The sequence below is a fragment of the Girardinichthys multiradiatus genome, chromosome 5 (assembly GCF_021462225.1).
Source record: "Girardinichthys multiradiatus isolate DD_20200921_A chromosome 5, DD_fGirMul_XY1, whole genome shotgun sequence".
NCBI lineage: Eukaryota > Metazoa > Chordata > Actinopteri > Cyprinodontiformes > Goodeidae > Girardinichthys > Girardinichthys multiradiatus.
The window spans coordinates 7,227,324-7,478,519 of NC_061798.1; the positions used below are offsets into that span (position 1 = coordinate 7,227,324).

Below are 251,196 nucleotides of genomic sequence, written 5' to 3' on the forward strand. Positions count from 1 at the left end.
TTCTTTGCAGAGAAACCTCAGGACACATGACAGTTTTATTAATCTGTTTATTTTCCAAATATTATTTCAGGGGGATATTTGTTGTTAGACTACAGAGAATAGTTGGGTTTAAGTAATGTAGGTTAATCCTTCAGAAAGAAAGATTTTTCACATTTCAGTTCATTTGTGTTTTAATAACTTTTATGATTGTTTTATTCACTTTGAGGTTTGGGTTGTTGGTTGGAAAAACAAGCGAAGGTGTCACTTTAAAGCATGTACCTGTTTTGGGACTTTTAACTATTTTCAGAATATTTTCAAATCAGACAGCCAGTAAGAAAATAATGAGCAAGCTGATTCCTGATAAAATGAAAAAAAAACTGATTTCTATACAAGATAAAAATGAAATTACGTTATTAAAATCCCGTTATTATACAACTGAAAAACTGTGTAACTGTATATAAAAGTAAACTTTCTGATCAACCTGATTTTATGAGTCTTGATTCTGGTGCTATTATCTGCCAGCTGTGAATCAGTCTGGAATAAAGGTTCAGACTGCCATAATAAGCCACAACAATCAAAAGAAATCATCCAGTTTAAACGTAAGGAAATTAACTTAGTTGTTAAGCTAACATTAACATAGGTAGCTATATTAGCTTCAACTCAGTCTTTATGTTGAAAGAAAGTTCAGTGTTTTGCCTCTCTCTGTATACTTTTTAGCCCACCTTTTACATATTTAAATTAATTTCTGTTTGTAAATTGTGCCAGCAAATGAAATGAAGAACATACAGGGGTTGGACAATGAAACTGAAACACCTGGTTTTAGACCACAATAATTTATTAGTATGGTGTAGGGCCTCCTTTTGCAGCCAATACAGCGTCAATTCGTCTTGGGAATGACATATACAAGTCCTGCACAGTGGTCAGAGGGATTTTAAGCCATTCTTCTTGCAGGATAGTGGCCAGGTCACTATGTGATACTGGTGGAGGAAAACGTTTCCTGACTCGCTCCTCCAAAACACCCCAAAGTGGCTCAATAATATTTAGATCTCGTGACTGTGCAGGCCATGGGAGATGTTCAACTTCACTTTCATGTTCATCAAACCAATCTTTCACCAGTCTTGCTGTGTATATTGGTGCATTGTCATCCTGATACACGGCACCGCCTTCAGGATACAATGTTTGAACCATTGGATGCACATGGTCCTCAAGAATGGTTCGGTAGTCCTTGGCAGTGACGCGCCCATCTAGCACAAGTATTGGGCCAAGGGAATGCCATGATATGGCAGCCCAAACCATCACTGATCTACCCCCATGCTTCACTCTGGGCATGCAACAGTCTGGGTGGTACGCTTCTTTGGGGCTTCTCCACACCGTAACTCTCCCGGATGTGGGGAAAACAGTAAAGGTGGACTCATCAGAGAACAATACATGTTTCACATTGTCCACAGCCCAAGATTTGTGCTCCTTGCACCATTGAAACCGACGTTTGGCATTGGCATGAGTGACCAAAGGTTTGGCTATAGCAGCCCGGCCGTGTATATTGACCCTGTAGAGCTCCTGATGGACAGTTCTGGTGGAAACGGGAGAGTTGAGGTGCACATTTAATTCTGCCGTGATTTGGGCAGCCGTGGTTTTATGTTTTTTGGATACAATCCGGGTTAGCACCCGAACATCCCTTTCAGACAGCTTCCTCTTGCGTCCACAGTTAATCCTGTTGGATGTGGTTCGTCCTTCTTGGTGGTATGCTGACATTACCCTGGATACCGTGGCTCTTGATACATCACAAAGACTTGCTGTCTTGGTCACAGATGCGCCAGCAAGACGTGCACCAACAATTTGTCCTCTTTTGAACTCTGGTATGTCACCCATAATGTTGTGTGCATTTCAATATTTTGAGCAAAACTGTACTCTTACCCTGCTAATTGAACCTTCACACTCTGCTCTTACTGGTGCAATGTGCAATCAATGAAGACTGGCTACCAGGCTGGTCCAATTTAGCCATGAAACCTCCCACACTAAAATAACAGGTGTTTCATTTTCATTGTCCAACCCCTGCATATTCTCTATTTGGTGCTCAGTAACATCTCTGTATTTCTATAGACCACTTTCACAACAGACTTAAGAAGGTATGATAGCATCTTTATGCGACCTAAGACGTTTATTTTATGCATTGTGCGGACACTGATACCACAGAATACCTCATGTACAGGACATCCATTTGTGAATTATGAATGGCCATTTGTGATGCAAAATAGGCTATATATTTTACTGTATGTGGTTAGTGTATAAAGATCCTGTATTCTGAATGTACAGCATGCCATTTAAACACATGCTTACTATATGTTTAATGTCACAGTGCATAAAGATTTCAGACTAAGCCAAGGAGTGGAGGAAGAGGCAGATTCCTAACTGCTGAGCACACTGTGGTGAATTTAGTACAGGCCAATAATAACATTGAACTCACAGAAATCAGGCAGCATATCATGGAAATTCTGAATTAGTTTGCCAACTATTAGTGTCCTGAAAGGTACCAAATGTACCTAAAACAACTGTACTTTTTATGTTTTGATAAAAACACAGAGCAAGTAAAGTAAGGATAGAGTATGTTCAGGTAGGTTCAGTGTCATGATGCCTATATCTGATGCTTGGTTAACAGTACGTCAAAGAAAGCTCATCACTGCACTGTAATCAGTGAGTTTCTATCCAGCATGTCTAGATTTATTCTAGAGGTTGAAGGCCTGGAATCTGTGGATAAGCCAGGCCATATCAGAAGACGGTGTGGGTGGATGTAGACCTTGTGTTGCCTCATACAGTGCAGAGCTCCTTATAGCATTTCTTGATGAGCTAGCTCCGGTCTGAAGAGCTGTTCAGGTTACCTACTGTATATTGTTGTTAGAGACAATGTCAGGTTTCACCATAAACAGTTAATGCAACAGAGTTTCAGGCCCATCCCCTGTTCGCCAGCTTGTAGTTGCCCACACACTATTCATGTCTCAACCCAATTAATGAATATTTTCATTTGTTAAAAGAGAAGTTCAAAGCTTGGGACAGTATTGTAACCTAACCCTGTTTTAAACATCTCCACAAATTTCTCCCCAACCAGTCTGCTGTGTTCCTCGGTCTTCATGATGCTGCTGTTCTCTAATTTTCTCTAACAAACCTCTGAGGCCTTCACAAAGGTATTGAGACTGAGATTACTTTGTACACAGTGGACTCTATTTAATAATTATGTGGCCTCTGAAGACAATCAATTGGACTAGGTTTTATCAGAGTAAAGCAGGTTAAAATCCACACCCAACTTATTAGATTTTACTAGTAAAAAAGGAAGGATTAAAAATCACGTATCATTTTTTTTCCAGATAATAATTAAGTGTAACTTGGGGTTTTCTGTCACATAAAATCCCAATAAAATACATTTAACCTTTGAGTTGTAACATGATACAATACTTTTGCGCTGCACATATTAACAATCAAACCTAAAGTTGACTTTAAAAGACAGAGACACCCAAGTTTAACAAGCAAAGTTTATTGATGAACATGGTTCATTTTATTCACCACATGTGTGAAGGTACAGGTCTGTGCAAACATGCTCAAACACTACAAAGCCAATGCAGTTGCTTCCACTGACAGCGCAGAATACATTAACATAAACAACATTCAAATACATTGAACCCCTCTAAGAGATATATTTAGAAAAATATAAAGTCCTGCATTTTTAACTGATGAAACAGAACATTGCACAACAGAAGCACAGTTCTACACATGCTGTGATGTCTCTGGATAGCTGAATAAAAAATGCATTGTGAAAGGAATTTATGAGCAAATGAAAAGCATTTTCAACTCAAAAGGTCTTACTGCATGTGTGTGAGTTGACTCGGAGGTACTTTGGCAGAGTTGGCTTGACTGATTTCTCCCCAATGGCTGACCTCAGAGGAAAGCTGACAGTGGACGTGAACCTTTTTATAGGTCACTACATATTTGCTGCTTCTGGAGTTATTAAGCTGGAGCAGGTATAGTTGATTCTGAGCTTTATTTAATTGCAGTGTGTTTTTTTACTCAGCTGCCTGACTCATCGCTGGTCGCCTTCAGCTTATAAGTCCCAAATTAAGTAGACTAATATCTTGTTTGATGTGAGGATTCAGTTAACATCTACTAGCAAAGCTTGTGGTTCTGATTACTGTTCCAATCTTATCTCCTCAATGGTTGGCAAATTATGTTTCTTACACCGGTCCGCAGCACAAAAGATATCCATATTTAGCAGTTACGAATGTGGGATGTGTCTTTTAGACTTTTGTTTGTAATTAGAAATGCTCAAAATGACCAAAATTCTGTTTTTTTGTTTTTTTTTTTGTTTGTTTTTTGCAAAAACGAGGTAAATCGGGTTGTGACGAAGTGCAGAATTCAGATATAGAGGGAGTACCTTTGAGTTTGAACACTGCTCTGTCCTGCTGCTGTCAGTGTGTTCTTCCAATGTAGAGAGCAGGTGATTTTAATGCAGTTGTAAATATAGTTATCAAAAGCCAAGCACTTGGAGAAACGGAAGTCAGCTGGATAGATTAAATTTAAAAAAAAGTATGTGTCATTAACGAGGCGAAATCATTATACTTGGGGCCTAGAATGGTAGCGATGTATTCACAGTATGAGTTGGCTCTGTGTAATAATTACAAAGAATCAAAGCCTCGCATCCCTAGCGCACACAAAGATTTTCCCCTGTAGTTGAACTGTAGATTTTACTTTTGTGGGACATTTGGTTATGCCCAGCAAGTTGTAAAACTAAATGTCATTGTCTTTCTATCAGGATTGGAATTAAAATAGAGCCTTTACCAATAATAACCAACAACCAGGGTTACCCATGGTTGCCAGGGAGATCACTACGAAATTGTCAAAGTTAAATATACATGATATTTGAGTATATTAAGTACATGGATATGAAATTCTTTGCATTAACGCAAAGACCAGGAAGAGCTGCAGGTATTTAGATTTTCATTGCAGGTTAGTTAAATAGATGGGATTAGAAATGAGTATATCAGAGGGACAACTCAGGTTTAGCAGTCTGGACACAAAGTTAGTAAGGATGAGAGTGTTTGCACATGTGGGGAGTTGGAGCAACAAATATGTTAGACAAAGGACAAATATGCAGCTTTTAGAGGAAAACCACATGGATGTAGTAAGGAGTAAAACAACAATTATTCCAATATGGTTAAATTCCTTTTCGGTATATAGTTCCACAATTTATTGGAATTATTGAAAACATTAATATCTGATTGAATGTGTTTGGTGGTTGCTCTGACATGTTTGATTATGTCAAATTTAAAACAATACCTGTTTTTTGTTGATGTTGGCCACAACAATGATCTTACCTCAATACCATAATTTGTGCTGCAGACCAGTATAGTTCCACATTTTATAGTGAATAGTATCTGTGTTTTTTTGGGGGGAGATACCGCTCTTCTCAGAAGTCATAAACTGGAGAAACAATATGTTGTCTGCTTTATTTCAGATTTAATATTTCTCTATGCACAAGCTATGCTGATATAAATGGGTATTTAGAACTATTAATGTTTCACCAGTTGGTCGTAAAGAATGTGTTCTCAGACTGGGAAAAGTCATTTCCATTTCCCATTTTCAAGTCATTTTAACACATGTGACTAGATTTAAAAAAAAGACACAAACTATTTAGGCCATCCACTCTGTTGTTTCATGGGGTTTTAACTTCATTACCTTTACTGCTGTAGTGAAGCAACTGTTGATGTTATTAGTTCCAATTATGCTCTTTTCCTAGGCAATTTAAATGTTGCACTCTGCAGTGAAATTGCTATTTGAATTTGATTTCTTCTATAATGTTAAGAAGCATTCAAACCATGATGTGTGTAAAGAAGAAGGCAGAGGATTGAAGTGGAGGGATGAAAATAAGCAGGGTTCCTACACTGTCTTTTCCAGGTCTGGAAAAATAGTATTTTAAAACATAATTTTTTGATCCATTGTTTACATGTTGCATCTACCACCAATATCCATAAATGCATCCACCAATTGATCCATCAGTACTCACTTCCAATTTTCATCTATTCATCTATTTATTTGTTATTTGCCCATCTATCCATTTATTTGACCATATATTCACTCAAGTCTTTATTATTACAGTCATTAGAATATTTTGGAAATCCAACTAGAATTAAACTGTATTGAAATCATTTTCATCTTAATAAACACATTTTCAACAAATTCCATTTTTGTGAATAGCTGACATTGGTTTAAAACCATCTGTCCAGTCATAATTGTTTTTACCCTTGGCCATACAGTCGCTGCAGAGACAATAGGAAGTTACAAGAGATAAATGACCCAACGAGGAAGAGAGGAGACTCATTAGTGTCTTATTAATGCCAGATGCTGATGCTGACAGGAGTCAGATGGGAGATGTGGGACGTCACCAGAGCAGATGCAAACGGGAGATTGGATCAAATGTCCATCCTAAATAGATTTGCTTGCTTTGTTTGGGAATTGAGTTGGGCATGATTCACAGATGGTTACTGATACAGAGCAGGTTGAAGGTAACGAAGGTAAAGCAAGTTAGAAGGGACAGCTTGCGTATTTTCATGTATTTGGATATCACTTTATGAGAAAAACAGGCCAGAAATCTGAAGTTACAGATTGGTAGTGGGCCTGTTTTACATTGACCTCTTAAATGGACTTCTAAGGCCTTGTAATGCAAACTTTAAAGCCACATTTGCTATTCAGGTGATAAACTATCTGACTGTAATATAAATATTAACACTTAGGAAAGCCTATAGAGTGTAGGTTTGTGTTACGTTATGTGTGTGACTGCTAATTCTTCGTATCGCTGAAGGTCTCTCTCACTTTCACAATCTTGGCAGCAGTTTTGTGAAAGGACAAGTGAGACAAAAAAAAGCATTGTTTCTGTTAAAAACACTCAACACAGCAAAGCACAGCCTTCTTCAACACAACAGTACGTCTGCATGTCAGTGAGCTGTAAACAAAGCCAGGAGAGTTTCCACATGTGCCCGCTGTACACAAAGAACACTCCGGTAAAGTTAAACAAGCCATTTAATAGAGAAATAGAAAGCGGTGATCGTCCCCTTAACATTAGGAAAGACTGCAGTTGGAGACAATTAACAGTCAGCAAGTCCATGGTCCCGAAGCTGGGGCTTCAACCACTAACAGCCCACTCTTATAGCTTAAATGCCTAAACATTTCTTCAGTGTTTTAGTGTCATAAGATTTATTTACATGTGTCGCTTCAAAGATGCTTCTCTTGGATTTTTCCAGAAATAAGCCTAGCAGTTAGCAACATTCCGAAACATTTCAATATAGAAACATCTATTTATATTCTAGTAAACTTAGTTCTGTACAACAGTAGCTTAGCAACTATAGCCATGTGCCATTTAAATGATAGTCTGGACTTTTTTAGGTGATTTGTTATTATTAGTGCTAGTTACTGTAGTAGACCGATGTCTTCTCGCTGTACGTTTGTAGAAAAGTGAGAAATCCTAAGAGTGGTGTGGGGGCTAGTCACATAGACCCCTTGTTTTAGCCAATTTTTAGGAATTTCTAAAGCCTTTGTCATTGCTCAAACTAATTTGGTATTTTGGAAAACTGAGATGTTCTACTCTGCATTTCTTCATGACAAAAATCTTTACTCAAGCTTGTTCAAAGCCAAATAAAGTTTAGGAAAAAAAATAACATTAGTGTTCACTTGCATTTGGCCAATCTGACTTTCTGTGCTAGAAACCACAATATTGAAGCCGTTTTTTTACTGGTTATTCTGACTTTGTCCTGACTTTGTTTCATACAATTCTTAAACGTAAGCTGAATAAGTGAATGACTGAAAGAAAAGAGTAAAGAGTGCATTACAGAGTTTTAGATTGGAAACCCACAGGCCATGTAGGAAAAAAATACCTGTTTAAAAAAAGATATGGTGTACCTGGGACCTCAATTGCTGTGGGATACAGCACCATAGCAGATATTTAATATCTACACCTTCACAAGAGACTGTTAAGTTTGTCACTGTTTTCTCAGCCTTTGTGACACGAAGTTGGTTAGTCAAAGCAGTCGGTTGCATCAGTTCACATAATCAGCTCCAACTCGTCAGTCCGCTCCAAGCCTGCAAAAAATGAATTATCTTTTGGATTTTTGCACAAGCTGTCAATTGTACAACACCATTAAAGAGGGTTCCAGATGTTTTTTAATATCCTGGATGATTGGGTCACACCTCATCAGGCAGGTTGAGAACACGAACGTTGCTCAGCTAAGCAAATAGTGACAAATTTAACGATAGCTCTCTGTGAAAGTGTAGACATTTATTTTTCCACTAATATAGCATTGTATGTCACAGATAAAAATATTTTCAACTTGAGTTGTTTTCTAGTGTACGGAGCCCGCAAGGGGACATGGGGGAATTATTTTTTTTTGGGTCCCCAAGCAATATTTTTGCTTTCGCTCGCAAAACTTTTGCGTTCCCACGCAATACTTTTGCGTTCACTCGCAATACTTTTTGCGTTCTCACGCAATAGTCTTTGTGTTATCTCGCAATACTTTGTGGGAAACCCATTTTTGAGATTTATTGTGTTATTTTGAAATCGGCCTTAAATAAAAGGATCTTCAATCAGACTTAAAGACAGTTATTATCCACAAGCTGTCAAACAAACTACTGAACTCAGGACAATAATACTGCACGAAACCACATCTGTGACACTTTATTTGCTTATTACTGCTGCATGATGTGTACTATTTTTGCACGCCACTTTTGTTTTTATAGTGATTTGAACGGTTCTTCTTATCCTAAGCATTTAATCGTATTGTTCACTGCGTGTTAACCTGCATATGACAAATATTCCGTATCAATGCCATATCAGTGCTGTTTGTTTTGTGAGCAGTTTGTGAAATGTGCTGCTGTTCCAAAATGCACAGCTTTCTCAAGGTGATTAACAACTTTTGTGACCGAACGCAAAAGTATTGCGAGTGAAGGCAAAAGTATCGCATAGGGACGCAAAAGAAAAAAAATTCCCCCATATCCCCTCGCAGGCTCCGTACTAGTGCTAACATGGCTTAAAATGAGGTCTATCTGACTGGCTGTTAGTCTTCCAATCCACTTTTTTTTAAGATCTCTTTACTATTCCACAAACTCACTTTGATATGTCATCTTTCTTCTAGTAAGGGAACCATTATTGATACAAATTTCCTAGAGCCTATCATTAAAAATCTAATCCATCTCCTTAAACATTACATTGATTCTGTAAATGTCTTCATTCACATGAAAATGCACTAAATAGCCTAAACGTTAAAGTCATTATGCTAGGCCATGATGTGGCGCTGTAACGGTATCGTTACATTACACCTGAGGCAGATGCACTTGGAGTTGAGAAACACTGTAGGTCTAAAGTTTATGCATGAAACAGGTGTGGCATTTTTTTTTTTTTTCACCCCGTAACCCATTTCTATAAACTATTGTCTCGGGCCCTCAGTTTTGCAAACCTGAAATGATAAAAAGCACATTTGCTCAACATTGTTTCAACTTAGTACATTGTAAATCAAGGTTTGGTTTTTATACTTCTGAAAGTATTTCATGCTTTTTAAAATCAGGAAAAAATGAAATATATCTGTAAAGTAACTCTTAGGGTTCCTGCACACACTAATTGCATGTACAGGAACCCTCTCTTTACAGCTGCTACATGCATCACATCATTGGATCCCAAAGTGGGGGTCGCAAGACAAGCAGTGAGGAGACTCCAGATGATTTTCAGAATCACCATGATATGACCCCTGAGGGGTATGGAGGGCCAAAGGGGACAAAATTACATAAATATATAATGAAATAAATGTGAATGTCCCATTAAATAAATAAGGGTACAATGAAATAAATAAATGTACCATTTATTTATTGAATACATTATTGAATAATTAAATATATTATTAAAATTCTGAAATGCACAGTTAAGTAATGTTCAGTTAAAACATTAAACACACTTTTAAATGATGACATTAAAATAATTAAATGTCATTGAAAAAATAAATTCATTCAAAAATACATTTAATTATTTCACTCTGTATACAGGGAAATAATTAAATGTATTTTTAGGGGGTCACCAGTCCCTGTCACTGTTATTTTGGGGGTGGCAGGTTGAAATGTTCAGGAACCCCTCTATTACATCATAAATTAGAAAACAGGGTAAATTCAGAGGAAGGATTCCAGCATCATACAGGAGTGCAATAGTTGCGTAGACTAGTGTACAAAATGTGTGGGTTTACTTTGTGTGGATTGATAGAATACTTATCAAATCTATCCAACCCATCCAACATATCTACCTCTTCCATTGCTACCAAGAATAAATAACAAGACATCAAGTGTTGTTGAAGGTTACAAGTCACCAAAAAAGAGGATTGAATTAAAGGACTGTTCATCTTTTATGTTTTTAGAGTTGACTATAACATATAAAATTGATATTTTACAATGCCAAAATATCATCATGTCCGTTTACCTTTTAATTTTAACTTCCTTTGAGACGATAAGTCTGCCTAAAATGAAAGATCTTCCTTTGCTCACATGCTCACATTCTTAAGTTATGTGTCTGTTTTCATGTTTAACTACATTTGTTCTTAGCTAAAGCTTTACAGACCTTGAGATACAGCTAAGATTGACCACCACAGAAATAAATGAAATCGGAAAGCTTTCACAGTTGCTTGCCTAAACACGTGGCAGTTCTTTAATAAGAAAGCACTCATGCGACACACGGAGTGAGGATTCATATGATTCTGAAGCAACGGGAATTACCTGTAGAAGAACTGGATGGTAAGTACTAAAAACAACAGCCTTTTCACTAAAACGCATGTACCAAAACACCACTTACATAAGCTAAGAAAAGTAAGGTGATGTCTAGTTACATCGCTAGGTGTCCAACTGACCTCTGCAGCATAGCAACAAAAGCTCAGCACCAAAATGCAACCAAAGTGTGGAAGAATGTTGAACGGATTACTGCGTTAATCTGATCCATGTCTGTGAAATTAAACTCCCAATCTTTCACAAATGTAACTATTTTTTTCTTCAACAAAATTTATACCATCTTCTTTCCTGATTTTTCACACTGCCGAGCTGGAGACCTGGAGCCAACCAACTTCAGTGTAGGCCCCCGTCACATGCCAGTACAGTGCCCCCATCAGTTTGGTCCACACCAGCTGCACCTCAGCTGTGAAAAAATCCGGGAAGTCTTCAGACAGGACCTCCAGGATCACTCCACTCAGGATCTGGGTGGTACAGAATGTAAAATATATTACATTTGGATAGAAAAAAATAGCTTACATTTATACAGTGGTTACAGAAAAAATCAGAATATAGAATGTTGCCATTCTGCACAGCTAGGAGCTGGTGCCCATCTCCAGTGGTCTACGGGCGAGAGGCGGAGTACACCCTGGACAGGTCATCAGTCCATTGCAGGGCGGCACAGAGACAAACCGGACAAACAGTAATACACAAACCCATTCATTCCTAAGGGCATTTTAGAGAGACCAATTAACCTAACAGTCATGTTTTTAGACTGTGGGAGGAAGCCGTAGTACCCAGAAAGAACCCATGCATCCACGGGGTGAACATGCAAATTCCACGCAGAAAGACCCCAGGCCAGGATTTGAAGCCCCATGCCATGATCCTAATCAATTATCAAGAAAAGAAGAGAACAATTATATATCCTTTAATAAAGCCTCACATATCTGATTTGCAGTGTGTTTGATTGTATCCACATTTAGACTGTAGACCAACCTTGGCTCATCACAATAACTGAATGGACTCAAATGGTAATTCTGAAGGAGTGATTCTTGTATGCAGCTTGGTGGATAATAACAGCTGTTAATGAAGAGTTTTGACCATTGTTATATTTCTGATCACTATTTCTAAATCTCTGCAGTCATACTAATGCCTGGGGAGGGTTTCCTAACCTTTGTACAACACAAACAAGCCTTGATGAGCTTCAGTGAGTTATGTGCCCTCTCAGATTTCGGTTACAGAATTTCTACAATTATTTATTTACAAATGGATCAATACAACCTTCAACAAAAATAAATGCTCTAAAAATATGCTCTAATCGCAGCTGCATTCATAATTTATCTACAGTATCATGACCTGAAGGTTTATTTCTTCAGTCAGGTGGAGAGGGAAGTATATTGGGTTTCATTTTGAAAGTGATAAAAACCATCTTATATAAATGAAATATTAGGTCTGACATGTTTTAATCTAATCCTTTTTATTTATAAGGAGCATGCTGAAAGTGTGAGGATTTTAAAGTTCAGGTTTTTTGTAGAGTAACTCTTTATATCTTCATAATCAGCATTTCATTCCTAAAAAAAGGATAATTTTAAAGCTCTTTTGTACTTTTCTCCACAATTGTCAGTGTCTAGCAGGTATACAGTATATTACTGTAATGTCAGGCCCACACATTTTCTCATAATTGTCCAATCTTTGTTCAGCTGGAGGCTGTTACATGGCTGCATAACACCATGGCCTGTGAGAAAAACTCTTTAAAGAACATTTCGTTTTGGAACAAACGTCTGAGAACCGTCTTTATGCCTCGTACCGCTGACCTTCTGGATCATTTACTGCACTGCAGTAATTTACAAGTATAGCACAGAGGACAAAAAGAGCTTGAATTAGGTCCTTTTTTTCTTTTTTTTACCTCTAAAAACATAAAGGAAAATGTGGCACTTTATCTTCATATTCTACACTAGTTAAACTAGTGGCATATTAAAATTAAATTCAATAAATTAAAATTTATCATTTAAAATTGAATGAAGGAAACTTGTAAAACTAAAATATTTGACCATCAATTTGTAAAACAAAATGCTTTCTTTTTTCCATTTCTACCTTAAAGTATATGGGTTCCACTTTGTGTTTGATGGCATGGGCCTTTCCCACCAGAGCCAGCACTGAAGAGACCTTCTCTGGGTCATTGAGGTTCTCCACCACAGTATTGATGGCGTTCATCACCCTGCAAGCATGCTGCCTCAGTTGACTGCTTTGCTCCATCTCCTCAGGATCCTCCATATCTTGGAACTGGCTGAAATACTGCTTTGCAGATGGGAAGTTGACAAAAAACCTGAAGGGAAAAATGATATTTCATGACAGATAAGAAAAATGCTATAATAAATAGATTTTTGACTTAAATATTAAGGCATTGTGGACTCAGCAAACTTCTTTATTCAAAATGTGAAAGTTTTAGCTTTGCAGAAACACTTTGTATAACCCTTGAGGCAGCATCTATTTACAAGCCAGGACCCATGTAGAACAGGTAGAGAACCATGTGCAGGTTATGTTAGGGCAGGGGTTCCCAAGTCTAGTCCTTGAGAGCTACCATCCTGCAACTTTTAAGTACATCCCTTCTCCAACACACCTGAATCAAATGAAAGGCCTCTGCAGAGCTTAATGACTGAAATGCTTATGAGAAAATGGCATGCATCCAAAAGCTACAGAATAGTAGCTCTTGAGGACTGGACATGGGACATCAGTCCAGATGTAGGGCATCAGGGGAAGAAATGTTCTCTGAAGCATAAAGAGGTGGTTGAAAGTTGTGAAAGATCTTATAGGTTTTTACCAGCTTACACTGCTAAAGAAAAGCTCTGCTAAAAAAAGCTTTCCCGCAGCACGATGATGCCAGACCCATGTTACAACATGGGTGTGTTCTGCTTGTAAGTTCTGCTTGTAAAGAAAAGCTTTAAATGTTAAAGACATCTTGCTTTACCTCAGGGTTAATTTAATAGGGAGGGTTAGGTTCTGATCTTTTCCTTTCTTCAGTCACATCTAGTTAGTAGTTTGTGCCCTACAACCAGGCTGGCATATCCAGTCACCTCAGCTTTGAAGTGTATTTACTACTACTTTACAAACCATCCCACATCAATTTGTTATTTTTTAAAAGACAAACACAGTTATCACACAGAATAAAAGTCCCCTAATTCTTATAAATACAGGTCCTTCTCAAAATATTAGCATATTGTGATAAGGTTCATTATTTTCCATAATGCCATGATGAAAATTTAACATTCATATATTTTAGATTCATTGCACACTAACTGAAATATTTCAGGTCTTTTATTGTCTTAATACGGATGATTTTGGCATACAGCTCATGAAAACCCAAAATTCCTATCTCACAAAATTAGCATATTTCATCCAACCAAAAAAAGAAAAGTGTTTTTAATACAAAAAACGTCAACCTTCAAATAATCATGTACAGTTATGCACTCAATACTTGGTCGGGAATCCTTTGGCAGAAATGACTGCTTCAATGCGGCGTGGCATGGAGGCAATCAGCCTGTGGCACTGCTGAGGTCTTATGGAGGCCCAGGATGCTTCGATAGCGGCCTTTAGCTCATCCAGAGTGTTGGGTCTTGAGTCTCTCAACGTTCTCTTCACAATATCCCACAGATTCTCTATGGGGTTCAGGTCAGGAGAGTTGGCAGGCCAATTGAGCACAGTGATACCATGGTCAGTAAACCATTTACCAGTGGTTTTGGCACTGTGAGCAGGTGCCAGGTCATGCTGAAAAATGAAATCTTCATCTCCATAAAACTTTCCAGCAGATGGAAGCATGATGTGCTCCAAAATCTCCTGATAGCTAGCTGCATTGACCCTGCCCTTGATAAAACACAGTGGACCAACACCAGCAGCTGACACGGCACCCCAGACCATCACTGACTGTGGGTACTTGACACTGGACTTCTGGCATTTTGGCATTTCCTTCTCCCCAGTCTTCCTCCAGACTCTGGCACCTTGATTTCCGAATGACATGCAGAATTTGCTTTCATCCGAAAAAAGTACTTTGGACCACTGAGCAACAGTCCAGTGCTGCTTCTCTGTAGCCCAGGTCAGGCGCTTCTGCCGCTGTTTCTGGTTCAAAAGTGGCTTGACCTGGGGAATGCGGCACCTGTAGCCCATTTCCTGCACACGCCTGTGCACGGTAGCTCTGGATGTTTCTACTCCAGACTCAGTCCACTGCTTCTGCAGGTCCCCCAAGGTCTGGAATCGGCCCTTCTCCACAATCTTCCTCAGGGTCCGGCCACCTCTTCTCGTTGTGCAGCGTTTTCTGCCACACTTTTTCCTTCCCACAGACTTCCCACTGAGGTGCCTTGATACAGCACTCTGGGAACAGCCTATTCGTTCAGAAATTTCTTTCTGTGTCTTACCCTCTTGCTTGAGGGAGTCAATAGTGGCCTTCTGAACAGCAGTCAGGTCGGCAGTCTTACCCATGATTGGGGTTTTGAGTGATGAACCAGGCTGGGAGTTTTAAAGGCCTCAGGAATCTTTTGCAGGTGTTTAGAGTTAACTCGTTGATTCAGATGATTAGGTTCATAGCTCATTTAGAGACCCTTTTAATGATATGCTAATTTTGTGACATAGGAATTTTGGGTTTTCATGAGCTGTATGCCAAAATCATCCGTATTAAGACAATAAAAGACCTGAAATATTTCAGTTAGTGTGCAATGAATCTAAAATATATGAATGTTAAATTTTCATCATGACATTATGGAAAATAATGAACTTTATCACAATATGCTAATATTTTGAGAAGGACCTGTACTTTAAATCAGATTTAATCAGTTCTAAATAAAAAAGCAGATAATAATGCAATGCATTATTATCTACTAAGTTTATGCAGCAATAATATTTGGGATGTAAGTTAGTTTTAACAAACAAAAACAGTCCATGAGAATACTAAATGCTGACAGCAGGATGTGCTGCACATGATAAATATAAACATTTTTAGCAAAGCCAAAGTGTAATTTTCCCCCATGTTTTTAAAATCCTAATCTTGAAAGATAACACAAATGTTTGAATTATAAATTAAAAGAACAACACATAAAGAAACTGATTGAATGAAAAAATTGCAGGAAATGGAAACCTTTCATTATAATTAAATGCTACACAGCCTACAGAAGATAGTTCCGAAGCGTTTAACTGCTCTTTGCGCTATAAATCAAAATCAACGTTTCCTTCCTCTTATCTTAGAGTGCAGTTCAGTAACTTACATGAGTTTTTTTTTCTCTGTGAGTGAGTGGGTAATTTGGCTCTGCCCCATTGGTTCAGCAGGAAGTTCCCAGCAGAGACATTTAAAGTACAGAAGCGCTGATGAGACGCCGTAGTTAAGATTGATAAGATGCTCACAGTGTAATTGGATGCAGGTGTGCAGAAAGTGGCGTCTAATTTTCGTGGAGTTCCAGTGTAAGTGTGTGCAAGTGCACCAAACAGGATGGCACCTATCCAAGATATATTAGGCAGAATAATAAGACATGGAAGATGCTTGAATTTTCATCGTTGCTCAAATATGAAGGGATAACTTTGGGAAAAAATCCGTTAAAAAATAAGAATTGTGGCTAGTTATTTGTTCCTGATTGTTGTGTCAGGACTTCAATAATTAACATTGTTGGATGGAATAGATAAAAAGTTAATAATTTCTATGAATATTTCAGTTGCAGGGTCATTATATAATTGCTAATAATCAAAATCTCTTATCTGGAAAAAGGCAGAGAAGAACTTTCCACTGATCCCTGACTCATCTTTATTAAAAAAACTATAATACCCTGACACCCATGATAAAGATGAGTAAAAAAACCTTCAAATACATTCATCTTTTGAAGCAGTGGCATAATCAGATCAGGGTTTTTGTGGTCCAACCTTTAATTTCTGCTCATTTATTTAAGAGAGTAAAATAGAAATTTTCTTTCTGAACATCATAACCATAAATGTGTGGAGCTTGGTCAATGCATCCCAGCACTTTAACTGGAATTTTGGTCCAGTGAGATAAGGCTGTGTTCAAATTGCAGGTCTTAGTTCCTGTTTACATGACAACAATTAAATATAGATTTTTTTCTTCTGTTTCATTTACACATCTACACAACAATGTTTTAATTACAATCTCTGTTCACACGGCAACAGTAGAGACGTGAAGATGGTGTAACTCCCCCACCACGCCTCTAGTAGGCGTTATGTTCTTACAAACTCAATAACATGCACAAACACCTTCTGAGTAAAAAATGGGGGAGAAAATGAGCACTTAGTTGGAGAGCCATTGTTATATTCAAAAGAGTAGAGCCCGAGTAACTTCTCTGCAATCCGCCATTGTTATTGTTGATATCTTTGTTATACTGAGACCGGGACATTTTTAAACTATTACACACTTGAACCCACTTTCAAATTGTGCCACTTTCAGAGAAAATGTGCACCGTTGTCGTGTAAACAAACAGTGGAACTAAACTTTCCATTTAAACCAGAAAACATTGTCGTGTTAACAGGATCTTAATGTTCCAATTTGTTTTTTTGCTGAGATCCAATTTTTGTTCATGGTTGTTGACATTATAGCTTAAATTTGACCAGCATCTAACTCCAGTGGGAACAGACTATGGCCCTAAAATGATTCATATACGCAGAGGAAGACATGAGGTGTCAAGTCTAAAATTTCAAAGCAACAGAATTAGGAATGGCTCCATCAACAGTGTCTGCCATTCCTGTTTGTCCATTGGAATGCATTTTATCTTGCTGTTTCCTGTGACCTGTTGCACATGTGTAAAAGTTGGATGAAATGTGCTATGATTACGATGAGGTTGCTTAAAAAAACATCAGATATGCATCTGATTTAGGCCTACATATGAATGTTTTCTGTGTCTGATTTGAAAACAAGGGGTTGGGGTTTTTCAGACCAAAGGTAAATCAGATAAGGTTAACATATCCCCGGGCGCCGCACAACGGCAGCCCACTGCTCCCTATAAGGGATGGGTTAAATGCAGAGGGTCTAATTTCCCCTCGGGGATCAATAAAGTATCAATTATTATTATTATTATTATTATATGGGCAGATCTGGGCCATGTTTACCTGCAGTGTGAACATAGCCTAAGACTGGCTCTTGTATAAAACAAGGGATAAATATGTGGAAAAGCCCCTCATATGCACTGTTAAGAATCAAAGAATATCTGTGATGCTATGGGCCTGCTTTGCTTCCAAAGAACCTAGAAACCTCATTAGTAATCAATATAATGAGCTCTCTGAATAACCAGGAGCTGTTCAAGAATGATGTGGTGATGTCTGCCAGAATACTAAAAAGAGGTAATCACTGGGTCTATCAGCAGGATAAAAATACAAAACAAATGACCAAATCAATACAGAAATGATTCATCAGAGACCAAGTCAACCTTCCTCCATGGCTGGTCCAGTCCCTAGATATGAATCCTATAGAAAGCTGTGGTGTGAGCTGAAGAGAACAAAGGACCAGGAACTCAATCTAGAGAGATTTTGAAGCAGAAAAGTTGTCTGTATGCTTCAACTAGGAAGAGGTGACATGAGTGTTGATAAAATTGAGGATAAAAAAATATTAAAAACGCATCATAGATCTTTTGCCTGAAAGTCTCACAACAACGCACAAGTACAGTCACATTTTCTAACAACTTTTATTGACTATCATGGAACCCACAGAATAAAAAATAGCTTGAACAATAAAAGTAACAGTCACAATCATACTATCTGCTTTAAAGTTGTGCAAACATGATCAGAGTTCATTGTTATTATCACAGGATTCTTCTCATAACATACCTTTTCATATCAACAGCAACTGATTTGATAATCCTTCTAGCTCCAACTGTCACAATCTGCCTGTCTTTGGGGTTTTGAGTTTAAGTTCTGTTAACTTTCTCTGCACTGCCATGTTCTCACTTGCTGTGTTTCAGTTCATTCTGAATTATTAGATTTCACTTTTATGTTTAGATTTCATCCTGGGATTCCTGAGTTAGATGTTTTATTTGGTATTTCCTTGTAGATCTGTATCTTTCTAATAATGTTCTTTAGTTGATTCCATTGTTTACTTATTTCTGTCCTCTTAGATCAGGGGTGCTCATTATGTCGATCGCGATCGAGGCAGTACTGGTCGATCGCATCGTGACGTTAAAAAAAATATTTGTCAGCCTATCAAACATCCCGTCACTTGATTGACATACAGGGCAACCATTCAAATGACAACTGAATTTTGACCTGATGCAACATTTAGCCTCAAAGCTGCCGCGCCATGATTTGGAAAATTCCCAGAACCTGGCGTCAGAGCTGGAGACGCAAGGGAAGGCCCGTGAGCAGCTTGACAGGGCACACTACTTGAAGTAGATTAACAATTGTCTGTCAGAGTTTGACAAATGCTTTCAAGACTTTTCTTTGCTCGAGCCAGTCGCTACATTCATGTGCTATCCTTTTCAGGATAATGCTGAGGTTGATTCACTCACATCAAACATTGCAGTTTCACTTGAACTCTTCTGGAGTGGAAGATGAGATTTTGACTCTAGAAACTGACATTGAGCTGAAGTCAAGAGCTCATGGACAGTTCTGGAACTTTCTCACAGAGGAAAAGTACCCCAACATGAGGAAATGTGCTACCTCCTTGACTGCATTATTTGGCTCCATTTATTTATGTGAGTCAGCCTTTTCCTACATGAAGATCATTAAGTCCAAATGCCGTTCCACCATGACTGATGAACAGTTGGAAATGTGCTTGAGGCTGGCTGTCAGCAGCTACGGTCCGGACTATGCATCCCTGGCTGATTCAATTCAGTGCAAGTCATAAAAGTAAACTCAGGTAATTACAAAACATTTTAATAATTATTTATTATGTTTGTTGTGCAATATTGGCTTATTCAGTAATGCAAGGTACATCAACATACATTGTACATACAAAGAATCCTTAATAAATTTGAAAATAGTTATATGTTTTGGATTTTTGTAGTGGGTAGGTTGATCATTTTGACTTGGTTGTTTTATAAGTAGCTCACATGCTGAAAAAGTGTGAGCACCCCTGTCTTAGATGTTTTGTAATTCCCCTAAATTCCTCGCTCATTAGAGTTAATTTACCACCCTCCTTCAGTTGCCTGTGTTCCCTCTTCCACCAGCCGCACCCGATTATATCCTTGATTAGCTTCCTCAGTTCATTGGTCCATTCTGCACTTCCCTCAGTACTTATACTCTCTGGTTTTCATTGTTTACCGCTGGTTCCTCCTTTTAACTACCCTGTTTGCTGCCTGCTCTATGCCCGTTGTCTCCATGATCCTGTCCTCATTCAGGTTGTGGGGGATTTTAACATTCATGTTGAAAGTGATAGCCTAAATATAGCGTTTAATGCTATCTTGGACTCAATTGGCTTTGCACAAAACATTAACAAACCTACCCACCTTTGTCTTCATTCTCTGGACCTTGTGCTGACACATGGCATAGAGTGTAAAGACATAACAATATTTTCTCATAACCCTGTCCTGTCTCACCATTTTTTAATAACTTTTGAGTTTAATTTAACCGAGTACTCCACACCTGAAAGAAAATGTCATTATAGTAGATCATTATCAGGCAATACTGTAATAACCTTTAAAGAATCTGTTCCACTTTTAATTTCTTCATTATCACAGAAAAACACAGTGGAGGGCAATAATTTTGTTTCTTCCCCTTCACAAATTGATTCTCTTGTTCATAGTGTTACTTCATCATTGCGTGATGCATTAGACAATGCAGCCCCCTTGAAATAGAAGGTAATCATTCATAGGAGGCAGGCTCCTTGGTTTAATTCAGAGCTGCATACTTTAAAGCACAATGTTAGAAAATTGGAGAGAAAATGGCGCTATACACACCTAGAGGATTCCTACTTAATCTGGAAAAATAGCCTACTGTTGTATAAAAAGACACTAGAACAGCTTATTTCTCATCATTAATAGACGAGAACAAGAATAATCCTCGGTTTCTCTTTAGTACAGTTGTTAAACTTACACAGAGTCATAGCTCTGTTGAGCCATCCATTCCCTTAGCTCTTAGCAGCCATGACTTTATGGGATTCTTCTTAAATAAAATTGATTCTATTAAAAAGAAAATCTTTGACCTACTCCCGAAGATGATTACTTCATCTTCAGCAAGTGAGACAACATTGGAAATAACTGCAGAACCTGATTTGTGTTTGGACTGTTTTGATCCTGTGAAGCTTCCTGAGTTATCAGAAATATTAGCTTCATCTAAACTTTCAACTTGTATGTTAGACCCAATTCCAACCAAATTATTTAAGGAAGCGTTGCCTCTGATTACCAGCCCCCTTTTAGATATGATTAATCTATCTTTAGTAAATGGATATGTACCACAGGCTTTTAAGTTAGCTGTAATTAAACCTTTACTTAAGAAACCTTCGCTTGATCGAGATGACTTGAAAAATTACAGACTTATATCTAATCTTCCATTCTTATCTAAAATTCTTGAGAAAATAGTTGCTAATCAAATGTATGAGCATTTACACAGCAATGACCTGTTTGAAGAGTTTCAGTCAGGTTTCAGAGCTCATCATAGCACTGAAACAGCTCTGCTGAAAGTCACTAATGATATTCTTATGGCCTCAGATAATGGACTTGTGTCTGTTCTGGTTCTGTTAGATCTCAGTGTTGCATTTGATACAGTTGATCACAATATTCTCTTAAAAAGGCTGGAATATGCTGTAGGGATCAGGGGAACAGCGCTAGGCTAGTTTAAATCTTATCTGTCTGACAGATTCCAGTTTGTTCATGTAAATGATAAATCATCTTTAAACTCCAGGGTTAATTGTGGAGTACCACAGGGTTCAGTACTTGGGCCAATTCTCTTTACTATATATATGCTTCCAATAGGTCAAATCAGGCAGCATGAGATAAATTTTCACTGTTATGCTGATGATACTCAGCTTTACTTATCCATAAATCCTGATGAGCCCAACCAGTTAGATAGACTACAAGCATGTCTTGAAGACATAAAAACTTGGATGACTTTAAATTTCTGCTTCTAAATTCAGACAAGACAGAAGTTGTTGTCTTTGGACCAGAGTCTTTAAAAAAGAAACTGCTTAGTCAATCATTTAACCTGGATGGCATTAAATTTACCTCCGGTAATAAAGTAAAAAACCTTGGTGTTATTTTTGACCAGGACATGTCATTTAATCCCATATTAAACAGGTTTCTAGGATTTCCTTCTTTCACCTCTGGAACATTGCCAAAATTAGAAATATCCTGTCCAGGAGGGACGCTGAAGAACTAGTCCACGCATTTGTTACTTCAAGACTGGACTATTGTAATTCTTTACTATCAGGATGTCCACAAAATGCAGTTAAAAGCCTTCAGCTGATTCAAAATGCTGCAGCAAGAGTTCTGATGAAAATTTAAAAAGAAAGATCATATTTCTCCTATTTTAACTTCCCTCCATTTGCTCCCTGTTAAATCCAGAATAGAATTTAAAATTATCCTCCTCACATATAAAGCCCTTAATAATCTAGCTTCATCGTACATCAGAGATCTGATTTGTCCATATGTTGCTAACAGAGCACTTTGTTCTCAGACTGCAGATTTACTGGTGGTTCCTAGAGTCTCTAGAAGTAGAATGGGAGGCAGATCCTTTAGTTATCAGGCTCCTCTCCTGTGGAACAAGCTCCCAGTTTTAGTCCGTGAGGCAGACACCCTGTCTACTTTTAAGGCTAGGCTTAAAACTTTCCTTTTTGATAAAGCTTATACAGGTCCTTCTCAAAATATTAGCATATTGTGATAAAGTTCATTATTTTCCATAATGTCATGATGAAAATTTAACATTCATATATTTTAGATTCATTGCACACTAACTGAAATATTTCAGGTCTTGTATTGTCTTAATACGGATGATTTTGGCATACAGCTCATGAAAACCCAAAATTCCTATCTCACAAAATTAGCATATCATTAAAAGGGTCTCTAAATGAGCTATGAACCTAATCATCTGAATCAACGAGTTAACTCTAAACACCTGCAAAAGATTCCTGAGGCCTTTAAAACTCCCAGCCTGGTTCATCACTCAAAACCCCAATCATGGGTAAGACTGCCGACCTGACTGCTGTCCAGAAGGCCACTATTGACACCCTCAAGCAAGAGGGTAAGACACAGAAAGAAATTTCTGAACGAATAGACTGTTCCCAGAGTGCTGTATCAAGGCACCTCAGTGGGAAGTCTGTGGGAAGGAAAAAGTGTGGCAGAAAACGCTGCACAACGAGAAGAGGTGACCGGACCCTGAGGAAGATTGTGGAGAAGGGCCAATTCCAGACCTTGGGGGACCTGCGGAAGCAGTGGACTGAGTCTGGAGTAGAAACATCCAGAGCCACCGTGCACAGGCATGTGCAGGAAATGGGCTACAGGTGCCGCATTCCCCAGACCTGGGCTACAGAGAAGCAGCACTGGACTGTTGCTCAGTGGTCCAAAGTACTTTTTTCGGATGAAAGCAAATTCTGCATGTCATTCGGAAATCAAGGTGCCAGAGTCTGGAGGAAGACTGGGGAGAAGGAAATGGCAAAATGCCAGAAGTCCAGTGTCAAGTACCCACAGTCAGTGATGGTCTGGGGTGCCGTGTCAGCTGCTGGTGTTGGTCCACTGTGTTTTATCAAGGGCAGGGTCAATGCAGCTAGCTATCAGGAGATTTTGGAGCACTTCATGCTTCCATCTGCTGAAAAGCTTTATGGAGATGAAGATTTCATTTTTCAGCACGACCTGGCACCTGCTCACAGTGCCAAAACCACTGGTAAATGGTTTACTGACCATGGTATCACTGTGCTCAATTGGCCTGCCAACTCTCCTGACCTGAACCCCATAGAGAATCTGTGGGATATTGTGAAGAGAACGTTGAGAGACTCAAGACCCAACACTCTGGATGAGCTAAAGGCTGCTATCGAAGCATCCTGGGCCTCCATAAGACCTCAGCAGTGCCACAGGCTGATTGCCTCCATGCCACGCCGCATTGAAGCAGTCATTTCTGCAAAAGGATTCCCGACCAAGTATTGAGTGCATAACTGTACATGATTATTTGAAGGTTGACGTTTTTTGTATTAAAAACACTTTTCTTTTATTGGTCGGATGAAATATGCTAATTTTGTGAGATAGGAATTTTGGGTTTTCATGAGCTGTATGCCAAAATCATCCGTATTAAGACAATAAAAGACCTGAAATATTTCAGTTAGTGTGCAATGAATCTAAAATATATGAATGTTAAATTTTCATCATGACATTATGGAAAATAATGAACTTTATCACAATATGCTAATATTTTGAGAAGGACCTGTAGTTATAGTGGCTTGGGTTATCCTGAGGTATCTCTTTAATTATGCTTCTATTGGCTTAGACTGCTGGAGGACATAATAACCACTTTCACTCTCTTCGCTGCATTCTCAAACAACTTGCATTATTTGCTGTTGTTTCAGCTTTTAACTTTATGTTCTCTCTTTTCTCTTCCTAGAAGCTACACCAGGCCTGACTCTGTGTCTACCTTTCTGAAGGGGGACATCGTCCAAGCTTCTGCTGGCAACAACTTAATGCTCACCCTCTACCGATGATCCACTTGGCCCTGTCTTTCAGTGTTTAACCCTTTCTCTCTCCTAAACATAGCTACTGACTGAGCTTTTGCTGTGACTAATTATATGTGCTCTCTTTCAGACTCTAACCTTGAAAACTGGCTCAGAGTTTATCTGTTCCTTCTTTCTAGATGAAACGGCTAAAGGAGCTACATCCATTAAGATTTACTTTTCCTTCCCATAGAAAGTACTCCTGGATCAGTTCTTCTGTATTCTTTTTGTGTCTCTGCTCTGTTCTCTCAAACCCCCAGTCAGTCGTGGCAGATGGCCGCTCACACTGAGCCTGGTTCTGCTAGAGGTTTCTTCCTGTTAAAAGGGAGTTTTTCCTCTCCGCTGTCGCCACATGCATGCTCAGTATGAGGGATTGCTGCAAAGTCAATGCCAGTGACTGTCCACTGTTTCTACATGCTCATCGGGGAGAAGGGAATGCTGCAAGTCACTGACTGGATGCAATCTGCTGGGTTTCCTTAGACAGAAAAACTTTTTATCCAATTTGAATAAATAACTGAATTTGACTGCACTATTCAATGGTTAGGATTAACTGGAATGTATGTACCTGACTTTGTGAAGTGCCTTGAGACGACGTGTTGTGAATTGGCACTATATCAATGAACTGAATTGAAATGAATTGAAATTTGTTAATGATACAACAGAAGTGGGACTCATTCATGGAACATTGGATGAACCATTGTACAGAGAAAAAGTCAAACAGAGATTGGCCTGGTGTAGAGGAAACAAACTGATGCTCCTACTAGCATCTGTAAATTTAAAAATAAAAAGGTACCTCAATAAATTCAGTTAACAAAGAAGATTGGTGAAAATCAATCACAGTGGCACTTTAATTTGTTCTCGCAATAATTGAGAATGGACAGAGAATAGAGTCAAACCAGGGTCTTAGTTTGCCTGCTCTGCTCTAGACAGGGAGTTACTAACCTTTTATAGCTCTTTAACTGCTGAAAATGTAATTCACAACACACAGGAGACAACGAGATAAAACAGTCCTTGAGCATCAGATATCTAAAGAGGGTCAGCATGATGTGAAGTCCTTGAGAAAAGAAGAGGTATCTTCTCCTGGGTAAACAAAACCTCCATATCAGAGGAAGGCCCTGCATTCCAGGGGTCTCCAAGTGTGGCATGCTGCCCTGGCAAGAGTGATACTAAACAGGATGGTCACTGTCACATCCTAATAACATTCTACAGAGGTGTGGTGGAAAGTATGTTGATATACTGCATTTCAGTGTACAGTCTTATGCATGAACACGTTGTTAATAACAATTTAAACTAAAAACTCATCTCAAATCCCGTCTGCACTGATGGGATGGTAATAAGAGGGTCACAAATGAAAACAGTTACAAGTTACTAGTCTAATTGGTCTGTTTTTCAGTCAAAATCTCACACATTTTGTTTTTTGATAGCAAAAGCATAAAAAATGTAAATGAGAGATGCCGTGTTGGGAATTGTATCATAATAAAATATAGTTTATGTGAGCAAAGACATAAGGAGAAAACAAAGCACATTTAATGACATAATCAGTATACTAACTGGTGGACTACATGAGCAACATATCTACTTTTAAACATTATATAAGAAAAACTTTATAAATGAACACGAACTAGTGTCTGTTCATGTATTTGTTGAACTCTGAAATTGAATTAATTGTATTTAACCTTTGTGAACTTAATTTAGTTCTTAAGGTTAAGGTTAAATTAGCACATTACTGATTCTGGCACGTCTGCTCTACCCTGTCTCCCTGGCTGCAATCAGCAGATGAGATGCACCTGGTGGCTGCTGCAGTGCAGTGCAATCTGTGGAATGCCAAGCACCTGTGTTTTCCTGATATATACTGACTCTGACAAGCAGACGGTGCCAGATTTTTGAAAGCCATCGTGTGAGTAGATATCCAGCGTTCCTTCATATCTGATCGTTGTTTCTTGACCTTGCCTTGTTTTTTGGATTTATGCCTCTCCCTGCTCTCTGTCGGACTATTTGGATTTTGGTTTTCGACCCTGTTTCTTGCATCTGGTCTATGCCTCTGCCTGCTCCTTGCCTGACGTCTCTTGTTCCGATCGTTAAACCAGCCTTGCCCTTGGATTATTCAACCTGAAGTCACCTCTTACCTGCGCTGTGGAGATCACTGCCTGCCACCCACCGAGGTTTCCCCTCTGGGTTTCAAGTTCTTCTCAAGACAAAAGCAGGTTAGTGACTTTTTCTGATCCCTGCAATATCTGGAGAAACTACAAGTCACTAATCCCTCTTTCTGCCCCAGTGATTCCCGGAAGTTGTGTGGAGTTTTACCTGAGTGACGTTTTCCTGTGGCTGAATAAACCTTTTAAACTTTCAGTACTGTGTCTGGCTGAATCTTGGGTCCGCCTGTTTCTGATTCGTAATACCAACAGATTGCCATGCAGTTTTCAATCGAATTGTTCAAATGTCTCAAGCTATTGACAAAATACCTCAAACATAAAATCTTAACGGTAAAATAAATAAATAGATAAAAAGCTGAACAGCTTTTAACATTATGGATTTGTTTTTCTGGCAGTTTTTACATTTTCTTTCCAGACAACACTTAAAAAAGTTTAATGTGTGGTGCATGCTCAGGGAACTGTTAAGACTAGATATTATTCTTTGTAATCTGCTGTGTGTGTGATGGTAGACAGACTTATAATAACAGGTTAACTTCTGGGAAATTATATAGCTGGGAGTTCAGCTTATCAGAACATATACCTTTATTGTACATGATAGTTCTGCTTTCAAATTCTGTAAAAACTGTCTTGTATATTTTGCACCCTGCATACTACTAAGTTGCAACAAATATAATTTACACTTTGAGATTATTATAGAGCACACCTTTCACTAAATTTATTAAGTACACTTATTTAGTTGCTTGTTAATGGCAATCACCACATCTACTTGCTGATGTTCAAACATCAGTACGTAGAACAAAGGGGGTAAGTGAGCAGTTGTTGGTGGCAAATGGGTAAATCTGAAATATTTATTCAAAACCATCTTACAGGTTTACAGAGAATGGTCCAATGAAAGAGAAACTGTCCTGTGAGTGATTTTGATGATGATAAGAATGGGCAGATGGTAAAAATGATGAGCAACCCAAATATCCACTAAATGCAGGCTTAATGCCAACTCTGAATCCACAATGTATCAACGTTTCTTCTGATAGCTACTTCCAGCAATGCACCATAACGCAAAGCTCAATCTCAATCCAGTTTCGTGAACTTGACTTCACAATAGGTGCTCTATAGTCCAATGGCCTCAACAGACACCAGATCTGCAGAGAACAATAGATTTGCATCATGCAGGTGGAGCCAAGCAATCCCACTTCCAGATGTAGCCTTTAGGGAATATTACTAGCTGTGTATGAGTTCTAGTTGGCTGTTATAAAATACTTTATATCCACATTTATTGTCCCTTGGTGGGGACTTTCAGGTATATCAGCAGCAACACAAAAGGCAAATAGGAGCATACAGATTCCCACAAAGGTAAAAAACATAAAAACAGGAAATACAAATAGATATTGTCCAACATTGATATTATTCTGCCTCCCACCACCTGCACTGGGTCCAGGGGACATCCTAGGACACAGCTGGCCTCTAACTGTTTCCTCTCAGCTGTAGATAAGCTGCTGCTCCAACATACTACACCACAGAAGATGGCTGATGCCTCCACAGAGTCATGAAAGGTCTTCAGAAACACCCCCTGCACTCTAAAAGATCTTAGTCTCCTTAGCAGGAGCAAGGCTCTGACCCTTCCTATAAAGAGCATTGATGTGACTCCAGTCCAGTTTATTGTTCAGGTGAACATCCAAATAAGAGTCCAGTTTCTCAATGTTAGTTCCCTGGATGTTCGCTGGTGTTGGTGTGGTGGGTCTGCACTTGCAGAAATCCAACACCAGCTCCGTGGTTTTCCCCACATTGATCAGGAAGGGGTTTCGCTGACACCAATCCACAAGGTATTGTGTCCACAAAGTTTTGTATCTCTACTCTTTGGTTGTTCTCACCTGTGATGGTGATGAGGCTGAATATGGCAGAGTCATCAGAGAATTTTGGTGGATGGAAGCCTGGGGAGTTGATGGAGAAGTCTACAGTGTAGGTGCCAGCAAAGTTCCCTGTGGGGCTTCAGTACTGCAGACCAGACTGTCAGAGACACAGCCTCGTGTTCCCACAAACTGTCGGTGGCCAGTGAGGATATAAATAAGGTTTAAATGGTCATGTTTGTTTAGACTTAAAAGATTCAATTTGATCTGGACTTTTAAAATGCTTGCTAGAAATGTCCCCGCATACACAGCAGCTCAGTAAGCAGGATGAGGTAATGCCAGCTTGTGGAAATTTCCACAAGCTGTTTTGTAACACTCAGTGGAAAGCCAAGCTAATAAAGTACCTCAGAATTACACTACAAAGTCAATACAAAGTCAAGTGGTTATTCCACAGCCTCAGCTCAAGAATCTATAGCCAAACTTACTATACAGGTGGATTCTACTCTCACCCAGTTTAAATCTTGTCAGAAATCCAGAAAGGCAGAACTGGTAGCACAGTTATTTTCCTGTTGAAGCCTGACCCATCCCTTGATCAGGCTTAGAAAAGCTCGGCTTGCCCGTAGTGCTTTTAACTTTGCTCTCTCAGCTGTCACATCACAAGCCCACTCTATTCCTCTTTTAAGGAAATAAATTCAAATGTGGAGTACTTCTTGTCATGCTTAGGCAAACGTAAACATTAACTCAAGCACTTAGAAAAGAGGCGCTTCTCTGAAGTTTACAATGAATAAAGTCGTGTTTTTCTATGTCTCACTGCTTGTGATAGAAATGTTTAATCTCATGAGGCCAGGAAATGGTTTAGAGTACATTAATGAAAAAAGCACAGATTGTAATAGTATTGAGCAGAGAAAGCGTCAGTGTTAGGAGACGGTGTGATATCTGAACATTAAAGTGGTTCACCAGAAGTAAACGAAGTAAAAATACTGCTGCTGCTCCTGGAATTGGACTGGAATTTATCAGAATAAAATAAACTGGTTCAAAATTAAAGTCTTGTTTCAAAGTTTCACATCAAAGTGGGCAAATACCTTTAAAGTATTCATATCAAAGCCACAAAAGCATTTGCTTTGTCTTGTTGTGTATTTTGCAAGAATGTAAGTTTTAAATAAATTATTGTGAGTTGTGTTGAGCCATTGACAGATCAGCAAGTAATTAATAATTGTTAGGTGGAAGAAAAATTATACTGTAATTAATACTATGTAGAACCACATTTGCTACAACTGCAGCTGCAAGACATTTGGGGTATGTCTACCAGCTTGCTGAGACAGACATTTTGTCCATTGCTTAGGCTCAGTCAGATTGGATGTAGAGCATCTGTTTTCAAGTCCTGCCAGGTATTTTCAATTGGATTTAGTTTTGGACTTGGAACGCAGCATTGTTACACATGCTTTGATCTAAATCATCCATTGTAACTCTGGCTTTATGTTTAGAATTTTTGTCCTGCTAGAAGGTGAATTACCAGCCTAGACTCAGGACTTTTGTAGCTTACGACAGATTTCCCTTCAGGACTTTCCTGTATTTAGCTTCATCCATCTTCCGATTAACTCCAGCCAGGTTCCCTGTCCATGTTGAAAAATGCATGCCCATAACATGATGCTGCCACTCCCATATTTCATAGTGGGGATAGTGTGTTTTGTTTGATGTACCCTGTTTTCAACACATGTAATGTTTTGCATGTAGACCAACAGGATTAATTTAGGTGTTTCATTTACTGTTACTAAAATCTTCTGTTAGGCCTAAATCTACATTGTACCTGTGCACAGCTCTGCATATTTTTTTTTGTAAGACTCTCCAATGAAGAGTCTCCTTTAGCTTCCTGGAACCTGCGAACCCAAAGAAGGCACTAACCTTTCTTCTGGATCACCTGCCTGGAAGACTCCTGCGTGTCCACCCTCCAACTTCTCATACACCACCTGGAAGGAAACCCAAAGGAACATTTACCACCTCACGACAACCTCACCTGTCAAACTCAGTCTCCATGGCATTACTCCCCTTTCCCTGGAAACTCCACTTCTTCCTAACAGTAAGACTTAAAGACTTGTCCTGAAACATTTCTAATCACACACTACCTTACCTTTTTCCTCAGTGCACCAGCCGAAAGAATCCAGATTCCCTGACGACCCCATTGCATTTCCTGTTTGTCAATAAACTAGTTCAACTTGAACTCTGCCTCCGCAATTGTTGTTCGCACTGGAATCACCTTGTTTGCTATTATGACAGAACAATCTGACCAATCAGACTCTGTGACACAATTACGGATGGCCCTCACTCAACAGGGCATTTTGCTCAGGCAGCATGATCATCTCCTCCAGTCACTCATGAACAACAAACTACCACAGTAAAAATCTTGGCCAAGATCTCCTGTCAGCTGCACTCTCTCAGTTCCATATTACCTCCTACATTAAGCAATCCATCTGTTGTTCCTCTTACCAGTTTCGTTCCTGCAGCAGCAGCTCCAACCAGCTCCACCTACTCCAGAATCTTTTTCAGGGGAATTGGAAAAATGCTTAGGTTTGCTTCTGCAATGTGCTCTTGATTTTCAACAACACCTACTACCAGAAAACAACTCCAAGATTTTCTCGGTTTGCAAACCTCTACCACAGGTTCAAACGAGACTTCAGCATTACTGCCTCACCTCTGACAACACTCACTTCCACCAAGAGGACCTATTCCTGGGCTGTAGAAGCCAAGAAGGCCTTCCATACATAAAAAGAAGAAGTTCTCCTCTGCTTCCATATTGCTTCGCCTGGATCCCAAAGTTCAGTTCATCATGGAAGTAGACTCGTCAGACACAGGGGTCGAAGTCGTCCACTGATGTTAAGCTCCACCCTTGTGCATTTTTTTCGAAACGTTTTCTTCTTCAGAGAAAAAGTACCACATTGGAGATCAAGAGCTCCTTGACATAAAACTGGCTCCGGAAGAATGGGGTTACTGGCTGGAGGGCACGACCATACCCATCATCATCTGGACCGATCATAAAAACCTCTTCTACTTCCAGTCATCTGAACGCCTTAATTCCCGACAATCCTGTTGGTCATTGTTTTTCTCACGTTTTAACTTTTCCATCACTTATTGCCCAGGTTCCAAAAATACCAAGCCAGATGCTCTCTCCCATCATTTCTCCCCAAAAGAACGAGAAACCATCATCCCTCAGTCCTGCATCACTGGGGCCCTCATAGGGGACTTGGAGAACCGCATTCGCCAAGCCCAGCAACAGGAACCAGATCCAGGAGTAGGGCCTCCAGAACGTATCTTTGTTCCATCCACCATCAGAGCACATATAATCAATTGGGCTCACTTATTCAAGTTCTCAGGTTACCCCGGTTCCAATCACACCATTGCCTTCATCTGCCATTATTTCTGATGCCCAACTCTAAATAAGGATTTGGTAGAGTACTTGGCAGCCTGCTCCACATGTGCTCATAACAAAAACTCCCATAAACCTCCTGCCTGTCTGTTACAGCCTCTTTCCATCCCCAGGCAACCTTGGTTTCACATCGCTCTAGACTTTGCTACAGGTTTGCCACTATTCAACAATAAAAAAGTCATACTCTTCATCATTGACCGTTTCTCCAAAGCCTGCCATTTAATAGCCCCCCTCAACTCTCATCTGCTGCCATTCCCGCCAAACTGCTCATTAACCATATTTTCAGGATCCATGGACTCCCTAGTGAGATCGTGTCTGATCGAGGACCCCAGTTCATTACTCAAGTCTGGAAGGATTTGTGCTCAGCATCAGTGCACAGGCCAAACACCTTTCTAGTTTTCACCCACAAACTAACAGTCAGTGTGAACGATTAAACCAGGGAATGGAAAACACACTCAGATGTCTCGCCAATAATCCCTCTTCCTGGAATCACCTCATTTGGGCTGAGTATGCTCATAAATCTCATGTCTTCGCAGCATCTGGTCTGTCTCCATTTCAATCCTCCTTAGGTTATCAACCATCACTGTTACCCTTATCTGTCCCAGAGATCGTCCTGCCTTCCATTCGTAACCATATACTCTGTTGTCATCGAATCTGGAATGAAACCAGAACAGCCCTCCAACATTTATCCAACCAAAATAAGCATTACGCTGACAAGAGGAGAATCCCGTCTCCCATTTACTCGCCTGGACAGGAGGTTTGGTTTTCTTCTATGAACTTTCCTCTGAAGGCTTACTATAGAAAACTGGCACTCAGATTCCCTGGCCCATTCAAAGTCAAACCCATCATCAGTCCTACCTCTGTCTGTCTCAAGCTCCCTTCTCACCTCCGTGTTCACCCCAGCATTCACGTTTCTCAAATCAAGCCAGTCCAGACCAGCTCTGTGCCCTTCAACCCTCATGGACTCCTGTCAAAGAGGTTGTGGGATAAAGTTCCTTGTTGACTGGGACGGGTATGGTCCAGAAGATCCCTCATCTCTGAGTCTGAAGCTTCCATCCCATCTACCTCCAGGAGGTTTCCGTGAAGGGGGGGATGATGTCATGCCTCAGAGCTAAGTGCAGAATTGTGCTGTGTGTGTGTGTGTGTGTGTGTGTGGCTTCTCTCTTATCTCCTCTTGCTGGGTGCGAGAGGCAGGTGCAGCCACACAGCTGAAGAACATCATGGTTTATCAAGAGGAACTTCCTAAGCAGCAGGAACCCTGAAGGAGGCATCAGATTGTTGACTCACCTGAATGGTAATCAAACCAGGAGACTAAGCTCTATCTCCCGTTCTCTGTGAACTTCTTTCTTACTCACATTTGCTGTCCTCTCTGTAGAGTGGAAAGGGACTCCAAAGACCCAGTCCTGGTTTCTCTCCGTCCATGTTCCGAGCCCGACTTTGCATTTGGCTGAAGGCACTTTACTGTGCTTCCCCAATCGAGAGTCTCCTTCTGCTTCCTGGAACCTACGAACCCAATGAAGGCACTAACCTTTCCCTCTGGATCACCTACCTAGAAGACTCCTGCCTGTCCAACCTCACTGCCCCGACCAGCAGAACCCGGATTCCCTGACGATGCCTTTGCATTTTACTGTTTATCAGTAAACCAGTTTAACTTGAACTCTGCCTCCACAATTGTTACTTGCAATATAGTAACCTGATTTGCCATTATGACACTCTGCAGTTTGAGGAATGCATTAAAAATAAAAAAACATGAAACTAACCCTTCTGTCTGGAACCTAGTCAATGTCAAAATATAGAAAATTTACTGTCCTGTTTACACAAGATTAACATCTAAAAGTTGATAAAGTATTTATGCAACTTATCAACAACAATAATACCACAACCACTGGAAGGACTTACACAGTTTTTCTCCATCATGAATCCTGCAAACAAAGGATTTTAATGACTCTTTCTCAGACTCCAACAGCACATCAGCCTTTTGGTGTTTAGGTACAACGGCATGCTTATCTCTGAACTCAACCCTTGGACAGTTTCTTGCTTAACATAAGCAAAGTAGCACCTGTTAATTTCATTTGGACCATTTAGTCTAGTGCTATTTGTTCTCCTTTGAGAACAGTTCTTTATGTTTGTCTTTATGTTGTCAACATGTTCAAGTTGTTTCATCTGTGCTGATACAGAATCTAGCTGCTCATCTTTTAACAGGAACAGAAATAAACCTGATCATGTCGCTCCATTTTTTTGGCCTCACTCAAATAATTTCTTGTCTGACAGATTTAGCTTTTTGAGATATTATTATTGGTTTTTAAAGTTCTAAATGGTCTTCATACTTCATCTAATTACTGAGGTCAAAGCACCAAATGCTTTTAGATGTTCCGAGGCCCAAACTAAAAAGAAGGGTTGATTATGCCTTTGTGGTTGCCGCTCCCACTTCATGTAATAATTTATTCATCTACGTAAAAACAGTTTAAAGATTTGAAATTCTCAAAGCGCTATTAAAGGAAAACCTGTTGTCAGCTTGGGTAGAGCGTTTTATATTTTTGTTTATGCGTGTGTATAATCATGTTTTATGGCATGATTTTACTACTTAACCGCTTGCCATTATGAATTTTAATGTAGCAGTTGTTTTTTACAGTTTTGAAACATTTTATTGCTATGCCCCTGGTTTTGTTGAGTCATTGCTGTGTAGCTACAGGTAGTGTTTTGTACAGATGTAGTCTTGCATTTGTATTATTCATAGAAATGATAAGATGAAGCAGGAAAACAGGTCTTGACTGATTTCTCTCTACAATTCTCATAAGCACTTTTTAGACAGAAGTTGTTTTATATAATAGAAAATGAAAGAAAATCTTAGACGTACAAATACATTTTCTACTAAAGTTGGGAAAACAGATGGAACCGATCTGATTCATTATCAGTATCAGACCTGATGCCTATGTAATACAAAAAAATGGGTCTCTAATCTTATAGGGGGAGCTAAAGCATCAGGGCATCATCTCATCAATATTTAAAAATGTAAAAACTTGATGCCATCAACACTTAAAAAACAGGAATATATATATATATATATATATATATATTTATATATATAGCGTGTTTTGTGATTACAACTGTGTCCAACTTGTAGTATGAGGTGCCAAGATCAGAAATAAAAGCATTGTTCAAACCATGAGATCTTATAATAAGGAATAAAAATAAGACTGAATGTGTCATTTTCGATATAGCACTGACCCACATACAGAGAACACTCAGAGGAAACAAGCTGAAAGTGTAACAGTGTTTATTTACAGTACATGAACACAGGGACATGAATGGGTAAATTCGCCAACTGAAAGAGAGGGGAAGAGAACTGGTGAAACAGGGAACGGTGTTAACGAAACAATACTTGTAAACAAGAAAGTGTCTTACTAAGTAAATGCCGTCAGGTCGCCAGGGGTAGAGGGAGTCAAAACTAGGTTATCCAGATGCTTCAGTACGAGCTGGGGAGTGAATACTGCTGAGTTCATGAGAGAGTTGAATGTTCAGGTACTTGTGTTGGAGGGTGGACAGGGTACGTCTCTGCCTTGGTTCAGGAGTCGGGAATTTCCAGGAAGCTGCCAACTTAATCCAAAACACGAAATCCAGAACGTAATCCACAAAACGTAGGTAAACTTGAGCGTCCAGGAAATCACTGGAGCCAAAGACGAAGCTCAACAAAGATAAACAAGGTTCAGGTTTCAGCCTGCAAAAAATCAAACACAATATCAGCAAAGATTCATGGAAGGAAGCATAGCTTGGGTAGTGGCTAGGTTTGTTACCACTGAAGGCAAACACTCTGGCATTGAAGTGCTGGCAGCCTCCTGCTTCAATACTCCTCAAGGCAATCAGCAGATCAGTCGCACCTGTCACCCCGTGCACCTGAGAAACTCTGGAACCATCTGAAAGCTAAAAACAAAGTGAACACAAACACACACACAAAAACCCAGAACCCTGACAGAATGATGAGCCAGAAATAAAACAACACATTATGAAACTAAATAATGTTATAATGGGATCTTTGTGTTTTTATTAGTAATACTTTTGCTTATTACAGCTCAGCAGATACAAATTATGAACTGTCATTCAAAAATACTTTTGTATCCACCCGTCACTCCATCCATCTGTTGTCTTTACCCACTCATCCTTGCAGGATAGCAGGGGTGCCTGGTCCCTGATCTCTAGTGGTCATTGAGCAAGAAGTGGGGTACACACTGGACAGGTCACCAGTCCATCACAGGGCAACACAGAGACACACATGGCGAACGACCATGCACACACACACACAGCAGGTAATTTCTCTGTAGAGGTGTTGTGTTGGAAGCAAATTTTCTATTTTAGGAAGGGTTAATCTTGTATTGAGTTGTTCATACAAAGAGTCATCACGCTACAAATTGTCATCTAAACCTATGTGTCCTGGTCAAATCTGAGTTTTACTGCTTGTGACTCCAGGATGGACTATTTACTGCTTTAGAAAACTAATTGTCTTTACCTGGGCTTCAGGTGTGAAAGAAACAACCAATCAGGAAACTCCTTACTTCCCATCACTGATGTTACCAAGCAAACAAAGTTCCACCTATACAATACAATAACAATCATATTTGCATGTGAAGTTGATTATGTATATATGCTTGGTGTATTTCTCAACACCAAACAGGTAGATTACTTGTGAGTGATTTGTTTCTTTGTTTTTACTAGAAAGACATTGAATGTATAAGGAAGAAACCCCTTTAATGTCCTTTCTAAATCTTCACTGTGTTGAGTCCTGGCACACCACAGCGTTGCCTATTTGCCCTCCATACAGATTTTATCACGACCAGAGACAGAGAACCCAAATTCAGCCAAACACAAAGTGATAAGTAAAAAGGTTTATTCAGTAACTCAGGATCAGAAAGCAGGAGAACAGCAGTCAGCTTCCAGGAACCACTGAGGACAGAGAGACTAGTTAGTGGCTGAATAAAACTCAGGATTTGCAAACAGTTAGATAAAGCCACTAACCTTCTCAGTCTGGGAATGAGGCACAGAATCCAGAGGAGGAAGTGATCCAGACAGTTAATGAGGAATCGTCCAAAAGACTGAAGTCGGATTGCCGACTGATCCAAATCCTCCGGGGAATCAGCTAAAACTGTGACAGGAACACAGAGAGCTGTGATTGTCCTCTTGACAATAATTCCAGGTGGACTTGAGAGCCAGGCGGGTTCAGGCTGAATAAACCAGTGGCATGGTTTATTCAGAAATCCAATCCGTCAGACAAGGAGCAGGCAGGCAGGCAAAATCCGCGAGACAAGGCAAGGTCAGAGAACAAGATCAGTCAGGAAGGAACGCTGGATAACTACTCACAAATGTTTTTGAAAATCTGGCACCGTCTGCCTGTCAGAGGGCTGTATATAAACTGCAGCTCCACAGGTGTGTGCTGCTGCGCAATCACCGTCATGCCAGACAGGTGAAGCAGATGAGTTGACTGCATGAGTGAGAGCAGAGCAGGCAGACGGGCCAGAATCATAACAGTACCCCCTCCTCAAGGTCCGGCTCCGGACGGACACTGAGGCTGATCAGGATGGAGGCGGTGGAAATCCCGGATGAGGGTTTTGTCCACGATGAATCGTGCAGGAATCCAGGACCTCTCCTCAGGACCATAGCCCTCCCAGTCCACCAGGTAATGTATGCCACGTCCCTGTCATCTAGACCTGATGATGCGGCGGACAGCGTAGACTGGGCCATCAGCAAGAAGCCGGGCGGGTGGAGGGGGCCCGGAGGTGGGCTTGAGACGGGACACCACACAGGGCTTGATCAGGGACATGTGGAAGGTAGGGTGAACTTTCATGGCACGAGGCAGACTTAAACGAACAGCCACAGGATTGATGATCTTGGATATGGGAAAGGGTCCCACAAAACGAGGTGCCAGCTTACGGGAGTCAACCAAGAGCGGGAGGTCCTTGGTGGACAGCCAAACCTTCTGTTCCACCTGGTAGCTTGGAGCAGGGACTCTCCGACGATTTGCTGTGTGTGCCTGCACCTCCGACATCCTGATCATGGACCTTCTTGCCTTTCTCCAGATGCGCTGACATCTTAGGGCCGCTGCCTGAGCAGAAGGAACCTCAGCTTCTTTCTCCTGGACTGTGAACAAGGGTGGCTGAAAACCAAACAACTTGGAGAGGGGATAACCCCATGGCACTGGCCGGGAGGGTGTTGGCAGCATATTCAACCAAGGGTACATTTTGAGACCATTTTGATGCATCCGACTCACACAGTGCGCGCAGTTTGGTCTCCACCTCCTGGTTGACCCTCTCAGTCGGTCCATCTGACTGTGGGTGAAATCCTGAGGACAAACTAACTGTAATCCCCAGCAAAGACCAAAACTCTTTCCAGAGACATGACACGAACTGGGGCCCTCTGTCCGAGACAATGTCTGTGGGCATGCTGTGAAGGCGAAAAACCTCACCTGCCAGAATGTCCATTTCCTTGGCTGAAGGCAACTTCTTGAGAGGGACAAGGTGAACAATCTTAGAAAACCTGTCGATGACAGTTAGCAGAACTGTGAAGCCATTAGAAACTGGCAAACCCGTCACGAAGTCCATGGCTATGTGTGACCAAGGACGAGGAGGAACAGGTAGTGGATGTAAGAGTCCAGCAGGAGGACGACGAGAAGACTTGGCTTGGGAACATTGAGTACAGGCCGTGACGCAATCTGTAACATCTTTGACAAGAGATGGCCACCAAAACTGAGTGCGGACCATCTGCAACGTCCTGCTGATACCAGGATGACAGAACAGACTTGAGTTATGGCACGAATTAAGTACCTTGGGTACAAGGCACTCCGGGACAAAACACCGGTCAGGTGGGCATGAAGTTGGGCATCTCTAACTTCTCCTTCCAATTCCAACATGGTGACAGAGAGTCTCACTGATTCTGGGAGAATAAACTCATTCTCCCCAGAGGCCTGTGACTCGGAGGGTTCCTGTATTCTGGACAGGGCATCCGGTTTGCCATTTTTAACTCCAGGTCTGAAAAACAGAGAAATTGAATTTTCCAAAAAATAAAGCCCACCTTGCCTGCCTGGCATTAAGGCACTTCGCAGATCTGAGGTACTCCAGGTTCTTATGATCTGTCCAAACAAGAAATGGTTCCTTAGCCCCCTCTAGCCAATGCCTCCTCTCCTCGAGAGCCAACTTGACTGCCAACAGTTCTCTGTCCCAAGCAGAGTGCAATTATGATGTGGGGTACCAAGTCATAGAAAAGAAGGCACATGGGTAAATACAATCATCAGAACCTCTTTGGCTTAGGACTGCTCCAACCCCAGTGTTTGAGGCATCAACCTCCACTATGAACTATTTATCAGAGTTAGGGGACCGTAGAACAGGAGCAGATGTAAATAAACCTTTGAGCTTAACAAAGGCTCTTTAGGCCATCTCGTTCCATGCAAACTTGGTCTTAGATGAAGTGAGAGCATTGAGAGGGGCTGCTACAAGGCTATAATTTCTGATGAAACGTCTGTAAAAATTAGCAAACCCCAGAAACCTTTGAAGTTGTTTGCGATCGGTAGGAGAAGGCCATTCCAAGACCGCTTTGACTTGGAGGGATCCACAATGACTTTGTCTGGAGAAATGATAAATCCTAGGAATTAAGTGGTGGTGGTGTGAAACTCACTTTTCAGCTTTGACAAACAGATGATTTTGAAGAAGACGGAGGAGAACGGCCCGAACATGACTTCTGTGAGTTTCCAGATCCTGGGAATAATTCAGAATGTCGTCAAGGTAAACAAAAACAAATTGCCCAACAATGTCCCTCAGGATATCATTCACCAATGCCTGAAAAACTGCAGGAACATTGGTTAAACCAAAAGGCATTACACAGTACTCAGTGACCATTGGGAGTGTTAAATGCCATCTTCCATTTGTCCCCCTCCTTGATGCGGACAAGGTGGTACGCGTTTCTTAAGTCTAGCGTGGAGAAAAACTTGGCGCCTTGAATCTGGTCAAAAGCAGTGTTCATGAGTGGTAGAGGGTATCGATTCTTGATGGTGATGTCATTTAGTCCCCTGTAGTTGATGCATGGTCTCAAGGAACCATCCTTGTTCCCCACAAAGAAGAAGCCTGCCCCTGCTGGAGAAGAAGAGGGTCTGATTATACCAACCTTTACTGATTCATTGACGTATTTCCTCATGGCTTGGTTCTCTGGTCCAGACAATGAATACAATCGACCCCTAGGGGGAGATGTGCCAGGTAGGAGCTCAATGGCACAGTCATAGGGTCTGTGAGGTGGAAGTGCCGTGGCTCTGGACTTGTTGAAAACCTTCTTAAAAGCATGATATTCGGGAGGCACCTTAGACAAATCGGGGTATGTCTCCTTAATGTAATTTTCCAGAATATTATCTGCGGTGGCAGAAGACAAACACGTGCCTGAGCAGGACTTAGCCCAGCCCAAAATCTCTTTGCTTGCCAGTCAATGTGGGAGTTGTGCTTTTGTAACCAGGAGGCCCCTAAAACAATGGGTAGTTTAGGCGAGTTGATGATCCTGAAAGTCACTTCATCCAAATGGTTGCCCCCCAGAGTGAGTTTGATTACCTCTGTTTTGTAGTGTGAACTGTTGATACTATGACCATCCAAAGCCAGGACATTATGGGTGTCAGCCGTGGGAAGGAGCTTGATGTCATGGTCCCTGACAAACGACTCATCCATAAATTCTGTTTTCGCCCCCAAGTCAATGAACACTGACACCTGATGAGAAGTAGAAGACACTTGAATGGTTGCAGAAAATGAGCATGAGGAGACAGATAGTTGGCTATGGCTCAGTAGAGTTCTCCTCACCTCTACTTAGCCTCGGCTTTTAACAGACACCTGAAGGCAACATGACCCTGTCCACCACAATAAAAACACAAGTTATTCTTCCTACGTCGATCGTGCTCCTCCACAGAAATCTTTGAACGACCCAACTGCATGAGCTCATGGTCATAACGGTGATCAGAAGGGGGTGGAAGACCCTTGGGTTCAAGGTGGGGAACAGGACTGTGAGCTGAAGAGGATTTAACCTCCTTATGACGCCTCTCCCTCCTCTTTCTGTGAGCCGTGAATCAATGCGGGTTGCCAGGTCCTCAAGTTGGTGAAGGGAAGCAGGGTAGTCCCGGGTAGCCAGTTCATCCTTGATGTTCTCATTAAGACCTTGCATGAAAGCATCCATTTGAGCATGTTCATTCCAAAAACTGTCAGCTGCCAACAAATGAAAGTCAATGATATATGTTGTGACACTTCTCTCTCCCTGTTTTATGGAGAGTAAACCTTTGGCAGCTTCACGACTGGGAAGAACAGGGTCAAAAACCCTGATAAGCTCCTTGGAGAATGCAGCATAAGAAGCACACATGAACCATTCTGCCACTCAGCATTGCTTAGCCTTTCCAGAGAGCAGGGAAATGACAAATGCCACCTTAGAGCACTCAGAAGGGAACGAAGAAGGCTGAAGCGCAAAATGAATCTCACATTGAGTAAGAAAAGCACGGCACTGGTCAGGATCTCCCTTAAACAGTTCAGGAGGCATGAGTCTAGGCTCTCTTACCACAGCAGAAAGATCAGGAACTCTGGGGAAAACTGGCTGTGAGGGCGCTGGCGTGTAGGCAGGAGTCATGGAGCACAACATAGAAATTATTTCCCTCATGCCGGAATCTAGACGGGCAATAGAGTGATCAACATTAGCGCACCACTGCTGTGCTGGCAATGGGTCCATCTTTTGGCCAGATTTTACTATCAAGACCAGAGACAGAGAACCCAAATTCAGCCAAACACAAAGTGATAAGTAAAAAGGTTTATTCAATAACTCAGGATCAGAAAGCAGGAGAACAGCAGTCTGCTTCCAGGAACCACTGAGAACAGAGAGACTAGTTAGCGGCTGAATAAAACTCAGGATTTGCAAGGAGTTAGATAAAGCCGCTATACTTCACAGTCTGGGGATGAGGCACAGAATCCAGAGGAGGAAGTGATCCAGACAGTTAATGAGGAATCGTTCAACAGACTGAAGTCGGATTGCCGACTGATCCAAATCCTCCGGGGAATCAGCTGAAACTGTGACAGGAACACAGAGAGCTGTGATTGTCCTCTTGACAATAATTCCAGGTGGACTTGAGAGCCAGGCGGGCTCAGGCTGAATAAACCAGTGGCTAGACTGAGGCGTAAATCCAGGGATAGAAACAGAGTCGAATTTCAGGGCCAGAGGTGTCAGACAAGGGGCAGGCAGAGGCAGAAAACCAGAGGCAGAAAACAGAGTCGAAATCCAGAAATCCAATCCGTCAGACAAGGAGCAGGCAGGTAGGCAAAATCCGTGAGGCAAGGCAATGTCAGAGAACAAGATCAGTCAGGAAGGAACGCTGGATAACTATTCAAATGTTTTTGAAAATCTGGCACCGTCTGCCTGTCAGAGGGCTGTATATAAACTGCAGCTCCACAAGTGTGTGGCATGACGGTGATTGCGCAGCAGCGCAGCAACAGACAGGTGAAAGCAGATGAGTTGATTGCAGGAGTGAGAGCAGAGCAGGCAGACAGGCCAGAATCATAACAGATTTTTTCTGTAGATTTTTTCCTTATGCCTCTATGTTTTAGAATATTAAACAACTTTTATTATTAGACAAAGATAACCTTTGTAAATAAAAAAAAAACAATTTCAAATGATTATTTGATTTTTTAAGGGACAAAACCTATCCAAACCAACCTGACCCAATGTGAAAAGGTAATTGCCCTTTAAACCTAAGTGGTCATTCCACCTCGAGGAAAAAGCTGGCATCAAGGGTTTGCGTTACCTGGCAATAAATATCTTAGATTGTAGTGGATGAAGGAATTTTTGTTTGCAGAATTCATTGCAGTTTTGAAAAGCTGTTTATCCCTTAATAAATAAAATCATTTGAAAACTGCATTTTGTGATTCCTCAAGTTATCCTTATCTGAAATAAAATTTCTTTGATGAAAAAAAATTGATTTCTTTCTATTTACTGTGATGAGAATCTGTACAACCTTTACTTTTTAGTTGTTATATTTCTGTGGTAAGTCTAAAATTTAAAATTCATATATATATATATATATATATATATATATATATACATAAATTACAAAAAATTGTGTTTTATATAAATATAATAATAATATATCATTTGTATATAAAATACAAAAAAATGTTGTGTTGGAACAGCACAACATTAACATTACTCCCATTCGTGTCAGTTTATTATGAAGCCATAGTCAATACCCAGCAGTTCCAAAGTTGTTGGAGTTTAATTGGAGATATTTCAATCGATCCAACCTTATTATTTAATCCTTTTTCATACAGTCAGGTGTAACACAAAAGTCTTTATCGAGGTTAAAAGGAAGGATTAAAAGTGCGGGAAATTCAATTAACTGTAGAAGATGAGGAACGGTGGAAACCTAATCATATTGATTAGCAAGGAAACACTGGAGATCTAGGTATATCTTATAAGGACAAAAAAAAGTAAAAACAATAACGTTTAAACCGTTTATATTAAAAATCAAAACACAAATAGCAGGATTTTTAGAGCTGTCTAAAATGGACAGCTAACCGATGCAGAGACTTTAAAACTGGTGTTATGTCCTTGTCTGAGTCTTGTAAAGATCTGGCAGCTGAGTTCTGATGTTGCTGTAATGTCTATGAATATTTGAAAGACAAGAGGAAAATAGTCTGGAAAATAGAAACAGAAGGAGAATGTTAATGTTAATGGTGTCCATATATTTGCATGATTAAATATATTATGCAACTAATTAATTTGCCCTAATTGAGTTTTCCAATGCAACCTATCTGCCAGTCTTTTAGCTCATTATGTGCACTGTTTCTTTTTAAAAAGCATTATTATTGCAGCATGTAACCACTTTCAGGTCCTGAATTGGGTAAGGTGCTTGGCTGATCTGATAGAATTAATTTAGTAATAATGGTGCCAAAGCAAAGTTTTAATGAACAATGATCTCACTTTTTCTTTAAAGCATAAAAACCTGGGAAAAAAAGAAAAAAATACATTGAATGAAATTACAGAAGAGCCAACGGATAAAGAGTCATGAAAGAAGGCGCTACGGTGCCAATGCCTGCTGTCATACACAGATAAGAGCGCAAGACACAAACACCAATGTACACACACACAGACACACACACAGGCACACAAAAGATGCTCTTTGCCCCTTCTATTCATTCACTCAGGGATTCTCATCAACTCAAACCGAAAATCAGTTTGGCTCAATGCCATCAGTTTCCTTGGTGACGACTCGCTGTCCATTTTAACTGGTCCTTTGGGCCTTGATTATTGTGACACTACAATAGTTTAGCAGAGGACATTCAAACTGTTCAAATTTGTACTTTCTATATAAAAAGCCAACAGGAAACACACACTATAAAACTAAAGAGACAGACAGGACCGATAAAAATTAACAATTAAAAGACAAATAAGCAATGTGTATTCTGAGCATGAATTTTAGTCAAGAAAAATGTTAAATCCACTGTGCTGGTAACAGTGGGTGCACAATTTGGGTGTGTGTGTGTGTGTGTGTGTGTGTGTGTGTGTGTGTGTGTGTTCCTGTCTTGGCATCACCCAACATCTTGTCTAAGCTGTGTTTCTGTATAGTATTCATATATTCATGAAGCCTGTGGGTGTGACCTATTGCTTAGAATCTACCTTTTCCTTGGATAACCAGAAAAAGCTTTCATCAATACATCCTTGTCATCTCTATTTTCATATTAAGATCATTTTAAAAATCTCAATTATCTCTATATCCTGTTTAATGTTTTGAAGTTGAGAGCCTTTATTATGTTTTTAGTTTTTGGTCTTGTCTCAAACCAGGCTTTCATCACACATTACAACAGCTGTTTACTGTCAGAGTCTGAGTCTGTGTGTGTTGGTGTATGTGCTGGTGTGTGTGTGTGTGTGTTTTTGGTGTACTTGTCTGCATAACCATTTAGTGTTTCACAGTTGGTGCTGGACTTCTCAGGTGTGCTGGATGACAGGTGTTTTCTATCTGCTGATTGCATGGAGGAGTACTTAAGCAGGAGGCTGCCAGCATTTCAACGCCAGAGTGTTTGCCTTAGTGGTAACAAGCTCAGCCTCTACTGAGTTTTCCGGCTTCGTTCATGTGCTTCTAGTAACTTTGTATTTTGCTCCTTCGCAGGTTTTTACCTTGCTGAGTTCCGACTTCATTCCAGAGTTTCTCTGAGCATCTGGATAATCAACTACTGAGTTTCGGATCTACCTTCTTGTGGATTTCTCTGTACCTTTTGGACACGGACCATGCTGGCGACTTCCCGTTTCCTTCAACTCCAGGACCAAGGCATAAGCGTACCCTATTCCATCCTCCATCACAAGTATCGGCACCTGAGCTCCATTTGGTTGGCACCAAGACCACAACTAAAAGACAACTGAACAATCTCTCTTCACAAGTTAAGACTCTGGATCTCTCTACCCTGGCGGTTCAAGCTACAGCAATTTAGTAAGCCATTTCTCAGATCTAAGTAATCGGTTGCTTCATATTATTCGTTTATTCACCAGTCCATTCTTCTTCCTTCCCGTACAGTTGGTGTTTCCAGTCCTCGTCCCTGATTACTTTGCTGACAATAAAATCCGTAAAACTTTTACTTCTGAGTGTTCTCTGTATGTGGGTCCAACCTGTACTGAAAATAACATTTACATTGTATCATTGTCAAGTATTCATTCCTCGTTGGTTCATTTTTCACCAAATGTTTGTATTTTATTTTGAAATATGGTGGTAAGGTTTCATAGCACTTCATTCAATAGTTTAAAGTGCAATCTGGTTCTGTTATGGGGGTAATTATTTCTTTGCATTAAACATCATGTGCAGCAGACCTTGCAGCTTGAAGGTATGACACTGTTGTCTACATATGTTTAACAAATCAACCAGATTTGCAAAAATTCCAAGAGGGTTGTGCCATTGCTCTATGGTGCATAGTGGTGGAATGATTGAAATTCATTTGATTTTGCTGCCTAGGCATGCCCGAAGCAGACCAATGGCTCTGTGGTTCGGTCAGGCGTGGCATTGTGCAGGCAGACTGCAGAATTAATTTGATTCTGTGGGGTACTTTGTTATCCCTAGATAAACTATTTTTATTGTAGTGTTCAACTGGTTTATACAGATTCTCTCAAGAAGAAACTAAACAACCCATGGGAGAAAAAACCTTGAAGACTTTTGGAGGAATGTAGACAGTAGGGGCAGGAGTAGGGGTGGGGGTCTATGTTGCATGTTTAGTTTTAGCAAATATTACCTTTGCCATTTTTTACTGTACTTCTTAAATAATTACAAACATGTAATTAACCATTATGATCCATTACTTTGTATTTCCTATGGTGTAAGTGTGACACAGAGGCCCATTTGTCTAAACCACTGTTTAAAATGGTAAAGACAAAGGAACATGCCGCTCAAGTAAGGCAGATGTTAGGTGACGGTAATAATTTAGAAAAGAATACAAGAAAATTGTTACCTGGCTAAACTTGGCCATATCAACAGTTACAGCAATGATCAGTGAGGAAGATGGTGAAAGATGTCAGTCAGTCATTTTCTACAGCTTCTTCACTGGGAAGCTGGTGCCTATATCCAGCAGTCTATGGGCAGGAGGCAGGGTACACCCTGGACAGGTTGCCAGTCCATCGCAGGGCAACAAACAACCATGCACACACTCATTCACACACCAATTTAGAGAAACCAATTAACTCTTTGGACTGTGGGAGGAAGCCAGAGTACCCAGAGAGAACCCACCGATGCACAGTGTTATGATTTGGGGTTGTTTGGTTTCTGCTTTTTTCTTATATTTCTCACAGTTTTGAATCATGCTTCTGTTTATTTTCCTGGTTTATGCTTTAGTTTCATGTTTTTCTAGTTTCTGTTTGTTTGTATTCAAGAGTCTGTTTTTGCTCCAGCCACGTTTTTTTCTGTCTGTCAATTATCTTTATTCGGTTCACCTGCCCCAAGCTAATCTGTCTCCTTTCTCCACCTGGTTCACACTCTATATATACACACCTGTTCAGTTATTCATCTTGAAAATATTTTCAGATCATGTCACTTGTGTCCTGTTGTTTATGCTAAGCCTGTCTTGCCAGCCTGCCCATGTCTGTTTTTGCCTGCCCGTTTATTGTTTTGGTTCCTGCCTCTTCTTTTGAATGAGTTTTTTGTTTATTAAATAATTTCTTCACTTACCGTCATGCTGCCTGCTCGTCTGCATTCTGGGGTCCTCCATTGCTCAAGTCCTAACAAAGAGAGAACATGCAAACTCTATGCAGAAAGACCCCCAGCCAAGAGTCGAACCCAGGACCTTCTTGCTGCAAAGTAACAGTGCTACCAACTGCACCACCGTGCAGCCCGGTGAATTATGTAGAAAGACTAACATAAAAACCTCTTCTTTCTTAGAAATTCATAAAAGAGTTACATATTTAACTCAAAAGTCTCCATAACAACTAATTAAGTATGAGAGATCCTACAAGTTCAGGGTGATCCATGTACCTTTCAGTTATTCGTCACAGTACTTATTTTGGAAATATCTACCTTACATTTAAGTGATATAATAGTCTTGATCTAATTTTATTTGGCAATTCTGGATATAAAGAACTTTGACCCTCTACAAATGTCTATTGTTCCTGAGTTTGAACTAAAAGTTAAAGGACTCATTTTATCAAAATGATGTACAGTCTACTTAAGTACACAGAAGGACTTTTGACAAAAACACATTCATAGCAGTGATCAGATCATTGTATTCTCCTTTTTTTGCAAGAGCAATTTTCTCTGGCTGAATGGAGCATAATGAAGCCCTGCTCCTACCCAACAGAAGAAGGCTACAGCATTTTTCTCATACTTACAGAAAATACAAATTCAACTATTTTGGAAAGATTTTGCCTCATGAAAAACACAAACCGTTAATGTGTGGAAACAGTTCCATCCATCAATGTTATTATGTAAAGCTGCTTTTAGAAGTAAACTTTACAAGCTATTTTGAATAAATGCAAATTGATAATTTTCCAATCATTGTCCTCCAACATCAGATGGTGAGAACAACAGGTCCAGTAGTGAAACCCAGACATTCCTCTCTATAGCTCATTTTGGAAGACCTCAAGGTTTTAAGAGCCCGGAAGGGAAATGCGGTCCCTCCCGCAGGTTTAGGGCTCTGCCTCGGCATCTTCTCCTAGTGGGGTGTGTCACCAAAAAACTCCAAAGAGATGCACCTGACAAGCCATCCTGATCAGATGCCCAAACCACCTCAACTTATTATTCAATGCAGAGGAGCAGCAGCTCTACTCTCAGCCCCTACCAGAGGACTGAACTCCACCCATACAGAGGATTCTAATTTGAGCTGCTTTAATCCAGGATCTTGTTCTTCCGCTCAGGTTGTTTATCAGGTATCAGTAGATCTGACAGTATGACATCAGTATGTGAGTTTTTGGACAGATACTTAATAGCAACTTTTTTTAAACCCAAACATTTAAAAACTCATAAAACTCATTAAAACTGATTAAAAAAATACCATTTGAAATTTTCTTTAAAATCAGTCAGTCAGTCATTTTCTACCGCTTATTCCATAGAGGGTTGCAGGGAAGCTGGTGCCTATCTCCAGCAGTCTATGGGCAAGAGGCGGGGTACACCCTGGACAGGTCGCCAATCCATTGCAGGGCAACACACATACAACCATTGCACACACTCATTCATACACCTAAGGGCAATTTAGAGTGACCAATTAACCTAACTGGCATGTCTTTGGACAGTGGGAGGAAGCCGGAGTACCCGGTGAGAACCCACGCATGCACAGGGAGAACATGCAAACTCCATGCAGAAAGACCCCTGGATGGGAATTGAACCCAGGACCTTCTTGCTGCAAGGCAACAGTGCTACCAACTGCGCCACTTTTCTTTAAAATGTAATAAGAAATGTATTTCTGCTGAGTAATAAATTACGACACCCCCACATTTATTCCCACTTAAAATGGTTAAAATCACACACATGTGTACCACATCAGGTGCACAATATTAGAACAACATTACCAAGCACAATGTAGGAGGTTTGACCTGTTTAAACATCAGACATTTAGCTTGATGTGCTTCAGACTGCTGAGAGTGAACACCATGGTGAGATCCAAAGAGCTGCTTGAGGCTTTCAGAAAGAAGATTGTAGCAGCTTATGAGTTTGGTAAAGGGATTCAAACAGGTATCAAAAGAATTTGGAATCATTTCAAGCAACTTCACCCAGAGAGTAGATCGCAAGAACAGGGGAAGTGTTTGGCATAAACCAAACACAGCATCCCAGAAAAGAAAACCCATAGCAACTGTATATCATGGAAGTGGGGATGTCATGGTATGGGGATGTTTTGTCTCAACAAGACCTGGCCAGTTCCCCATTACATAATCCTACATGAACTCTAGTACCAGAGGGTGTTTAAGAAAAATATGAGATGTTACATTAGATGTTAGGGGGTAGGGTGCCTTAACTTTTTCTGTAGTCACAAAAACATTTTTGTTAATGTTTTTTTAATTTATTGAGTTAAACAAGACTAAGCTCTGGTGTTTAATTTCAATTGAATCACTTTCTTTTACAGAGATAAATATAGAACTATATTATAGGCTTCAATATGTGGATATTTCTTAATAAAGATGTGAATATTTAATGGGTGTCCACATTACAAACTTTTTGGGGCTATTTTTAATCGTGGAATTTGAAAACGTGCAGATTCTTTATGTGACTCTGTTCTTCATTTTAATTATAAAGACTTCATAATGTCTGATGCACAAGAAAAATGCTGTTAAAATCTGAACGGGATTTAAGATTACTGTATCCTCTGCGCTCCTATTCCCATTAAGGCTCATCTGCAACTTATACTTCCAAGTTCGAACAGCACAAAGCCTGAAGTAGTTGGATAGTCAAAAGGACTGTTTAAAACTAAAGTTATTACTCTATTTGTAAAGTGTTGTTCACACATCTTTTCATCTTTATTTTTTTTAAAACAAATGTTGGTTTTACTTACAAAGACACAGTCACTCACCGGATGAGCACAGACACTCCCACATCTTCACAGTTCTTGTAGACATGGCCCCACGTGTCCTGGATGATCTCCCTTTCTGAATCAGACAGGGGCTCTGTGCGCTCCGGACGATCCTCGCAGTCTCCCCTGTGCCCCCCCAGCAGTTGTGGAGGTGGCGGAGGCAGTGGGGGAGAATCCCTCCGAGACATCCTCCTGCGGCGCAGAAGCCCGGAGTCTCCAAGCAGCGCCCGGGGGAGGTAGGGAGCCAGGGAGGGGGGGAGGGAGATGGAGAGCTGAGACCCCACGGCGGGAGCTGGGAGGAGAGTTGGGGTGAGAAGAAGGAGCAAAAGAGATGAAGAGAAGGAGGAGGAGGAAATGGAGAAGCAAGGAGCCAGAGAGAGCTCACAGACAAGGAGAGGAAGGAGAAAAAGAGGCTCCTGATCTTCCAGCTGCCACCCAAGCAGCTCTGACTCCCAACTCTCCCACACTGGTCGTCTCTCCAACTAACTTAATTCTTCCACTTATCTCAGAAGCCCTCTTCTCTCTTTCCTGTCTCCCTGCGTCCCTCAGTGAGGGAGCTGCTTGTCAGTGGTGCTGATGTTGCTCTCCCGTCACTTATCCTCTGCCTATGATCCCCCGCTCCTGCTGAAGGAGGCTGTGGTGTGTTTGTTGGAAGGACCTGATGGAATGAGAACAGGGTTGGGAAGAAAACAGAGAGAGACAGAGGGGTGGGGAAAACTGGCGATGAAAAAAAGGAGAGGGAGACAGCATCCCTGGGTTGCCAGGGTCCCTGGCAACACTCTGCTCCCCCAGTGCACACATTCATGGAACATGACCACATATTGACATATCCAGCCACTGCGGATTCAGGTGTTTATATGGGTCTATCTGTTACAAAGACATGAAAACTAATGTTTTGAGAGCATTCTTGTTAGAATGTGCATATTAGCTTTAATACAGATGTCTCCAGCATAGTTTCTATTTTTGTATCGACTCATTGTAAAACTCTGAGAATTTATGTTTTTTTTTTTTTTTTTTGTCATGTTACAACTTCAAAATTCATCATCATCATTTTTATTGAACTTTTAGGTGATGCATTTTAGTCCATTATTGTGCAGTAAAATTGAATGGATACATGGTTTTCAATTGTTTTTTGAAAAAACTAAATTTGAAAAGTGTGGCATATATTTGCATTTAGCATCCATGACTTATTACTTTATAGAACCACCTTTCAACACAATTACAGCTCCTACCTTATGGGTATGTCTCTACCAGTTTTGCACATCAAGAGACTGAATTGTTTGCCCTTTCGTCTTTGCACAACAGCTCATGCTCAGTCTGATTTGAAAACTTTTACAAGTTGTATGAACATTGCTTGATTTAAAATTAAACTGTCCCCTTAAATGACAGCCACCTTCCTTCCAGTGAATCTTTTTTTAATATTACCATATAGTAATTAGTTTTTTGCTTTGAAGAGTATTAGTGCTGTTTGTAGATCTAAACCAGTAGTGTCCAAACCTTTGGCCAAAATTGTCAAGTTTAAAGTTGATCATTTTTTTCTTTTCAATTAAAAGATGAAGAATTATTTTCTTTTCAGCAATAAGTTAAAATGCAATATTTTTGTCAGGTTTAAACCACCTAACAATACTATAACAACACAAAAAGAAGAAAGTGACAAAGTATTAGTTATTTTACTTGCACGAGGAGAACGGTCAGAGATGTGTTCAGTTACAAGTCTCCCAACCGCTCTGAAACCCATCCAACCGCTTCCTCTTTTTATTGTCTTTTGGGGGTCCCTAGTTTACAAAAACATTAATCTCTAAAGGATGGGAAAACAACAGCTGCATCGTAAACTAGTCATAAACAGCTTTATCCATTAACAACACATTTCCACAGTCCTCTTTCAGCTTCCAGGGTCAGTTGTGCCTTTTGTTCAGTGTAATCAGCCTCTCTTTATGACCTCCTCAACTGGACTGCTTCCTTCTGTGCTAGCTCAGCTCCATTTATGATCTTTGCCTGCAGACAACTCATCACATTCTTTACTCACACACATCTTGAATGATTATAAGATTAAATGGTTAAAATAAAGAATAGGAAGAAGATAAGACAAACTTTATTCAATTATTCCAACAATTTTATTAAAACAAAGTAGAAAAGAACAAACTATTATAGGTCCGAAAAATGTGTCGTAATAAAAGAAAGACAAGCTCCTAACTTTTTGGATTGAATGTTTTCTAATTTGTTGGTCAAGAAAATGTTTTTATTCTATTCCTAGGAGTCATAATATTATGAGAAAAAGGTAATGACAGCTCCTCTTCCACAAAAAGAGCAATTTCTTCCAAGTCAGTGTGGTTCTTCCTTCGAAACAGACAGTCATATGCACAATTGTTTCAAAGTCCTGATACTGGTAATAATTTGATGCTGATGTGCTAATAGACTAAGAATATCCTTATGGGTAAAACCGATACCAATGTATATCTTCGCAAGATGCTCAGCATTCCTCATTTTGATGCATGGAAAACTGCACTTATTTTTGTAATTTTTCTCGTAATATTACCACTTTACTCTCGTAATATTACCACTTTACTCTCGTAATATTACCACTTTACTCTCGTAATATTACCACTTTACTCTTGTAATATTACCACTTTTTTCTTGTAATATTACCACTTTACTCTCGTAATATTACCACTTTACTCTCGTAATATTACCACTTTACTCTCGTAATATTACCACTTTATTCTCGTTATATTACCACTTTACTCTCGTAATATTACCACTTTACTCTCCTAATATTACCACTTTACTCTCGTAATATTACCACTTTATTCTCGTTATATTACCACTTTACTCTCGTAATATTACCACTTTACTCTCCTAATATTACCTCTTTACTCTCATAATATTACCACTTTATTCTCGTAATATTACCACATTACTCTTGTAATATTACCACTTTTTTCTTGTAATATTACCACTTTACTCTCGTAATATTACCACTTTACTCCCCTAATATTACCACTTTACTCTCGTAATATTACCACTTTATTCTCGTTATATTACCACTTTACTCTCGTAATATTACCACTTTACTCTCCTAATATTACCACTTTACTCTCGTAATATTACCACTTTATTCTCGTTATATTACCACTTTACTCTCGTAATATTACCACTTTACTCTCCTAATATTACCACTTTACTCTTGTAATATTACCACTTTTTTCTTGTAATATTACCACTTTACTCTCGTAATATTACCACTTTACTCTCGTAATATTACCACTTTACTCTCCTAATATTACCACTTTACTCTCGTAATATTACCACTTTATTCTCGTTATATTACCACTTTACTCTCGTAATATTACCACTTTACTCTCCTAATATTACCACTTTACTCTCGTAATATTACCACTTTACTCTCGTAATATTACCACTTTACTCTCCTAATATTACCACTTTACTCTCGTAATATTACCACTTTACTCTCCTAATATTACCACTTTACTCTCGTAATATTACCACTTTATTCTCGTTATATTACCACTTTACTCTCGTAATATTACCACTTTACTCTCCTAATATTACCACTTTACTCTTGTAATATTACCACTTTATTCTCGAAATATTACCACTTTACTCTCATAATATTACCACTTTACTCTCGTAATATTACCACTTTATTCTCGAAATATTACCACTTTACTCTCATAATATTACCACTTTACTCTCCTAATATTACCTCTTTACTCTCATAATATTACCACTTTATTCTCGTAATATTACCACTTTACTCTCGTAATATTACCACTTTATTCTCGTTATATTACCACTTTACTCTCGTAATATTACCACTTTACTCTCCTAATATTACCACTTTACTCTCGTAATATTACCACTTTACTCTCGTAATATTACCACTTTACTCTCCTAATATTACCACTTTACTCTCGTAATATTACCACTTTACTCTCCTAATATTACCACTTTACTCTCGTAATATTACCACTTTATTCTCGTTATATTACCACTTTACTCTCGTAATATTACCACTTTACTCTCCTAATATTACCACTTTACTCTTGTAATATTACCACTTTATTCTCGAAATATTACCACTTTACTCTCATAATATTACCACTTTACTCTCGTAATATTACCACTTTATTCTCGAAATATTACCACTTTACTCTCATAATATTACCACTTTACTCTCCTAATATTACCTCTTTACTCTCATAATATTACCACTTTATTCTCGTAATATTACCACTTTACTCTCGTAATATTACCACTTCACTCTCCTAATATTACCACTTTACTCTCGTAATATTACCACTTTATTCTCGAAATATTACCACTTTACTCTCATAATATTACCACTTTACTCTCCTAATATTACCTCTTTACTCTCATAATATTACCACTTTATTCTCGTAATATTACCACTTTACTCTCGTAATATTACCACTTCACTCTCCTAATATTACCACTTTACTCTCGTAATATTACCACTTTATTCTCGAAATATTACCACTTTACTCTCATAATATTACCACTTTTTTCTTGTAATATTACCACTTTACTCTTGTAATATTACCACTTTATTCTTGTAAATTTCCAAAACCAAGCCTGACCCTAATACTTCACTGTAAACAGCCCTGGTAGGTTTAAATTTGGTATCTAACATCAAATCACAACAAAATGCCTATTTTGCAGAGCACTTGGACTACAAAGCATTTAAAATCTGGAATAAACAGCCAGAAAACCGTAAAAGCGCCGAAACCCTAAGTTGCTTTAAATCAAGATTAAAAACTTATTTGTTTAGAGTGGCCTTTGACTATGTCATGGAGTGACATTTTGGACTTTGTGGATTCTTGTGATAGTTTATTTTGTAATTTAGATTCTCCTTATGGCTCTTTGTTTATTTCTTAGGTTGTTGTTTCTATGTTCTCCTCTAGTTTCTTTCTTTACTTTAGTTCATAGTTATTCCAGTTCTTTATTTCCTCCTCTGATTTATTCTCTTGCTTAGATTGTGTTTTCTGTTGTTTGTTTAGTCCTTTCACCCATCCTCAGCCTTTGTATTTGTTTCACCTGTTCCTTGTCACACCTGTTCCCTGTTTCTTTGATTACCTGCCTTCTGTTCCCTTCTATGTGCTCTGTGTATATTAGTTGTTCTGTGTGCTTAGTTCCTCGCTGGTCCCTTCTGTTACTACCCCGTTCCCTACCACGTCTATGCTTTGTTCATGCTTCGCTTGGATTTTATGCTACGTTTTGCCATTAGTACCTGCAGAGTTTTGTAAGTTTTGTATTTTGGACTCTGATTCCTATCTGCAGTGTTTTTGTTACGTTTTTGCCTTTGAGGAATAAACTACGATGCGGCTACCGAGCTCTTGTCTGCACTTTGGTCCGACCCGAGATCCTCTCCCGACAGACTGTGCCATCTAGGAATAATTATTTGCGTTTTCAGTCCAATTTCCCTTTCATTTTCTTGTCCATCATTCTATTCTCTTTATTTTATTTTACTTTTTTAAATTACCTGTTGTTTGATTTTATCATTTGATTTTTTTTTCTGTGTCTGTATCTGTGTTTATTTGCTTTGTGATTGTGTTGTAATTGTATGTACAGCGCTTTGAGTGTGTTGTTGCTGAAAAGCGTTATATAAATAAACTTACCTGACCTTACCTTACCTTAAAGAATTTAAAAAACAGTCAGATATTTCTGCAACTAGAAACACAAGACCACAGGAAACTGGATGTGTCGACACCAGTATCCAGATTTTGGGTTAACGATGTGTCTATATATTCCAGTCCATTAGTTACCAATAAAGTGCTGATGATGTAATTTGTCCACTGTTCTTTCAAAGGGAAATAAATTCAATTCAGTTTCAAAGTTTATTTATATAGCGCCAATTCACAACACATGTCGTCTCAACCCACTTTACAAAGACAATTCAGTCTAATCATCTAACTATCAAACAGTGCAGTCAGATTCAGTTTATTATTCAGACTGGATAAAATGTTTTTCTATCTAAGGAAACCAAGCAGATTGCATCACGTCAGTGACTTGCAGCCTTCACTCCTCCTGGATGAGCATGTAAGCACATTGGACAGTCACTGGTGTTAACTTTGCAGCAATCCCTCATACTGAGCATGCATGTTGCGACAGTGGAAAAGAAAGGAGCACTGATCTAGGAGTATTTTCTATGTGAAAGAAAAGTTAAACGTTAAATGCAGTGGTAGCTCCTTTAGTGATTTCCTCTAGGAGAGAAACACATCTAGGCAGACACGCACTGTAATAATTTTCAAGTCCAGAAGATGAAAGAGAGCACATACAGTTAGTCACAGTAGAAGCTAGGAGAGACAGGGTTAAACACTAAAAGACAGGACCAAGTGTATCATCTGTAGAAGGTGAGCATTAAGTTGTAGGCAGCAGCAGCTCAGCCGATGCCCCCTCCATTTAGGTGTAACAGCTAAACACAGAGCCAGGCCAGATGTAGCTTCTAGGAAGAGAAAAACAGAGAGAACATACAGATAAAAGCTGAAATAACAGCAAATAAAAATTAAACTGATTACTCAACAGAAATACGCTACATTCTTTATGCCTTAGGAGTTGAAACTTGGATCTTAGAATCCTGTTCCCAGTCATAATTAGCCAATTTCTGTGCCCAGTAACTGGGCTCACTCTTATTAACAATACAAACCACTAACAATTTACATATTTCACTTCAGTTTATGAATTTGAACGCAGTAGAGAAATATTTGATTACAGAGGTCACACAGTACAGTGTGTGTATCTAATTTAATTGAATGCAAATTCAAACTAATTGCAATTAAACAACAGTTATACAGGGTTGGACAATGAAATTGAAACACCTGGTTTTAGACCACAATAATTTATTAGTATGGTGTAGGGCCTCCTTTTGCGGCCAATACAGCATCAATTCGTCTTGGGAATGACATATACAAGTCCTGCACAGTGGTCAGAGGGATTTTAAGCCATTCTTCTTGCAGGATAGTGGCCAGGTCACTACGTGATACTGGTGGAGGAAAACGTTTCCTGACTCGCTCCTCCAAAACACCCCAAAGTGGCTCAATAATATTTAGATCTGGTGACTGTGCAGGCCATGGGAGATGTTCAACTTCACTTTCATGTTCATCAAACCAATCTTTCACCAGTCTTGCTGTGTGTATTGGTGCATTGTCATCCTGATACACGGCACCGCCTTCAGGATACAATGTTTGAACCATTGGATGCACATGGTCCTCAAGAATGGTTCAGTAGTCCTTGGCAGTGATGCACCCATCTAGCACAAGTATTGGGCCAAGGGATTGCCATGATATGGCAGCCCAAACCATCACTGATCCACCCCCATGCTTCACTCTGGGCATGCAACAGTCTGGGTGGTACGCTTCTTTGGGGCTTCTCCACACCGTAACTCTCCCGTATGTGGAGAAAACAGTAAAGGTGGACTCATCAGAGAACAATACATGTTTCACATTGTCCACAGCCCAAGATTTGTGCTCCTTGCACCATTGAAACCGACGTTTGGCATTGGCATGAGTGACCAAAGGTTTGGCTATAGCAGCCTGCCTTGTATATTGACCCTGTAGAGCTCCTGACAGACAGTTCTGGTGGAAACAGGAGAGTTGAGGTGCACATTTAATTCTGCCATGATTTGGGCAGCCGTAGTTTTATGTTTTTTGGATCCAATCCGGGTTAGCACCCGAAAATCCCTTTCAGACAGCTTCCTCTTGCGTCCACAGTTAATCCTGTTGGATGTGGTTCGTCCTTCTTGGTGGTATGCTGACATTACCCTGGATACCGTGGCTCTTGATACATCACAAAGACTTGCTGTCTTGGTCACAGATGTGCCAGCAAGACGTGCACCAACAATTTGTCCTCTTTTGAACTCTGGTATGTCACCCATAATGTTGTGTGCATTTCAATATTTTGAGCAAAACTGTGCTCTTACCCTGCTAATTGAACCTTCACACTCTGCTCTTACTATTATACTAATAATAATTGGCTTTTGCTGGTAATCCTTCTGAGAAATCTGAAAATCTATGAAAAGTAATGAAATCACACATTTAGGTAAAGTAAGATAGGAGGAAACAAAATCATATTTCAAAGTCTATTCTTAGCAGAATAGAGTCTGAAATAGTACAAAAAACCTCAGCAGGGGTAAACAACACACACATAAGTAAAGATTTAGTAAGGGTACGGTGGAATTTTGAGGGTGCGAATATATATAAGTCTGAGTGTGTTTTCAAGAATTAGACTGTCAACACTGATAGAAGCGCCATTGTCCTTGAGAAGAGAGGTGGAAGTTTTATCAGTCGGCCTAATAGTCCTATCAGCACACAGCTGGTAGGGGAGTGCTGGGGAAGAGCGTCGTGTTTATATAACATCCAGGAGATATTTTGTCGATAGCCAGTTAGCAGAAGTTGCCAAGGCCACATTGGGGTGCCGGATTTAGAAAAACAATAAATGTTGTGCTTCAGGCAGTTGTGAATTTCCAACCACCTTAAGAGTTTTACTGGTATTTCTCAATTGCGAATCCAAATAGCCAAATTTCTGGTATTTTCCGCAGATCTCGAGCGTACAACTTCTCCAAGATTATATCCTTTAACCTCTGAGTCTAACCGCTGCCAGGCTGCGATTCTGTTCAAGAATCGTGTCCATCTTGCGATTCTGCTCTCTAAACATTTCAGTCTGAGTGTTGATCGCTCTACAGACTCCATCCAACATCACAGGCAGCTTTCGGATGCTTTGAACAGCCGCCCACATTTTGCGAATCACTCAATAAGCCAGGTAACTGCCAACTCCAAAAAGCAGAAATCCTGTTATCAAAAGTCCAAATATGTACACATCTTCTACGTCCTCGACCGACATTGTAGTCAGGCACACAATCTTCCATTGCTGCCAAGAATCCATTGTGTATCCAGAGAAGAACGTCCCATCTGGACAAGAGGGTCTCCTTTACCCTGTCTTCCCGTTGAAAAGAAAAAAAATTTATAAATTGAGAGACCAGCTGACCAAATCCATAATTTACAAATTTGGAGGATATGCAAAGCGAGGCTCTGAGAAAAATACAGACAAAAACCAGAAGCAGGGATCAGCAGGGAGGGAGCAGGGAGGGAGGGAGAGAAACGCGTGTGTCTTCCACCGAGAGCAAGAGAGGTGTAGATTATAGAGGTGGCATACTAGTACCACACTAACATTCACTGAATTCCCAAAGAAGACCCATTCTTTCATTAATGTTTGTAGCAGTCTGAATGCATAGGTGCTGGACATTCCACATGTAGCCACTGAAGTGGTTGGAAAAGTTGGATTCATTTATTTAAAGGGTTGACCCAATACGTTTGACATCATGGTGATTCTGACTTTACATGTCAGAAATCCAAATTCAGAGAGCATATCCGTTTGTTTTAGTTGGAAATTCCAAAATCCGACCACAAATGCAAAGTAAAACTTGATTTTTCATAGCGGACTAATAACCTCCTAGAGTTTTATTAACATTTTCTATTTGAGGTAGTGGATAAAGGAGCAAAATAAACTAATAAATACATTTAGGGTGGGACAGTTCTGTAAAAGTGGATTCTTTCAAAGGTCCTGTCTGAGTTAACCTGAACAAAGACATTGAAATGTAGGCTTGGTTCGTCTCTTTAATTAATCCCAACCACCTTTAAACCACTTTCAGATTTTGTTAAACATGCTTTCACTTTTCAACCATAATTTGATGTTGTTTAGACAGAAAGCGATGTTATCTTTTCTCTGTCTTCTCTACAAACATTTGCTCAGGAGGAACATGCCTTAAAACTGGAGATTTGTCTGTACATATAGGGTGGGTGTGTGGCTAGAAAAATAAACTAACCAGAGGACACTGGAAAATCCTACCCTGGCCAGTTCCTAGAAACTTCTGTGGAAAACAACTAGATTAACATAGATCTGCACAGGAAAAACAAGCTGTGTAAATGTTTGCACCTAGAAGCAGCTCTGTTACACAATAAACACCATGACATTTTATACCTTTGTTACAAAGTTAAAGCTGTTTTACCTTTAGGGTTTTGTTGTCTGAAAGTTCTTTGAATCCATAGATGTGACAACCAAACATACTCTAATTGTGTGGTACAAACTAAACATATTTACATTGGATTATGAACAAGTATCGCTTGTAAAAGAGGGTCTTCAAACCTGGATAATGCTCATTTTTCACAGTCTCTCCTACAATCATCTCCGGTGGCAATGCCTGTATAATAGCAGCTGGTTGATTCTTCCTGTTCTGAAAATTTTATACTGCCACTGATCCAGTTTAGCTCTCAAATGGCCACCTTACATCTCCTCTTTGGTGCTCTGAGAATCCAGCAAAGTTGTGAGCTGTTCCACAGACTGATTTGAGGCATTAGATGCTTTGAACCAGAACTGATCCAAAAACGTTTGCCTTACAGACTGTACATCTGATGAAAGAATGGTAGCCAAATATGATTTTTTTTCAAATTGTCATGTTCTGTGTTTTATGGTTTCTGTTATAGAATGTGTTAGATTCCACACAGACACAAATGAAGTTCTTAATAGAAAAATAAAATCTCTGACCCCCTTCTTGGCCTTTTATGCAGTTTTATTTTCCTGTGATGTATTCTTCTGTGCTTCCCATTATGCTCCCTGTTCTTCACCCTCACATGAGATAAATGAATAGAATTACTATACTGACATCTCTTAAACAAGATGAATTAATTAATGACTGTAAAGAACCAAAAGCCTTACTTTAAATTGATTACTTGTACTTACAAAGGAATGCAACAGCATATTCAAAGATCATTATCATATTTCAAAACAATAATAATGATAAATATAAGTAGCAGTAGTATTTCACAGAATACTTAGAAACATAAAACAGGATTGATGAAACATAATAGTGCTGTTACTAATGGTACCCATGGATTTTAATTTGTGACTCAAATTCTTGAACATACTGCAAGCCAACAGGTAATGTGGGAAAACAGTATTTTTGCAAAAATTATATTGTTTATATTTATTTAGATTTTATGTCTTAGCATACAAGAGAGACAACACAGAAAACAAGAACCACCCCTGGATCACAACAACTAATGATTTACATTATCCACCATCCGACATTTTCCACATAAATGTAACTTGTCTGGGTTGAGCATAGCTCAGTTGTGGAGCAGATGCACCATGCATAGATGTTATAATCTTCAATGCAGCTGTCCCAGGTTAGATTCCCGACTATGGCCATCTGCTGCATGTTATCAACCTCTCTCTCTGCCCTTCCTTCTGTCAAGCTACCAATGAATAAAGGCCACAAATACCAAAAACTCTTAAAAAAGAAACATAATTTGCCATTGCATGAAAACTGCAAAAATTGTTTTTTTAATTGTCAAAAACTATATATTTTAACTGCAAAAGAGCAACCAATAAATATAGATGTTGCAAGAAAAGCTGACAGAACCCACAGAGGTCAAACATTTTTGTGTAAATACTATCTGGCACTGGAGTTGACATTACACACTGAGCCCTCTGTAAGTATGCCTGAAAAATCCAAATAAAAAGGGTAAAAAGATGGAGGAATTTGATAAATTGCTGTCTTGACAAATGTACAAGTGGGGAGTGGAGGATGCTGTTGCTGACAGGTCTATTATGCCACAAAAGCAAATGGAGAAGCCAACAATTGAGAGAGGGAGCTGTCACAGCAGTTTGCAAAATGGCATATTTCTACACAACACCAAAGGGTGTCACTCTGTCACTCCTCAAGACAACATGAAACAAGTAAGTCCCACTTCTTCCTTCTGTCACTAGTAATACTAGCCTTATACATGTACAGTCGTGACAAGATTTTGAAATGTATATCTACAACTGTTGTGTTTTATGACAGCTAAATCTGCAGGACAGTTCCTGACTGTTTAGATTGAAAAGAAGCAGGCAAAGAAAATGACAGAATGACACTACGGCCACTCTGACAGACTCTCAGGCACACCAAGAACAGCCATCATAGATATTAGGGATGTCATGGTACATGTATTTGGACTGAAAATATCTGGTATGGTTCAGTACACGTGTACCAAATAGATACATGAACACATGCAAAATGTTTAAGTGCTGAACAAAGTGCGCAATGAAAAACACAGTTGCACAAAAATAACAATGGAGAGTACTCCCAGCTATCACTAAACTCTATTTGGGAACATTAAGGTGGGCCGAAGCAAAACCTCATGTCAGCATACCCATTGCAATAAGGTATGATGCTTGCTCTACTCTGAACTCAATTACTCACCTGAAACATCAAGCTGAATGTAAACATCACTGGTACTGGAGAAAAGTCAGCTAATGTCCAAATGGCTACCTGTTGCAGCCAGTCAACCCAAACTCCATGCATCATATGAGATGCAAGTTGATGAGGGGGAAAACTGTGCATGCTGCATTCAGGTACAGCTGGGACAGGAAGACTAAATATTAAAACAACTCCTAAGTGGTTTAAACATTTTTTATTTTCAAATATGGTCACAGTCTTATTTAATAATTTCTAAACATTAACACTGACCATTTTCCAGCATTTATATTGTTGTATTATCTATCTATTGACTATGCCTGCTTACACACCTGTTCACAAAAAAATCTAAACAACTCTCAAGTCAGTTCTATACTTTTAACTTGTTTTAACTTTTAGAACATAATAAAATAAAATTAATTTTAGAAATTGAAAAACAATAGCTTCATTTTCTGCTGACCGAAGTGAAAAAAGGAATAACAATTTTTTAAATTATTTTTCTTGATTGAAGTGTATTAAAAATGTACTCAGCTGTGATGTTTGTGTACCTTTACATCCCCAAATGGATTCAGTGGCTTGTAAAAGTATTCATACCCCTTGAACTTTTCCACATATTGTCACATTACAACCACAAACATAAATATATTTTATAAAATTTAATGTGAAAGACCAACACAAAGTGGTATTCAATTGTTAAGTGGAAAATTATACATAATTTCTTTTTTTTTTTTTTCAAATAAGAAACAACATTGTGCAAAAGTATTTCGTCACCCTGATTCAATACCTTGTAGAGCCACCTTTCACTGCCATTACAGCTGCAAGTCTTTTAGGGTATGTCTCTACCAGCTTTGCACATCCAGTGACTGAAATTTTTGCCCATTCTTCTTTGCAAAACAGCTCAAGCTCAGTCAGATTAAATGGAGAGCGTTGGTGAACAACAGTTTTCAGATCTTGCCACAGATTCTCGATTGGGTTTAGGTCTGGACTTTGACTGGGCCATTCTAACACATGAATATGTTTTATTTGAACCATTCCATTGCAGCCCTGGCTTTATGTTTAGGGTCGTTGTTCTGCTGGAAGGTGAACCTCTGCCCCAGTCCTAAGTCTTTTGCAGACTCCAACAGATTTTCTTCCAAGACTGCCCTGTATTTGGCTCCATCCATCTTCTTATCAACTCTGACCACCTTCCCTGTGCCTGCTGAAGTAAAGGAACCCAGACCACCATATTTGACAGTGGGGATGGTGTGTTCAGAGTGATGTGAAGTGTTAGTTCTCTGCCAGACATAGTGTTAGACATTTTGCCTGACATTTTGGCCATAAAGTTCAACTTTGGTCTCGTCTGACCAAAGCACCTTCTTCCACATGTTTGCTGTGTCCCCAGCATGGCTTCTGCCAAACTGCAAACGGGACTTCTTTTGGTTTTCTTTTAACAATGGCTTTCTTCTTGCCACTCGTCCATTAAGACCACATTTGTGCAGTGCACAACTAATAGTTGTCCTGCAGACAGATTCCCCCACCTGAGCTGTGGATCTCTGCAGCTCCTCCAGAGTCACCATGGTCCTCTTGGCTGCATCTCTGATCAGTGCTCTCCTTGTTCGGCTTGTAAGTTTAGGTGGACAACCTTGTCTTGGTAGGTTTATAGTTGTGCCATATTCTTTCCATTTCTGGATGATGGATTGAACAGAGCTCCATGAGATGTTCAAACCTTGGGAAACGTTTTTATAGCCTAAGCCTGTTTTACACTTCTCCACAACTTTCTTCCTGACCTGTTTGATGTTCCTTGGACTTCATGATGCTGCTTGCTCCCCAATTTTCTCTTAACCAACCTCTGAGGCTGTCACAGAGCAGCTGTATTTGTACTGAGATGAGATTACACACAGTTGGACTCTATTTAGTCATTAGCAATCATCAGGCAACTTCTGAAGCCAATTGGTTGCATTCAGAGTAAAGGGGGCTGAATACTTTTGCACACCGCTCTTTTCAGTTTTTTATTTGCAAAACATTTTATTATGTATAATTTTTGTTCCACTTTACAATTGTTTACCACTTTGTGTTGGTCTTTCACATAAAATTCCAATAAACTATATTTATGTTTGTTGTTGTCATGTGACAATATGAGGAAAGGTTCAAGGGGTATAAATACTTTTACAATCCACTGTACATAGCAATCAACATACAAATGGGAATCAACTGTATTTATCCTCAGCGGATCACTGGCAGCTGTCAATTGGGCCAAGCGCAAAACTGAAGGAGCTGCAGAAATGTATAGTAGTGCTGGTTCTGTTCACCATATGGCAACAATCTCCTGTATTCTTGCTGTGTTTGGATTAATGAATATGGTTGAAGGCAGAAACCCAAGAAAGAAATTCAGCTCTGGCTAAAATGTAAACGTTGTCAGGAAAAGTGTTCAAATATAATGAGACCTGCATATCACCAATATAACCCACAGTGAAATATGGTGATGGTAGCATCATCTGGGATTGCTTTTCTTTAGATGGAACAGGGGTGTTTGTCACTATGGATAGAATTATAATCAGTTCCAATCACCAATCAGGTTAGACACAAAACCTTCTGGTGAATATGAAGGAGGATTTCATTTTTCAGCATGGCAGGGGGTCCAAGCATACATCCAAATCAACAACAGAATGACATCACTAGAAGACAATGACAGTTTTGCAGTTTTGGATTAGCCAACCTAGAGTCCAGAACTATTACTAACAGATTATTTGTGGGGTCACATAAGAAGGCTGTGGACAAGTACAAACAATATCAAACCTCATGTAAACTGTTAAACAGGAACATTTGATCAGCTGATTGGGTAAGTTTACAGTAAAGACCAGAACATATAACATACTTTCAATCACCATGACAACTGCTCAGAGAATATTTTAAGGAAGAGTCTCTTGCTCCATCTTGTGTCTATCTATAGGTAGCGCCACTCAAAGAGATGTGCATCAAGGCTTTATAGTTTCAAGTTTGAGCCAGGTATAAATAATCACAATCTTAAATCAGTGGGTGCCAAACAATAACACCTCTTGGAGCTATTTGTTGAGGTTTTTTTTTCATAAATAAATGGTACAGAATAAGATTACTGCAAACCTCACTGTATTTTATTAGGATTCTATGGGTAGAAGACAGAGCAGATCATTATTGAGAACTGAAAGCCACTGAGAGCAAAATACAAGCAAGGAATTTGAGTTAGCACCTAAGTGGGGCTGCACGGTGGTGCAGCTGGTCGCATTGTTAACTTGCAGCATGAAGGTCCTGGGTTCAACTCCTGGTTAAGTGTCTTTCTGCATGGAGTTTGCATGTTCATGCATGGGTTCTAACCAGGTTCTCTGGCTTCCTCCCACAGTCCAAAAACATGACTGTTTGGTAAATTAGTCTCTCTAAATTGCCCTTAGGTGTGTATGGTTGTTTGTCCTGTATGTAAAGAAGATCCACTTGTGTTTAATTTAATCTTAGTATAAATCCAGCTGTTTTGGCCTCTGAAGGCCTCGGAGGTGTGTCAATGAAGAAAAAGCATTGTAAAGACCAAGGAACACAGCAGACAGGTCAGGTCTGAGGTCTGAGATTTTCAATAACAAATTTATGACTTCATAAATAGAAGTAAAGAAAATCTTTTTTATTTTGTCTGTCATGTTTTTTTCTTTGCTTTCATTTTAATATTGTGATAAGATGGGCTGCATATATTTATCATCCTACAATTTAAAAAAAGTTTGGGCACACCAATTCCTTAAACTCAGCTAAATACAGCTAGAGTTTTCAAAGAAGCTCTCATTTTTGTTGCTGGGAATAGACTAAAAACATTTTCTAGACCAATATTTTGGAAAATATTTGATGCAATAAATTAGGAACCTGTACATATTTCTTATTTTAAGACAATAGTCTTTTTTGAACCTATATATTTTTTTTTCCTGCTTTGTGTCATTAAAACATTGCATAATTTAGTGCTGAACAGATAAAAAGAAACTGATTGGCAAAAAAAAAAATATAGCCCATGAGTGCCAAACGTTTGGACACCTCTAGAGTATGGCATAACTGCAAACCTACCTAAATGCAAGAAACCCACTAATAAGCAGCCCAAGGCAGCTTCAGAGGAGCTGCAGAGATCCACAGCTAAGAAAGTAGACTCTGTTGACTGGACATTCAGCATTGGCAGAATAAAGGTTTTCCTGTCAAAACAGGACACAGAAAAACTAACGTAGGCATTTATTTTGAAACATATTTATTATGTTTCAAAATAAATATTTCTGTTTTTAATAACATTTAACCAAAAACAAATGGCATGTTGAAAAACATTCAATGTATCACCTTACTCAATAATCAGTGGAAAATGACTCAGTTGCCTTATAGCAGTCAGATCCTTCTTATAGTTACTGATCAGCTTTTTGCATGTCTTCAGCTGTGTTTTTAACCATTCATCTTTTCTGAAGACCTGTATGGCTTTACGCTTGGAAGGGTTCCTTACTATCACCCTCATCTTAACAGCCCTTCTCAGATTCTGTTTCCGATCCAAGTCAGGACTCTGGGTGGGCCACTCCAAAATGTTATTATAAGATCCAGTCATAAGAAATTTCCCTCCATTCATTGTCTATACCCGCTTTTTCTTTGTAGGGGCATAGATGGACTGGCGCACTCTCCAATGGTCATTGAGTGGGGGCAGGGGTACACCCTGGACATGTTGCCAGTCCACTAGGGCAACAGAAAGACACACAGGACATGCAACCATGCACACACACACTGATACCTCAGGGCAATTTAGAGTAACTAGTTAACACAGTCATGTTTCTGAATCGTAGGATGAAGCCAGAGTACCAAAAGAACATATTTTCATGAAGAGAACATGCAAACTCCATTCAAAAATACCCTGGGCTGGGATTAGAAGCCAGGACCTTCTTGCTGCAGTGCATCAATGCTATAGAATAAACCATTTGCTTGGCTATGCCTACGCATATGAATCATGTTTTGTGTTGTAGCTCCTGCCTTAGTGTGGATTTATTCTACCTCGATTGTATAACCCCATGAAGGCTGGTCACCTTTCTGATGCATGGCACTCTCTGAGAAGTTAATGCATTGAATCAAGTACTGATTACAAGACGGCCCTGTTTCAAGATCACATAGTTGTTAAAAGGCATTAAAACCAACTCAATTAAACCGACTATAAGTCATATTATAAGTAGACACTGCCTTTTTCAATTTTCATAATTAATCTAAAGTTGGAACATTCAAATCGTTTGTTGCATTTATGCCATTTCACCCTCTGTAAAATGATGGTAGATCGTTTAACATGAACCTTAAAGTCTTTGTGCTCTCTAGTTTCTTAAACAGCATGATGAAAGATTAAAAATTCTGAGATTACAAGGAGTCCATTGATCCCAGGGCATGATCAATCACTAGGAAAGGGTTTAAATATAGATCATACTGATCAAGTTATTCTAAGTAATTAATCTATGTTGTCAAAGTAAAGCATTTTTATGGTGATTATAGTGATGGCTTATAATGCGTGACTGGATGAGAATTCCCTCTCCCTTTCTTTATTTTCCTGGGTTTTTTTTTTTTTTGTGGCCTTAACTTCATCTAGTCAAGAGTGAACTTTATTATGACAATAATTAATTACAAATGTAAAAAAAAGAAAGAAAAAAAAAGAACCCTTTTCATTCCAGGCCTTTTGATGGCGCATCCGTGTCAAGGCACCTCAGTGACACACAAAAGAAACAAACTAAACTAAACTGTATATATCCACGATGTCCAGTAAACTTTCCACTGGCACTGTAGATTGATGGATGACCTTTTTTCACATAGATTTTATGTTGGGCTTATAACTCACTTTCAGGTTCGTTTGAAATTCTTTGGACTTCTTCATCATTGACAACCCGGAGATTTTAGGGCTATGAATAAAGCTCTGCATTTAGTCCACAAGTTGAGCAGTAGTAATGGTATCTTTATGCAACAGTGGGCCATGTTTGAAGAAAACAACACCAAGAAGAATATGAAGTAAAGGGTTTGGCTTTAATTGCTCACTTTAAGTACACATTCCCCGACAGTTTGCTCTGTCAAACTTTTACAACATAATTCCACCATTTGTTGTGGACCAATCCAGACAAAGCATCAGACTTTGACTGCCAATAAGGATATAGACTGGTCTTATGGGCGTTTCTTTGTAAAAAAAAAAAAATGCAGTGCGGCGGTGCGGCGCATCCTCCCGGGCCGGGTAGAGTTCGGTTGAGAAGTTGCTGGATGGTGGGGGAGTACCACTGATGAGAGAGCGGCCAAAAGAAGGGAACGTTTTAGTACGCGCCGAAGGAGTATAACATTTATTGACTGGAAAGTGGCCAGAAACACCAGAGTAGAGTCCATTCATCTTCTGTGTGTGGTAAGTTGAGGAAAGAAGCCCGGGCCAGGCGTTGTTTTTTCTGGGATGTAGCGGCTAGCAACAGCCTCCGTTAACGTTAGCTAGCGGATTATTGTGCCATTACTTTTTAATGATGGAGAACCTTTAGCTTTGCTGATGTTAGCTGGGAACGCAAAGCCGCCAGGGTGTTTCTGACTATTTGCCCGGGTTTAAAAATAATTATTTGTGTTTAAAGAAGAAGTTTATTTTTAAGAGCGCGACGTGGTCATTGTCCTGCCTTTATCCTGAGCCAGACGTCTGAGCCACCCACACCCATGATGGGATTTGCCAGAGGAGGCTGAGCAATCTATCCTACAACCATTTTCTTTCAATGCATTCTTCTTTATAGTCCTTCTTGGTCATATGCTGAATTAAAGCGAGCCCTCCACCCGCAGGATCTCACAGTTGCATTTAACGGGTAATTAACTGAGTTCTCGCAGGCGTCTTTTGGAGCGGCTGAGGTCTGAAGCAGAGCCAACTTTGAGCTAACGTTAGCGAGCTAAATTAGCCGCTGCAGCTGTTTGGCCTGTCCAGAGGGCAGATCAGGCCTGGGAGGGATGTTTGCATACCAAGCAACTCTAGCCGCTTCTAGATGATTTACTGTTGAAACGTTTTGGAGGCTTTTTGGTGCACAATTAACTGTGTATCGTGACCTTGAGCTAGAAACATATGGGATGAAATTGACTGAGGGGATTCTGTTAGACAATAATAAAAAACCAAACTGATCTAACATCCTGTGACCTGACCTGTATTAATATCTAACCACTACCTCATTTAAACGTGGGATCAGACTGCAGGTTGAAATGTCTCAATGCATTCTGTCATAGATGAGAATGATCTGATGATGATCTGTAGAAGTATAGTGCTGCAGTCAGTGCTGTATCTGTATCCTCTGTGGATTTATGTAGAAAACATATGTAAGTAGCCAGCTATTGTTTTATTCAATTATAGGCATTAATGACCAATGTGTCTTTTATTGATGCACCAATCAGGGTTTATTGTGGTCATTTACTGATTACAAATTTTATAAAGCTTTAGCCTATGATTTCTGATTTCTCTTTATGAACTATAACAAAAAAAAAATGTCATAGTCTTTGGACAAAATGAAAATAAAACTGCCTCAGCATAAAACATGTATAGTACAAAAAAAAAAACAGCTCAATGACACAGAGCTGTCTTTCTCCGCATCACAAAATATATACAAATACAGTCAAATCCTCCAGGTTGAAGTTCTCTTCCCAATTTTTAAGTATTTCTATAAAATCCATTGATGAACTGGCATATTTCCACCATCATAAATATGGAACCTGCAAAAACCCAAAACTGTGAGGAAGTGGATAGATAACAAACGGATGGAGAGAAGGATGATAGAAACATGTTTGTATGACTGGATGGATGATAGATGAATGTCTAACAGACAGATGGATGAATAAATTCCATATGTAAGCAGACCTCAAATGTAATGAAATTCCCGATATTCCCAGACTACAAAGGAATCCTGTTTTCGTTTGTGAGAAGCCAATCATCTGCTGTCAAATACCTTTTAAACTGCCTTTTGGCACATTTTATCTAAATCAAAGTTCCGTCCTTCTAACTATGAATATTGAAGAATTTTTGTTTTGCTCTCGCTGCAGGTGCCTCAGATTTCTGTACTTCTGGTTTTCCAGCAGCAATGTCACAGAAGAGTGGGCAGGATGACCCGGAGCGGTACCTCTTCGTGGACCGTGCTGTTGTGTACAACCCAGCAGCTCAGGCAGACTGGACTGCCAAGAGGCTGGTATGGATCCCATCAGAGCGTCACGGCTTTGAGGCAGCGAGCGTCCGCGAGGAGCGTGGGGATGAGGCGGTGGTGGAGCTCGCAGAAAACGGAAAGAAGGCTGTGGTCAACAAGGATGACATCCAGAAAATGAATCCACCCAAATTTACCAAGGTGGAAGATATGGCAGAACTCACATGTTTGAATGAGGCCTCAGTGCTTCACAATCTCAAAGACCGATACTACTCAGGGCTCATCTATGTAAGTATATGGAGTCCAAAACAAATTAAGAACTAATGAATATATTAGTGGGAAGTTTCATGCAATCAGTGTAAGCTGCAATGCCACACTTGGATAATAATTTCCGAATTTCCTTCTGAGCTGGTATTGCTTCCAGCTATTACTACAGAAGAAAGGACATATAACTAAAAAATGGATGGATTGTTATTTTAAAGGTCCATCTAACGCGCAGTCAGCTTCCTGATAGGGATGCTTCCTGGATGCCTCTCTTTAAAAGTCTACAAAGAATGCTCTGGTAGACAGAGACAGCAACAAAAGGAGCTGATGAAAGTTTATGGGTGATCAGGACATGTTAGCTTCCACATTGTACCACACGTGCCTCTGCTCTTATTTGCTGCTCCAAACCTAAATTGCAGTTGCAAGTAGTTTGAACAGTGAGCAGAGAGACTTGCTTAGTAGAGACTAGGACGTGTGCTGTAATTTTGTGATTATTGGAGGTGCACTGCTGCATCTTGAAGGATTTTTCCCTGTCTTCTGTAGCTTGTTCAGGTTGTTTCTTTCACCTGATTTTATAGGTGTTTGTTTAAGGATTACTGACCTTTTGAAGTGATTTATAGTAAAATATTACCTCTTCAAGATTTCTGTGGAATGGTTTTGGGGTCAAGGGTTTGTCGGAGAAAAAAACAAGTAATTTGACAGACAGTTTGAGTCAAGGCTGAATGAACATCCTCCATCAGTGGAATGTGGACATTAAAAATGTGATGTGGTGTTTACGGGAACTAAACTAGTAAAATATCTGTCTGTTTTTTTCTTTTACTGCTGCGTTGTGATGGAGACAGTGACTGATGTGCTGTATTCTGTAAAAACTGGGAACTTGGAGTTTTTCGATATTCGGGTGAAGCAAACGTTTGCATTTTCTAGTCTGGTAAGATTTGTTAAAAAGCCAGATGACACGTTATGCATACCATCTTTTTTTCTACTTTTATCACAAGAGTTAAAAGGATTAGATTTTTGTTAATCATTTCTAGGATGACATGATCTCGCGAAAGTATGCAATTGTGATGTACTGGTGAAACTTTCCATTAATATATTGATTATGATTAATCCATGTTTTTCTGACACTTTGTCCCCACCACTCTCTGAGAACTAAAGTATCTCGGCCAGCAAAAGTATACATCAGGTGTATTCATTAAGGGTAGTTAGTGTCCGTCCAGCTGCCCAAATACATTATTAATATACCAAGCATATAGGCATGACACTTGGTATCCTACCAAACACTGCTTTCAAGGATTGCTTTGCATGTGTGATATTGTACACTCGGATGTTGCTATGACGATTTGTATTATTACATGTGATTTACTTTGTTTATGAAACCACAAGTTATCTCATGGCACTTTGCAAACAGTTCCAATTTATATACAGAGATCTATAGTCAGATCAGTCAAATCACAGAGACAGATTAAAGTCATTTGCAGACATTCCAGTTCAGCTCTACTTGAAAAACACAGAAGTTCCGTTTATTATGCAAACCGGTGAAAAGTTTTTCATCCTGAAGAAATCCAGTTTATTGCATTGAGTCACTGACTTTACAGTGGTCCCTCCTCCTGAACGAACATGCAGCGACAGAGGACAGTTGTTGCTTAACAAGCTCTGTTCATTCTGGTCCTTTTCTGCATGAACATCTAACGATAACTGCTAAGCATTTGATATGAAACTATGAATTTGAGAAGGATGTCGTCCCACATAATCTGCTGTTTTCCCCTGTGATTATGACCCACTAAATGCATTCCTGGAAGAGCCTGGACAGCTTGTGTGTCATTTTCAGGTTGTACAGTACTTGTTAAAAGACCTTATGTTTGAAAGAGATTATTCTTTTAAGTGTTTTAGTTGCAACCTAAAGGCACTTCTGGGATGATATTTTAAAGCCTAACGAAAAGAAAATGCAGCAGATTAAATTAAAACTGTTGGTTCTGTGAAACAAGGTGCCTAAAAATCTACCTGTCAGTCTTTTATAAGTAACTGTAAAACATTTTGTTTTCTGTAAAGTTCACTTCTTATAGTTCTTTGTTGGTGAGACAAAAAAAACTTTGTGTCTGTTTTTTAAAATCTTAATGCTTCACATATGAACTTGAACGCTGCCATCTCACAGATCTGTTTTTTTTTTTTATCAACAACAACTGACATAATTTCAACTTGGAATTTCTTCAAAGAAGCTGTTGTGTCCTAGTTAAAGCAGAGGGGGACAATTAATTTTCCCAAAGGGGAATATTAGGAACTGAGACTGTTGTGAAGGGTCCTATAGACTGCTGCTGAATTTCAATTTCAATAAGCTCAAAGTTAAATTTCCATTAGTTGCCATTGGTAGATGTTTCAACTGTGCACTAAAGATGTGTAAATCATGATTATAAAACTTATCGTATTTTCCGCACTATAAGGCGCACTTAAAAACCATTAATTTTCTCAAAAAATGAGAGTGCGCCTTGTAATCCGGAGCGCCTTATATATGGATCAGTTGGTTAATTGGTTGATCCATACTGGTTGTACACGGCGCTCTGTCAAAATGTTTCAGTACGACTGGTAAACTACAAAGCCGCACCGCTTGCAGCATTACGGCTACCGTAGTCAGGGGCGTCGCCGAAGTAATAGCGGTAAACACCTGTACTGTGCTTACTCCTAGTCCAACACCACTTGTGTGTGTATAACGACCCCAAAATTGCACCTTTCAAGAGACACGCTTACGATGCTGAGTTCAAACTCAAGGCTGTCAGCTACGCAGTCGAACATGGGAATAGAGCAGCAGCGAGAGAATTCAACAGTTAACGCTACTATATTGTGAATGTACTAACGTTTGATTTAGTGCATCAGACTGTTTCTTTTACGTGTTTACTGAATCAGGGAAAAGTTCCCTTTCACGTTTTAACTAACGTTTGATTTCAACTTCAACTTCATAGACTCCAATGCATTCCTAACATGTGGTTGGCTCTATTCAATAGAATTCTATGTAGAGGAGACCTTACCATGAGAGTGAATGGAGTTATCAGAACACTGGTTTGTAGTGTATTAATAAAGTTTGACTGACTGACTTATCTGATTGTTTTGTTGACATTCTCTTTAGCACAGCTCCATCTAGTGGATGCATAACGCAACCCCAGTCAAACGTTTGACTGCAGTAGCTTCTATTCTATGCGCCTTATAATCCGGTGCGCCCTATATATGAAAAAAGTTCTAAAATAGGCCATTCATTGAAGGTGCGCCTTATAGTGCGGAAAATACGGTAATTAAATTAAATTAAAACAGTTAAATTAATTGTTACACAGCATCAACATGTTTGAACGTAGCTTATTTACATGCTCATCATAATTTTGATTTGCTTATAAATATGTTTACTCGCCATGCTGTTTGTTGTCATTTCATAGTAATTCATTTCATATTAATATTAAAATTAAGCATTTTTCTGAGATCTCCTTGTATAATGAGGTATAGTTTGGTAAAATGGACTGAACAGAGGAGCAGAACCTGAGGAGAGCTGTGTTGAAAGGTAGATTTGGTTCTGGGGTCACGGTGAGAACAAACAGGCATTCCCAGCAGATCCATGCGTTGTTCCCTCTGCTTTCAGCACCAGCCTGGAATGTGAGCAGCTCTAGTACCTGCTGGTACCTGCTGAGTTCAGAAGCTAAAGAGGAGATAGCAGAACACCAGAGAGCTTAACCACATATGGGGAATGTTGGAGATGACCATTTAGGCCTAGGCTGCTGACATCATGTACAATACAGCAAATACTGATTCAGCTCATTTACACCTTCCTCCTGTGTATATAGTGCTTAGATTATTGTACTGTTGTCTAGAGTTTGTATTTTTATATTTTCGAGTTTTTCCAATTTTGTCCAAATTTATTTGTTAAAAGCATATCTGTAAACATTCCTCCATCTTCTCTGCTCAAGACACTCTTAAGCTCACTATAAGTCCTCCTCACTACTCCTAACATCTCCTCAAGTTAGGGGCTCTCTTAAGAAATCCAATGCTACGTGAATAACTTTTATCTTACCAAGGGAAAATTCTAAGAAAAATTGTAGAAATTGAGAAATTCTCTGATTATTCTTAGTGACGTCACTACTACTTAGGATTCTCTGTGAATACGGGCCCTAAACCAGTCACACTTTGAATTACAACTTCTTTTTTTTTTGTATACAGACATATACAAATAGGCGTCTGCTGATACAAAGTCCAACTCCAAGTAACTGTACATTTCATCAGTAGTCAAAAGCAGACTTAATAAACAGAACCAACATACATTTTTATGCAGAATGAACACCAGTGCATCTGATTAGACACATGAGCCAGCTCAGGGTTTGTAAAATATACAAGTCTGGTCTAGAAGGTCATCTTTGTCCACACTTGCAGCTACAGATGTCTTGCTTCTCTTGATGATGTTAGCCGGTGGTAGGGTTTGCAGGAGTAACATGTTTCAGTGAGCACTACTCTATTGGAGATCATCTGATTTTTTGATGTCATGTGTCCTTGCAGTGTCAGTCAATTGTGTGCAGACAAAATGTACAGGAAAGTTATTTCAATACATATAAACTGTTTGGGCATTGTCTTGCTCCAAACGTAACACTTTGCGTCACATGTCATGACTTTTGTTTTGTGTGACCTCTTCACCGTAGCTGTTCCTGTGTGGGAGATATGAGCCCTGCCTGATGATCACATCACACAGACAGGGAACTGCAGTGGCTGAAAACAGACACCTTTTCCTGACTTTTCTTGTGCTCCTTGTTTGTGAACATCTTTAACTCTTTTCCACAGTTCACCAAGAGGAAAATCTATATTCCCTAAATTAACACATTTCACAATATTCCACATTTAATACTGGATTCCATTTGATTTATTTTGTGATTTTGTCGACATTTTCTGCACTGCAAAAAACATGGGCTAAAGATTTCTGTAATTGATGATTACATCCATGTTACCCAGAGTAACACAAAATAAAATAAGTAAAGGATCTAAGATTATAATATGACTAGGTGCAGTGAGAACATTGTGAGTGTGTGGTCAAACTTCAGTTTAAACAAAGCCTGGTCAGGAAGATGTTTGTTTTCAGAGTACAATTGTAAAATGCAATAAGAACCGACCTCAGCCACATGTTTTAGCGCAGGGAGGTCACATGGTAACTGAACCGCCATAACAGAGCTCTTTGTGCTCACTGATAAGCAACATCTGTCTGCTCAAGTAACTGAATTTTGTAAAAAAAGAAAAAGGCAAGTTGATTTCTTTCAGTTTTAAGTGTTTTTTATTGTAGTGTATCGTCACAAACAGGCCTTTCTTCTGATAGAAGGCATTTCTTGCTACAAATTTCTATTGATTTCATTTTAGAGGCATACAGACGTGTAGAAACACAGAGTAATGCTGCTTTTGGTTGATAATAATGTCTCACCCACTGATTTTAAAAAAAGGAATCCATTACAGTCATACTGTCTCTTTGAGTTGTTACAAAATGCTGGTTGTTAGATACTTCATCCAAAATTTGCACTGGCCCTTGAGGACCCCAATTGTAAATGATTATTTTTCCTACAAAAGAAGATTTTTTATTTTTTTTTATTTTACAAAAGATGTTATTTTTTGAATAAAATAAATTTTTAAAAGTTTTACACTATAAAGTCTTAATCATATGAATCGCCTTTATTGATGCCACTGAATTGCTGCAGACCTAGTGCATATCCTTGAAAACCGGGTTGTTTTTAAAGAATCGGGTCGGTGGGCTGGAGGGTGGCGTGGAGGGGTGGGGAGGTTGTGTCCTCTTTTTGGCTGTGGTCACCGGCATTTGAATCAGCTGAGCGGTGGAGCTAAGCCAGTTGGTGTTTCTCCCTGGGCTGTCATTGCAGTGAAGGTGATGTGGTGTGGTTGCAGGGCGATGGTGGGTGTCATCTAGGTGTGGAGTTGGGGTTCCATTGAGAATATGGTGCTCAGTGGCGTCTGCTCTGTTGTGCTTGTGGGCAAAGGCTAGGGTGGTGGTGCGCGGTGGCCTGTCGCGGCACCCTGTGTGTTGGAGGCCAGGATGCGGCAGGGGTGCTTGGAGCGGAACCATGTGTGGAGACGGCGCTGTGTGAATGTGTCTTCATCGGCTTTTGGGGAGTGGAGCTCATCTGTGGGGGTGTGCCCCTGTGGGGAGGGGATTCATTGTGTTTGGGTTCAGGGGCATGTGTTCGATATCTGTGTTCTGGTTGGGAGTGGCCCCGTGAGGAAATTCATGTTGGGGTTCATGGGGGTTGAGATTGGAATTTCTTGTGGGTTTGGGACTGTTTCGTTCTGGGACGTCTCTGGTTAGCGAGCTCGTTTGGACCAGGTAGATCCCTCTTTCGTCCGTGGGGCCCCCTGTCCGAATGGGGGCTGGGGTCGGAGCGGAGGGTCGGGGTCTTGGCCGTGTTCTTTCAGGTTCAGGCAGTGCCAGTACTACTCTGGGCTGGTGCTGGTGTGCCTGTCTCCACCCCGGAAGGAAGGGGACCACCTCCTGGGTCCGAGGGTCTGGTTGCCCCTGTGGGGGATCGGTACCTGGACCTGGGAGTATAGAGTATGTATGGGGAGTGTGAGTGAGTGTGCAATGTGCACTCATTGTTGTGTGTCTTTACATTGGCTGGTGTCTCTGCCCGCTGGTGTATTGGTGGTTATCGGTGTCCAGGACTGGGTGCTTTGATGTGTGCCGGTTCACTCTAGGCACTTGCCCCGTGTCCCACTCCGTGTAAAAAAAAAAAAAAAACTTTTAAATTACACATTTGACCAATGAAATTCATGATGCTGCTGTTTATTTTTTTTTTTATTCAAACATTGACAGATAGTTCATCCCAACCACAGTTTCCACTGCACAACTTTAATATGCTGCTTCAACATAGGCTGACATGGGTAATAAAGCTGCTATAATGTTTTAAAAACGTGTAGCCTAAAGCAGGTGTAGTTTGATCAATTGTTTCTAGAGATGTATCTGACTCATTACATTCAGCTAAAGTCTTCAATAAACTTAAACTTTAAATGCTTTCTTCCAAACCTAAGCTAAACTAAACACCCTGATTTCTTTCAAGCCATATGTTTGTTGGGTTCTGACATTGTCACCCATTTCCTGGATGCCACGTTCCACAGTTCTGGCTGATGCAGGTAAATCTTGTATCCTTGTTTTAATTGTAGTTTTGTTTGGGAGCCCATCAAGTACAATCTCGGAGCTACAGAAAAACGCCTCCTTAATAAATTCTAAACAGCTTTCCATATTTATCAAACAGTGTGCAAAACAATAGCTTGCTTCAGTTCCATGATGTTTAGCAGCAGTAGAAACATTGAGTACTTGGTTGCATCTCAGATCTTGAGACGGCACGTGTAATTAGATCAATCTTCTCTGCCTCATCCTTGAAAAATATTTTAATGTTTATCTCAAAATGCCGTTTAACATTGGACGTCGAGGCAAAGCACATACAACACGATCTTTCTGCTGAACTAAACCACGGTCTTCCGTCCGCATTGTCACGAAAGACCGGGTATTATTTGTTTGCTCGCTTCGATGCCATATTTTACAAAACTGACGGCCCTTCTCAGCAGTAGGCAAAGTAACTCAAAATGGCTAGCGATTTCTAGCCAATCACAAGTCGAACCTGGTAGGTGCAGTGTTGGATAAGATACCGTCATGATGTTGCAGAGCACCTGATGTGTCAGTGCTAGCTAATTTGGAAGCCCTATATATGTATTTTATGAATAATGCACTGCGTGCCATCAGTTAACCCCTCACATCTGTGGTGCCAGTGCCCAGGGTTGACAACCTGGGGGAGTATTTCGGTAACAGGTATTGGGTGTTGACTTTCATCAGGGACTCTGATACCATTCAGTTTAAATACATTGATCTGGACCCTGATCCAATCCCATGTATTAGTTTGACAGTCCTGGATGAAACATTCAGTAAAACTATTTCAGACAACTTTTATTACCGTCTTCAAAGATATTCTCACAGTTGTTTTAGCACATACCTTTATGTTCCAGAGCAGGTCCTTCTGCCTCCTACTTTTTATTCCTCTGAAAGCAAAATGCTCTCATAATGATGTGACAGGATAATTATGAGCAAAATATGGTTATTGGAGTGTACATGTGCAGAGATAATGGTAATGTCAAAGTAACCCCCTTGACATTCATACCTGCACTTAAGGGACACAACACTCATTGGAGTCATGTACTACTGCTTCTGAGAAAATTACAGCTTAACAGCAGGTATGGCACACAGAGTAATTGTGGAGGAAGTGCAGTATTTCAGTGCAAACTTAACTACCTAGTTTTAGCGTATGAGCTTGACTTGCAACATTCCTAATAATTTTACATTCTTATGGTTTATTCAGTCAGGTTGTAGAAACCTGTTTGCAGACTATCTCCTGCTGGTTTTTCTGCTGTACAATATGCTGCACCTGAAGTTCCCAACAGGTAACCTACAGCTGATGCCAGAAGGCAGTTACTTCACGTTATTACAGTTAAAGGGGGTTGGTCATGGCTGTCTGTAGTGTTTCACATACTGCTTATACATTTCATTCTGCTTGTAGTATTTAGAAATAAATACTGCAGTGATGTTCTACTGAGCTCATATTCACCTAAATTAAAGACCTATGATGGACAAGATCATTTTTTTTCATTATGTTCCCCCTGATAGTGATACCCTTACTGTGGCTGAATACACTATACCTGAGGAGAAACATCACAGTAAATCTCTTATTGGCGCTGGTTTGGTTTGCAGATTTATTTATTTTTTTTTCTTGAGGATCACAGTAATCCATTCCAGTGGATTATTAGATGTGTGTGTGTGTTTGTATGTTATTGTGTTTCATTTTTCCTTTCTGTGCCCTTGCAGAACCGAACCTAATTATAAAAAAATGAATGCAATAAGATGGCAACATGCAAAGATTTTATAGAACTGAAAACTGAACAATGTAGTTGCGACGTAACTCAGTTTTACAACCAAAAATATTTTTGTTTTTCAGCTTTTCTTTGGTTTTTGTTGTTTGTCTTATAAAATCCAGTAAGCTGTTCTCTCTGTGATGTTAACAGTTATGACTGTAGTAGTTACACATTGGGAACCTGTATTCACTCAACAATAAATCGTTTTAGCCAAGTGGTTTTTAAGCCTTTTAACAGAAATCTAAACTGAAGACTATGTATTCTCTTTACTAAAAGTAAAATACAGGATTGTCTTTGTTTACATATCAGTAGGTGCTGCAAAGCCTGCTAAGCTGTAGCTCCTAATCTTTACCTGCCGTGTTTACCATTCTCTAAAGACTAATGTGCTGCACAGCAACAACAGTGGAAGTCATTGTGTTTTTTTAAATAACACTATAACACTAGGTCTGCTTGGTTTTAGAACAAAAATCATAATCATTATTATTATTATTATGTTTAATATTTTAAATCAGAATTGTCTTACATAATTACTAACTGTGTTTAGAAACAAACAGCACAGGAGTATATTTGGAAAGCAGATTTGAGCCCAAATCATTTCAATATGAATAATCTTTGTTGATAACTGTCTTTTGGGATTATTTGGAATCAGAATTGAAATGCACATTTGAATAGTTGCACAGCTAGGTTTAATTTCATCTCTAGCAATTTGTCCTTTAGTCTTCCACATGTTTTCTAGTTCTTAAATCTCTATATTAAAATTCCTACTCATTGTTATTTCTTTGGATTTACAGTGGGAATGTCCAATTTTTGGTCCCAGACATCAATCCTAATCTTTTAAAACGAGACATTTCTATAAATTTGTGGTCCATTTCTTGATCTCTGATTTTTATGAGGAAAATCTGATACAGATTATGGGTGATTCAGATTTGTCTTTAACAGATATAATTCCCAGCGTAAAAAAAAAAAACTGCGTTCAGAAATAAAAATGACATTCCAACAAGACTAAGGAATAGGCTCAGGTCTTTACCCTTCCATTTTCGAAACCCTTGATAGTAAGTCTCCCTGGTGTCTGTCAGTGTTGGTCAAATGACCAAAACGATAAAAGTACAAAATGACAAATGAGTGAATTTAGAAGCAGTATTAAACAATAAAAAATCTTTTAAGCAGCTTCTTAACTGCTTCCTCTGACTTTCATCTGAATTTGTAAACACTTCACTAAAAATAACTAGCTGGGTCTTCTTCCCTCGCTGACAACTTCTACACTGAAGAATATTGTGGTTAGTGCAACCTTATGCTGAAAATGGCTTGATACGGATCTAGATTAGCAGAGCTCCAACATGTTCTTAACTTAAATTCCCCACAAATAGTTTTTGTTTGGTTGTTTTTTTCCTCCCTAGACTAACTCAGAAAAGCATCCATTGGTCTCAGCTGTTGGATTTGTTTGAATTATAGTTAACTCCTTTTACAAAAACCTTTAGGCTGCAAAAAAAGGTTTGTAATTTTAATCAAGTTCTGTTGAGCACCTTTTAAGATTTAGGGCTAAAATATTTATACAGTCATTTTAAGTATGTGTGGGTATAAATATGTTGTCACATAAGTCAGATGATATTTTCCTTTTTAAGGTCATTTAAAGCCCTGCTGGTCCTGTTACATTAGAATAAAATGCACTGAATCATCTCAATCAAAGAATCCGTTTGAAACATTGCATGTTTCCCAGGCCCCTTTTCTAAGCACGACTTCACAGGTTTTTAATCAGACTTTTCTAGAGAAATATGAAGCTGTGCTAAAAATATGAGCTGCTGATATTGTTAACTCAACTGGTAGAAGATAGATGTCTTCTGCAAATACTTCAAGCTACAACCAGGAAGAGTATTGTGTGGCCGCTGACTGGTGTCTAGTTTTTCCTGGTGTAGACAACCAGCCCCCCTTACCTCGAGGACCCAGCTAATCCTTCAAAATACCCCCTGGGGTCGAAAGTTAAGGACTGCCAGCTGAGTCATCGCCCCCCTTCTCCTGTGGTTCACGCTGGTTCAGTATTCCAGATCTATCTGCGTGGCGTTGCGCCCACTACGAGGAGGTCTGGGGAGGGGTTATTATGGGTGGAAGTAACTGCAGTAGGAAGGTCAGTACGTGTAACGAAGCAGAGGGTTGAAGTTTACTTGGCAGATACTGTGGGAGGTTTTAGGATAACAAATCTGTCCGACCAGACAGCTGTACAGTCTGAGCATCTGTGCCCATGGGGGAGGGGGGGTCGATGGCCATCTGGGAACATTACCCCGTACTTTATAATTGAGCTTTAGCAGAACAAGGACATTGTTATTTATACAGTTTTATTTCCATTAATGTTATTATTTCCATTAAATTTTTTAAAGCTTGACATGACTCAAAAACCGCTTTCGATTTTAGCTTTTGTAGTTAATGTTGCATCAGTATTTTTAATTCATTACTCAGTAATATTTAGGGTATATTCAGTGTGAGGTGTTAACCTTAGGCCAGGTGACAGCTGAAACTTGTAAAATCTTTTTCAGTTTTCCTGGGTCATGCTTCATTTGAGTCAAAATATGTCTAAGTGGGTTTGTAGGCCCCAGGGCCTCTCAAGCTGTCTGACTACCACACACAAGATTAGTCAGGGAATATGTATTTTGTAGCCAAGCCAAGCCAAGCCTGCAAATCAGAATTGTATAAAATGAGTAAATGATCCTGAGGAAAAAGTCTGAAGGGCAGACAGAGAAGCTGTACATTAGAACATCTTTTATTTGGAATTGTTGAGTTTTAAATCAATAGGCCAGAGAGAGCTGACAAAGAAGATGTGTTACATTTTTTATCCATCAAAAGTTAATCTGTGGCAGTGTGGGTTGTCCTATGAACCCCATGAGCTGTCTCCAATTAATATTTAAACAACAGCAGCAGTCTCAGGGATTAACCCCATCCTGTCCTGTTGGTTGCTTGTCTGCTTTACACAGCTGAAGGACACATATGTATACACGCTCTGTATTAAAATCACAATCCCCTGCATCCTGTTTCCACCGTCAAAGGTAAAACTAGTTTTAGTTTAATACAGTAAAACAGGTGGAGTTCAAATTAAATTGCTGAATCCATACAAATACCAGAGAGTTTCGCAATTAAGTTTTTTTTTCCAAGTCCCAAGTCTTTAACGGACAAATTCTAGTCAAGTTCCAAGTCTTTTAGGGTTGATCCCAAGTCAAATATCAAGTCATTAAGGGGCAAGTCTAAGGCCCTGTTTATATTACGTTTTAGTTGTGTTTCTACTGTACATTTACACAACAGTGGTGCAACATTCTCTATGAAAATGGCACAATTTGAAAACAGGTTCCAGAGTGTAATGGTTTGGAAACGTCTCGGTCTCCCTTGTCGTGTAGACGGGGAAAAATGTAATATTTCTTTTGAAGAAGCCCTGGCTCATGTGCTAAATGAATAAAATCAGTGGAAATTAATGTGCACAACGTAACGACTGAGAACCAGTTTAACACCCACATAAGAAGAAGGTATCAACAATGGCAGTGGCGGGTTGCAGAGTACTGACTACTACTGCTGGCTCTTTGAAACTGACTGTTCTCCAATAAAATGCTCAGTTTCTATCCCGTTTTTTAAGCAGGAAGTGTTTGCGCATGTTGTTGAGTTTCAAAGAACATACCGCCTACTAGCGGCATGGCTGGGGAATTACACCATCTCTACATCTCTACTGTTGCCATGTGAACAGAGATTGTAATTAAAACGCTGTCATGTAGACTTGTTAACAGAAAATAAAAACCCAGTTTTAAATAAATCGTTGTCATGTCAACAGGGCCTAAGTTAAGTCTTTGTCTTTTGTCCTGATGCCTTCCGAAGTCAATGCTTGGATTTGGGAGCAACATTTAATCCAACTTAACCGTGCTCCAGTTCCAAGTTGGAAAACCAGTGAAAAACCAGTGTGATTTGCTCGATACTTGTAGTGACCCGTCTTACTGCCACTTATAGCAATGCAAGCTTATAACAACATGCAGTAAAGCATAAAATGATTTAAACTTCTGGTAGTAAAGTAATCTTTTCATTTTTACAACATGGTTCTTCTGACTGGAAGACATTTTTTAGTAAAATGTAACAAATAGTCTTTTGAATAATTTCAATGTTAATTTCTTTTCACATTGTTTTATTATTTTTGGGAGATACCAGCCTCAATTCCTATGAAAAACAAACTTTTTGGTTGAGTGAAAGTCATTTTTCACTTAATCTGGCAAGGATGTTATCATTTTTGGTCTTCTCTGGCATTTTGGCCTTCAACAATGTAGCAACAAGTTTGTGAAAGATAGTTGTATAGTACTGTGGGTGTGAAAGATTTTATCAGATAATACTCATTAGAAGTGCAATAAAGCGTTTTTCTTCAATTGGGTTTTATACAAGGCGTCCATGCTGGATTATGAAGTCAGGGTTGGTGGGAAACCTTTGATTTTCCCACTCTGAGTTATTACTTCTTGGGACCTTTCAATTATTTTTCTCAACAGGGAACTTGATACTTTAAAATAATGAATAAAAATAAAACATATAATTAAAGAAGAGTTCTGTTAATGTGGTGATACTTGGAGAACTTATGTATGTACTAATGTACTAATGTGTTGCTTGTTATACAACATCTGAGAAGTAGATTAAAAAGAATTCTAAATATCAGTCTGTGTCTAAGATACAGAGCCTATGTAAACAACAGATTGCTCCCAAAAGTCACAGAACTTATATGGCAATTATTTAACAGAACAGACCAGTTCCACACAGCTGCAGATTGCTGCAGGATGGTGATGCATTTGTGGCTTCTAGGTGAAGGTCCCCATTGTTCTTATGAGGTATGAATGCGCTTGTAGAACTGTATAAAGTCAAGAGATAACTTATCTTTTCTATGTTCTCACACCTTTATCTTACTTAAATGTGTTTGTATAGATGAAAGATTTATTAATGTACCGCCTCTTATGGGATTTTTGTGAAAGGTGTGATTTTTTTTTTTTTTAACACAATGCTAAATCGTACCTCTAACTACAGATACAGTTTGTGTGGTTTTGGAACATAGGGACATGGGAGTGAATCCATCCAGAAAATAAACTCAAAATGTAGCATTTGAGACAGTTTGGAAGAAACACAAATACATATCATGCTATTAGAAGGGTGAAATTAACTTGAATAAGTGTCAGATGGATGGTAAATAGAGCTACTTTTGAAATGACAAGCATACATCTGAATTTAGATGTTATTATCTATACAAAACGTTAAATCTGTAATTGTCCAGTATATTCCACAATCCCTAGTGTTTCCTTCATAGGAACACTATGGCCATACCAAAAATGATCTTGGGGTTCCTTCATGCTTAGTCGCTGTCTGGTTGCTCTTTAATGTAAGCAGTTCACATGAATATTGAAAAAATAAGAAACGTTAACTGTAACGTTAAACCTACTCTGTGATCAATGACCAGTCTATCTTCTTTTCTTTTTCTCTAGACATACTCTGGCCTCTTCTGTGTGGTCATTAATCCCTACAAAAACCTGCCCATCTACTCGGAGAACATCATAGAGATGTATCGTGGGAAAAAAAGGCACGAAATGCCCCCTCACATATATGCCATCTCAGAGTCTGCATACAGATGCATGCTGCAAGGTAAGTCTGAGTTTACCTGTCTCAGTCCTCCAGCATTACAAGTGATACCATTTTAAAGCACATTAAATGTTAGCGTTTTCAAATGTTTTGTTCCTATAAATAGTTTTTCTTAGGTTACATTACACAACCATATTTTCAGTGCAAATTTGGGCTTATGTGGATTATCATGATTTTTTTGTTAAAAATGTAAAAACCATCCAATATCGTCATTCTATTTTAAATGCCATGGTGCTGTTTGATTGATATATAGTTAGTAATGTAAGGAATGTACAGATCTGGAGCCCCAGATATGGAGAGCTTACGATTTTACTGTATCCCTGACATCAAGATCTACAAATATTACAAAGAGTTGTAGCTAAATGGTTTGTAATAATTTTTAAGCATTCTTTGGACCTGAAATATGTTGTCAAAATTATGAAGTCTTCATTTTAATTGTCAGTTGAAGAAAGTCTAAAGTGAGGGCAATACAGGCTGAAGGATGTTTTCTAAGATCTTCGGCTGGCAGCTGGCACGGTTCCAGGCTCTATAAGCAGCGACCCACTAGGATCAGACCAGCAGGAACAGAGAGGGTGACCCCATTGTGCTTGACAACAGATCCTTTGTATGATTGTGAGGGCTGACCAGTGGGGGTGGAGACAAACTGGACCATCCTGTCAGTCCTTTAAGGCTTTGCTTTCTTCATGTTGGTGTGCAGAAAAAGATTTTGCAAGACTCACTTTTGTAGTTTGATTGCATGTTTGGCAGCTGTAGATAGCTGAGAATATTTATCTATGACTTGCAACACCAATCAGAGATTTGTGGCTTATTTTAGATCTCTGGTTTTTGTAAAACGTAATTTTCTTCTCTTTTAAGAAATATAATTAACAACATTGAGAATTCTTTTTTTCACACCTTCGTGCTGCGTGTAACCACATACATTATTTAGGAGCAGAGGTGACGTCACACTGTGTGTAAAAGAGTAATTGCTGGAACACATTACTATTTTAAAACTATTTTAAACTGGCTTTTGCATCTTTCATTAGCAGTTAGCAGGATTGGCGCAGTTAGCATTATTAAATGTAAACAGCAGTGTGTGTGTGTTTTGTAGAGAATGTAGACCGGTACCTTTATGTGTCCAAGAGCCAACCATCTTTTCCAAATCCTCCTTCACCACTTCGGCCAAATATTGTCACGGCGGGTTTAAATTTGTCCTGTGGCAAAACGGCTTCTTCTTGTTCCTGAAAAAAAGTTGATCACAAACTGATCACAAAACTGCAAAAATTAGAAATTGTGAAGTAGTGAAAAAATGAGCGTACCTGAAAGTTATCCTCGATGTACAGCCGACATTCCTCACTTTCCTTTTAAATGGATCTTACCTTCTCTCTCCTCTGACTTCATTTTTCAAATTCTCACTGATACTGCAAGTAGCTGAATTAATAACATCCACACTGAAGAATGTTGACCCATACCTGTTTGCACTTAGATATGGGTCGTTCAAATTTTGAATCTTGAGCTTCTGAAAATTGTCTCATTCTGGTCACCAGCTAGTTTCTGTGTATTTTTCTACATATGGCACATCCAGTTGGTTTTGTTTAGGAGGGTCCTCTGTAATCTACAAAATAAGTTTATTTGTTCTTGACACTTACTATTTCTGTTGGTTATTTCTGTACATTGAGCACAGTCTTCTAGCTGCATTAAGTGAACGTCTCTGAGCACACAGGCTTGACCTGTCATTTTTAATGATTCTTTATCCTCTTTCTGGTTGTGGCAGAATTACCAGATGTGGTTTAAAAGGAGGTTTTTAGGTTGGAGATTAATGGAGGCCAGCTGCTTTCAGATGTGACCCTGAGCATTTCAGCAGCCTGGCTAATAAAAGAGAATATCCAACTACAGGGGTTGGACAATGAAACTGAGACACCTGGTTTTAGGCCACAATAATTTATTAGTATGGTGTAGGGCCTCCTTTTGCGGCCAATACAGCGTCAATTCGTCTTGGGAATGACATATACAAGTCCTGCACAGTGGTCAGAGGGATTTTAAGCCATTCTTCTTGCAGGATAGTGGCCAGGTCACTACGTGATACTGGTGGAGGAAAACGTTTCCTGACTCGTTCCTCCAAAACACCCCAAAGTGGCTCAATAATATTTAGATCTGGTGACTGTGCAGGCCATGGGAGATGTTCAACTTCACTTTCATGTTCATCAAACCAATCTTTCACCAGTCTTGCTGTGTGTATTGGTGCATTGTCATCCTGATACACGGCACCGCCTTCAGGATACAATGTTTGAACCATTGGATGCACATGGTCCTCAAGAATGGTTCAGTAGTCCTTGGCAGTGAAGCGCCCATCTAGCACAAGTATTGGGCCAAGGGAATGCCATGATATGGCAGCCCAAACCATCACTGATCCACCCCCATGCTTCACTCTGGGCAACAGTCTGGGTGGTACGCTTCTTTGGGGCTTCTCCACACCGTAACTCTCCCGGATGTGGGGAAAACAGTAAAGGTGGACTCATCAGAGAACAATACATGTTTCACATTGTCCACAGCCCAAGATTTGCGCTCCTTGCACCATTGAAACCGACGTTTGGCATTGGCATGAGTGACCAAAGGTTTGGCTATAGCAGCCCGGCCGTGTATATTGACCCTGTGGAGCTCCCGACGGACAGTTCTGGTGGAAACAGGAGAGTTGAGGTGCACATTTAATTCTGCGGTGATTTGGGCATCTGTGGTTTTATGTTTTTTGGATACAATCCGGGTTAGCACCCGAACATCCCTTTCAGACAGCTTCCTCTTGCGTCCACAGTTAATCCTGTTGGATGTGTTTCGTCGTTCTTGGTGGTATGCTGACATTACCCTGGATACCGTGGCTCTTGATACATCACAAAGACTTGCTGTCTTGGTCACAGATGCGCCAGCAAGACGTGCACCAACAATTTGTCCTCTTGAACTCTGGTATGTCACCCATAATGTTGTGTGCATTTCAATATTTTGAGCAAAACTGTGCTCTTACCCTGCTAATTGAACCTTCACACTCTGCTCTTACTGGTGCAATGTGTAATCAATGAAGACTGGCTACCAGACTGGTCCAATTTAACCTCCCACACTAAAATGACAGGTGTTTCAGTTTCATTGTCCAACCCCTGTATTTAGATAAGCTTTGGGACATTTTTTACCTTTTCTCCATATTTGCAATTCAATTCAATTCAGTTTTATTTATATAGCGCCAATTCACAACACATGTCGTCTCAAGGCACTTCACAAAAGTCAGGTACATACATTCCAATTAATCCTAACCATTGAACAGTGCAGTCAGATTCAGATATTTATTCAAATTGGATAAAAAGTTTTTCTGTCTAAGGAAGCCCAACAGATTGCATCCAGTCAGTGACTTGAAGCATTCCTTCCTCCTGGATCAGCATGTAGCAACACTGGACAGTCACTGGCGTTGACTTTGCAGCAATCCCTCATACTGAGCATGCATGTAGCAACAACGGAGAGGAAAAACTGCCTTTTAACAGGAAGAAACCTCCAGAAGAACCTGGTTCAGTGTGAGCGGCCATCTGCCACGACCGACTGGGGGTTTGAGAGAACAGAGGAGATAAACAAAGAGAACACAGAAGCACTGATCCAGGAGTCCTTTCTATGGGAAGGAAAAGTAAATGTTAATGGATGTAGCTCCTTTAGTCGTTCCGTCTAGGAAGAAAGAACAGATAAACTCTGAGCCAGTTTTCAAGGTTAGAGTCTGAAAGAGAGCACATAGAGTTAGTTACAGTAGAAGCTCAGTCAATTGCTATATCAAGGAGAGAGAAAGGGTTAAACACTAAAAGACAGGGCCATGTGGATCATCGGTAGGCGGTGAGCATTAAGTTGTTGCCAGCAGAAGCTCGGACAATTCCCCTCTCCAGAAAGGAGTCACAGGTAGACACAGAGCCAGGCCAGGTGTAGCTTCTAGGAAGAGAAAAGAGAGAACAAGGTTAAAAGCTGAAATAACAGCAAATAATGCAAAATTGGAGAGTAGTGTGAGAATGTAGCGAAGAGGGTGAAAGTGGCCAATTAAGTCATTGGCATATTTTCTTAGGTTTCTGGCTTCCTGTAAAGAGTTGGAGATAACAGTGGAACTCCTAAGAGGAGATTGATGGGGGTTTTTTCACCTCAGTATTGGCCTAATGCTGTAAACTAGACTTTATGGAAACTCTTAAGGCTGCACGACATTAGAAAATCTTGGGATGGTGATAATAATGGTAAATATTGCGAAGACGATATCAGATGCGATATATGTCAATTTTCTTCTTTCCTCTCTTTGTCATTTGTGCTTTAGCCCTCCGTGACCTTTGCACTTTTGGGCGATTTCATTTGTGTCCGGTGTGAGACTCTGTCCAACTGGCTAAATATTACATTAGCATTTAGTAAAATGCAAGTCCATAACACGTGGAATACATTAGCCAGCAATTATTGCACTCCAAACAGTCCTTTATGATATGAATACTACACACACGGTTATTGAGATGCTAATATATTCATAATATATTTTGCAGCCCTGGAAACTATGCAATAAAACTATTACGTTTTTTTCTGGTACAATACCATAGTCTTTCTGTTACCACAGCATAAACTATGCGATCAACTTATTTCACGTTCTTCCATAACTCTGAATAATTACCATCAGTTCATGTGAAAACTGTCCAGACAGTTTGTTGCTGAAATTTTAGATCTCGCTGTGGGACTAAAGCAGATTGCCAAAATCAGAGTAACAGAAAGGTGACTAAACATTGCAGGGATCCGATAGTCCCTTCAGCATTACAGATAAGCCTTTCACTGCCCAGATAGAAAGTTAAATAAGGTGTTATCTAACAAACATGGAGCATGCAAGAAGAGCTCTAGAACTCACAAGACAGCTGTTATTGATTAAAGATCCTGATACACTACATAAGTTATTTTTCCCACAAATAAATTACACAGTGTGTTTCATACGTTTCTCAGTTTTCCCAGCACTCCTACATAATCTGTGAATATACAGCCTCAGTAAGGTTTAAATTGTTCAGGTTACAGCCTCACCAAACACGTGGCAATAATAAAATCTGTAGAGTTTATGGCCTTTCAAAACACAGCTTAATAAAGTTCTCCTTCAAGCTTAAATCGCTTACATGAAAAGTTAAGCACACAGTGAGTAGCTGCTGGTGTCCTGAAGAAGTGATACAAAACATTTAAGGCTCTAGTTTACTGCAACACATTCTTGTCACTATTATTTTTCTCATGTTTTCTAGCAGAACTGTAAATCTTTCCACCTGCTAAAGAGTCGATTCGAAATAGTACATGTAGTGCACATATATGGAATGTGGGTTTTTATAGTTTTCCTCAGAAAATCAGTCAGGCAATGTTTTAATTTTACTCTGAGGATAATCTAGGCTATCTTTCTCAAACATACTTTAATTGAAAGCCTAACTCTCAAAGCTACATTGTATTTTTTCTATTAAAAAAATAAAAAAATGTCATCATAGCATTTATCTTTTCGGCCCTTAAATAAATGTTTTAATATATCAATATACATCAATATAAGATGATCCACAGATATCTGTAGTTTAATGGAAAGTCCAATATATTTAGCCAATGGTAAATTCCTCGTACAGTAATCATGGGGTACAGAGAGGCAGTGAACATGTATTGGTTTGTTCCTCTAAAAATGAACTAGTCCTTCTGGCACCTTATCATAAGTATACCCGCTCTGAGGAGTTAAACTAATGAGCAGTCACAACCCCATTTCTGGCTCACACAATGCCCTTTAAGGCCAAAAAGGACACTCCACAGCCGAAATTCCTTAAGATCAGCAATACTTCATGTAGCTGTGCTGTGTTTTTCATAGTTTAGTTGCCTTATATTAGTAGGAAAGTAAAATATTTGTGGTTGTCTGTACATGGCAACGCCATGATGATTGGAGATTATTACTCAAAGATGTGAAGTGGCCTTGGAAACTATCGTTGTATTATGGAAATACCTCTTATTCAAGTGTATGGAAGTAATTAGTGCCATGAACTTTATGTAGATTGTGATATAAAAAAATAGTGTTGACTGACAAGTTTGTGTTTCTCACTCAGGTTCATCCCTTGGGTCACGGTATTTAGTTAATATTGAGATAGGACAGGTATTAGTATTTCTGACATACAGAAGCCTCCTTAATGATGTAGGGCTGCAGCTAATGATTATTTTACTAATCAAGTATTCTTTAGATTATTCTGACTATTAATCGAGTAATCAGATAAAAAACTAGCACTCTGCCATTTTTTAACTTAAATACTTAAGCTTATTTTATGAGTAATAGAAATACAAAAAAAAAAGAAAATGCAAGTCAACAAAATCAACATTGTATTGCCTAAAATGCAATAAAACAGCATATCTTTAGTGTGAAGTTGATGTGATTTGTAACAAAGGATGCATCTGCAGCTAAAAACAATGTGTTCCAGCATCAACATGTCAACAGCTCAGCCCATTCTGGTTTGCCTAACATCAACACAGTGCTAGCTGCGTCTGTACTGAAAATGGTCACAAACAAACAAAATGCAAGTGTCACCTGCATATTGCATTCTGGATTTTTAAAGAGATTTTTTTCTAGAAAGCATAATGTTATCCAGATTAGAATAGGATTCTTGTAGCGTATTTACGTGTTAAGTTACACTCTATTTGGTTTTTGTGCAAAAACCAAGAAGAAATCAAAAATAGGTTCCTAACATGACATTGTTTTCACAGAGTTTCAACCAATGAAGCCAAGACTGTGTATGAGGAGATCTGGATAGAGCATATTTACAGACAAAGGAGGTTTTTCATCTTAAATCTAAAAGTATACATTTCTTTTACATTTTTGGCTTAATGACTGCACTGAGTGGGTTGTTCTTTCTATATCCTCCAGTACAGTTATCAGATTACTAAATTTGTAGACAAGCAATCAGTTCATATTTTGCATGTCAGTTTTAAATCTTTGTGGAACTACTGTGAAACTGTGCTATTTTTACTAAAACCTATCATCAAGAATATGTTGTCCAGGCCCAAGCATGCTGCACACAAACTGTGAAATGTTGTGCATACCACCCTGTACAGCATGGAGTTAGGGAGGTAGAATATTTGAGATGTTAAATGTAAACTCTACAAAAATTTTAAAATGTAGACCGGAGCACTTTTCCACTGCCATTGGAGATCTGTAAGAGTTTTTCAGATTTTATTTTGTCACCATTTTTTATGATTTATATCAGTGGTTGAATATCATTGTTTTCTGTTTTACTTACCTAATATTTTGAGACCTTTGGATTAAAATATCTTGTCTTTTTCTTTTTGCGATCAGTTTTCTGCCTTTCAGTATATCTATATTAGATCATTCTGGATTTTTCAGCCCTCTGCTTTAACTTTAGATAATATTAGAAATCCTCCCTGCCTTCCCACACCATAGTCATGTGGAGCTGGCAACAGCAGTAACAATCATGAGAAACCCACAAAACGGCTCATGACTGCTGATTAATGTCACAGAAATACCAGAGTCTGCTATGGTAGTTCTCATCTGCACAGACCATGAGTCTTTCAGCAGTCAGCCTTGTGTACTCCTAAGATGTGAGTGGAAATAAAGCGCCTGGATCATATCTTTCCAGACTGTCTGCTACCAGTCTGATAAAGAAGAGAGCAGCTTTCTAAGAGTGGGAGGTCTAACGCTTGCATCAAATTTAAACAGGGAGGTCATTGTAGGAGGAGACTTAATGCAAGACTTTAGGTTAAATGAATCTAAACGTGTGCTAAGACTGCCCACATATTGTATATTGTTGAAGCTCACATAACCAAGCTTCAAAAATGATATTATGCTGCAGTATTTTCTTTATAGTGACATTCAGGTCCTGATCTGTATTAAACAGTTACTGGCTACCTCAGCTTGAAGCCAAATTTGGGATGAAGAGCTTTGTGTATATATATCTTAACGAAAAATAAATAAATGAGGTTTACGTACACTCATCATGGGTGTCATGAGGATCTCAATAGTGCTCCAAAAAAATCACTATTTCATTTTATTTTTTGATTTTAATCAGGGAATAACTTTGACTTGACATAAGCAGCGCTGTTCACAGTAATATTGCCTAAAGGTATTGCATTTTGTGGAGTCACCTCTGTCATAGTTTAACTGGAAGCCTCTGGTTTTAAGCAGGAAGCTTGTGTGATTCCTAATGAGTCATCCAGCTGTGTCCTCTGTCCTATAACTGTCCATCAGTTTGCCCAAAGGAACACAGTCAGCACTTTTAAGGAAATCTGCTCTGGCAGAACAGCACAGCCTTGAACATGACAAAAACACTAACATATTTACAGCACAGGTTTTTTTAAACTTTTTAGCTCATCTTCCTCAAGGCCAAAATGACCTGTGAGCAGTTCAATTAATGTTTTTTGTTTCTTTCTTGAGTTGAATTTATTATAGAACTATTCATGCCCCTTGAACTTTGTAACATTTTATCATGTTACAACCACAAATGTAATCGTATTGTATTGTGTTTTTCATGTTGTAGTTTATTTAGTTTATTTATTCATTCATTTATTTATTTATATAGTGCCAATTCACAACACAAGGCACTTTATACAAAATAAATAAATAAATTCAGTCGAATCATACAGATTCCAAGTCAATTACATGCATTCTAATTGATCCTAGTTATCAAACAATGCAGTCAAATTCAGTTTATTATTCAGATTGGTTAAACGTTTTTCTATCTAGGGAAACCCAGCAGAGTCAGTGACTTGTAGCTGTCACTCTTCCTGGATGAGCATGTAGAGACAGTGGACATTCACTTGCATTGACTTTGCAGCAATCCCTCATACTGGGCATGCATGTAGCGACAGTGGAGAGGAAAAACTCCCTTTTAACAGGAAGAAACCTCCAGCAGAACCAGGCTCAGTGTGAGCGGCCATCTGCCATGACCGACTGGGGATTTGAGAGAACAGAGCAGAGACACACAAAGAATACAGAAGCACTGATCCAGGAGTACTTTCTATAGGAAAGAAAAGCGAAACATAATGGTTGTAGCTCCTTTGGTGGCTTCATCTAGGAGAGAAAGATAACTAAGCAGATGAACTCTGAGCCGGGTTTTAAGTCTAGAGTATGAAAGAGAGCACATAGAGTTAGTCACAGTAGAAGCTCAGCCAGTAGCTATGTCTAGGAGAGACGGGGTTAAACACTGAAAGACAGGGCCAAGTGTATCATCTGTAGAAGGAGAACATTAGGCCGCTGGCAGCAGCAGTAGTGAATGGTTGTGAAGTGGGATTTAGGTCAGGGCTTTTAGTGGGCCATTCTAAGACATCAATATGCTTCAATCTAAACTGCTTTATTGTCGCTCTGGCTGTATGTGTAGGGTTGCCGTCCAGCTGATCTTACCTAGTTCCAAGTCCTTTGCAGCATCTAACAGCTTTTCTACCAGAATTGCTCCGTAATAAGCTTCATCTATCTTTTCATCAACTGTGACAAGTTTCCCTGGCCTTGGTAAAGAAAAGCATCCCCACAGCATGATGCTGCCACTACCATATTTCTCTGTGGAAACGGTGTGTTCAAGGTGCAGTGTTAAATTTCTGTCAAACATGGCATTTTGCATGTAGGCTAAAAAGTTCAGATTTGGTCTCATCTGACCATAGCACTTTCTTCTAGGGGTGCATTGATTGTAGTTTTCTGGCTGATCAGCGATTACCGATCTTTAAAAAGCCTGAGCTGCCTGTCTCCACCCCAGAAGGAAGGGAAACACCTCCTGGGTCAGGGGGCTGGTTTCCCCTCTGGGGTATTGGTAACTGGACCTGGGAGTACAGAGTATGCATGGGGAGTGTGAGTGAGGGTACGACGTTCATTGTTGTGTGTCTTTACACTGGGTGGGTGGGTGTGAGTGTTTTTATGTGTACGCATGAGGGTGGGAATGTGTGACTGACTGTGTGCAACTGTTTTTGTGTCAGGTTGGGTATTGGGCTGCTCCCTCTCCTGAATCAGTTTAGGCCCCCCCAATAAATGTGGGGCCTATTTCCTCCCCGCAACACTCCCTGCCGGTGGTTGGTGTCTCTGCCTGCTGGTGTATTGCTGGTTCTCGGTCTCTGGGGCTGGGTGCTTTGGTGTGTGCCGGCTCACTCCCGGTGTCTGCTTGCCGGGGCCTGGACCCCCTGGGCTCTGTCGGGCCTCTGCTTGGGGAGTGATGTCCGGTGTAGACGGCTGCTGGCGGGGCCTGTGGGCTCGTCGCTGCAGCTCCCTGGGCCTTCTGCGCAGTGGCTGCTGGCTGGTTCCCCAGGGGCTCTCCTCTGCTCTTTTCTGGGGGGGTTGCGGTAGTCCCGGCAGTGGACCTCCCGGGGTTCCTGTGCTCTGGTGGGCCTTTAGAGGTCTGTGACTCGGATCTCCTCCATGTCTTTCTCGGGTCCAGGGGGGCAGGTCTGTGGCTCCTCACACTCGCTATTGCATAATTTTATGGAGAAACCTTGCATACACAAGCATTCCCACACTCAGGCCCACAGGTGTTTATATTCAGGTCTTAACAGATACACAGATGTTCTACATTGAGTCGCAGTTACCATCAAATACATCTTGCACTCACTAAGACCGTGCTCTTTTTGATAACAATGCTGTTGTTATATATGTTTCTGCAGGTGTAGAAGCAGTCTTCTAGTATCTTGTATTCTCTTCATCCTTCTTCCACTCCTCTATTCTTCTCTCCCTTTTTCCTTTTTGTCAGATCTCTATTTCTTGCTTCCTTTTTTTCCTTTTCATTTCCGTCTCCATGTCCATTGCAATTGAAATGATCCTGAAGCAATTTGTTATAAAGTTTTTTTATATATGTCAAGTTAGCATTATAGCGTTGACTGCAATGCTCCACTTGTGAAAAGGAAATCTCTTAGGCTTCTTGGCACTCAGAGAACAATTCTGAGCTACTCTGCCTGACAGGACAGGTAAAAATAAAAACAAAAGCCTGACCTGCAGATTCTGATTTTAGCCAATGTAGATTTATTTTAATAACTGATGCTGTCAAGTGTTATAAGGTCACAATAAACGTTTAAAGTGTATTATTTTTTTCAAAAACATTGAACAATACCTGTGAAACAATGAATACAATCTACCCATGAATACAATCTGAGCGGGAATGCCATGGAAATGACATGAATAGTACTTGTACAGACGAGAAATGGGATGTGTTGGTGTGTAGTGGGGCTGAATGCAAACCTGTGCTGTCATCCATCTTCACTAATGGTTAGGAAAGAAGAAATTAATTGTGCTTTCAGATCTACGCACAAAGACACAATTCAAATCTCTCCTCCTGCCTGTTGTTTTACCATGGAGGCTGTTGTATTTTTAAATGTTGTTGGTTTTTGTTTTATTAATAATGCTGTCTCTTCGGATCAGGAGAGAGTTGGAGAACAGATCTTTAATTCAAGGCTTACTTGGATAAAATACCTCAGATTTAGTTTATTTTACCAATAATTTATACATTGATTATACAGATATCATGTAAAATGGAGTCGTTAAACATGTTTTCTGTTAGTCTTTTCACTTTTTCACTTTTCACCTTTTTTGTTACACACAGATCGAGAGGACCAGTCCATTCTTTGCACGTGAGTAAACAGTCAATATAACTTTCTTATTATTTTTAGCCAATAAATGCATGTTATATTTACCTCTATAATTCATTTAAGGCTATTATTTAAGTCCCCAGGGTTTATTTATTAAATTTCTGTGATCATGACAACCTTTCTCTGACATTGAGTTGATTTTATTTTAGTTTCAGATTGTAAACCCTGTGAAATTATCCCATGTTTATGGCTAGAACACCTGATTTTAATCCCGTTCACAGCTGCCTCCCCTTGTCCCTCGCCTCATTAGTGACTGAACACAGAACACTGCTTCAGTAAAATCCCTTTAAACTTCGTGGAGTTTGTAGTGACTTTATACAAGTCATAAAGTGCAGTCGCTGTGGCTGAATCATTGGTTAAATGTTTGTTGCTGGAAACATAGCTTTTAATTTCATGATGGGAGCTTCTCTCTCCCACTCTCAGTAGCTGAGGGAGGCCTCAGCTAATACTGCCGCCACTAAGCGTCAATATCCCTTTTTTGGACACCGCAGTGGAAGCACTCACAAAAACACCCAGGGAAAATTAAAGTTCTTGGAAAAAAAACTCAAAGTTGAAATGCGCCTTTTAACTAACCTATGTAAAAGTACAAAATGCTATAAAACTGACAGTTATTACCTTGGGCTATGTTGTTCTCACTAGCTTATGTCATTTATTTTAGTCCATCTCTGATGCTTGCACACATGAATTTCACCCTTAAGTCTTTTGATTATCATCTAAAGTCCTACAATAAATTCTAGACTTGTAGAGGATGTGTAAACAAACCTTTCTATGATCAGTTCTATCATGAAATTTAAAATCCTAAAATTAAACCTGAACAGGATTTTTCTTCAAGAGTTGCAGTTTCTTTGAAGCACAGATTCTGATTTGTGGACCAATCCAGGTTTGACCAATTTCAGATTTTGAACCAGCGGACATGTCTGCATTCAACTTGGAGGCAGACAATAAAGGCAATCGCAACTTTCCTGTAGTGAACAGCAGTTCAGTGAAAAACAGTTCCATTATATTTCATGCAAAAGGTTTTGTGGTTGACATCGTTCATTATCTTAAATAATTGTTGTAGCTCTAAAGCTTTTATCTACAGTTTTATAGAATCATCTGAACTTCACATTTCTTCATAGATCCTAGGGACTAATTTCTATTTTTATTCAATTATAGAGCTTTGCCAACACACATTACTGAGTATAAGACATTATTGTGTACATCATGCACAGAGTTAAATTTAAAACTAAAATTACAGAGATTAAGACTTCTCCTCTGACATTTTCAAACTATTGTAAAATACCAACTATGCGCCTCACAAACCCAGAGCAGTTCAGTACTATTTATTCGTGAAGGATACACAAAGTGCTTTAAAAGTTTAACAGTCTGCAGTCAGAATGCTAGGAGTTGATGATCACCCTATGATTACACTGTCTTCACACTGGCTGACGAGACTTGAACCTCTCACACTCCCATTTTGACCACCTTACTCTTGCCAAGTGAAAGCAAAACAATATCTACCACATAGTTGGCGTATGCAAATGTGCACTGTCTGTAAATCCTCGGATATGCTCCAAGTTTAAGCTGTTGTCCCAAAGATTTTGGATTTGAAGACCTTGGGAAAATTTTGTAGCCCTTTTCCTAAGAGAGTGCAACTCTGTGGCAAAGCAGTAAGAAGCATGCCAGAAACCACAGCTGCAAACCTGGAGAATGGAGAAAATATATTGCAGTTAAAGACTGATGAGAGCTGAGATCACTCCCCTGCTTTTGTTGTTAGAGCAAAGTAATTAACCATGAAGTCAGAGCTATGCACCTGAAAATGTTCAAAAACCTGCAATGATTTACTGATCTGGTGTGTTATTATCATCTAGTGGCCACATCTGTTGATGTTAGGAGTTCAGCGTTCTGGAGATGCCTGTTTTTCTATCAGTTGTTTTCCTGTGCCTTGCAGAGGCGAGTCAGGAGCTGGTAAGACGGAAAACACAAAAAAGGTCATCCAGTACCTCGCACATGTTGCTTCCTCCCACAAAGGAAGAAGAGACCACAACATTCCTGTGAGTAATCCAACAAAGCTTCTAAATATTCACTTTGAGCTTTACAATAACCAATTTATTGAGTGAGACTGCAGAAAAATGAGATGTTATTGTCACTTTGTCAGTATTATAACATAAGAACACATTAGACTGCTTTTGTTTGCTGGATATTTTGCTTCATTTAACAGTTTATATATATATTTTATTTTGCAACAAACAGCCAGAATCTCCCAAACCAGTGAAACTACAGGCAAGTTTCAATTTCTTTCTCGCAAACCCTGTTCATTTGCATGCTGCCCTCACATTGTCCTTTTATATAAAACAAACTGCTCTCCTCTAACTTGGACTCAATAAATATCTCTTTGCATTTTGATTGTGTAGCAAATTGAGTCTGATTATATTTTGCAGACGATTTTAAATGCTTGGAGTAAAAATGTAAACGTTTATTAGAATCTGTTCTGTCTGTTTTTATCAGGCCCAAAATGCAGTTGTAAGTAAATGTTAAAAGTGGCATGATCCTTCGCATTGTTGCTGTTGTATTTGGTTCACCTGTGCTGTACTAATGTTTGCCTGCCATTTTTGTTCTGTGTACCAAAATGAGGTCCATGCCATAATTTGGTTTGCCAGCTACATGTAAAGCCTCAGTTGTCATCTTGTGCTTTGAGGTTACAGCCACAGTTAAAGCTGCATGTCTGTTTGTTTTTAACTGTTAAAGACATTGAACTAGTTTAAAGCACGATCTAATAAACTACCTAGTTTAACATTAGTTGCCACATATGGTGGTACCCCTGGTAAAGGAGTAAAAAGCTTGAAGTATCTTTTATTGCAAGAGCATAATCTCACACTGAAAAACTAATTGAGTACATTTGGAAATAGGTTGATTTTGTGTCTGGTGAGGCATTTCTGTGTTGTTTTGGCCACATGTTTTTGGATCTTTATCTCAGTGAAAGACCCACTGACAACCCCTTTTTAGAGTCCACCTGATATTTATTAACAATGTCCTGGTATTTCTAAGAGTTTGCAATGGTATGTGCTATGAAATGGTTCCCAGGGGTTTGGAAAAGAAACTGGCCCACAGCATGACATGGCCTCCACCTTACTGAACTATGGGTAACATAGCCATCCTTTGTTTCATGCCAAACTCACCTGGAATGTCTTCTGCAACAAAAAAAAGAAATTCAATTTTAGTCCCATGTGACCCAAGCACACAGGTCCAGTAAAAAATCCCAGTCCTAGGACAGAAAAGAGCTGTTTTTCTGGCATGCCTCTGTAGATTTTACCTAATAATAGTTATGGAAACTTGGTGACCCCAAGTTGCCATTTAGTGCTGCAGTTCCCCAGCAGGGATCAGTGGAGGTTTTCCTGCGGTTACCATCCTGCTCACTGTGCATGCTGGTAAGATGAGTTTGGGTCCTCGTCCAGCCCAGTCCCTAGTGGCTGAAAGAAGTTAACCTTGTGTCATGTCATTTGCTTTTTATACCATGGGGTTTTAAAGATGTCGTGGATTACTAATTGAAAACCTTGAAACCCTTATCAACCTATAAAGTAAAAATTAAAAAATGTTTGCATATATTTAAAGGGGTCCAACTATTGGTGTTATTGTTAAAAACATTTTTGTTTACTTACTGAATCAATGTACTCAACAAAAGTTTGGATTTACATTGTGAGATTAAGCTTCTGTAATAAATCATCAAATTCCTTGATGGTTTTTACACATTTTTCCAGGGCCATTCAGCTGTAGTAGTTCTCTTTTAATAATAAGCATCTCAGCAGATATTGAACTATAGTAAATGTGAGACCATGTACTGGTTTCTAAGCCAGTACATGGTACCAGCTTCTAACCCATAGACCAGACAGCCTGTGGGTGTCCAGAATCAGAAACACACACTGCTTAGGTCTTCTAACTAAACCTGCTGCTAATTCCATTCCTAGACGGCTGTAGGTTGCACATAGACGTTAATCTGTCGTTTCAGAAATGTGCTGCTCTAACTACAGACTTACTTGTAACATCAACATAAATACATTTTACTATTTTTATATTCATTTGTTTTAACAATTGAATCTTCTCATACCCTGCAGAGTGGACCCCTGTTTTATGTGAGTAAAGTTCAGTTTCTCAGCTCTCACTCTGCTGCTGTTTGCTTGATACAATAACTCTTTATGAACTGCTAGAAATGTCCTGGCCTTTAGGACTGGACGCTTTCCATTCACACTGCCTTCATCCACCTGTTGTGTTCAGAGTGAAATTCTGCATTGCATGTGTTGTTTAAATCATAGGAGTAACTCTTTCAGTTATTTCACAATGCTAACACAGGATCCATTTGAAACAGTTCCGAGTTTACAATCTGCATGTTTTTGGATTACTGAGGAAAGCAGGGAAGTACCTGCACAGACTCAAACCAGCAACTTTCTTGCTGTGAAGAAACAGCACTAAGAGCTACACCAGGGCAATGCAACAACTAGGCTTTGGCTGTTTTATCAGATTACAAAATAAATGGGCATGTTAAATGTTGTAATTATTAGCAGCCTGGTTAATCTTCTATTTAGGGCAGGCTCAAATCCAGCTTACACTCAAATCATAAACAATATTGGGTTTACAAGAAGAAGATAAGATTTTGAGCAATATTTTGGGGAAAATAATTTTTTACAAATAATGTTAAGGTTTTACTTTACTCTGTAATCAGGATAGAATAATTCAGCCAAGGACAGATTTTTTGTTTTGTTTTGACAAATAGAGAAAAGGTTTCATAAATCTCAAATCATTTTTTAAAGAATCTCTGTTCAGTGTAAAATGATCTAGTTCATGTTTAGTCGGTGTAAGTATTCTAGAAGTTGAACGTTAAAAATCGCCCTTTAGCTTTGTGGTGAAGTACGTTCCTATTTTAGCCTCTAAGTGGCTCACGGTTACCCAGTCTTCATATTCTCACATTTTCACGCTATTATTGCTTATTTTTTTATACCATATAGAACTGAAAAATGATGGAGGCTTTTGAAACTGTGTTGTTGTCCAGCACAACCAGATGTTTTTATTAGTTAACTTTGTCAAAACAGCAGGGGAACCTGGGAACTACTTGCTTTCTTCCTTCAAAATAAGAGTCTCAAACATACCTGCATGGTGTTAAGCTTACAGCAATATCCGTCATATCCATGTCCAATTATAATATAAACTTCTCCTTCGCCTCATCAGATGAATTCACATGACAGTAGCTAGCTAGCTTTTTGCAGAGACTTAACATGATTTTGTTACACTGCTGCCTTTAAATTAACCTTTAAACCAAAAAACATGAAAGAAAACATTTATTTTTTTAGGTAGAATACTTGTAAACATGTAAACTTGTAGCATACATTGATGTTAAGAGGTTCACTGGTTCTCACATCAGGCCATTTTAATCACTCAACTGGGTAGCCCAAGCAGAACCTCTTTGGACCTTTCCTCTGCCTAAGAATCTGCCCTAAATGAGTTTTCCATATGGCCAAGTTCCTGTCCAGTGTTCTTATTTTCCTTGCTTATGAAAAACCAAAAAACTTGGAATATTTGTCGAGCCTGCGACCTCTGAAGCAGATGTTGAGCAGTGCAAATGCAAACACAACTGGGCTCTTCCTCAGAAGATTTACTGAGACAGTTGTGACTGATCCTCTTTGAGTCTCCTAAATCTGTCCCTAAGTCCTTCTGTGCAGCTTGCCAAACAGCCTGCTTTTTAAAAAGAAATCCACTTGCAGCAGTTCAGGGAGAAAAGTACATAAATTAAAAGAAATGACAAAGTGCCTTTTTTGGAGTGAAAAAAGATTGGACGTTTTTATTGAGTTCGATTCTGTCATATTGGTTTTTTACTATTCTATGCAATTTTACAGTGCAGTGAAATTTAGCCTAACCCATGATGCAGCCTGTGGAAGCCCACTAGTGTTTTAAATGTGCTCTTTGTTTGGTCCAAGCAAATAAATAGAGGTTACCAGGGTAGGTTTTTAACCATGTGGCTGTTTCTGGAAAAACAAAGTCCTCTGGTTTGAATTATCTGTCCCCTGTGGGCTGTACAGCTGCTCCAATGGAGTGCTGTTACATTCCAGCTGCTCAAAATTTCACCCAAAAAAGCCCATCACATTCACTGGCCAAATATAGCATTAAATATCTCACCTCCCAAGTGAGATGCTGATTCCTCAGTTCTCCTTTCATGGAAAATGGCTTACTCAACTCTTCAGTGCGTGGAGTTATTTCGGTCGGAACGGGAGAATGCTTCTTTTGCCACAAGAAGAGCAATTATCGTGCCCATGAAACTGTTTTTCTCTCGGCCATGCTGGATTCTCAGGCCATGATGAAGTCCACTGTGAGGTTTATATTAAAACGTAGAGGGAAACACCTGTCAAAACATCAGCTTAAATCTGCTTTTCTAAAGTTGGCAACTTCAATACAAAAACTGAACTGTGCTGTCGTCTGTTTAATGTGGACTTAATGTGCTTCTATCACAGCAGAAGGACTTTATATTTAAAGATTTCGGTCTTTGACCACTAAACATTGTGTAGCAATTTCCTCAAACCCATAAGAAAAGCAATTAAAAACGTTTATTGAATTTTAAATAAATATTTTTGCTTTTTTTGACTAAAAATCATGGCAACAAACAGAGATGTTGTACATTTTGTCCCAAGTCTAGAGTGTGTTGGGCTTAGGTATAGATATATTTTTGATTCATTAGTCTTTAAGGAATTTGCATGCTTGTATTTTTTCCAGTTTTTCTCTACAACAGATCCTGTTTTATGTATTCTGGGATGTTTTTTAAGGAACAAAGCACATATATTTCTCAGATGAGTTTGCTGACATCAAGACTTTTCTGTAGTTTCTCTTAGAGCTCCCCAGAACATCGATACACAAATAATTTAAGGTGTTTTATAAAGTGCTGTTTTTTTTTTTTTTTTTCCTGAAAAACGAGAATTTTGAGATGAACCTCTGAAAGATGACGTGAAACGCAGAGGTCAGCAGTCTTTACAAACCAAAACGTTCGTCTTCATTCTTGCTAAATAACATTTTTCCAAAACTGTATAACCTCCAGTGTCCAAAGGAGTTTTTAAAATATTTTTTGGAAAATTAAGAAAAAAGTATCCTGTATACTTTTAGTGTCATTCGGTTTTGGTAATTCTATGCAGATATAGAATAAGCACAAATAGAGCACCTGTTAAACTAGCCTTTCCTGTAGCATTTATTTTAAAAGGCTTTGCTTATTTTTGTGTCATTATTGGTGAAAGTCATTGAAAGCGACCAGAGTTTGGCTAAAGGGCCACATGTAGCTTTGGAGCCTCTGGCCTAGACAGATCTGTAAAAAGTTAAAACCAGTATAAATTCATCCTATAGCAGCAAAGAGATGCTGCTTTAGGAAGAAACTTGTGCCATCAGAAACTGAATTTTATGGTTTGAAACTGAATTCATTTGCTTTCAAAATGTATTTTGTTGTATTTGACTACTTTCACTTCCAGGTCTGAAATTCAATTTTATTCCAAAATTCAGTTTTTTGTGTCACACATCCGGGTCCTTCAGAATAGCCACAGATTAATCAAACACAGATTTATCGATTTACGTTTCACATCAGGTTAAACTTCCTTTACGGCATGTTGAGCTGGAGCAGCAGCATTCATGAGTTTAGCGGATGTCCATCACCAAGTCAAATCAGCATCTATAAGAAGTCATGTAAACAAATGATGGTCAGACAGCAACACTTATGCTACCTGTAGCTATTAGCTAAACATGCCAGATTATCATAGTGCCGCTGGTGTTATGTCGGTCTGCGTTTCTCTTGCCCTTACCTCAGCGTAACTTCTGTTGCCTAGCAACCGTGTTAGCGTGAAGCGCAGAGCTGTGAAGCCAAACAAATGGAACCTGAAGGTTAATAACGCTGTCTCTACTGTAAATGACTACACGGTTTTTATTTACCTTTTACAGGCCTCAAAAGAGATTTGTGTTTTTAGCCATGCTAATACCCTGTATTTTGCAGGAAAAAGCACAGATGACACGTTAGATGCGGTCTGTCGGCAGGCAAGTTCTGCTCTGATTTATTACCAGAAAAATCACAAAAATAAACAATACACATTAATCTTACTTCAGTTTCACAATACTTAATACTTCTGAACCAAAATTCCAAGTTACTTCTTGGTTCATTCTTGAAATTCATTCATTCATTCTTCATTCAGAAGATGGTTCCATTTAGAGTTTACTTTCGTTTAAGTTTCGAGCGTTTCCTTCACTCTAATAACGTACAATTTAAGAATACGAAATATAAATGCATCACATTCAGTTCTATGATTTACCTGCTCCTCTAAACCAATTACTAAACAACTCTTAACCATATCAACTGTCGGCAGGCAGGCTCTGCTCTGAGCTCCCAGCAACTACAACTGCTGAGAGCAACTCCCTCTGCTGGCGAACTATGGGGCAGCGGACGAACACATCGGCGCATTCGTGCAATTAAGCGATATCTTTATAAACTGATCAGATATTTTAGGTTTACACAACTACATTCTCGTCTAAAAACATTTTTAAAGTCCAGTTGTTTCACAGAATGCCCAATATAATTTTATTCACATCTTTTCTCTCTCCTCCGGCCTTTGCTACTTCCGTTTGAACAATATACTTCGACCCGCAATGAATCATGGGATAGGGTGGGACACGGAGGATACACAGGACCCATCCTTCAAATCTGGGGAAAAGAAGGACACATTTGTTGGAACCTTGGAGATTGGACAGCATTCATCCAGGACGTTATTGGCCTACAAATGCTTCCTTCAAAGAAATGCAGGCCTTAATCTGGACCTACAGGTCCTTCTCAAAATATTAGCATATTGTGATAAAGTTCATTATTTTCCATAATGTCATGATGAAAATTTAACATTCATATATTTTAGATTCATTGCACACTAACTGAAATATTTCAGGTCTTTTATTGTCTTAATACGGATGATTTTGGCATACAGCTCATGAAAACCCAAAATTCCTATCTCACAAATTTAGCATATCATTAAAAGGGTCTCTAAACGAGCTATGAACCTAATCATCTGAATCAACGAGTTAACTCTAAACACCTGCAAAAGATTCCTGAGGCCTTTAAAACTCCCAGCCTGGTTCATCACTCAAAATCCCAATCATGGGTAAGACTGCCGACCTGACTGCTGTCCAGAAGGCCACTATTGACACCCTCAAGCAAGAGGGTAAGACACAGAAAGAAATTTCTGAATGAATAGGCTGTTCCCAGAGTGCTGTATCAAGGCACCTCAATGGGAAGTCTGTGGGAAGGAAAAAGTGTGGCAGAAAACGCTGCACAACGAGAAGAGGTGACCGGACCCTGAGGAAGATTGTGGAGAAGGGCCGATTCCAGACCTTGGGGGACCTGCGGAAGTAGTGGACTGAGTCTGGAGTAGAAACATCCAGAGCCACCGTGCACAGGCGAGTGCAGGAAATGGGCTACAGGTGCCGCATTCCCCAGGTCAAGCCACTTTTGAACCAGAAACAGCGGCAGAAGCGCCTGACCTGGGCTACAGAGAAGCAGCACTGGACTGTTGCTCAGTGGTCCAAAGTACTTTTTTCGGATGAAAGCAAATTCTGCATGTCATTCGGAAATCAAGGTGCCAGAGTCTGGAGGAAGACTGGGGAGAAGGAAATGCCAAAATGCCAGAAGTCCAGTGTCAAGTACCCACAGTCAGTGATGGTCTGGGGTGCCGTGTCAGCTGCTGGTGTTGGTCCACTGTGTTTTATCAAGGGCAGGGTCAATGCAGCTAGCTATCAGGAGATTTTGGAGCACTTCATGCTTCCATCTACTGAAAAGCTTTATGGAGATGAAGATTTCATTTTTCAGCACGACCTGGCACCTGCTCACAGTGCCAAAACCACTGGTAAATGGTTTACTGACCATGGTATCACTGTGCTCAATTGGCCTGCCAACTCTCCTGACCTGAACCCCATAGAGAATCTGTGGGATATTGTGAAGAGAACGTTGAGAGACTCAAGACCCAACACTCTGGATGAGCTAAAGGCCGCTATCGAAGCATCCTGGGCCTCCATAAGACCTCAGCAGTGCCACAGGCTGATTGCCTCCATGCCACGCCGCATTGAAGCAGTCATTTCTGCAAAAGGATTCCCGACCAAGTATTGAGTGCATAACTGTACATGATTATTTGAAGGTTGACGTTTTTTGTATTAAAAACACTTTTCTTTTATTGGTCGGATGAAATATGCTAATTTTGTGAGACAGGAATTTTGGGTTTTCATGAGCTGTATGCCAAAATCATCCGTATTAAGACAATAAAAGACCTGAAATATTTCAGTTAGTGTGCAATGAATCTAAAATATATGAATGTTAAATTTTCATCATTACATTATGGAAAATAATGAACTTTATCACAATATGCTAATATTTTGAGAAGGACCTGTAGCAATAGTAAATGACATCCGTGAATCATTAAATCTGTGTTTGATTAATCTGTGGCTTCAAGAACCCGGATGTGTGACAAAAAATGAATTTTGGAACTGAAATTGAATTTCAGACCTGAAAGTGAAAGTAATCAAACTGAATTTTCAATACAAAGCAAAGCAATTTTCAAAGCAAACAAGTTCAGTTTTAAACCATTATATTCAGTTTAGTGAAATTAATTTTCAAACCAATGCATTTAATTTCAAATGACACAAATACAGATTCAGTCTAAGCGATTCAAATTCAGTTTCTGATGGCTCAAGTTTCTTCCTATAGGCTGCAAGTAAAGCTAGTACAAGTTACTGTTTGGTTGTGATTCCAGCTGTAGTTTAATTCATATTTCCTCGTTTGTTTTACTATGTTGGAAAGTTTTGTTGTTTTTGAATGTTGTTTTAGGAAATATACTTGTTTTTAAAAAAAAAACTTTATTTGCTCAGAATCTGTCTGGCACCTTTTTTAGGAGTATTTTTGTCATTGTCTGTAAGAGCTCAGGCCAGAACTGATGCTTAAAGGCTTATAGACATATTTATTTGTTCTCTGTTGGTTTTTAGTAAAAGTGTTTTTCTCCAGCAGTTTAATTGTGATGCTCACTTTCTCATCTTCTTTCAGGCTTTGTTCACTTCACCTACATTACAATAGCTTCTGTAAAATCTACTCCTTGGACCTCATTACTGTTGTCTCTGCATGTTTGTTTTTCACTTGTCTGTGCAGCTTAGTTTTTCATCTTTCTCTGTTGACCTCACACAGCCCTTGATGATGGTGTATTGCTTGTGTGTGTTTTGTGTGTCTGTCAGGGTGAACTGGAACGCCAGCTTCTTCAGGCCAACCCCATCCTCGAGTCCTTTGGAAATGCGAAGACTGTGAAAAACGACAACTCGTCACGTTTTGTGAGTTGAGCCAAGCAGAAACCATTATGTCTAATATAATAGTCCGAAGATCTACTGGTGCATTAGTGAAAGACTCGACTGTCGGGTTTTATATTTATGCAGACAGAGGTTCCTGCATGTCAGTAAGGAAGCCTGCTGGTTTTTGACAGAGTCAAGTAGTGAAGTAAAGTAATAGTAGTGCACTTACAGAAAGAACATGTTAAGCAACCAGACAGAGGGGCGAGAATGAAAGGAAAGTGCTATTGTTGCAAGGTTATTGCATAAATGATCAAATAGGATCAAATGATGGCCTTAGCACCACACTGACAGTCCTTTGCAAAAGGAAGGTGGCATCACCTCAGCTGCAGACACCGCAGTCTGCATCTGATGTTGAGTAGAATCATACAGCCAACAGCTGCTAGTCCACCCACAGCAGGTATAACTGACCCTCCGAGGTAGTTTTTCAAATCACCAGCAGAGGAGACTTGAAATTGTACCCTATAGCTTTCTATCATGATGCAGCAGTAACAGCTGTGTGTCCCTTAACATTAGAGGATTGAACCTTTTTACATTGCGTATGTGGTAAAACAGAACCTCTTGTATCAATCAATCAATCAAATCTTATAGCACTTTACAACAGTCACTACTGAGCCAAAGTGCTTCCCATTAGTGCAAGAATTGAAAAAAAAACTATAAACTATATAGAATAGAGACAAATAGAAACAATTTGTCAGCATTAATAAAAACATTTTACAAAACAGAAGTGTCACAGTGCTTCTATGTGCTTAAAGCAGCTCTAAACAAATACGTTTTTGCTTAGCTTCAAACAAAGATGAATCATTGATAGCCCACAATTCAAAAGGTGATGAATTTCACAGCTTTGGACCAGCTACAGCAAATGAAGGGTAACCACACTGCTCGAACTTTGACCTGGGGACTTCCAGAAGATGTTGGTCAGCAGACCAAAGAACTGTTCTCTAGAGTGTGTTCTTGTAAAAAAGTCACATAGAAAAGAAGGTATGGCGTCACATTCCTGCCAAAAATCAGAGGAACGTATTAAGCAATCACAACAGCGCATCTGTTAACCTGACTTTTGGCAGGCATGTGACCCCATAAGAAGGTCCAATGCCATTAACAACTTTAAAAACAAACATTAACAGCTTAAAATCAACTCTAAAATGTACTGGAAGCTGGTGGAGCGAGTAAAGCACAGGAGTGATGTGACTGGCTCTCCTAGTGTTGGTGAACAGGCCAGCAGCAGTGTTCTGAACCAATTGGAGCCCATTGAGGGACCCCTGGGTTATGCCACCATAAAGTGCATTGCAATAGTCAATATGGGAGCTCATTAAAGGTCCTTTTGAACCTCTTGTATCATGTTTATTCCTGAACTATGGCTGCTGAGTCCAACACCACTCCAAGCACAGCCAAAGGATACGGCAGGATAGGACCTGGCTGATGGGTCTTCTGTGTCTGGTGACCTTCCTTCAGTGTTTTGACTGACTGTTGGATGCTCTGGGAACTGCCAAATAACACTGTCGATCCACCTCTAATCCCACCATGTACCAGTTCGCTTTCAATCAGAACCAGTTTTTTATGTTCTCACTAGAAATGTGAACAAATGCAAAAATATTCATTTGTTATTTTCCTGGAAAGGATGTTCTTTTAGGCTACTGATGAGCTTTATCAGTAGTTATGTTTATGACTCTTGCTTTCTACATCAGACCCAGAATGTGATGATGTGTCCACCACACAGGAGACATTTTAATGGTTTCGTTTTCTCAGTGACTGATGGATCTTTTTGTGTTTTAACATAAAACTTGTGTTAATCCCTGCAGGGGAAATTCATTCGGATCAACTTTGATGTTGCTGGGTACATCGTTGGAGCCAACATTGAAACCTGTATCCTGTGACAATAACTGTTTATCTAACAATTTTTTGTTGGACTTTATCTGTTTATGTCTTTATAAACTTCAGCTCTAACCTAATATTAATCAGTCACAGAATCTTTAGCTTTCAGTTGTTTCAAATTAGTATTTCCTGGCAGGATACAGCTCAAGGTACACTAAGGCATTAAAAAGATTTGCTTTTCCTGACTGTTTTGCGTCAGACTTGCTGGAGAAATCCAGGGCTATCCGTCAAGCCAAAGATGAGCGCACCTTCCACATTTTTTATCAGCTGCTGGCAGGAGCTGGCGAGCACCTCAGATGTAAGTAAGACGAACGATTAATACATTCAGATACTTCTTTCTCTTATAACTCAAATTCCTTAGTTTTTGGGATCTCTGGTCTTTAACAGAATTTGTGAAAACTGCCGATTAAATCCCAGAATGCACGGAGGCTGTTACATCACCCATCATTATCTTTTTGATATCAGCAGTCTTTTATAGAACAAACATATATTGTGAATTCTGGGTAGTAGATTCATAAAAGAAAATTCAGCTAATTGTTATGATTATATGCAGTTTTGACAGGTTTTTTTCTGGACTTGAATGAAGTAGAAGAAAATGCTTAGACAGGGAAGTCGGTGCGTACATACAGTTCAGATGGTGGTTATTTAAAGAGAAATATTCTAAATCCAAAACCCCTTATTTTCGCTACAAACAAATATGTAACATAGTAGATGGCTAACTTTAGTTCAAAATTTAAAATAGGAAACAAAGAAAGAACCCATAATATTGATACACAAAATAGCTAAAATAATTTAGCCGAAAAAGAAAACTGAAAATATTGTGGCTTAGAATATAGTTATATATGTATATGTTGCGGGGCTGCACGGTGGCGCAGTTGGTAGCACTGTTGCCTTGCAGCAAGAAGGTCCTGGGTTCTATTCCCGGCCGGGGATCTTTCTGCATGGAGTTTGCATGTTCTCCCCGTGCATGCGTGGGTTCTCACCGGGTACTCCGGCTTCCTCCCACAGTCCAAAGACATGCCAGTTAGGTTAATTGGTCACTCTAAATTCCCCTTAGGTGTGTGAATGAGTGTGTGTATGGTTGTTTGCGTGTTGCCCTGCGATGGACTGGCGACCTGTCCAGGGTGTACCCCGCCTCTCGCCCATAGACTGCTGGAGATAGGCACCAGCTCCCCCGCGACCCACTATGGAATAAGCGGTAGAAAATGACTGACTGACTGTTTATGTTGCTGTACAAATACATTTAGATACACTGTATCTAACTGCATACATTTCTTTACACAAATCTACATCGGCATATATGGCAACCATTCATCCACCATATACATCCTTGCTCCCCCATACACTGTTAATAATTAACATATCATATAAGTTTAGTTGGTTTTCCTTGTCTCAAAGGAGGATAACAGGAGAATTTGTAGCCTTCCTAGTTTAATTCTTTCCTTTTTGGTCAGGGTTTTGTTTGGTGTGCTTCGCTTTCTCCTAATATTTTCTCCCAAATATCTGATGCCATACTCATTTCTAAACATGGATAATCAACAGGATTACAAGCCTATTTAATAAACATCTTTACATTTGTACTCAGATGGTGAAAATGAAAGAGTCTGGATGGGGATTAGGTTTGGGTTTGAACATTTTCTTCCATCTTTCTGCCCACAGCTGATCTGCTTTTGGAAGGGTTTAACAACTACAGATTCCTGTCGAATGGGAACATCCCAATTCCAGGCCAACAGGACAAAGACAACTTCCATGAAACCATGGAAGCCATGCATATCATGAGCTTCGCACATGAAGAGATTCTAGGTAATGCATTTCTCAAGGAGTTTACTCTGACCTTTCTTTGTTTTTTGTGTCGTGCTTCCTGTTCAAGGTTAAAAGTAAATAACAAAACAGCAGGAGCTATAATATAGAGATTTTATAGACTGGTTTGCCATGGTCTCTGCATGCAAAGATGAACAGACATCAATAAGAAAGAAAGGAAGGAATTAACACTGGAGAGTTTTTATAGAACTTGACATTTCCCGTTAGATTAAAAGGTAAATACCTCTCATTGCATGTTGGAGAGCAGGATACATCCTTATGGCTTTGAAGGCTTGAAATGTGGAGCAAAAGTGATCGACACTTCTGCTGTTTTGTCTGAATTCTGATATTTGCAGCTATGTTGAGGGTGGTGTCTTCGGTGCTGCAGTTTGGTAACATCATCTTCAAGAAGGAGAGGAACACTGACCAAGCCTCCATGCCTGATAATACTGGTAGGTCCTCTAGAAACCTCTTCTGCTTTGTAGCCCTTTAGTTAGGGGCAGACACCCCTCTCATTCTTTAGTTCAGCTCAGTTCACTTTATTTTTATAGCGCCAGTTTACAACAAATATCATCTTGAGTCACTTCAGAAGAGAAACAGGTCCACTGAATATCCAGTTCTGTAGAATCCAGTTCATTCCAATCCAAAATTACATACAGACCAAATCAGTACTGATCTTAATACAATAACAGTGTTCTCACCAGCACATTTCAGCGTACCGGGCTGCTACGCTGCAGAAGAAACCATCATCTGCAGCTCTTTTACTCCTTGGAAAACCAACCACCACTCCTTCACTGTTTTCCATCTTTAAACTGTCAGGGTTCCTAAATAGCTGGAAATGTCTGAAAAATTAGTTTTTTCCCAAACCTAATGAATGCCAAAAAAGAAGATAAAAAATATTTGCTTTTCTAGATTTGATTCCATATCACATAGTCTAAAATCTAGTTTTACTAGTTCCATATTTAAAGCCCGACTATTGTAGAAATATCTGCCATTGATTTATAGTGAACTTTGTATATATAGAGATTTATTCAATTGTCTCAAGAAAGACTGGCATGAAAAAATGTTTAGGTTTAAGATGTTGCTGATCATTTTTATTTGACCATGAGTTCTGCATATATGTAGAATATCAGCTAATATTTCTTTATTTTCCTGTAAAATGTTTCTGTTCTGTCTTTGCCAAACATAGACGTGAGCTAGTTTTTGTACCTCAGCCTTGTGATCCTTTTTTATTATTTAGTTTAAAACTGCTTTATTTAGTGTTTGCGCTTCTTCTCTGTTTGTTTCCCAGCTGCTCAGAAGCTGTGTCATCTGCTGGGTATGAATGTCATGGAGTTTACCAGAGCCATCCTGACGCCTAGAATCAAAGTGGGAAGAGACTATGTCCAGAAAGCCCAGACAAAGGAGCAGGTTACCAACTTTCTGTCTTGCACTTAGACTGAATTTATTCTGTCTTCCTGCGTCGTCATGCTCTTCTGTTTTATTGCCTCCCTTCAGGCTGACTTTGCTGTGGAGGCCCTGGCTAAGGCAACATATGAACGTCTGTTCCGCTGGTTGGTTCATCGTATTAATAAAGCTCTGGACAGAACCAAACGGCAGGGGGCTTCCTTCATTGGTATTTTGGACATAGCTGGTTTTGAAATTTTCCAGGTTTGAATTTAATTATTTAAAAGTGTTTGTCAAGTTTTCTGAACAATGTCTTGCTGAATTTTGAGGGACTTACTTGCCCGTATAACGTTTTTGTGTTTTATTTGTTTAGTTGACGGTCCTTCTGTTGCTTGTATTTGTCTATCCTCCTGCAGTTGAACTCCTTCGAGCAGCTCTGCATCAACTACACCAATGAGAAGCTGCAGCAGCTCTTCAACCATACCATGTTCATCCTGGAGCAGGAGGAGTACCAGAGGGAAGGCATCGAGTGGAGCTTCATTGATTTCGGCTTGGACCTGCAGCCCTGCATTGACCTCATCGAGAGGCCGGTTAGTGAGAAAAAACGATGTAAAAAAAGACAGTGCCTTGTAAAAGTATTCATACTCAATCTTTAGTGTATTATTGTCTAAAAGTCAAAAGAAATATGGTTCCAGATTTATTTTAAATGTGGAAATGATACATTTTATTATTTCTCCAGGCGAACCCTCCAGGAGTACTGGCTCTGCTGGACGAGGAGTGCTGGTTCCCGAAGGCCACAGACAAGACCTTTGTAGACAAACTCATCCAGGAGCAGGGAACTCACACCAAGTTTCAGAGACCCCGTCAGCTCAAAGATAAGGCTGACTTCTGCATCATCCACTATGCTGGCAAGGTATGCCTTTTTGCCGTTTGTTTGTTCTAATCGCTACACTTATCAGACAAATGTTTTTATGTTAAAAAACGACTTTGTTAGAAATGAAGCTATTATTAGGGTCTAGTTTAGCTAGAGTTTGGGTGTTTGGTAGAGCGACGCGTGTACTTCGCATTGTATTTTGTGTTAGACCAGCTGCCAAATCTTTATCTACAGACACATCTTCCTAAATATGTCTTCCATAATGTTGAATAACTGCTCTGAAAAAATGATGCAGCCTGTGTTCTTGTTGGATTTCAGAGAAATACTGTGGCCTGTTTGGTGAGCTGTGTTTTGCCATAAAACACTGAATTGGTCCTGCAGACAGGACCCGCTGAGGTCCACATCTGTTCCTGCTGGTGTGTCTGTGGGATTTACAACAGCATGGTTCAGAAGAAAGCCAAATGTTGTGAAAATGTTATCAGGGAAGCTTTGCCAAAAAATGGCCTCAGAGTGCAGCAAAGTTACATTTCTACTAATGTTAGACTTCAGATATATTAGAAGCAGTGATATATTCTAAGTAACATTTTACTGAGAATATAGCAAGGGTGCTGGTCAGTTAGCCACTATCGTTATTTGGTACTTTTGCGGTTTTGGCCGTTTCAAACCTGGCTGTGTCTGATACAGAAGCCTGTTTCAGAACGTTTTGAGGAAACCCCACCCCCCTCTTAAGGAAATCTTTTACCTGAGAAAGAAATTTTCATTAAACCATTATTAGCCTTGAATAATTTGGTTACGTGACTCCAATAAGTATTACCTACCTGCAGAGATGGCTCAGAGTTTCATATGGGTCATTATCTCTCATACTTTATAAAAGTTGACCGGCCCAAATGGGGATCCGAACCAGATCCAACTTCAATAAGATGAATAGCTACCAGATGGGGCTACAGATTAGCGAAGGGGTGAACTGACTCAGAGCCATGTTGGAGGACAACTGGATGCACACAATTTGTGCATCAGGGAGCACTTACAACTAATACACAAACTGTGACCAGGTGATTTTTGGAAAAATACCTGCTTTATGCTTCATCTGTTGTCTGCCAGGTTTCTAGCAGCTCTTTGGGAATCAGGTTTTTGATTTTCATTTTTTATCCCCCTCTGTGGTTTAAGGGAGATGTTTCTTCACTGGTTCTTAGTGTGTTAGGCCCGTTGAAGAGATGACTCGGCATCCCATAGTAAAGAACTCGTGCTGGGATTGTTACTTTCAGGAAATAGTTTTATTCTGTGAGTGATCGGCACAGACGTCACTGCTGTAAATTCATGTTCAATGTGATTGGCTTTTGTTTGAAAGGACCGGGGGATTTGGTTCTGGGAGGTGTTGACTAGATGAAGGTAATAGTTTTCTTCAGTAGGTAAAGGTTCTTGGAGCTGCAAATACGTGTAGCCAATAGCTTATAATTTTAGACTTTTTGTTTCCAAACTGGATGATTTTTGGCTTTGTGTGGTCTTACATGAAGATAAAGAAGGTACCTAAAGCAAAGTTACCCACAATGAGCTCTTTGAAACCGTTTTATAGTATCCTTACTTAACTCTATGTACTGTATATCACAAATAATTGTATTATAACTTTATTTAGTTGTGTTTTACTCAATTAAAACCTGTTTATTGTTTAGGTTGACTACAAGGCAGACGAGTGGCTAATGAAGAACATGGACCCCTTAAATGACAACGTGGCTACTCTTCTTCATCAGTCAACAGACAAATTTGTGGCTGAACTGTGGAAAGATGGTAATTACCTTCTTATATGTCCTGCAGTATTTAATTCTAAATTCAGTTAGAAAGAATCCATTTTAACACCATGCCCTGTTGGATTCATGTGTATGTAGCTTGGCTTACTTACAGAATTGTGAAAAAGTCTTTGTCCCCTTTTGCTTATTTGTCTCATTTAGATGTTTGAGATTTTCAAACATTTTTATTATCGACACAAGTAACCTGAGTAAATAAAAAAAATGATTTCAAATGATTTCATTTAATTAGGACCTATCCAAACCAAAATGGCCCTATGGGAACAAGCACCATCTTGGCAGCTTAACTTCCATCAAGGGTTTGTGATAAATGGTAATAGTCTTTTTCATCAGAGGAGGAATTTTGGTCCACTGTTCTTTGCGGAGTTGTCTTAAATCAGCCACACTCAAGGGTTCAGGTTATACACATAGCATGTCTAGACTTTGACTAGGCCACTCCAGAACTGTTATTTTAGTCTTTTTTTGAGCCAGTCTGAGTTGGACTTGCTGGTTTCCTTTAGACCTTTGTCCTTCTTGATAACCCAAGTGTGCTTGAGCTTAAGGCCTTTTTCTTATTATTGAGACATGAACACTGATGTGTTACCTGAGGCGAGGGAGGTCTGCAATGCTTTAGATGTTCTGGGAGTAATGTTTGGTGGAACGGCCACTTGTGAGAAAGTTCTCCACTGTTACCTGTTTTCTCCCTGTGTGGATAAAGGCTCTCACTTTGGTTTGCAGTCCTCTCTTAGCACCATCGGCTTTGTCACCATTTCTAGACTGACAGATGTCAAAAACGTTGTTTCTCATCTGAATGTGTTTCGATTGGGGCATGATGTATCAGTGAGTGAGTACATTTTATTTATCTCAGACCTTTCACAAATAAAACTCACAAAGACGGAACCCGAGCCCCATGCAGACGTTAGATGGATGTAAGCTCTGCTGTTTGTTCAGGTTTAAAGTCTGGCTGCAGACATCTGGACAAGTTGTAAGCGATCAGGGGAGTTTTTGTTGATTCATTGGGAAAGTGCATATCAGGGGTCTACAAAAGGGGAAATAAAAGCATGAATAACAATCTCATTCCTGTTTTTACAGTAACTTTATTAGGAACTTGATTGGAATTTTTATCAAATGATTTAAAACAGCCTTGGCCAAGTTATTTTGAGTGACCTTCAAGAGACTTTGATTGGTCAAGAACAACACCTAAATCCCTTAAGGTTGGCTTGATGGCCAGGTTTGAATGTCCTTCAGGCAACAGATTGTTCTCCGGTTTGTTGATCAGAACGTCTGTCTCCTCAGAGCTCAGTTAGAGGGAGTTATTTTTGAACCAGGTTGGCGTTTCTTTTAGGCACTGAAGTAAATGAGACAGTTTGAAGGTCTCAGAGTTTTAGAGCTGAAAATCATCTGCATAAAGGTCATAGGAGATATTCTGAAATGTATTAATGATCCCTGCTATGTTGCTTTAATGAGATGTTTTAGCCTAAGTTATCATTTTACGTTTCATGCTACAGATCAGCTTGGTGGGTAATCATTGTTAATTCCTATTTTAACAATGTAAATAATTGTTTTTTTTTCCATACTGGGGTCGAGCTGGTTGTTTTTACACTAATTAGTTTTTTTTGTAAATGTTTAAAAACTGTTTCTTGTATTTACTTGTGTTATCTTTGTCTGATAATAAAAATGTCTTTGATCTGAAACATTTTAGGACAAAACAGAAGAAATCTGTAGGAGGGAGATGCTTTTTCACAGAACTGTGGCTTCTAGACACATTGTTGTCTTTAACGTCTACTAAAAGCTTCTGTTGACACACGTGAAAACTACCTCACACTCAATGTGCCCTCCTCCTCTTCTTCTCTGTGTTGTAGAGATTCAGACCATTCAAAGGGCCTCATTCTATGACAATGTCACATGTCTGGATGAGCCGGAAGGTGAATGACTGAGTTGCACCATAGCAGAACTGGGCCAAAATATGAATTGAATGGAGCATGCTGGTGTATTTTTGCCCAGATCTGCGTGTAGCTGCTGCCGTGTATCATATCGTATCTGAAGTGGCTGCCGTTTGCTTCCAGGCTGCATGGCTCATTTGACCTAGCCAAAAGCAGCAGTGCCTAGTTGGGAAATAAGTCTGAACTAGAATGGTGTGCTTCCCTTAGTTGAATTAGAGTGTTTCTGTGGTCTTAAGTCAAAGTAGTCCCAGTGTATTCCTAATCTTATTGAGTCAGACCGTTCAGTAATAAATGAAGAATATGTAATAACATGAGCTCTCGTCACAGTAGGATCACAGCTGTAAACAATCAAAACCAGATGCTGTTCATGGTTTTTCACTTTGGCTCTGAGTTCATTATTAAAGGCCCAGACAGCAGGTCATGGATCATATTTGCCCAGGTGGAGAACTTCCAGCTGTCTGAGACGTTTAACCTGAAGTTACCTGCCACGGGATTAAGATGTGGCATAATTTATATTCAGCTAGGTGAAAGATCCATTGGGTCACTTTGTTTACCTTTTCTGACATATATTCAGGAGGAATGTTCCCAGTTTAAATGTGTTTGTCTGACTTATTTAGATGTTTGATAGGTTTAATTATTTTCATGTTACATGAGCACAGAAGGATCCCCCTGAAGAAAAGCATTCTTCTTTGAATTAGAAATCCAAAAAAAAGTCAGCCACGGTCAAAATATGGATCCACCAAGGGGTTCTTAGAGATGATTGGGCTCATGAAGGACCTGTACCAGGATTTTACCCAACAAAAACATCCTTCTTGTGTGTGCTCTTCATGACCTCCATAGATTATTTATCTTTATAATTGTTTTACAAGTCGGATAGTTTAAACATAAATGCTTCGCTTCGATCCAGTTTGAAAGTGTCTCTTTAGTCTGATACGACTAGACAATTATTCATTTTCTTTAGACAATGACTTAAAAAAATTATTGCTTTTTGAACACTTATACATTTTACAACCACAAACTTCATAGTATTTTCCTGGAATTTTATGAAGTGGGAATATATATTTCTCAGATTTTCTACAAATAAAATTCTGAAAAGTGTGGCATGCTTATTGTTGAACCAACTTTCACAGCGGTTATGGCTGTAAGTGTTTTGGGGTATAATTTCTACTGGGTTTGACATGTAAAGATGCAAAAAACTGCAAAAATTTCAAATGAGCTCAAGCTGATATTGTTTTTTAAATAATGAATTTAGTTAATTTCAGTGATTCTCAGTAGGATTTAGTTGGAGACTTTGACTGGGCCATTATAACATGAATATACTTTGATCTTGGGCACATCTTTTAGATTTTCATTTGTTGTTGATTTTGCATTTTATTTTTCTTCCACTTCATAATTATTCCCTATTTTGTGTTGGTCTGCTCCACACTCTGATAATAGACTTTAAAGTTTGTGGTTACAATGTGACAAAAAGTGAAAAAGTTCAAGCTACTGTTATTAGTTTTGTGAAGCACCAAAATTTCTTGTCCTGCATTTGAAAAATCTGTTAACAACAGTGAACAGTCATCATTAATAATGCTCAATTTCAAACTTTAACAATATGAAACATTTCCTGAAAAGATGGTGAGACAGCCATGGAAATGTTGAGGACCATCGTTGTTAGTGGGAATGTACTGCCATCTAAGCGCTTCTCTCCATGCATCAGAATCCCGAGGACTCCCATTAGATACGGCAAACGCTTCACCTTCATCTGCAGAAGCTCTAGTTCTAGTCCTAGACTGCTGCGCCCGGTCATTTAGCTACCTCATGTCACAGTGGTGCTGCCACTGTTCCCACAATAAACCTCTGTTACAGGTTGGGAGCTGTTGTCCCAACAGGCTGTCCCTCTCTGTGTCTCCCACCAGTGGACCGAATCGTGGGCCTGGACCAGGTGGCAGGGATGAACGAAACAGCATTTGGTGCCACCTACAAAACCAAAAAGGGCATGTTTCGTACAGTGGGGCAGCTCTACAAAGAGTCACTCACCAAACTCATGGCCACACTGAGGAACACCAACCCAAACTTTGTTCGCTGCATCATCCCCAACCATGAGAAAAGAGTAAATCCACACTTTTACTTGGACAAATATGAACTTGTTACATAGTTACATTTTTCAGTACAGTTGTTTTTTGTTTTTTTGGTCTCTGATGCTAAATATGTTTGGTTCAACAGGCCGGTAAATTGGAACCTCACCTGGTCCTGGATCAGCTGAGGTGTAATGGAGTCTTGGAGGGAATTCGTATCTGCAGACAGGGCTTCCCCAACCGCATTGTCTTCCAGGAGTTCAGACAGAGGTGAAGAACTCTGAAGTTTTTAAACTCTTTTGTTTTCTACATAAAAGATTTTATTCGCGTCAAGTATTTCTTTGCTTTGCAGATATGAAATTCTTACGCCCAACGCTATCCCAAAGGGCTTTATGGATGGGAAACAAGCCTGTGAGAGAATGGTAATGCCATCTTTCTTCTCTGTTTTGTAGTTTTCTTCCAAAAGTGGTTGCTCTCAACAATTTATTTTCGTAGATTAAAGCCCTAGAGCTGGACCCCAACCTGTTCCGTATTGGTCAGAGTAAGATCTTCTTCAGAACTGGTGTTCTGGCTCATCTGGAAGAGGAGAGAGACCTGAAAATCACTGACATCATCATCTATTTCCAGTCTGTGTGCCGTGGATACTTGGCTCGCAAGTAAGGCTTGGATCTCTGGATTTGCTTTAAGACCTGGACTTATTTCATTATCAGGAAATCATTTTTGAGGTTTTTCCTGCACACATCACACAGTCTTTGTATTTAGTTTTTTATGATATTCAGAACTCTGCCTGTAGATACCCTAGATATAAGCCAATGTAAAATCTTAGCTACACAAACCTTCTGCTGTTTGGGGGTTTGTTTCTGACTTAAACAATTCAGTTTATTTGACATATTTCATACTTAAATTGAGCAGAAAGACACACAACTCAAAAGTAATTTTATTTTGAGTTCTTGTCATGCAATCAATAAAATAATATTAATAGGGGTGGTTAGGGGGGTGTGTGACTGAAGCACAGAATCAATGTCAGTGATGCGGTGTCAACAGGGTAACATAGAATATCAGTGAATATTGGCCATAACAACATTATTATCTAATTCAAACCAATTCAGTTTCATTTATATAGTGTCAATTCACAACATATATCATCTCAAGGCACTTTACAAAGTCAATTCAATCGAATCATACAGATTTCAAGTTGGGTTCATACATTTCAATTAATCTTAACTATCAAACAGTGCAGTCAGATTCAGTTTATTATTCATGTTGGTTTAAAAGGAACCCCAGCAGATTGTTGGATTATTACCGGATATTGATATTGTCTCACATTTTCATATCGTTGCATCCATATTTCCTATAAATTATTTAGGTATCTTGGTAGGAACAAGACTGCTGATCTTAATGCTTTCAGCTGTTGATGCAGATTTCTGGCTAAGGGCTCACATTATAAGCAATCAAAATATTTAGTCTTGCCTTCCTGTCATGCAAGGTCATTAATGTTTACAATAGACGCAGAGGTGATGTCACACTGTGTGCGTGCTAGAGAGAAGTTGCTAAAAACAAAAATGAATTCAGTTGGTTTATAAGATGACTTTAGCATTTTATATTGAAGCAGTAATACAGCTGATGTTATAGAATGTAGACTCTTGTTACTGCCAACATTCAAATCCAACATGTACCGTAACAGGGACTTAATGTTCACAAGCATAAAGCAGAGTAACTTTGCTGTAACGTGTCCAGCCTTCCTGTTATCTGCTGAAGTCTAGCTCTCTAGTTTAGCACATTAATTTAGCTTCTTACACGTTATGTCCTTCTTCTGACTTTATCTTTAAACACTCTCTTACTCAGAGGTGAGTAGTAACTACTTACATTTACTTGGACATGATGAAGAACATCAGACACAGACCCACACCTACAGTTTAGGTTAAAGTGAGACTTCTTGTTTATTCGCGTGCTTCATTGTTCTAATGGTTGTTCTGCCTACTGAGTCATTTGGAGATCAAGGGTAGATACTGTGACTTGGACTACTATTAGCACTGTTCTAACATTTACAGAGCCTTGCTAAAGTACTCGACCCCCTTGAACATTTCAACCTCTTGCCACATTTCAAGTTTCAAACATAAAGATATAAAATTCTAATTTTTTTGTGAAGAATCAACAAGTGGGACACAATCGTGAAGTGGAATGAAATTTATCGGATGTGTCAAACCTTTTTAAAAACTGTAAAGTGGGGCGTGCGATATTATTTGGCCCCCTTGCGTTAATACTTTGTAGCGCCACCCTTTGCTGCAATTACAGCTGCAAGTCGCTTGGGGTATGTCTCTATCAGTTTTGCACATCTGCCACCACCATGTTTGACAGTGGGGATGGTGTGTTCAGGGTGATGAGCTGTGTTGCTTTTACGCCAAACATATCGTTTTGCATTGTGGCCAAAGAGTTGGATTTTGGTTTCATCTGACCAGAGCACCTTCTTCCACATGTTTGGTGTGTCTCCCAGGTGGCTTGTGGTAAACTTTAAACGAGACTTTTTATGGATATCTTTGAGAAAGATTTGGATTTTAAGTTTCTGCCCGGTAACCAGCCAATTTGTTGGTGCATCTCTTAGAAAACCTTAACCTTTGCATTGTGATTTTTGTTTTTAGAGCCTTTGCTAAGAAGCAACAGCAGCTGAGTGCTCTGAAGGTCCTCCAGAGGAACTGTGCTGCTTATCTCAAGCTGCGACACTGGCAATGGTGGAGGCTCTTCACCAAGGTGAGACCCCAAACAATGTTAGAAACCTCCTAGAGTTAAACTGATTGGCTGAGTTTGGTTTTGGTTCTGTTGTAGGTGAAGCCACTGCTTCAGGTCACCAGACAGGAGGAGGAGCTACAAGCCAAAGACGAGGAGCTGGTAAAGGTGAAGGAGAGACAGCTCAAGGTGGAAAACGAGCTAGTGGAGATGGAAAGGAAACACCAGCAGGTAAGAATGTCCGCTTAGTGAGCGTAATTATTCACACTTGAAATGAAGCTCATTCAAAACAGCAGAGAACATTTAGTTGTATTTGAATTAAAAAAACGTAACAATCTTGAAGCTAAGAAAAGATCATGCGTTTCCCAAACTGTCTCCATTTAGCTCCTTGAGGAGAAGAATATTCTAGCGGAGCAACTCCATGCAGAGACAGAACTGTTTGCCGAGGCAGAAGAGATGAGAGTTCGTCTCCTCTCTCGGAAGCAAGAACTTGAAGAAATCCTGCATGACCTGGAGTCCAGAGTGGAGGAAGAGGAAGAGAGGAACCAGAGCCTGCAGAATGAGAAGAAGAAAATGCAGTCTCACATCCAGGTTTGTGCCGTCTCTTCATATTTTCTAATATACACAAACTGCTCTATCACTTTTTTAATAAGAGTTTTTGTTTTGCCCTTCACAGGACCTAGAGGAGCAGCTGGATGAGGAAGAAGCTGCGAGACAGAAGCTGCAGCTGGATAAAGTGACAGCTGAGGCAAAGATCAAGAAGATGGAGGAGGACATTCTGCTGCTGGAAGACCAAAATTCTAAGTTTCTTAAGGTGAGGAGGAGGCCCCTCACATATAAAACAGGAAATTCAACACATTGTGTTGAATTATATGTGATGACACAATGTAGTGAACATTTCTTCATGCATAAGTGTAATAAGAAATGACAGCGTCCACAATGATGGACCAGGATGTTAAAAATAATGTTAAAAATGTGCAGGAAGACCTGTCAGTTAGTTACTATGTTCCAGATTGTCTTTGATTTTTCAAGGTTTTGCAGAAGACCTTCAAACAACACATTTATTAATTTGGTCTATTCATAACAGGAGAAAAAGCTGGTGGAGGACAGGATTGCTGAGATGACCTCTCAGCTAGCAGAGGAAGAGGAGAAGGCAAAGAATCTTGGCAAAGCCAAGAACAAGCAGGAGATGATGATGGTTGATCTTGAGGGTAAGTGTCCAACATCTGTTAGTAAGAGGCCAATAAATCCTGTTTTTCAGTGAACCAGATGTGTCTATCTATATCTGTCTACGTGTATATATTTTGTGTTTGTATATATTTTTAATACAGGGCTTATTGAAAAGTGTGTTTAATAACTGCTTAAAGACATATTCTAATTGACTGAATATGACTTTAAATACTCTCTTAACATTGGTGATGTTTGCATTTTAGTTCAATTGAATCCTATGAATATGACTGTCCTCAGAGCGCTTGAAGAAAGAGGAGAAAACACGACAGGAGCTGGAAAAGGCCAAACGCAAACTGGATGCTGAGACCACTGACCTGCAGGACCAGATTGCAGAGCTTCAGGCACAGATTGAGGAGCTGAAGACGCAGCTGACTAAAAAGGAAGAGGAACTGCAAGCTCTGCTGGCCAGGTCAGTCAATGAAAACAAAAATCTAAAATTACAAATAAGTGCCACAGCTGGAATGGCTGTTCTAGTTCTCCTGGAACATTTTCATGGTAGTGAGAAGCGATGATAACAACAGTATTTCTGTTGATGATGGAGGCTCTCTTTGATAATGTTGTACAAGCAGGACTTGTAGACCTCAAGATTCATGAGTCACATTCAAGTATTGACATATTTCTGTTTTATTTAATTCATCCATGCTGTGAGCCAATTGGATCAGATTTAAGGAGCAATGCCCCCCCTGTCAAGTTATGTATGAGACCACCCCTGTATTTCCTGTCCTGACCAGAACATGGCAGTTCAGTACATGCCACAAAAAATGTTTCAGCCGTCGGACATCCAGCCGCAGGGAGGAGACAGCGCTGGAAAACCTGCATCCTCAGCAGCCCCTGAGGAGTTACATCAGACTTGTCAGGCGCATGCAGGCTCTTAACTAGACATCAGAAACCGAGTGATGTGCCGGCAAAATTCTGTTTGGAAAGAAACGGTGTTCATTTTCAAGACCCAGCTATTTTGTTCTGCGTAGGCACCAGCTCACCCATTGTAAGAGTGATACTGAAACCCAAGCCACGCAGTCTGTGTGTCAGAGCAAGTGTCTGTTCCTCCACTTGCTCCCTGCTGGATGCAGACACCAGGTTCATCAGCACTCTGAGGCCTACAAGATCCAGGGCTGCCTTGATGAACTTCTTGAAGACCCTTGGAGCCAATGAAAGCCCACTTGTTGGCTAAGATCCAGTATGCGAACCTGTGAAACTTTCTGTTTGCTGGATCAATGCTTATTTTAAAAAAAACAGCATCCTCCAAATTTACTGACATGAGCCAGTCGCCTCTTTCAATAGATCTGAACAGAACATTGTGGGTCAACACTCTGACTCAGTATTATCAGAGGTGGGGGTTGAGGAAACTGAAGTCCAGAATGGGACGTAGTGACCCTTTCTTCTTTGGAATGAGGATATAGGGAATAAAACTCAGTTCTCATTTCCTCCTCCGGTACAACTCTGATGGCCCCACACTTTAAGAGTGAAGAAATGCAGCTCTGTGAAGCCTCTGCTGCATCTCCCGTGTGAAATTACCACACTATTCCACTGAAGCTCGAGGGTTTCGCTGAAAACAGGAATTATTTCCTGAGGGCTTAGGGCAGGGGTCTCCGTGAGTGCTGCCTGCTGAGCTTCAGCCTGCCGCCACAGCTCCTATCTAGACTGCCTATTTTTTCCTTATGGAGGGCGGGAGGCTCGGTGTGGCGGGGCTGAGGGGGTGGCAAACAACTTTTTGCCTCTCTTTTTTGAAGCCTTTGGGTCTTGTTGGTGCTAAGACTGTGCTTCCAACAACTAACATTGTGCCCTCTGAAGCTTGTGCTTCGTCCCCTTGCTGCCATAGCTGGAAACCCCTGGTGAGCTCAGGGTGGTTGGTGAGCTTGCTGCATGGCTGTGACAGCCTCTCCAAATAAACCCCTTAGCGCTTGTTGGGTCGAACATATCTGTGATGACTGTTTGACCTGGTCTGGCATGCCGGAAAGGTTTACCCTCAGTTAAACCCATGACACGGCCACAGCCCTGGACTACGCCTCTGAGGAGGTGGAGGATGAAGTCAGCAACAACACACATCTCCTCCCAATAACAGACTGTACTATTGGAGAACAGCAAAAACAGAAGAAAGCACCGTATAGTGATATCCTCATACTGTAATGTAGTTAAACAACCATCTTCTCTGCGTACAGGCAGAGGAAACAACTGCAAGTTGTTTGAATTCAACAGCTCATCAGATTTCCAAAAGATCTCATGAAGATATTTTTCCACCCCACTGGTTATTGAAGAAGACGACTGAGGCACACTGAGCTGCTTTTTCCAGCCTGCGCTAACAAAATGTACTCCCCTCTGACCTTGCATCGCTGTGAGTCTAAAGTCGTGTTGCACAGCATTAGTCTCAGTGTTGCTCATTTGTACATAAAGAGTACACCCTCACACAATCTATCTTCAGAGCAATCCTACATGCTGTATCCGTGGCAACAGTACTCCTGAGATACAACAGAGTTTTTACCGGAAATAGACGTTTAAACAACAAAACACACAGTTAACTCTCTCTCTGAATTACTACACCATAATTTCCTCCAATCAGACTGGCTGAGAGCTTTTACATCTGATTACAGCAAACAAATGTTAATTGATGCTCATATTTTAGTTTTTTTCCTCCAAGAAGGAATTAAGAGCTGACCAACTAATTCACATGAACTTGTAGCTACAGTGGTGGTCTGCAGATATACTTCGTTTGTTGGCCCTCTCGTTTCCATCCCAATTTTCCCCACTGTAGGAAAAAAAATCACATTTGCTGTGATTTCATTTTAGCCTTAGACTTAAAACTGACCAATGACCCAGACACAAGGTTTCACAGTAACCATCTGCCTGTCAGATTTTACACACAGCAACTCTCAGGTTAGTTCCTGCCGCACACAATTATGTCTTCATTGAACCTGATGTGCTTCATCGTAAACTCGGACTGTCTTTTGTTTAGTGGCTTTTATCAAATCAGCAGCGTTCATGTGATCAAATAACTAAATCATTTTTGACATTCGATGTTTACACCAGGGGATATTTATAAGTGAGGAATCTCACAGCAGTGCTGCAGCCAGTGGGAGGTTTTGTTATCCACACATCCAGCTGCAGATAGATCCACGGTTTCATTACTGTCTGTTTCCTTCCAGAAAGACCGCCATGAACAGTTTACTACACTGCCATCATTTGGCAACTTAAGGACAAAAAGAAAAAAGTGACATCATTGCATATTCATTTGTCTGCAGTGCCTCGGAGAACTATTCACCCTCTTTGAACTTTTTCCCATTTGATAACCACAAACTTTAGTAAAGACAGACCAACACAAAATAATGTCTAATTGTGAAGTGGAAGGAAAACATTACAGTTGGGTCCAAAATTATTCATACTCCTGACAGATTTAGGTTTACAGTAACCTGAACCGAATAATTTTACCAACATGCTTCTTTTGACTGGAAGTGTTTAACATTTTAGAGCTAGAGGTTCGTGGCTGATTTTCAGTTTCTTGTTTTTGTTGAGCGGCTGAGACCTACTGAAGTCCATTTAATCCGATTCAGTTTTCTATCTGTCAACTTTAATTAACAATGTTTAAAATGTTTCTTTCCAGCCATCCTGCCTTGAGAGTCAAAGTGTTTAGATCAAAATCAGAGGCAACATAAACCCCTGTGGCTGAGGAGGAGTCTCAGTAAAACCGTTTTGAAGTGAAGACAAAATGATTTGGAATTAAAATTGTGCTTAACGTCTTATATTAGCGATTAGCTCAATTAGCATTGTTAAATTACTAACATACCTCAGTTTGACTTGGGATTGTTGACTCTTACCTTAAATATTATGATTTCCAAATAGTTTCCAACAATTTAAAACCCAAAACGTTCCATTACAGACAGGTTGAAAGCTCAAAGGGATAATATTCTTTCCATAATGCAACAAGTATTGAATTTGAATCAGATTTTAGCCTTCCGGTTATTTGCCGAAATCAGATTCAGGTATATTTACCCCAGGTACAACTTATTGTCTTGTGACAGATGGCTTCTTTTCATTTTGAGTTTTATTCCTCCAGTAACAACTTTTAAACTGAGGAGAGTTAATAGAGGGACCTGGTAGCTTAAGAACGCTGTATTCACTGCTTGGAAAAAGGTCGGATCACCAGTCAGAGACAGTCGAAAACGATTCTGGTCCCCAGCCAGTTTCTCTCTACATCTGTTATATTTTTAATAGGATGAAGATATAACAGTAAAATTATACATAGTGTGTTCATGTGCTTCTATAACCAGGAGTGATGAGGAAACGGCACAGAAGAACAACGCCTTGAAGCAGGTGCGTGAGCTGCAGGCACAGCTGGCTGAGCTCCAGGAGGATCTGGAATCAGAGAGAATCTGTCGAAGCAAAGCTGAAAAACTAAAGAGGGATCTGAGTGAGGAGCTGGAAGCTCTGAAGACAGAGCTGGAGGACACTCTGGACACCACTGCTGCCCAGCAGGAACTCAGGTGCATGACTTAGGTCACTTTCACAGCAGCATTACAGAGGAATGCTGTTGATAGCTCATGCACCAAATGAAGCTAACATTAATTCCCATGTTCTTCAACTGAAGGTCCTTACCTCAGTATCCTTGTGTAGAATTGCATTGAATTCACTGACACATCTTTTGAAGATGTCCTTCGTAATTCTATCCCCTGTACCTGATATCCAGGTCAAAGCGAGAGCAGGAGGTGGCAGAGCTGAAGAAAGCCATTGAAGAAGAGTCCAAGAACCATGAGGCTCAGATCCAGGACATGAGACAGAGGCAGGCCCAAGTGCTGGAGGAGCTGTCTGATCAGCTGGAACAGGCCAAGAGGGTGAGTTTGTTGTACCAGGTGGCGATTGGGGAGGGGGGGCTTGTGTTTTTGCTCACATGGAAGAGATGTGTCTAAAAGGTTTTATTTGTGCAGTTCAAGGCCAACCTGGAGAAGAACAAGCAGTGTTTGGAGAGCGACAATAAGGAGCTGGCCTGCGAAGTGAAAAACCTGCAACAGACCAAGACAGAGTCAGAATACAAGAGAAAGAAAGTAGAGGCCCAGCTGCAGGAGTTTATGGCTAGAGCCACTGAGATGGAGAGGGCCAAAGGAGAGCTGACCGAGCGCTCCCTCAGACTGCAGGTAGAAATGGCTCCGCTGTTAGAAGACCGCTGCAGGGTTGTATCTGAAGGCTCCAATTACCATGCTTACACCCAGCTTTCATCACATCTGCTTGTCTGATAGACGGAGCTGGACAACGTTTCTGCCTTACTGGAGGAGGCTGAGAAAAAAGGCGTCAAACTGGTGAAAGAAGTGGACAATCTAAACAGCAAACTGCAGGACTCTGAGGTTTGATGAGAATGGACACACTTTCATCATCAGATGATTTGAAATGAGATCTTTTTCCATATAACTCACAGGTTCAAGTATATTTTACAGTTTAAGCATAAAGAGACCACTCAGTGATTTACTAATGTATTCACACCCTTTGAACTTTTAAAACTTTTTCCCAACATCTGAGCAGTCTGCTGTGTTCCTTGGCCTTCACTAACATTCTCCAGCATATCTCTGAGGCCTTCACTGAACAGCTGGATTTATGCAGAGATTAAATTACCCCCAAGTGGACTCTATTTACAAATTAGGGGATTTCTGAAGGCCATTTGTTGCATGAGATTTTATTTACGGATACAGAGTAAAGAGGGACAAATACACAGCATTCACATGTGTAAAATCACTCCTACATCAGAAAGTCATATATCTCATGTTAAACAGGCAAGTGAATGAACTGAACGGGCCCAAACAGTACATATCTCCTAATATAGTATTAGGCATAGCTTAACAGACACATTTCTCCCGTCTTTTGTGTTCTCTGAACCCTTTTTTCTGATGCTGTTCCTGTGGGTAGGAGTTGCTCCAGGAGGAGACTCGCCAGAAACTCAATCTGAGCGGCCAAATCCGCCAACTGGAAGCGGAAAAGAGCAACCTGCTGGAGCAGCAGGAGGAGGATGAGGAAGCACGCCATGGTCTGGAGAAACAGCTGCAGATGGTGCAGGCTCAGGTACAAAAACCAAGGAAAAAAAGAAACCACAGGTGGACCTTTCAGGTGCCTCAGTGCCAAAATCAAAGGCCAGACTGAAGCTGCCATTTGTAAACATCTGTTGTTGATGTGAGACACCGTGAACCCAGAGAAGGATGTGCAACAATTCAAACACTGATTATAGAGAAAATGAGCGTCAGAGGTGTAGATTTGGATGAATGTCGGCAATCATCAGTGCGACAGCACTCAAATCAGAGAGCTGTAAACAACAAGGCAGCAACGGCAACACTGTCACTCCAACTGTAAAACAATAATTAGTCCAAACATTTGTTTTTATTCCTTCTAGGTCTATAGAAGATAAATGACCAAACCAGAAGAGATGGGAAGATCACTGAATCCCATGTGGTGCCTGTCTACTAGCTATTGAATTTTTTCTTGATTTCTACACGCGTACACCCATCCTCAGTATCCATAACCATACATTTAGAATTCAACCAACCAGCATAAACACCACATATGCTTTTAGGGAGTTGATTTAGGAAGAGCTTTTACATTTCTCTCAGCAGTTAAATGCCAGTAAACATTTGCTTGTTTTAAGCATATGTGTCATTTTAACCTTCACTGTTAGAGAATAAAACATTGGTTTTAGATTCTGGGTACAAATGTCTCGATCAGGATTTTCTGTTCCCAAAACCTATCAAATTCATCTAAGGATAGACATCTGCTGATACTGCGTTAAAAATCCATGGCGTTTATACTACCGGTCAAGAGTTTGGCTTTCTCACTTAATGGGTCTCGTTATTTTCATGACTATTTAAATTGTAGATTCTCACCAAAGGCAACAAAACTGAATGAACACACATGGAAGTGTGAAATAATTCTAAACATTTCTGTATTTTAGATTCTTCCAAATAGTCACCCTTTGCTCTGATTACTGCTTTGTTCTCTTGGTGTTCTCTCCATGAGCTTCATGAGGTGGGTTTTCCAAAGAGTCTTGAAAGAACTTCCCAGAGGTTCATTGAGAGACGGGCAAAGGTTAATATTTCAGTCATCACAGCAAAGGGAGGCTACTTAAAGGAATCTAAAATATAAAACACGTTTAAAGTTCTTTTTCAAGTTTTTGTTGGCTACATAATTCCATATGTTTTCATTCACAGCTTTGATGCCTTCAGTGACAATCAGCGTACATAAACTGTAAATAGTCATAAACAATAAAAAAAAAAACCATTAAACGAGAAAGGGGTTCTAAAACTTTTGACTGGTAGTGTATTTGCTTGAAACATTTGCACATGCAGCAAAATAACCCACTTCATTTCATCAGTATTGCATGGTCTATATTAGTTTGGTGATTGTGTCCCATTGAACTCAGCCATCCATTTTTTTCTCAGCAGCTGATATTTTGTCCCAACAGGAGATTCTGCAGGTCAGCCTCAATATGCTGCTGTAAAGTGGAGCTAACTCTGTTATGAAGATTAAAATAATGTCTGACCAGGCATCGCACTAAACATGCTGAGCTCTGTAACAACTCGTAGAGCAGCAGTCTTCAATAAACCCCTAATCTTCTGATGTTTTTACAAAAGATGAAGGAAAAGTTCTTCTCTTGCTTCTTTGAAGGTCATAACATTTATTGACCAGTGTTTCAGCTGCTCTCTACCTAGCGTTTCCCGACACCTTGAGCTGTCTGAGCAAAGCACAAACGGCAGGTCACGGGACACAGAAAGGAAGCAACCTCTCTTTCACATTTGAGCTTCATTGTAGAGCGTGGAAAAAAACTTAGGCTGGTATGGAAAACTCTTTTGATCAACAAAATAAATGGCTAAACCCACAATGAAGTTTTGACAGTCGTGCAAATAAAATGGGAAGAATGGTGTTTTTTATTACTATGTAAATTTTAGCCTCCGGCAGCGACAGACACTGAGACGGCACACCCATCAGGAGCTCAGTTTTTGTCAGTGATTTTGATACTGATTATTTAAATAAGGCTAAGCATGCTTGGCATCGGATCAGGAAATCCTTAGTTATATAGTCTCTAAGTATTCATTCATGTAAAATGTTCTTCCTGCAGCTGTTTGAGACCAAGAAAAAGCTGGAAGAGGATGTGGGAGTTATTGAGGGTCTGGAGGAGGTGAAAAGGAAACTCCAGAAGGACATGGAGCTCACCAACCAGCGTTTGGAGGAGAAAACCATGGCCTTGGACAAGATGGAGAAGACCAAGAACAGACTACAGCAAGAGCTCGATGACCAGATGGTGGATCTGGACCACCAGAGGCAGATTGTCTCTAACCTGGAAAAAAAGCAAAAAAAGTTTGACCAGGTACAGCTGAAGAGGAGATCTGAAGTGAAGAGCTAAGGTTGTATGTTTGTCACTCAGTTAAAGGTTTTTATTGTAATGTCTGTATTAGATGCTGGCTGAGGAGAAGACCATCTCAGCTCGTTATGCTGAGGAGCGTGACCGAGCCGAGGCGGAGGCTCGAGAGAAGGAGACCAAGGCTCTGTCTTTGACCAAAGCTCTGGAGGAGGCCTTGGAGGCCAAAGAGGAGCTGGAGAGGTTCAACAAGCAGCTCCGTGCTGAAATGGAAGATCTGATGAGCTCCAAGGATGATGTGGGGAAGAATGTGAGCAACTTTTACCTGGTTACATCTGAGCAGGCAGATCTTTCTGTTAGACTTCTTCAGACCTTTATTGATTTTTTTTGGATTTTTTTTATCAAAACTACTTGATACATTTGCATTTACTAATTAAGAAAAAGCTAAATGTGATTTTATTGTGTGTAAAAGTAAAATAAAAACATTTAATTAGGCATACAGCACACATGCTGATTATTCCATTACTGCACACAGGTCCATGAACTGGAGAAGTCCAAGCGTACCCTGGAGCAACAAGTGGCGGAGATGAGAACGCAGCTGGAGGAGCTGGAGGATGAGCTGCAGGCCACAGAAGATGCTAAACTGCGTCTGGAAGTCAACACGCAGGCCATGAAGGCTCAGTTTGATCGAGACCTGCAGGCAAAGGATGAACAGGGAGAGGAGATGAAGAGAGCGCTGGTGAAACAGGTTGAAATCCCAATTGATATTGTTAGAGCTGAAATGTTCAGCTTACATTGTTTTAAAATGATCAGAATACCAGTATTTAATTTTAGAGGCAATTTGTGTGTTTTTCTCCCCCAGGTCCGTGAGATGGAGGCTGAACTGGAGGATGAGAGAAAGCAGAGATCTCTGGCTGTTGCGGCCAAGAAGAAGCTGGAGGTGGACCTGAATGAACTCGAGGGTCAGATTGAAGCAGCCAACAAGGGCAGGGATGAAGCCATTAAACAGCTCAAAAAGCTCCAGGTACACAAATCACAGCAGCACACTGTACGTTACAACCTCATTGTATTTCATTTTGACTCTATCTGATCTACCAACACTAAGTAGTGGATAATGGTGAAGTGGAAGAAATAGCATAAGTGATTTTCATCATTTTTTATAAATTCAAATATTCAGTTCCCCTGAGTCAGTATTTCTTAGAACCACATGTAGCTGTCGTCACACTTTCCTTGTTCTCTCGATTTCTGTGAACAGCCTGATTGATGCCATCATGTTGAGATGCAGTGACGTCTATTTCCCAATCAGGCTGTGGCAAAGCAACCCAAGAGGGGAAAGAGGGTTGGGCAAAACATAATTCATTATTTATAATGTTTATTTTTGATTGCTGAAAAGAGCATAGTAGGTTGTCTGCGGGAATGATCAGATTGTTCATGGTCAAGGTATTTTAGTTTTATTCATTGTATTTGTTTGTACATTTTTAACATGTCTGTCGTCTGCCAGCCACAGGGGGGTGCTGCAGCACTCTCCACACCTCTCCGACCTATGGCCTTGGGCATGCCTCTTACCAGCTTTGTACATGTAGGAACTGGAGTTTTTGCCTTTTCTCCTTTTTAAAATATGTTAGGCTTAAATTGGACGGATTAACTTATGTGAACATCAGTTTTAAGTCTTGCCACTGATTCTTACCTGGTTTTAGCAGTGGACTTTGTGTAATTCAACACAAGAATATGCTTTGATCTAAAGTGATTTATTAAATCTTTAGGGCCCTTGGCCTCCTGGAAGGTGACCCTCCTCTCCGGTCCAACTTCCCATCAACTCAGACCAGCTTCCATATTCCTGCTGAAGAAAAGCATCCCAGAGCATGATGCTGCCACCCCTTTGTTTCACACTGGCAATGTTGTGTTTTGCTGGTGATTTGCACTGTTTAAAGCATGGCCTACGGTTAATGTTACTTCAAACTTCTCCACAACTTTCTCCATTTTATTCACTAATGTTCTTCAACAAGCCAGAGACTTAGTTGGACACAGGTGGACTCTATTAAGCGACTTCTTGAGGCAGTCGACCCCACTGGGTATCAGAGTAAAGAGAATGAAAGCCACGCTACATTTCCTTCCTCTTCACAATTAGGCACTACCTTGTGTTGGTGTATCACCTGTAAGAATTATGATTATTCTTAGACAAAGAAGTGAGTTTCCACCATGAGATTTTAACAGTCCAACTTTAAAATGCACTCTTAGGTGTTCAAACAAAACAGTGAGACACACACACTTGAAAGCGCGGCGGCTTTCAGAGTCCCACAGCAATCAAAGTTTCAATAAAACATGCACATACGACTTAGAACATGTTTGACTATAAGTGGCGATTCTAAATCACCCTAAAATCCTACTCTATCCTGCCCAAGCTATTTCTAATAGAAATAAAACAAAACGGGTTACTTATTATCGTCTTCTTTAGAAAAGGGAGGGAGAAGGAGGGAGCAGTTACGCGTCTGTAACTAACTCAAATACGTCCGGTTTTGCTCCTTTGGCAAAAGTGGAAAAATATGATGGTCCGTCAGTAGTCGACTGGAACAAAAACAAGGAGGAAGATTTTGTCTCCTTGAAACCTCCGTGGGTTCTGGTCACGTGTTAAATCCACGTCTTCGATCGGTAAAGTAAAAACTTACAGGCCTTCCTATTCTTGTAAGCCCAATTCGTTGAGTTTCTGGCCAGTGGGGAGAATTGATGAAAACCCACGTGTGAGTTTCTTCTCCAGGATGATGTGCTTCAGTTGCGTGGCTAACCGGTCCCGGTTTCCAGCGTGAAAAGCAAAGATGAGAGAGACTTCATATTATTATATAGTCCACTGTGACGTCAGAGCTGCGACGCCCCCCTTCCTATCAGCTGCAATGCCTGCTGGGTGTTGTAGCAGCAGACTATCCTGGAGTACATAATGGCAGCTAACACTGGAAGGCATAGTAGCCCACAAATGGTCCAACATTCAGCAAACGAATGGTCCAACACACGTAAAATCTCAATACACTACAGCAGAGTTTGAAGGGGTATGATTACTGATCACTGTGTGTAAATAAAGTTCTCAGTGAAGTAATAAAGGCTTAAGTGAACTCCTGGTCATGCAGGCTCAGATGAAAGACTATCAGAGAGAGCTGGAGGAGGCAAGAGCTGCTAGAGATGAGATCTTCACTCAGTCAAAGGAGAACGAGAAGAAATTTAAGAACTTAGAAGCTGAAATCTTACAGCTTCATGAGGTATGAGACGTGTTTCTGTTTTATAAGTTCCCTGGTGTTTATCGAGACATGGAGACTGACTGCCACTGTGTGTATGCGTAGGACTATGCTGCATCAGAGAGAGCCCGGCGACATGCTGAACAAGAGCGGGACGAGCTTGCTGATGAGATCTCCAACAGTGCTGCTGGAAAGTCAGTATTTCTACCTGACGTCTTCCCCAGGAGATCAGATTCTATTCATTTTTTCAACGCTCAGCCACAAAAAACAGAAAACAAAACAGTTAAACAAAAACTACAGAAACAATAGGGGGATATTATCAGATCTGCTGGCACAATCAGGTAAAAGATGTTTGTGTGTGTCAGGTCATCACTGCTGGAGGAGAAGAGGCGGCTCGAGGCCCGTATTGCTCAGCTGGAGGAGGAGCTGGAGGAGGAGCAAGGCAACATGGAGCTCCTCAACGACCGCTTCAGAAAGAGCAGCACACAGGTAAACAATCACATTCACAACCAGAAAAGAGTTTAAGCTGCGAAGGCTGATTTGGTAAATATGACAAAACATGAAGCAATAGAACACAAAGCACTGCTGTGAAATACTTTGGAAAAGTGAAACATCTCCTTTACTTCCTTCTTTCTGTTCCTGCTCTCCCTCAGGTGGACAGCCTGAATGCTGAGCTGGCTGCAGAACGCAGCACTGCACAGAAGAGTGAGAACGCTCGGCAGCAGATGGAGCGACAAAACAAGGTCCAGCTTCAATGAGTCTGTGCTTAAATTCATTCAGACATGGGAAAAAATACAAATACACCCATTTAAATTCTGAACTTATGTATCGGGACATAATAAAGAGATCATTGTGTTTTTACCAAAACCTAAAATTAGTTAAACATAATCTTAACACATGACACTTTAGACTGCGTCGATGTTGACTGAATGAAACATGGAGCAAAATGCAGAAAATCATGTAGCCAACTTTGTCCCCCTTCCTGCTACCTATGATACTGAGGCAGTAAGATGCAGCCAAGTGCTACTAAGCAGATGTATTCAAACCTTTCTATGTTTAACTGCTGACTGGGTGCGTCAGTCAATCGTGACCTAATGATGCTAATAATAGGATCATCCTAACAGCAACTCATACACCTTATACGTTTAAATATGAAGAAGCCATTTTGTTTGGACAACAGAGGAAATATTCTCAAAAAACAGTTGCTGTTCATTCAAGCACCTCGGATTGTCATGTCTCTGGTTAGACTGGGAACCTACACAACCGTACTGAACACGTATAACTTATAGGTAACGGTAGCTAAGAGAGAGCTTCTTCTCTTTTAAAAGCATTTATCAGCATCTGAATAAATTATGATTTCAGAAATAATTTCCAGCGAAATTAAGCTGGTGATTTTCTCATACTGTACTTCAGTGTGAATCAACATATCAGCACAAATACCAAATATTAGCTGTCAAGAACGGTGATGGAGAGTTGATGATTTGAGGTTGTCTTGCATCCAGAGGACTTGGATATCTTGCAGCCTGTAATTCAGCAATGAACTCTTTCCTGCTCCAAAATATTCTAGATCAGAATGGTTCAATGTGGCTCCATCAACACGACAGTGATCCCAAGCACACCAACAAAGATACAATAGATTTACAGCGGTCCAGTCAAAGTCTGCAGCCAGGAAGTAGGTTAAGTAGACGAACAGTTATTCACAAACCTCATCGAACTAATACAATGTTGTAAATAAATGGCCTGAACTTGTACAGCGCTTTATCAAGTCCCCAGAGACCCCAAAGCGCTTCACACTACATTCAGTCATCCACCCATTCACACACTGACAGTGGTGAGCTACACTGTAACCATGGCTGCCCTGGGGCAGACTGACCGAAGTGAGGCTGCCATACAATCGTCACCACCGAGTCCTCTGACCACCATCAGCAGGCAAGGAGGTTGAAGTGTCTTGCCTAAGGTCACAATGACTGAGACAGACAGAGCGGGGGTTCAAACCAGCAACCCACCAATTACAGGACCACAGGGTGGCAACGGAATAAAACTGGGCGGAATTCTTAATGGTTTTTGTCCATCACATTGATTATTGTCATGTTGTTCATCTAAAGTTCTATGGATTTTTGTAGAACCATGAAGAGCCCAATGAATATATATTTCAGGTCTTTTATTGTCTTAATACGGATGATTTTGGCATACAGCTCATGAAAACCCAAAATTCCTATCTCACAAAATTAGCATATCATTAAAAGGGTCTCTAAACGAGCTATGAACCTAATCATCTGAATCAACGAGTTAACTCTAAACACCTGCAAAAGATTCCTGAGGCCTTTAAAACTCCCAGCCTGGTTCATCACTCAAAACCCCAATCATGGGTAAGACTGCCGACCTGACTGCTGTCCAGAAGGCCACTATTGACACCCTCAAGCAAGAGGGTAAGACACAGAAAGACATTTCTGAACGAATAGGCTGTTCCCAGAGTGCTGTATCAAGGCACCTCAGTGGGAAGTCTGTGGGAAGGAAAAGGTGTGGCAGAAAACGCTGCACAACGAGAAGAGGTGACCGGACCCTGAGGAAGATTGTGGAGAAGGGCCGATTCCAGACCTTGGGGGACCTGCGGAAGCAGTGGACTGAGTCTGGAGTAGAAACATCCAGAGCCACCGTGCACAGGCGTGTGCAGGAAATGGGCTACAGGTGCCGCATTCCCCAGACCTGGGCTACAGAGAAGCAGCACTGGACTGTTGCTCAGTGGTCCAAAGTACTTTTTTCAGATGAAAGCAAATTCTGCATGTCATTCAGAAATCAAGGTGCCAGAGTCTGGAGGAAGACTGGGGAGAAGGAAATGCCAGAAGTCCAGTGTCAAGTACCCACAGTCAGTGATGGTCTGGGGTGCCGTGTCAGCTGCTGGCGTTGGTCCACTGTGTTTTATCAAGGGCAGGGTCAATGCAGCTAGCTATCAGGAGATTTTGGAGCACTTCATGCTTCCATCTGCTGAAAAGCTTTATGGAGATGAAGATTTCATTTTTCAGCACGACCTGGCACCTGCTCACAGTGCCAAAACCACTGGTAAATGGTTTACTGACCATGGTATCACTGTGCTCAATTGGCCTGCCAACTCTCCTGACCTGAACCCCATAGAGAATCTGTGGGATATTGTGAAGAGAACGTTGAGAGACTCAAGACCCAACACTCTGGATGAGCTAAAGGCTGCTATCGAAGCATCCTGGGCCTCCATAAGACCTCAGCAGTGCCACAGGCTGATTGCCTCCATGCCACGCCGCATTGAAGCAGTCATTTCTGCAAAAGGATTCCCGACCAAGTATTGAGTGCATAACTGTACATGATTATTTGAAGGTTGACGTTTTTTGTATTAAAAACACTTTTCTTTTATTGGTTGGATGAAATATGCTAATTTTGTGAGATAGGAATTTTGGGTTTTCATGAGCTGTATGCCAAAATCATCCATATTAAGACAATAAAAGACCTGAAATATTTCAGTTAGTGTGCAATGAATCTAAAATATATGAATGTTAAATTTTCATTATGACATTATGGAAAATAATGAACTTTATCACAATATGCTAATATTTGGAGAAGGACCTGTATTAATTTATCTTATTAAAGATCAATGAAAAACAATTTTAGTTTAGGTCACACGAGCCAATCAACAGCTGCCGATGATGTGACGTCAGGACTGGAAGCAGAATATTCCTTGAGAAAAACGAATTTAAAATCATCCTGTTTTTAATAATTACCGGAAAAATATTAAATAAATGGAACAGATATCCATTCTAAAAGCAATATTCTATTATATGTGTTCACTATTTTAAACTCTGTCGTGGTGAGTTCAGGTGACAACTATACCATTTCTGAGATCACTGGGCTGCATACGTCTCCCCCTCCTCAGCAGAGCTTCCCTGTTACTGTGGGCTCTAGCTACGGTGCTGCGGGGCATCAGATTTCCATCAGAATTTGTAGAAGATTCTTGTTTATTTAAACAACATGCCTGAATGATTTATTTTAATCGCTGGGATGCTGCACTGTGTGATATTTGCTATTAATACCTGCCTTATATGGAAAACCTGTGAAAAATGATTAATATGTCATTAATTTATATCGAGTGAAAAATAAATCTCCTATACACAATTCTCAGATTTAAAACGGACAATCAGATTAAAAAAAAAACAGTTTGTACGTAAATCATATTTATGTGCAGACAGTCCTACTGTTTGGAAGGGCTTAGGCTCCTCACTGAGCGCATACACATCATACCTTCTTGTTTTTAATCATTTTTCTTCACCTGCAGTGGAAAAATGTTTTATATAATCCTTCTGTTATTAAATTACATTATCTGTTAAATGCAGGAGCTTAAAACTAAGCTGGCAGAGCTAGAAGGAGCTGTAAAGTCAAAGTTTAAGGCATCCATCACTGCACTGGAGGCCAAGATACTTCAGCTGGAGGAGCAGCTGGAGCAGGAAGCCAAGTAAGACTACAGCTTCTGTCTTTGCACAAAGAGGATATAGATTTTAGCCAGAATGTTATTTGTCTCACTGTTGCCTGTGATAAACATTCAGGGAGAGAGCTACAGCCAACAAAATCGTCAGACGTACTGAGAAGAAGCTGAAGGAAGTGATGATGCAAGTGGAGGATGAGCGTCGTCATGCCGACCAGTTCAAAGAACAGGTAGACATAAAAGAAATGAAGCAAAGTCAGTTGAAATTCTCACGCGCTCTATAACCTAACTACCTCGTCTTGTCTCCTTGCATGTCCATTGCCCTTACAGATGGAGAAGGCCAACTCACGTATGAAGCAACTAAAGCGTCAGCTGGAGGAAGCAGAAGAGGAGGCAACAAGAGCCAACGCCTCTCGCAGGAAGCTGCAGAGGGAGCTGGACGACGCCACAGAGGCCAGCGAGGGTCTCACCAGAGAGGTCAACTCCTTAAAGAACCGTCTCAGGTATGACAAAGATAGTGAAAACCTTTGTTACAGATGTCCCTACATCTGTTCTTTCTACTCTAAGATTTGGGATTAGCTCAAAAATTTTAAAAAGGGAAGCGATCCATTTTAAATCATCGTGCTGAACTAGGAGTCCAAGCCAGCTGCGGTAAGGGAACTCCGCTGAAGAGCAGCACCCAGCAGAGCATGGGACCCTGCTCCAATTCTTAGACGTCTGAGACAGCAGCCTAAACCAAAAAACTACAGAGTTCATTTGGAACTTAATACATGCGCCTCTAATCGAATAGAAAATTCCCAACCACTCACCAGTAGGTGGTGCTGTGGCTAAATTTAACATATGATGACTTATAATTTAGAATATACTAGAATCCATCAGACAAGAGAGGCCATAAGCATTTCTGCAAAGTCTCAGCCTAGAGTTTAAGGATGAATGATCTAGTGATCGTAAAATCTTATGTAGAGGTGAGGATAGATAGAATAAAGTAAACCGCCTTTAAACATTTTTGCGACAAGTTAAAAGTTTGCATTTTAACAGCTGTTTAAGTCAAATTCATTTCCCAAACCAGGAACTATGATCGTATTGCCTGGTTCGCATGACAGAATTTTTATGCCAATGTTTGCCCCGATCTTTCCCTTCCGACATGCCCAGATTATCGTGATGGCTCTTAAAATAATCTTATGAGATAATCCTGCTGTGTGTGGTGTGTTAAGAGTGATCTAGTCTGCTTGGAAGGACGTCAGGACCGCTCCGACCTTAAATCGGGGATATTCAACATGTTGAATTGTCTTGACCTGATATCCTACCGTCTAGGGGGTTCCCCAAGGACAAAACGAGCACGCAACCTGTTGAATGAGATTTGCAGCCAATCAGAAAGTGAGGTGACGGAAACACGGAAGGGAATTACTCTAAACTCAATTTTGACTTTAGGGTGTGACTCCACACACTGTAGAACCAAACCTGTTATACCTATGATTTTTTTTTATCGTCATGTGCGGGATCTCTCAGGTTTTGAAAATCAGCTGACAATTTGAAGATCCTCCTGTGTGAACCAGGCATCAGGTAGTTGACACGATTTGGCAAGCATTCAGCACCAGGCGTCGCTACATTGTGGAGTTTATTTTCCAAAAAAGGAATAGATCAGCTTAAACCTTACATACATTCAGAGCAATGCCGTAAATCACCATCTTTAATTTGGGGGTTTGTTTTTAGGAAGGTTATGGGCAGAGATTGACTGGTAAGGAGGGCCTGGACCCCTTTCATCACTACTTGCAGTTGTAGTTTTTTTTCTTTATTTTAACATAAAGACTGAATGTGTGGAGAAATTGATTTGAAGTAATGGGTTTATTTGTTCTGAGCAGGCGTGGCGGCCCAGTCAGCAGCTTCTCCTCCAACCGTTCAGGCCGCCGCAATCTCAACCTGGACGGTGCCTCCGGAGACATGTCTGATGACGACGCCGACAGCCGGACCAACGACTTCAACGACACGCAGACCTCCAACGCCGAGTGAAAAACACACTTTTTATTCGGCTCCTCCTCAGTACTCTCCTTCCTGCACCTAATTCTCCTCTCGAAGATCCTCACTGTTCCCATCTCCTGATTCAGTTTTTAAACCGTTGACTGGCCACTGAAGCGGTTCTGGTGCATCTTTTTATCTGCTAGCGCTGCAGGGAAAATCCGTTGTCCTTTTTGGAAAAATACTCTGATCACAGGAGCAAACAGACAATTCTGCCTTACTTTGTTCTCCACTGGTTTGGGTCAGTCTATCAGCCACACTTAAACCTGCCCCTCATTACCTCCCATCAGGCCTGAAATGATCTGCTTAGCTTAATGACAACATACATGTAAAGGTACAAAGTGCTTTTTTTTTTTTTTTTTACAAATTCAGCTGAGAGTGTTCACATCAAGTGTGGAAAACCAGGACTATATGGAATCGATTTTCATTTCTGGTACCGGACACACCCCCTCCCCCCAGTGTTCAGTGCTACACGAGTCCTCTCTGAGGACGCTGCTTGGTGTCTGACCCACTCACCGCACCACACTGCAGAAACGTCTCGGGACAGGCAATAGAAAAACATAGAATTTGAACTGACACGTATATTACTGTGAAAAATAAGAAGGTATTTTATTTACCTGTTGCTTCATCTCAACATTATAGAAGGAATGTGTGGCTTGGTTTTAAAGCTTATAACCTCTGTGGATTGTCCACCACCAGGAATGCCGGCCTCAAGCTGGAAAAAGATGCTGGAAAAATGCACAGAACTGCACAGAACATGTGAAACCCAAAGCAAGCAGAAAGAAATGCTTAACAGGAAAGCACTGCAGTGCCACTAAATGGGTGATTTGAGCACATTTTCTGATTATTCAGATGAAAACTGGTGGTGACGAGTGATCTTCACTATTGTTTCAGTGTTTGTGCTTAGCTTCACTTTGTTTTATCATAACATTCAAGATGGTCTTTGGAACCCCAACTGGGGCTTTCAGCACCATTTTACTGCTGTTCTACAGGATGTCAGATAAATCATTGCATACTCAGCTTCCAGCTAGATTATTCTATTATTACATACAAAACCTGTGATTATTTTATTTTCAATTACAAAGTTTTTAAAAAATTGCTTTTTATTTCTTTTTTTGCTGTCTTGATCTGGACCTGTGGACACATCCAAATGTTACAGATCTACCAGAAAACCCACTCAATGTGGCATTGTTTCATAAATTCTACTACATACAAATAATAAAACCCAACTTCTAAACAAGTATTGTAAACATGTTGTAATACCTGAAATGCTGGAAAAGCAATGGAAATTCTGGAAGGTGTAAAACTTTCAAAATGAAAAGGTTTTGGAACCATGAGCTTCATTTTTATTTTAAGAACCCAGATAAAGAATATCTTCACCACGTGGTATGGTTGTCCTAAAGAAAATTAAGAATGTGTCGCCAGTAGGTGGCGCTGTAGAGGCCAAATAAATTGAGACTAACTAATCTCTGCTGTCTGCTAATGTAGGAACCAGATTTTACCAAAAAGTTGGTATGATGGCTCAAACATAAGACAAACTAAAGAATGAAAAACAGATATTTTTTCCTTCTCCAGCTTGTTTCTGGAGTCTGATTTAAGAGATGCCCTGAGAACAGCAGTAAGCCGTGAATGTCATTCTGGCTCGTTCAAACATCGACTTATGTAAATTTCTAGCTCTGTGACTCGAATGTACTTTGTGCCATTATTTTGTGAGATAAATCCCGACTCTTCAGACCTCCCACAGACCTTATCGAGCACTTAGTAGTTGTAGGCGTAGAGTTGTTAGTTCTCAATCCTCAAACAGACCTTTGTTTTAACTCAGCTTTAAATACAGCAGCCGCCTCCACAGCTGAACCACTCCGGTGTAAAAAACAAAAAAAATGACTACCTGCTGGGATCCTCACAGCCACCCCTCAGCTCTGCTGTGACTCGGTTTCCTCTGGATGTAGTCAGCAGCAGCAGCAGAGACTTGGGCTCCTTCTCCTCTAATTGAACCATTAACCATATGTTTCTTTAAACGTGCCTTAGACACTAAACAAGAACATAAACAGGCTGCGAGTTCTTTCAAGATAAAAGGAATAAAGCATTGAGAAAATGTTTAACACACACAATTCTTTTGGATTTTTGCCGTGCTTTGCATCATATCACAGTGTACCGTTGTTCATTACAACCTAGCTAAAGGGTTGGGTCGTTATCAGTATTAACTAACATGAGAATTGCAGCAGCATTCGACCAAACTCTCCTTGTTCTCAGACGTGTTCCCCTGTCAACCCTCAGATGAAGGTTTTATTACTTCACTTCTTCTGAGAATTAGGGCGCTGCACAGGATTTCATTGGGTTGGAAGCTTTAACATCCACCTGTAGATGACTTCTTATTTCTCTTTCCATTATTATTCAGCTTATTCAACTTCAAATCCTCTCATGTTTCTTCCTGTATATCTAGATGGTAATTTTTGCCCCCTTTCTGTTTTGTTTTGTAAAAGGAAAATAAAGCATATTCATTTTAACTGTGACGCCGTTCTGTTTTTCTCCTACTAGCAAAGTTGGAACTTTTCATTCCTAGATGGGAAGGGCCTGATAAATACCTATTTAATTCCAAGCTTGGCTTTTATGGTTTTTTTTTTTTCTTCAAATGTCATTAAATGGGTTTGTTTTTTTATCTACAGAAAATAAAATGTGATTGTGCTGAAAATCGAGGAAAAGTCAAAAGATTTATGAAAAAGTCAAAACACAAAACAAGCTTAAAGTGCCTTCTCATAAGTGCCTGAGACATGCTTTTCCCACAAATGCAGAAATTGAAAGAAAACATTTTAATATGGAAATAATTGGGCCGTATTGACATATCAGGATTAAAGACATGATAAAAGACAATTGTGACACAAAATAAGCATATTTTGTTAAATTTTTGTTAGTCCAAAGTTGCCTGTATATGACATCAAAGGGGAAGTCATTGTGTGATCATCAATGATAAACGGTTCGGGTAGAAACCAAGTTGCGTTAAAAACAGCGTTAATGTGGTGAAGCGGTGCATTGCTGGTAGTGGCAGCAATACTACAACAGCAGCCGTTAGTCTGCACTATTTTCCTGAAGTGAAGAGGATCAGAGCTGGAAAACTGAGGAGGGACAGATGGGCTGGTCCTACCAAGCACAACCAGTTGTGATCGGAGAACTTCTCAGCAAACTGGTTCTAACAAGAAATTCAATTCAAAAATACTTTATTAATCCCAAAGGGAAATTTAATGTTGTAGCTCATATTCAGGTTTCCTCAAAGAGCCGTTGTAGATGCTGATGGCTGTGGGCAGGAAGGATCTCCTGTAGCGCTCCGTCTTACAGCAGAACTGAAGAAGCCTCTGACTGAAGACACTCTGTTGTTGTAGGACAGTCTCATGAAGAGGATGCTCAGGGTTCTCCATAATGTTCTTCATTTTATGAAGAATCTGTCTTTCCACAATGATCTCCAGAGGTTCCAGAGGAGTCCCCAGAACAGAACCAGCCTTCTTTATCAGCTTGTTGAGCTTTTTTAAGTCCCTGGTTCTGATGCTGCTTCCCCAGCAGATGATGACAGAAGAGATCACACTCTCCACAACAGACTTATAGAAGATATGCAGCATCTTGCTGCAAACACTGAAGGACCTAAGCTTCCTCAAGAACTACAGTCTGCTCTGTCCCTTCTTGTAGACAGCTTCACAGTTGCATCTCCACTCTAGTCTGTTGTCCAGGTGAACACTGAGGTATTTATACTCCTCCACCACCTCCACTTCTTCTCCCATGATAGAAATAGTTTTTGACTTATTCCTGTTTCTCTTAAAATCTACAATCATCTCCTTTGTTTTAGTCACGTTTAAGATGAGATGATTGTTTCCACACCATGCCACAAAGCGGTCCACCACCTTCCTGTACTCAGCTTCTTGTCCATCTCTGATCCACCCCACGACTGCAGAATCATCCGAGTATTTCTGCAGATGACAGGAGTCTGTCTTGTACTGGAAGTCTGAAAAATGAAATCTTCATCTCCATAAAGCTTTTCAGTAGATGGAAGCATGAAGTGCTCCAAAATCTCCTGATAGCTAGCTGCATTGACCCTGCCCTTGATAAAACACAGTGGACCAACACCAGCAGCTGACACGGCACCCCAGACCATCACTGACTGTGGGTACTTGACACTGGACTTCTGGCATTTTGGCATTTCCTTCTCCCCAGTCTTCCTCCAGACTCTGGCACCTTGATTTCTGAATGACATGCAGAATTTTACTTACATCCGAAAAAAGTACTTTGGACCACTGAGCAACAGTCCAGTGCTGCTTCTCTGTAGCCCAGGTCAGGCGCTTCTGCCGCTGTTTCTGGTTCAAAAGTGGCTTGACCTGGGGAATGCGGCACCTGTAGCCCATTTCCTGCACACGCCTGTGCACGGTGGCTCTGGATGTTTCTACTCCAGACTCAGTCCACTGCTTCCGCAGGTCCCCCAAGGTCTGGAATCGGCCCTTCTCCACAATCTTCCTCAGGGTCCGGTCACCTCTTCTCGTTGTGCAGCGTTTTCTGCCACACCTTTTCCTTCCCACAGACTTCCCACTGAGGTGCCTTGATACAGCACTCTGGGAACAGCCTATTCGTTCAGAAATTTCTTTCTGTGTCTTACCCTCTTGCTTGAGGGTATCAATAGTGGCCTTCTGGACAGCAGTCAGGTCGGCAGTCTTACCCATGATTGGGGTTTTGAGTGATGAACCAGGCTGGGAGTTTTAAAGGCCTCAGGAATCTTTTGCAGGTGTTTAGAGTTAACTCGTTGATTCAGATGATTAGGTTCATAGCTCGTTTAGAGACCCTTTTAATGATATGCTAATTTTGTGAGATAGGAATTTTGGGTTTTCATGAGCTGTATGCCAAAATCATCCGTATTAAGACAATAAAAGACCTGAAATATTTCAGTTAGTGTGCAATGAATCTAAAATATATGAATGTTAAATTTTCATCATTACATTATGGAAAATAATGAACTTAATCAAAATATGCTAATATTTGGAGAAGGACCTGTAAATTTTGGAATGGATGCATCCCTCCAGCTATGAGTCCAAACGTACCTGTTGGTCTTCAAAGTGTCTCAGAGGGAAACCGTTGAAGATTCCTGAAGTCTCATTTCAATGGAACATTCAGACAGAAGGATCCTTGTGTTTGTGTAACATTCCTATCAGGCGGTGTACAGGTTTGCCTTTATAGCTTTGTTTTACTTCTTAAAAAGAAAATCAGAAATCTGTTCCGGCAGATTAGAAAAATAGCAGATCAGATGTCGACTACAGCATCCTGAGGCTGTGACGTGCTGGAGCTAAATGCCTAGAATGCCAAGGTGGTAAATTATTGATAGAGTAATTTCTTGACCCCAATTTCTGCTCATGTTATAAATCTAAAGTCTTTTCAAAAAACTCACCATGTGAGTGTAATTAGCTTGTATTAATGCGCAGTAGATCACCTTCCATTCAGCTTCAGGGTTACTATGTTCAGTTTCTCAGTTCAATGACAACCTGATGAGCTTGGATTCATCTTCTAACCAGGATAAACACCATAATCAAGCTCTGGAGTTCTATCTGAAGTACAGACTGTTGGTTTGAAGACAGCTGAAGTTTTCAACGAGAGTCACACCTTTTTAATGAAAACCATCTGTTTTAATTTCATCATAGACACAGAAAAAGAAGCTAAAAAAGACCAAACGGAGTAACCAGATAACCACAAAAATGTCATTCTTTTCCTCCCACCCCTCCAGAGAAAGCACAATTTAGAAGAATGTCACCCACTGTTCCGGTCACATGACTTCACAATGACATCCCAAAGGACCATGCCGACACTCATGGGTTAACATGTTGGTGGAAATGTCAGAACAGTCGCAGAAATACACTCAGACCAGCAGCACCCCATCACAAGGAGCTACAACAGAACAATCTTTGGTGTCTTTCTTGGTGCAGCTGGTCAGAGAGACACACACACACACACACACACACACACACAATGGCCAGGGCAGGAAAAAGTGAGTGACAGAATCAGAAAGAACAATATTTTGTAAACTGAGGTATTCAGCTAAGGGAAGATTTTGCTACCAGTGTTCAGAGAAAGCAAAGTGAAGTTCAGTCTTGTGAGAGAGTGTGAGATGGACCTGTTGTTGAGTCTCTGATGGCTACCAACCATTCATGGTTTAGCTTTCAGGGTTACGGATGTATTTTTTTCTGGCTGCTTAAGATGTGTAAAAATAAATTCCTCTAATTGCAATAGAGTAAACACACTAAATATGTATGGAAAATCCAACCTAACATGAGTTTTCAGAGGTAAACAAATCACATCCAAGAAAATAACACTTTAACAAGGTGGCAGAATTAATGGTACCCAAACAATAAACGTTACTGTAACTGTTTGCTCATTATTTATTCATGAAATTGTTCAGTTTCCAGGAACGTCTTAATAGTGATCTATGAATCTGTCTCCCTGGAGTATAAATATGATGCAACACAGAGGCCTGTTTCTTTTAAGCAATGGTCACAAGGCCACAGTGACCATGATGGTAGAGGAGATAAAACATGTTCAAAGATCGAGAACTGCAGCAAGGAGTGTCCAGGTTAACCACAAGATGCCATCTACATGCCAGGCTGCTTGAGAGTGAAAGGACTTTCTGTCCTACAAATAAAATACATGGCATTTCAGATGAGACCAAGATTGAGCTGTTCAGCATCTGTTAAGTATGATGGAGGACCTGTGATGCTGTGGGTCAGAAAACCTCCATGGTCATCTCACTACCCAGATCCAGATCCTACAGAAACCTGTAGGGGGAGCTGAAGAGAAGAGGGCATCAAAGAGGGCCCAGGCCTCTGGAAGATCTAGACATTGTGCAAAATGGAGTGGTCAAAGATTTCTCTTTATGATCCAACCATGTGAAATGTTACGTGCTGACATGTTGGCTACAACGTAGTTTAGTAAATTAAGTATTAACTCCAGGGATTCTATTTTCACTCTGCTGAATAAATGTACTTAAATAAAATGTTGGATTTTTATAAAATGTTGAATGTGAGATTATACTTTTGAAATAAATAGTAAAATAATTGGCTTAAGTGAACCCAGTCCCAGCCAATCAGTGGCTTTGTAGAACATCTTTACCAGGGGTGCCGATAAGTAAGGATCCACTGTGTCATTAGCTCCACGCTTGTTTCAGCGCCAGTAAATAATAATAAATCAGCTTAGCTTGTGGCAAGATGGTTTTTAGCAGCTCTTTGATAACCAGCAGAGTGCAGCACCATTACAACCTGCTAAATCAAACAGATCCGTGTTAATGTAGGGTTTGGTATAAAGGCCATTGGCACTTTGATGAGGAGTGCAGGTCAGATCAGCCTTAAATCCAGTCACTGATGGTGTTTCCATCAGAATGAACCACATGTGAGCACCGATCCAGCCTGTTTCATGAAGAACAACTCACTGGAACGATTTTCACCTGAGCTGCTAAACTTAGTTTAAGTTTTTCTCCAGGTACGAAGCGATCAAACGTTCTGTGCTCCCTTACAGATGTTTCCAATTTTTGCCACATTTAAATGTTTCAGATCAGAGAAACGTCAATACCAGACAAAGTTAACCTGTGTAAATACATAATCCAGATCTCAAATTATGACTTTATTTATTAAATGAAATAGCTAGCCAAGCAACCTGGGAATATATAATTGCAGCCCTTATCGAATCATGAATTGACTGATCAATGACAATTTTTCCCAGTTTCATTAGCCTCACCCAGGTCTGATTAGGTCTGATTACTGCCAGACCTCTGCGTCTGACATTTGGCCAAAGACATCTTGATAATCCCAAAGACTTCTGGGAAAAGATTTTGTGGACTGACGAGACTACAGTAGGACTTTCTACTGAAGTCTGTGTCCTGTTGCACTGCTTAAAAACTAACAGCATTAAAAAAAATCTGTTTAACTGTTTAATTAACAGTCAAACATGTTGGTCGTAGTTTGCTTCATGACCACGACAGCTTGTTTCTATTTGATTGCACGTAAAGTGGAACATCTGATCATAACTTCAGGGCTGTATTGGGGTTATACGGTAGTGCCATCTTCTATAAGCAGTCCACTTCTCCAAAAGATGTGCAAAGAACAGTTCACAATAATGTAAAAGACTCATTAGCAGTTACTACTAGTGCTTGATGGCAGGCGATGTCACATAGGGCCAGGTTTGGTTTGGATAGCTCTTTCCCCTAATAAGTGACACCACCGGATGAAAACTCCATTTTGGATTTACTTTGGTATCTTGTTTGACATTACAATGAGTTTGATGATCTGAAACAACAGCCATTTGCAGAAATACACACTCCCAATCAGAAACAACCAATCAGAGCCAGGAGGAATATCTTAGCAGTGTCAATCACACTAATGTACCTGTTGCTTACTCCCGTCCCCCCGCACAGCGTGTACTGGCGCTCAAGCTCAAGCTCGCCGGTGTGCTACAGCTGTGCCAACGACACGAGGACCAAGTTTATAGTCAATGTAAAGCATATTGTTGAAGTTTCGTCCCTACCAGTGAATATGCCACAGCTTTTTGTCCGCCATCAGCGGTGGCGCTGTTTACTAGCCTGCACGTTCACGGCAGGGTGGCGGAGGAGCTGTGGAGGGAGACAGAGAGCAAGGGGGAGGGACCTGTAAGGTGTGCTTGTTCGAATTTTTAGGCTGAGTCCATGGTTTTCTCAGAACTCCCTACTGCAGCTTTAACTGTGAAAAGAACAAGAAATCTGTAAAGGCTTGCTAATGACTTAAATGAACTGGTTTCATGTGACTAATAAATAGACACACTGACAGTGAGCCTAAGCACTGTTCCACAATACTGAGAAGTTACTTATATAAACTTCACTTTGATTTCCATCTGAACACAATAGGAAAAAAAAAAAAATCAACAAGAATAAACATTCCCACCTCCATAGATGCACCACCAGGTCAAGAGGTTGAAAGCCACGCGACAACTTGCACTTTGCATTGAGCTTTTTCAGTCCTGCATAGATCTTTTTCATACTTATTTGATACAAACTAAGGCGTTTTGTTATATTAAGTTGGTTTGAGTAAGTAAGCAGTGAAACATTACAAAGAAAATATTCAAGTAGGCTACAATCCTGTCACTTCTTCCTCACTCACAGGCAAAAAGTGTCCTCTGCCCAGAAGAGGATCACTAAACTTTTTCAATTCAAGTCTCTTTTTTTGTTTGTTTAAATATCCAGAAAAACGTCCAGTGTGATTAAACAGCACCAAAAACACGCTGAGCAGGAGACAGTTGTCCAACTTAGCTTGCTCGTTATTGTGAAAGGGGAACAAGTCCTTAGAGAATAATCTGGAAAGAAATGAACAGTATAATATGCTCTTGTATGTACAAACACACATTTAAGTCAACCTTAGCACTCACACTCATGGTGTTGTCCCTGTGTAAATTTAAAAATAATTTATCAGTATTAATTTAAGCTACTACTTAACAGTCAGCAGTGGGAGCAGAGGTGACCAACAATAAATGTCCACGGACACGACGATTCCCACGATTGAGACAAAAAGACAGAAAACTAAACTTGTGTGATCATATTCTGTTTTTCCTTTTTTTTTTTCCTCTCGTTTTATGTACTGCAATGAAAAGCATCCTGTTATACCACAGAATCTTAAACACAAATTATATAATGGAGCGTACCACCGTACCACCACCTCGCTCACACTCATTCCACAGTGATCAAGGTCAGTCGTATGTAAACATGTTGACGAAAAGAAAAACTAAGCCGAACAAAAGGAAGCGCTCTTCATATTCACTCGGTCTTGTTCTCGTACCCCGTTCGTTATACAAAACATGATTCAGTCAAGTCATCGCCACCTGCAGGGAGGAGAAACCCGAGCTTCTTTAGGTCCGTTTCCAAAGAGACACCGGAGCGCCGCCCCCCCAAGTCGTCACGGCAGTCAATCAGAGTGGAGGATTCCTATTGGTGAACGGGTCCAGGAGGGTATGATGTCTCCCATCATCTCCTGTGCTCTTATTGGTCAGTGGCTTTTTCTCTTCATGTCTCCACCCTGGCTTTGGTTCGCATCTGAGAGAAATGGACAGACGACCCAAACATGTCCTCAGCATTAACATTAAAGAAGCAAGACGTTTTTGAGAATGTCTGCATGCAACTAAAAACGACACAGTAGTCATTACCCCTTGAACTCATCGACACGTTTTATGTGATAGACCAACACAAAGTAGAGCATAAAGGTGAAGAGGGAGGAAAATGATTGCTGGTTTTCAACATTTATTTACAACTAATCATCTGAGCAGTTCTCACCTTCTTTGAGTCCACCTTTAACTTTAGTTGCAGCTGCAAGACTTTTGGGGTATTTTTCTACCAGTTTTGTGCATGTAGAGCCTAAATGTTTTTGCCTTTTTTCTTTATTAATCAATTATCTCAAACTAAGAGTGGATGGAGAGTGCCCGTGAACTTTAATTTGCACATTCTTAACTGCACTTAGGTCTGTACTTTGACTGGGCCATTCTAACACATGGCATGCTTTGATCTGAACCGTTCCTTTGTATCTGTATGTTTAGAGGTCGCCCTCCTGCTGGAAGGTCAACCTTGGCCCTTGTCGCATGGCTTCCAAGGTGTCTAATAGGTTTTCTTCCAGGACTGTCCTGTAGCTTCATCTATCGTTCCATTAACTCTGAGCAGCTCACCTGTGGCATGATACTGCCACTACCATATTTCACCATTGGATAGTGTGTTTAGGGTGATGTGCAGTGTTAGTTTTCCACCACACATACGTAGAAAGAAAAAGGTAAATTTTGGTCTGATTAGACCACAGCTCGGTCTTCCACCTTTGCTGTGTCCCCTGCATGGCTTTTGGCAAACTGCAAACTTTTTGTAGCTTTATTTCAACACTTCTCTATTAAGGACAGATTTTCAGAGTGCACGACTAACAGTTGCCCCATTAACACATTCTCCTAGGTGAGCTGTGGATCTCTGCAGCTCTTTGTGTTCATTTATCACATAAAATCCCACTTAAAAATCCACTGAAATTTGCTGTTGCAAAATGACATGATGTGGAACTGTTCAAGCAGTATAAGTACTTCTACATACTGAGAAACGAAAACAACAGCAGGTTGACTCGACACTGACAGATGGGAACCAAAGGCAGCAGGACAAAAAGGAGGCATGCAGATTACCTGAAAAAGCAAGCTGCAAGTGAGGAGGTAGGGCAGCTTGCGACCCTGACTGGAGGCTCTTATACAGATCTGAGGAGGGAAGGGTGGACAAATAAGAGGAAAGACTGCAACAAAAAGCACAATGTGTGAAAGATGAAAACACATTAAACCCGAGAAGAGCAACAACATAAAGCAGGGGCTCAGAGCCAGATGGCATTTAGGGGAATAATCTCAAAGGGTTGACAGGTACACAGGATGGAGGCTACAAAGGAGAGAAATGTACCTCGCAGCACATACAGTGGAAGCACTTTTACAGAAAATAAACCAATACATCATATAGAGACTGAGCAATGTCAGGTTATTATAAAAATGATCACATTTAGTCCCAATTTTCAGCTAATTCTAGGTAATCTGTCATCATTAAAGCATTCCTGCTTGTTTACAGGTTATCTTCAAGGAAAAAGCCTCACAGTGGACAAAACAATACCAGCTGAAAGAAAATGCTTCAATGCTATACTTTTATACAAGAGTGAATCTGAAAATAAAAGCCGAAGCTGTTTGTTGTCAACAAGGGTTCTGATCTTAAACCCGTCCTCTGAACAAAACACGTCTTTGTTTATCCACCTACTCGGCTGCAGCAGAATCCATTAGGAGACAGCCGTGTCTGCAGACGTCAACATCTAGGCTGCTTGTCAACTGTAATTAGTCCCAATTATACGCATTCTTTAAATTAGGGTCAGCAACATACACTCACCGGCCACTTTATTAGGCACACCTGTCCAACTGCTAGTAACGCAAATTTCTAATCAGCCAATCACATGTCAGCAACTCAATGCATTTAAGCATGTAGACGTGGTCAAGATGATCTGCTGCAGTTCAAACCGAGCATCAGAATGGAGAAGAAAGGTGATTGAAGTGACTTTGAACGCAGCATGGTTGTTGGTGCCAGACGGGCTGGTCTGAGTATTTCAGAAACTGCTGATCTACTGGGATTTTCAAGCACTACCATCTCTAGGGTTTACAGAGAATGGTCCGAAAAAGAGAAAATATCCAGTGAGCGGCAGTTCTGTGGCACAAATGCCTCGTTGATGCCAAAGGTCAGACGAGAATGGGCAGACTGGTTCGAGTTGATAGAAAGGCAACAGTAACTCAAATAACCACTTGTTACAACCAAGGCATGCAGAAGAGAATCTCCAGCCCGTGGGTCTAGCACCTGTTGTGACCACCTCCCTGCGACACACCACTAACCCCATAGGGACGCCCTTGGACAAATAAGTCCCGTCTCGCCATGGAGCTAGGGCACGAAGGCATGTCCACGTCACCGTGAGCCTGCGACGCCTGTGCAGCCTGGCGTCCATGCGAAAGCTGTTGAGCCACCTCTGCAAAGGACGCAGAAGGAGCAAACCCAAGGGCACAACACGAGGGACTGAAGTCTGTTTGCCTAGCAGCTGCAGGAAGGTGATGTAGGGAAGCCGCCTGCTCAGCCTGAAACGACTGACCAACTGGAGTATGTCGGCCACCCGGAGAACAGATGGACGAGCCCTCATAGTAGTCGAGTCCAAAAGCATCCCGAGAAAAGTGGTCGTCTGTGACGGAACCAGGCAACTCTTTGCCAAGTTGACTTTGAGGCCCAACTGCGACACAAGAGCAAGAAGGCGGCACGTATCTTGAGAGGCACCTGCCAGAGAGGGGCCGCAAAGAAGCCAGTCGTCCAGGTATGGAAGAACCCTGACTCTGGAGACCTGCAGAGGAGAGAGGGTCGCTTTTACGCACCGAGTAAACACCCTTGGGGAAAGGGAGAGGCCGATAGGGAGCACCCGAATTGCCAATGGCGACCCCGATAAGCAAACCTGAGAAAACGGCAATGTTCTGCCGTAATAGGCACATGAAAGTAGGCGTCCGTCAGATCTATTGACGTAAACCACTCTCCCTTCGCAACTGCCTGAAGAAATTCCGACATCGTAAGCATGTGGAAGGGAAGCACCCTCAAGAACTGATTGAGTCCCCTCAGATCTAAAAAGGGGTGAAAACCGTCTGTTTTCTTTGGCACGACAAAGTAAATCGGACAGTAGCCCCTGGGTTGCCGCAGAAGGTCTGCAGCCTTGATTGCACCCTTGGCCAGGAGGGCGACCAGGATCCCGGGTCTGTCTAACTGGGTGGCGGACTGGCTGACTAAAGTCCCTACTGGGACTCTGCTGCACCTCTCGGGGATAGAAACCCCCAGATCTATCACCGTGCCAAGGTGACAGCCGAGCACTGGGGCTAAGAGAAGGACGGCTCGAGCACTGAGGAGGAGGGGGCATACTCCTGCGGAGACCAGAAAGCTGCTATCTAGTCTGAGGCGCCTGAACAGTTTGCTTCAGCCCCTCCACAGCTTCTGATGCGAACAACTCTGACGGCACGACTGGGATACCCCTGAGGGTCTGACGGCATGTTTCGATCAGAGGAGACTGCGCCAGCCAGACTTGTCGACAAGCTTGGACAAGAAAAGACATGACACCGACGAGCTCTCTGGTCATCAGTGCAAAGGCCTGAAATGCTGCGTCGCTAAACCCAACTGCCGCAGTTGCACCACCAGCGTCCTGAAGGGATGCAGAGAGGGCAAACATGAGATGTGCCATGGAATTGCCAAGGCGGCCAGCATGCGCTCCTGCATTGTATGCTTTACACAGGAGGTCATCCGTAACCCGACATTGAGTACGTGGGCATTGGACAGGGCTTCATCTGGTGACACGATCAGCGAAGCAACAGCGGGTTCAACAACTGGCATACGGTCCGGGCCTGCCTAGACTGACTCGTGCATGGCAGCCAACACTTGGCCGTCTGTGGAGAGACGTGACAATGCCCTTGGGTCCCGCCAACAGGGGTGCAACTCCCTCAGGTACTCCTCTGACAGAGGAACAGAAAAGGGAGTAGGAGCCCGCCCGTGCCTGAAAAAAGCACTCCCGAAGGCAGACTCCTCTCCTAGCGGGAGTTCCAGCTGCAGCTGCCTCAAGGTCATACACATAACCTCTTGCATAAAGCCGTCACTGGGCTCACCAACTGCACTTTGCGAAGAAAATGAGCCAGTCTCAGGGGCTTGGGAGGACTGCGACTCCTCCTCACCTCTAAATTTAGTGGCCGACGCGGCCAGAGACAAAACATTATCCTCCACAGACAAATCAGGCATGGGTGGGGAAGAGAGTCCAGCGGTTGGACGTGAGGCATCGGAATGACGCGTTTGCAACAAAGACTTCATCTCTGCTAACTCCGTCGGCAACTGCTCAACCCTTGTGGCTAGGCCCTGGTAAGACTTGGCCCGCTTCCTCCTAGAGGAGGAACACCTGAGGGGGGCCACCTGCCCAGAGGGCAGGAGGTCAGCATCATCCTGAGGGCACAACTGGGCCAACCAAGCCACCCTCAACGCATGGGGCATGAAACTACAGTTCATGCAGGGGTTCTCAGACAGCGCCTCCACCAGGTGATCACACCCAAGGCAGGTAGGACACAGATCATGGCCATCGTCTGCCTGAAGCGCAGCCCCACAATCCATGCAGCAGTGGGAGCCATCCATGTCCAAGATTGAAAATAAGGCTCAATCCAAATCAGATGGGAAAACAAATAAGATAAAATCAGGATAGGGGGCGCTAGCAGGCAAACGAAAAGAGGCCAAGCACAACTACGAAAAGCCGACATCGCACTGTCGATTACACTGGGAGAGGGGGCGAACACCGCTGCCGTCACCAGGTATAAAAAACAAAACTAAAAACAGCCCTCCCCCTTCAGCCAAACAGGTCAATATGGACCAAACTCTCTGAGGAATGTTTCCAGTACCTTGTTGAATCTATGCCACAAAGGATTAAGGCAGTTCTGAAGCCAAAAGGTGGTCCAACCCGGTACTAGAAAGGTGTACCTAATAAAGTGGCCGGTGAGTTTATAAAAAAGCGTTCATTTAAAAGTAGAATGTACATATTTAGTTTAACAGGCACATTATCATGTGTATAATTGTTGCTGCTTGTTATAAAACGAACCTTTTGACTAGTTTTTGATGGAGTTTTTTTCTGACACAAACTCTCTCTTTAGACAATATAAGAAGCAAATCCTAAAAGAAGGTACAAAACAAACAATAATAAGGGATACAGTGTTAAACCCCATCCTGGCAGGGCGGACCTGAGACAATAGCTAAACAGAATACAGTGGTTTCTGCATCATAATGTGCTTCTGCATTCTGGATCATTTTAATTTGGTCTCGAGCAAAACGGCTTCAGATTTTATAGCAACACAACAGCAGATGTCATACAGTGGCTTGCAAAAATATTCACACAACTTAAAACTTTAGCAGATTTTGGAACATTGCAGCCAAAAACTTTCATGTATTTTATTGGGTTTTAATATTGGCTTATAAAATAGAAGGAAACCTGATCTGTGAACAATAACTGTCAGGATTTGCCACAAGTTCTGATTTGAATTTAGGTTTGTACTTTGACTGGGCCATTCTAAAACATGATCTGAACCCTTCCATTGTAGTTCTGGATGTTTGTTTAGGGTGGTTGTAATACTGGGAGCTGAAGCTCCACCCCCAGTCTTTTACAGGGCTGCTCTGCCATCTTCCCAGTCATGCTGAAGATGAGCCCACCTACAGCCTGATGCTGCGACCACCATGTTCCACCATGGAGGAAGCATGTTCAGGTTATTAGTTTTCTGCCACTCAAAGCATTTCAGATGAAAGTAAAAAAGTTAGATTTTGGTCCTATCACACCAGAGCATATTCTATCACATGTCTGTTTGTTTCCTATGTGGCTTGTGGAAAACTGCAGATGACTTTATTTCCAAAAGGACCTTTCTCTGTGCTGATTTTCCCTAGAAGCCAGACTTGTGGAGTGCGTGACCAGTCAACAGATTCTCCCACAAGAGAATCCTCCAGAACAACCATGGGCCTCTCTGATCAATGCTGTCCTTTCCTAGCCTGCTAAGGTGGATTATGCCTCGACATGTTTTCATACATGAAGTTCTCCTTTCATTTTTAGAAGATGAACACCGTAGTGCTCCGTAAACAATTATAATTTTTTTTTTAAATCAAATACTCGATATCCTTCCACTCTGCAATCATAAACGACTTTGCATTGGTCTACCATATAAAATCCCAGTAAAACACAGTGATAAAGTGTTCACGGGGCATGAATACTTTTAAAAAGTAAACAAGTTTTTTTTTCTTTGCCCTGTCAAAAGCTATCATCCTTTAGAGTATTTATAGTAATAAATTACTTTTCATTGAACTTTATTTAGCTGAGCATTCACTCACCCATTAGGTCGCTCTGTGCTTGTGTATATCCTGAGTTGGAGCTGGCGGTTGAGCCCATGCTAGCAGCCCCTGCAGCTCCAGGAGCGCTGAAACTGAGTAACGGGGGAAACTGAAAGGGTAGTGAGACGGGCACCAGACCTCCTAACATCCCAAAGCCCAGAGGAAGAGCGGAGTGGTTGCTCAGGAGAGGAGATCCTGCAGCTGATACCTGACAGGTACAGAAAAAAAGAAAAGTTTTTAACTTTAGTTAAAAAAAAAAATGTATTTCTCTTTTTTTTTTGTTCGTTTAATCTTTTCATTGGGATAAAAACTTACCTGCGAGAGGTGCGACGTTGTAGCAGATGTAGCTAGAGTACCTGAAGGTACCCATCCATTTCCTGCCTTAGAGCCCTGGATGGCCCCGCCCACTACCTTCTGCCGCTGATTGGCTGAGACTGAAGCTGTAGAAGAGGGGGGAGTTTTTTCTGGTGCAACTCCCCCCTTATTGTTAGAGTTGCTGCTGCTCGGTGTGGGCTGAGGTTTCTGAACACTTGCAAAGCTGCAGCTGCCCTGCGTTGGCTTCACTTGCCCGCTCCCCGATACACTAAAGGGGGTTCGAAAGGTTTTGGGGGTTTTGGAAGAGTACTGGTGTTGCTGCTGTTGGCTGGAGATCATCTGATGGGAGAGCTGGCGCGACGGTGAGGATGAGGGGGATGGGGAGGAAGACGGGGGCGGGGTTGGTGCAGGGGGCCGAGGGGTGAGTTTAATGATGGGGGATGAGTTGCTACTGTGGGAGGACTTGGTAAGGGTGGCCTGCATTGGGGTAATGAAGTTAGCTTGGTGGTGATGATGTGTTTGGGATTTATTTTGAGATGGGTGTGGTGTGTGGGAGGTAGGGGACGGTGAGGAGGTTGCTGGGGAGGGAGGGCAGAAGGACTGCAGGCCACAGTGGGAGGTCGAGTTGGAGCGGGACTGTGATAAAGGGGAAGAGGAAGGTGGGATGGGACTGTTCAGGGCACTGCCATTGCTGCTAACGCCACTGGATTTAACACTGCTCTTAGATACACCTTGAGTGGCTCCCATCGTTCCCAGTATCCCCGCTGGGCAGGTAAAACCTTTCTGATGGGGGGGCAGCAGGGGGGAAGCAGTGGGCGGAGGCCGCAGCTTCGGAGGTGAGGGGGAGGGACGTGGATGCATCTTAGCCACTACAGAAGTTGGCCTGTGACAGGGGGTTGCCATGGTAACATGTCTCTGAGTCTGGATTTGGCCCACAGTACCAGAGCCTTTAATGTGCCCATAGTGACCATCTGGAGTCCTGGAGGTTAACGACAGGCCGGAGGTGTGCAAGCGAGCCATGGAGGAGACAACAGGAGAAGAAGAGGAGGAGGTAGAGGAAGGTGTTGCTGGAATTGGTCCTGATAAGTTCCCAGCAGAGACAGCAGCAGGAGGAGCAGGTTCCACCTTAGACAGGGAATGTTGTTTCAATGTGGATATAACCGAGGTCGACAACTGAGAGGCAGCGGGGTAGTGGGGGGCAACGGGTGGAGGAGAGGAGGTGGGTATTTGAAGAGGTGGAGGTGACATGGGGCTGTCTGCAGGGCCCAGGCCCTTAGAGGCATTGCTGAGGAGGGCCAGAGCATGGGAGATGGAGTCCAGAGAGGGAGCGGTCAAATCCTCATCCAGTGAATCCGACAGACAGATAGGCTCCGGGGGTGAGGACAGGGGGGGAGGAGGCTGGCGGCTGGAGGTCATGGCAGGTGTGGAGGTCATGGTGAGAGGCGGTTTGTTGATCCACAAACCCTCCTAAAGAACACAAGACACCCCAATCAGTAACCTGAAGCATCCACTGAGGGAAGCACCGATTTTAACAGTTTCTTTAGTAAATAGGGACAGTTCAGGATTTTTGAGAAGCGGTGAACAACAGTTTAAATCTTAGCTGCAGCACATAACTCTATTGGTGTCTTTATTTAGCCTAAATCCAAATAAGTTGGTTCTGGTGGTTGAAGATGAACTTTCACTGTCCTAACACAGTTTTAATCTTAAGCAAAAGCTATTTTATGAACCTTGAACTGTATCATGTTTGCATTGGGCAGTTATTTACAGAAAAAAACTGTTTATTTACACATACTGTACACAAATTGTGTTTGAATAAACCACTAACACATTTTTCAGTTTGTCATGTTAACATGGAAGAAGTCTGCTTGTATCTCGACCCTCTCAGACTAGCCATAAGCTTTAGCCTGCAGGAGCGTCTAATCTGGATTGATTGTCACATTGAAAACACGAGGATCGCCATCTTCTGCAGGAACAATATTTACTGCTTACACTTTAACACAAACTCACTCCAAAAATCCTGAATTACCCCGTTATTGTTTGTCTTCAGTCTAAACAAAGTCCGTTTTAAAATCCCCAATTCTATCAACATGGTATAGTAAGACTATGAGGGGTTAAGTCATAGCAATACCTTCCAAAACCAGATAACAACAGCATCCCACTGACTTGCTTGAGGCGTTTCGTATTCACTGCAGTTCCTATTTTAAACAATGGATGTCTCTGCAGATCAAATCTGCCTGTATTCTGGTAGCAGAGGCAGTGCATTCCTTATTGGTAACAATAAATACAAAGTTTGACCTTACAAGTGTTACTTTTAGGTCTTTTTAGAATAAATATTCCCTCTGTGTCTATATTCAAATAAGCATATGCTTCACATGCTCTAAAAGCCAAACTATCTTTCAGACTCTAACCCACTGCTGTTCTTGCTTGGCGAGCAGCATTTCCACCTGCGTGCAGCATGTTACAAAAACAGGGAATTGCACTAATGGCCGAAACAACACAACACGCCCCTGCACACGGTGCTCGTGTGTGGACTTTGGTGGAGAGGAGGGGATCCGTGAGGCCGGTATAAACCAAGTGTTACACTTCCCTTCAGCTTTGTAATTTACACAAAAATCTTTTTATTCTCAGAATTAGCAGCTTTAACCAAAGAGTCAATAAGGTCCCCAGCTTCAAGAATTTCTTAGGAACACTTTTGATATGAAATAAAGAACAGTCATCACTCACCTTGGCTTTGGCCTTAGGTCCAGACACCACCCTCCTCCTGACTCTAAACAGGAAAGTAACAGAACGAAACATGTAAGAAGCCCTCCCTTTGAGTCTGAGGTTAGGGGGATACGGTGAATACTTACAGGTTTCCAGTGAGGTGACCATGAACAGCAAGACTTTCTTTGAATAAAATTCTAAAAAACAGAGATAAGAAAGAAAAAAAAGCATTGAAGAAAAAAAGAATTCACCAGAGTAAATAACTTCAGTCACGTTGCAACTAATACTTGATGCAATGTTAAAAAACATATGGGGACAATATTTGAAGAGGGATTTTAAATTATGTCAGACTGAATAGGAAAGAAATGCTGGATACATCTGATATCTGGTAATCTTATCCGTTTCTCCCCACCATTTACAATTCATTGATGTGAGTTGTACTGAAGCACATCTACATTTGCATCAAATTTAGAAAACTAATGTTTCTTTCTACAACAAATCTCTGAACTGTCTGCTGAGTGGTGTTGGCACCGATGGTTGCCTTTTCATGTGTTATCTTAGCATACTGTTGAAACGGACCTTAATATGCCTTCCAATCTGCACTGATGCTATTCATAAAGGTTCACTGTGCTTTGGGTCGGTAGAAAACAGCAAAGCAACTATAGGGATTAAACTCCTTCCCCTAGTGGATTCTATGGACTGACAGCCAATGACAAAGTTAATATGGAGTGCAGATTAAACATATCGTCTCATCAGCAATTATGAAACATTACATTTTACAACTAAAGTGGAAAAATACTAACTGTTTTTCAAATAGTGTTTATGCTATATGTCACTGTTACTGCTAATAAAATAACTTCAGTGCTAGAACAACCTGGAAGGTCCCAAACTAAATGCAATAAATGTGAGTGCAAGAAAGGCAAGGTACAAACATAAAAGTTGTTTAGTAAGAACTGCTGCTTCACTTTTTGCTTTTAAGGCTGATTCTTTTTTTTAAGTCTCCCTAATAGATATTTTCCATCTGATCCCAATATCTAATCAGAGTCCCAAACGAGTCATTTTAAATGACTGGTACTGGAGTCCATGACTTGCCTCAAGACATGATATGTCTTATTTATTTCCTGTCAGTGAATTTTATATCCCATATTCTCTCTCTATTTCATATGTGATCAGATGGCCAGCTCAGTGTCACGCAGCCACGCTCTTGTTTCTGGTCCTAAGTCGAAGAGGCCAGCTTTTAAAGGGTGGGCTGTACAGGGGGCAGCCGGTGATTATGTGCTTGGTGGTCTGTTCAGGTTCGTCACACCTGAACAGAGTCTTTATATTGATACTGAAAATGAAAAGAAAACTGACTTGGTTGCTGCAGCTACCTCTTTGTCAAGCTGTGTGAGGAAAAGCAGCACAGAGAGCAGCTAAAATGCTGTTCATTAAACATTATGATGGTGACAGCAAAGTCCTAAGTTTATTAAGCAGAACAACAACTTTTTTCATATTTATAACCCTTATATAAAAAGTGGAGCAGCATTGAAATTTGTTACATGTAAAATTATCTACGAGGTATATCAACCAACAGAGGAACCATGCTAAGCTAGCCTAGCACTTCCTAACCTAGTTAACCTGTGTTTGAGCAACATATTAAGGCTGAGCAGCTAAAAGACTGGTAGAGAAAGAGATCTGTCAAAGAAGTAAATCATTGGAGTGTCAAGTGAAAGAAAAAAAATAAAACACACACTACTAATGTAGCTCATATAACACCCATTGAAATGCAATGTGTTATTTTACTGCAGTGTGTTTAAAGATACGGTGATGATTTCGTATTAGTCGGGGCAGCTGGGTAAGGCTAATGTCTGGGATTTATTGATTCGGATTAATATCAGACATAAAAGATTATCTCTAATTTCTCTCTCTGTCACTATTAGTGAGTGCAGATTGAGCTAAAATAGATTAAACTATGCCAAACTAAATTCACCAGAGTTGGATTTGTGTGTGAATCATTAGAATATTTACTAGGTTAAGGGATTTGCAGTTATAGGCACAACACAACATTCATAGAAACCAACACAGACTAACAGACCTGGTCTGCATCCAGCCTTTGGGCCATAGTGGTTTGACTTCGTTCTCCAAGAAGGCCTTGAGGTAGTCTTCCACAGAAAGAGTGCACTGGTTCTCCATCTCATAGCAGCTCAGCTTCACACGGACCAGGTTACACAGCAATGTCCTGCACAAACATAAGGTTCTGATTGAGATCAAGATTCAACGTTTTAGTTCTGTTTGGCTTAGAACGCAGGTAAAGAGAACATAATGACAAAGGGCACAAATTTATTGTCTCTTTTGAAACTAACTTCTTCTCTTAGACGTGCCTCATTCAAACATTTACGATTTATATTTACTTTAAATTCTTTAAAACAAGCTCAGTTTAAGAGTCTATTGGCTAAACTTAAACATTTAAAAATAGATAAACAGTGATCGGTGTTTATCCTCAGACGTTTAACTGAGAAATTAAAAACATTCCAAGGACAGGTTCATCATTTCTGTCTGTTTCACCATAGCAGATCAGAACAACATTCACTATATGCAATCTGGATGGGACTAGACTGAATAGGAAAGAAATGCTAGATAACAAAATGGTAAACAAATAAAGAATAAACATAAATGTCAATCAGCAAGCAGCATCCAGACAGCAACTGGAAGACAGAGTCTAATCATTACCTGAGCTTGTCATCCCAGATAAACTTCTTCCGTGGTCCCATCACTCTTTTCCCAGGTTTCTCATCATCCTCCTCTTCTGAGCCGTTCTTATCCCCCTCTTCTGACTGCTGCCTGTAAAACAGACAGGACTCATTCTTAGCAAGTTGGTCTCAAAAAGGGTTCATGATGGAGACACGGGGTTCAGTTTCATTCTGATCGGTTTGAATGCTAATAGAAACTGTGCTACCCTGAACCTTCAGCCCTCGAATCTCCTAACCTGAACCAGCGCCAAGTTCTAGTCCCTGAGGAACACCCTGTCTATTTTTAAGACTATAGACTGTTTTTTATGTCTCCATAGAAGTTTCACCTGGGCAGGTGCTTCTCTCTTTAGCTGTCACCTACCAGGAGGTGGCCATCAGCTGAGCTATTATTGCCAATAACTTCATGTTCTCTACTCTCTATAGAGGGAACTATTTGCCTGGACTTTCTGTGTTTAACCCTCTCTTTCATGGTTAAAGCCACTGTAGGAGCTACTGCTGTCACTAACGCTGTTTTTCATCCCATAGATTTTCCTACTGGCTCAGACCTTAAATGCTTAGCCGTGTTTCCCTCCTAGATGAAGCCACTAATGCTTCTTCTCTATTCACGGTTCCAGCGTCGCTCCGCTCAACTTGGCACACAGTCCCAGGTTCTGCTGGAGGTTCCTTTCCACTGTCACCATATGCATGTTCAGTATGAGGGACTATTCAAAAGCTTACCCAGAAAACACTTTAACATTTGGCATTATAAACTGAATTTGACAGCATTACATTGCAACTAGAATCTAATTTGAATGTATGCAAATGAAATTGAATGTCCTAACATGATTGATTTGCTTCTACAAATCTGCTTGTCTTGTTTATTGTCTTGAGATGAAATCTGTTGTGAATTGAAGGTATGTAAATAAAAGACTATTATTATAGTTTAAACTTTGAGAAAATGTGAACTATCACCAGATATTAATAAATCAAACCGCCTGGGTTCACACACAGAGCAGCAGGTGCCTCATTTCTTTCACACTTAAAATCTGTTAAGAGTGGCTGGTATTTTTTTATTTCTTCATAAACTCTGCTAAACAAACGATAAAAGATTAAAGCTGATAAACAATGAGCCGCAGTGGAGTTTAAACTAAGATTAACAACACATGATACTAAGAATTTAACAAATTAGAAATGTTTAGCATCTCCACAAAGCTCAAACCCCAAACATTTGAGTTCAAATTAAACTCTACCTTCCTACATCATCCTTTTTCTGTGGTAAACTTCTAAGGCAATAGGTTTCTATCCTGGTAGATGCAGCAGAAGTAGAGCGGTATAAAGAACTACCCCAGAAAATCTCCCTGGTTCCTGAGAGATTCCTTTAGTGACAACACACCAATGATGGGACTCATGAAATCAGGATCGCTTATCAGTTGAAATCAGAGATTTACTCACTTTGCCACCTTGGCCATGCAATCCATGTTATATCTTGCGATCTGTTCAGGCATCACGCTACAAACAGCCAACTTCAGCTTCAACAGAGGCGCCCGAAGCCGGTCGTCCTGGTATACAGCGCGTGAGAGGCAGAGAAAACGGACAGCAAAAGAAGACAAAGGAGATGGAGGAGAAGGTAAAAGGAGATAAGTAAAGAAAAAAAAAAAAGGGGGGGGGGGGGGGCGATAAAGGACGAGTTTTTGCATATTTATTGCGAACACTCTTAATGATGCTTGAGGAAAGCCATTAGAGAGCCTTCAGTGGCAGTTCTTGCTGCACTTGTCTGTCCACATTGATCCTTACAAACAAACAACTTGGTGGGGAGAAGGAAGCTGCACAAAACAGCAAGAAGTTGAGAATTAGCAGACACTGAAATACAACTGCAAATATAAGTAAGGGATTCCCAAATCTGTTCCTAAAGTCCACACGTAGCAAACTTTTTGTGGATTAAAAATTAAGATTTTGAGATAGAATAGAGCCATAAATTCAAATAATACAACATGTTTAATTATGTTCAGCCTTTTCCTATTTACATCTACTTCAGGTTTATAATCTAAACTTTTTCTTAAAGCCTAACCCCCATCTATCCTTGTCATCTACTAACTTAATTCTAGGGAAGCTTGAACCATCTGCATTAACATCGGTACCAGCTTGTCAGTAAATATGTAAAATAAAGGTATCAATCCAATAAGCAAAACTGGTTGATAATAACCGATATTTATTTCCATCTTGTTGCCGTTTGTGTATGTTTCAGGAGGGGAGGGGGTTGGCCATGGTATCCGTTTGGTCATGTGACAGTGACAGGCATGCAGAGCAGGATTGTGGGTGTTTAACTGAAGCCGAGAAGCAATGTCAGTGGTGTGGTTGTTTTTCCACAGAGCTGAAAGGGTAAGGAAATATTTATAATAATGGTAAATATCCGTCACCGGCCATAACAGCAGTACTGATATCTGTTCAAATTATCATATTGATGTATATCTGCTTAATTGTGTGCAAGGTCTTCTACAACATTTACAGGGTGACGAGCGGGATTGACCCTTGACAGCACACAGGTAGGGTAGCAACGATAGCTAAAATGACTCAAATGATTTAATTTTTTTAAATCCTCGATTCTTCTTTTATTTCATATCATTTCATACTGTTCCACCAACTAATTATGCTCCCCTCGCATCCCCATGTTTCATATGAAACGGTTCTAGCTTTTATGGGCATTACTGCAATGGAATCGTGGAAAGTGCTACTCAGTGATCACAGCAACGTCCCAATAACAACTGAACCTCATCTCATGCTACACTATGCAGGTGCTCTGTCTGCATTGTTAAAGATTTACATATCTTGATATGACTGAATGTTTGGAGCAGCTCCAAGAATTCAGTGTGTAACAAAATACTTTCTGATTAATTTAGTTAATACTTATTTGACCGCTTGGAGGCACTGGTATACCCCTTTTACATCATTAAAATATAACTTAGTTTCACATGTTCATTTGACATCACACAAGGTGATCTGCCAAGAGGCATATTTTACAACTGCAGTGGATGTGCCTCAGCAGACTTCCTCAGCTCTTTGTAGAGATATTTATGCAAAAAGTTCAAATGCAGTCCATGCTTTAAGAAAGACCAACACTGTTGTTTCCCATCCACAGCATGTTATTTTGCTCATCAGATTCTGCTGATCAACATATTTCTCAAATCAGGCAGACACTGGAAGATGTCATGACAACATTCTGTAACCATCATTGTACTGCAATCCCATATTAGCCCTTACAGTTCATAGTGTTTACAGGTTTACTACTTCCTCCTGATGCGAGTCAGGGGTGGCGTTTTAATGGTGGGCAACTTTCAGTTGATCGTGAGGCCATCAAACATGTAGATCACCAGGTAAAACACAAAACTACCACCCTGAGATCAACAAGTATGGAAAAAATAAAACGGCAATGTATCAATACAGACTTCGTAGACCTGAGGGGAGTTGATTTTATAAAGGCCCTCGTTTCTTTACATTTGGACATTTTCAAATATGCCAACAAGCATAGAAAGATAATAAACAATACGAGAAATACATTGATTCTGAATTGGGATGTGCCAATATGGAAATTTGGGCCATAATAACCAACATCTGAATCGGCCGATGTTAGATAATGCCAATATATCGAACAACCTTCTGAACTTTCAGCTCCTCTGGTCAAAGACATTTAGAGCAAATATGAAAAAACACTACTTCTTAAGTAGCGGCACCTCCACTGTTAACTCTACATATTGTTTTTGTGTGGAAATGACTGAGATGATTTCTTAAAGAGTCAGCTAAAAACCTTTCAGCTGTTTTTAATAATAATTTAGACTTTGTTGATCTCACAATGGAGAAATTGTCCTCTGAATTTAACTCATCCCCTAGGGAGCAGTGGGCTGCCATTGGGGAGCATTCAGGGGCTAAGGGTCTTGCTCAGGGACCCAGATTGGCAGGCTGTGGGATTCAAACCAGCGTGCTTGTGGCCTCTCTAGGACGCAAATGCCCTGCTCTCTAACCACTAGGCCACCACTCTGTAAGATACTTTATGTCTGTTTCTTTTAATGCTAATTCTCTTATTGTATTTAATAATAGGTGGTATAACTGCAAAGCACTTTGTAATTTTCATTCTGTTACATTTAGATGCACTAGTATCCAAATGAAATGTATCAAGTTCACATGTAGGTAGTTGCAGATATTTCTCACTCCAGTTTGTAGACACCACAATGCAGCCACAAAGGTTGCAGTGTGAACAGCTGATTTCTAATCACATTCTGGATCAGTACATGCCCGGGGATTTTCTACAGCCTCCTCCGATCTGCCATTTCCTCACCTGGATGTTGAGACTGAGCTTCTTCAGACGCTTGAGGAGGGCTTCTTTGTTGCATGGCACAAATGTTTCCATGTGCGAATAGATGTCTGAGCGCACCTCAGGAGGCTGCTCCTGGACCTGCAGCTCAATACTGACAGAAAGTCAAGCTGGTTAGAAAAAGACAACAAAAAAAACGAGAAGCAGCATCGAACAGTGAGATGGAAGAGTGAAGAGGTGGATGAGGGCAGAACAGATGGAGGTGGAAGAGGAGGGAACGCAGGATGAATGGAAAGCAGTAATGTGTCATTACCACAGACAATAGGAGAACGAGAGAAAGCAAAACACTTCAAGACAGCAGGAGAGGTGACTGGGGAAATCTGCTGAAAATGACTGAGAGAGAGTGATAAAAGGAGAGAGAGCTGCAATTGGACTTGGCGGTGATTTAAAAGCTGTCCTACTCACTCCAGGAGAATGTTATTCATGTCCAGGGTGAAAAACTTCTTTCTGCCCTCCTGATCAAACTGTCGTGAGGCCTGCGGTAGAAACGCCTGAGTCAGCAAACAGCACTGATGTTTAAACTTCAAGCACAGAAACAGATCTGGAAACATGCTGAAGCATGTTTCCAGATCTGTTTTCTGTGACCAATTTTAAATAATGAACCTTAAACCCTAAAACCATAAAAACAAGTTTTTACTTTTCAACCAATCACAAACCATATGTTCTGAGAGCTCTTTGTTTTAGAGCTCACTTCAAGGAGGCTTCACGCAAGTTGGCAGAACTCTGACAGTAGTTTAATAAAAAAAATACAAAAGCAGAAATAATGGGTAAAAAACATCACTGATGTGGAATATCAGGAATCATCGGGCTCAATTTGTATATAGATATACTGTATATGGCTGGGGAAAAAAAACTATATTGCTCAAGGTCAATTCTCATCAGCATAGAAAAACAATGAGAGTTACTCATCTTTATGATAAATACATTTCAAGATTAAACATAAATCGCATCTACAAATAAAATAGTGCTCAGTATTTTCTCCCATACAGTATGAAAAGAATTTCATTCTTTCTCTGTACTCCTCTCACTATTTCCTTTATCAACTCTGTCCCTTTTGTGAATCTTTTACCTAGATGTAAAAAAATATCTGCGGCTCTGAGATGTAAGAACTATGAGGGCATAACTCCTCCATGAGGCAGGAAGAGTCCTTGCTTGGTTACATAAAACCCAAAAAGGCTTCAGCTTTAAGCCCTATTTTTCCATATACTTCACTATTCCAAAGGGAATAATCGCTAAACAGTAACAATAAACATCCCGAGCCTCTCTGTGAGCTGAGTGGTATTTCTGTTTAACTTCAGAGAAGAGGCTTCACGGGTAATTGCAGCCACCCACTAAAAAAACCACAGCTGACTCACCGCCCGCAGGTCCTCGATGCGTTTAATTAGAGGAGCCGGCAGTCCGTCAGGTAGTGGCGGTGGCGAAAACAGTCCACTGGAAGACCCCAGGCTTCGCCCTTGGCCACTTCCTCCCACTGCTTTTTGGGAGGGAACACCAATACCCAGAATGCCATTCTCTCTGGCCGTTACCATTGCATGCTGCTGGTTGGTGTCCAACAGGTTAAAGTCTAGATCTCCCAGGAGATCCTGCAGCTCCTTCTCGTTGGTGGAGCCCAGCAGTGACATAACAGCAGGGTCCGAAGTGAGGTCTGTGAGTGAGAGATCACCGGCAGATGTACCGCCCTGAAGCTGGGTGGAATTAGAGGCTAAGGGAAGGTGTGTAGAGTTTCCGGGTTGGGGTTTGCTGGCAGTACCAGCTGCCAAACGGAGGTGATCCAGGTTGGGATTTCTTTTCGTAATCTCTTCTTTTTCCCGGGTGAAACGGCGGAGCATGGCTGCAAGGTACAACGAGTCCTTCATCAGTTTCTTTCTCTTCTTCTTCTCTGGCCGGTGGAGGTTGAGAGCTGTCACACTGTTAAAATGAAAATAATTTAAAAGTTGTTTTAGCACAACAATAAATAAGATAATAATGAGAAGAGATGTTATATTTTATTGAACTGGAGCCTAGAGGAAGCATATAAATGGAGAACACAAGAGGCCCAACAATAGAATCTTGGGGAGCTCCACAGCAGAGGCCTGATGGAGAAACCGATTCATGAAGGGTAATGAAGAAAAAAAAAAAAAATCATAGAAAGGGAAGATCAAAACCCTTCCAGCACAGTACCTCTGAGCCCACAGAACTCCAAACTAAACAAAACCAGACATTAGAAAACTGTGGTTAACTTTATCAAAAGCAGCTGGTGTCTAAATTCAACATAAAGCTTTACATAATGAAGAGTGGTTCAGTGTTCACTGGAGTACAGGTCATTGCGTTTGAATGTTGTTCTCCTCAAGAAGAAAATTGTGCTTTCAAGAAAGTAGCGCTGAAAAGTGTAATCACACAATTTTGCCATTAGCAGCTTTCAATTTGTTTCCCCCTACCAGATTCATTAGTTTTGAATTTAACCGCATTAATAAAACGATATATGTTGAATTTTTTAGAATTATAGTGATGGTTGTTGATGGTTTTACCAGATACTTTAAATCTGTTACTTTTAATATGCTTTTTAGAAAGTAGGTCTTAAACACACCTGTCAAAATGTAACCGTTTAATGATGTAAAAGACGTTTTACATCATTAAACGGGTATCTTACATCTTCTTGACTTCATATATGGCATCACTTCCACAGGGGTCCCACCAGGAATTTTTATGTGCGTGGCAGAGGGGTGGGGGGCGACGATTTTCTTCTGCAGGCCCGTCATGATATGATGCCGTTTATGCCCACCCTTCAAGGCTGACATGATTTTAGAAAGCTTTACTGTTAGCGGTCACACAGGATAATAGGGTGAAAGGAAGCGGGAACAGACTCAGTGCATGCGCTGTAGCCGACATAAAAACCACATGGAGGGAGCCCAGAGGTCAGTCAAAGGGCCGATACGCTCGTAGTGGCCAGAGAACCCTACGCTGGCGAGAACCCTGCTTCTAGTGTCTGAAACCAGAAATGAAGGTAAATTGTGCTACAAGTATTTTCCTGATATCTGCATCATTTAAGAAGCTGTGGTTTGCAGAGGTTACAAAATCATTCCAGTGCATCACACCATGGCACAATGAAGCCAGTCACCAATCCCTGGTGGAAATATGGGACAACAGGGTTATTAAAAACTGGACATTTCCAGAACTGATAAGACTGAAACTGCTCACAGAGGTGGTTAAGAGGACACAAGCAACACTGAAGGAGCTATAGAAATATCCAAGACGATTTTGCTTGTGTTCTAGATGTGACAACAACCTCCTGTTTTCCCCATATGCCTGGACTAAGGAGTAGGGAGTAAAGAGTAAAACTTATTATGGGTGATGCAGCAAGACAGAATGCTTCAGTTCTTTAAAAGTAAACATCCAGACCTCGCTAAAATCTTGTGGGAGAATATGTTATAACCTAATAAGACCAAACTTGAACTTTTGGGCCAAGTTAGAAAAGGCACGTTGGACATCTCCATAAGAACACCATGAGCAAAGTGAAAGATGGTCATGGTAGCATCACATTTTGTCAGCTGGAACTGAGGTTTTCGTCTCAATGAAATTAAGAGCAGTTACAAAAACTAGTCAGTTTGGACCCAGAGACTTTAGGGTGTCTCCCAGAAAGCTGAAGATGGAGCAGACACTGTAAGTCCAAACCTGCACGAAAATTAACAAGAAGTGATTTCATGAGAGGAATAATGACGTTTTGGAAAGGCAAAGACAGAATCTAAAACGGCATCTGACAAAATCTTAGGAGGTCTGAAGAAGGCTTAGGACAACTGATGTCCTCGCAATCTGATAGATTTTGAGAACATTTACAAGGCAAATAACATTTGGGCCAATATTGTCAAGTTGAAATGTGGGATGCTGATTGCCAAAATTGAATCAAAAGGTGCTTTACCAAAGTTTCGGGTTTAGGGTGTGCCCACTTGTGCAATCAGGTTAATGCACCTTACTTGTTTCCATCTAACAGATTTATTTGGTTTTCAGTTGAATTCAACAGGATTAATGGCACAATATATGTTGAATCTTTTTTTAACTATGATGATGGTTGTTGATGGTTTCTTTTATTTTACATCACTAAAAGTCAATGCATACCCTTTAGAGAGCCACTGTAACAATGTATGTGGCCATCAAGATTGTTAGTTTTTATTCTAAGCTGAAGGTGTACTGTGTTAATAACACTATAAATGAAAAATAATGTGATCCTCACCACGTCCTAAAATAAAGCAATAAACTTAAAGATGAACAACAACACGTGACACATTTGCTGTGGGATTACCATTTAACATATCTAATGAGGAGCAGAAAACTAAGATCAAATTAGTGTTTCTGTTCATAAACGGATGCTGCCAGTTGATGCTAATTTGATGAACTGAATCTGAGCACCTCTAAAGAAGCTGGGGTTTTCACAGTTTGCTGGACTTAAGTCAGAGTTGCCAAAATGACAGGGTGGAAAGATATCAGCAATAATGTTAGAGAAGCATTTTTCCTTGCCCATCCTAAGAACATCCTGATGGCCTATCATTCTGCTGTCAGAAAGATTATTCACAGATTGAAGACACTTAAGTAGACAATATTCACATGGAAGGCCATCCCTGCAATTATGAGGTCAGAATGCAAGACTAGCTTAGTGAACCAGCAAAGCCTTAGAGCTCCATTCTCCACAGTCCTGAGAAAACATGTTAAAGGTAAAAGCACAATAACTGAATGAAGACAGAAGACACCTGGAACGATATTCTTTGGACAGCTGAGAAAGTATGGAGGTCAGGGCATTCTGCAAGTTAAGTGAAAACCAGCCAAAGAATATCAACACAAATAACGTCTAAATAACTTAAATAACAATATGGACTTATTCTCCATCTAATCAACCATGACACCTTTCAGTCATTGAATCAATCATGAGTTCTTCTATATAACAATGTTTTCTCAAGTCATAGTTGGGCTGCAAATATCAGGAAAATATGGAATGTATGAAAATATGGAGAAATGACTATACTGATTACAATTAACCTACAATTTCATGACTGTTTATCTTTGCATTTACACAACGGCCACTCTTCATTTTCATGAAACTTTTGTATCCCCTGGCTGATTATATGGGTGCTTCCACCGTTGAGTTTATAAAACAGCGCCATACAGGTAAATGACATCTACAGACGCGGAGCAGTAACCCCTCCCACTGCAACAGTGTTTACGGAGGTCTTCCATAGACAGCTTAGAGATGGAGAGATGCTCCTGTTGCGAAAAGAAAAGCCTCGATTTTCAGTCAGGACACTATAACTGATCATTCAGACATGGGAGCTTCACTTTAAAACGCCAATAAAGTCAATACAAACTCCATGGAAAGGTTGAACTGTAACACTTGACTTTCATGTTCCATCGCTTCTGATGCAAAAGAAGAGCACAGAGAGTTGCAGGCGGGATCAAAACCTGCTGTTCAAGCAACAAACCTGAGACCATTTTGCTGAATTATCAGCACTGCAAAGTCAGGGCAGGTTTAGAACAGATCCTAATAAATAAAGCCTGAGAGACTTGTCCCAAAGGAACATAAAACACACACACACACTTGGTGTTTTCTATCCTTATGGGGACTTTGCATTGACTTTCATTCTTTTTTCATACAGTTATATGGCCGAACCCCAACCCTTACCCTAAACCTAACCATTACTAGGCCATACCTAACCTAAACCTAAATGACAACTTAGTCCTAAACTTAACCCCTAACCCAACAACAGCATTGTCCCCATGGGGACCAGTGGGTCCTCACAATGTATTATATTTTCAGAAAATGGGCCTTATCATTTAACCAAAACACACACAGCAATAGTGCCTCTTCTCTTACAAATCTGTTAGGGATCAACAGGTCTCGGGATTTGTTTTCGTTTTTTCACTTATACCTCAAAGCATTAAACAGTTTAATCCTTTTCACCCCAGACAGCTGTAACCTTTTACAGTGTAAGTTACCATAAAGCTTAATATAGTATCAGATTAAAATAGTCTAATGTTTAAAACATTTAATGCATGGCTCCCGAGAACTGCACTGGGCCCTAGAAAAGATTCCTTTGATGGAAACGCGCTTAATCCCTCCACCATTCTTCATGACCTTCATCATCTCAGCCACTAAAAATATATGTCAAGTGTGAAAATTAAAGGCGGTAAGAGTCCACCCAACTCACTAAATGTATGTTGAGCATGAATGCATGGCACTTGAAATATAATATCCTACCAAACACTGTGTCCAATCAGGCCTTGCAATATATTGTGCAGCTCTACTGTCTAGTCTGAAAGGTTTGACCCAAACAGAAACAGAACCCCTTTGAAAACAGGCAAATAAAGCAAAAGGATGTGTTTTCAGGGTTCTGTTAACATACAGACTACAAGCGGAATGCAGTGGGAACCTAAGAGCTGTAAACAAATGTCTACAAATCGCAATGGCATAAAGCAATACAGAGATGTTGGGCTACATCAGATCTGGTCATACAGATGCTGCTAAAGGAAGTTCTGGGAGCCATTCAAACCAGGTGTGTATTTTGTGGTCGGATTTATCAGATTCATGTCCAACCGAGGAACAGTTGGGTTCATTAATTTGAGCTGAGGTGTTCATTTTCATATATGAAAGGCAGAAAGCTGGCAAACCTGTTTCTAATCCTGCTTTTTCAACTTAGTCTACTGCTGAAAACACCCATAAATGAACAACACTAAACCTATTTCAATCCTTAAGCAAGCCTGAAATCTGGGTGGCCCTTGTGACAACAGAGGTACTGCAAGTCTTCCTTGTGAAATTTGAACAAATACAGCAGCTGACCTTAGACGTCCTAATAAGAAATGATTGTTCATACCAAGACATCAACACATGCTGACGAAGGCAACTCAGAAGCCCGGAGAAGGTGAGGAGCTACTAGGAATGAGGGGGGATTACCGGGCAGCTTGCTTTCAAAGATCAGTCTCTCCGACAGGCACATATATAATATCATCTGTTTCATAATGGCACAATCACAATGGCTGCTGCTATTTTTAGAAGATGTTTTCAGAGTGTTGGCATCTCAGAGCGTTCAGCATATTTGAGCGTGGATAAAAGAGCATTTTCTTGGAGGTGGCTGGCTTGTCACAGCAGCTTAAAGCGAGCCTCAGTCAGCATCCTTGCTTCAGCACAGATTTATGAGAGGCTCCGTGCAGAGGCAGAGGACCGAGTCAGAAAGAGTGCTGGGTTATTAGAACCAGCCAGAGGAATTGTGCATTTCAGCAGTGGTCCACATGACATCCAGTGCTTATGAAAAGATCAGTCTGGAGAAATTGTCGTCATTACTGTACAGTATAACTGTCTAACTGTGACATACTCTTAATAAAACCTTGGTTTTCTTGTAATTAACTTTATTTCAACAAGGTGTATAACAACTAGAAACAGGTTTTAGCTAAAGTACATGTGGTTCATATTCACTAGGCATGGGCTTCATATTCCTGCTGTTAAAATTATCTACAGAATTTCCCTGTGATCGTTTGAAGCATGAAAAAGCAGCATTATGACTCTGCTACCTATTGCTGAGCACAGCCAGCTGGCTGGAAGAAAGCTTCTACACTTTACCTCCTTTACAAGAAAGAAAAATACTGATTGGAAATTTAACCAGTGTGGAAAAAAAATCATATTTATAGTGAAGGAACTAAAGGAGCTCCAAGTATGAGCTGGAGATGGCACGGGGATGGATGCCACACCTTCCCGGCTATCTGGGAAAACAGGTCCCGTCTCACTAGAAGCTGCCACGGCTCCCCCGTCCAAATGGTGGAAGAGCAATGGAAACCAGACTTTCATGGGCCACTCCAGCGCCAACCCTCTGGGGACCCTCTAAGTCGACGTGTTCACCCAGTAAAGAGTGGGCTAGATCAGTGGGAATGTTGGAAAGGCATGCAGCAGCTCGCCCAGACAGCCGTTGGCTGAAGGTATCCGCCCCTAGTGAGGAACCAGGCTCTGCCAGGAAAAACCACAATGGGTAACGCGTTGTGCTCCGTGAGGCAAAGAGGGGGGAGTCTTTGGTGGGAAAAGCAATCCGCCACAGAGTTCCTCCTGCCTGGTAGGTGCATTGCCCTCAAGAAGGTGAGCCAGGGGTGCGCCCAAGTCCACAGCCTCTGGGGCCTCCCTCAGGGACTGCAGTGACGATCCCACCCTGACGGTTGACAGCCTTAACCCTTTCGGGGCACGGTAACCAGTTTGTGGTCCTGCCCTTCGGCCTGCCCCTGGCTCCTCGTGCAATTACGAGGTTTATGAAGACGGGCTTAACCCCTATGTGCCTAACCCGCACAGAGGGGTTAAGGCACAGAGGAGACCGGTACTTCCTGTGTCGCGGATGGATGGGAATCTATCAAGGAGAACCACTCTCCTGGACGGATAGCCTGAAGAACGTCAAGGTTGTGCAGCATACCAAAAGGCACCATCAGAAACCAATACAGACCCCAGAGGTCCAGCACCGGCCTAAGGTAATTGTTGTTCTTTGGTACGAGTAAATACTTTGAGTAAAACCCGTCCGTCTGCAAATGTGGAGGCACAACGACTATGGTCCTTTTGTCCAGAAGCGGCTGAATTTCCTGCCACAAGACCTGAGCCTGTGCAGGAGCTGTGACCGAGGTCACCTGGGTAGGGGGTCCCATGCCCTCGCTGCGACCACCCTAAAACTCAGAGGCCCGACTGAACTGCCGCTGGCATTTTAGAGCCCGCTCAGCCTCGGGCCATCTCAGCTGGCCCGGCACTACCACCAGACTTCGGAGGGTCTGCCTGCAGTCGTCCAATACCGGAGCCTGTGCCAGCCAGACCTGATATCGTCCACCAAGGCTGCCAACTGACAACCCAGTTCCCATAACATCAGTCCAAAACCTTGCAAAGCCGCATCATTGGTGTTACCAAACACTCCCCCGGCCATCTCTGGCAGCAGTATCTGAGACTGGGCCAGCAGAAGCATGAAGAGGGAATTGCCGATACGAGCCGCAATGTCATAGGCTTGGCACAGAAAGCTGTCAGTCACCCGGCACTTGGACAGCGGACTATCTCCTTTAAAGCCTCATCTGGAGAGAGAACCATCGAGGCGATGCAGTGATCCACAGGGGGCATGCAGTCCAGCCCATGGAACCTCGAATTGCATATGGAGGCCTGGGTTCTCGCATCCCTGCCATGGTGAAAGAATGCCCTTTGATCCGTTTGATTCCAGCTGCCTTCATCGGAACAATGCCAGAACATCTCAGACTGACTACACATGTGCACACAGCTGGTTGAATTGGAGGGAGTGACATCTCATATTAGTTTCTACTTTAGACCAATTTGATTTGGCCTGTATCTCAATTCTTTTTCATTCATCAGTCTTGCAGATACATTAACCAACCAAATCTCAAGAAGAACATGTCAAAAAGAAAAACTTGCACCGTTGTTTATAAGCATTGCTGGTAAAGTGTGAACTTGGTCCCTCAGATTGTCTTTGGTGGTCATGTGTGAATGATGCATTAGACAGCCACAACTCTTACCCCTGTTTAGTTACTCTGTTCTTCTTCAAGTTCTTCTCTTCCAGACAATTGACTTCATTCTTCTTCCTCTTATTAATCGCCTGCTCCTTATCATTGTTCAACTTCTGGAACAAAAACAAATACATGATCAGTTTATGTATGGTGAATACAAAAAAGTCTGCAGTAAAGTCTCTACCATCCTTCTTTTCTTTGACCTGACAGAGATGGAAGAGACTTATATGCTGAATATTGCTGAGGTGGTGAAAACAACAGATGAGAAAGTGTTCACCACAATACTGAACAAAAACTTCCTAATATTTTCCAGAACTGCTTTTACCAGGTTGAAATTATTTCAATTTAAGTGTACAAAAGAACACAACACATGACCCCACAGGGTCATTATTTATTAAACAGATATGAAACCGTGTGAGAAAAAACTAAGTACACCCTTGCTGCCTTGGTGAGATTTAAGATCAGCAGCCAGGCGTTGTTGGTAAAAGCTCTAGATGACCTGATTATCTGCAGGTTTGAGAACTTCAATAAAGAAGGAGTTTGGGCAGTTTGCTGCTCTGGAACATGCATGTGTTAAAAAAATGCCAAGGAGGAAATATATCAGCAATGTCATTAAAGAAACTACTACTACTGCCTATCAGTTCGAAAAAGGCTAAACAACCTCCAAACTATTTGAATTCTATCATTATTTAATCAAAGCATCTAATTAAGCAACTAATTAAAAGGGACAATGAAATATTTAAATATTGCTGTAATTAGTTGTGATTCACTGTTGTTTTTTAATTCAAGTTATCTTTAATTTTTTTATATTTTTTGGCAAGCCTAGAGAAAATAATATATTAAGATATCAGCATATTACTGTGTATTGTATTTGTATTTGCATCTTGAACCTTCAAAACATTTAACACAACCCAAGAGCACCATCTGACACCCAACAGGCCTTGGCTAGGATGCTGGATGTTAAAGTTTAGGACAGGACAAGTAGAACAAGTTTGAAAGCACATGGCCTGTTTGGACAGTTTACCAGGAGAAAACCTCCTCTCTTTAAAAGGAATATGGTAACGTGACTTAGGTTTGCACACAGGACTTCTGGAACAATGTCCTTTGATAAGCTGAGACGAAAAGCAGAGATGTTGGACTACTAAATGGAGCACCACACTGGACAACAACCAAAAACGGCATATTACCTCAAACACCTTACACCTATTATCAAGCATGGGGGTGGAGGAGTGATGATTTGGCCTCAATTGGGAGTTTTCACTGACGTCACTGAAGTCGCAGCCTCACTTCCAGTCTGCCATATTGGGTGTCTCCGTATTGCTTCACAACATTGCATACTTCTTCAACCATGAATAAGCATCTAGTCGTTACAGCTTCCTGATAAGGCCATGTACCTCAAGAAAATTGCGGTGATCAACAAGGTGGATCCATATGTTGGTTTGTTTAGCGCACTGGCCGCACATAAACTTTTTTATGCAACTATTTTTTCATAGCCACAACATAGGCAAAAATCCAGTAAGTAAGTTCAATATTGCCTTTTATAGTTATATTTACATAAGAGTTTTGCTTCACTGTTAATGCTAAAATGACGAAAACAGACTGCAGCTGCCACCCAAGATGGCTATCGCAAAGTGTGGTAATGTGAGTGCAGTGTCATGTGAAAACCCCGTTAGCAAGCAGAGGAACTGGCTGCCTAGCATTCATTAGGTCAACTATGAATTCCTCTACATACAAAACGGCTTCCAGTCAGATGTGAGGCCATCTGTGCAACAACTAAAACAGGGTTGTCAACAATACAATGATCCAAACACAGCAGCTAATCCACAACGGACTGACTTAAAAAAAAAGTTAAGGTGTGGCAATGTTTGGATCAACATTCAGACCTCAACTTGAACGTAAAGTTCTGTTAGGACCTTAGGACAGGTTTGCAGCAAATAAAAGGCTGCAACTCCTGAAGACTGTACTATAATTCCTGCACAACAATTTGAGAGAATAAAAATTACTACTTCAACATAATGCTGTTAATGATGGTTATACAAGCTACTGAAACCTAAAGTCTACTTAGCTTGTCCATGCCCAGCTTTTCCCTTTTGGCCTCACATTGGGTGGATTTTGTTGTAGGTTTTTGTACTGTTAAATGTACTGCATATAAATTTAGAACTCTTGTATAAAGACTTGGATGATTATATTACCTTCTGCTTATCTGAGATCGGGTCACGGGGGCAACAGCTCATTTTGGGGGATCCCGAGGCGTTCTCAGACCCGCCAGAATAAATAGTCTCTCCCACGAGTTCTGGGTCTTCCTCCTGGTGGGACGTGCCCAGAGAACCTCCAAAAGGAGGCGGGTATACGAATCAGATGCCTGAACCACCTCAGCTGACTCCTGCAGATGCTGCAGAGAAGCAGTGGCTCTACTTTGAGCTCCACCTGGATGACAGAGCTCCTCACCCTACCCCAAAGCTGCTCATATACGGAGGCTCATTTCGCCTGTTTGTATCCAGGATCTGGTTCTTCTAGTCATGATCCATATCTCATGAACAGAGATGAGGGTCAGAACATAGACAAACTGGTAAATTGAGAGCTTTGCTTATTGACTCAGCTCCTTTTTCACCACAACAGACTGGAGCGGTGCCAGTATTACTGCAGACGAAGCCCCAACCCGTTTGCCCATCGCCCGCTCCATCCTATCATCACTAGTGAACAAGATACCAAAATACTTAAACTCCTCTGCTTGACGCATAGACTGCCCCCCAGCCCCCTCTGAGTTGGGGGTCAGTCTTTTTAATCACTTTTTTCTGCTCAATAACCATGGCCTCCGACTAGTGCATGCTGGAGGCCATGGCCTAAATAAGCACACAGAACCACATCATCTGCAAAAAGCAAGTGGCCCAAACCCCTCATCTCCATATCGGGGGGACACGGTGGTGGTCCATAAAACACATGTAGACTGGAGAATCATAGTCCCATAACCCTCTCAGCAATTCAGTGAGGGTAAAGATCTGGTCCACTGTTGCACAGCCAAAACAGAAGCAACATTGCTCCTCCTGGATCCAAGGTTCGACTATCAGTTTGAGCTTCCTCTCCAACACCACAGAGTGAGCTTTCCCAGGGAGGCTCAGAAGTGGTATCCCTAGATAACTGAAAACCATTCTCTGGACCCCTTCCTTAAACAATTGGGACCATCACCCCAGTCTGCCGTTCCAACTATGTTGTCTCGGTCCTCCATTCGACACTGAGTGTGAACCATGCAAACCCCACAATGTCCAGAGCCATCAGCATCTAAAACTGAATATGATGCATACCTGGCGCCTTGCAGTGGGGAAGCTTTTTAACTACCAGTGCGACCTCTGACACAGTGGTGGAATTGCATTGTAGGTTAAACCCCACAATTAAAATAGGACTTTAAAATGTATTTTCCTTTTACTGTGATTTAATTTTCTTTTCACGTGTATATCACATAAACAAAGAGGATTTTTAAACCATTGTTTTGAATTCTTTATGTACAGTAAAGCATGTATTTTAGTTGTCTCACCTTGTCCTCCTCTCCCTCCGAGTCGGAGGCCACTCTGAACTGCAACGTGCCTGTGTTGATGTAAAATCCCCCAAGCTTTGTGGTCAGAGATGCAGGCACCAGCTCATCATACTGGGAAAAATAACAATGGAAGACAGTTTGTGGTGTAAAGTTCACAGGACTATAGAAAACAATAACCTCACTTACACAACGAGAACAGGAATGCTGTTCACAGATTCAAAAACATCTGAATAACTGATCATGTGTTTTGTTAACATTTCACAAAAGCACCATCTGCTCCTCTACTGGTCAGCAAAAATGAATGGCTTATGGAGCACAAGAGTAAATATCTGACATGGATTAGAACTTCCACATGCTACAGGTATTAAGATCTGCGTATCAAAAGGAAGAAAATAAGAGCCAAACAGTGTCAGGAAAAAAACAACAACACTGATACTCCTGTGAAAATCCATGTAGCATATAGATCTACGTGAGTCATGAGGACTGTTTTTAACTTCGGTCTCAGGTTGGTTGTAAAAGGGACATCAGTCTATCTTTAGAAGTGCCAGTGAATGCAATGTTGTTAAACATCAGGGCAGCAGATACATATTTAGTAAGAAACAGGAGGATGTAGAACTCAACACAGGAACACAAGAAAGCAGCAGAATATCAAAAATACAAGAAAATGGCTAAGGCAGCCATGTTTTTACAGAGTTAAATATATAAATAAATACCCTAGACATTTTAGAAAAATAAGCTGGTCCAAGATTGTATGGGACCCTAGACCAGATTTGATTTCAGCGCCTTTCCATACTTCTGTTCTGTGATCTACATGCGTTCTTTTCACTTCTCAGCAGAAAGGTGCAATCACAGAATGGAGGGTTAAAATTGAACCACTAATATTATGCCTATCTTTTTAAATTGGGACCTCATCACAACGCCTGACCACTATGAATTCTGAGGGCTAATACAGGATTGCTGAATGAGTGTGACATATTGATATGACTGCAACATGGGTCTGTGCGTGCAAAACAGCAGACATTGGATGATCCTCCAGTGTCCGTCCAGTCAGAGATGGGTTTGATCAGCAGAATGTGAGGCAGAAAAACAGTGGGTGCATTTGGGCAGCCTGCCTAGCCCATGAGAATCAAGAAACCCAGCTCAGCCAGTTGTAAGGGAAACTCCATAAGCATATTGCTCAGATAAATGTTGCAAGTTGTAGGCCATGCCTCTTTTGTTCCGCAATAATCCCTGCATGCAAACACTGAAAGCTCAAATGGTTAATCATTTTATCTGATCAAATGGTGTGATGTGAAAGGATAAAGATATCTGTAATGGAAGGTTTGTGGTTGCTTGTCTATTGTTGAAGTATGACACGAAAATGCGTTTAGGACCTTCCGAAGGCATTCCACACCATAGCTTAACTAATATAAAATAAACTTGTCATAAAATGTAAGGATACTGTGTTTGATGTTCTTATTTTTAGTAATATTTATTCTTGGAAATACATCTTTTACTGTTGAAAAGCCTGTTGATTTCCCTTCAAAAAGGTGCCACATTTGTAGAGAAAATGCTTCTGTAGGTTGAACAGCAGAGTTAAGTTTGTGGGTTTGGTTGCATTCAATTTGCCAAAATCTATCTGCAAAAGCAAAACAGTTTAGTCTGCTATTGACTCTTTTTGTTTTGTAATGTATTAAATTGCATGACTGAAGTTAAATGAAACGAGACATATTAACATTTTATAAATTTAACAAACAGGGGTCTCAGTAGTGCGGGAGAAAACCACAACAAGTCTGGGAACTCGTCCTCATGCTGTTACCCGACTTGGGCACACACTGCTGAGAGATGCTATCCTGTTCTTCAAGCAACATTTGTTGTAGGTTAGCCAAGGTGGTTGGGTTGGTCACTCTGGTATGAAATGCCTGCTGATCCCACGTGTCACTTGGGTTGAGGTCAGGACTGCAGGCAGGCCACTCCCAATCTCTGGAGGGAGTGTCTGAAAAACCCTGCTCTGTGGGGGAGTGCATTGACCTCTCCGATGGTGGCTTGGTCCTTAGGAGTGGAGCTATGGGATTGCAACTGATTGCAGAATATCATCTTGACATCTCCTTTGAGATTGCCTCAAGGCACAAACAACATACTAGACGGTGCTGCTCAACCAACGAATGCATTTTCCTTACAAATGTGGCACCAAGTAAAAACGGGTGTTTTTTAATGATCTAAATTGTATTGCCAACAAGCATTGTTCCTTGCTGTTTCTCATACAGTTATATACCATCCATGTTGAATTACTGCACATCATAAAGCAATATGGACATAGTTTACAGCCATACCTGTGTTGGTTAAATCTCATAACTTGATACCACTTGGTAAACATGTTATTTATTTCTGCTGCTTCTAAAGAATGCTTTCTGTGGCTTCTAGATCTTATATATTAATACTGGCTAAAGAGTGGATGAGCGTTTTCAAACTGAATACTGCTTTTCCATAAATTATGATGTGTGCCTCATGCATTCACAAATCTGACTTGATAATTAGAGTGCTCTTGGGTGGCCCCCATTGCTGTGTGGACCCTATGCAGCTGTTTAATTTGCTAATGCCTTGGATTATGAAGTTGAGGGTACTTACAGCTTCAGAGTTGTCTATAAATGGGTCCGTCTCATCATAACCAAACCCAATATCAATCAGATCCTGCATCCGGTCCTTTCTCTTTTTCATACCAGTGTTACCCTAGAAATGTAATATAAAAAAGAAAAATTAATCAGACGGTGTGCCGCTTTGTATTTAAAATTATTTCCTTCCATTTTTGTGAAAATGTGGGATTTATTAAATATTAAATAAAAAAGCTTCAGTAAACACAAACACTTGTGTATCGCAGCTATCTGACCTTTAGTTTTCTTTTGTTTAAACCTCTTTCTGTTTTAGTTTCCCACATGGTATAAATACAGTAAAACTGTGGTATTTGTATTTAAGGTTATTACACCAATAGTGTCTAGCTGTAGGCTTTATATGATTGATGGAAAAGCAGTTTTCTGTCATGTAAATAGAAATCCTACCTAAAGGGTGTAGCCCAAGTTGCAATTGTATAAAAAAAGAAAATACTAGCAGTAATAAAGCATTAAGCATAAACTATTCAACAATTAGCCAACTGATGTTATTGCTTTCCATGTGAGTATCTGTTGCTTAGCAACAGCTAAGCGCTAAAAGACTGGGAATGTTTTTTAAAAGGTTAGACATTTAAAACATATCTAACTTTTGAAAACACAAACAGGTTCACTTATTCTGGTTAAAAACACACTGTTTCTATCTCTATCTTTGTGTTTTAGGAGTCAAACCCCAAAAACATAATAACTGAGAAAGTAGTTTTAAATCAAACAGAAAATAAAGGAATTTCAAGGTTGTCCCCATTTATACACCAAGTATATGTCCCACAGTATTACAGGAGTAACCAACTGTAAAAAAGTACAAACATATAGTTTGTTGATGAATTTTACAAGCTGATTATGGTGGCAGTTCTTAGTTTTCATGCATGTAATGATTAAGAAAAAAAAAATTGAAGTATTTGACCTGCCAGTCACCGATCAGAGCCAAGCTACAAATAAAAAATGATTCTGGTCTCTGGTGGATTAGTTGGTGCATCTTGTAATAATAATAAATAATCATAATAACTCACATATTTATTTTCAAACTTTTTTGCCAGGGCTTCAACCTCAAACCGCTCACGCTCCTCATCATTGAAAGGATTGATGGAGGAAGTCAAACTTGGAAGATTGCTTTTCCTCTGGAATAAAGGTTGAAAATTGATGAATCAGAAATACGATAAAAAAAAGGTGAAAGAAATGAAAGATAAGAAACAACAATACCTAAAATAATTGAACTGCAGTTAAAAAATGCAAAAGAGTCCACAAAAAGTATACATAAGCAGTTTGTATTTTGATGAGGAAACACTAAATTGAGAGTTGCAGCGTGTTTTTTTTTTTTTAACTCTCATATAAAAGAAATGTATTATCTAGATTGCATGCAGTTAACCCGTGCGCCACTTCCCAGTATCTCCATCAACAATCCTCCCCCCATCTCTCTCTCATCGCTGCCAGAGGGCCAAACTGCATGTGGCATTTCCAAAGTGCCATAATGGCTGAGTGACTGGGCTGTTGCTGGGCAAGTCTGAGTGAAAAGGACACAGGTAGCTACATGTGTAAAGAGTATGCGGAGGTACCGCGGTAATAAACACTGTGATATGCAGAGCGCTACTAAAGTTAAAAAGCTGCACAGAATGAACAGCTGCTGCCTTTGTGTTGAGCTGCTCTAATGGTCACTTTCAGCCTCGCTATTCCACGGAAGGCACGTCCCCCATTTAACTTACTATGACACGTCCATATAAACACTTCCAAGAGGTGTAAAATAACTCCAGCGGTAGTTTCCCACGGTCCGCCCAGAGTGAAAGCAGAGGAACCTACCTGGATGTTCTGAATGAGTTCGCCATAATTAAACTCGGCGGAGGTGCGCTCGTCAGGCTCGGACAGGGACAGGTTCAGCCGCACGGTCGCCCTCTTCTCGGCAGCAGATTTGTCCCTGTCGCCGGTTTTGCCGAGACGACCGTTACTGGCGCTGCCTCCTGCCCCGCTGCCTGCTTCGGCTTCTCCGGCTCTGTCGAAGTTGAAATCGGCCTCCTCCTCAAGCCGGCGTTTCCTAGACTCCGCGGCTGTACCAGCTGCGAAGGCCGACAGGGTGACAAACTGCACTTTTCTCGGTTCGGCCATTTGGATGAGCTGCCTGCCTGCCAGTCTGCCTGCCTGAACCTCGCTCCGGACAGACAGCGACACCGAGAAGAGCTACTTCGCGAAACTACTCCAAATTGGTGGATTGAAGAAGGTTCCGCGGAGCTCCGACGGCTGCTCGGGGCCTAGACGGATGTTAGAGCCTCCTCCGCAGCATACGGATTGAACTCCAGGGGATGCGACGGTCGAGGGAAAGTTGTTTTTCAGCAGCTACTCTCATCCTCGGTTTGCTATGGTGCTGAGACATTCACAGGAGCCATCTTGGGTTTCGGGAGTAAATAAAATATCAGTTGAGCGGGGTCACTGCGCATGCGCGTACACACAAAACGGAACCATGTGCCACAGGGGAGTGCATCACGTCCAATCAGCGCTCAGCGGATCGTAAACCCGCCCCCGTCACAACAGGCTATAATAACAACACTGAGCACTAATCTGACCTTTATTAAGTGTCTGCAGGAAGGACAGGCTGTGGGATATACATGCCTGGTTAATGCCTCGACAACTGCCTTCATTTGATGCTTTTTATTTAATCTTATTAGACTGGTGTATTTCTGCATAACCTTCACCTCAATTTCTAAAGAAAAGAACTAGTAACGCAAGCGTATTTACAGTAACCTGCTGATAAGCGCCCCTAGTGATGCAATAATTTTTTATTTTTGAAATAAATGTGTTCTTTTGAGATAGAAACCAAGTCAAGATAAACCTGTTGCAAAATCCTATACTAATAGTTTGTTCTTACTTTTTAGTTTGATGACCAGTTAATTGACCTTTATACGGCGACAAGTCCTCTCAGGCTCAGTTTGCTATTCAAATTTTTCTTTTTCATTTATTTTTTGCATTTATCTGCAGACACATCAGAAAACACCCAGTTGTGTGATCACCGTTTATAACTAATGAGTCACATTTCTTAGGTCTAATATTTCATTTAATATGGAACTAAACGTACAATAAAGCTGAATGCAGCGTTCAGCAATGCTGCAGATGATGTTTCAGGTGAGCCATCAAACTCAGAAGTTGGTGTGCCTTAAAAAACATGTAACAGTCAATCTGGTTATGCCAGAAATGCAGCGTTTGCACAAGGATTTCACTAACTTGCCTTGACCCTAAAGGTATCTGTTGTTTTATTTTTTTTCATTACTGACTGAGGCTTTAAAGTTTCTCTAAACTCTTTCAAATGTTAAACACAGATTATGTTGGAGTCATCTTACTCCTTTTAATTCCACACGCTGTGAAGATTTTACATATTTACCACTAAACTTCATAAACAGTCGTGTGAAAAAAATCAGGACATCATATAAAGTTTTCAGTTCTTTATTAAGAACTGTTCATATATACATCTCTCTCTACATATATATCTTGATTCTATGGAAAAGCAACTGATTTAATTGCATTTAAGCAAAAAAAAAAAAAACAACCTTCTTTTACTCATTAAACAAGAAATATCAACAAAAATGTGTATTCTAGCTAAGGAAAAAGTTTGGACACCCTATCCCCTACCAGCTAGTATTAGCCCTTTTGCCTGAAGAACCTACAGCGAGCAACCTTCCAGTCTCCAACATCAGCATGAGGAAGGCTTACCTCACTTATTAGTTTCACCTGTGAGACATTTAACAGTTCTCTTACATGTTTTCTTGAAATCAAATTTGAGCAGAAACATCTATTTATGCAAATTATGACAGACAAGAAAAATACACAAAATAATAGTCTTATTTTATTACAAATGATATTACACTGACAGAAAAAAACAATTAAAATATCCATGTGTTTAATACAAATAACTACATTGTGGCAGATAACCATTTTTTTCTTTTCTTGATCTAGATCCACTCATGTGACACACTTAGCCTTCCTTCTGTGTCATGAAAGGAGGACTCTGTTGTCTTTGGCCCACTTTCTCAGGATCCGAATAATGTATTCAACCTGAGGGTTTCCTGAATTTCGCAGGAGGGCCAAAACCTCTTTGAGCGTCTCCCTTGAGAACAAACAGGATATGTAAGGAAACAAGATTAAATCAAAAATGCATCATTTGTCATGTTTATTTTAGATGACATCACACCCACTCCAGCGAGAGAATGGAAGATGATAAAACCATGTTCTAAATCACTGCACAGAAGGAAGAGAAAAACATACTTGGGCTCCTTGTTTGCCAGTATGAGCTGAAAGATGCCGACGCATGCCCCTCTTTTGCCCTCCCAGTAATTGGAGCCTGGGTCCAGCTTTTCCAGGGTATCAAATGCTTTGGCAGCATAGTAGAACTGGCCCATCTGGAACAACACATGGTCACCATGAACTGGGAAACAAATTATTTGTTTCGAAGCACTAAAATTCACAGCAGAATGCAAAATGCCATCTATCATCTATCAGCTCTTCCTAATTAGCTTAAAGTGATAAATACTTTCTTGTAATCTTTTGAAGTAAACATAATACTTTTCCAGGGTTAGTGGAAATATTAAAGTTTTTTTTATCCCTTCGGTTTTAAATTCAGTACCATTGTATTTTTTTTAGATACAGTGCTATGAACAAGTCCCTCACCGATTTCTTCCATTTGGGCTCCTAATGTTTCTGATCATGAAACAAATTGTAATTTCAAAAAAGATAATCTGAGTAAATACAACATTTTTAATGATGATTTTATTTATTAAGTGAAAAACAACAAAAAAAAACACCTGGCACCAAGTGAAAATATCATTGTCGTCGTCTTCCGCTTATCCGGGATCGGGTCGGGGGGGGGCCGCAGACTCAGTAGAGACGCCCAGACGTCCCTCTCCCCAGACACCTCCTCCAGCTCCTCCGGGTGGAGCCCAAGGCGTTCCCAGGCCAGCTGAGAGACATAGTCCCTCCAGCGTGTCCTGGGCCGTCCCCTGGGCCTCCTCCCGGTGGGACGTGCCTGGAACACCTCCCGAGGAAGGCGTCCAGGAGGCATCCGGTATAGAAGCCCGAGCCACCTCAACTGGTTCCTCTCGATGTGGAGGAGCAGCGGCTCTACTCCGAGCCCCTCCCGGATGGCCGAGCTCCTCATCCTATCTCTAAGGGAGTGCCAGGCCACCCTACGGAGGAAGCTCATTTCAGCCGCTTGTATCCGTGATCTCGTTCTTTCGGTCATGACCCAAAGTTCATGGCCATAGGTGAGGGTAGGAACGTAGACCGACCGGTAAATTGAGAGCTTTGCTTTTCGGCTCAGCTCTCTCTTCACCACAATGGACCGGCACAGTGCCCCCATTACTGCGGCAGCCGCACCGATCCGTTTGTCGATCTCCCGCTCCATTCTTCCCTCACTTGTGAACAAGACCCCGAGATACTTAAACTCCTCCACTTGAGGCAGGAACTCCCCTCCAACCTGAAGAGGACAAGCCACCCTTTTCCGGTCGAGAATCATGGCCTCGGACTTGGAGGAGCTGATCTTCATCCCAGCTGCTTCACACTCAGCTGCGAACCGCCACAGTGCACGCTGTAGGTCTTGGCTAGAGGGGGCCAGCAGGACCACGTCATCTGCAAAAAGAAGAGACGAAATCCACTGGTCCCCAAACCAGACCCCCTCCGGCCCTTGGCTGCGTCTAGAAATCCTGTCCATAAAAGTTATGAACAGGACCGGTGACAAAGGGCAGCCCTGCTGGAGTCCAACATGCACTGGGAACAGGTCCGACTTAGTGCCGGCAATGCGAACCAAACTCCTGCTCCGCTTGTACAGGGACCGGATGGCCCCTAATAAAGGGCCCCCGATTCCATACTCCTGGAGCACCCCCCACAGGGCATCACGAGGGACACAGTCGAATGCTTTCTCCAGGTCCACAAAACACATGTGGACCGGTTGGGCAAGCTCCCATGAACCCTTGAGCCCCCTGTAGAGGGTATAGAGCTGGTCCAGTGTTCCACGGCCGGGACGAAAACCACACTGTTCCTCCTGAAGCCGAGGTTCGACTATCGGTCGGACTCTCCTCTCCAATACCCTGGCGTAGGCCTTACCAGGGAGGCTGAGGAGTGTGATCCCCCTGTAGTTGGAACACACCCTCCGGTTACCCTTCTTATAAAGGGGGACCACCACCCCAGTCTGCCAGTCCACAGGCACTGTCCCCGACCGCCATGCAATGTTGAAGAGACGTGTCAACCATGACAGCCCAACAACATCCAGAGACTTGAGGTACTCAGGGCGGATCTCATCAACACCTGGCACCAAGTGAAAATATCCCTGTTGTTAAATCATGAATTAACTGGGATAAGCATTTTTTTTTAAAATCTAAGTTTCTTTTCACTGCTTACACCCAGACCTGATTACAGCCAGACATGTGGAATAAGGAATTTATTTAAACACATTGGAACCTGTCTGACAACATGAAGTAGGCAAAATGATCTCAAAACAATAACACATTAGGGCCCCAATCTGAAGAATTTCAAGCACAAATGAGAATCAAAGTCTCTGACATCTATTGGTCTAGAAAGTTTTACAAAGATATTGCCAAAGTTTCCAGTGAACCACGGCGACAAACATTATCCACAAATGGAGAAAACATGAAACAGTGGTGAACTTCCTAAGAGTGGCTGGCGTACAACAATTACTCAAAGAGCTCAATGATGACTCATCCAGAAAGTCACACAAGAAGCCAGAACAACATTTAAAACACTGCCAGCCTTAGAGGCCTCATGTAAAATCAAAGTTCACGATTCAGTGAACAGTAAGAAAAAGACTGGGCAAAAACACCCTACATGGGAAAGTTCCACGGAAAAAAAACACTTCTGACCAAGAAATACAAACAGGTTTAAAAACGAGATTTGGCAACAAAAAAAACAAAATCACAATAATTCACAAGACGTTTGGGAAAATATTCTGTGGTCTGGTAAGACATAAGTGGAAGGTTTGTGTCCTGTTACATCTGGTGTAAAACTAACACTATTTCACAAACATCTTACTAAAAGTGAAACATGGTGGCGGTAACGTGATGGTCTGGGGTGGCTTTAAAGATTCAGGACCTGGACAGCTCGCCATAAGTAATGGAACCACAAATTTTGCTCTGTACTTAAACATCCTGAAGGAGAATGTCCACTGATCAGTTCAGGACCTTAACTCCCGCACTGCACACCAAGACCAGCTCTAAATGACTAAAATGACACAAGGTTTTGGAGTGGCCTAGTTAAAGTCTGGACTTAAATCTGATTGCTGTGGCAGGACCTTAAACAGGCTGTTTATGCTCCAAACCCTCCAATTTGTCTGAATTAAAACAATTCAATCAAGAAGAGTGGGCCAAAACTCCTCCAGAGTAATGTTAAAGACTCATTGTCAGTTATTGCAAATGTTTGATGGCAGTTGTTGCTGCTAGGGGTGGAGCAATTACTTTTTTACACAGTGGCAAGGATAATTTAAATAGTTTTTTCCCTTAATAATTAAAATTTGTAGGTAAAAACAGCATTTTGTAATCCCTCAGTTTATCTTTGATTAAAATTTGTAACATTTATGTGACAAAAAAAACAAAACACAAAAACCTGAAAGGGGTCAAATACTTTTTCACAACACTGTTTACATTGGCCAAGAACATAATGCTGACATTTTTATTTGTTGCCATCCATATTAAGTCAGTTTTCAGGAAAATGATGATCCGTTTCTACAATGCAGAAAGCTTTATGTCATGTCATCAGGATAGCAAGATCTTCCCAGTGACATGGTCAGCAAACAGTGTGGATTTTGATCTAATTGGAGTTTTACGGTGGGGAAAAATGATGCGTGAGAAAGCTCCAGTGTGTAGAGCTGATCTGTCAACTATTTTATGAGAATGTCAGAGTCTGATTCATGTCAACAATACCAAAGAGCTCAAGTGATTGTAAAATTCAGTGGAGAGCAATAAAGTAATCATTGTGATTTTGTTTATTAATCAAAACATTAAATAAGTTCATATTTGTCACTGTATTTGACCTGGAAAAAAAATGTGCATCATTAAATGCAACAATACCCTTTTACATTTTGAGGTTTTATTACAAAGCCAAAGCCAATTTTATTTTTTATAACAAAGTAAAACAACTGACTGGACATCTCTGCACAATAGTGCTGTCATAGATGAAAGAAAAGGACAGAAAATGAGCCAAAGTCCACATAAAAACTACTGATCAAAAGCTGTAAAAAGATTACAAACAAGCCTGGGACTCTGGAAGCAAACTGGAGAAGTTAGGGCTGGTGTAGGAAAACTGAAATGAAAATTAGCCCACAGAGAACGGAAAGATGAATGCTTTCATGAATATGAGGGTGTTTTTTACCATGCAACAAGAGCTAAAACACTGGTGAATCACTAACCCTCAGAGGAGTTTACTTTCAGGTAAACAGTGCTTTGATGACATTTCTTGGCACTTCCTGTTTCCAGTTTTAGAAGTTTAATCACATTGGTCTGAATATTGTTTTTACATCAGACTGTTCCAAAACAATTGTAGCATGAGAGGGGCCTTGGAACTTTAACCTCTTACCTCCAAAGAATCTCAGCAATATTGCAATGGCAAAGGACTGCCTGGATGTAATATCTGCTTTCAAATAAAACATCTGTCTAGTTGGACTGATTTTCACTGTTTCATGCCATCACCTGAAGTGTATCTTAGTGACCAAGATGCTAAGGCTCAGTTAAAGTTGTGGCAGACCTTAAAGCCAAGAGAATTGCAAAAGTCAGTCATTTTCTACACCTCTTCTTCCATAGTGGGTTGCAGGGGAGCTGGTGCCTATCTCCGGCAGTCTATGGGTGAGAGGCAGGGCACACCCTGGACAGGTCGCCAGTCCATCGCAGGGCAACACAGGGACATACAGGACAAACAACCACGCACACACTCATTTACACCTAAGGCCAATTTAGAGTAACCAATTAACCTAACAGGCATGTCTTTGGACTGTGGGAGAAACCCGGAGTACCCAGTGAGAACCCAGGCATGCACAGGGAGAACATGCAAACTCCATGCAGAAAACCCCCCGGCTGGGAGTCAAACCTAGGACCTTCTTGCTGCAAGGCAACAGTGCTACCAACTGCGCCACCGTGCGAGAATTGCAAAAGTATCTCTAATAAAGTTCTCATCAAGTACAAAAGGCAGTAAAAAAAAAGGCAGAAGACAGAGAAGGAAGTTACCTTGTAGCAGTCATTGGCGATCAGCTGCAGCAGACTGAAGGAATCTGAGGAGGTGCCCATTTTCAGATAAAGCTCCCAGGCAAGCTGGCCCTTCTGGTTCATTATGTCTGACAGAAATAAGATCAGTGAGTTGAACAATCTGTTGCTTACAGGCAGCCCTTATAAAGATTCAAATTTGGGAAATATTGGAGGCCACAGGCAGCTTTTACTGCTGTAAATCAGGCCAAGAGAGGAAGAAAAATGCTTCATTGAAGACATCCATTCCTGCTGCTGAATGTAACATCAACAGAGTGAAAGACAAGCTTAAATTTGATGCAGGCCTAAGGCTAGAAATCTGGCAGCGATGTTAGATTCAGATCCAAGCCACAGTGAACAAGCATAAAGGAGCTCTCAGTTGTGATTCCTTGTTCAGTTAAGGTATCGAATTCACGTCTCACATGCAAGGGATCATTTGAAGCTCAGAATGGCCCAAACCGTTTGACTCTTGACTCATAAAAGGGAGTTTGAAAAGAAAAGGTAAGAATTGCAAAAAATCTTATTGCAAAGATAGGGGTGCTGCACAAAAATGTTACCATGTGCAAACATCTGACAGACAACTAAATAAGGATTGATTCGTCTTTCTGAAAAAATGTTAAATATTGATTTGGTATCAGTTTGTTGACAGTCTAACTTTCATGTTGGATCAATAAAATGGTTTTACATTCTCGTTCAACCGTCACATTGAGCTGTTGATCAAAACCAAAGTTGCATATGTAAAATGTCAAATTAAATCACAGCTTTTGAACGGTGTGATGTATGACCAGCTACTGACATACAGTATTTACTGAACATGTTTTGCTCCAAACTACTTCTGGTCAGTGGTAGTTGAACAGTTAAAACCCCCACTGTGTATATTTATTAGCACAGTTGTGCTGATTCTGATAGCAAAGGATATAATGTTTGTAAAAAAAAAAAGATGCAGCTCAAGCAAATCTAAAGTGACTTAATATATTAGAGGTTTTTAGTAAAGAAAACGAGTTAACGTTATTTCCTGATCTTCAGCCACTATTCAACCTTTATTTTATTCATATCCCTTACACTTTTTCCCCCCATTTCTCATACCCACAAACTTCAGTGATGTGATAGATGAACACAAAGTAGTACATAAGTGTGAAGTGGAAGGAAAAGGATACAAGGTTTTCAGAATGGTTTGCATTCAGCCTCTGTGAGTCAAATCTTTCTAGAATCACATTTGCTTGATATTTGCATATCTAGAGACTTACATTCTCTCCAAAATAGCTCAAGCTCAGTCAGATTGGATGGACAGTTTCTGAAAACATCAGAGAACATCCATTTGCAAGTCTTTCCACAGATTCTCAAATGGATTTCGGCCTGGATTTTGACTTGACCATTTGGGCACATTTATATGCTTTCATCTAAACCATCCCATTGTAGCCCTAGCTGAAGAAGGGCATCCCTACAGCATGATGCTACCACTATCGTGTTTCACCAGGGAGACAATGTGTTCAGGGATCTGTGCAGTGTTAGTTTTCTGCCACACAGAGTTTTGCTTGTAAGCACAAATATTTATTTTTTGCCAAAGATTTGTGACGTGCATGACTAAAAGTTGTCCTGTCGACATATTGTTCCATTTGAACTTGGAACCTCTTTGGCTCCTCCAAAGTTACCATAGGCCTCTTGGCAGGTTTTATGATTAATGCTCTCCTTGCTCAGCCTGTCAGTTTAGGTGGACAGCCATGTGTTTGTAGGTTTGCAGTTGTGCCATAATGATGTCCACAGCTGTCTCCATGACCTGTCTGCTTTTTTGTCTTTGTGATGCTGTTTATTATCTAATGTTCTCTAACAAACCTCTGAGGCCTTCACAGAACAACAGACTTTCTACTGAGATCAACTTAGACACATGTTGAATAGGTGACTTCTGCAGGCAGCTGGTAGCACTGGAATTTATTTATGGGTATCTGAGAAAATGGGCCTCGTTGTAAAATGCAGAAAACTTCTCTTCTTTCCACCTTACAATTTGCTCAACTTTCTGTTGGTGTATCCCATAAAAGCCCAATAAAATAAAATGAAGTTTATTGTTTGCTGTAACATGAAAAAGTTCAGGGAGTATACTTTTGCAACACTGTGTATTTGTCTGATTAAGTGCACCATCATCAATGTTACTTGTATACGTACAGCACCGAGCCAGCCAGCTGAGGTAAACATAGTCATTCTTGATCTTTACATTCTGAATGAGCAGAAAAACCTGAAAGAGGAACAACAAATAAGAACATAAAGTGCAGCAACATCAAAAAACATCAGCAAAAGGTTAAAGTACCTCCTCAGCTTCTTTGTAGTTTCCCAGCACCGCTTTAGCCTGAGCGTAGTTGAAGTTGAATGTATCATCATTATAGAAGTAACCCTGAAAAAAGAAAAGCTTATACAACTGTCTAAACATGCAGGACTTAAGGTCGTACAAAAATGGTGAAAAAAGGTAAAAGAACCAAAACAGGTCTATTTGCAGCACCACTTTTTGTCCAAGGAGATACTTCTAACCCGAGGTTTCTTTTGCCAGCTCACCGCTGGAGTACAACAGCAACACAGATACTCTACTAACCTTGACAGAATTGAGATATATGAGAACATCCTCAAATTGTCTGAGGAGAAAGAAGCAGGAGGCCATGCACTGTCTGCCAGGGATGGTATCTGCAAAGGAGGGGGTGAAAAAAATCAGCTTGCACATTCCGTCTTTCAAAGATAACACTGGAGACAATTTCATCTGGCTTACCGCACTCGCTGGCTGAGCCGCCGACCAACTGAAAAAACTGCTGGGCAATTTTTAGGTGATCCCTCTACAAGATGCAAGTGTAGGAACTCAGAGTTGTTTCACACGCAAAGCAGTCACATGTACTGGCGTAGAAATGATCAGAAATACTCACTGATCCAATTTCTTGTCCGAGAGCTGCGTTTACCACTCCCTTCAAAATATACTCCTGTAACAAGATGCAATAATCAGCGGGAATTATGAGATCGGTCCTTTGAAAGAGGCATCGAAGCTCGAAGGGAGTAAAACAAAAAAAGAAAAATAATAACTTTGGGCTTTTTTACTGGTGGAAAAATCACTGGCGTTTTATTAACAAGAACACATGCACATGTTTTAACCTTGCTGTTGATTTTCCTTTAACCCCCAAATGGTCTAAGTTACACACACAGGCTCAAATATATACATACACCCCTCTAATGTTTCCATAAATGTCTCTCAGTCAGTTGTAGAGAACCCGTGTACGTTTTGAAGCAATCAACATGGTCCTGGTATGTTTCTTCTGCATATTCGTCCACTCTTCGTGACAGAATTAAGAGTTTATTTAAACTGATTTGGTTCCTGGCAGGGAAGCATTGTCCACAAGCTTTCAATAAGGTAGAGGTTGGGGCTTTTGAAAGGAGCTTATTGTTAGCTTGCTTTATACTTTCCTAAACCAGTTTCTGATGTGTGTTTTGGATCACCTTCTGGTTTGAACACCCATCTGACCCAAACTGCCCTCTCAGACAAAAGGAAACTGCATTCTAGAAAGAGGCTTTCTGGGTCAGATGAGACAAAGGTTGAGCTATGTGACCACAATGACAGAACACATGCTTGGAAGAGTCAAACAAAACCAAATAATACCATACCAACTGTGAAGCATGGCAGTGGAAGTATCATGGTGAGGGACTGTTTTGTTGCTAGTGCTACTGGTGGGTTGCACAAGGAGTAGAAAAACGAACAAAACCAAATGGTGGAAACTTGGAAACAATCATCCTGTTCCAAATCAAAAACATCTATTAACACAGGAAATGGATAAAGGAGGATAACCTTGAGCTTCTCAAACAGCCCCAGTCTGAACCGCAATGAAAATTTGTGGACTGTACATAAAATACCTGTTTATCATTTCTGTTCAGAAGATCAAATGTTCAAATGTCCATCCAGAATGATGCTGGAAGCATGTAGTTCAGATGCAACTCACTAAAGATCATGTAGCCAAATGTTAAACAAGGTTTAGAGCTATGTGCCTGTATGTATAGTTTTGACCCTGTGGGCATTAGAAAAGTGCCACAATAACTTCAAACCTTCTGTTTCTGAAAACAAAAATCATTGCAGCTGCATGTTGCACTACCAGAGGATCCTGAAGAAAGAATGGTTCAGGTAAATTAGTAAAAGCACAAAGCCCAACATCTGACTGTCACTCAGATACATTCAGATCTAATTAGGATGACAGGTAACAGGAAGGACATTATTTCAGAAACTCCTGAGGATGATTTATTAATCATTGTGTTTATATGATATGTTTTTTCAATTAAGAGAGGAGCAAACAATTTGAAAGGAACAGTGCCATCATTCCTGAGACTTAACCCATTAAAACAGATAGTCACCTGAGGTGTGATGGGAACCAGATCTTGGATGAGGTTGTACGCTTCCTGGACATCATCTATAAATACAAAACGGAAAATGTCAGTGCCCATTGGTGGCGCTGTGACATTACCACGGAAACACAATAAAACAGTGGACAAAAACACCAGGTATGCTTAGACAACTCATGTGAGGTAAAAACAGCAACATGGAGGCAACGTGGTGCATGCGGGCTGGAGCTACGATGCCATCGTTTCAGAAAAAATGCGTTTTGCATGTTCCCACGGAAACGGCTTTTTCAAATGTTTTCATGGTTTCAAAGATTAGCGTTTTTGGTCTACCAAAATGCCGGTTCTGTGTGGACGCAACGCCTAAACAACAAAATACCTTTGTGGATAAAGCTGAGCTCTTCTCCCTTCAGACATGGCCTATAAATTTCAGTATTTTCAGTATTAGAACACATCAACAAAAGCTGGTGTTTTGATGCCATTTTTATTTAATTCAATTCTGTTAGAGGTTTGCGAAAACTGCTTTAATATGGGGGTTGCCTTGTAAATTTATTTTTGTTGGATTCAAAACAACTACTTTTAAAGAACCTGCGGCACATTTTTATTCTCTTCTATGTGTTACATACATTTGCTTAGAAAAACAAATCCTAATCAGTCAAATTCAGAATTGGTGGGATGGATCTGAAAGAAAACTGGAACTTGATATCAGTCAGTAACAGCTTGATCGTTGCATTTCTACTGCAGACAGCTGCTTTATTTCACACATAGCCACATTCCTGGTAAAAACGGCTGTAAAGCCAGATGCCAGCACATTTTTGACATGTTATCCCCTAAACTGTCTGTTTCACACTTGTTCTTTGACCAGTTATATCATATTTTTATTCTGCAGCCATATTTTAACATACCCAAGTAATTGATTTTAAATGGCCTCTGCACCCTCATATCCACTATTCTCCATCTTTTTGAAGATGGCAATAAAGAGTGTGCACACCTTGTCTCAGATAGTAGATCACCAGGTTGAGTCTAGCCTCGGGAATCACATCGATCAAAGGAGGCAGCACCTGCAGCGCACCCTCCCCACCACGGAACACCACCTGCAGCACACAGGGACTCAGCGAGCGCTCTATGCATCCGCACAGTCCTCCACGCACACAGCTGGAGATAATGGGAAGCTTACCAGGTTGTGTCGGATAAGCTCCTTAGCAAACTCAAAGGAGCAGGAGGAGATGTCGATTAGGTTCTTCAGCTCAGCCTAAGAGACAAAAAAAGTAACACAAAATAAAACAGAAGATATAAACGGCTTCAAAGGAATTGCTACGGATTTATCTGTGATTTGTTCTCTTGCATTCAATAATCATTGAATGCAAAATATAGATAAAGCATTGATAAGATTTGTGCCTAAATGCTATAAGGTTAAGAAAAGGCAGTTAATAAACTTAAAAGAACACGTGTGCAAATTTGTGTTTGGTTGATTGTTTTCTTTGTGGCTCCAAATCTTCTGCCATAAATCCCATTTAGTTGGAACGCCTGTTTATTTTCCTTTAAATGAGGCCACTTTTGTAAGTAAAATGCATCAGCAGCACAGTTGAGTAAGTGGGTCGCGCCCATGAAAAACTTGACAAATGCTCTCTGTCAATGCTAAACAACTCTTGATGGAGGCAGTGTCAGGGTGTGGGCTGAAATCTCCCTCAGTGGAAAAACAAGGCTGGTCTTCACTGATAGCAATCTCAATGCAGAGATACTGAAATGACATCCTGCCATCCCACAGCAGTGAATGACCAAGATGGTGATCAGCATTTTTGTATGAACATTTCTTACCTCTTATAGCAAACTAAAGTTGCACCTCAAAGCTTCTTCAACAGATAATAGATAAAAGATCCCAAAAACGTCCAATTTGTACCTCAGCTGCCTTGCCATTGTAAAGCCTGAAGTGGTTGCAGGCTTTGAGGTTGAGAGCTATAGTTGAATCCGGGATGTTCTGCAGGTACACGGCCAGCACTTCCTGAGACACATCATAGTAGTCCAGCTTGTAGTAACACAGCGCCACGTACACTTTCAGAGCCAGGTAATCTCTGTAATCACAACATGCAATGAAGGGAGAGTAAAAAAAAAAGTGTTTAGGGACAAACTAAGATAAAATGTTGATTAAACGTTAGATAATGACGGATCACTGAAGTCAGTCAGTCAGTCATTTTCTACCGCTTATTCCATAGTGGGTCACGGGGGAGCTGGTGCCTATCTCCAGCAGTCTATGGGCGAGAGGCAGGGTACACCCTGGACAGGTCGCCAGTCCATCGCAGGGCAACACACAAACAACCATCCACACACTCATTCATACACCTAAGGGCAATTTAGAGTGACCAATTAACCTAACAGGCATGTCTTTGGACTGTGGGAGGAAGCCGGAGTACCCGGTGAGAACCCACGCATGCACGGGGAGAACATGCAAACTCCATGCAGAAAGACCCTTGGCCAGGAATCGAAACCAGGACCTTCTTGCTGCAAGGCAACAGTGCTACCAACTGTGCCACCGTGCTGCCCGGATCACTGAAGTTTAGAAGGAATTATAACACGGTCCAGGAATAAGTCTTAGATGTTTAGGGTATTTATTTATTTATTAATAGCAAAAAGAGAAAATAAAAAAAGTCCTTTCATAATCCTGCATTCATTGTGCGAGAGGCTGGGTACATCCTGGACAGGTCTCCAGTCCATCGCAGGGCAACACAGAGACATACAGCCCCATGAAGACCGAAAAACACCCCGACCAGATCAGGGAGAACATTGCAGGGATTTTAAAGCAGGGTTTAAAACTGGGTTAGATATGGGCCCTGTTTAATTCATAATTTCAGAATGTAACGAGTAAAATACAAATGCAAACCAAGCAAGACATGGCTTAAACGAACCTAAACTGACCTAACCATCACAGGCTGGGCATAAGAGTGTTATTCCAAGAAGCACCCAAGAGCCCCATGGCAACTCTGGGGGAACTGCAGAGATTTACAGCTCAGGTGGGGGAATTTGCTGACTGGATTAGTTGTGCACTCCACAAATTACTGAAGAATGGCAGGAAGAAAGCCAGTATTGAAATAAAGCTATAAGAAGTAGACATTTAAGACATTTAATCCATCAACAAATATTTAACTAAACAGTGTCAATGTCTTTTTGTCTTTCCAGATACTTGAAAAAACGAAAGGTCATTATTTTCATCCCAACAAATACAACTGTTGTTATGGCAATAAAATAAGTTAGTCTGATCACAATGAAAATATAATCAGCATTACAATATATACTGTAAAAGAGGGCATGAATGCATAGTAATTACATAATTAGGATTTCTTGCAGTATTGATACTGTGTACAATGAACTTTGATGATGATAAATGTATAATATATTATGCAGTCACAATATTAGTGATAATTTTTCAGACTTTTGCAAGTGAAAAGTGCTTCACAATTTTTCACTACTCTGTTTGTCTGGTACATAAAATCCCAACAAAGCCGACTGAAGAGTAGCTTTGCAAGACACTGCGTACACAGATCCCTGACAGGGCAGATAAGGTGTATACCTGTGGAAGCCTCTTCAACAACTCACATGTATTACTGTTTTGTTCCATAATATGTGAAGTACATGAAGTCTAACAGCCATGGTGGTTTTGGAACACAGCAGGACTGTGAAGCTAATTTCAGAGTGACAGGACAGAAAACGTACAGACCTGTTCTGGAGCAGAAGGCGTTTATAGATGTCTATAGCCTCCTGGTAGTGTGAGCGCATGTAGTGGATGGAGGCCAGGCTCAGCTGGTCCTCTGTCACATCCTCCAGGTTCTGGTGGAATCCCATCAGTCTCTTTTCATCATTAAACTGAGACACAGTGTTACAGAAATAGATCTTAAGATAAAATATTAAACCAGGATTACAAATACCGTGGAGAAGCTCAGAACTATATTAATCATACTGCTAAGAAGATTGTATTATAAAGCCAAACATGAACAAGTAAGGAAAACACAGTGTGGTTTAATATTGGTGTTATAACTGTCAAACCTTGTGTGCCAGGTGAAACAGCAGTCGGTTTTGGAGCGGGGACATCGGCGCTACAGAGAACGAGAGGGGACATTTCTAGTGATACGGCGGTGTTCATGTGAGTAAAGGCAGGACTCATCACGCAGCATCACTCCCTTGTTTCCAGCAGTCACATTAGTGACCGAGAAGCATTTTTAAACTGATCTTATAGTTAAAACATCACTGGTAGGTGTTTTATCGGTTGGTTATTTAAATTCAACAACTTAACAGAATTATCATAACTAGACATCTTAAACAGTAAATGGTGCAGAACAGGATCACAGATATAGACTAAAATTACTCAGACTTATTATTTTAGATTAACTAGTACAAATGAAAGGAACACTTTGCTGACATCTAGTGATCAAACTGGAGATAGCAACTATCTTACAGTGAGCTTAAAACATTCTGTTCCTTATAACGTAGGAAAACTGTTAGTGAAGCTGAGCAATCAGGTGGTAACTGAAACATGTTTTATAAAAAAATAAATGCATTTTTGTCATTTGCCTTTGATGCCTTGTGTTTACTGAAATAAAAAGATTCCAAAGCATTTCTGTGAAGTACATATCGAGCTAAATCGTAATGGTACAATCAAATATCATTAAACTGAATGTGGGTCGGTGTTAATATTTTGCATAGTGACACAGCTTTGCGGAAGCCAATACCTTTTGATGCAGCCTCCTCAGCTTCTTTATAAAGCCCCAGAAAAAACAGGGCACAGGCCAGATAGACCCACACCTCTGCAGGACAATCCGGCCTCATGGTCAGAGATTTATACTCCTGTCAGAACATGGTACACATTTAACACAAATGTGGTCCAAAACCAGAAAAGCAGTGAGTCAATTGATTTTAAGAACTTAAAAGTAAATATCTTCTAGCCTTGTTTTCATCCTGTATACCCAGGTAAAAAGAAGTCATTTAGATTGTGCCTCTTAGCCAGGGTAAAAGGGAATTACCTCCATGGCTCTCTTGTAATCACCAAGGTGAAATGCACAGTAGCAAATCCACAGGTCTGCACTCTCCTCTTTCTCTCCAATACTTCTCTGAAACTAGAGATGACACCACACATCAACAGCTGCAGCAGCCTTTCAGACATAAAGGATATTCCATCTCTAAAAAAAGCAAAAACAAGAAATCAAACAACACAATCAGCAAGAAATACAAATAACATCCAGTACTTTGTATAGCCATGTTTTGAGGGGACACTTTTACCAGCTTTGCACATCAAGACAGACTTTTTTACCCATTCTTCTTTGCGAAATAGCTCAGGCTCAGTCAGTCTGGACGGATCACACCTGTAAACAGCGATTTTTAAGTCTTCCCACTGATTCTTAAAATGATTTAGCTCTGGGCTTTGACTGAGCCATTCTAACACATGAGTATGCCTTGGTGTAAATCATTCCATTGTAGCTCTCTGTCTCTATATTGAGGGTCTTTGTTTTGCAGGAAAGTGAACCTACCCCAGTCTACCCCAGTCTAGAGCCTCCAACAAGTTTTCTTCCACGATTGTCCTGTATTCAGCGACATCCGTCTTCTCATCAACTCTGACCGACTTCCTCGCCCCCATCCTCACAGCATGATGCTGCCACTACCATGTTTTATCGTGGGGATGATGTGCTCAGAGTGATGTGCAATGCTAGTCCTCTACTATGCATAGCATTTTACCTGTAGTCCAAAAAGTTCAGTTTCGGTCTACAAACAGGATTTCAACGGCTTACTTCTTGCTTTTTTTTTCCATACAGGTCAGATATGTGGAGTGCAAAAACTAATAGTTGTCCTGTCCACAGATTCTCCCACCAGAGCTGTGGATCTGTGTAGCTCCTCCAGCGTTACTATGGGCCTGTGTTAATATCATGTTAAGAATAACTATAACCTTCATGTTAAACGTGTAAACTCAATCATTAAACTGCCTGTTAGTTTATTGAGGTTATGACTGTGAGATGTAGTACCTCCAGCAATGTTAAGGCTCCGAGGTAGTCTCTCTGCTGAAGGTACTCCTCCAAACTGGGAACCTTGGTTTTGTTTTTCTTCTTTTTCTCACTGATGCTCCCCGGCGTCTCTGCTCCCACAGCAGGCTTCACGCGTGAGAGGATCTGACAAAATACATAATAATGAGAGTAAATAGTTTTCCTCATATTACTACATAACTTCCGGCGGACTGATGGAGATGCAACAATGCCAAAACAATATTCATTTCATGCGAAACATGGCCTCACCATTTCGAGGGGTATATCTTGAAGAGCTAAGTGTTGGCTAGAACTTGTTTATCACTAAGGTAACAAAAAACACACCTCTTCAACTACGAGTCACTTAAATATTTCGCTGTAATCCTAAACAAATTATAGTTTATGAAATACAATCAAATAAATCTTCCGAAAATCTTCAAAAAGCCTACAATAACTGAAAAAATCGCCATCATCTATGCAAACCCTTGCAACAGATTTGCTAAAGCGTCTATTAGTAATGTTAGCTCGCTAAGAGCTAAGCTTCAAGCCGAAGAGTTTGTACTTCCCTTGGCAGCTTTTCAAGTTAAAGGTCCAGCCAAGCGAGTTTGACGTTTAATAACACTTTGCAGCCTCACTGCTCCACTGTGTGAGGTATTCTTATTTAGCCAAATGTTAAAATTTCCAGCGCAGGCTGAAAAACAGCTCAGCTATCAAAACCGCAGTGCTGCACAGCTTTTAGGAGAAATATATTTTGTAGGCTAGAAGAATGTGGCTAGTCTCTGTCATGCTGAGTTTGACTTTTCAGTGTTTCAGTTTTTGTTACTTAGCAACCACGTGTATCAGGCTCTTACCAGTGTTGACTAGGCTTATATAAAACATAACATAGCTTACGTCTTACGGACGACAGTTAAATATTTCCAATCGGAAGGAACGTGGAGCAATAGAAACACAGCAACGTCTCTGTGTCTGGTGTTTAACTTTATATATGATGTGTGTCAGGGACACAGGCGGTGCCCCAGTGGCCTAATGGATAAGGCACTGGCCTCCTAAGCCAGGGATTGTGGGTTCGAGTCCCATCTGGGGTGAACGAGATTTTGCGATATTTGTAGATGTTTTTTTTAGTTAAGAAAGTTATGTTCTACTCTCTAGTATGAAAAATCTTAAATGCATCTAAACGTTTAGCTGTAACATATTTATATCCATCATCATTCTAAAATTGCGCCACTCAAGGTGGAAGCAGGTTGGAGTAGCTCTGTTACTTTTGATTCTGATTTATTCTTTTTTGGGAACTATTCCTCTTGTGGTGGATACAGTTGATTTTTTTTTTTTTGGACGACTGTCCACTCCGGTGTCGGATGCTGTGCAGCTTGGTAGATTTTTCTTAATACTTTCTCTTTTTGGACATTTGTTATGATGCATTGCCATGGTAACGGGGTTGTTTCTTACAACCAGGAGCAGCTGATTAATATCTCAAAAGCTCAAATAATACTTCAACTACAACCCCAAATCCCTGATGAGTTGAAAAGGAGACGCCGTGGATGCAGAGCAAGAGCTAAGAGAAGAGAGAGAAGGAGGAAGTTCAAACCATCTCTTCCGTCGATTATGATGGGCAATGTGAGATCATTGGGAAACAAGTTGGATGAACTCCAAGCCCAACAAAGGACTCTTGCAGTATTATGTGTTTTACTGAGACATGGCTGCAGGATCATATCCCAGACTCCAGCGTCTCTCTGCCGGGCTTTTTAACCATACGAGCAGACAGAGATTTAAAGAGGAGCGGCAAATGTAAAGGAGGTGGACTGACAGTACTTGTGAACAACAGATGGTGTAATCCAGGACATGTAACTGTGAAGTGTCGTCTCTGCAGTCCAGATATTGAACTCTTGGCAGTAAGTTTTTGTCCATATTATTTACCCAGAGAGTTCACCAGTGTTATTTTGGCAACAGTTTACGTTCCACCTTCCGCTGTTGCCGACACTGCATCTGATGCCATCAGCTCAGTTGTTGCTAAGCTACAGACACAATCCTCAATGCTTTTGTGGCAATTTCTGGTGATTTTAACCATGCTTCACTCTCTGCTACACTTCCAACGTTTCAACAGTTTGTCAGCTGCTCCACCAGAGAAAACAAAACATTGGATTTGTTTTATGCAAATGTCAAGGACTCATACATTTCTACAGCAAGACCTCCTCTAGGCAAATCAGATCACAATCTTGTTTTTATCTGCTCGAAATATAAGCCCCTTGTTCAGAGGCAACCTGTAATAAAGAGGACTGAGAAAATGGTCACAGGAAGCTGAAGAAGCTCTGCAAGGTTGCTTTGAGGCTACAGACTGGGACGCACTGTGCCAGCCACATGGAGAGGACATCAATGCCATGACTGAGTGTGTAACCGACTATATAAACTTCTATGTGGATAACATCATCCCCACCAGAACTGTGAGATGCTTCCCCAATAACAAACCTTGGATCACCAGTGACCTGAAGGACCTGTTTACAAGAAAAAAAAGAGCCTTCAGAGAGGCCTTCAGAGAGGGAGACAGAGAAGCAACTTAAAGTCAAGATAAGAGACAGCAAGGAGGTGTACAAGAAGAAGCTGGAGAGCAAGCTCCTGCAAAACAATATCAGTAATGTGTGGACAGGAATGAAGAAGATCACAGGTTTCAAGCAGAAGGATGATCAGACCGATGGATGTCTGGACAGAGCCAATGAACTGAACACATTCTTCAATAGGTTCAGTTCAGAAACAAGCTTCGCATCCTCCTCTCCTGCTCACAGCCAAACAGACATCCCACCCTCCTTTAACCCACAGGACCCACAGCTGTCCAGTAACACCTCAAATTTTTTATCTTCCACCTCAGCCCTAGACCCTTCTGCTTCTACATGTTTGCCTTCAACCATATCAGAAGATGCTGATGCTTCCTTTGCTTCCCCCTTTCACCTGTGTGCCTCAAGAAGTCAAGTGAAGATGCAACTGGAGAGACTGAATCGGAATAAGGTTGCAGGTCCAGATCATGTCAGCCCTAGAGTCCTGAAGGGCTGTGCAGAGCTCCGCGAGATTCTGAAGCACCTCTTCAACCTTAGCCTGGCCCAGAAGAAGGTTCCGGTGTTGTGGAAGACCTCCTGTCTTGTTCCGGTACCAAAGAAAACTCACCCATCAGTCCTCAATGACTATAGACCTGTTGCCCTGACATCCCACATCATGAAGGTCCTAGAGAGACTCCTGTTGGCCTACCTGAGTAAGCAAACAATAAACTATCAGGACCCCCTTCAGTTTGCTTATCGCTGTGGAGTTGGAGTTGAAGATGCCATCATACACCTGCTTCAACAAACCCACTGTCATCTGGACAAAGCCAGTAGCACTGTGAGGATCATGTTCTTTGATTTCTCCAGTGCATTTAAGACAATCCAACCTGATTTGCTTTGTCAGAAACTCCAGAAGACTCAGGTGGAGGCCTCAACAATCTCCTGGACAGAGAAAACATATATAGCAGTTGCAAGGCTGTTTACACTAAACTGGCCCCATGTGAAAAAGGTTTTAATTTGTAATTAAAAGGTTTTTAGTTTGTAATGAAATCACAAATTAGGTGTGATTAACAGCAAATGCTGAGTTTAATTTTGCTCGCCATACCCAGGCCTGATCACTACAAGGCTTGTAAAGACAAGAAAACATTTAAATGCAACTTGTTTGACAGCATGAAGTAGGCTAAAAGATCTTAAACAGCATAACATCATGCCTCCAAATTTAAATACAGCTAACAAACAAAGTTGTTGACATCCATCAGTCTGAAAAGGTAATAAAGCCATTTCTAGGCCGTTGTGTACAAAATGACAAAATATAGAGGAATAATAACCTTTAAAAGTGTCTGGCTAACCAAGAGCACATTAAGAGCTTGTCTATGAGATCAGAGCAACTGTATGCTGGGGGAGGTCCTCAGTATCCCTGGCCTGGCTAGTAGGCCGGGAGCCTTGTTGGTTAGTGCTTGTTGGACTGGGGATATAGGGCCTTGGGCGCACCAGAATAGGGTCTGGTGTTACGAGGTGGGGCACCTGCCGGGGTCTGTGTGGTGCCTATGGTCCTGGCAGGCAGACCAGCCAGGACCATGATGAATATTTGTAGTGTGTCCTCGGGGAAACGTATAAGTAGTATATGCTATTTTTACAGTGGTCTGGTGTTGTCAAACAGGGAAATCTGGGTATTTTAACAAATGTTCGAAGTGGAGTAAAAAATAACATCATCCTGATTTTGATTAAAGATAATATGCAAGTAATGTAACATATTCTGCACATATGAGTATTCAATGGTAGCTATATTTAAACGTTAAACTAGGTGTAGTCTCTCGCCCATAGACTGCTGGAGATAGGCACCAGCTCCCCCGCGACCCACTATGGAATAAGTGGTAGAAAATGACTGACTGACTAGGTGTAGCTCCTCCACCAAAAGTTCCCAACGGATCAGGAAAGTGTTATCATTTTTGGTACTGAGTTGACCCACATGCAGAACGCACTCAGAAGACAGGAGAAAGTTTAAAACAGGTTGTAATTTAAATGTTTTGTAACAGGTTTGATAAGTGATTCAGGAAATCCAGGACCAGAAACAGAGAATGAGTCTTTAACTGCACATGGAAGATGACAGGTCGGATTAGTAATGATGCTGGAGGATATTGCAAGTTTGAGAAGGGAAAATGTGCTTACAGGGGATGAGATGATGAACCGCCAGGGAGGAATGAGTGGGGTCTGGCAGCCAAAGATCAGCCAGAGGAGGGTGAAGTTGATCCAGGAGAAAGGTAAGCTTGGCACAGTGTGATTGGTCTTTGCAGGGCGGCTTGGAAGGTGAACATGGTGGAGGGTGAGCACGGTTCGATCATAGGAAAATCCGAGGAGGGAGGAGTCAGACTGCTGCCAGCCGGAAACTTCAGTCCAAGGAGATAACGTGAATTCATGGAGGTAAGTTCAGGAACCAGGAAACGAGCTGGAGCAGGATCCAGAACACAGGGCAACCTGAGGAAGAACAAACACGAGGTGAGAAAATCCTTCTGAACAAGGAATCAGAAACATCAGAGGGCTAGAGCTTTACCACAGTTGGTTAACACTCAGTCATCGAAGTGCTGGCAGCAGACTCTTCTTAACCTTCTGCTGATGAGGCTTGATGTGCAACTCCTGTGCAGCACCCAGCCACCATGTTCAGACAGGCTAGGGGAGGAATAAGGAAGTAGCAAGAAAGGGGGAGACAAAGTCTCCCAGACCCCAACATCATCCTCCCCCTCAACGGCCGACGCCTGGCGGCCCAGAAGAGGTGCACTGAAGCGAAGACTGATAATCACAAATCAAATCAAATCAAAGAAGGATCACAAATAAAAGAACGGGGCACCCAAGATCAGTCCTCAGGACCGTAACCCTCCCAGTCGACGAGGTACTGCCAGACACGACCCCGCCGACGGGAGTCCACTATCTTTCGGATTTAGTAGACAGGGTGCCCCTCAAGGTCACGGGCAGGTGAAGGGGAGGGCACAAATTGCTGGTCAGGATAGGTTTAATCTGGGACACATGGAAAGTGGGATGGATACAGAGCGAGAAACTTGTTGTCCTAGACATAATCTTAACAGTGTGGCATACATATTATCTCACACAGCTGCAAGCGAAAGGCTGAGAAGCTATTACTGTAAGACTAAATAAGAGAAGAATGGAACAACACTGAGGGGTTCTAATACTTTTGTCAGTTCCTGTAGAGAATCAAGGAGCAAAGAAAACAAGGCACTAAAATTTTCCATAGCAATCCATCCTCTTTGATTATAATGAAACAAGTTTCATATGTTATCGAACACCCAAGAAACTTTATACTGAATGACAATGAAGGAAAGTACAAGAAAATCAATTTCAAAATGTGAATCGATTAGTAATAAAGTGAATAAAAACTAATCAAAAATTGATTGAAGTAGTAATAAAAATTGACTAAATAATGTAAAATGAATAATGAAACATTTTTACAAACCTAAACACTACAACACTAAACTACTATAACTGTCATCCTCTTTGTTGGAAACAATTTATCATTCTGTTGGAAACAAAACATCTCTCCAATCAACAACCTTTTAAGGAATGATCAGATAAAATGAATACACAAATAATATACAAAATTCAAACACTCAAAAGAATTAAATGAAGAAAATATAGTAGAATATATTAGTACACCAATATACTAGCAAACAGAAATAATGAGTTATTATCTACCCTGTGTGTGTTCAGTACACATCTACATCATTAGAATTAGGAGGATTATTTGAATAGATGTAAATTGAATATCGGTAAATTTATTAGAAAGCATCATCATCATGAGAATCACTTTCAGACTCATCAGAGCAATCCAAGGGTTCCCCTTCACCTGTGAGGAGAGGCATCTGATATGACCTGGAGGTAATCAATCTATTAATTAGAGTAAGCAGGCAGGGCACAGCAAAAGAGGATACCTGCAAAGGTGGCAAAAGAAGGCATACCTGCAATGATAAAAACCTTCCATTTACCAAAGGTAGCAGTAAACCTATCAGACAAAGAATCAGCACCAGAGTCAGGGTACCAGGGAGCCAGGGTGCATAATCCATCCAGAGCTCTGGTTACTGAGCCATCAGGACCTGTTATTTGGAATAAAAGTACAACATAAAGGACCAAACATGGCACAAACACCTCCCTTTTCAGCCAACGACATGTCTAAAGCCATTCTGGTTTGCCAAGACATAAGAGAACTGGAGGTTAATTGGTCAGTTATGCCGACCATTACATCTCTGATGATGTTTGCTAAGTGCTGCATATTGTAGTGGACATAATTAATGCGATCAACGTTTTTGTTAGGAGTAATCCAAAGAAATATTGATTCAAACCCATTGACTATAGGATTGGCTAACTTATACTCATCTGGAACACCACGTGGGAGAGCAGGAGTAGTGAAAAGTTGTGGTCTGGATGAAGAACAGGCAATACACTCTGTCATGTTAGTGCTTTTGGCAGTAAATGTTATCCATTCTAACCAGGTGTTTTTATCAGAAAATCTAGTTTCAACCTGCAATATTACTTCAGGTGATGAGACATTTAAGTAAGTGACCAATGCTTGAGGAGGTGTGGTTGGGCTAGGAGAAGGGCTAACACCAGTAATATCTAGAACTTCATCAGGAGGTTTAGGTTGATCCACAAACTGAATTCGAAACAATCCCAGTGGGTCTCTTCCAGAGACATCAGCTCCTAAAACCAAAACAAGTTCATTAAGTTCTGCATGATTAACAGTAGGCCAGGGATTCTTCTACATTTCTCTGACAGTTATTACCAGTAGATTATATCTGGTGGTGTCAGCTCGAGTGGACTTGTCTCTAATCAAACTGATGTGTTGCTGCAGGCTCTGTGGAACATAGTTAGAGTTTGGGTTGACATAACCTTTTGGATTTAAATTCCAGTACACATAAGTCCAGTCCGGATACCATTTTCCAATTGCTAGCCTCCCAGGTGTGCGGACACAAATGTACACATCTGCATTCTGAAACCAACTGTCATAACCTCTGCGGGGTACCACGTCACAGAGGTCAATCCTTGCTGCCACTGTGGTATTCTTAGGGTTACCTTTACGGTTACATGTCTCAGTTGTTCTGATGTGGAGACAGCTCTGTCAGACCTGATAAGCTTTGATAAAAAAAAACATGGAAAGTAATAAACCAACATAACAATGATGACGACAGAGAACAAACATGCAAAAAGTCCCATCTTCTGTACATCTTCAATTTGGGAGACTTGAGGTAGATAAAAGACATCTTCTTCTCATTCGTGATCTTATTTAAAGCAGACGTTGCACTGCCCAATGTCATAATGTTTTTAACGGAGTTGACCCTCATGCAGAAAGCAATTCAGGAGACAGACGTTTACGGTGAAGTTTTTATTTACAGAGCAGTGTAGTGAACAGGGAAACTAGAACCGGGATACCAACTGTAAAAATAAACAGGATTGTAAGCAGGGAAAACTCAGGGTCAAAATTAATGAACAATAATTCTGCCTTACTGGGTTGATGGAATGATCCGCCAGAGGGTGGAGAGCGGAGAGACCAAATGGTTGTTTACCTGTGAGACAGATGATGGTGGATAATGGTGTGCCAGGATGATAAGTTGGACCAGGGGTTTCAGATGTAGGTGCAGTGGAAGGAGGAGGGTGGACAGGGTTCTTGAATGGAGATCCAAGGAGCAAAGAATTCAGGAGGCCACCAACCTGTGTGGTCCAACAAGGTAACGAGAGGCTTGAGTCTTTGTTCATGGAGCTGGATCGCTTCTTTCCAGAATTGGTTAATCCAGGCAGTTCCACGCGGAAGGCAAGGTCAGGTTCAGGTAATCCTGCAAGGTAACAGATTCAGATTACTAAAAGTTCAAGGCAAGGACAAGACATGGTAATGTGGCTTGAGCTGTACCACTAAGGGGAACACTCTGGCAGTGAGTTGCTGGCAGCCTCCTCCTTATATACTCCTCAGCAGGTAATCAAGGGAATAGAGAACACCTGTCACCTCTCCTCCAGGTTCCACGCCATCTAGGGACTAAGCACATAAAAACACCAAACAAACAGACAAGGCACAGATCCTGACACCCAAGGGATTATTATGCCCATTGTAAAAACAGTGTTCTTCACCCACCTCTTCAATCACTCTCCAGTGATTAGCTTACAGTTCTTTGGCTTGTGGTGGGCCGTTGTCCTTCATGGGGTGATCTCCTTTCTTTACATCCTGTGATGGTTGGAGCAGGCCTAGTGCTCTAGCCCGTTGGCTTGAGCCGACGTCCCTCAGGAGTGGAGTCGTCTGGTGGATTAGGAAGCCATCTGCGGTAAGCAGCCACTGTTCGAGCCACCAGCAGCACCTTGGAATGGACTCTGTTTGCGTTTGGACCTTCGATGTCTCTTCCTTGGCTGGTCCAATAACCCTTGCTGCAGTTGGTGTAATCTGACTGCATCCTGCTAATGGCAGACAGCTCCACCTGGAGAGAAGGCTCGATATATGCAGACAAACTTCAACAGTAATAGCTGAACAATTACATTTTTTTTCAGTGGCCTTCAACAGTTTTAGAGTACATAAACTATTGTGTTTTCATTACACCAAAACAAAATGAAACTTATGTCTACCCTTATTTTGCATGGAATTCAAATGCAGTGGTTCATTATTACCCCAGGTGCTTAAATCAGTTTGTATCATATTAAAGCTCAAAAATCTTCAAATAGGGATATTTACTTTGATAAGTAAGACTGGTCCATTCTGAGTCGGCATTTTATCCACTGTATCACTTGGTGATGTCAAACTTTAGATCTGCTGCAGTCTGAACTCCTTTATTTATAGCAGTTGGTTCAGTTACTGAAGGTTAAAATAATTTTGTTTGTATTTTTACCTTTCCCATTAAGCAGAAACTACTTTAACAATTACAAGAAGTGCTGGAAACGAAAGGTTTGACTTGAGAGACATGAAACACAGGATGGATACGTAGGCTGGGAGGCAGGCGCAGACGAAGAGCAGAGGGACTGATGACTGAGTCAATAGTGTAGGGGCCAATGAAACGAGGAGACAGTTTTTTGGACATAGCCTTCAAAGGGATGTCTCGGGAGGACAATCAAACCTTTTGGCCAGGATGGTACGTCGGAGTAGGCCGCCGTCTGCGGTCGGCGTAATTCTTATTCTGGTCTGCTGTACAAAGGAGAGCTCTGGTAGCATTTCCCCAGATATGTTTACAACGGCGTATGTGGTGCCGAACGGATGCTACGGCTATGTCCTTTTCATCTGCAGGGAATAGGGGAGGTTGATAACCAATAGATACCTCAAAAGGAGAGAGGCCAGTTGCAGATGAGATTTGTGAGTTGACTGCATATTCGACCCAGGGGAGATAAATACACCAATCAAGAGGTTCAGATGCGGTCATGCATCTGAGGATGGACTCCATCTGTTGGTTCATGCGTTCTGTCTTTCCATTTGATTGGGGGTGGTACCCAGACGTCAGGGAAACTTTGACTCCAAGGGCCAAACAAAACTGTTTCCAAACACGAGAGATAAATCGGGGGCCACAATCTGACAAAATGTCCTGAGGTATGCCATGAAGGCGAAAAACATGCTGAACCAACAGCTGGGCAGTTTGGAAAGCAGAAGGAAGTTTTTTCAGTGGAACAAGGTGGCAGGACTTAGAAAAATGTTCAACAATTGTAAGGATGACCGTATTTCCCTTAGAAATAGGTAAACCAGTTACAAAGTCAAGGGCTATGTGAGACCAAGGTCGTTTGGGTGTACTGAGAGGCTGGAGTAACCCATAGGGAGGCTGATTGCCCGATTTTTGTCTGGCACAAACTGAACAGGCCTGCACATACTCTTTAACATCCTTGTGAAGGGATGGCCACCAAAATCGCCTGGAAATAAGTGAGATGGTTCTGCTAACCCCTGGGTGACCTGAGAATTTGTCTGTATGAAACCAGCGGATGAGCCTAAATCTAACAGAGGTAGGAACATACTTCCTGTTGGGAGGACCAGTACCTGAGTCCGGTTCGTTTCGTTGGGCATTGTCTATAAGGTCCTCCACCTCCCAAACTAGGGCTCCAAAGGTCCAATGGGACGGCACAATGGGTTCAGCCTCTTTTCCAGTGGAGTCCGGTGAGTGAAGCCGGGAAAGAGCATCCGGCTTGATGTTCTTGGAGCCAGGTGTGAAAGAAATGGAGAGGTCAAAACAAGAGAAAAACAGTGACCAACGTGATTGGCGTGGGGTCAGTCTTTTGGCTGTTTGCAAGTAGGCCAGATTTCTGTGATCGGTCCATACTAAAATGGGGTGCTTAGCACCTTCCAGCCAATGTGTCCATTCTTCGAGAGCTAACTTAATAGCTAGCAGCTCCCTGTCTCCTACGTTGTAATTCCGGTCTGTGCTAGTGAGACGACGAGAAAAAAAAAGCACATGGGTGGATTTTTCCATCTGTGGTAGACTGCTGAGAAAGCATGGCACCAACTCCTGTATCAGAAGCGTCTACCTCTAAAATAAACTGTCTGGAAGAGTCAGGATGAACTAGTATGGGTGTCTGAGAAAACCTCTCCTTTAATGCCTGAAATGCCTCGTCAGCTTCTGGTGTCCAAGAAAACACTATATTTGTGGAAGTCAAGGCGGTGAGTGGTGCTGCGATTAAACTAAAGTTCTTGATGAATCGTCGATAAAAGTTTGCAAATCCAAGGAACCGTTGTAGCTGCTTGCGGGAGTTTGGGACAGGTCATTCCAGTACTGCCTTGATCTTCTCAGGATCCGAGCGAACCTGTCCACCCTCCAGGATGTATCCCAAAAATGTGATTGATGTTTTGTGGAATTCACATTTCTCGGCCTTTTCAAACAGTCTATTTTCCAAAAGTCTTTGCAGGACTAGACGGACGTGACGGGTGTGTTCTTTAATGTCCTTGGAGTAGATCAGGATGTCGTTAAGGTAGACAAAAACGTTCAATAAGTCCCTAAGTACGTCATTGATAAGGGACGGAAACACTGCAGGAGCATTTCTTAGTCCAAAAGGCATAACCAGGTATTCAAAATTGCCTAACGGGGTCTTGAAGGCGATCTTCCACTCATCCCCCTGGCGGATCCTAACTAGATGGTAAGCGTTACGGAGATCTAACTTAGAAAAAATAATTGAACCGTGAACTGGTTCAAAGGCCGAGGAAAGGAGAGGAAGTGGATAATTGTTTTTCACGGTAATTTGGTTTAACCCCCTATAGTCGATACAAGGGCGGAGTGAACCATCTTTTTTTTCCACAAAGAAAAACCCAGCTCCGAGTGGAGAAGATGAGGGGCGAATTAACCCAGTCACAAGAGATTCATTAATATAGTCCTCCATAACCTTTCTTTCTGGTCCTGAGATGTGATAGAGCCTACTGGAAGGCAAGGGGGCACCGGGAAGCAAATCTATTGCACAGTCATAGGGTCTATGCGGGGGTAGTGACAAAGCCTTGGATTTACTAAAAACTAACCTGAGATCATGGTCCTCTGGAGGGACGTTAGAGAGATCGGACATCTCATTTTCTGCAGGACCTGACTCAGAGGGGAGTGATGCTACTGCTAACTGTAGACAAGAAGAAAGACAGTTAGTGGACCAGGATTCTATTCGGCTTTCTGCCCAGTTAATGTGAGGGTTATGTTTCTTGAGCCAAGGAAACCCCAACACGATTGAATTCAATGCGATGGGAAACACAAAAAAAGAAATCTCCTCCCCATGATTTCCAGAAAGGATTAAGGTCAACAGTTTGGTTCTATGTGTGATTCGTGGCAATCATTTCCCATCTAACGAAGAAACTGATTGAGGTATGGGGAGTGGCTCAGTCTCAATCTTAGCTTCACTAACTAACCTCTGATCAATAAGGTTCTGGTCGCTACCTGAGGCAATAAGAGCGGAAAGATTCTGAAAAGGACGGTGAGAAATTAATGTGGCAGGCAAACTAAGTCTGGGGGTAACAGGACGGTCCGTCAGTATCCCCTCACTTACTGACGGACCTGGCCTTTTGGTCCCGAGGGACGAATAGGACAGTTTGCGAGAAAATGTTCAGTTGAGCCACAGTAAAAACACTGATTTGATTGGCGGCGTCTCAGTTTTTCATCCGGGGAAAGCTGAGTATGTCCGATCTGCATGGGTTCAATTCCAGAATTATGTGAAGCAGAAGTGGAGCAACTAATTTCGGGTGTTGAGCTAGAGAGATGAGTCCTAACTGCACTCCGTTCTAATCGGGATCTTTTTCTTTCCCTCATTCGGTTATCTAATTTGACGGCTAACTTGATTAACCCATTCAAGGTCTTAGGCTCGTCGACTAATGCTAAATCATCCTTTAATGGTTCATTTAAGGACTGGAAGAAAGCGGCTCTAAGACCGCAGTCATTCCATCCAGAAGCTGCAGCCAGGGTGCGAAAATCTATGGAGAACTCAGCTACTGACTGGTCTCTCTGTTTAATAGACCATAAACTTCGAGCATTGGTGGTTAAGTCTTTCTCACTGGAGAAAACCTGTCGAAACTCCTCCTCAAACTCGGAAAATGTGCAACCAAAGTCCAAACAGTTTGAAAAACGGGCCTCTGCCCATCTTAAGGCTTTTCCAGAGAGTAACCCTAGTATAAAATAAATCTTAACAGAATCATGTGGAAAGGATTGTGGGGAGCGATTGAAAACTATAGTGAAACCCTCACAATCTTCTTTCTCACCAGAGAATTTTTCAGGATTCGGGGAATTGACCACACGTGAATGCGGTAGTTGCTGAGAAACCGGAGAGGCTGAAGCACCCTCTACTGACGGGGCGGAGAAATTACTCAAGGTGTGCTGAAACAAGGAGGCTAGTTGTTCGATCTGCTGATTGGTCTGTTTCTGCTGTTCAAAAAGAGAACGGAGGGAAGAATCATGAGTTATGATTTGGTGTTGTTGTTCAGATAGAGCTCTCCTGAATGCTTCTGCTGGGTCAGGTTGGCCAGAGTGTTCTGTCATATTGGTTTTAACGGATTTGACCCACATGCAGAAAGCAATTCAGGAGACAGAGTTTTACGGTGAAGTGTTTCTTTACAGAGCAGTGTAGTGAACAGGGAAACTAGAACCGGGATACCAACTGTAAAAATAAACAGGATTGTAAGCAGGGAAAACTCAGGGTCAAAACTAATGAACAATAATTCTGCCTTACTGGGTTGATGGAATGATCCGCCAGAGGGTGGAGAGTGGAGAGACCAGATGGTTGTTTACACGTGAGACAGATGATGGTGGATAATGGTGTGCCAGGATGATAAGTTGGACCAGGGGTTTCAGATGTAGGTGCAGTGGAAGGAGGAGAGTGGACAGGGTTCTTGAATGGAAATCCAAGGAGCAAAGAATTCAGGAGGCCACCAACCTGTGTGGTCCAACAAGGTAACGAGAGGCTTGAGTCTTTGTTCATGGAGCTGGATCGCTTCTTTCCAGAAGTGGTTAATCCAGGCTGTTCCACGCGGAAGGCAAGGTCAGGTTCAGGTAATCCTGCAAGGTAACAGAACAGATTACTAAAAGTTCAAGGCAAGGACAAGACAAGGTAATGTGGCTTGAGCTGTACCACTAAGGGGAACACTCTGGCAGTGAGTTGCTGGCAGCCTCATCCTTATATACTCCTCAGCAGGTAATCAAGGGAATAGAGAACACCTGTCACCTCTCCTCCAGGTTCCACGCCATCTAGGGACTAAGCACATAAAAACACCAAACAAACAGACAAGGCACAGATCCTGACACCCAAGGGATTATTATGCCCATTGTAAAAACAGTGTTCTTCACCCACCTCTTCAATCACTCTCCAGTGATTAGCTTACAGTTCTTTGGCTTGTGGTGGGCCGTTGTCCTTCATGGGGTGATCTCCTTTCTTTACATCCTGTGATGGTTGGAGCAGGCCTAGTGCTCTAGCCCGTTGGCTTGAGCCGACGTCCCTCAGGAGTGGAGTCGTCTGGTGGATTAGGAAGCCATCTGCGGTAAGCAGCCACTGTTCGAGCCACCAGCAGCACCTTGGAATGGACTCTGTTTGCGTTTGGACCTTCGATGTCTCTTCCTTGGCTGGTCCAATAACCCTTGCTGCAGTTGGTGTAATCTGACTGCATCCTGCTAATGGCAGACAGCTCCACCTGGAGAGAAGGCTCGATATATGGTTGCAGACAAACTTCAACAGTAATAGCTGAATAATAAAAAAAAATTTCAGTGGCCTTCAACAGTTTTAGAGTACATAAACTATTGTGTTTTCATTGCACCAAAACAAAATGAAACTTATGTCTACCCTTATTTTGCATGAAATTCAAATGCAGTGTTTCATTATTACCCCAGGTGCTTAAATCAGTTTGTATCATATTAAAGCTCAAAAATCTTCAAATAGGGATATTTACTTTGATAAGTAAGACTGGTCCATTCTGAGTCGGCATTTTATCCACTGTATCACTTGGTGATGTCAAACTTTAGATCTGCTGCAGTCTGAACTCCTTTATTTATAGCAGTTGGTTCAGTTACTGAAGGTTAAAATAATTTTGTTTGTATTTTTACCTTTCCCATTAAGCAGAAACTACTTTAATAATTACATGGATCTTTATCAAAATATCCAGCAAAGGAGAATGAATCTTTTGACTAATTTAGAGGAACTAACCCCGTACATTCAGACAGGTTCTCAGGATGAGGCTGCATGGTTCAACCCATTAGTCAATTTAGCATTTGTCTTTTGTCTTTAATGATTGAAAAAAATGTTTTAGCAACCAAGACCTCATTAAATATAATTTAAAGAAATTAAGAATGTATTTCCTTCTTGCCAATAGATTGCTCCTCAAAAGGTTCATTTTGTACATTAATATAAAGGTCTATTTTCCCTATAGACTGTTTATTTTATAATTTCGTTAGCTTCAGTTTGTGTAGGTAATGTGGCATTTTCCTTTAAATTTCATTTGAAGTCATGCATATAATTTTAACCTAGTTAGAACCACATATGATTGATGTACAGGTCCTTCTCAAAATATTAGCATATTGTGATAAAGTTAATTATTTTCCATAATGTCATGATGAAAATTGAACATTCATATATTTTAGATTCATTGCACACTAACTGAAATATTTCAGGTCTTTTATTGTCTTAATACGGATGATTTTGGCATACAGCTCATGAAAACCCAAAATTCCTATCTCACAAAATTAGCATATCATTAAAAGGGTCTCTAAACGAGCTATGAACCTAATCATCTGAATCAACGAGTTAACTCTAAACACCTGCAAAAGATTCCTGAGGCCTTTAAAACTCCCAGCCTGGTTCATCACTCAAAACCCCAATCATGGGTAAGACTGCCGACCTGACTGCTGTCCAGAAGGCCACTATTGACACCCTCAAGCAAGAGGGTAAGACACAGAAAGAAATTTCTGAACCAATAGGCTGTTCCCAGAGTGCTGTATCAAGGCACCTCAGTGGGAAGTCTGTGGGAAGGAAAAAGTGTGGCAGAAAACGCTGCACAACGAGAAGAGGTGACCGGACCCTGAGGAAAATTGTGGAGAAGGGCCGATTCCAGACCTTGGGGGACCTGCGGAAGCAGTGGACTGAGTCTGGAGTAGAAACATCCAGAGCCACCGTGCACAGGCGTGTGCAGGAAATGGGCTACAGGTGCCACATTCCCCAGGTCAAGCCACTTTTGAACCAGAAACAGCAGCAGAAGCGCCTGACCTGGGCTACAGAGAAGCAGCACTGGACTGTTGCTCAGTGGTCCAAAGTACTTTTTTCGGATGAAAGCAAATTCTGCATGTCATTCGGAAATCAAGGTGCCAGAGTCTGGAGGAAGACTGGGGAGAAGGAAATGCCAAAATGCCAGAAGTCCAGTGTCAAGTACCCACAGTCAGTGATGGTCTGGGGTGCCGTGTCAGCTGCTGGTGTTGGTCCACTGTGTTTTATCAAGGGCAGGGTCAATGCAGCTAGCTATCAGGAGATTTTGGAGCACTTCATGCTTCCATCTGCTGAAAAGCTTTATGGAGATGAAGATTTCATTTTTCAGCACGACCTGGCACCTGCTCACAGTGCCAAAACCACTGGTAAATGGTTTACTGACCATGGTATCACTGTGCTCAATTGGCCTGCCAACTCTCCTGACCTGAACCCCATAGAGAATCTGTGGGATATTGTGAAGAGAACGTTGAGAGACTCAAGACCCAACACTCTGGATGAGCTAAAGGCCGCTATTGAAGCATCCTGGGCCTCCATAAGACCTCAGCAGTGCCACAGGCTGATTGCCTCCATGCCACGCCGCATTGAAGCAGTCATTTCTGCAAAAGGATTCCCGACCAAGTATTGAGTGCATAACTGTACATGATTACTTGAAGGTTGATGTTTTTTGTATTAAAAACACTTTTCTTTTATTGGTCGGATGAAATATGCTAATTTTGTGAGATAGGAATTTTGGGTTTTCATGAGCTGTATGCCAAAATCATCCGTATTAAGACAATAAAAGACCTGAAATATTTCAGTTAGTGTGCAATGAATCTAAAATATATGAATGTTAAATTTTCATCATTACATTATGGAAAATAATGAACTTTATCACAATATGCTAATATTTTGAGAAGGACCTGTATTTAAAATATTTATAGCTTTTGTTAGCTCTATGTTTTAGCCATTTACATCATTAGAATTATTCATTAAGAATGAATGAATTTATCATCATGTATTTCAAATGAATTAGTATTAATTAAATTGGTCTCAGAGTTCACCACTGTGAATTTACCTAAATAAATTTAGGAAAAAACAACCTGGTTGTTTCTATTTGCAGTCACCTCAGTGTTAACAATAAAACATTAAATGTTATGAAGTTCATTTTAATGTTTCCATTCTAAATGAGTCACATCATCTTGATTTGTCTTGGTTTAAGATGAGTAAATTTAAATTATGCAGGTTTAATGCATAAATCCTACCAATTGAACCTAATTATTAATTATAGTATAGGATCATGACTCAGGTTTGTTATCAAATATATTCCCTAATTGTGGCATATCTTGAACTTTCAGATAGTTTAATTTATTGGCACCAGGATAAAGTTTTCAGTCCATTAAATCCCCAAGGATTCTGCAAGCAAAACTAATTATTTGAAGAAGTTTAAACTATTTCATTAACATTTTAATCATAAAACACATAAATCTAAATTTCATGCTTTATCCTTACTCAATCATTTTATAAACATGCATTTTAATGCAGTTATCACAACAAGCCCCCTTTATTATTCTCACTTTTCTTTCAAACAGTGTTGAACTCAGGAAGGGAGGGGTGAGCGTTTCCATGGAAGTTAAGGTGTGTTCATACCTGGTAGGTGGGCGGAGCCAGGCGGAACCAACCTCTGATAGGCTGTCTGTAGGTGGGCTGTGGGCGCTCCCCACGGTTCTGTCCTTCCAACCCATCTTAGTGGACCTTAGACTGCAGAACTGTTAACATCAACTTACATCAAAAACACGCTGCTTCTTAGGAGTTAAGAAGCTTTCCTGAAAACTGAAGGTTTTAATCAGTTTGGGTTAGAAAACATTATTCTAAACATGAATTATTATAGCATGCAACATATGAACAAACACTCATTCATTCCAATGAAACAAAGACAAACAGCACAGACAGAGACACAGTTGGACAAAATTTAGTTTTTTTTCCCGATCAAATTGTAAATATCAAATTTAATAAATGTTTTAATGATATCAAATCTACTCAGTGACTTAATGAAGCTCCAGGAATTTAAAGAAATTTTTAACAATCTCTTTTCAAAAATGTTTTTTCTTAGCATATCTCCAGATGCTTTGATTGATAATCATCAGGTTCCTGTTTAAAGATAAGTGCACACATTCAAAGAGTTCTCAAATAATTTAGAAACACAGCAGCAGTCTTGTCTTATATGAATCCAAATGTTTTGCTGCTGAAATTCTTTGCTAATTCTTCATACTTTAAACATTGTAATGACAGCAGAGTTGCTGTTAAATTTCTCTTTTTGTTAAGTTTTAATTTGATCATAGCTGTATTTCAGAATTTCTCTGCTCAGGTTAAATGGAGACAATTATTTTTAGGCCGGCATTGGCATTTTCTGGTTATACCCAGACACTAAACAAACACAAACACTGCAGTGTTAAAACTTAAACAGAAAAATGAACAATTAAGTTTAATCCCCAACTAGATTTTATTTCATTATAGCACTTCAAATCACATAATTGGACATAATTTTCTTTAAATCAGGGTTATTAAAGTTTTGAAAGTTGGGGAAGAAAATTATTCTCAGGACTCCTCTGTTATAATTCAAATGCTAGAAAATGTTCCATTATTTGAAATATTGGTAATTTGAAATTATCTTTTGTGGTAATTAAAAAATATCTTTTGTACTAATTTGAAATTTGTTTGGTACTCCTAGGTAGTGAAGGATTTAATTATTCTTTTACTCTATAAGTCCCAAAAAATGAAACCTTTATTTGAACATTTTCAAACTCATCCAAGTTGTCATGAAATCAAACATTTCTCCCTGGGGAGGAGACTAGAGTTTGAGCCACTCTTCCTCTTTAATGTTAAAAGAGGGGCCTTTATTTATCCCTAAAATAAAGGACTTTACCTGCCTTTATGCCCCATAAAGGTCTTTCCTATGATTTTAATTCCTGAACACTAATTACTTCTGCCTTTATTCTGTTATAAAGGACTTTAGTCACTGAGTTTTAATTTCCTGAATCCTAGCCCTGGCTCCAAAACAACCTTCAGCCTCAGTCTGTGTTCCCCAGAGTAGAAACCTAATTTGAGTATTGATAGATTTCAAAGCCAGAACCCCTCATTGGCTTCGATCGTTTACTTAATAAGTGTAGTATTTTGGGTTGTTTTTTATTTGAATGTACTCTGTTCAGTTAAATGGCATACCTTTAACCTTTATTGATTTATTTAAATTTTTTTCACTGACCCACAATCTATGGCTCACGGGCCTCAGGCGTCTAGGAACCACAGGTTGAGGACCACTGCTTTAAATACTGATGCCAGCTTTCTGCAGAGATTAAAGAAAATGGATTAAATACCTTAAATATTTTGGTACCTTTTCAGAGTTTCAATCACTAGTTCACAGCTCTAAATAAGCCCCACATCATATTTTCTTTTAACCCAGAGTTCATAAGGTGCTTCAGACATTATAATAAAACAACACAGATCTGTTTTGGATTAAAGGAAAAGCATGCTTCAAAATCTGGTTCTGTGGTGGGAAATAGTTCCACAGTTTCTGGAAGAAGGCCTTTCTAAGCAGAGTCTTAAGAGAACATGATATTAGAGTTTTTGTGGTACCACTTGTCTAATTAGATTCTTTCTTACCTTCAGAACCAAAACTACATCTTTCTAATCTCATTTTACACATTTTTGCCAGGGAAGATGTGTTTAACTGAACCCATTACTCTGAAACATTTTGATGTTGGGGTGTTAGAGAAAATAACAAGTGTGTTTACATTCCAATGCAACACAGAAGTGATTAGATTTTCTTTCTTTTCCCAGAGGAGAAAATGCAGAACCAAGCTTTTCATAGTTTTGTCAGGACCAGATATGAGGTACAGTGTAAGTCAGCAGGCTTCATAAAATCAGCTAATCTAACCTCTTCCCAGCAGCTGCTGTAAAAACAATGAATTTGCACCATCCATTCAACTCTCATGAGACCCTGAGAGAGAGAGAAACAGAGCGAGAAACCTGTTGTCCTAGACATAATCTTAACAGTGTGGCATACATATTATCTCACACAGCTGCAAGCAGAAGGTTGAGAAACTATTACTCTAAGACTATATAAGAGAAGAATGGAACAACACTGAAGGGTTCTAATACTTTTGTCAGTTCCTGTAGAGTATCAAGGAGCAAAGAAAGCAAGGCACTAACATTTTCCATAACAGTCTGAAAACGTGTTTGACCAGACGTTGTGCTGTTTGAAAGGCGGATGGTAATTTTCTGAGGGATACAAGATGACAGGCTTTAGAAAAACAGTCAATGTTTGTGAGAATGGTGGTCATACCTTGAGAAACTGGGAGTCCAGTAACTAAGTCCACAGCGATGTGAGACCAAGGACACTTGGGTATGCTGAGGGGTTGTAGCAGTCCAGCAGGTGGTTTATGGAATGACTTGTTGCGAGCACAGATGGGACATGCAAGTACATATTCCTTTATGTCCTTATGAATTGAGGGCCACCAAAAGTGTCTGGAAATTAGTGCAATGGTGTGACTAGAACCTGGGTGATCGTAGAATTTAGGGGAGTGAAACCAATGAATGAGGCAGGAACGGACTGAGGATGGAACGAAGGTTTAGTTATGTGGACCGGTACCTCGGTCTTGTTCATTCTGTTGGGCTTGGAGAACAAGATTTTCAATCTCCCTTATGAGGGATCCGATGGTACAGCTAGGGGGTAAGATGGCTGCTGGTTTTTTGTCAGAGTCATTGGAAGAGAACTGTCATGAGAGAGCATCAGGCATTACATTCTTGAAACCAAGACAGTAGGAAATGGATAGGTTGAAACAAGAGAACAATAAGGACCAACGGGACTGCCGGGAGTTCAAGCATTTTGCTGACTGAAGGTCAGAGAGATTCTTGTGATCAGTCCAGACCAGCACGGAATGTCCTCAAGAGCCAATTTAATGGCCAAGAGTTCTCGATCACCCACATCATAGTTTCTTTCCATAGGTGATATCCTACAGAAAGAAAAAGGCACAAGGATGAAGCTTTCCATCAGAGTCCGAACGTTGAGACAATATTGCACCCACCCCTGTGTTGGAGGCATCAACTTCAAGTGTGAATTGTTTTAGTGGATCAGGGTGGATAAGGGTTGGGTGTTTGAAAGAACTTTTCTTTAAGAGCAAGGAAAGCAGAGTTAGCTTCTTGGGTCCAAATGAATGTGGTTTTGGTTGAAGTGAGAGCAGTCAAGGGAGCGGCTGTTTGACTGTAGTTGCGTATAAACCTGCGCTAGAAGTTAGCAAAACCCAGGAATCGTTGGAGCTGTTTACGGGTGTCAGGAACGGGACAATCCAGGACTGCTTTGATCTTGCCCACCTTCGAGGATAAATCCTAGAAAGGTTACTGATAGTTTATGGAACTCACACTTCTCCCCCTTAACAAATAATCTATTTTCCAGGAGACAGAGAACCAGGCGGACGTGACGACGGTGTTCAGAGAAAATCTCGGAGGACATCATTTACTAGAGCTTGAAAGACTGCAGAAGCGTTGCAAAAACCAAAAGGCATAACTAAATATTCAAAGTGGCCCAATGGTGTCTTAAAGGCAGTCTTCCAATCATCTCCCTGGCGGATTCTGATAAGATTGTATGTGTTGTGGAGATCCCGTTTTGTGAACACAGTAGATTCCTGAACAGGTACGAATGCAGATGAGATGAGGAGAAGATAATATTTTTTTACTGTAATCTGATTTAGATCTCTGTAGTCAATGCATGGGCGAAGGGACCCGTCTTTCTTACCCACAAAGAAGAAGCCTGCCCCCAGTGGTGACAATGAGTGACAAATAAGGCCAGCAGTTAGTGAGTCATTTATGTACATTTCCATGGCTTGTCTTTCTGGACGGGAGATGTTGTACAGTCTGCTAGATGGTAGTGGGGCTCCAGGAAGAAGTTCTATGGCACAATAGTATGGGCGAATAGGAAGTAATGATAGAGCCTTGCTTTAACAGAAAACCTGTTTCAAGTCATGATACTCCTCAGGTACCTGTGAAAGATCGATGGGGTCCGCTTAATTTGGTGTCACCGGGGGCAGACTTGGAGGAACGGCAGACTGCAAACAGAAGGAGAGACAGTTGGTGGACCAGGAGTCAATGCGGAGTTCTGACCAGTTGAGATGTGGATTGTGCTGTTGTAACCAGTTAAAACCTAACACAATAGCTGATTTAGTAATGGGAAAGACGAAGAAGGAAATGAATTCTCTATGGCTATCAGAGATGATTAATTCAAGGGGTTTGGTTTGGTGGGAGGTCTTTGGCAAAGCTTTACCATCCAAGGCGGCAACTAGAAGAGGTGTGGGAAGTGGCACAGTTTCGATCTTGACTTGGGAAACTAAGTTCTGGTCAATAAGGTTCTGTTCATATCCGGAGTTGATTAAGGCAGAGAGACTGAGATTATCATTGTTGAAAATTAGTGTAGCTGGTAGAGTGAAAGAGGGGACTTAGAATTATTGTGATGGTCCGCCAGTTTCCCCGTCATAACTGGTAGGCCCTCTCTTTTGGCCCAACTGGGCAAGAGGCGATGAAATTATCAGGGGAACCACAGTAAATGCATTGATTGGATTCTCTACAGCACTGTTGTTCCTTGGGGATAGAAGGGTCCGCCCAACTTGCAAGGGCTCAGATTCTGGGGCAGATGGGTTGGAAGTTGGCCGTGGAGAGGTTGTGGTCATAGGTGGTAACTGGGGTCTCACAGCAGATCTCTCTAATCTAGATCTCCTTCTCTCTCTAATCCTGTTGTCTATTTTGGTAGCTAAAGCGATGAGTTCATTAAGAGTTTTGGGTTCATCAAGTAGGGTGCACAATTCTCATTTTCCTCAGTGAGAGGTGACCGACTCCTTCTCTCATGCCGGTGTGCAGAAACCAGAGTTAATGAGCGACCCTGCTCATGTCGCTTCTCCTTCCTATCTCTGCCAGCTGAATATCAATGCGAGCAGCCAGATCCTCGAGTTGTTTCAGGGAAGAGGGGTAGTCACGGGTCGCTAACTCATCCTTGATGTCTGCGTTTAATCCTTTCATGAATGCATCCATCTGTGCTGCCTCATTCCAACGGCTCTCTGCAGCCAACAAATGAAAGTCAATTATATAGGACGAGACAGGCTGATCACCCTGTTTGAGGGACAGTAATCCTCTTGTGGCCTCACGACTTGGAATGACCGGGTCAAAAACTCAAATGAGTTCCTTGGAAAAAGTTTCATAAAAGTTACAAGATGTAGACCTGTTTTGCCATTCAGCAGTCCCCACTGTTTTGCCTTTCCTGCTAGCAGAGATATAACAAAAGCCACCTTGGAACGTTCAGTGGGAAAGGATGACGGCTGAAGCTCAAAATGAATTTCACACTGAGTTAGAAAAGCTCGACATTGGTCTGAGTCTCCCCTGAACATCTCAGGCGGAGAGAGGCGTGGCTCCCTTACCTCTGCTGGAACCCAACCAGGAAAGGATCTCATCAACGTGGGTACGCCACTGTTGTGCTGGCGATGGGTCCATTTTTGGCCAGATTTTTCTGCTATGAATCAGAAAAAGGTGGACCCAAGATTCAGCCAGACACAGTACTGAAAGTTTAAAAGGTTTATTCAGCCACAGGAAAACGTCACACAGGTAACACTCCTCACAGCTTCCAGGAATCACTGCTTTTGTCTTGGGTGGAACTTGAAATCCAGAGGGGAAACCTCAGTGGGCGGCAGGCGGTGATCTCCACAACACAGGTAAGAAGTGACTCCACGCTCAATAATCCAAGGACAGAAACAGGGTCAACGATAGGAACAAGAGGCGTCAGGCAATGGGGAGGCAGATGTATAAACCAGATGCAGGAAACAAGGTCGACAACCAGAATCCAAATAGTCCGACAGGGAGCAGGCAGAGGCATAAATCCAAAAAGCAAGGCAAGGTCAAGAACAATGATCAGACAGGAAGGAACGCTGTCTGACAATCAGACACAATGGCTTTCAAAAATCTGGCACCGTCTGCTTGTCAGAGTCAGTATATATCAGGGAAGACACAGGTGCTTGGCATTCCACAGATTGCACTACACTGCAGCAGCCACCAGGTGCATCTAATCTGCTGATTGCAGCCAGGGAGACAGGGTAGAGCAGACGTGCCAGAATCATAACAGATCCAGAACACAGGGCAACCTGAGGGAGAACAAACATAAGGAGAGAAAATCCTGAACAAGGAATCAGGAACATCAGAGGGCTAGAACTTTACCACAGTTGGTTAAGACTCAGGCATCAACGGGCGTGGCGCTGATGGTGTAGGGGTTAAGCGCACGACCATATACGGAGGCTACAGTCCTTGAAGTGGCCGTCCTGGGTCAGAGTCCCGGACCCGGCTACATTTGCCGAATGTCTCCCTCTTTCCTGTCTGCCTACTGTAAAAAAAAATAAAGGCCACTAGTGCTGAAAAAATATCTTTAAAATGACCTATTTTACTATTTAATTTTGGTCTATCACACATAGACTGCTGGAGACTCCCCCGCGATCCACTATGGAAAAAGCGGTAGAAAATGACTGACTGACTGACACAAAGTACTAAGAAAAATATTGTTTGTGGTTGTAGAGTGAAAAAAATGCATTCAAGTTCAAGGGTTTGCATACATCTTTCAAGCCACTGTTCATTGCTTGTAAGAAAAAGACTTAAATCTTTTGCATTGCACATCCTGTCTTGTCCAGGTGTACCATTACAACAAGCAGCAGAGTTCAGAGAATCCCTCCATTTGATTTAAATGATGTCTGTCTTGATAAAAGTATCAAGCACAGACTAAGTTAGGATGCAAATGGTCGCTTGCTTTTCATGATGTTATACTTCATTTCTTATCAACAGTGCATGTAGAAGGACAGCCTTTAAAACACTTTGAATGTTCACCAGGAAAACATTTGTTTTGCAGGTGTATTTTGCTACTTTGTTTAAGAGTTCATGGGTGGTATTTCTGTGTATGAAAATGTTCTGTATTCCTCCCAGTTTGTTAAGAAGAGGATAAATTCGGTCTCAATTCTTTCTGTGCAAAGGCGCTGTCAGGATGGAGAGGATCATCTTCAGTGTTGTCATTGTCACAAGTGCTTGCTGTTGGTGTGAAAAATATGTCTTTGTCCAAAACAAATTAAATTGGCCTCAAGCTCGGAACCACTGCAAGACGCACCACACTGATTTTCTAGCCCTCACCAACAAAGAGGAAGAGGAGGTGTTCAAAAAATATGTGAATGGTGACGAATCTAAGCAAGGATGGATCGGTATCTACTGGGATGGTCCTAGCAATGAATGGAAATGGTCCGGAGGGAAATCTGTCACCAACCTCCCCACTCTCTCATTTTCCGACAAGGCTAAAAATATCTACTGGAAAAAGGATAAATGGGAATGGAGATCAGGTAACGAAGATTGCAGTTTCTTCTGCCTGAACATGCTTGTTGTGCAGGAAGAGAAGACCTGGGAGGATGCTCTTGAGTTCTGCAGTAAGAAGGGTACTAAACTCACCAGCCTGCTCTCTGCGACAAAGAGCCTTCAGGCTCAGAATGAGATCCAGCCGTCCGGCTTCACCAAGCAGGTGTGGATCGGTATGCGTTACCTTGGAGACAGATGGCTGTGGGTGAACGGAGACCCTCTGCCATACGAGGCCTGGCCGATGGGAGGGGATCAGGACCACCAGTGTCCAATGCTGAGGCGCTGTGGAGCTTTAACCAAACAGGGAGTGTGGGAGAGCAGGGACTGCCAGGAGAAACTCAGCTTCATCTGTGCCTGAGTGTGTCAATGGGATGAATGATCAGTTCTATAATTAGAAAAGTTTCAAAACACTTTATGTATTCAACTACTGCTTGGTTATCACATCAACGTCATGTCATGTACTATCTTGTTGCTCATATTTATTCCAGGCTGAATTTATTCTCTTTGGTGATATTTATTACTTTAGGTTATTGTAAAACTACAGGAAACATGTGGAACATGCACCAAGATCACTGAGGAGGGAATAGAACTCATAGCGAGAATGTAAATCTTTACACCATTTACATGAATTAATGCATTACTGCAAACACTGCATGGCTGGTGCAAATACTTCTTTTAGCTGGTCCTTCATACATTATACTTTTATTATTTTTATTTTTATAACACTGTAGTTAAGTGTTTGAGTTTCCATGGTGGTTGGGTGCCTGACAGATTGAATCAATGCTTCTATGGACAACAGCAGCCATAATTAATCAATGATGTGATTTTAATTTAATTATTTCACTGTGTGGGCTTCATATAACCTTGAGTTTATATTTAATGTGTGGCATTCTTGCTCTGAGGTGATCATAAAGAGGTTGTTCATGGCTTAGAAAATTAATGACAGTGATTATAGTTAACCTTTTCTGTAGGAAAGCCCCCATTTCAAAAGGTTTCCTAACTTGCTTTAGACTTACTATATGATTTCTGTGATTTTCTTAATGTAATGATTAAATTGTTTTGCCTTCCGTCACAAATAAAATCGACACTAGTCAATGTAGTAATTCACATTGGCTCGGCGTTGCTTCAGTATGATAGAGAGCTCTCTTCCGTCATCCATCAGAAATACAGACCGAGTCTATTTTTGCCAGATGATGGAGCACAAGTGCAAGAATTTTACTGGGGGTAAAATTCACAGATAATGACGCCAATGTCAGATGCATGAACGGATCCAAAACACAGAAATTCATCCAGTGTGAATTGCCGCACTGCACAATAACCGAGGGATGATGGAGCAGACACGGAGCCTAGTCAGTGTGAAACAACTTGCTTTACACTTAAGCATCATCATAAACTAAGATTTTTTTCTCACACTGTGTTGATTAGATTTTAAAAAATGTTTATTTCCCCACCAGCTCAATTAAATATTGTCAATGAGATAAAAAATAAATAAACAAATAAATACATATATACATCATTGAAGGGTTCATATTTTAATTTTTGCCAGGTGATTTATTATACCCCTTTCTAATTTATTGTGACAATGATAAGCATAAAATGACAGCAAGTTCTAAGGCCATTTGCAATATACAGTCTCAAGCATCACTGCTTCAAAACAATGAGTAATCATGTTCTAATCATTTCTTCTATATGGGGTACATCAGTGTGTGATAGCCGTTTCAACTAGGAATGTGGGAGTGTCCTAACTTATTCCTCACCTAAAACTGCATTTTTAATCTCATTATACACGAAACAAATATTAAAAGGACTCTTCTTGAATTATTATTGTTTATTTAGGATACTTGAAATTTTCCGTATTGGTATAGATTGTTAGAATTGATGTTAAACAACCATATGTCTAAATACAGAAGAAAATCAGACAGGCTGTCTTAGGGTGTCCTAATTTTTTCACAAGACTGCACAGCACTTTGCTAAAGTATTCACTTATTTTATATAGTCAATACAACATGAAACTGTAATGTTTTCTATTAGTGTTTCATAGTATTGACCGACACAAAGAAGCACCTATTTAGGAAGTGGGAGGAAAAGGATCAGACATTTTCCAAATTAATAAAATGTGGCATGCATTTATTTTCAGCTCCCTTGTTTGGTACCATTAAATAAAATGCGATGCAGGCTATTTCCTTCAGAAGTCACCGTAGGTGGACCCTATTTATTAATAGGGTCCACCTGTGTTTACAGAGTGGACATTTCCAGAACTATGGCAAGTACACAGCCATTGTTGAAAAAAAAGCAATAAGTTCAATTTGCAGTCTTCTACAAGCTATAATGGGGGCACAACAAACATGGAAGAAGGTCATGTGATCAGATGAGACCAAAATGTAACTTCTTGATCTACATCCAAAAGCAATGTGTGCTAGAGACACCATAAACACTGTATTCCTTATGCGAAACATGGTGGCGGCAGCACCAGGCTGCGGGCAGAGACAGGGAAGAATGCCAAAGTCAGTCAGTCATTTTCTACCGCTTCTTCCATAGTGGGTCATGGTGAAGCTGGTGCCTATCTCCAGCAGTCTAAGGGTGGGAGGCGTAGTACTGTCAGGATTTGGGGTTTTGTTGGTTCCGTGCTTGTTTGTTTTGTCCTGCAGCTTCTCTACCAGAGGACCTCCTACAGTTGGCTACTGGGCTGAGCATCCTCCTGCTGCACCTCCTCAGATGCAGCACATCAGGTGCAATCAGACTGGCAGGATAAATAGGCTGGAAGCCAGTCACTCTTCGCCTGAGTGTTTACCGTCATTGGTAACAACAAGCCACCTCTAGATAATTCTGAAACTTTTTCCGAGTATTTTTGATACCTTAGAGCCAAGCCTGAGCATTCGCCTGAATTTTTGTGTACTTTCTTCCCACTAATGTTCATTCCAGTGTTTCCCCTTTTTCAAGGTTTACCTCGCATCAACCTAGACTCTTATGATCATTTGTGGACTTACCTCTGCGGTACCAAGCTTCCTGTGGATCCCCATTTCCACGACTGGCTTCCTCCCTACTGCACTACCTGTCCGCCCGGCACCTTTGCCGTCTAAGCCCTCTGGATTGCACCTCCGCTGCAGGCAAACAAACCTCAATTCATTCTCCTGACATCTTCCATCGCCATCATCCCCTCTCATACCCCCCGCACCCCCCAGCGGATAATTATCCATCACCCAGTAAGCCTCTCATTTGCTTCATCCACATCCACCAACTTCTTATACTCACCTCTGTTTCTGTTCCAGAGTTAACAGTCTCCCCATGTTGCTGTTTCCCTCCGGAACAGAGTTCCTGTACACAATTATTTTCTGTATCAATAAACCTCTTTTATCTGATTCATCCTCTCCTGAGAGTTCTTCTACATGTGGGTCAGGAATATCCCCAAAACGATGACAAGTACAACCTGGACTGGTCGTCAGTCCATTGCAGGGCAGGATGCCAAAGAAAATAGACAAATGTGTAGAGCTAAATACAAGAAATACTAATACAAAAACTGTTAGAGGCTGGTGGTTTGTGGTTGTAGAGTAAAAAAATGCATACAAGTTCAAGGGTTTGCATACTTCTTTCAAGCCACTGTTCATTGCTTGTAAGAAAAAGACTTACATTTTTTGCATTACACATCCGGATAAAAATATCAAGCACAGAATAAGTTAGGATGCAAATGGTCGCATGTAGTGCATGTAGTGCATGTAGAAGGGCAGCCTTTAAAACACTTTGAATGTTCACCAGGAAAACATTTGTTTTGCAGGTGTGTTTTGCTACTTTGTTTAAGAGTTCATGGGTGGTATTTTTGTGTATGAAAATGTTCTGTATTCTTCCCAGTTTGTTAAGAAGAGGATAAATTCGGTCTCAGTTCTTTCTGTGCAAAGGCGCTGTCAGGATGGAGAGGATCATCTTCAGTGTTGTCATTGTCACAAGTGCTTGCTGTTGGTGTGAAAAATATGTCTTTGTCCAAAACCATTTAAATTGGCCTCAAGCTCGGAACTACTGCATGGAGCACCACACTGATTTTCTAGCCCTCACCAACAAAGAGGAAGAGGAGGTGTTCAAAAAATATGTGAATGGTGACGAATCTAAGCAAGGATGGATCGGTATCTACTGGGATGGTCCTAGCAATGAATGGAAATGGTCCGGAGGGAAATCTGTCACCAACCTCCCCACTCTCTTACTTTCCGACAAGGGTATTAATATCTACTGGAAAAAGGATAAATGGGAATGGATATCAGGTGACGAAGATTGCAGTTTCTTCTGCCTGAACATGCTTGTTGTGCAGGAAGAGAAGACCTGGGAGGATGCTCTGGAGTTCTGCAGAGAGAATGGTACTAAACTCACCAGCCTGCTCTCTGCGACAGAGAGCCTTCAGGCTCAGAATGAGATCCAGCCGTCCGGCTTCACCAAGCAGGTGTGGATCGGTATGCGTTACCTTGGAGACAGATGGCTGTGGGTGAACGGAGACCCTCTGCCACACGAGGCCTGGCCAATGGGAGGGGATCAGGACCACCAGTGTCCAATGCTGAGGCGCTGTGGAGCTTTAACCAAACAGGGAGTGTGGGAGAGCAGGGACTGCCAGGAGAAACTCAGCTTCATCTGTGCCTGAGTGTGTCAATGGGATGAATGATCAGTTCTATAATTAGAAAAGTTTCAAAACACTTTATGTATTCAACTACTGCTTGGTTATCACATCAACATCATGTCATGTACTATCTTGTTGCTCATATTTATTCCAGGCTGAATTTATTCTCTTTGGTGATATTTATTACTTTAGGTTATTGTAAAACTACAGGAAACATGTGGAACATGCACCAAGATCACTGAGGAGGGAATAGAACTCATAGCGAGAATGTAAATCTTTACACCATTTACATGAATTAATGCATTACTGCAAACACTGCAGGGCTGGTGCAAATACTTCTTTTAGCTGGTCCTTCATACATTATACTTTTATTATTTTTATTTTTATAACACTGTAGATAAGTGTTTGAGTTTCCATGGTGGTTGGGTGCCTGACAGATTGAATCAATGCTTCTATGGACAACAGCAGCCATAATTAATCAATGATGTGATTTTAATTTAATTATTTCACTGTGTGGGCTTCATATAACCTTGAGTTTATATTTAATGTGCGGCATTCTTGCTTTGAGGTGATTATAAAGAGGTTGTTCATGGCTTAGAAAATTAATGACAGTGATTATAGTTAACCTTTTCTGTAGGAAAGCCCCCATTTCAAAAGGTTTCCTAACTTGCTTTAGACTTACTATATGATTTCTGTGTGTTGTTCTTATGATAGTGAATAAATCTGAAGTGGATCGGACAATGATTCTTTAATTTTTAGGTTCTGCCACCCCCTTTATCTTATGTATCTAATTCAGGTTAGTTTATAGCACCAGTTCACAACAAATGTGTTTCCCAGCTTTTAATCCCAAAAAACAAAAACATTTACAAAGTTAGTTTAGGGGGATTTTCACAAATACAAAGGTGAGATGCTCAAAGCCCATGTAGACATATCCCCAAAGGACTTACAGCTGTAGTTGCAAAGAAAAGTGGTTTAGGAGTATATTTATAGGAATTTTTGACATTCTTCTATAGCCACATTTGTTAGATCAGACACTGATGTTGGACAAGACGCAGAGCCGGCTGGTCCTTCAGGCAATATAGTCAAATGCGAAGGGTGCCAATGGTGCACAAAGGGGCGCTACAAAATTGGAAAAAAATGGACCTTCAATGTAAGTCTATTAACCTGTTAAGCCTTAGCACATCAGTACTGGTAAGAGCAGAGCAAAGCACAGCGACTGCCTATTTTTTGCCATCTCTAAAACAAGAACAAAATCCCTCACAAGAGGAGACTTTAATGTCCACAAAATCAGTCCCCAAATTAGTTTGACACACTTTTACTTTTACAGCAATTTAAACTGACGTGATGATATTTAAAGGTCCTTCAGACATGGCTGACTCTGTGAACACACTGCTACAGAAAACACTTCAATTTTTGAAGGAAACTCCCATGTCTGGTATTATTAGAAACTAGAGAAACTCATCTTTTTAACAAGGCATAGCTTGTCTCCGTAGCACCTTCTCCGGTGACGTCATTTACTTGCACATCATATGTGCTATGGCTGCACGAAAACATAGGCCTCTGCGGCTAGCTTGCGCTCTGCACTGTTTGCTTTGGGTGATGTTTATTTCTAGGAAATCAATCATTAATGGCACAAAAGAGGAAAACGACCGATTGGAAGTTTTGGACAACATTTGGCAGACGAATGACAAAATGTCGAAATGGAATATTCTTTGGACAGCTGTGTCAAATAAGATGAGGAAGATTAGCTTCATTGTTCATTGTACAAATCATTGCTTTTTTATCTTTGAAAGGTGCGATATATATAAAGTTTACCTACTTATTTACTTACTCAAGTATTTAGTTACTTACTTACTAACTTTACATGCCCAAACCGTTCCCACAAAGTTGGCAGCATGAAATTATCCAAAATGTCTTGGTGTGCTGAAGCAGAAGCACTTTTTGAAATCTATTAGGCCCAGATTTCCACTGACATGTTAAAATCTTTTTAAAATTAAAAGTCTTGGGTACAATATAAAGTATTTGTCCATTATTTACATCTATTTTTGCTTTCATTTAAATTTCATTAAAATGATCCTCGGAGATCCATCCTGCCCACAGAGTGGGTGTGGATCGGCCTGTGTTACCGTGGAAACAGGTTGGGGTGGGTAGACAGAGGTCAGGCGGAACAGTGCTGTGGTGCTTTAACCAAAGAGGGTGTGGGCTCAGCTGGACTGTGAGGACAGACTCAACTCCCTCTGCTACAAAATGTAAGAATAAAGCCAATGTGCTGCAAAATGATAACAAATGCATTGAGTTTTAGACATAATTCACATTTAGTCCTTAAGTCAAATGTAAGGGCTGATTTCCTCTTTGTTTTTTGACATTTTAATTAGTAAAAGAAATAAGCCTGCCTTTCAAAAATGTAGTCTCTGCAGTATGCATGAAATGGAGTAAAACAAAAAGATAGGTTTAATGAGACCACGCATCCACCCAGACACCTTTGGTTGAGGGTAATATATTGCAATGAGAAATTTGAGTGACTAACAAATGTAACCTTATGGAGGGGTGAAAATCCCATTTTATTTTTTGGGGAGACACTAAACTACGGTGGCCGTGGGGTGCAAAACACTTTTACAAGTACCGAAACAAATTTACATTTCAGAAAACAAATTTACATTTCAGAAAACACTTTTACATTTCAGAAAACAAATTTTCATTTCAGAAAACAATTTAACAAGATGCTAAACAAATTTACATTTCAGAAAACAAATTTACATTTCAGAAAACACTTTTACATTTCAGAAAACAAATTTACATTTCAGAAAACAAATTTACATTTCAGAAAACAATTTAACAAGATGCTAGCTCGCCTCACCGCCAGTAGGGCTGGCGAGGCGAGCCGGTTACTACGCCGGGAACGGAAAACTCCGAACACGTCGGAGCACATTTGAAATTAAGCGATGTCTAGATAAGCAGATATTTCACGTCTACATAGTTATATTCCCGCACTAAAAACATTGTAGAACTTAATTTGTGTCACAGAAATTGTAATTTTCCACAATTTACTCACAGCTTTTGTTGCTATGGTCCGCCATGGCTTTCCCTGCTTGACCAATCCGCTTCAACCCGCAATGAATGATGGGAAATGATGGGCCGCGAAGGATACTCACAACGCATCCTTCAAATTGGGCAAAATAAGGACACATTTGTCGGCAGCATTTGCTCGGAATGATTCATGAACTGGGACAGCCTTCATCGCCGTGCTGTAACGTAATCAGCCAACGAATACGGCCTTCGAAGGATGCAGCCCTGAGGCTGACTTCCGGGTCAGCCTCGGCGTTGGTACATTCCCTTTCTGGTTGATTTTCTGAAATGTAAATTTGTTTTCTGAAATGTAAAAGTGTTTTCTGAAATGTAAATTTGTTTACTGAAATGTAAATTTGTTTTCTGAAATGTAAATTTGTTTTCTGAAATGTAAATTTGTTTTCTGAAATGTAAAAGTGTTTTCTGAAATGTAAAAGTGTTTTCTGAAATGTAAATTTGTTTTCTGAAATGTAAATTTGTTTTCTGAAATGTAAATTTGTTTCGGTACTTGTAAAAGTGTTTTGCACCCCACGGCCACCGTACTAAACAGAAAAATTTCAGAGAATAATTCTTGGGGGGGACATAAAAAAAAACTCCCTCCCTCTCTCTTTCCTGCTCCTTGGCAATTTTTCAGCATGTTAAAATTATGTTATTGAAAGTAATATTTGTAGTTATAGCATTGCTCTTTATTACTCCATATTTTACCCTTATACAGGTTTTTTATGTTCAACCAGCAATGTCAACAATGGTATTAGGTGAAAGGTAGCAATGGTCCGTCTTTATGATTACATCTAACAGAATTTATTTGCATCCTGCTCTAATTTACACTTTAGTCCATCAAAAATGTGAATTAGATTTATATCCAACAATAACATCCTGACAGAGGTTTTTGAAAAATCTACCCTGTCAGTCCTAAGTGATCTCTTTTCCCTCCTCGCTCTCTTCTCATGTGTCCCCCCAGTGCTGCTACTAACATACTCGTTTCAGTTTGTTAGACATCATAAATTAGGCTGGTTTTGGACAAAGCAAGAGAAATATCCCTTTTTATGTTATAACCTTGCACTCTTTGAACAAGTGATGTGATAAATGACTAACTGGCTTTTACACATTGGTGCAATTTCCTCATCAAGCGTGTCTGACCCCCTCAGAAAACGGAGCTGCCGAAAGTAGCAGCCGGTAGCCCCTCACCCTGGAAACAGTCCAAACCACTTTGTGGTATAGGGGTGTCGTGATCTTTTAACAACTAGGAAACTTTTTTTTACGTACTATCTAACTTGGATCAATTTAGCTGTGGTTTTATTAACTATTACTATATTATCATTTAAAAAGTGTTTTTGTATTTACAATGATTCTTGGAGGGGACATCTTTATGACAAGGGGGGACACATCCCCTCCGTCCCCCCAGGATTTTCTGCCTATGACCTTATGTTACCGTCCATTTAAGCTGAAACATATTGTGGGCTTATTGACTTTAATTAATTTTAAAAAATGTGTGGTAGTTTTAAACTGAGGTGACACAGAGTTGTGTGAAAATGAACTAACCTAAAAAGGTGATTTTTTTGCCTTTGACAGAAGGTGAAGAAAATTCCCTTTGCTGCATTCGTTTAAAGAACTATTTGATTTTTTTTCTTTATAAACTTAGCTTTGTATTATTCTCATGGTACTGCAAAAAATCCTAAACAATGTCTGTTTCATTCGTTTATATTTTGTTGTCTAATTCTTCTTAAGTTTCTGAAAAAAAAAAAAAAAAAACATGTGTAGCATCTAGTCAATATTGAGAAGGCCAGAACTGGTGGTTAAATGATTTATTAAATCTATCCGTGTCATCAACCAACGTGTCCCAATACCCGCACTTCCACCCTTGTGTCCCTGAATTGCGCGTTCCCGTTGATGGGTTTTGTGCCCCACATCCGCCAGCTGCGTGAAGCTGACAACCCACCCACTTGAAAAATTCCAGCAAATAGACAGAATGGTTAGTGCTTCGTTTGTGCAGGTTTGTGCCATTGAAATTTTCGTTTGTGCTGTTTTGGTTTATGAGATATTAAAGAATATATATTTTTTAGGTCATCCAGAGGTCACCATCCCCCCATTTTGCTCCAAATTGAACCGGAGTGGGCTCATTTGTTAGTGCTTCGTTTGTGCAGGTTTGTGCGGTTAAAATTTTCGTTTGTGCTGTTTTAATTTCTGAGATATTATAAGGTTTAATTTCGGCCGATGACGTCACCATCCCCCCATTTTACTCCGAATTCAACCGGAGTGGGCTCATTTTTTAGTGCTTCGTTTGTGCAGGTTTGTGCCGTTAAAATTTTCGTTTGTGCTGTTTTGGTTTATGAGATATTAAAGAATATATATTTTTAGGTCATCCAGAGGTCACCATCCCCCCATTTTGCTCCAAATTGAACCGGAGTGGTCTACCTTTTTAATGCTGTTTGTGCCGCTTTTATGTACAAGCTATATAATTTTCTTTCAGGCGATCACTGACGACTTAAATCGATGACGTCTATGGCCTGCGCTGAACATCATCACCACCAAGCAAGCAGTTATTAATTTCGTGTTTTTCTTTCATCATGCAAGTTAAATTGTGTTTTTATCCGATGTTGTAAAATGTATGCCTTGTTATAGTGTTTTGCACTTTATTCCTTAATAAAGATTATGAAACTTTTTTGGTCTCAAAGAAATTTGCTTTAAATATGTCTACTAAGTCACCAATACATTTATCTTTCTACACAGTAATTCAATATTATCCTCTCACAAATGGGAAAAATCCACCAGCTGCAGCTACACATTCCTTGCCCAAAACCTGACATGGTCTGCGACCACTATAATGTAATGTTTATAATTTCAATAACTGTTCTGTGTTACTGTTGTGGTTTTAATAATCTAATTCAGCTCGTGTACGCTGGACAAAAGCGGAAGTGCGAGTAGGTCATTGGCTCAAAGTTCATAACCAAGTAATTTACTTTTTGTTCAAATAAAATTTTAAAATGCGTCAAGCATTAATTTCTAATTTCTGACATTAAATGTAAGAATTTTTAAAAGCGCTTGGCAACTTTGATATACTAAGTTCTCACGCAATGTCATAGGGATTGGCTCCACCCACGTACTGACCCCCACCACTGACCTTGTTTTGGCGGTAATTTAAACGTTTTACTACACTTGTACAAGGTAAGTAAGCTAATAATGTTTAGGTTTTAGATAAAACACTGTTTTTTAAAAGTCCAGACTTTTAAAAAATGTTGAAACAAAGATTCGGCAAGGCTTCATTTTGCAGCTATTCCATTCATTTTTAGTCATCGATGTTTAGGCACATCAGTAGACTCCACAGAACTAAGACACATTTTTAAAGTTGAACAGATACTTCAATTGAAAATTCACAAGACAAGTAGTAGTAAAAAATTCAACATTTAAAATAAAATAAAAACATACTATAATTACAACACAGCATAAATGGCTTACAGATTTGAGAGAACAATTTAAACTGAGTTTTTGAGTTGTGATAGAATGCTGAAATATCAATGTTTTGTGGCTTTGGGAGATTATATAGGCCAGAATAATATTTTGATTAATGCTAATCAAAGCCTTTTCGTTCTTTAACTAGATGCCTCGACAGCCATCAATAGACAGGGATTCCCTTATTGCAGTTCTCTGCACTTCCAAAGAGGCTATCCTTCTTAATGGCAAAATAGCCACTCCAGCTGCCACTATTTGGACAGTATTAAGTCAGCAGCTGGAAAACAAGATGTCTCCAAAAGCACTGTACACTTTTGTAAAATCTAAAAGACACAACATCTGGTCATGTTTGGAGATCAGTGAGCAGGAAAGTGATCGTGAGAGCAGTGTGGACACAGAGTTTGACTCTGGCTCCATTTCTCCTGGACAAGACGACTGCTCAGGTTTTCAGCTTGAAGTTCCTTTTGAGGAATGGATCAAATTTGTACCTGAGAAAGTGGAATATAATGACAAGTTTTCAGCATCTGGCAAAAGGGAATACATGATTTTGAAGCCTGGCACTTGGAGTCATGTAATTAACCATCTGATTTGGAAAAAGATCAAAAGCACATGTACATTTGTGTTCCAGAGAGTAAAAGTTTATCCAACTGTCACAAGCAACTACATAGATATCAAAGGCTTATGTAAAGAGTGTCAAGGCCATATTAAAATGACTTGTGCTAGAGAGCCAACAGTAAACAGCCAAATGCTGCTTCAGTGGTCCATCGAAGACATTGATATCTCCCTGCACACTGGGCAATCCAAGAGGTTCATGTCTGGAAACCTTCGTGCACAGATTTCAAAAGAGCTGTGTGAGGGCAGGATGGAGCCGGCTGTAAGGAGGTCAGCGAAGGCATCAGATTTGATGGATATTGGAGATGCTGAGCCAAGTCACCTTCCAAATTTGGCCACCCTACGAAAAGCTAAGCAGGAGAGAAGAGATTTGGAATTAGGTGACAAAGATCCCATTTTGTCTTTGCAGTTATTAAAATATAGCACACCTCACAGTGGTAGTATAAGAGACATTGGTCTAGACAAGTTCTTCTGCCACTATTGGAGTCAAACACAGCTACATGAGTATAAGGCATTGTCCAAAAAATGCCCCTCAGTAGTTTGCTTTGACGCAACTGGCTCAGTTGTGAGAAGACTGGTGAGACCAAATGGTACATCTGGCCACATCTTCTTATATCAAGGCGTTCTGACAGGGGACAACTGCTCAGTCCCAGTTGTGCAAATGATGTCAGAGAGACACGACATTAATGCAATTGCAACATGGCTGACAGAATGGCTTCGTACAGGTGCTGCTATACCAAAGGAAGCCGTGAGTGACTTTTCTCTGGCTATTCTTGGTGCTCTGGTGAAGGCCTTCACTCCTTACCCCGATCTGAATACATACATTAACGAATGCTTCCGTTTGCTACTTGGGAACCAGCCTGCAAAACTTCCTCCTTGTTTTATCAGGGTTGATGTGGCACACTGCATAAAGATGATCTGTCAGTGGGACTGCCTGAAAAACAAGTCACACCGTGTCAAAGATTTCTTTGTCAGGGCAATAGCAAAGCTTCTTCAATCACAGTGCTTGGACCATGCAAAACAGCTAATACATGCCATCACTGTTGTGGCCCTCAGTGAGGCAGAGGGTGATGATAGTTCTGGAGTCCCTCTCGAATCAGAGATGTGCAAACAATATCTAAAAACCCAGATCACAGAAGACTCCATCATCATTCCAGCTGAAGATCCAAATGAAATGCATCAAGTGGATTCTTTTGACGAGATCCAGACTGACCTACGCGGCTGGGTATCAAACATATGCGAGGAGAGCAGGTCACTCGCTGCAGCCAATGGGGATAGGGATAACATCCATTTCCTCCCTGATATTGTTCCACACATAATAAGACTAGCAAGTTACTTACCACTTTGGACAGGAGTAATGGTCCCCCTCTTCAAAAGCACCAACCTCACAGCAAGCTCAGCCACTGTTGAAGCAGAATTCAAAAATGTAAAGCATGGCCTTTTTAAACACAAGAACTTACCCATTCGAGTTGATCGTTTTATTTCTCGTCATCTTTCCTTTATAGAAGGAAATATGCGGATTTGTTCTGCAAAAGCGAAAAATGATGAGGAAACATCTGGATTAGCAAAAGTTTCCGAAACAAACTCTGTATCCATGACTACCCACAGTGCTGAAGCCAAGACAAGAATGGATTCTCACCAATCTGTAGAATCCGATGAAACCACAAACATTCCTCCAACAGATGAAGACGTGGTTGAAAACTGGAGGGGACTAATTCTTCCACCCAAAAAAGAGAACTTCTTATCTCACTTCCTGCACTGAATGGCTCCATGCAGATCCATCTTTTGGGGCAAAAAGAGTGAAAGTGGGACTATTAAAAAATGGAAACCTGCATCAACCGATTAGAGTTGGGAAATCAACAATCTCTGTTCTGAACACATGTGCATTTGATGCGTTTTGTCAGTGCTTATGCTGTGCTTTCTGTGACAGCTCAGCATTTCAAAATGTTGTCAGGAACAACAGTGACAACCCCATCTTGCTGCTGGTAAAAGCCATTGCAACAGATGGTGTGACCCCAAAGATCTATTCACAGAGGGCAGAGCTGCTTAGTGCAATGTTTGAAAAAATCCAGTTGAGGTCTGGTGCCCATCAAATCGATGCCCAGTGCAATATCTCCACGGTCATTGGAAAAACAATGAGAAATATATCCAGCGTTTACATCTCAAAACACTGCTCTTCACAGTTATGCCAGCTAAACAAAGGAACAACAAGGGAAGTACCATTTGTTTCTCCTGACATTTCTGTGCTGATGGACTGTGGCATGGCTCAGCTTGACATTTCAGTGGAAAATGGACTCTTCCTTCCGGAGTCTCCCTGCCTTCGCCCACTACCGAAGGAATCAGAATGTCCACTTGAATTCAAAACAGGAGCCAGCACCTCAGGAAAAATGCTCTGTGCTGGAACTGTTACTCACAGCTACAGCATTGGAGAAATAACATGGATTGACACCGACCTTGCAAACACAACTCAGTTTCCTTTGAGTGAATTTCCCCCCACTGTTGCTCTCCAAGGAAAGACATTCTCTTTGAGAGGAGTCGTTGCTTTCAAGGGAAGCTTGACTAAAGATGGTCTGGGACATTACATCGCATACTGCCGAAGAGCTCCATGTGTGTGGGAGCTTTATGATGACCTGGCAAATATAGTGAAGACTGTGTCTGAAAAGAAGACAATACAACCACATGCAGTGTTATACACAGCAGACTGAATGCTGTGAATCAACACATTTTGGGGGAAAATTTCTGAGAATCCCAGATCAAAAGGCAAATACATTTTGCCATGGTTTGATATTCCTGACCAGAAATAGGTTCTATTTTAATGTTCTTTGTTACAAGTTCTTAGATGGTTAAGTATGCCATATTTTGCCTGTGGTGATTTATAACATAAAGTTAATTTTCCAAATCAGAAGTGTTTATTCTTCTTTGAAAGTATAATGTAGATTACATTTTCAAACAGTAACTTGGTTATGCGTGATCTCAGAAGTCATGGTTACCTCTCTCAATTAATTAGAATAGAAAACCTTTATTGTTCCACAATAGGAAAATTTGAGTGTGTCAGCACCAAACCATAAGGCAATGAAAGTACACAGGTTCGTATTTATCTAAAAAAGTAGAAAACTTACCCAAACTAAAAGCTATAAGAAACAAAGTGCAAAAAACAATCACAAAAAGGCTGAAAGGGATTTACAATAAAAGAGAGGAAAAATACAATACTGTGCAGTTATCAGTAAGGTATAGGTTATATATATTAAATTAGGCGTGCAGAACAATCAGGTGACAGTGGTGACAGCATTTATGTAAACACTTGATCAGATAAAAACTTCAATATTGGCATGAAAGTAGAAAACCTATTGTTTGTTGGAAGCAGTGATGGTTAGTCTATAAAGTCTAACAGCAGCTCTGATCTGCAAAAAAGTACTTTTAAGGTAAAGCTTCACTTAGGCTAAAGTACCTCTCCATGTCTTTACTAGCTTCATGTATGGGATGGGAAATACTGTCCAACTATGCATATATTGGTCATGTGCCCACCTCATGCCCTGAATAAAGTGCAAAACAATATAACAAGGCATACATTTTACAACATCGGATAAAAACACAATTTAACTTGCATGATGAAAGAAAAACACAAAATTAATAACTGCTTGCTTGGTGGTGATGATGTTCAGCACAGGCCATAGACGTCATCGATTTAAGTCGTCAGTGATCGCCTGAAAGAAAATTATATAGCTTGTACATAAAAGCGGCACAAACAGCATTAAAAAGGTAGACCACTCCGGTTCAATTTGGAGCAAAATGGGGGGATGGTGACCTCTGGATGACCTAAAAATATATATTCTTTAATATCTCATAAACCAAAACAGCACAAACGAAAATTTTAACGGCACAAACCTGCACAAACGAAGCACTAAAAAATGAGCCCACTCCTGTTCAATTCGGAGTAAAATGGGGGGATGGTGACGTCATCGGCCGAAATTAAACCTTATAATATCTCAGAAATTAAAACAGCACAAACGAAAATTTTAACGGCACAAACCTGCACAAACGAAGCACTAACAAATGAGCCCACTCCGGTTCAATTTGGAGCAAAATGGGGGGATGGTGACCTCTGGATGACCTAAAAAATAATCTTTAACATCTCAGAAACCAAAACAGCACAAACAAAAATTTCAACGGCACAAACCTGCACAAACGAAGCACTAACCATTCTGTCTATTTGCTGGAATTTTTCAAGTGGGTGGGGTGTCAGCTTCACGCAGCTACATCCGTCCCTCGGCGAAGCCCGCATCTAAGCGGACTTCGCCCAAAATTCACTGCTGCAGATGACGTTCTGAGCAAAAACCAATCACAAACGTCAACGTAACCAGCCATCAAATCAGAATAATAAGAACTGCGTAAACTTTAGACAGCAAGCCGACAAATATATATATATTTTTTACTGGTTTTACAGGCTCAACATTGTAAGATACCACTGGGTTCAGAGTGAGTCTGGGCAGTCAGTAGGCCATAACTGAAGTTATCTTTCAAACAAACACTGGCACGGCGAGAGTCCGGTGTATAAACCTCCTTCGCTTCCTGCACTTTCTTCTTCTCAAAACAATCGCTTGTTGCAGTTTTAAATAGTTTGTTTTAGCAGCAAGACTGTGAAAACAGCGCTGGTTCCTGCCCTTTTTGATGTTGCAGTGGTGCAGAGGTGCAAGTCGATGACGTAACCCCTATCGTCCCAATGCTCCAATTTTGCACGCTTGTAACCTACGCACTTCAACCCTTACATGCACTTGTACAAAGTACACACTTCATAGAGGGGCGTAGGGTGTTGTGTGGGTATTGGGACAGGGGCCTAGACAAGAGCAAATAATAATTTTAAACATTTTACCATCCATTGTCATGCATAGCCCAATTAGTACATTTCTTTCCATTAACACTACCTTTTACATCTTTTCGCATAAACATTTTAAGTTACTCAAATACACTTTATAACATTTCCAAACCTTGTTCCCCTATCGACTGAAGCTAAGCTTAAGTTGCCTTTTAACTCTTTCCGTTATCCTTTCTCAACCTCAAGTCTTTGGATGTTGTGGGGCTGTCATGGTTGACACGCCTCTTCAACATTGCGTGGCGGACGGGGGCAGTGCCTCTGGATTGGCAGAATGGGGTGGTGGTCCCCCTACATAAAAAGGGTAACCGGAGGGTGTGTTCCAACTACAGGGGGATCACACTCCTCAGCCTCCCTGGTAAGGCCTACGCCAGGGTATTGGAGAGGAGAGTCCGACCGATAGTCGAACCTTGGCTTCAGGAGGAGCAGTGTGGTTTTCGTCCTGGCCATGGAACACTGGACCAGCTCTATACCCTCTACAGGGTACTCAAGAGTTCATGGGAGTTTGCCCAATCGGTCCACATGTGTTTTGTGGACCTGGAGAAAGCATTCGACTGTGTCCCTCGTGATGCCCTGTGGGGGGTGCTCCAGGAGTATGGAATCGGGGTCCCTTTACTAGGGGCCATCTGGTCTCTGTACAAGCGGAGCAGGAGTTTGGTTCGCATTGCCGGCACTAAGTCGGATCTGTTCCCGGGCAAGGCTTCCCATTGTCACCGGTCCTGTTCATAACTTTTATGGACAGGATTTCTAGGAGCAGCCAAGGGCTGGAGGGGGTCTTGTTTGGGGACCAGTGGATTTCGTCTCTTCTTTTTGCAGATGACGTGGTCCTGCAGGTCCCCTCTAGCCAAGACCTACAGCACACACTGGGGCGGTTCGCAGCCGAGTGTAAAGTGGCAGGGATGAAAATCAGCTCCTCCAAGTCAGAGGCCCTGGTTTTCGATCGGAAAAGGGTGGCTTGTCTTCTTCAGGTTGGAGGGGAGTTCCTGCCTCAAGTGGAGGAGTTCAAGTATCTCGAGGTCTTGTTCACGAGTGAGGGAAGAATGGAGCGGGAGATCGACAGACGGATCTGTGCGGCTGCCAAAGTAATGGGGGCGCTGTGCCGGTCCGTTGTGGTGAAGAGAGAGCTGAGCCGAAAAGCAAAGCTCTCAATTTACCGGTCAGTCTACGTTCCTACCCTCACCTATGGCCATGAACTTTGGGTCATGACCGAAAGAACGAGATCCCGGATACAAGCCGCTGAAATGAGCTTCCTCCGTAGGGTCGCCGGGCACTCCCTTAGGGATAGGGTGAGGAGCTCGGCCATCCGGGAGGGGCTCGGAGTAGAGCCGCTACTCCTCCACATCGAGAGGAGCCAGTTGAGGTGGCTCGGGCATCTATACCGGATGCCTCCTGGACACCTTCCTCGGGAGGTGTTCCTGGAACGTCCCACCGGGAGGAGGCCCAGGGGACGGCCCAGGACACGCTGGAGGGACTATGTCTCTCAGCTGGCCAGGGAACGCCTTGGGCTCCCCCCGGAGGAGCTGGAGGAGGTTTCTGGGAAGAGCGACGTCTGGGTGTGTCTGCTGAGTCTGCTGCCCCCGCGACCCGGTTCCAGATAAGGCGGAAGACGACGAGTACCGTTATCCTTTTTCTGTGTTGCCAAACTCATTCTGGTTTTACCTTTTTGTCCAACTGAGCTAGGTCGGGTACCCTACTTCCGCTCAATAAGAAGTTATCAAAATAAAGGCATGTGGTCTTAAACGTAGTTACTATAAACAGCGGTAACTTTACTTTACTGGTCCTTACAATAAGATCCACTAATTGTTACATGAGATTATTTTAGGGTTCATTTATTTCAGTAACTCAGTTAAACCACATTATATAGATTAATTACATACAGACAGATGTCTGTAAGCCTTTATTTCTGATGATTTTCAGCTAATGAAAAGACACCATTTTGTCAGGGTTGGACGTTTGGAGGCAGGACCGGGATGCAGAACATGGCGAGGAGGCCGCATGGTGAGTAGATGAAGTTTTAGTAATGAAACTGAAGGCTGATTTACAGGCAGGTAATCTGTAGAGTACAAATTCAGGAGGCGAACAGAAAACAAACCACTAGGAGAACTCGGGAAGACAACTAGGGTTGATAACGTGAGGAACCAGCGGGGAACAATGAAAACTAGAGAGCTTATAAGCTGAGGGAAGTGGAGTATGGACCAATGAGACAGGGAGGCAGGTAATCAGAGGAAACATGTAACAGGTGCAGGGAACTGAGGGAATAAGTTACTCTGGAAACGGGAGCTAGAGAACGCAGAGACAAGAGAGGAAAACTAAGCTAAACTAGAGACAACTCTAGGGAAGGCAAACACTAAACTAACTGGGAGGAACAGGGAAAAGAAACCTAAACATAAGCTAACATAAATAGTAACTCTAGAAAGAACTGAATCTAAGGACATGTACACAAGCACAAGAATCTAAGCAAATATTAACTAAACCAAGTAAACTACTAATCAAAGGAGCAGGGAAAACCTTTAACGGCAAAGTAAACAAACAAAGAACAAAATGGCAGATCCTGACACATTTAACATAAAATATTACATCAGACCAATAAAAAACATTTGTTTGTTTTTTTCAAAATATACTTTTTATCTGGCAAACAAGCCTCATTGGCACGTGTATTCAGATTTACTGAATAGGTTGTTGGAAGATCACTTTCATTCACACACAGTTTAAACACTGTCTACTAAGGACCAAGGTTTGTGGTGTATCAGCACAAGGTATGTTGTGTTCCTCGAGGACACTGACACATGTAGTTAAACTCAAGTAAATACACTCACTGGCCTTTTTATTAGGTAAACCTAGCTAGTGTCGGGCTGTGCCCACATTTGTCTTCAGAATCCTTGGTTGCATTGATTCCACAATGCGTCAGAAAGATACTTTACAGATTTTGGTCCATACTAAAATGACCGCATGAAACAGTTGCTGCGGATTTGTCTGCTGTATATCCATTATGCAAATATCCCAGTTCACCATATCCCAAAAAGATTGGATTAAGAAAGGTTCACTGGGGTCATAATGTGATGGAAATGGTCAGTAACCGTCGTCAGGTAGGCTGTGGGGTTTTTAAGAAAATTGTACCACAGTCTGACTGTATTGAGCCCTCTCCTGCTGCCTTTGAAGACTTTCTGCACTTATTGTTATTCAGAAGATTTCCTCAACCAAAGCTCACATCTTTTCTTTTGCTCAGAACCCCTCAGTCTTTGTTCCCAACTCTGCTGTCTTTGGCAGGTTTAAGCCTGTTACATGGTCCTCAATATAAGTGATTTTTGGTGATTTGAAGCCTACAGAGTCTCCAAATTATGCTGTCCCTAGTTGACTTGTTAAAGAGGTTTTACCCACAATTGGTCCTCTGGTTCTTGAACTGGAAAATTAGTTTGTTGTCAGGTGTGGTCCGTAGTAGGCATTACAAACATGTAGTTGTACAACCTTTAATTAAAAACCAGCCCTTAATCCTACAGTTCTTGCTAACGTCAGGATTATCGCCAAACTACCTTTTATTTTCAAAGTCCTTGAAAAGATACACAGCCAACTAATGGTCTTGCTGGAAAAGCAAAATGGTTCAGAGATTTTCAAATCTGGTTTTAAATATTTTGACATCACCGAATCAGACTTCTTAAATGTTTTTAATTACATATTTTTACCTACTGATGGTGTTGTTCTTGTGCTTTTAGATTTGACAGATGTGTCTAAAACAGTGATCATGCAATGTTACTCTCTCATTTTGAGCAGTGGGTGGGCATCAAGGACACAGCACTGAAGTGGTTCAGGTCCCACCTGGCGGAGCGAACGTTTTATGTCAGTCTTGGTGACCACTTATCCTCCTCTGTTGTGTCGAGTCCCACAGGGCTCAGTTGTAGGCCCCTCCTCTTTTCCTTGTGTTCGCTTCCACTTGTTTTTATACTTAGAAAGCATGGCATTGCATTTGACTTTTACGCAGATGACTGTCAGATCTATAGTCCGCTAAAGAAAAAAGGCGCCTTCTCTGTGCACCCAGAACTTAAATGTCTTGATGACATTAAAGCCTGGATGGCGCTTAACTTTTTAAGATTCAATGTGTAAAAGACGTGATGGTGTTTGGTAAACTTAGAGGAGATCATGCTTTTGCTATAGCAGCTCCCAAATTGTGGAACAATCTACCCTTGGAAATGAGACAGGCGTCTTCTCTGTTTTTAATCTCTTCTGAAAACCCATTATTTTACCTTGGCATTTGAAACCCAGTGAGATGTTGGTTTTAAGTAATTTTTAAATACATTTTTTTAGTTGACTTGTTTCTTAGAATTAATAAGCTGTTTATTTGTAAATTGTATGCTTTGTGTTTTTTTACTTAATTAACTGTACAGCACCTTGGTTGTGTGCTGGTTGTTTAAGGTGCTTATAAGTAAAGCCGGATTGGATTGAAAGTGTTTAGTTGGTACAAAAAGGTTCATAGTGTGGTACAAAACATGCCCCGCCATCAGCTGCCTGAACCATTGGTACAAGGCAGGAACATATTTAGCTGACAGAAGAAGGCCCTGGTGTGGTCTTCTGCTGCTATAGACCATCCACTTCAATGTTTCACCTGTGAAGGGCTCAAAGATTGTGTTCTGCGTACTTTGGTTGTGACATGTAGTTATTTAGGCTACTGTTACCTTTCGAACCTGTCTCCTCTGCCCTCTGACACCAACAAGGCATTTTTGTCTACACAACTGTCGCTTACTGATATTTTCTTTTTTATTAACTTTGCCCATTTCAATGCTTAATTTGAACTTCAGCAAGTTGCCTTCACCATGTCTAGATGTATGACACTGGGTTGCTGCTTTGTGATTGGCTGATTCACCATTTGTGTTGTAAGAATTAAACTGGTGTACCTAATAAATATCCCAGTGAGTGAATATAGTCAATTTGTTTGAAACAGTTTTATATCAATGATGCAACATAACGTTTCTGGTTATTTCTAGCACATAACAGAAACACTAGCACCCTGTCTTTATTCAGGCCAGAGGAACTTTTAATTTGCCAGTCAAATTAGGCCCTGAGGTGCATTTTATGTTGTGTCACTGGTCTCAGAACCAACACATTCTGCTTTTATTGTTTTCTTTTTTACAGCAAAGGCAAATATAAATCTTCTTCTGTGGTTAGCTTAGGCACTATGCATATGCCAAAGTCCTATACTAAATAAAGCGTGGTGAATGTAAACGTATGCCATTATTAGATTATTTAATTTTGCACCCAAATAAGCCGTATATTCAGATTTATTTATTAGATACGATCATGAAATTTTGAGCATGTAGACTGGCTGATATCAATTCCCCTTGACCTTCTGGCTCAACAACCTACATTCTCCACAGCAGACATGAGGCTAAATTGAAGTCATTTTTGTCAACCAGATCATCTTTTATTAAGTCCTGATATGCATGTACCCTAAGGAAACATACAAAAACTGACCTTAAACATATCTCTACTACAAAGATGTAAAGACTTCATTATTCTGCCCGAGACTGTTGAAAAAATCTTCATCTTGTCAAGTGTTAACAAAGAGAAATCAAAGAATGACAATTCTTTTCATGGCTTGCTGTGATACT

General features: G+C 40.8%; 4 protein-coding genes, 3 long non-coding RNA genes and 1 other non-coding gene across 12 annotated transcripts; 2 read left to right on the forward strand and 6 right to left on the reverse strand.

Annotated features, from left to right (window-relative positions):
• Positions 1-8,838: 8,838 nt before the first annotated feature.
• Positions 8,839-50,442, reverse strand: cygb2 (cytoglobin 2). Its single transcript, XM_047366163.1, has 3 exons — positions 49,794-50,442; positions 12,844-13,075; positions 8,839-11,234 (listed from the first exon to the last, which is right to left on the reverse strand). Exons 1-3 carry the CDS (start codon positions 49,979-49,981, stop codon positions 11,070-11,072), a joined length of 585 nt encoding a protein of 194 aa, XP_047222119.1. The 5' UTR covers positions 49,982-50,442; the 3' UTR covers positions 8,839-11,069.
• A 17,821-nt stretch (positions 50,443-68,263) lies between these two features.
• On the forward strand, positions 68,264-144,144 carry LOC124868150 (myosin-10-like). 3 transcript variants are annotated; one of them, XM_047364992.1, is made up of 45 exons: positions 68,264-68,440; positions 70,093-70,475; positions 84,848-85,004; positions 96,551-96,578; positions 98,527-98,629; positions 98,829-98,858; positions 99,084-99,098; positions 100,688-100,705; positions 107,850-107,942; positions 109,757-109,820; positions 110,029-110,127; positions 111,489-111,632; positions 111,986-112,081; positions 112,921-113,039; positions 113,127-113,279; positions 113,432-113,605; positions 113,755-113,928; positions 115,560-115,674; positions 119,515-119,708; positions 119,822-119,943; positions 120,026-120,095; positions 120,169-120,329; positions 122,313-122,421; positions 122,497-122,628; positions 122,782-122,988; positions 123,074-123,211; positions 123,485-123,608; positions 123,865-124,036; positions 127,890-128,102; positions 128,306-128,450; positions 128,544-128,750; positions 128,853-128,957; positions 129,514-129,666; positions 131,711-131,959; positions 132,048-132,260; positions 132,486-132,698; positions 132,813-132,974; positions 135,070-135,198; positions 135,280-135,368; positions 135,540-135,663; positions 135,828-135,917; positions 139,533-139,651; positions 139,743-139,851; positions 139,952-140,124; positions 141,484-144,144. In XM_047364992.1, exons 2-45 carry the CDS (start codon positions 70,131-70,133, stop codon positions 141,629-141,631), a joined length of 5,997 nt encoding a protein of 1,998 aa, XP_047220948.1. In that variant the 5' UTR covers positions 68,264-68,440; positions 70,093-70,130; the 3' UTR covers positions 141,632-144,144. The 3 variants fall into 3 exon arrangements, with proteins under 3 accessions (XP_047220948.1, XP_047220949.1, XP_047220950.1); XM_047364993.1 differs by having other exon boundaries at positions 70,126-70,475; XM_047364994.1 differs by lacking the exon at positions 99,084-99,098 and having other exon boundaries at positions 68,265-68,440.
• A 3,125-nt stretch (positions 144,145-147,269) lies between these two features.
• On the reverse strand, positions 147,270-187,503 carry ubn2a (ubinuclein 2a). Of its 2 annotated transcripts, XM_047366997.1 has the most exons (17): positions 185,634-187,503; positions 184,850-184,957; positions 183,805-183,906; positions 181,198-181,308; positions 177,675-177,778; positions 169,529-170,081; positions 168,579-168,649; positions 168,138-168,267; positions 165,260-165,366; positions 163,809-163,919; positions 163,174-163,317; positions 161,246-161,296; positions 161,121-161,163; positions 158,397-159,863; positions 158,082-158,289; positions 152,822-152,890; positions 147,270-151,709 (listed from the first exon to the last, which is right to left on the reverse strand). In XM_047366997.1, the coding sequence occupies exons 1-17, from the start codon at positions 185,934-185,936 to the stop codon at positions 151,663-151,665; spliced, it is 3,729 nt and encodes a 1,242-aa protein (XP_047222953.1). In that variant the 5' UTR covers positions 185,937-187,503; the 3' UTR covers positions 147,270-151,662. The 2 variants fall into 2 exon arrangements, with proteins under 2 accessions (XP_047222953.1, XP_047222954.1); XM_047366998.1 differs by lacking the exon at positions 152,822-152,890.
• A 149-nt stretch (positions 187,504-187,652) lies between these two features.
• ttc26 (tetratricopeptide repeat domain 26) lies at positions 187,653-204,202 on the reverse strand. 2 transcript variants are annotated; one of them, XM_047366999.1, is made up of 18 exons: positions 203,686-204,202; positions 203,419-203,562; positions 202,426-202,518; positions 202,135-202,249; positions 201,452-201,501; positions 201,126-201,271; positions 199,314-199,485; positions 198,591-198,665; positions 198,405-198,507; positions 197,429-197,484; positions 195,961-196,014; positions 195,810-195,873; positions 195,639-195,727; positions 195,360-195,443; positions 195,218-195,287; positions 193,043-193,149; positions 188,085-188,218; positions 187,653-187,926 (listed from the first exon to the last, which is right to left on the reverse strand). In XM_047366999.1, the coding sequence occupies exons 1-18, from the start codon at positions 203,686-203,688 to the stop codon at positions 187,812-187,814; spliced, it is 1,674 nt and encodes a 557-aa protein (XP_047222955.1). In that variant the 5' UTR covers positions 203,689-204,202; the 3' UTR covers positions 187,653-187,811. The 2 variants fall into 2 exon arrangements, with proteins under 2 accessions (XP_047222955.1, XP_047222956.1); XM_047367000.1 differs by lacking the exon at positions 203,686-204,202 and adding an exon at positions 202,682-202,764 and having other exon boundaries at positions 202,426-202,581; positions 203,419-203,531.
• Positions 204,203-204,427: 225 nt separating this feature from the next.
• trnar-ccu lies at positions 204,428-204,500 on the forward strand. Its single transcript has one exon. It is a non-coding gene; the product is annotated as a tRNA-Arg (tRNA).
• A 3,722-nt stretch (positions 204,501-208,222) lies between these two features.
• LOC124869223 lies at positions 208,223-211,943 on the reverse strand. The gene is made up of 3 exons (XR_007038527.1): positions 211,656-211,943; positions 208,492-211,510; positions 208,223-208,415 (listed from the first exon to the last, which is right to left on the reverse strand). It is a non-coding gene; the product is annotated as an uncharacterized LOC124869223 (long non-coding RNA).
• Positions 211,944-217,290: 5,347 nt separating this feature from the next.
• LOC124869047 lies at positions 217,291-217,548 on the reverse strand. The gene is made up of 2 exons (XR_007038468.1): positions 217,488-217,548; positions 217,291-217,414 (listed from the first exon to the last, which is right to left on the reverse strand). It is a non-coding gene; the product is annotated as an uncharacterized LOC124869047 (long non-coding RNA).
• A 24,118-nt stretch (positions 217,549-241,666) lies between these two features.
• On the reverse strand, positions 241,667-243,271 carry LOC124868851. The gene is made up of 4 exons (XR_007038407.1): positions 243,180-243,271; positions 242,947-243,053; positions 242,067-242,129; positions 241,667-241,947 (listed from the first exon to the last, which is right to left on the reverse strand). It is a non-coding gene; the product is annotated as an uncharacterized LOC124868851 (long non-coding RNA).
• Between the last annotated feature and the right edge of the window lie 7,925 nt (positions 243,272-251,196).

Coding starts and splice junctions, on each gene's coding strand:
- ubn2a (XM_047366997.1), bottom strand. CDS start 185,936: ATGGCCGAACCGAGAAAAGTGCAGTTTGTCACCCTGTCGGCCTTCGCA. Junction 170,082..177,674: donor AACAGAGTAACTAAACAGGG/GTAAGAGTTGTG, acceptor TCATTTTAACAG/TGTGACAGCTCTCAACCTCC. Junction 151,710..152,821: donor CTTGCAGCTTGCTTTTTCAG/GTAATCTGCATG, acceptor CATTTCTCTCAG/ATGCGAACCAAAGCCAGGGT.
- LOC124868150 (XM_047364992.1), top strand. CDS start 70,131: ATGTCACAGAAGAGTGGGCAGGATGACCCGGAGCGGTACCTCTTCGTG. Junction 111,633..111,985: donor CGCACATGAAGAGATTCTAG/GTAATGCATTTC, acceptor TGATATTTGCAG/CTATGTTGAGGGTGGTGTCT. Junction 120,096..120,168: donor AACAAGCCTGTGAGAGAATG/GTAATGCCATCT, acceptor TTATTTTCGTAG/ATTAAAGCCCTAGAGCTGGA.
- ttc26 (XM_047366999.1), bottom strand. Junction 198,508..198,590: donor AGCTTATCCGACACAACCTG/GTAAGCTTCCCA, acceptor TGTGTGCTGCAG/GTGGTGTTCCGTGGTGGGGA. Junction 195,444..195,638: donor TATATCTCAATTCTGTCAAG/GTTAGTAGAGTA, acceptor TTCTTTTTTCAG/GGTTACTTCTATAATGATGA.
- cygb2 (XM_047366163.1), bottom strand. CDS start 49,981: ATGTCTCGGAGGGATTCTCCCCCACTGCCTCCGCCACCTCCACAACTG. Junction 13,076..49,793: donor GGAGTGTCTGTGCTCATCCG/GTGAGTGACTGT, acceptor TTTTCCCTTCAG/GTTTTTTGTCAACTTCCCAT. Junction 11,235..12,843: donor TGGAACCCATATACTTTAAG/GTAGAAATGGAA, acceptor TGTACCACCCAG/ATCCTGAGTGGAGTGATCCT.